The sequence below is a fragment of the Xiphias gladius genome, chromosome 6 (genome assembly GCF_016859285.1).
Source record: "Xiphias gladius isolate SHS-SW01 ecotype Sanya breed wild chromosome 6, ASM1685928v1, whole genome shotgun sequence".
NCBI classification, from domain to species: Eukaryota; Metazoa; Chordata; class Actinopteri; order Istiophoriformes; family Xiphiidae; genus Xiphias; species Xiphias gladius.
The window spans coordinates 15,065,240-15,345,248 of NC_053405.1; the positions used below are offsets into that span (position 1 = coordinate 15,065,240).

A 280,009-nucleotide genomic window follows, 5' to 3' on the forward strand; every position below is an offset into this window, starting at 1 on the left:
GCACAGTATGGATTACTGTGTATTTTCTTGCTGGACTGGAGTGCATTGGACATGCTTTTGATGTAAAACAGCGGCAACAGCAGCACGCAGGCCTATCACAGCCTACATCAGTCAATCTGACACTGACCATAGCACTTCAGGGAGAAATCCACACAGTGCTGACACTGCAGTACTACTAGTGAAATAATTTAAAGATGTCAGCTGGACTAATATGTGTTCCATGGAACCATTGTGAAATATTAATGGTGCTGTCAAGTAAAGGGTTTGCAGCCTCTCATTGTGTCTCATGCTTATGCCAGCTGGGTTTCATTGTATGGCTGGGAGGTCACTTCATTCGAACAGATGGCATCTTTACAGTGGTTTGTTAAAAGGATGCTCTAGGCTATGAAGAGTGTGAGAAATTAACACCAGTCACCAGCCAAATTCTGTTATTGTTTGGCTGTGGTCTGCGTGTGTCATCCAACCATATTTGGAGGTAATCAGCCAATGTTGAGATATCCTGTCTCATAAAATGTTTTTTTTGGTTGGAACAGCATAGTGACTCAGTGGTTAGCAGCGCTGCCTCGCAGCAAGAAGGGCCTATCAGAGTCCCTGTCTTCTTTGTGTGGGGTTTGAATGTTCACCTTTTGTCACTGTGAGTTCTCATGTCCAGGTGCTCTAGATTCCTCCCATTTTTAAAGACAAAGCAGCATTTTGGTGGACTGAAGACTGCTAACTCCCCACAGATGTGAATCTGTGTGACCCCATCCAATGATGGACTGGCAAGCCATAAATTGTTTCCCCACCTTGCAATATACTTGGAACAATTCCAGCTGCTCGTGATCCTCACAGGTCAAATAGTGCATGTAGCTTCTAAATTTTTAGTCACAATGATCCATACTAATGGACCAAAGGGCCGGAACCTGTCCTCCCTTGTAAGATAGATCTGAAGGGATTAACAGGAGATAAACAACAACTTTCTGCTACACAAAATTAAGTATATTTATCTATCTGTCAATCTAATCCTTTCTTTTCTTTTGTGAGTTACTGGATCGTTTTACCTCTTCAAGTCTTATCATTCAAATAAAATAAGGGAAAAATTATCCTTCTTTGGTTGACCTGGCCAAACACATAAACATATCCAACCATTGACAAACAGTCACAAGAAAATAATTCCTCTTTTTTTCAGGAGTCACGAGGCAAAATGCCTGGGAACCACTGCCTTATAAGAGTTTTAAAACTTCCTATTTAAAAATAAAATTGTGTTTCCCATTTGCTGGCAAATGCTAACTGTTGCCTGTTCAAAACTCTGGGGGGTGAACCGTGGTGATATTGCATGCAAGGCAGTTTCCTGCTAAGCCTCTTCCTATGGTTGAGTGGGGAAAAAAATCTGAAATTCTAATTTGCAGAAGAAAAATAATCACAGTCCCAAAAGTGAAAATAAACAGATGCAGGGCATCTGTCTGTGGAATATAGTGACACATATAAAGACCACATAAATCATAAATCATAGTTAACATAAAGTGGTTAGGCAACATTTACCTTACACTGTTTCATGATGCCTCTTTTGTATTTCATAAAGAGATCAACAGTAGCCTCTAGTGGTGAGAATATACTGAAAAGCCTATTTCCTATCTACCAATGTTTACTGTCTACACACGCACACAAAGATACGCCTGAAGATACACGTGTACACATATACACATGGGAAGATATGCACACAAGGTGTCTTGATAAGCAACAGTATCAATTCGATCAACATCCTCTGGACATATCAGAATGGGAAAACAGTCCAATCACATTGGTAACTCAGTAGTCTTCACTGTCAGCCTCTTGAACTGCCTGTGGTAAGCACATTGATCCTGGGAAGGACAGAGACTGGAATGAGATCAGCAGAAAGGGGGAGAGCAACAACAAGAGTCAGGGTGATAAAGTGAGGCAAGCTGTGCTCCTGACAACCTGCCCACACCTCCCACTAGTGTACTGACTCTCTGTACAGGAGGCAGAGAACACACTCTCTATAGGTGCACTGGACCTTGCTGTCATGTAAACCCTCAGGAGCGAGCGGTGATCTGACAGTCACATATGATGCGATTAAACACGTACAAACACACACATACAACTAGAGCACACATGCATTCTCTCATGCAAGTAATCACTGAAAAATTCACACAGTTCCCAGACAAGGGCTTTGATGTCAATTCTGATTGTTCTGCACAATATAACGGAGTTATTAATCTTCATAATTCAAGGAACACTTATTTTATTGCTCTTTTTGTTTTTTATCGACACAGCATACCAGCATCTTAATTGTTTTCAGCTACAGCAGATATTCTAGATTGATAGTGTTTTAATATTGGTATTTAAGTTTTATACCAATATTAACAATTATTAATTGTGTAAACTTCATTGTTTCAGATCTTCAGGTTCAAATAGCTAATCTTTTGCATTAAGAGTCTAAACTTTTAAGTTAAGCTACATGATAAATCAAAGAGCCCCTTTTTCAGACATAAAGTCAGTTTTCAAATTTCTTCACTTGTGCCTCTTAAGAGTAAAAATGTCAACACAGATTTCTGTCTAGGCTTGTTTGCCTGGCAACCATATATGGTCACAGTCCAAGCACTTTTGTGGCACACTGATGGATGAACCAGCAAAAAGAGTCTCCCTCCTGTTTTCCTCAGTTGTCTTAGTGGTAGTGGTGTTTATCAACCACAAGAGGGCCTAGTTTTACTTGCATTCACATGACAGAAGTGGGATGTCAGTGGAACCAGATACCAGATAAGAGTAACTTTTATAACTGAGATGTAGGGGCCAAAAGCAGGACATTCTGTTGTGACGACACACATTTGAATTCAGCTCAATGAACATCTTCATATGTCATACCCCTCCTATATTTCCAATCCCTGTTAAATTTCCCATCTAATAAATTAAAAATGTTTAAGTGCCAATCAATATCATACTACACTGACCTATATAAAAGAATACACTTTCCTTAAGCATCTTTAAGCTGCTTTCCGTGGATGTTTTTTTTCTCACAGTTTCTATCAACCTTCTGGCTAATCTAATTTCTACTTAAAGACTTTTGTGGAGAATTCAACATGAGAACATCCACAAAATAGGTTGTGAGTTTTTTAACATTCCTCACCATTGCATTTTACTGCTAGCCCAAGAAAACATCATCCTTCAGTAAAGTAATGACTACAAAATCAAAAACTAAATCCCTTACACTGCCTGGAGTATCCACCATTAATCTTCTGATGCAATTACACTTTTTTTCCAACAGAGTGAGCCAGAGGACCACCACAGCAGAGCTGAATGGGCAGCGCTCCTCTGGATGCTGAGCTCATGCACTTCCCCTCCGCCACACAACACAAAAAGACTACATTGTTGAGAGTAACCTCTACACGATGCTCATCTACATCACTCTCTCTTTCACTGGCCCTAAATCCATGACAAACGCACTCCTGTCTTTCAGGGCATTGTTATGCACAGTCTTCCCCTTATTATCCTGCGCAAGTTGGTAACGTGTGTGTCACATCGTGTCACATTTCTGTACGTCATAGTTCTCTTTCAGGAATATATATTTTATCTGCAGCATTTAGTCTACGTCAAAAACATTTACTGGAACAATATCAGGACACAAAGTGATTCAAGATCTTCACACACATATTATTACCACTATCATAACACAATGGCACTTCAAAAATACTCAACCCTCTTTTATATCAAAAGCAAATCCACAAGGACAGGACAAACAGCTCTACACTAAGTGTGCCAAAGAAAAGCTGAACCAAAGCAGCACACTCTGCTGTGTCACACTTATAACACAAGTCCCTTCAACAACCAGCGGTACATCCCTGAGGGGTTTGTTTTAAGTTCTGCCTGCCTTACATGAAACGACATCTTGAAAGCAGTTGTCAAATACAAAAATCAGTAGAGATGCTTGGGGAAACACCACTTAGTTGTGTTAAAGAACAGGATTTGCAGACACAAGTTCTTTTCTGTACAGTAAATGTGCTGTGCCCCGATCTTGCCATTACAGCAGTATCGAGACCTTGGGGTATATATAACCATTCAAAAGGGCAGGCACACTGGCTAAGAATGGGGACATGTTGTACTATTACACATCCTTGACTGAAAAGCAAATGTAAACAAAATAATTTTCATGTAGAAAATGAACGTGCTGTCATATAAATATAAACCCCTTTCACTGGACATTTTCTTACACTTAAAAGGTACAATGGCAAAGTCATTCATACATTACATTTTCAAAGTCTAAAACATACAGTATACTTGCAAGATCACTTTTCTAAAAACTACTTCTTCTTCTGTCATTATCTATCTGGCCACTACCACCACATTGTCTTCCCAGAAAAAAATGAGAGCTGAGTTTGCAGACTACTCTCCCAGGAAAGTAGTTGGTTTAGAATTGCCAGTGGAACTAAAATTAGCTCGAACCAGTGACCCAACTCTGGCTTCATGCCTTCTTCCAAATATGAGGAGGAACAAATGTGGGAGCTGTCAGCCCACAGGGTACTGAAATACACCAACAAACAGCTGAATGTTAAGCTTGACTTTATCAGAGAGAATCTATAGTGATGCAGGCAAAATGGTCAGATCCAAAATTCAGCCACTGCTATATAAATTCTATTAAACATTTATATCAACTACAATCTTGCCTGACCTTATTTTCTGTAAGACAAAGTAGAGTAAACAACCTATGTTTGCCACATTGTGCACATAGGTGTTTGTTCAAAAGTACTGCAGTGTTTTTTCCTGTTACAAAGTAAGCTTTGTATGTGTGGAGGTGTATTATTATTAATACATATGAATATTAGTTCAACTGTTAATCAGACACTTTGCTCTAATATATATAAGACTGGGTTTCAGTAAGTGGTCTACAGTTGAAAAACCAAGCAAGGGTCTGTAGATAAGTGAGAGGTCAAAGACACTACAAACGAAAGGCCCCTGTCAAGCAAAATCTACCAGGCGAATTAATTAGCTTGAAAAAAACAAACCCCCTGCTCACATGGATGATACATGAACTTTGATTAAAAGCTGGACTACTGGGTTTGCAGTGAGAGGTTAATTTCCACATACAGTATTTTTTCCAAAAAAAAAAAAAAACATTGTGGTGTGTCATTTTAAAAAATGTAAACCTGATGAACAGTGGAGAAGTCTATTCTTTGGAGTGAACAAGTACACCAAACATACTTGCATTTATGATGTTCTCTGGCTTTAGAGGTGTCAAAGAGCAACCACGCCTAATTACTTAAATCCTCTAATTGCAATGCTGCAATGGATATCTGATATTAATCCAAAAACCTCAGGATGCCATCTGTAGCCTAGATGAAAATAAAAGATTATACATATCATATCCCTCTTAAGAACCTTAGGCAGGATGCCATGCAGAACTCATATGTTATGCTGTTATTATTATGTAATCCATTTGCTCTGTTAGGAACGGTCATCTCCAGGGTGCTCTATCAGCATGTGGTCTGTAAGTGGCACACTGGACTACAAACAGTCCAGAATAAATCAAATGGTTCTTCAAACACCACATCCCTCATGCAATCAACCAGGCTCTGAGCAGCCAAAGCTAAACGTCAGCAATAGGCTTGCATGTCTGGACCGATTTCTTAAGGGTTCTTGCAAAGCTAGCCTGAGCTAAGAAGTTATGCTACAAAGAACAGCGAGGGGACCCATGCCTGTCAGAGAAAAGCCATCAATATGGTATCTTCCAGATCACGGGAAGGAGTGTGTACCCCCCCCTTTCGTATATACTATCTGCATTTAAGGATTAGCACAAATTGGATTTCTTAAATCTCGTGTATAATATCTTGTATATTGGGGTTTTCAAGTAAATTGGTTGAGCTCACACTTTAAATGTCACATAGCCGAGCATGTGTATTATTGCAATGAATCAGTTGCTAGCAAGCAGTAGCTAACGTTAGGTCGCTAGCCACTTGTATAGGTCAGGTGGAAGGATCAAAAAGGGAAACAATCCGGCAGTGCTGCTATCCAGTTAACTCTTGCTGCCATTAAATGTAGCGTCAGGGCAACGTTAACATTTAACTCCCCGGCGGGTGAGGGTGGTTTCGTTTCACGTTGCTACAAAATGAAAAAAAAAAAAACCCAATAAATTCCTGAATGAGATACCGTCTAATAAATCTAAGGAAACATAATGACCGTGCACTACTCAACAGTTAGCTTAGCCGCGCTACTGAGCAAAGGATGGAGAGGCGAATGCGGAGCAGCCCCTTAACGTTACCTTATTTATTCCAGGCACTGGCGGTGCAGCTATTTTGCTGGTCTCATCCGTGCGACACTGCCGCCGTTAAGAGAGACACTGAGGTCTCTTTGGAGAGGACGCTCAGTCCAGTGAGTATTTTCAAGACTATAACAGTGTTTATAGCGTGTAGAGGCGTTTTTACTGAAAACTGACACACAAAAAATCTGTATCTTGTAGTCCTCTTGTGTGCTACGAGTGCTGGAGCGAGTCCATGGGCAAAACCATTCGCTCTGTGAGAGGGGGAACCTGAATGAGGTGCTGAAGTTTGCATTCTCAGTCTGGTGCCAGCGTGACATTTAATGCACTGTGGGGCGTACACGTTACGCCAGCACATTTTATTTCCAACTGTTAACAACGTGTGAGGGGAAAACAAAAGTCTTACCACGGCCGCGAGTTATTTTTCCTGCACCTTAAGCTCATTGTTTAACGTGCGTTTCGGGCTCTTCCTCCACTACTCGTTGATACATTCACAGGGAGGCTACCTAGCAACCGTGTGTCGCTGGCCATGGTGCTAAAAAACAACCCTGTTGTTAATGGGCGCGACCTGTTCAGAGGTCATTAACGTGCCATTCAATTATTGTTTCCTACAGTATTAATCACTGCAATACCGTGGACATATTCCTCAAAAATGTGCCAAAGACTCGTACTTCGTGGCGCGGTTGCTCTTTACTCTGCTCGTACTCGTAAGTTTTCTGTCAGGTTCTCAGTAACTAAAACCAATTCGATAAACCAATTCAAAGCCTTGGTTTAGATCTGTTTCTTGAATTCTCTTTACTTCAATCATCTTCAACTGAGTACAAGATGAAATAAGAGTTCTAATTTTATTATTACCCATACTGGTTTGAATTAATATGCTTATTTTGCATGCGTTTCCACTCTCTTAAATCATTCATTCATGTACTGATCTATTTCAACTCCTCAAAGATAAATTTGAAGTCACTCAGTATCATGACCAACAACCACCTATGGGTAACAGACGCTTCAGTAGCTGGGTTGGTTGGCTGAGGTAAAACTACGAATTAAACTTTATATAGCACATTTCGTGTTTCACATGAAAGCATAAACTAAACAGGAAGAAGTGGTACACAGTGGATAACACAAATAGTAGGCCTAGATGGCAGCCTGCGCTCACATGGATGACCAGGAACAATGTTTTTCCTTTTTTCTTTTTGTTTCGTTTGGGTTTTTTTTCGTTTTGTTTGGCTGCTAGTCATACTATAAGAATTTTAAGACATTTGAATTCTACCTTAACTAACTTTTGACATTTTACAGTCAAGCTTTGTGAGCCACAATCATCCTGAAGCCTTGCAGATATTTAAAACTTAAATCACAATTAATGCTCAAAAGGTAAAGCGAGATTAAGAATTACAATTTTCATGTGCAATTTGAGTTAGTGACTGGCTGCTCAGTTGATGTTTGGTCACTCGATTAAAATGAGAATGTAGCTTACCCCATACATTTCTCTCAAACTGAGATGTCTATCCTGTGAATGTCCTGTGAATTTATTGCTAACATCTCAACGTGCAAAACTGCGTGTGGTTTTCTTCCAAATAGACTTGACTTTGAAGGATAGCATCACTGTCCACAAAGTTGTATTTTAAGTTCTCTGTCAAAAATGCTGCATTCTCTTAGGTAATACAGAAACCCTCTGATTGAAAACACGATTCCTGCTAAAAGTAAGGATTTTCATCCACTCTTTCTGTGATCAGAGTTCTTAAAGATATGCCCATTGTGGTTGAGGCTGCAGAGTGCAAAGAGAGGGGAAGGCATACAAAAAATTAGTATTCCTTCAAGATCTCTAACCCTGCACATAACATTTGTAATGTACCTTTACAACTATAGCCTTTATGTCTCAGATCTCAATAAAATGTGTTTCTAATCATCTTCTAATGATATGATTCATTTTCTTTTTTGTCTTTTTCAAAATGACATTTTCTCATCCTGTCTAAAAACATTTTTTTTTTAATTAATATACATGTGGATAGAACTGGTTAGAATTAAGTTTACTCATGCATGTGTACCACAACAACAACAATAATACAACAAAGTTTCATTCATTTTATTATCATTCATTCACATGATCATTCAATAATATTAATAACAATGATTATTATAAGTAGTAGTAGTAGTATTTAAACAATAATGCACGTTTTTAAGAGATAGATTTTAGAAACCAGTCATCCCTAGTCATTGGTCAAAATGATGGAGCCTACCTCGTAAGTAAAGAATTACTACATGAAACTTCTAACAATATAACTATAAGCAACTTTTACCTCATAAATGTTAATGTACAAGTATAATATTACAATGTCCGAACAGTGCTTGAAGGCAGCATTTTACATTTCTTTGCTGCGGGTATTCCCATATGACTTGAACGCAGCACGAAACGACAGCAGGCAGAGGTGAAAAGTCTGGATCATGTTTTCATTCCAGCGGAGGCGTACTTGAACGACAAAGGACATTGTAAATAAAGACCAACAAGGTGGTTAGCAGAGCACGTCGAGGTTCTGTCCACAAAGAGACGACATTGATGTTGTTGTTAGCCAACCAGCTAGCACAAGCTGAAATTTGTTAGCTAGCTAACGGAGGACCCTGTTAGCCTACCGCCACCATCATCGCTCCTAGCCAGCTGTGCATCGCCCTGTCTTCCTACGATGGGAAACGCAGCAACTGCCAAGAAAGGCAACGAGCAAGAAAGCGGTAAGCACTTGTAAACCATGCAGCTAGCCTGTCAGCCATCCAACGTTAGCTGTTCTACAGCGTGCGATTGCTTATTTTAAACTCAGTGAGCAGCCTTTAGCAGTTGGTGCCCAATGCTAGCAGACAGTACATTAGTATGCGCTGCAGAGAAGAACCATCTTTGGTAGGGCAGCTTACAAGGTGTGTTAGCTCCCTCCTAATTATTTCTGTGTGCTTATCTCACTTGAAAAAAGTGCCACAGATGATGCACCCAGCTAATCATTGAAAATGACATGCGATCAAAATGCCAGCGTGGTCCTCAACCTCCTGTTTCCCACAGCAGTGATTGCAAAGAAAGATCCCTGACTCGACCAGATGAAAGCGTTTCATAATTGTCTCACACTGTAACGTTCAACTGAAGTTATCAAGGCACCATGTTTAATTTCCAAAAAGCTAATATCAGCTGCCTGGAGCCAGATACCATCAGCAAACATCGGTCTCTACTAAAGCTGCATTACAAGGCCTGGGCACTATTAACATCAGGTACCTGATAACGTTTAAGATAAGTTTACCAGAAGGATGCCTGATGTGGTTAAACACGTCTAGTGATTGTAATATACCAGTTTCTGGCTTTGTTTTGTTTTCCAAACAAGGGCTGCAAACAGGCTAGCAACAGTTTCTGTCAAACCTGGTTAACACTGATGTGCCAAGTCAGCTGTCAACAAGTTTACTGTAAATCAAAATGTTATGCCTCAATCACTGATTTCTTACATTGGCATCAACCTCTTGTGTTGATGCTATAACATCAAGGGAAGGTGGCGCCTCTCCTAGTCAAATTGCACCTGTGGACGAGCAATTTTGCAATCTCAAATGCTTTTATCACTCTGAAAGCAGTAGCCAGAGGGCACTCTGTTGTGTTTAGTGTGCATTTGTCAGTATTGACCAAGCTAATCCACTAAACTGTACCATGGTTAGTGGTTTGTCTGAAGAGCACTGAGCTTGACCTGCTTTCTGATTGGTAGTAGTCCATACAGCCTCTCAGCCTTGTGACTTGAGCCACCTGTAGTGTCTGTAGGGAAGTGCTCAGGGTTGCGTACAATGACACCGTGATGCAAACAATAAATTATAGAAACTTGTTTACACGGTGTTGTTGTCATTTAGATTTCTGTTTACATGTTGGGTGTTTATTGGTGTTAGCCGCAGTGGCCTATACTGAGTGCAACTCCAAAACAAACCCACATTTCAAGTAAACCATCATATAAAAAAGAAAAAAAAGTATGCTTTATAAGAGTCAGATCGTAAGGGTGACTTTAAGCATAGGGGAAAGCTGTTTGAAGAACTGCATTGTTAAACATTACCACCAGAGAGCAGGATAACCTGGAAGTAACTTCTCTCTCAGTTATTCAGTGGGTGTCCCAGGCCTACAGTTCCCTTATCTGCACTCTGAATGCACAACAGCTGTGCCATGTTTTTGACACATGTCTGGCCTTTTTCTGTTCTTTGCTAACTTTGTCAATCTTTGTCAAAACAGCATCACCACTTGCATGAGAGACCGATAAGTGCTTTCAAATGACACCACACAGAACGTGCATTTGGCCACTGAAATTGAGGCAGAGTACTTGAACAGGAAGCTTAACTTTATGTGGTTAGCCAAGTATTGCAGTGCACTTGTCTGCATACAGGAAGCTAGTATCACTCATTGCTCTTCAGTCTGAAAACGGTCGCTTTGTCCGAGAGCCTTTTCACCCACACACCAAGAGATTTATCTCAAAATGGCCCAGGGAAAGGAGCAATCCTTCGCCAGCCGTATATTTCAAAAATGTCGCAAGAGTAACCAAGAGCAGAGAGGACAAGAGAATGACGTGCCTCATATCTCTGAGTTCAGCATCATGTGGGATAAGTTGAGTAAGTGCAGTGTTGCTTTTACACTTGAAAAGTGTCCGCCACCATTTATAGATCTGAGCAGGATGCGTCTCGGCTTGTATAGTTCTGCAGGAAAACTAATTTACTTGAAGCTTAGAGAATAAACCAAAGTGCATATTAGTCTAAATTGTACAGTTCTTTTAATGGAGTTGGTAAACCTTTAAGTTTGATTATGTATTTTCTTCATGTAAGTGGTTGTTCAGTGACCATCATTAGTTGATCAGGTTTGAAAACTGCAAGCAGCAGCCCGGTTTCATAACCTCTATTATTAAGAGTTTTTCCTTACCTTCCTTATCTGGTTCACATTTTCTTCTTTTTCACTCTGCTATTAGACATACATAAAGCAGCTTAGACCTACCACTTTGTAGTTAGGCCATTTGTGGTGCTTCAGTCGCTTACATCATTTTAATATTGCTGTCCTGTCATTTTTGTCTACTGTTTTCTCAGTATGAAATGGGTTTTTATGTGTGCTTTTTACAATGTCTTTTCAATCACTGTTATTTTATCTTCTTCGTAACAGATGATTGTAGTTTAATGATATTTTATTCAAAGTAGGATGGTAAAAGCCTGCTCCAATACTGGTAAGACAAGAAAGAGAAAGTTAGGTCTAGATATTGGACACTGGCTACTGTACAGAATCCAGCAGCTATGAAAGGATATATCCACTTGTTGCATAATTGTAAAGAAAACAAATATATTTTGATGCGGGTGGTGTACAGCAGTTTATAAATACTCTTGACTATTGGTTTTAGCTACAGTTTTCAGAGACAATGGAAGAAATAAGTCTTCAAACCAAAATAATCTTATTTCACTGTAGAGTAATGTAGTCAGATTTTACTTCTGTCACGTGGTAGGGTGCCTTATGTTGTCTTCTTCAGTGTCATTTTGCTTTAATCTCAAATGTTCTTGTTTTTAGCACTTCATAAATGTTTCTTCCTCTCTTTCTCTTCTCCATCATTTCCATCCATGTGGGTGAATGTTCCTGCAAACCCCTTGGTGAACTGTAGAGACTTTTGGTATGCTCATTTTTCCATGAGCCATCCTAAATCACAGAGAGAATGTTTATTATGCCACTTAGGCCTACCAGGCTCGTCGTATTGTATCTAAGTATTACGAGGTTTAACAAGTTAAACTGACATTTGCATAGTCAATTAACATATAGATTCCATACATAGTTCATCAGTGCTAGGTATGCATTTGAATCAGTAACAGTATACCAAAGTGTACCACAAACTAGACATTAGACATCTGTAATGACTCTGTGACTTTGGACGTCTCATGTATGCTGTGACTTTCACAATGCACTGTCTTTCTAATGCCTGCACTGTAGCCCAAGTTATGTCCTGCATTTTGTCTTTTCTCTCTGCCTATTATTACTGCCTCCCCCTTTAGTCCCACCTACTCTGAAAGAGATGCAGAACAGCTTGAGTTTGAATTGGCCAGTTCTGCAAAGTTCACAAGAGCTCTTTGCATCACTTTATGAATTAAAATTTCCTGCTTAGGTGTGTGGTTTTGAGTTTTGTTAAGGAGGTATGTTTTGCTATTTTGTCAAGTATAGTCCTGCCCTCACAGTACTGGGCATTTGCCTGACCTTAAAGTGCATTTGTTCACCTCAACCTTTGAACTGACTTTGTTTAGTTTCCTGAACATGTTAACTGCCTTAGTTTGTCATTTACCTGAAAATTTGAAATTACCTTGTGTGAGTACCTAAATCCTAATTGTCTTATAACATTTCTCTCTTGTTTTTGCAGTGAAAGAGTTCTTAGCTAAAGCCAAAGAAGATTTTTTAAGAAAATGGGAGTGTCCACCACAGGTAAGTTGTTCCCTATCAGTATTTAATAGAATTAAAACTTTTTATTTCTCTTGTCTTTCTGGACTCAACTATTTTTATGTTGAAAAACTATTTGACAATTTAACCACTTCCTTTAGTTAAAAATAGCTCAAATCTTGTTGAGTTGAATGCTAGCTGATTATGTTATTGTCAGTAAGCGGTATTTACTCAAAAATATCTCCACCCAGGGTTTTACTCTAAGCTACAGGAAGAAAAATTGTTATATTAGCGGCATCTATAAGGGCTCCAAGTCCACTGAACTTACAGGCAAAGTTGAAACATTTCAGTCATCAGTTTGCTGTCTCACTTCCACTGATAATGTGTTTCCTTAGAGCACAACTGGCCTGGACGACTTTGACAGGTTTAAGACTTTGGGCACTGGCTCGTTCGGGCGAGTTATGCTTGTCAAACATAAAGGAACAAACCAGTTCTACGCCATGAAGATCTTGGACAAACAAAAAGTAGGTGTATGCTTCTAAAGAAAATGGTTTACCCATCTCATAAGAACAAGTGTTGTAAATTAGGGTAGTCTGTGAAAAGTAAACTCATGCTTGTTTGACAAATGCTGTAAATACATAAATGCTGTGTATCTCATAAAAGGAAATGGAACATTTCCTCTCGTGCGTTGCCAGCATGTTATCACTGAAAACCTCAGAGGCACATCATGAGAGTTTCGATCTTTAAACACTGATGTGAAAGTCGTAGGAGGGGCTGAGCGTGTCCTCAGTGCACTGGTCATGTAGCAGTACTCTGTTCCCCTTGAATTTCACACAGCTGGTTTAGGAAGTGTCTGACCTGTCTGTCTGTTTCAGCTCCACTGCTGAGAGACTTTCCTTTTTACAGTGTATGGCTTCTCAATCAGCTTCTTTTTGTTTCTTAACACTGTGCATGCTGAGCTCTTAAAGGATTATACTCTGTTTTTGCAAATTTTTCCTACCCAAAGTATGTTGTACTTTTAAAGGTTTGTGAATGTGGGATTTATTTATTTATTTATTTATTTATTTTATTTATTCTCCTTCCCGGGTAGCCATTGTTTTCCATGTAGAAATTCCAGGACAGTATGCAGTCATGGTAAAGTTGCTTGAGATACAGTGGGTGATTCATCACAGTAAATAAAGTGGCCAGGTGTTATATCATTGTGTCGCACTGAAGTTGTGAATTGAGTGAATGTGTGACGGTCTGGTGTGGTGACTCCCCTTTCTGTGATTGCTTATTGTATAGTCTTCTCACTTTGATTTTCTAATAATCTAGTTTGAGGACTAGGTGTTGTTCAACACCCAACTTTCATGTCCTGTATGTCAGAGTTTTTCAAACCAACTCATGAATACACCAGACTGCCAGACGTTTCAAATTAGTTTTACTTTCAACCAGTAGGTCTGGAAAAAAATCAAACAGAACATGATGTTTATTGTGGATTACTGTACCTATCTGGAGCAAGTTTTAAAGTTCTGCAAGTTATCACACCTTAAAGAATGTAAGCCAGTAGCTGACTGGAGAGTAAAACAGACACAATTCCAAAATGTAAAAAATTATTCGATTACAAACAATCAGTCATTATGGGGCTAAAGCATGCAAAAATTATCTCTATGCATTAACTTTTCTATCAGGCGTCCTGAGCACTCAGAAATCAGGAAAACCTTATGGGTACTTGTGGCTTTGCTTTACATTGTATTTTGGAAATTATATAACACAGACACATACATCAATTATCAAGAACAGACTATTCTTAATATACACTTAGTACCTAACTTGTGCCTTCTTTTTTCAGGTGGTGAAATTGAAGCAGATAGAACACACGCTAAATGAAAAGAGAATACTACAGGCCGTCTCCTTCCCCTTCCTCGTCAGATTGGAGTACGCCTTCAAGGTACACACTGGTACCCACCTCTTATGACCAGCTACGTGGTTACCACATTACCGGTGTTTTTATATGTTTCACGAAAGGGATCCTAACACCAACCCCACTAACCTAGCACACCTTTTGTGTCCACCTGTAACAGTGCCACAGATGATTCAGTACATGTTAAAATAACCAGCCATCTAGTGGGTTTATAAAAATAAAAACATAAAAATACAAACTTAACTCTCTTCAGTTTGTATTTTCAGATTCAATCAAATTTCTCAAATCTGATTGGGGGTTTTTATTTCTTAACCTGAAGAGCAATTATCAGTTAACATTTACTCTGTTGGTGTGACCCTACTGAAAGATTTCTGGTTTTGTTAAACAGGACAACTCAAACCTCTACATGGTGATGGAATATGTGCCCGGTGGAGAGATGTTCTCACACCTCAGACGTATTGGAAGGTTCAGGTAAGGAGAACTACAGAGAAGTCTATATTAAATATTTTGTTTTTTCTTTGGAGTGCTTTATCAGCCACTAACAACTGGACACAGAGTTATCAATTTTAACTTTGTTCACTGTGGTCTGATAATGCCATAAGTGAAATGGCTTGAGACTGACATCATTTCAAGTTGGCTATACCATGAATGATTGTGTTTACTCCTTCACTCTAAAAAGGCTTGTGTTCAAGTATTTCACCAGTGTCTGACCACCTAAATTTCCCTCTTTCAGTGAACACCATGCAAGATTTTATGCAGCTCAGATTGTACTCACCTTTGAGTACCTTCACTCCTTAGACCTCATCTACAGAGACCTGAAGCCTGAAAACCTGCTCATAGATCAACATGGGTACATCCAGGTATATCCACAATCCATGTAAAGTTTCTAATAGAAGAATAAATTGACTGAAAACATACCAATCTTTAACAAATTCTGTCTGTAAAATGTTATTTGTATCCCTTTGGTAAATGATAAGGGAGCCTGAAACACTCATCAGTTGCCATGAGAAGAGGGCCAGTAGTGAATGTCAGGACCTACTAGATCTTAATATATAGAGAGGCAGTGCTGAAAAACGTACTTAGACTCATTTAGTCTGGTAATAAAGAATCAAATTAAAACAAACACGAAACCAAATATAGGCTTCTCTAAATAGCCGTGGTTAAGAAGTGTAGTACATGTTAACTTTGTCCTTACATACTAGCTAATCTTATTATGCTCCTATTGTTCTTCTTTAGGTCACAGACTTTGGCTTTGCCAAAAGAGTAAAAGGCAGGACCTGGACATTGTGTGGAACTCCTGAGTACCTGGCTCCAGAGATCATCCTCAGCAAGGTCAGCTCTTTATACGCAGCATAGCCCATACAGCCATCTTAATACAGTGCATTTAAAATGTATTAGGACAGTAGCCTGTTTTCATTGTTCTGGCCCTGTATTCCAGGTCACTGGATTTCAAATGAAACAATGACTATGATGTGTAACCACTGACCTTCTGCTTTAAGGATCCTCACATTCATATTGGGAGAAAAGTTTTAAGAATCATAGCCCTTTTCATACAATAACCCCAGTTTTATAACAATGCTGCAGGAAGACGATATTAAAAATACAAAAAAAGCAAACAATGAGTTGACAACACAAACAATACGTTTTTGTTTTCAAACTGAGGAAAAGAATATTTTTTGCCATTTTGCCTTTATTTGACAGTTGACAGTCTAGAGAGAGATAGGAAACAACGACAGAGAGAAAAAGGTATGACATACAACAGAGGTCCTCCAGCTCTGGAGTCAAACAGGGACATTGCGGTTACGTTTTATGCACTTTGCCCAATTACGCCACTGGACACCCTACTTTGGATTTTCCTTGACTGGCTATCAGTCACCTGACCTCATTCCAACTGAGTATGTGTTTCGTTTGATGACGAGACAAGACTAGACAAGAGATGATTGAGAGGTAAGAGTCTCCATTTAGATTGAGGTGGACTTATCTGTCAATAAATAATGAGGAGTGAAGACGTGACCATACTTGTGAAGATGATATTGAGGCAAATATCTATCAGAGACATGAAACCTAGGTGGTTTGCCAAAATCAACAGTTGAGTAAACTGAAAAAAAAAGGTGCACACAGGGATACTAGAAAATGCCAAATGACTCAGTAGACTGAGGAGCACAAGTCTTGTGGATGAGCAGAAAATTATTGGGAGGGTGAAGAAAAACCCCTCAATGGCTGAAAAGCAATACAAAAATGCTCTCCAGGATGTAGGCGTACATGTTTCCTTGTCAACAGTCAAGAGAAGACTTTGCTAGCATAACTGCAGAGGATTCACAACAAGATGCAAACCCCTGGTAAACCTGAAAAACAGAGAGGCCAAGCTGCAGTTCACAAAAACCCAAAAAAAGAAACAGGTAGAAATCTTGAACAAAGTTCTATGGACTCACAGAACAAAAATCAACCTCTGTCAAAATGATGGAAAGAGGAAAGTGTGGAGAAATAAGGAACAGCTCATGACCCAAAGCCACCACCTCATCTGTCAAACATGGTGGTGGTTCTGCTATGGCTTGGGCATGTATGGCTGCTAATGGAACTGCTGACGGAAGCAACAGGATGAATGCAGAGGTATACAGGAGCATTCTGTGTGGTCAAATTCGGTCGGATGCCTCAAAACTCATTGGACGACATTTCATCATTCAGCAGGACAACGATCCTAATCATACGGCCAATGCAGCCAAAGAGCTTTTCAGGGTGAGGAGGTGGAATAACGTCAACTGGCCTAGTTAATCACCTGATCTGAGTCCGACAGAGCTGCTTTCCACTTGGTGAAGACCAGACTAAAGGCTGAGAGACTCCACGACAAGCAAGAGCTGAAGGAGGCTGCAGTAAAGCTCTGGGAGTGCATCACCAGGGAAGATAAAAAGCGTCTGCTGATGTCTGTGTGTCAGAGACTTCAGACAGTCATTGACTGCAAAAGATTTTTCCCAAAATATTGAATATGATGATTTTGTTTGACTTTATGTGTATCCGTCCAATTACATTTGAAACCCTAAACCTTTGGCACTATGTGTTTAAAGGGCTACTGTATATCTGTCACTCAGTTCTTTTTGTAATGAGGTAAACCTACTCAAATTAAAGGTGAGACTTGGCAATTCGATGTAGTATCCATTACTTAATTTAAATTGAATGTGCTGAAGCTCAGAGTCTGAAGAACAGAAAATGTGTTACTGTCCAGATACTTCCAGTCTTGACCATATGCCTCACGCCTTTGACTGTCATTGCTGATTGTCATCCAAAGTAGTTTTGCCTGCTTAAGAGAAGACAGCCTTTGAAAATTAATTAAAAAAATTCCTGTTTATTCCAGGGCTACAACAAAGCTGTGGACTGGTGGGCACTTGGAGTTCTTATCTATGAGATGGCTGCTGGTTATCCTCCCTTTTTTGCCGATCAGCCTATCCAGATCTACGAAAAGATAGTGTCTGGCAAGGTACGCCGGGTTAGCCATGGGCAAAGAATGTAAATATTTTTAACAATTTAATGATTGGCCATTTCTCTGCTTGAATTTCAATCATAAGGAACAACTTAACATTGCTTCTCCAGTGGGTCTTTACTGCCCTTTAGTTACTGTAACCCAGCATGTTAAAGGAATCAGGTGAAGTAACACAAGTATTCTTCTGCAGTTTGTTCTTGATAATTCAGTTTCTTTCTTTCTTCAATCTTGTAGGTACGATTCCCCTCTCACTTTAGCTCCGACCTGAAGGACTTGCTGAGAAACCTGCTTCAGGTAGACCTGACAAAGAGATTTGGCAACCTGAAGAATGGTGTGAATGACATAAAAAATCACAAGTGGTTCTCCACAACAGACTGGATTGCCGTCTACGAGAGAAAGGTAGGTCTTGATTTTGTTGTTTTATATAATAAAAATCAGCCCTTGGTTGATATGAACAAATATATATTGCATTCTGAATTTTTAGGTTGAAGCCCCCTTCTTGCCGAAGTGCAGAGGACCAGGAGATACAAGCAACTTTGACGACTATGAAGAGGAGGACATTCGTGTCTCACAAACAGAAAAGTGTGCAAAAGAGTTCGCTGAGTTCTAGTGAGTGGGCAAGAGTCCCATCAGGGCTCACGTGTTTTTGGGAAATTTGCACTCTCCTGAGGGTTAAGGTGGAACTGAGGTCGTCACATGTTAAAAACAAACACCTCATTCCTTCATTCCACACAGCTGAATGAGGTCCTTCTTGCCATGATCCTGCGTGCAGTTAGCACTAACCTATACACAGGCACATTATGCAGACACCCCTCGTACTGCAACACAAACATACTAGACCACGTTCTCATCTTTTGTCTTATTTCTTTTGTTATCTATGTTTGCCACTTCCGAGTATCCTCCCTCCCTCCTCATTTCGATTCAAATGATTATTTGAAAAGCAACATGAAAACTAATATTACTCCAATTTTCAAGTGGCACAAAGAGTGATTGATTGTATTAGCTGGTATTGCACATTTTGTGATATAAGCTTTGGGAAAATAGAAGGCATTTTGTGGGGTCTAATTTTTAACATTGAGTTTTGCTAGTTGTCTGTTACATGCCTGAGTGTGTTTTAGGGTTCAGTTTGTTACTCATTAGTCATGAACAGTTTAACATTAACCATTACTCATCATTCTGGTGTCCTTAAGACCTACATCCGTGTATTTGTGCATATAGAAATATACATATATGATACATACGATTTGAACACTTTGTTTTGTTAAAGCATGACCAAAATTCAGTCAAAGACAGTGGTGTTCAGCAAAGGATAAGAAACACTGATGACTTTTTGAAGTTTCTGGGTTTTAGCACTGGGGCATTCGATTCTTGAAGAGACTGATTAACAGTGACAAGTGTTATTGTGAAACAGAAACTTGTCAGTGCTGTATTAGTTGATCAGTTGTAGCATTTGTTTTATCCATATCCGGTCACAGGACATTTCCTTTTACCTCAGACTAGGTGTGGTATTAAATGAAAGGAATGAAATGATATATTTTTTCAGGTACAACTCTGTTTCACAAGAATGAAAACTGATGAAGTTTTAGTATGTGACTCCATACAACAGGTCATCTGTCTTTGGTACGTCCAAAAATATATGAAGTGCATTGACATGGCATTTTTCAATAGCTGAAAGGTCACTTGTTCGATTTTCATGAGGGTACGTTGTCGTGGAAACGAAGCAGTGTTGGTCAGATGGACATATTTTGTCCGTTTGGGCTTGCTTTTCAATTTTGTTTTTAAAAGCTAATTGTGCTTTAGCAGAGCACTCGGATGACATTGTGTAACTGCCATATTTGCTTTATTTTCATTTTTACTTTTGCATGTTTGTTACGTTTGTACAGCAGTGTCATAACAAGCTAATAGTGCCCTAAAAATGTCCCCATCTTTTCTGTTGTTTTTCGTTTTGTTACCTTTAAATTGTTTCATAGCCTGGAACATTAATGCATTAGATAGGTACTTTTTATCTGAGTGGCATATTCCACTGCATAATCCAATTAACACAAAACTAAATCATGAAATAAACTTTAACCATAAAATAATAACAAGAAAACTGAATTATCATAACTTTAAAGTATTCGTTCATTCACTTTGTTGAACCATCTACTTACTGCAGTTATAGCTCATAGTCTCTTTGCATCATTTTCTAAAAAAGAATTGCACACTGTGATGGAGCAATAACTGCTCATTCTTCCTTGCAAAATTGCTCAGGCTGAGTCAGCTCAGTTAGAGAATGTTAATGGACAAAAATGCTGTAGTCTTGTCTCAGATTTTCAAAGGGAATAAGGTCAAGAGTCTGACTTTTGAAGAACTTTTTTTTTTGTAAGCCACTCCTGTTAAGTTATTGTCTACACGTATTTAATACATATTTTGTCCCCCTTCTTTGGGCTTTTTTTTCTGTACTGGGCACCATTCATTTCCCACTAATTCTGACACATTGCCTGTCCATGCTGCTGAAATGTAGTCCCTGCCTCTGCAAACTCCTCACCAGCGTGGCAGGTTGTTGTATTTAAAAAATCTGTTTGTCAGAGGTTCAATACCTACAAGACCAAGGTGTCCACGTGTTGAACTTCCAGATGTAACAGAAGCTCTGCTTTTGTGAATCCTTTGATTAATTTTAGAAGGAAGTTTGTCTCTGCCATGCACAGGGAGGTCAGAGATTGAGGTCATTTCTGCAGGTTGGACACTCAGGGTTGTGGGGAATTCACAGTTTTACATTTTACACCTTGTTTGAAACAGTAATACATTGTTGACAGTCTTTCAATTTAAAGTCTCTGAAGTCTTCTGAAATTTTGATTATTATTTTACATGGTGCTTAAGTCCTTGTAGATGATGAAAAATGCAATTTAATCAAGTTCAACAATCTTAGACAACCAAATGTAAAAAAGGGGACTGAATGCTTTTTTTTTTTTTTTGGTACTTATGTACTGATAAGGCCTGAATCTAAAGTTTTTTTTCAAAGATTGAGCACATGATGTGATATTTTATTTAGTCCTAATTTCATTTCAAAAGGCACAACTTTTTATTATGCTATTTTTATTTATATTTAGAGATGTCTAATGAAATAACATTTTAAATGTTTAAACTTGCTTAGTTCTCAGTATATAAGAACTAAGTGTTATAAACAGTGAATATATTGGATTATTTATTTGTACAATTTTTTCCATGTTTCCCCCTTTAAGAATAAAAGATTTATAGAAATAAACATATTTACCACAGTTAATACACATTGATGCCTCTCATGCCTATTTAAAATTATAGCCTTTTATTTTAACTTATTTTTTTTCTTTTTCTTTACCTTTTGTTTTATTTCTTTACTCAGAAAATTAACCTTGTTAAAGAGGATCCGACATTATTTTCCTAGTTTAAAGGTTGACTAGAATGTAATTGCAGAATCAATGGCATTTTTTAGTAGGACAAAGTTTGAAAACTACACCTGGGAATTCAGCATGTTTCAGTCCAAACTGCCTGTGTGTAAATCTTCCCGGAAAGTGTGTAGGAAATCCACAGCTCTTCTTATGTGTCATTTATACCCCCATGTGTGTAACAATGTTTGTCATATTTGATGTAAATGATGGCACTTTTCCCTGAGCCACTTCACACTCCTGATTGAAGGATATCAGTTTATGAGTTCTTTGTAGGTAGTCACAAATGCCAGTATGGGATCAATAATCTGAAATGTTTCTGTATTTAGTTTGTGGGATATTTTGCACATCATTTAGAAGGCTGACACGTTTTTCCCACCCATATTTACTTGTGTTTGCAAGGGGAATATACTTTGCTGTAGCAGATTTTATGTAACAAAGGATATGTCACTATAATAAATTGTTTTTATTAAAAACTATATTTGTTTGTATTCAATGTAATAAGTACTGCTGTATGTGTAGAAATTACAGTGACTGTGTTGCAGCATGTGGTTAATCTAGCTGAACTAGAAAAGCAGGCGTTGAAACGGCCAAAACTACATTTCCCATGATTCTCTGCTGTCATGTGGGCGAAAGAGGCTAAATCGATGAAGAGGGGCTAGTTGGCATTACTTAATTTAAACCTTGATTTTATCAAATTAATATCACAGTTTATGACTTTGTAAAATATCCCAATGATTTAAAAACATTTTGTTATCTAAACGACGTGTACACTTTGGACGAACTGTTGTTGTCAAGCAAGAATCATCTAAAATAAGGTAACTTAAATTTTGTATTAGCAAACCCAGCTAACTATCTCTGTTAGCTTAATACGAAATATGAAGAGGCAGCGATAAAATATTAGCTTTCGTCATTTAGCGTAGAACTATTTCTATATTTTGTTGTATTTAATTGTTCGTTTTCATTTTATTTATGTATGTGGCATTTGAGGCAATTTCATGTTCTATGTAGCGTTAATCTGCTATTTTTAATCCAGCTAACGTGAGTTTTAGGTCGTCATTTTCACAAGATGCAGCTCTCCCCGCTGTCTGTTACCGATAGATCAGCAGTTTTGTTTTGCTCTGTAGCTATGTTTTCTTTCCTCCGATTTAAAAAAAAACAAAAAAAAAAACTGTTATAACAGTCGTACTGTGTTACTGTTTTCCCAGTGGAGACATCAAGCGAATGAGAGACTACCAGAGAGAAACAATGATGGTGTTTGAACTGCCAACACACTAAGTTCTCCGAGACAAGACATCTGATGAAAAATTACTGCAACATTACAGATCGTAAGAGTCTTTATGTTGTAAATGGTGGCTAAATTAGAGCCTACACTTGAAACTGCATGAGTGAAAACGCTCGCTTTTTTCTCACTAGTAGTCAAATCTTGGTTTCGGTTTGAAATTAACCACATGTCCTATTGTCAAACAGCTTATAATCAGACAATTTTTTTTTTTGGTTGCTTCCATGCCCTGTCGGACGCTTTGGTGGCTTCATCGGGGGTTACTTTTGGGGCCAAACACTGTTTAACCCTACGTAACTTGTACAGGATGAAAATGTCATGTAAAAGATGCAGACGTTTTTTTAAAGATACTAACTATGTCAAGCTGAATGCCAGGGAAATCTGTACAAAATCAGAGATGAAACGATGAGCTGATCGAGAGAGTTAATCGACATATATTTTGATAATCAGTTAATCATTGAATTCATTTTTTGAGCAAAAATGCCTAAATTTAAAGGTTTCCAGCCTCTCAAATGTCAGTATTTGAAGGTTTCCTCGGTCGTCTTTCATAGAACTAAAACTGAATATTTTTGGACCAGTGGCCGCGTAATTAACCAAAAAATTCATCAGTAGTATTCGCTAATGAAAATAATCTTCCATCCACTGATTATCAGAATTTTTGATACATTTCTAACTGATTAATCAACTGAATAATTATTTCAGCTCTACTGATTTGATTTTAAGATTTTTATGGTAATAATTTATCTTTTTTTAAATGTATTTATTTATTTCTACAGCCGGCATGGAAGACAAGGCAAATGGCTCTGTTGACACCAAGAGGTATTATCTCCAACTAGTGTAGAACATTGTTTATTGAAAGCTTTGAAAGAAAGTGTTAATTTGCTGTTACATTTCAGTGTGCATGCACATCAAGTTGAATCCATTCACTGTGACCCCACAGCCCAGTGGAGAACGGTCAGATGCCGGACCCTGCCAACTGGGGGGTCGCCGATGTCGTCAATTACTTCAAAGCAACAGGGTTCGAGGAGCAAGCCACGGCTTTCCAAGATCAGGTTGGTGTGCTCTTCCTGCTCAAAATTCCTGTCACCTGATGAAAACAACCTAGGATGTCCATCAAATATTTCTCTGTCCACCTGAAAGGAAATCGATGGTAAGTCCCTGCTCCTGATGACACGTAACGACGTGCTGACGGGGCTGTCGATAAAGCTTGGCCCTGCGCTGAAGATCTATGAGTATCACGTGAAGCCGCTGCAGACTCAACACCTGAAGAGCAACGCCTCGTAGCATCGCGGGCCATCCCAACACCCACCTCAGTGACAATCATCGTGTCAGGAGACCCCAGGTTAGCTGCAGCTTCACAAAGACTCCTCTGGCCACAGTGGCACCTTAACAGGATTTGAATGCTGTATGTTTTTATAAAAATGGACCCCAAAAATGGGTTGCACATGGAGTCCACTCAGCTGTTTACCCTTTCAGCCATTCTTATTTCTGCTGCTTGAGATATGTATTTTATTTTATTTTTTCATGTGTGTGTGTTTTATTTAAAAGAAGGAAATTAGGGGCGGTACTCTGCAGGTATGGTTTTTTTTTGTGTGTGTTTGTGCGTGTGTGTTTGTGCGTGTGTGTTTGTGCGTGTGTGTGTGTGTGTGTGTGTGTGTGTGTGTGCGTGTGCGCAAAGTGAATTAACCTAAATTGGTTTGTTGTTTTTTTTTAAAGTATTTGTATATAAGATGATATATAGTTAAAAACTGTGTATGTTCTGTCGTACCTGAACAGATTGATACATGGAGAAAACTATTCTGGTGCATCCCATTTTGCCCTAAAATCATTTTTTATGCTCTAAACGGTGCAGCTGAGTCTATGAGTCGTCCCTAGCATGTAACAATGAAGCATTTTGTTTTCCCAGACACCAGGAGCCAACCAAAAGCCTCTTTGTTCCTGCACACCTACATTATCCAGGCTTGAGGCTCCTCATATGAAAATATTTATCTGTATATATTCTTTTTATGTTCCTAACTGTGGTGCTTTCAGCATTGTCGCACAGACAACTGTATTGAAGTGTGTATGACCAATGTATATGTGCAACATAACACTGGAGTTTGAATATCCGAATCAAAGATTTTCAATAAATGGTGCTCTTTTCTCACCAAAGAACAATATTAGTTTATAAGTTTATTGATTCTGGTTTTCTTTTATTTAATTTAATTTACTAACATTCACATTACATGGTCAAATTATTTAATCATGTTTAGGAAATCTTGAGTTGTAGTTGTAATTATGACAAAAATATTTGGGTCATATCAAGGTAATTTTTGTTTTCCGAACTTGAGTATGACTTAATGTGTAAAGGTTAATATGTTGATCACAGCAGCAGCTTTTTCTGGATTTGTGTCGGTGTCTTCACAGCTTTGCTTGCTGTTTCCTGCGCACTATCCCTGCAATGTTCCCTGAGGGGTTATCCAGGGGAAGAAGTACCTGTGAGGGGAAAAAGAATAGAATAATATATCCAATAATCCCATGAGTAAGCAACTTGACAGATTCATTGAAATCAAAACTCACCTCATCTTGGTTGTCAATGCCCATTTTTGCCATGTTTACTGTGAAGTAATGCTGGTTGGGCATGACGATCTCTATTTCATCCACCTGAAAGACAGAATTCTTACTTCACAGCCTGAGTTTTCCGAATAAACCTGTTATATACTGTATGTGGCGTAGTATTGAACTTAAAATATTTGTAATAATGTGTTTGTGTGTGCTCAAGTATGAATGTAGAGAAAAGTACAGATGACAAGATTATTCCATGCAATAATGTTAATGTTTTTCTCTTTTTTCAATAGGTAAATGTTAGTTTTTATGTACATTTCAGAACCAGTGACACAGATTTAAACTCACGGACTGCTAAAATAGCTTATGTAACCACAAATGGTTGCGAAGTGATAGTGAGTGTATTGATCACATGATCTAAATATGGGCCTACCTCAGGAACTCTGGCCAGGACCAGAACCTGTGTCTCATAAAGGGTCTTCTGCACAGAAGGTGAGAATTCTCCACAATTGTAGGGGCCCGCAAACTTCTCAATAATTGTCTCCTTCACGCACCTCCTACAAGGGTGGTGATGTGATGATCATTAGATGTTTCAAGATTCCTGATGCACATCTCATTCATTTGACACAGGAGAGATTTTCTTCTGTTTTGTGTTTTTCCTCCTCTTTGGCAGATAAAGACTCCATCATTGATACCTCCAACTACCACGTTTAGTGAATGCAAGTCTTGAACAGATAATTACCATGCAACGTCATAGTCGACATCCTGAACCTGGTTGTAGCACCACCTAGCGTAGACAGAGGTGCAGAAACACCTGTCTTTGGTCTCTTGCAGAGTAGTGAAGCGGTCTCGTAAGAAACCCTCAAAACCAGACTGGGTAGTTTTCAGCACCTTCATGCTCTTCACCCCACTGTGAACCACTGGGATGCCTGTGTGTGACACAGAAGCAGTGGGTATGGAATAATAAGAAACATTATTAAGCTTTCTGACAGTTTGTAAAGTAGCACAGGAGGGACACATGACAGCCAGACTTACCACTGGACTCATTAAAATACAAAATGGAGCTCATCACAAGACTATAATCAGCAGCATCACTGACATGCAGCATTGACAAGCGTTTAGCCATAGTTTTATCTCCTTTCCTTTGCAGCGCACATTAAAGGATTTAATCAACAAGCTTCAAGACTTCAAACTGGACATACTGTAGATCACACCACACACAGCATCCTCACATCACTATTCACATGTATACTATCTACTGAGCTAGGGTAGATTTTTAAGTCATCTCAGGGGAAAAAAAAAAAAATTTATATATATATATATATATATATATAAATTGAATTATGTTTTTAAAAATATTCAATTCAAATACTGCCTGTGTGTGTGTGTGTGTGTGTGTGTATGTCAATGTGTTGGCTGTGCTTACCATTGAGATTCTGTTCAACATCGCAGAAGCGATAAGCCTCTGGGCTGAAGATAAATGCATGAGCATGCTCCTCCCCATTCTGAGAGAGAAAAAAAATCGGCATGTCAGTCCATCACAATTTCACACTCATTTATGACAACCGGAATAAAATTCAAGTTGGATGGTGGATATTTCAACTACTGATGAGGCGCATCGCGGATGAGTGTGGTCAAAAGTGTGCCCTGTTGCGCCTGTAACTACACCCAACGGTGATGTCACAGGGTGTTGGAGTACACCTGTACATCAGTGCAGCAAGGTGAGAAGTTAATCCACTGAAGGTCAGCAAAAACAAGATTTTCAGGGATGCTCAAGTTACTCTTTAAATGGTTTGAAATAAAAGATACTATACTTACAAGATTACAAGTAATTTGTTTTCCATCAGAAAGGCACACTCTTGTGTTTTGTTCAGGACTGATCACTGAATCCTGTAATTTACCTTCTCCAACCTTCTCCAGGGGGCCTCCTCCATGTAAACTTTGGCCCTCAACACATGGTTGAAAGAGGTCAGGAAATGATTACAGATATCCAGGGAAAACTGCTCGATGGTCTTTACCTGAACAGATGCGTATCACATAAAAAGAAGAGTGACAGGCTGCAAGTAAAACAATCTAAAAAAAAAAAGTCTCAGTAATATGAGAAGCAGTGTTATCTAAGATGAATGGGAACACAAAGTAGGGGAAATTTGAGCGGAAATCCTAACTGGACAAAATTTTAACAGGTTATGTTTACCTTTGATGTTATGTCATCAGTGTGTGTTTGAGCTGTGGGTAAACAGGGGTCTCTTGCGAAAGTTTAGTGAGGTAAAAGAATTGCCCTGTTAGGAGTCTCCCTGTCAAGTGAATGATAAAGCTGTTTTTTCTATTTCCCTGTACTAGCGCTCTATTAACTGTTTTGGGATCGTGACATTAAATGTAATATCTCTGTACTTTCTTTAACTTTTAAAATTCAGAGTACAATTTATTCAGTATCTAGTAAGTTAACAGTAAGTAGAAGCACAAGCACTGTGCATTGCCATCAGTCTTGTGGAATCTCTCTTGACCTCAGACGTCTGTGTAGCTGCTCCTAGTTATCTAAAGTTGGATGTCAAAGAACTTGATTCTATATATTTTTATATTTATATTTATATTTAGGCCCTGTGAAACAAATTTCACTCCTCAATGATGTTTTAGTTCATTTTAATTTTTGTCTACAATAACATGATACCTTTCAACCAAAATTGCTAACACCATCAAATTTGCCCTTTTTCACCTCTGTAATGTCCCATAGCAAGAATTAAGCCATTTCATAGCATTGACGGACTCTGAAATTTCATAATTTGCAGACTTCACTACTGTAATGTCCTTCTCATTGGTTTATATACTTCCCTAGTAAAAAAAAAAGAAAAGAAAAAAAAGTTTGTTCAAAACACTCCTGTTTGAAAATATGACTATATAATACCAGTTTCAGCCTCTCTACATTGGCTGTGCTAGGGCTCTTTATGACATATTAAATATTACATTATCTAATTTCAGCCATACTTAATGAGCATAATCCTGTTAAGATTTTTTTCATCTTCTCAGATTTAAATATTATATGTACTTTTGGAAATTTTAATTTGTAAATCTCGATGACTTGCAGAGTCGAGTTTTCTCCTTATGCCTTACCATGAATCCTGGGACCTAATTGAAATTCTTCATTATTTTTCTGTGGATAGTAATTGTTGTCTATGGAATAACATAAGTGTTGTGATGAGAGGGAATTTGATGTGTTGCCCTTATTCACACCATATAGGGTGTGTAATGTGTATCTTCTGCCCTGCTTGAGGTTACAAGCTGCTGGTGGGTGACCTACCCCCTTGTGCTTGGCCAGAGCATGGACGGTGTTCTTGATGGTGTCAGTGGGGATGATGTCTGAGTTGTCGCCAGTTAGATAATCCTTGCGTGATTTGAGCGTAAGCTCCACGTCAGCCTTTAGCTCGATGATGGAGTGGTGGCTCCCCTTTCTGTTGATAACAAGCACCTTCACGGCGTTCTTGCCATAGCCTGTTTGCACAAACTCCACATTCTGCGCACATAAGGGACAGATTACTGGTAACAGGTCTTTTTGTGCCATGAGTACCCATTTTTCTGATATTCTAAACTAAAGATTTACTTTAATTGCTGTATCTGTATTACTTGATTGTCTTCCTCTTCTTTCCTCTGAAGTTTGGTAATCTGTGTTATCTGTGTGCTTTTTGTATAGTATTTTGTAGTATTTCATTTAATGAGGAACTGTTCCCTCGAATTTTTTTTGCACGACTTACTTTCCACATTCCAACATTAATTCATCTCTGTGAATTACTACTAAAACTGGTCTTAAGATAGTACTATAATATCAAAAATAAAATATACAACACGTGAATTCATCAATATGCTTCTATAAAGGAGAAATGAAAATAATGCACATGTATACTGTGCATTATTATGTGCATATACTTTCTCAAAGAGGATCAGTAAATGCAGTCTTAACATGATAATTTAATATCCACTGTGTGAGGAGTAAGACATGTAAAACTAAAGCTGTATTGACAGAATTATTTTAGCATTAGTGGTTCACAATTCTAGCATCTGCAGATCATGGTTTGGTCCTGTGGTCGTTGACCCCAAAAATGAGGCAGAATCTAGTGCTGAATCATTTAAGGTAGCCTCCAATAATCACAAAAAGTTGATCATGTTCAGTCGTTTAAGAAAAAATATTCCTGTGTAAAACATAATGACTGTTACCTGATTTAGAACAGTTGCCATGGTGTCTTCCATTCCTTTACCTATTGTCTTTCTGGTGTCAGTCTCTGTCCCATGTCCAGCGAAAGGGTATCTGTACTGATGGAGGGGGCTTTTGTAGAGAGGGTGGTGCTACCTTTGAACTCGGGCGATAGGAAGTTTTGTTAGGTAAAGTTTAAATGTGTGTTTGCACTCACAGACAAATATTTTGTCTTGCTTTATCACATAGAAAACCCAAACTACATTTTTTAAATACAGATCTTTTTGTTGTGTTTTATTCCGATCCGCCTGGTGTTTTATCACAGTGGAGTTTTATCTCCACTCTTCGCTTTCTCATAGCTCCAGTCAGTCTGGTTACATTTTGAGATGAAATAGCTGAGACACCCTGCACAGACATGAATATTCTGCACCTCATAAGTGTGTGCACGTCTAAATTCTGAAATAATGTGAGATCCAAAGGTCTATTCAGAAGCACACATAATGCTAATACCACAATTCTAATAATGCCCCCTTTATAAAGACTTGATAAATATTCACTAATGGCTTTATTAAAGATCATTTGCTAATGTTCCACAGATAAGTTGTGAGGCTTTAATCAGAGCAAGTTTGGTGTTTCCAGTTTGTGAAAAAGCAATGGATGTATGTTGTATACTTGCTTGACAGTCTATTTTGGTGCCATCATATCTGAAAATGTGAAAATGTATTGTTCCAGCCAATACATTTTACTGAATTAATAATAGTCAAGAGGACAGTCCGCCGATACAGTTTATACAGATGTGTGTCACACGTGGGTACCAAAAGTGATAAATATCACTCCCAATTCAGTTGTTTATTTCACATTTTAATTCACTATCTCTAAAAACAATATTCCCTTGTGAATAAAGGTTGGCGGTGGAAAGTAACTAAATACATTTACTCAAGCACTGTACTTAAGTACAATTTTAAGGTACTTTCATTTTCTGCTACTTTATACTTCTACTACACTACAATTAATTGGGAACTGTTTTTCATCATCTGCCCTTTGTGTGACTCTTTGAATTCTCTTTATTTCCTATTTTACATTGAAATTACACCCTTATGTGTCGGTTGGTTGTTTTACTTCCTCGTCTTTGTTTTGTTTTTTTTCGCTTCTATGATTGTCTGCCCTGTCCTGCTTTGTTTCACCTGTTCCCAAAAGTGACAGTACGAACTGACCAAAATGTGGACCCAGGAGACCAACTCCTTTGTAGCCTGTCATTTACCTGGGAGGATTTTGACGTGTCCAAGGACAGTTTTCTTTACGGGGACTTTGTCTTCATTAAGTGTTCTGTGGAGTGTTCCACTGTTCTGTGGAGGCATGATCCAAAATTAGCCAAGCAGACAGCCTTTTTCTGGTGGACATTCCACTCCAACCCTGCTGTGTGTCCTGTTCATCCTGAGCCAGTCACCTCAATCACCTGTCCACTCATGTCTCATGCCTCCCAGCCAGCTTCTCAATCAGCTAGCATCAGGCCTGCTAGTCCCCAGCCAACTAACCTCCAGCACGCTGGCCTCTACTCTGTTAGCCACCACCCAGCCCCCCAGTCAACTAGTCTCCAGCCTAACTCCTAGTTGGCTAGGTTCCAGCCTGCTAGCTTCCATCCTGCCTCCCAGACGGCTTACTTTCCGGCCTGCTAGCCTCCAGCCAGCACCCCAGTCGGCCAGCCTCCAGCATGCTAGCTTTCAGCCTACTCTACAGCCGATTCAGCTCGGGTACATGAGCCTGCGGTCTTCTTTTGCTTAGTCAGTTAGCCATCTCCCTGTTCCTGCTCCCTTGTGAACCAGCTTCCTGTCTGATCCTGACCCTGAGCAGTCACCTTTCTTCGAGATTCATCTGGCTATTGCCCCAAGACATGTAAGGTTCGGAGCCCCATAGAAGGAAGCACAGGTCACGGAGATGTCAATCCTCCAAGCTGCCCAGCATCACAGACCTTCAGCTGCCAAGTGCCACGATTGACACCCAGCTGGACCCCGAGTCAGTTCCTGAGCCAGCCATCCCTGCCGATGTCTCATCTGTTCCTGCATCAGGGGTCCCGGCTTACGCCCCGCCAGTTCCTGAGTCGGCCCTCCCAGCTGACATCCTGTATTTTCACGAGAAGCCCTTCCCAGTTGACATCAAGCCTGCTCCAGGTTTCCAGTCGACAGCCTGGATGACATCTACCCCTGTGTCAGTCATCCCTGCTGAAGCCCGGTTTGCTCCTACGCCTGTGTTCCCAGCCAACGCCAAGCCTGCTCCTGATCTCCAGCCGCCTGCATCCTGTCCTGCACCCTAACTCGACCTGCAACTGAATGTTCTGGTACTGGCTATCTCACCAGACCCCCAGTCTCTTCGCCATTCTCCAGAGCAGTCCTGCCTGAGGAACCAGCCTCCGAGTTCTCAGTCGGGGTTTCTCTCTAGGCCTCTTCCTCGGCTAGGGGAGATCCCACCTTCGCCATCGCCTCCTTCCTTGGGATCCAAGGAGATCCCGCCTTCGCCACTGTTCTCTAGAGGGATCTTGCCTTCATTGCCACCTGACAGAGTGGTCCTGCCTTCGCCCCGCCTTCGTCTCCGCCCTCGTACTGTCACAATCTGCCCTCTGTGTGAGTCTCTGACCTCTCTTTATTTCCTGTTCTACATTGAAATTACTCCATTTTGTGTCAGTTCTTTGTTTTACTTCCTGTCTTTGTTTTTTTCCCATTTCTGTGATTGTCGGCCACGGCCCTGATGTGTTTCACCTGCTCCCAATTACCCTTACCTCCCCTGCATATGTAAGTCTCTGTGTTCCCTTCACTCCTTGTCAGTTCATCTGCGTATGGTCCCTCGGGTTCTTCTTGTGCTGTTTAGTTTCTTATCTGACTTACTACCTGCGTGGGATTATCTGTTTTGTTCCTGGTTTAGTTCTTTAGTTTTTCTCATGTTTATTTTTCCTGTTTGCCGTGTTCCTGGATTCCTGTTGGCCATCTCGTTCACTCGACTGACTGTAAGCGTAGTTAACTTACTGTTAAATTCTTCACTGCTTCTACTTGCCTTCGTGTGTGTTTGCATTCAACTGTTCGAGGCCCAAAGAGGTAAAATATTACTGAGGTAATATATGAGAAAATTCCAAAACTTGATTCAAAACTTATGTAGCAGAACTTTGTTTTTTCTTCTTTTCTACCCCATCAATCCTTTCATGACCCCTCAGATTTATCTCTGATCTTTTTGAGGGGCCTGAACCGTACGTCAAAAGCAACTGGACTGAAATACCTAGCTGCATATAACTTAAAAGCTGCTCAAGCAACTACAACAGTAAAATGCTGGTTACACATTGATACATCAATATTAACAATCTCATAATGTCACCGAAATAATGTCATAATATACCAGTCACGGGGGTCATTTAACTGCACAGTAAGTACTTCTAATTTTAATACTTGAAGTAAATTTTGCTGATAATGCTTATGTATTTTTACTGAAGTAGGATTTTGAATGCAGGACTTTTACTTCTAATGATGTTTAGAGGAAGTGACTGTATGCCCTGATTATTTCAACTTTTTCTTTAAATAAAAGTTAGAACAAGCAATTGCAAAAGGAAGGGGTTTTTCTCTTAGGTTAAATTTAATCATCCACAGAAACTTGAATAAATTCTCTCACATTTACATGTTTTATAATGTTTACTTTCTCATGCTGTGTTTCTCTATGTCAGGACTTTACAATTGAACTGTTTTACTGTCATGTTTTACTTCTTCACCACTGAATATTGGACTTGTTTCCCATTTTGAAACTAAACTTGAAAACAAAGATTACAAAAAGGTAACTGTAAAATTCAAGTGTTAGTGACTTACTTAAATTTAATCTCAACTTCTAAAATATGCCTATCATTTAATTCATCACCCCAATCAATGACAACGTACAAATAGAATACAAAGTCAGATGAAAGTCTTTAATTTCCCAGCTCTCCTGCAGTTCCACTGTGAGATCATTTTTTTTGACCACATGGTTTCCAGCTCTGTGGTCGGCAGTTCCGTCGCAAATAAAAGATGACGGAGGTTGTACTGAGAAACTCCCAGGTGTGAACGGGTACAACACCTTGAAGACAAAATAGACAGGGAAAAAATACGAAAAAACTATCACTGGATAAGCAAAGTAACATTATATAGACTCAAGGTTCTTACACACTAAGAGCCTGTCAAAACATCCAAACATCTAACTTATTATTGCACCTATAAACCCACACAATCCCTTCAGTATTCCCCTATCATGTGATCACATCTTATGACTTCCTCTTTTGCATGTGCTGGCAGATATCCTCTTTCTTTCAAAGTTACTCTATCACAAAGCACACAACCCAACAACAGATTTCAGATTCCCTTATTACGTTCACTGCCGAGTTCACTTCAGATGTAGGAGTCGTTCAGGATGGCCACACACCTCAGTTTATGCTTCCAGATTGCTGTCATGTTTTTCGGTTGGAGAGTGTGTCGTACTGACATTTCCTGTAGAAATGAAGCTGGTGAGCCTGTTGATTGGTGAGTCGATACTATACGTGAAAATATACTGACAAGAATTAAGCTTTAATGGTTACAATAGTTACACTACTGTGTCTTTTGGCAGGTAAACAAACTATATCGTTGGTACTGTTTTTTGATACATTGAGGCATGAAATTTATATAAAAATGTATAAATCATTCTTTAGATATTCCAGAGATGTCCAGTTTTGTAAATACAAAAAGTGTATTTCTCTCTCCATCTGCTGCAGGTTTATCATCTACAAGCTGCCCAGGTATAAGATTGGCGAGGTCGGCAGTGGGGTGGACTACATGTACCTGGACTCCTCGGAAGAGAACTGGCAGATGAGTAAATTCATGGTTAACATCAGTCAAGGAGCTATAGGGAACACACTGAACCAGCTTTACATGGGAAAGGCCTACAAAGTGAGATTATGTCCCTGTTCTTTACATGCCTTTTATACACTGATACCTGTGTATAGGAAGATAGAGACCCTTGTGGCTTTAATCAAACTTAACAGAGCCCTATGTTGGTGCCAGTTTTCTGTGTAGACGCTCTTTTGCTTTCTATGGGGAACTAAACCAAAGTTGGAAATTAACAAGCTTCCCCAGCCAGATGAAGTAAATAACACAGTCCTTCCCCATGCCATATACTGTTTTTTTATAACGCAGATTTACACTGCCTTACGTATGATATTTTTGATTCTAGCATTTTTACAATGTTTGTTAATTTTACCGCAAACAAGTAAAAAGGAAAAAAATAATTATAAACAAAAGTGGTAGGAAAAACAAAATGAAGTATACTGTATATAAAGTGGGAAAATATGTAGAGACGAGAATCTCCACATACAGAAACTATAAAAAAAAAAAAAATCTCATTGATCGACCATCCATGTTGAGTAATCACTTAGTCCATCGGTTTAATATTGAACTGATTACAGTTGAATCTGTATTTTATCACTCTACATCTGCCTCCTCTAACAATGAATTCCTCCTTATTTTAATGTTGTGGACCATATATTTAAACCATCAGGAAAATGAATATGACCGAATTTTTAAAATAAAGAAAAAAAACTGAAAGGAAAACAATTTAAAGTTTAGATATAGCCATAGTTGGACATATAAATATTACCAAGTGTGGCTATATATAATATAATATATTTATTTGCTGTCAATATGAAGCTATAGCCAGAAGTTGGTTTGCGTAGCTTAGCATTAATACTGGAAATGGGGGGGGGGGGACAGCTAGCCAGGCTCTGTCCAAGGCTAATAAAATCAGCCTACGAGCACCTCTAAAGCTCACTAATTAATACACTGTATCTCATTTGTCTAACCCATACAAAAACTGAAGTGTAAAAATGATAAGTTGTGGTTTAACGGGGAATGTACCAGACTATTTCTTGGCCAGGAACACTAACTTCCCGAAGTCAACCAGAGAGAGAGAGACTGGTAACAGGATTTTCTTACCTTCAGACAGAGCCAGGCTAGCTGTTTCCCCTGCTTCCAGTCTTTGCACTAAAATAAACTGACCAGCTGTTGGCTATAGACGTATATTTACTGGACAGATATGAGACTTTGATTCTGTCATCTAACTCACAGCAAGAAAGCGAATAAATGCATTTCCCAAAATGTCGAACTATTCCTTTAAGAAATGAATAGCATTTGTACTGTATGTAGAAAATAACTGAAATGTTAAAGAAAAAAGAAAAGTCACATTGCAAAAAATGTACTCCATATATTGATGTATGTATAAAACAAGTTTTTCCGTCAGTCTAACAGCTCAGTCTACGCACTCTACAATGATGCTCCGCCAGTCCTGGATTACATCCAAGGATATGGACACACTAAAGGTACAGTGGATTATGAAACAAGACTAGGTCAAAACTTAGTAAATGGCTGGAACACCCTTTATCCGTTTGCTTCTCTCCTACTCTCTATGCTCACACAAACAGTAATCTAATACAGCCAAATTCCCGATGTTCTCCTTTACATATTTTTCTGTTTCTGTTGTCAGACAAGGGAACAAGTATAAAATAACGACTGAAACACAGCCCATTAACTACATGTTAACTAGCCGTCACTTCCAAGCCATTTTTCAAGCCGCTGGTCAGCACTTATTTTCTAACTGCGACGTCATCGGACAAATTCACAACACACATAAGTTAAAGGCGGCTGTACTGTCATGTCATTTCATTTCGTATTTACTTGTAAAATGATCCCTCAGAGAGAAAGTTAGAAGCTCATTCACGTCTATGCAGTTGCTGCGTGCTCAACCGAAACAGACACCTAGAGAGGTGTGCTTGCGGACGGAAAGCCTGGCCTCGCACTCGCAGGGCAAAGTCAATAGCAACTCTCTTCTATGGAAAGTAGCTAAGGTTAGTCAAAAAGTTGCTAGATTTGTCGCTAAGTGTTTTTGTGGAAATAAGGTCACTAAACGGGTGTGAAAAGTCTGTAAATGTAGCGATAAAGGTGCTAAGTTGGCGGTACTGCCTGTGAATGCCCTCCTGAAGACATAATAGAAACTGTTTCCGACCATTCATTTTGAAAGAGCAACAGCCAATGGTGTAACGGCAGCACCCAGTCACATGGCATTCGGCTGACCAATGGTGTAACTTTATCACTCAGTCAGTCAGTCATGACGTTCGCGTTTATAGGGCTGTCCCTGCCGTTGCTGTCCAGCCAAAAATCCAGCCTAGTTTTCGCTAGTTTTGGCTGAACCCGGTTCAGTCTTTTTGAAGAGAGGGCAACTGGACAACAACCTCAATAATGTTAACATACAATAAACTCAATGACTTGTTTGTGTGCATCCTGCAGGGGTACTGCTCTTTGACCACTCTCAAGGTTTCTGGCTCTCGCACAGCATTCCCCATTTCCCCTCGTTCCCTGAGAGCGGCTACCTTTACCCCTCCTCTGGCAAAGTCAATGGCCAGACCGCTCTGTGCGTGACCTACCAGTATGAACAGTTTCTCCATATAGGTGAGTGAACACTCATGGCCTGACATATTTCTGCTCTGTACACATCCCACTTTTCACCTTTCAAAATTCTCTATTTGCTGAAAACAAGACAACATTTACACTGCGACCTGGCCTTTTGTAAGACCTTCAGTGGCTTGTATGCATTCTATTAATTCATGACTCCAAGTTTAAACACATCTGAAAAGTATTTGTCCAATGATGTTTTAAGTTTGAGGTTTAAGGGTCCCCTCAACTCAAATATCCAGCACGCAACAGTGAAGACATCCTGTGTCCAGCAGTTAAATTTGAAATGAAACCTATTAGCAAATTTATAGATTCTTGATTTTTCAATAAGGGAGAAGGACCATTTGTAATTTTAGGATTTTTTAACAAGATATATTTTTGGGGGAAAAGACACTCATTGTTATTAGAGTGCATTTATTTGTCATAAAACATGTCTGGTTTGGGTCTTTGGAGGATTTTTCCAGAGTTTCCCAGGGCAGTAAGAAACACAGAAACACTATGACCAATGCTGCTAATCAATGTTGTCGACAGTGTATCTGCACTGATAAGAGGATTCGACTGATGTAGAGTCTCGACAGCTGATGTTTATGTTCTTGTATTGTATTGCGATGCTTTGCGTGATGTGTGCTTTAAGTTTTACCAATTAAGAGAGATTTTAATATTTCTTTAAAGAACCACATCCACATTAGGGGAAATCCAGGTGCTAGCCATCAACCACACAGAAAGACAAGAAAATGGAAGTCTGTCTTGTTGATGAAATTGACTTTATCAATGAGACTGACTGCTGAGGGTTCCTCTAAGTTGGCCACTACAACTCTGTATTGCTAAGGGGAAAAATCTAGAAAGCATAAAACCTTTAAATAAACAACAGAGCATGACAAAACAATAAAATGAATGTAGAAAAGAAAAGAGTGTTTTATTTAGCTGCGTTCACACAGAGGAACATCCATATTCAGAGAATATCCAGTATCCATTCAAGTCAGTATTGGCTTGATACTGCATATCTGCAAAACAATAATCCAGTTCATCCCTACTAGTTAAGATATAAGCATATTTTTTAAATCAGTTTCATTTACTTTCTGGCTGTTAGAAATACTGTCCATCTTTATGGCAGCCTGTGGTGCGCCCTGTAGTTTTTTCTAACACACGGTAACTCTTATTTCCCTCTTCTTTATGATGCATTCCCCTTTACTACCCCAGCAAAGCAGGTGGTGTACCTTTACCCGCGTTTCTATAACTGCTCTGTACCTGCTGCATTCTCGGATGACCTGCCACAGTTGGCCCAGTTGTGTGAGGGCTCCAAACCGCCGCTGGCATCAGATAAGAGAGTGGAGCAGCTTTTCTCAATCCGAGGGGAAAAGTTTGTCAGTTTTGTCAAATCTGAACGCTTTGTGGATGGTAAAGTATTCTTTGTGTACTGTTGGTTACTTATATTTTGCTTTTTAGACATTTAGTTGCTCCTTTGGTGCTTGTCAAAACGTTATGAAATTTTATGCAAACAAAAGCATCTATCTGCTGTTTTGTTTGCACATTTTGCTTGTCTGCCACAGCCACTCATTATCAGGTTTAGACACACTATCATCTCAGAGCAGCCAAGTGCATGAACACACCCCACCCAAGACCTTCAAAAGTACTCTTTGCTCATCATGTTTTTGACTTATCGATGAGGCAATTTGTAACCCTTATCATATTACTATGGACAGTTGTGTGCAGTTAATTTTCCCTCTCAGATTGTTTCATTTATAGGATTTCTAGAGATCCTGAAAAGGTTAAAAAAACAAAAAAAAGAAAAAAATTTGTACAGTATGAAGGCTATATTTGTACTGTAAAACATCCCAGAGTTTGTTCACAAAATATTCATCACCACACTCATTACAGCATAATCCCACCTCTAAGTACCTGATAGTAACTGATAAATGTTCAATTATAAAAATGAATTTCCAGGTCTGTCCAAAAAGTTTGCATTTGTGTTTCATGGATTTACATCCTAAAAAGACTGTAAATACAAAAGATTTCATGAGCTTGCCATGTTTAATTCTCTTTAGTTGTATATCATGTGAAATGTTCAAATATTATTTAAAACATTAAACCAATTCTAATACATTTTAATAAACAAGTCTACTTTCCTATTTTGAACATAATTTTTTTAATTTTATTTGTAATTAATCCTAATGCAACTGAACTAACCCTCTCACTGGTATACATTCAGATATCTACACGGGCTGGGTGGCTCAGGTCCTGGATGCCGACCTGCTGGTGGAGACCTGGCGGAGGCAAGGTCACGAGCTGCCCTCCAACTGCTCCCTGCCCAAACACGCCCTGAACGTCAAGAGGATTCAGCTTCCTGGATCAGTCCTGTTCCAGTCCCACTACGACCACTCCAAGTGGTGTGTGTCACAGGCTTATGAGGACCAGGTGACCTGCCTGGGGGACCTGAACAGGGAGAGGGCCCAACTGTGGCGTGGCGGGGGGCTGATCTGCACCTTCAACCCCTTGATTTACAAGGCTTTCAGACAGGTGGTGGACTGGTACATTGGCTGTTGAACGAGAGAAAAAGACAGGATGATTGGGATTGTATCAGTCACAGACTTAGTTCTTTAAAAAAATGTTTAATTTGTGTGACTAGATGTGGAAGTTGATCCAGTTAGATCTATATATATATATATATATATATATAATATATAGATAGATAGATAGATAGATAGATGTGTACAGATCTATCACTTCATCCACTTGCATTGTAACACTTATCTGTGTTTATTTGAGTATAAGAAACTGTATCTGCACTTTTTATGACTACATCTAATACTGAAAAAGATCAAAGAGAATGGTGGCCCAAAGGTTAGAGATTGGGATAAATCTGGGTGGGGAAAGTGAGAGAGCAGCACTCGCCCTTCTCCTAATGTCACCTAAGGCTTGGCCTTAAGCAAATGCTTAAGTAAATTCGTTTGGTGAAACTTCTGTGAATGAATCAAGGCCATAATCTCTATCAACATCTAATCTGTATCTATCAAATGTTTTGTTATATTTTGCATGTGGTTGGAGACTGTGACTGCATTTGCCATCATCATGTCTGGGCAGTTTCTACTTTCGAGGAAGATGCATTGGGCTTATAACTGAAGCAGCTGGTGTTTTGGGTAAACAGTGTCACCTAGTGGGTCGGACTGTTACACGGTAGGTGTAGAGTTTTCTCTGTGGATTATTACACAGAGTACATTATGTACGATACTGCTCTTTACACTTAGCTGTTTATTGCAGCCTAAATTCTTATTTTCTTGAAACCACAGGATTAAGGTTATTTCAGAGTCATATTCTCAATACTAACAAAGACATCGGCTGTATTCTGTTTAGTTTAAAGACACAAATTTCTAGAAATTTCCTGAAACAAGGAAAACTGAACTGGTAGCAACTGGAATCCCATTATAATCCAAACCAGCCCTCATCTTGAGATTTTTATATGGTGCATCCTGATGCAATACAGAACTTCCTGTATAAAAAAAAAAAACTAAATCTTTTTGACATGTTCTACTCCAGGATACAATCTTTTGATTCAGTGTGTGATAAAACTGGTTTGACCAGCACAGACAAAGACGACAAACATGTTCAGCAGGCCAACCAACTGAACTTTTCTTTTTTGGTACTTGTAGTCTAGATTTGTCCTGTTGGTTGTGTTAGGTCCTTCATGCTTTCAGTAATTTCAGTGAGCATGTAGAATAAAAGAATATGGGCATAGTTTTTAGTTCTTAAATTGTGACAAGAATACCTCACTCTTGTCAATGTCACATCTGTGTTAATTAAAACAGCTAGTCAAACTGCATCCTACTGTGGCCAAAAGGCAGATTAAACCCCTCTGTTAACTCCCTGCTTGTAATAGCCATGTCAACACTCTGGCGACGGGCGAGAAAACAATGAAAGATCTGAAGTGAAGCGTGTGAACGAGGAAGTAGACAAAATATAAGAGAAGTAGGTTTCAGTTTCATGTAATGAGATATGATGAAAGCAGCTTTGCAAGGAGATGGCTCGATACGTAAGCAAAATGTTTATCTGTATTAAATATGCTAAAAATAATAATAGTTGACTAGGGTCTTGGTTGAGGTTGTGTATGGTTTAATGTTGAGTGTCTCTTTTGTAATATAAGAACTAGGATCAGGTCCTTTACATTAAAAGACAGGTGGAAATTAATACTATTTTGTAGAGCACTGTGTATGCAAAGCTACAGTGTACTACTACATGATGAGCTTCATATGTATCAGAAAATGGGGAAAAAAATCAAAGAACCTCAAAGTTGTTTTTATAGTTTGTTACACTGCATGGATTGTATACTTTTTTGCTCAGAGGAACCGTTTTAATTAAAATGTTGACTCTTGAAAATGGAAATGGTTGTGTTGCGCTACTGGATGATTTTAATCTTGTGGGCCCCTGAAGTGGCTTCATAGAAATGCAGAACTCTTACTCTTTGCACCAACATTCCTCTACAATCACAGGTGAAATTCTTAGAAGAGCCTTGAAATTAGTTGGTAATACGGCCCCATTCCACCATCAGGGATAGTGATTTACTCTCGGTTTAAGAATTTCAGTCCCAAAATTAGTTTAAACAAAAAACAGACATATAGACGATGGCAAATTAAAGGAAAAACTTAAATGACTGAGTGACCGCAGAATGCACGAGGGGTGACTGAATGGATTCATTAGTATAAAAAAGCAGTGAATCATGTGGTGTTGCTTTCACAGTCACCATATAACACACATACAAACACCACACGTCTGCATATGTGTTACAAAGCTGAAAGCTCAAACTTTTCACTATTATTGATGCAAATGAGGCGTAATTAGCTTGCCGCCTGTTTTCTGTGATACTTTCATGATTATGTTTGATTGTTGCAGAGAACAGTGATAAGATTCCTCTTAAGTGTTGGGATCCTTTTTCAAGGCTGTGATTCAGATGTGAAATGCAGGGATGACAATGGAAACGAGGTTGGCTGGTTGGTGGAAATTTTGAATCGTTGCCGTTTCTATTTTCACCTATTCTCAGTTTTAGCTGGATACATAATAGAATATATTTATCCCTGTATCATTAGGTACATTTTATACAAATTGCCCAATGTGAATGGTGACGGTCTGTTGTATCTGTACATGGATGAGAGCACCAATGGATGGAAACTCAGCAGAGAGAAAATCAACAGTAAATCAGGCACCTTGGCGAACACCCTGAAACCTCTGCTTGACTTCTACGACAGAAAGGTAACATATCAAAGGATTCGTGTCTCTCTGGCACGGCAGGCTTCAGTAAGCACATAAACCAGAGTTTCATTGTTTCGTTGTAGGTTGAAAGCTTTGGATACATGCTCTTTAGTGATCAACCTCCAGATCCATATGTTGCTCCTCCATCATTTGGCCACAGTAAAGGTGGGGGCAGCAATGTTCCACATTATTGCTTTCAAAGCCAAAAGCATCACCACGTAACAAAGCTCCGTTTCTATTGTTTTCTACCGTTTTACTACCTAAAGGAGTCGTGATGCTGGACAGAAAAACTGGAGTTTGGCTCTCACACAGTACACCAAGATTTCCAACATATCGCAGAAGAGACTTCTGGCCAAAAAGTGGAAACGCTAATGCTCAAACATTTATGTGTGTGACTTACTCTTATAATGATTTCAAAGAAATAGGTAGGTTAACATCAGCTATATTGCCATCCTGTTTTGACTGAAATCTTGTCGTTTGCCCTATAGAGATGATGACGCAATTATCATTAATTACTAATTATCTAAATTCTCAGGATTGCAGCTCATGTACATCCATGCTTATTCATATGACTATGAAATACCGGGAACCTTTCAAAACGAGCTGCGATGTGTGGCACAGCGAAGCTGCTTCCCAAAGGAGGCACCCTGGTTTAGAGAGAAGACGCTGATTTCGACGACAGGACATTATTTCCACAGCTATGCGAAATACAAACGTTTTGGAGACGGTAAGTGTTTCAGAGTTAAAATTTCACATTAGGTTGATGATAAACCTGACAAGTTTTATTTTAACAGACCAAAATAAGAAAGACATTTACCATACTCCTTGTAACAGTAACAGGCTGTCTGTCCTGTTGTCTACTGAAAACAAAATTACGTGCCCTCTATATCACTGCCTTTTTCTTTTGTTTACAGCTTTTTTTTTTTTTTAAATGTATGTATGAAATGTATTTCTAAAATTTTGTCCCCACTGGCTGTGCATTTAGAGGGTACTCTTAATTTTCATGCTTAATAGTGATGTGTTCTGCTTTGTTTCCATACTATTGTAGATCTTTATTCTGGCCTTATTGCAAAAACGCTGAAGCAGGATCTGTATGTCAAGAGCTGGGGAAAGATGTGTCGCCCTCTGCCTTCTAACTGCAGCATCCCTCATCGTGTGTACAATGTGAAAGAAGTAACGATCCTGAAGGGGAAGCCCTTCAATGACACTGTAGATCACGCCAAGTGGTGTGTGGCACCTGATGGTGGCTGGACCTGCATCGCTGATATGAACAGGGAAGTGAGTCAGATGGGCAGAGGGGGAGGAGCTATATGCACCAACGATGGTGCAGTTGGGAAGGCTTTCTATACATTGATCACAAAGCATGAACCATGTAAACGTGAACACACACATTCTAATGCTCAACACAGGGAGCTTTAGAGGCACAACCCTCACTGAAATGTGAAGCTGCACTATCAAAAACTAAAAGACAAGACAGGAACCAGATATCACGTAGGCAGACTTGAAATTGAAAAGTTTTACACACCATATTTTGTATGTATGTATGTTCACGCCTGTCTTCCGTAGTCTGAATATAAAAGATTGCGTTGTTTTTATTTTTTAAATCACATTTTAAGCATTAAAAGAAATAAACAGTACTGAATGATTATATCAATATTAAATTACAAATTGATTGTTGCTCCTGGTGTTTTTTTGTTAACCAATTAAGCCTTTTTGAGCCATGGACAAATTAAACTGTCTGGGGGACCCCTGGGTAAAAATGAGCTGCTGGGCCCCAATTAACTCCACGTTCCTCCAACTCTCTCTGCAATGTGTAAAATTTTATCCCTGCCGGGATACTATCTAGGTTCAAATTAACACATTCATTGAGGAATATTGGAACAAACCTGAAATAATGACGGTCAGCATTAATAGTTTTTCAGATGCAGTGGAAACTTGGAATGAATGTTCTACAGGAAGCTTTAGTGTCTGTTCCTGATTTAGAGTTCTTGCACTATTTCATCATGATAGAAGCTGAGCTCAACACTCTTGAATGATAATGGCCTAAATATTTAGCCCATGAATAATAACCATGGATCAGTTCAGTGTCTGACAAAATGTGGTTTTGCCTGAGTTAGTTGTTAGCCATTAGTAATTTCTAATTTCTAATTCCTAAGTTTAGAAGAACTAAATAATCAAATTACCATAGCTGTAGCCTAACCTACAGTGGGGAAGTGCTCAAGCCGTTTGCAATGGAAAAGAACGGCACTACAAGTAGGATCTCTGCTTTTAAAGTCGCACTTTTGCATTATTTGCAGTAAAATGCACAGAAAGATGAAAATTAGAAATATGCTACTCCATGGTTGGATTAACGTGTTAGAGGGACCCAGGGTGAAAAGTTATTCCTTCTAGACCCTATTAAAAAGTCCATTCTCAGTATTTGTGGGCTGAAGTTTTCATCTTTTACATCAGATTTATGCAAGTTGCAATGCAATTTGACCATGACTGGATCCGAAACTAGTTGTGATGACACAAAATCCTTCTTGTATGTGCACGTCTTAAAGTGAGATTTAAACCTTGAATAACTATTTTTTTGGCCAACAGGGGGCAGTAGAAGTTGCTGACACAACAATGACATATCATCATCTTTTAAGCTGATATTGAACTTGCACAAACAGTAGCTTATTCACACATCCAGCAGTTACGAAGCAACATTATCATTTATTTGGAGTCCTGTCTGGCCACCAACATTAAACTCTGTTTTAGCTTTGTTTTTGGTCTCTACCAATTCCTGAGGGAAATATCTTGCTCTTGAGCTGCTAAATTCTCCACCATGTTCACCAGCTTGTCTCTAACTGTGTCTATTGTTTGGTGCAGAGCAGGTAGCATAACAGTTATTCCTTTTTAATAAAATTGCAAAAAAAAATTGTATAATTCTCTATTCGCTTTGTCATTGTGGGGTACTGAGTGTAGACTGATGATGGAAAAGATGAATTTTTTGATTTTAACATAAGGCTGCAACATAACAAAATGTGAAAAAAGTGAAGGGGTCTGAATACTTTCCGAGTGTACTGTAAGTACCAACTTGAGGTACTTGTACTTTACTTGAGTATTTTCTATTCTTGCCACCATATACTTCCACCCCACTACAGTTTAGAGGGAAATATTGTACTTTTTACTCCACTGCAATTATTTGACAGCTACAATTACTAGTTTCTTTATATATTCAAATTTTTTCATACAGTCACATGAAGAGAAATGTGATATGTTGTTTTAGATTAAACTACAGTACTTAACAATATGTACAAATAAAGTCAAGCGTCAATTAATCAATAAGCCAGTTGACCGAAAATTAACCTGCAACTATTTTGATAATGGTTTAAGTCATTTTTTTATGTAAAAATTTGAAACATTTCAATGCGTCTGGATTAACAAATGAGAGGATTTTCCTCTTTTCCCTTTTAATGATTTTAATCTATTATTAATAATTTTGTGATTTGGACTGTTCGTTGGACAAAACCACCATTCTGAAAGTGTGATTGTTTTCTGAAATTTTCCAAACGAAACAAACTTTCAGGAGATTAATCCATAGGGAAAAATAATTAGTTGTAGTCCTGCATAAAATTGTTAAAATAGGCTCCATCTCATTCTACTACAATACCACAATTCTGCAAACTTATTAATCTATGAGTAATAATAATCTAATGATATAATGTATAATAGTGTAACACTCACAGGGGCCATTTTTTCTGCATTGAGTACTTTTAATACTTTAAGTACACTTTCCTGATTATATTTAAATACTTTCCCTTAGGTAACTTTTTGAATGCAGTATTTTTACAGTGTGGTATTAGTTATTTACCTAAGTAAAGGATCTGGATACTTCTTCCACCGCTTCGAGTAAGTGCTGTTTCTCCTCCGCACCACCAGGTGTCCCACATTTTCATCGACGACAACAAATCGGTCACCTCCTGTTCCCGGACGTGAAGACACGAACAGGCAACCAGCAGCGACAGCAGCACACGTGAGAAAAAAATAAAAAAATAAAAAAAAAAAACAGACAGCTAGCTGACACAAGATGGACATCACAGAAGTCCCCGTGAATCAGGACGATAGAGGTAAGAAAAAGAAGAACAAGAAGACAAAGAATAAGACCCTGACCGAGGAGGGAAGTGGAGAAAGCAGCGGAGCGGAGAAGAAGGAGGAGAAGATGGAGAAGAGTGAGGCAGCAGCTGCCTTCCCCCCCACCTTCAGTGTGTCGGAAATCAAGAACAAACAGCGAAGGCACCTCATGTTCATGAAACTCAAGCAGGAGAAAAGAATGGTAAAGATAATTTAAAAGGCCACGAACCGGGTAGACCTGTCTAATGCAACATTTAAGAAATCTTCATCGAGGGTATAAAGCTGGACTTTGTGGAGGCTGTTGAATATTATTGTGTTGTGCTGAGAGTCTCTCTAATGTTTAGTCTACCCCATGGCCGGATTAACCTCCCAGGGTGCCCACGGGCAAAAATAATTTGTTGGGCCCCTGTTCACCCCCATTTTACATTGCACCCCGAAACCGCCAACTTCTCAGTCAGTTGACAGAAAATGAATAGGCAACAGTTTTGATAATTGATTTAATAATTTTTTTTTACCCAAAGAGTTTTAAAAAATTGCTCACATTGAGCGATCGGTCAATTATAAAGAAAAACAAGGTGCCTCAGACTTATGTCAGATGTATTGATATAAAAATAACTGTTGGTTGCAGCCGTACAATTCTCCTGTGATGGAATAATACGACCTTGCCCCAAAGTTCCTGGGTGTTAATTTCTTGACACACACAAACAAATGGAAGCAATTTGATAAAACAAAGTTGAACACAAACGACAAAAATATAAACTAAAACGATTCCGGTCTTTAAAAACTAGATTTTGACAGAGTCCCTCTACAAGACCAGGACCAGTTTTATTCTAACTTGTACTTCTACTGTTCCAGTGAATAAATATTTAATAAAACACATTTCTTACTCAACAATGTTTAGCTGAAAGCTACAGTGATCAGTTACTTTGCAGATTATAATTTTTACCAGAGCTCGAACATCTAGTCAAATAATTGATTAGTTGATCAATTGAAAATTAATCGGTAACTATTTCGATAATCAGTTAACTGTTTGTCATTTTTTTAAGCAAAAATGTAATGGTTTCAAATGTGAGAATTTGATGCTTTTCTTTGTCGTACACGATAAACAGAATAACTTTTGGTTATGTAAAACAAAAAACATTTTAAGACATCAAATTGGACTGTGGGAAATTGTAACGGGCATTTTTCACTATTTCCTGATATTTTATAGACAAAAAAATTAATCGAAAAAATAATCTGCTGATTCGATAATGAAAATCATCATTGGTTGCAGCCTTAATTTTTTACCTACAATTCACATGATCAACATATAAGATTCAGTGTATTGTTTTAGAGCTGCAACTATTATTTTTATTCTCAAATAATTTATTGGTTATGTTTTTGATTAATTACAAAGTCAATAATACACAAGAAAATTTTTTTTTCTAAATGCCTGTCACTATTTACCAAAGCCCAAGTTGACTTCTCCAGATTGCTTGTTTTGTCCGCTCAATGGTCCAATACCCAAAGGTATTCAGTTTACAGTGACGTGACAGTGAGACAAGCAGAAAATTCACACATTTTAGAAACTGTTGCAGATTTATAATCTGTCCATCGACTAATCGATTGATCGAGTAATTGTTGGACTCTCTATTAGTTGGAAGCCTCCCCCTGAAATTTCATATTTTTTTTCTGTCCTCATATTTCAGCAAAAGATGCAGCTAAAGAAAAAGAAGAAAAAAGAAAGAGAAGCTTTAGGTGACAAGGTGAGTCTTTTCTCTTTGTCCTGTCCCGAATGTTTCTATCATAAGTCAAAAAACTAATTTTATTAATTGGCTTCCTAGAATGATGAATTGTATCACCAAACAAGTCAGAAGCATTCATTTTGGGGTTTTGTTACTTCATTTATTCTGAACCTTATGCAGGCACCCCCAAAAGAGGTCCCGAAGACGATAGAAAACCAGAGGGTGTACGACGAGACAACAGTTGACCCACAAGATGAAGAGGTACGGACCAAGTTTGGCTGAGCATGTTCAAATGATCCCAGGTTATATTCGTAGTGAATTTACATTAAGTAGTGTTTGTGTGTTTTTCTGTCATCTACAGGTTGCATTTGACGAGGGAACGGATGAATTCTCTGCCTACTTCAACGGGCTCACAAACCCCAAAGTGCTCATCACAACATCGGACAGACCCAGAGGGGTGAGTGGCTGCCGCTTGGCGTTTTACACAACTGTATCGATTCTTTTTTTTTTTTCTTCTCATCGAAGTCACCTCAGTGTCAGCTGTCAGTGAAAATTCACTTTAGGAAATTGCTTTTGGCCTTTTCAAATTATACTCCAAAGGTAAATTTGGTAATACTGAAATAGTTTGCACAGCGCATTATTTTGATGCATTAGAGATTTAGTGTTTTACATACTGTATGTGATCATTCTTGATCCTGTTTAGGCTTAATGAGGATGTTAGGCTCTCTTATTTAAGCTCCACTTTGTGATTTAACCTGATATGACAGTTTCTGGATTTAGAAATAATTAAGTGTTTAACTCGATCTGCTTTGTACTTTGTATTGGACTATCCTGAGGTGGTAAATTGGGAGTCTGCTAGGACTTCATGGAAAACACTTTCTCACTTTTGTTTTTTTTTTAAACACCATCTCTTCAAAACCGCTGACTTGTGTCTTGCAGAGGACGGTGAGGTTTTGTGAGCAGCTGGCCACAGTAGTCCCAAACGCCCACGTGTACTACAGACGAGGTTTGGCCCTGAAGAGGATCATTCCCCAGTGCATTGCCAGGAACTTCACCTACCTCTTGGTCATCAATGAGGATCGCAAAGTGCCCAGTATCCTGAAAGGCAGCTGTGTCAGGAGAGAGGAGGATTATAAATAATGCATAATGCTGCTTTATATAATCCAGTATATATTACATTGCTGTAATTCGGATAAAGAATGAGAGTTCTGTTTTGGTACTTTTACTGAAGTGAGCTGTAGGTTCTCAAAGTTCAGCTTTCTTAACTGTGACTTCTAGATGGTATGGTTCTCTGTCACCTACCTGACGGGCCGACTGCACACTTCAAGGTCAGCAATGTTCGACTACGGAAGGAGATAAAGGCAAGTGCATAAATCCAAACTCTTTTCACTGTTCGTTACTCTGGTTTGATTACGTTGAAAATATGCAAGAACCAATGTGTTTCATGACAGTACGGTCATATCATTTAGTTTACGGCTCAAAAATAGTGTGCAGTCCCTCTGTAAAGGCATGGTTTAGGAGCCCCAAACTTAGCTGCGTGACTAATTTTTACTATTTTCTCTCTGCAGAGACGGGGTAAAGATCCCACAGAACACTCTCCAGAGGTGATCCTCAATAACTTCACCACACGTCTGGGCCACAGCATCGGCCGGATGTTCGCTGCTCTCTTTCCACAGGACCCCCAGTTTGTGGGTCGACAGGTCGCCACCTTCCACAACCAGAGAGACTTCATCTTTTTCAGATTCCACAGGTGAACATTTGCTGGAAATGATGTATTCTAACATAACTTTCCTTTTGCACAAGTTTTTGAGAACGGTTGCCTTAAATTTCGAAGGTCAAATAAACAATTCTTTGCATCTTTAAAAAGGTACATCTTCAAGAATGAGAAGAAAGTTGGCATTCAGGAGCTGGGACCACGCTTCACCCTCAAACTCCGCTCTCTACAGAAAGGCACCTTCGATTCAAAGTTTGGAGAGTATGAGTGGGTCCTGAAGGTGAGTCTCTCATATCTTAAATTTTCTTTTGAGATCCCAGAAGAGCTATAAAGGTGGAACTAATCTAATGTAATGTTAGAGCACTTTGTTAATAGTTTTATTCTTCTACATATGGTAGTTTGTACATCTCAGTGAAACTGTTATGCCACGTGCACAGTGTATTTGTTTGCCTAAATTTGCATATATGTTGACCTCTTTGCTGCTAGTTTTTTACTTAGCCATTCATAAATGATTGCAATGTGTTTAACCGACATGTTAAAAGTACTTTTTAAATGTGACATACAGTTGAATAACTGTATTGCAATCAGGCTTTTCTTTTAGTTAAACAAAAGCTTCAAAAATTCTTTTTGTTTCCAGCGCCATGAGATGGATGCCTGCAGACGGAAGTTCCAGCTTTGAGTACATAACAACGTTCTTTTGTGGTTGGACAAGGATGACTTCAATTATTAAGATATTACAGATGTTTGTGGACTTACACAAATGGATTTTCTTGTGGATGTCCTAGATTCTTTGAGGGTGACCAGTGGCAACAGTTAACATTTGTCCTTTCAGCACAATTAGAGGTTCAACACTGACATCTAGACTTTGAGATCACATCGCTGTGGATTCAGACTCTCCCTGAAAAACGACTTTTCTAAAGCTGCAACTGCAAAGCCTTTTGGAGACCAAGTGTTGGACACGAACCTGTAGCTCATGGCCAAAGTCTGTTAGTTGGCAGACACCAGAGAGGAGACATGCAGACACTCCACATGAACCTAAATAACCTGAAAATTCTGACCTGCATGGTCATGTGGAAATTGTATTGGCAGATGTGCAGTTCCTATGAAATTTATCTAAACTGTACAAATGTGGCCCAAATTAAATCAGAAATTCAGATTGTGTTCTCTAGAAGTCATGTGAGCCTGCCCTGATCACATACACATGTTGCATCCTGCTCTGTGAATGAAATGCAACCGTAGCAGTGACAGGACTTTCAAAACAAATACAAATGACACATTGAACACATTTCAGATTTCTAAATGTGTGTATACTCATTTTAATAAAAGTTAAAATGTGTAAATACAATTAATTCTTTCTGAAAATCAGTCATGAAGAATGTACAATTCAAAAGGCACATGTGTGTTGATATGGGTTAGTTACTTTAAAGCAAGTAGATTAAGACATCTATTGTGCCACCTAAGCACCTGGAAATCTTTCCATAGGCAAAAGTAAAAAAAAAAAAAAAAAAAAAATTTCTTAAGTTAGTTGTTTGTCCCCAAATTCCCTAACACTCCTGAGACAATTCCAGTCCATGATTCAGGATCCTGCAGCCCAGTTCCACGAGGAACCACCATGTCCAAAACCTGCAGAAATGTAATTGCATGTGTTATACAAACTATATAACACACCAACACGTTGAACTTACAATTTATGGCTTAAGCATTAAACCAGCTTCAGAGATGAAATGTGTGAACCTGCCCTGCTCTTAGATGCTTTAAGTTGCTGAGAGTTTTCCAAGTACATAAGGCAACGCGACTGTAAAAAACATTTAAAAAGGTCTTTAAAAAGCTGATGCTTAGTTATAAATTACAAGTACAGCTAAAACAATTAGTTGATTATAATCAATTAGTTGATTAACAGAAATAAGTAATTATTTTGGTAATTCCTCACCCTCCCACCCTCATGGGAATTACCACAAGGTTCCATATTAGGCCCTATTTTATTTTCTCTATATTTGCTTCCTTTGGGGTCTATTTTCAGATAATATCTCCTACCAATGTTATGCAGATGACACCCAGCTGTACCTCCCGCTGAAACCTTGAGATCCTTGCAGTGTTAAATTGCACTGAGGCTGTAAAATCCTGGATGCCAAAAAGCTTCCTTCAGGCAAACCATAACACAACCTGAGGTCCTAATCCGGCTCGTCCCCTATTCCACCTCGGGACCCCTCAGATCTGCTGACCAGTCACTGCTCTCCATTCCACGCACCCAGTTAATATTCAAACGTGATCGAGCATTTTCCGTTGTTGCCCCCCTAAATTGGGGAACAGTTTACCACTAACAATTAGTTCCCCAACAATCGTCCCCCTCCACTGATATCTCAAAAACCCATCTAAAGATCCATCTCTTTTCTTTAGCCTCTTAATTGTCATGATGAAGACATAATTGACCACATTCAAATGTCTTTACTTTGTATTTTATTTGTTCTCTGTGTTCAGCTGTTATGTTTGATTTTATCCAGATATTCTATGCTTCTATTAATTTACATATCCTTATTTATGTCTTTTTTTTTTTTTTTTTTTTAAATCACTCCCCTGTTTTTATTTGACTGTAAATATCAATCAAATAATCCGCTATGAGTTCTTGGTAACCGTGATAGGTATTTATCTGTACATTTTGGATTCTTACAAACCAAATAATCAATCAATTAACTGACAACATTAGCAAATTAATCCGTAATGGAAATCCCCATTAGTTGTAGTCCTATGCTAAATAGTTCAAATTTAGCTCCATCTCAACGGGAAAGCTCAGGTTTCAGTAATGCATGAGTATCAATAATCTGCTGGTGTAATATACACTTGGTTGTCAGATTAATAGGTACAAAGAGCTAAAACTAATGCAGTCGTCCTGAACTTTATAACCTTCACGACATGACTACATTAGTTTTAGCTAGGTGTTCCTAATGAACTGACAACTGACTGTAATGAAGTAACATTCACTGGGGACGTGTTTCTGCATTTAAAACTCTTGCTTTTAATACTTTGCGTACATGTTCCTGGTGACACTATGGAGGGAAATTAACATATTGGGTCTGAGACATGGAGTATATTTACAGTGTGGCATTAGCACCTTTACTTAAAGTGGCGTGTCGGGGTGCTTCTTCCACCACCGAAAGTGATAGGGCAGTTGGTGTGTCGGAGATTACGTGCTGCGGTACTCACAGAGGCGGAGGGTCGGTCTGCGCGTGCTATAGGAAGGAGCAGACTTTCTGTGGTCTGAACGGGTTGTTGCTGGACGACATGCCGGTGAGCAGGGGGTCCTGCTGGGCGTTCTGAAGGCAGAACTGCTGCAGGTCCGCGGCGGCCTGGGACACCTGTGGAAGACAACCGAGTCCCCATAAGTTAGCCCACGGTTATGTCGTTAAAGGCGCTGTGACTTGAACGAAAATCGGGACCGCTTGAGCGACACCACCGGCATTAAAACAACGTGAGAAACCTGCGTGAAGCAACTGTGGAGGAAAAAACACACGCCCTGAAATTCACGATCATAACAGTTACCTTAACTCTGTTAATGCCGGCTTCAAGGCGTAACTGCTGGACGATTTTCTTCATCGTTACGACGTTGGATGAACCCGACATTGTAGAGATGTGGAGAGACTTCGTCCTAATAACGAATAATATGAAACTTTAAAAAAAATAATTCGTTGACGGTAGCTAGATTGCTCTCTACTACTCCCTCAAAAAAGAGTTTCCGGTTTTCTTTAAAGGCGTGTCCGCCATTGCTGCCTTCCACGGATGCTCGTAGACTCTATTAACTGTTTCCCCCCGTTATCTTTGGAGTGAAATGACAACAAATCATTATGCTTAAGTGTTAATGAAAGCGACCTCTGTTCAGGTTTAGAAATTAATTGAATTATTTAAGCAAATAAAGCTAAGGTTCAGAGCAGTGTATAGCAAGTTCATGGTTACGGAAGCGCATCACAAAAGACAGAAAAACAAAAACAAAAAAAACCCTGGAGATCTAGTAATCGTGTTTTTAGTCATAACGAATGTCACATAAATGGTGCTTATGACTTAACTCATATTTATGAGACATAGAAGTCATACTTACAAGATAAAGTCTCCTTTTTTTGTGAATTCAGTGCACTTCACCGAACATAACTGTCACAAAATGTATGCTTTGGTTTATTGATCTTTTATTTAGCCTGTGGCCTTGTCGACACAGTTTGAGTGGTCTCGTGTCTCTAAACCCCCCCCCCAAAAAAAAAAAAAACAAAAAAACCTTGCTGAGCTTTTGAGGAAGAAAATACAATTTCGCGCTGATTTTAATATTTCCGACAACTCCCACGGTACCCGAAAGCAGCATCAGATCTATTTAAATCCTGACCTCTAGTGGTGAAAGTGCATCAACAAGCGTAAATATCCTGGCATGAACTGGATCTGCTACCAATATAATGAGATTTTTATTATTTATTCTGAGGCAAATGTTATGAAAGTTGTCGAATTAGCTATTTTTCTTCTGAATTTTAATACACATTAACTAGGCATTCTGTATATCACTATTGCCTTTACTTGTCAACAGTATGAGAAAATGCCAGAAATCCAAAAAAAAACCCCCGCACGATCGGGTGAGCATAAAGAACTGAGCGTAGCCGCATAACTAATGGAGCAAAAGCGAGTGCACCCCGCAGGACGGCGTCGGATGGGATAAGCTCCCTGTCTTCGCCGCAGTTGTCACCGTCAGCACCAGAGCAACCGCCGCTGGCACTCTCGTAAAAGAAGCTCCGCCGGACGACTGGCTGCGTTTGAGCACAGCGGAGTGTCGCTGGGCAGTCGACGCCTTCACAGGGCAAAACAAATAGATACATACATTAAAAAAAAAAAAAAAAAATAGGGCTTCAGAAATCGAGCCTCTTTCAGGGTGTTTCTCCGCTTCTCCTTATGCTGAACCGCACCGGTAATGGAGCCGTCTTGTGGGCCCCTGAGATGTCCCGAGGAGGACAGGAGACCGGCCAGCTGCAAGGTATGTCGAGGGAGTTCAACTCTGGACAGGAGTCTGGAAAAATTCCGACTGAACTCAAAACACTGCCTCGTGATGCCGGTGCACTGTGCACACCGAAACCCGATGTCAGTTTTTAAAGCCGTGTTTTGTGTGTCTAGTTTGTGGAGCTGCATGTGCTGTATGTGCCAGAGGACCAGTGGAATGTGAAGCTCAACAGAGTCCCCGCAGAAGCCATAGAGAGCTTCGTATCTGCAGGCTTCATCAGGTGCCCCTTACGGAAATGTGTAATGTTAAATTCAAGATTTCCAATTCAGAGGGAGACAAGAAACTGTCCAGTATAATGGACAATATAAAATACGTGCGTTGGATTGTGGCAGCACATCTGCAAAGGATGTACCTCTACACTGTAAAGTGACACTTAAGAGACAGAAATTACACGTACAGATGTCAGATTTGTTTCATTCATTCATCATTCATCAAGTTTTAGTTACCAAGTAATTCAGTGGTTTAAAAAGCCCCTTTCCTATATTAAGTAAAAGCACACACTAGTTTCAAAACTTAATACATAAACCACACAAAACATTAACGTTCCACGAATTAATTATAACAAAAATTGGATTAAAATTCTTGTTAATTGTGAAATTATTAGTGCGACATGCACTGCTGGATAGTTAAAACTGCAGAAATGCATCGGATGAATTGGTTCTGTGTTTGACGTAAACTCCTATTCTGCTAAATAATTAGTTACTACAACCATCAGACAAACGCAGTTGAGTAATAATAATTCCCTCGCCCTAATTCCCAGACTAACTTTATGCAGCTTCTCCCTGTGTTTGCACTTTAAAAGTAGTGTTTAAAACATCTGTTATAACCTTGTGAACATTTGTCTAAAATCTTTTAATCACTGTGCTGCTAGGGTTTATCCTGATATCACCCTGAAAGCTCTGAGGGGCGAGCTGGGCGCTCTTCTGGGCGCAGAGAGGAGCGTCGACAAATTCTCCTTCCTGAAATGTGTGGGTCGCAGCCTGGCACTGGTGAGTTCAGCTGGCTGTGTGGTGCACTTTTCTGCAGCTGGTTGTGTTTTACCAGGCAGACGGTGGAGCGAAACAATGTAGACAGTTTGATTAACAAGGTCACTATTCAGGTTGCTACACTAAAGGGTGTAAGGCGTGTGTGTGCGTGAGTGTGTGTGTGTGTGTGTGTGTGGGTCTGTTTGTGTGTGAGAGAGAGAGAGAGCGAGCGAGCACACAGTTTTTACTGCCATGACTCTGACGCCAACCAAATCCTTTCCTTCCTTTCCTTTCCTCCTTCCTTCCTTTCCTTACCTTACAGGTTAAAAGCAAACAGGAGAGGGATCTGAAAGTGAAAACATTCGCTCCACCGTATGTATGTAGATTTCATGTTCCACATTTGCATTTACAGTTTAGCCCCCCCTAGAATTGGTGGCTTTTTCCTTGGCATAGTCTCATACATCACTGAAATGTCTAAAAACAGTAGTACACTCTCCCAGTCGCAGCAGGTTGATTACAAATGTATGTTGTTGTATTTTGTGGCCATCTCTATTTACATAACTCTTAGCTTTAAATCTTATGCTTGTTGTGCTCTCAACGCCTTATTTTTCCCTGAATTTTATCATGAATTTCAGTGATTCCTTGTACGTGCGGTTTGACGTTGTCTGATTTGAATATCAGCCCCGTAGCTCTGCATCATCTGTTAATCCTGTGCTTCATCATGTGCCATTTGAGCTCTGCTACTGTCTTGCTTTCACCGGTGGGCAGGCCCCGCAGCCGGAGCTGTACCTGCTGCACGCTGTGGAGAACCGCAGCGGTGCTTGCTCCCAGCCTGCCACCCCAGACACCGGCAGCAGCAGCTCCCCAGACCGCCTGCCCTATTACCACCTTCCCAGGGCGTGCAGCCTGCCAACAAGGACAAAGGAGCCTGTTAAATTCCCCCTCATCCCCCAGTGTTCCCATCAGCCAGCTCCCACACCCAGTCTAGAGGAGGAGGAGGAGGAGGAGGAGGAGGAGGAGGAGGAAGAGGAGGAAGGGGATGAGGAGCAGAGCTACAGTTCTTCAGAGGGAGATGGAGAAAATGAAGATGAAGCTCTCTGCTCCAACAAGCCTGAGTGGGCAGAGCAGGAATGTTGTCTAACGAAGACTCAGAATCAAAGGGCACCACAGCCTGTTTCACCGAATAAAGGTAAATATTTAAAGTACAATACGTTACTTCTGCACTGAGGCATGGAATGTATTATCCGGTTTAGTTCCTGCTCTGACATTTGCCACCTGTCTGCGTGAAAGTGTCATCTCGCCCAAATCTTTTCCGTGCAGTTATTACACGGGGCAGCGGCGCAAAGGGCAGACTTAAAACAAGGCACTGCTGATGTTCACCATGTTTCAGAATAGCTTTTGTCACCAAATCGCTCCCATTTGTGCTGCCATGAATCCTCTGTATTAAGCCCTCCAGCCAAATCTTGGTAGCTACGCCCAAGCACAAAAAAATGGTAAATGTGAAAAAGAAAAGGCAATAACTCAGTCTGACCACCATGTTACACAACATCCACATCTTCACTGAAAAGCCAATTTCAGGAGAAGGAGGGTTTTAGATAGGAACACAGACAAAAAATAGTGATTCATTTTGTTCTATACATTTTTATGTTTTAATTTTAAAAAGGTCTATATTTTAGCTTTGAAACGATACATTGGCATTTATATGAGTTTTGCACATTTTATATTAACAGAACATGTTTCTGCATCTGCCACTCAGCCTCCTCGCGATGCAGTTTCTTAGCAATTCCAAAAATAGATCTTCAAGATCTCGCATTATGTCGCCAAGCTCTTTATTTGCTCTGTAACTACAGTTTTACAACGACATGAGGCTGATTCAGCTCAGGCGACGGAGTTGCCAGAGGAAGAAGCAAAAGAAACCTGCAGGAAGAAGAAACAATACCACAGAGAAAACAGAGCGGCCAGAGATTCGGGAGTAGCAGAGTCCCTGGAGGACAGAAATTCAGGCTTCTCCCTCACAGACGGGTACCATGCAGCCAGCTCACTGAGCAAAAGCATTACTGTGTGCCACATTTGTACTCTGCAGTGAATACTAGTACTACTGCTGCTTGGTCTTCTAACAGTGTGTGTGTTTGCAGGCTTGGGAAATCAAAAGATGCACATACACTGAAGTCCGTCGGGAGTAAACCAACGAGTGGGGTAATGTGTCAGCAAGCTAAAGCTAACAGAACGTTTAAAACAAGCAGGGAGTGGACAGTCTCCCTGCTGGTTTTAAACGTTCTGTTAGCTTTTTGCAAGTCTTTTAGCAAAGTGATCAGTCCAAATTCCTCTGCCGGCAGGTGGGCTTAGTGAAGGGGCTGAGGTCTTTGAACTGAGCAAAGGACTTGAGTCCAAACAAATTCACAAAAGTCCATTCACGTAAAAACTCATGTTGTTGTATTTATTGTCTGTTTTAAGGTGACGGAAAGTCCAGCTGTGTTGTCTCTGCCTGTTCGGTGTACCTCTCCACCTCCAGACCTAGACTTGGCCTTGGTCACCCATAAAACTGCGTCTTCTCCAGTCGTTCAGACGAGCAGTAAGCTGTCACTTTGGCCACATATCAAGAATTAATGAACAGCTTTCTATTAAGACTGCTGACATGGTTTGTTTCTCTTAGGAGAGGAACTGATCGAGGAAATCAAGCTGGTGAGGGAGGAGAGAAAGCAGATGGAGTGGACAAGACAAGAGTTGCTAAGAAAGGGGAAAGATTTATTGGCCCAAAACAGACACCGGAGGAACCAAGGTAGACACAAAATCCTTATTAGAAAAAATCTAAAATGTTTAAAAAGAATCATTGGAGATTCTTGTCAGAAATCTATGACTAAAAAAAGGAGTCCTTTCAAGAACCCCTTTATAAACTGTTCCCGATAGAACTGCCATGAATGTGATAAACTGTGTTCTTTGCTAAAACATCAAAAACAAATCCTGAAAATCTGATATTTTAGAGCATTTAGAGCTTTTCAAATATTGCGGGATGGTAACCCTACTACAAAACCTATGCTTGACGACTCATGTTGGATAGTAGTAGGACCCCAGAGGAGTCCCCACTATTTCTCAAATGTAACCAAATTCTGCTGCTGCTCTCCCCTTTCAACGTAAAGCACGTGACAGCTGGAAAAAGAAATATTTTGAAACCAAGAAGGCCACAGCACCATTGGAGGACAACCTGAAAAACGTACGACAAGAGTTGGAGACATTTTACAACAAACTATTGCACCAGCTCCAGGCCAGAGATAACAGAGGGAAGCCAAGACGACAGGGCAGATCTTCCATCAAGGTAAAATCTATTTAACCTTGATTTTGGCTGACCATTGTCACATTTTCTGGATTTGCCCTTTAATTCTTTCATATTGGCAAGAGATTGCTCAAGAAATAATAAACATTTTTGTTCAAATTGTTTGCTCCTTTGCCACATTACACCTGGGCAAAAATCCCAGCCAATCTCATGGCTCAGGATGAGCTCAGAATGAGCCATGAGATTGGCTGCTGGCAAGAAAGCCATCACATGGAGGTACCTCATCCAAACCCTCCAACAAAGAAGGACTAGACTGAAATTGTCAAAGAAATAAAGTGTATAAAGAATGGTTACATTTTTTCTCCCAAAACCTTTACCTTTCTCTATCTTTTTCACCTGAGTATAAATAATAAACACCTTGTTGGCTCGAATTGACACCAAACTTCAGAATTTGTGTAAATCCCTGAATGAAGTATCTTTTATTTCAGAATGAGCTCATCATTCAGATCATGAAAGAGAGCCACGAGATTGACAATCTGAAGAGGAAGGTAGAAGATGCCAAGATGAAGCTGGTAACAGAGATAAAGGTAACTGATCTTCTGTGTATTTAAATATGACTATAACCTTGAACAAGTGTAAAAGTAGCTGATGAATGTGTTGGTAAAGAAATGTTGGAGAATTATTTTTCATTAGGACACTAGTCATCATTCACTGAGCACTACAGAATAACGAGTCAATTTTGCTTGTTAATAGGAGTGTATAGCACATTTAAACATTATTATGTTATTTTTTCATGAATGGCTGTGTAGTTGAGGAAACAGGCTGCCACAGAGCTGAGGGCCCTGAAGGCTGAACTGGCCCAGAAGAAAAGCCAGTCATCTCATCCTGCGCCAACAGCCTCTCTAGGCTTTGGAAATACCAGACAGGACAGACCACAGGTTCAGAACACTTCCATCTAATTCACCATGTACAGGACTGTGCACAAGACGGTTGTCTGGCCTTAACTCTGCCGGGACAGAAGGATTTTGTTATGTGTCGTATGTTTCTGGAGAGGGACTGAAAAATGTTGATTTTATATGTCTGATTTTATAGAGTTGTACTTTCTACATGGCTTAATAGTTCGTACCTACATTTTGTATTTTTGTGCTGTTACTTTTTCCGCATTTTATTATCACATCATGTGCCATTTGATGTGGTCTGGTTTTTTTCACAATTGATAGTGTTGACTTATCTTCTCATTTTTCTCAGGTGCTGTAAGCTTGTTGCTAAAGGAACTCAGCTAATCAAAACTGTTTAAGTGGTAATGTAACTTCAACAATTTATTGGTTAGACAGAAAATGTTTTATTAATGAAAAATATAAAAGTGAACAGACTTCAACAAGCTCAACAATCAAAATTACTGTGTGTGCAGACCAAACGTTAAAAAGACTGGTTGTCTTTTTCAGAGAATCACATTTATTTCAGTTAGCACAGAGGAATGTCTGAGACGTAGCCACATTCAAAGACAAAAGCAATAAAAGCCACAATAAACTCTGAAGTGCAAGTATGCATCCATGAACTCTGAGGGAAACCGCACCCCGTTACTGCTACAAAGGGATATATTGACTTTTTGGGCTCAGGGGTGGTGTAAATTTTTGCAGCAGTGTTAAGTGTGTCTCAGCTAGCATCCTAACAGGGCATTCCACATCATTGCAGTCTGCTGCTTGGCGACCGCTTCATCACTGTAGTCCAAGATGTTGCCATTCCAAACACCAATGCCCCTCAAACCTTTAGATTTCACCGATTCTGCCTTGGGACAAATACTCTGGGGGTCATCATACCAAACCTGATGAATCTGTTCTTGCTGGTCCTGAAGAAAGAAAATTAAAGAAACAACAAAATGAGAACTGGTGATGGCACCATCTTGTGAAAATGAAGGCTTTTAGACCCAACGAGAAGGCGTTCACAAGGAATGTTTTATTGCTTTTTCGAAGAGGCGATCTGTTTTGTTTGGGAAGGGAAACTGTGGTAGCTCGGGTGGATGCCTGCCTGATTTGTTGAGTCATAATTTATTAGGACTACGGAGAGGTGAAGCTGGTGAAGCTCCAACTTGGCAGAAAGACAAATTATCCTTAAATTTGGTGCCCACTTTGCTAACAATATAACATCTAACCCAAACATAGTTGTATATTTTTAAGTAGTCCACCAAATTACTATTACACTACCATAAAGTTAAGGAGCCATGACAAACAGATTTTAAAAAGTAATGGTCAAAATCAAAGCAGCAGAGACTGACATATCATTACTTTTAGACCCTATTGTGTGGAGCTCCAAAAACACAACATCCTACAATTCTTACCAGGCAATAATAATGCGTTGATGGTGTATTTTCTGCCCGGTAAATCCTACACTGCCTTTAAAGTTGCAGACTGATGGACTTAGTGGTCGTGTTCCCAGGAAGTCCTTGAAATTTAAGATAAAGATGATGCACCTTGTAAATGAAGTAGGGAGCCTTCTGCTTGCCGTCCCACATCCTGCCAGACAACGAGCTCTTGACCTGCTTCATGATCCACTTGTATGATTTCTGTTTTCCAGCTGCGTCACTGCAGGGAGCTCCACGGAAATGAACTTTGGCTATAGAGCATATTCCCTCCTGTCATGGGAAAAGACATAAGGGACATCTGTGCTTACATTTCAGACAGAGCAACTTACGATATAGTGCGACTCTGACTCACTGATGTGTTTGTAATAGGTTTTGGACAACAATGGCGCTCTATGGTGCAAACAGAAATAAGATGTATCAGGTTTTGGCTACACAGGCTACTCGTTTGAAGAACCAATTCATGGTTGGTTTTGGTCTTTTCATGGGATTTGTTGACAAGAACAACAAGACTAAGAGATCATGCCCCTAGCATTGCTAAAAATATTAGTATTACCAGACGTATTCTTCGAAAAAACATTCAACAACCATCATTTAAACTGTATAGATTTTAAATGAATAACATCTTACCTGGGAAAGACTGAGGCATGGGTAGTCATAGCCGTACCATGGAACTCCCATCACTAGTTTCTTTGGATTGATGTTCAGACTCAAATACTGGTCATAAGCTTAAAGAAAGATAACAGGCAATTCATATGGTGGCGATGAGTAGTTTTGCATTAACAAGCTGATTTGTTCTCATTCATCGCCACACAACAGGACAACAAACCATTTAGTGTTTGAGAGAGCGGGGCGTTTGCCATTGCAATACAGTCTCCCATGATCTGACTCTGCTCATCGTAGGACATTACAAACAGCAGATCGCAGGATTCAGCGATGGTGACGTAATCATAACATCGCTTGTCGATACATTTTGGTGACCAGGCAACATCGAATGAGACCTAAAGATCAGGAAAAGGTAAATGGGATGGATCTTTTAAAATGTTTCAAATCAGACCAGGCAGGTTAGAAAAGGCTTACCTTGTCTTGCCTGTACCTATTCAGAGTGATATTGTCAAAACATCCCCCTCACCTGGGATCCTGGGATCTCCCTGTGGAAAGCCTCAGTGGTCTCTTTGACCAGGTCTGTCAAAGCATGGTACTCAGGTGAGCCCTCTTTCACAGCTTGTTCTATGTCGATATTGATTCCATCCATAAACTGACTTTTGGCCAGGTTGACTTTCTCTGTTATCCACGCTGTCCTGTTATTTTGGTCCACAATGTAGGAGAGGGGAACGTCACCTTTTTCGCACCAGCAAAGAAAGAGACAGATGGAGTACAGGTCAGTGAACTGTTGACAGCAGCAGTACGTAGTATTAAAACGTACATGACGTATTTGTTAGAGGATGCAACTCTGGGCTTTCTACCCAAACAACACTATCTGAAACAGTTAACAGTTGGCGCTTCGTACCAATAAATGTAAACAAACAAAACTAGGTCAAAGCCTAGTATATGGCTTGACCGTCTTTTGTCAGTTTTGCTTCTCTCCTACTCTCTGTGCTCACATATACAGTAATTTAATACAGCTGAATTCCCCATAAAGCTGTTCTCGTTTACATGATTTTCTGTTTCTGTTGTCAGACAGCGGAACAAGTATGATACAGTGACTGAAACGTGGCCCATTAAAACTACATGTTAAGCAGCAGTCACTTCAAAGCCATTTCCAAGCTGCTGCTCTGCACTGCTGAAATCCTGATTTTAAAACCGTGAAATCTTCAGACAAAATCACCATACAAATAAGTCAAAGACAACGGCTGTGCTGTACTTTTGTCTGTATTTACTTGTAAACTGATCATTCAGAGAGAAAGTTAGAAGCTTATTCACATCAATGCAGCTGCCATGCGGTCAGTTGACTAGAGAGGTTTGCCTCGCGCTTGCGGGGCAAAACTCTTCTTCTTCGGAAAGTAGCTGAGGTTTATCCAAAAAGTTGCTAGATTTTTCACAAGGCGATTTTGTGAAGAAAACCCGCTAAAGGAATGTGAAAAGTTGGTAAATCTAGCGACAAAGTTGACAACACTGCCTCCTGACAAACCCCTGATGATGCAATAGAATCTGTTTCTCCCAAATTCAGCAATGGCCAATGAGGAAACTCCAACACTTGGCTGGCCGACCAATGGTGTATCGTCAGCACTGAGTCACGCGGCATTCGGCTGACCAATGGTGTAACTATATCACTCAACATTCACGGACATTCGCGTTTATAGGGCTGGCCCTGCTGTTGCGGTCAAGCCAAAAAGGGAAGGATGTCATGTCATATTGTTGGAGGTAACTCCTTTAGCCCCTTACTTTTGTAAAACTTAAGTATGTCACTAAACCACATCAATTCTTATTATATTCAACAGTGAAAGTTACCCTACCTTTGAGGACTACTCGTGCTCCTTTGGAGTGAGCGTAACACATGAGTTCTGCATCATATTTTCCAAACACTGCCACTGTAGTCACCATGCTCCAGTTGTAGGACTTCCATGTCTTTCCACCCACATCAAACACAAACACCTAAAAACAGGCCGCACAGACACAACTGTAAGGATAAATGCTTGTATTTATACTACATTAGTGTCCTACCTGTTGTTTTTTTTTTAGCAATTTGTTTATTTATTCATAAATCCCCAAAAAGGAAATATGTGGGACACTGTGTGTTTTTTGGTCAGTCTCCCTTCTTTTTATCCTGCCACAACAATTGTATCCTGAACTCGAAACTATTAGAAAAAAAACAAGGCTGAAGACAGTGACTGCAGTATTTTTCTATTTGTAGCTCTTGTGCTTAAAGAGGAGATACAACTTACCATGATTTTTAATAAATCAATACTCATTTAGTCTGGCCTTAATGTTAACAATATAAATTTAAAAAACTGAAATGTTTATCACAAGCAGCCAGAGATTTTCTTGTAACTACAACTAATTACCTCCGCCAAGGAGGTGATGTTTTCACCTGTGTCTGTTTGTTGCTTTGTTTGTTTGTCTTTTGGTTTGTCAGCAGGATTACGCAAAAAGTACTGAACCAATTGGCACCGAACTTGGTGGAGGGATGGGGTACAGGCCAGGGAAAAACCCATTAAATTTTGGAGCAGATCCAGATCCTTTACCATGAATTTGAATTTGTTTTCTCTGAAGTCTGGTGTATGTTGTTTGACAATGGCCTTGGGAGAGGTATATGCTCTAATGAGTGCCATTCTAGTATTGATATGAAATGGTGAAACCCCCAGAAAACCAGCCGATGTTTGTAATTTTTTATATGTTAGTTAGCTAAAACAATTAATATATTATCAAAATCGGCTGTGGCCGACTAGTCAATTTTTACTGGCGACATGTAGATGAAATCTAGCAGCTGCAAACTGACAAAGAGTAGTTATTTTTACATCTAATGACATCTCTCCACAGTTTAAGAGTTAGGTCATTATTGCAAATTTCTATTTAGGATAAAAAAGTAAACTGTTCAGATTAGGAGTAGTTTAAGCATACCCTAGCCCTGTATGTTGTGATCCATGTTTTACTTTCCATAGGTTCAAATAAAATAAATCATGAACACAACATGTACATTAGTTGCACATGTGTTTGAAAAGTTAAACTGGCCCATGTGAGAAGGGTTAATTAGAAGTATTTGCCAATAGCTAGTTTCTAAGTAACATGAGACACCAAACAGAAGTCCAGAAGAGGCCAAATGTGCCCAAAGAGGGGAACCTTCTCAAATGTCACACCACCATAAACAAAACACAAACACACTGCATGAATAAAGAGGAACAGCAGCCTCAATCTGAAACAATAGAAACTACAGTAGATAAGTTCGACACTAGGGATTATAGCTGTGTTTACAGAGCTGGTTTAGTTTGTTTTCCCTGTAACATATTAAAGTCCTTTGTCATGAAACAGGTTTAGATGTTTTATTTTGTTAACACAATTCCTAGATTAAAAACTAGTTCACATTTTTGATTTCTCAGTTAGTTTATGTACATCCCGGTCATTAATTTAAGGTTTTGTAGGTGAAGGTGGTCTAATGCTCATGATCCAAAGAGTAACATTTTTAAAGATCTCCATCATAAGAGTAAGTTTTATTACAGTCATGGACATTGTGTAAGAGGTTTTTAAAATAATTGTCAGCACCCAGTGGGAACTTTTCTCCATTTCCTTTCCAGCACAAAAGGTTTCACTTCTTGACACCACAATGTCTATTTAGTAGATGTTCTGGAGCCTTTGATCATGTCACACAGTCCTCCTCAACAGATGGAGTTTGCCTAGTTGTCAAGGAATTAGATATGCTCCTTTTTCTATTTTTCTGAGCTCTATAAGGATTCTCAGGGGCTTCAAAGATGAGCAAAATGTATCTTCTTAGGAAGATTGTGTGATCTGATCGGAAGCCAAATAACAGCTACTAAAACCAATCTTTTGATAAGGGTCTTTAGTGAACTGCTGTTCTCTAAGGTCAAGATTTTTTTTCTTCTATATTTTTTCTTCTTTCAATCTTATCGATAGTATAAAACATTACTATAAGAGACATTGGAAAGGAGAAATTTCAAGCTGAATTAGGTTGGCATGTATCAAAACACTTTTACTGATTTTCCACATGGTAAAACAAGTCAAATATCCTCAGGCTACGAGTTCGGTGGAATTGTGATTTCAGTAATGTCAATTTTTTTTTTTGTCATAACGTTGAAATGCACCTGTCAAAATGGGCTCTAGCAGCACTTATTTCGCCCTCATGACCAGCTCGTTGTTTACAGCGACACAGCCTCTAACTAACCTACAATTAAATAATTAGTACTAGTTCTAAAGTGATGAGCAGTTTGTGTAAAAACTAAATTCCATGTAATATGTTGGCGATATCTTATGCTAAGGCTGGACATTCAGCAAGTTAGACCGAGGTGTGTTATCTGCGCAACAAGCTTAAGTGAAGTACCTCAAAGTCTCTCTCCTCGCGGATCTGCCGACAGAGCTCCGGCCTCTCACACGGACATACGTTGGCCCTGCAGACCACGACCACCGCTGACAGAAACACGAGGAACCGGGACATTTTTGTTGAGAGAGAGAGAGCTTTAAAACCGAATGAAGCCAGTCGGGTCGGACTCGGCAGACCTAGCCACTGCCATGGCTTACGTACGGAGTGTGACATGGGACAAACTTCATACAGTCGACTGCCCGTGCACACGAGAAACCACGAAGATGTTAACATTCCCATTTAATGTGGATTTTTTTTTAAGTGGTTTAGAAAACGTGTTGAGTTTGTCTCAATGGGGAAGGCAAAAAAAAAAAACTACACCCTGGCAGGTTTCAGTGAAGGAGAGAAAATCATTTCAGGAAGATGTGAAGGTGTGACCACACAATTTCTGTCTTTCTTTTTTTTTTTTTTAACCAAAACTAAGTGCCAAATGACATGACATAGCCTGGCATTATTTAGGAGTGTCACCGCCTTGTAAGGATAGTATATTGACAAGGTCTAATATGCTTTGGATTTTTAAATCCACTGTAGGAAACAGCATATTCAGTCACTACACAAGCCTGGTGTCTGCCGGAGTCAGTGCTACAGCCGCGGGATATACACCGGATATGGAGTTTAAAAGCTGAGTGATGCTTGGACGCTAACAGTGCGTGAAGGGGGAGTTTCATTCACTTTCAGACCCGGCCGTATGGACACACTGCCACACTGGCGTCCGTCGCAGTCACTCGGTCACAGGCTCCGAGTTTTTAAGCGCTCTGGTGACACGTGCAGCACATGGCGACACCACGTCTCTAACCCTTCGGGGGCGATGAGAAGTAGAAATCTGGAAGGAAATCTTTCACTAGACTAGTTGGTTCCGTTACTGTTAATAGAGTAAATAGGTCGAGTCAGTCCTATTGTATTATTATATACAAACGCATTATTATATGCACATCCTTGGATTATAGAATATTATGATGTTAAAACATACTGTGTTCAGTTTTTATAAAGGCAACCCTTAAGACCTTGTTGCAGGGATGAAATGGTTTTTAAAAAGCAGCATCAGTTAGCTTGTCCTTTATTTCACATTCTCATCCTAGTTTTAATTTATAGACAGTTGGTACTTTCATTTGAAAATGTGTGCACTACATTTGTATGCATCCAGTTTGTATGGATTTGTGGTGTCTTGTAGACCCTTGGCACAACACAATTCTTTACATGAGACAGTAACAAAATCATCATCATCACATACATTTCGATAGACTTGATTTTGATGCAATTTTATTTTGTGTGTGATAATTTTGAAATATTGCGACATTGAAAGTTCAGTAAATGTATGTTAGATTGTTGCCTTTGGTGAGTCAACAGTTCAATGAGCACGTTGACAGGATTTTGACAAAATCGCAGGTCAGGACAGGACAAAATGACATTTTATTGAAAGACTGGAACCTTCACATGTTTATGCAACTGAAAACCATCCTAGGATAGTATTTTTATAATGTATGTTTCCAGAATAATATTTTTTAATTATAATAATTTGTGTGAGTTTAATTCATTGAATGAAGCAGAACTGTAATAGTTTAATTTTGCTTATTTATTGAATAGTAAGAGGTATTAATAAAATTGTAGATATTACTTTTCAGTTAAATTTATGTAGGATAATATTATGTATTTATGTATGAATACTATAAGTGCATAATATTGTAAAATTGCATAGTACCATTGCATTTCATCTGTATTGAATGTGCAAGAGAAATAACATCTTCTTATCTGGGACATAGGGCAGATTGTGCCAGATAAACCAAGAGTCAGATAAAAAAAAAACAAAAAAAAAACTTACATCTGTGACATTTTTCATTATTTTTTTCACGCAGGGCATGGTAACATCAATGACATTAAAAGCTGATATTTAGTTAATGATTCATTTCGTTGGGCACACAGTCAGCAAAAACTTGATTTAAAAAGGAAGCCTCTGGTAGCAGTCAACCACATCCATCAGCCATGAAGGTGCTTGTGCTAGCTCTTACTCTGGCCTTTGCAGGTATGTGTTTATGCATTTAAAACTAAAATGTCTTAACTCTAAGTTGAATTTAACTTCATTTTCTAAAAAGGCTGCTGTTTGTAGAATGAGATACTATCCCTATTATGAAGATGAGCAAAAATTCTTCACTGATATTTTGTTTTATTAGAAAGAAAATATAAAAATTCTGATTCAAAGTAATTGTGATTTGTCTTTTGAAAATTCGCTTCCTTTTCACACGTTTTGTTTGTGTTTTATGAAGACCAAAATAACTTTATATTTTTATTTCATAGCGGGTTACCAGGTCAGCTTAGGTAAGTATTGTAGTGTCATATTAAATATATGCAATCATTAAAACAGTTTAAAAAATAGTTTAACAAAACTGATGTATAAATGTTGAACGTTAGTTTCCAAGACATATATTTTTATCGACAATTCATTTTATGAAAGTTTAAAGCAAATTCCCATCAGTCATGATATTTCAATGTTACTGCAGCCCCACAGTTTGCTACTGGAAAGACTTACATTTACAAATATGAAGCATTTCTTATGGGCGGCCTGCCTGAGGAGGGTCTGGCACGGGCCGGAGTGAAAGTCCAGAGCAAAGTATTGATCAGTGCAGTGGCTGCCGACACCTTCATGTTGAAGGTAAAGACCATTTATAAGTATTAATACAATTTTATAGCGATCATGTTCACATTTCATTCAAACTGCTACTTTTGCCTTACAGCTTGTAGACCCTGAGATCTTTGAGTACAGTGGCATTTGGCCCAAAGAGGCGTTCATCCCAGCCACCAAGCTCACCTCAGCCCTGGCTGCTCAGCTCTTGATACCCATCAAGTTTGAGTATGCTAACGGTGTCGTTGGTAAAGTTTTTGCAACGGCTGGCATCTCTGCAACTGTGCTGAATGTCTACAGGGGAATCCTCAACATCTTCCAGCTGAACATCAAGAAGACTCAGAACGTCTATGAGCTGCAAGAGGTATGAATTACTCATTTTCATGGAGTTTCACCCACAAAATGCCGCAATACTTAAACTGAAAAAACATATTTTGACTTCTGTGAACTAGCCTGGAGCTCAAGGTGTGTGCCAGACCCACTACATCATCAGTGAGGACACAAAGGCTGATCGCATTATTCTGACCAAGACCAAGGACCTGAACCATTGTCATGAGAGAATCATTAAGGACATTGGCTTGGCTTACACTGAGAGATGCATTGAGTGTGAGGCTGTAAGTGCAATTTCCCTGACACTACCTGTTCTACAATACAGTACACTCCTAGTGCAGGTTTGATAATATTGTGGGTCTGGTTGTCCATGCAGAGAGGAAAGACCCTGAAGGGAGCCAATGCCTTTAACTACATCATGAAGCCAGCAGCCACAGGTGCTCTGATCTTGGAGGCAACTGCTACAGAGCTGATTCAGTTCTCTCCTTTCAACATCTTGAAAGGTGCTGCCCAGATGGAAGCTAAGTACGTCATTTAAATTAAAAAGGAGAGAGCAATAATATAATTGCAAGAGCACAAAATGTCACATTGCAGATTAATTGAGTGTTTATGTAAATTCACAGGCAAATCCTGACCTTCATGGAGATTGATAGGACCCCAGTGGAGCCCATCAGAGCTGAATATATTCACCGTGGATCCCTGCAGTACGAGTTTGGCAGTGAGCTTCTCCAGACACCCATCCAGCTTCTGAGGATCAGCAATGCAGAGGCTCAGGTACTTTAGACAGTATTTCCTCTTTTAACCAGATTTTTGTCAAATCCATCCTGTAGCAACATACAATAATATGGGAAACATTTATTTTTTCTGTTAGATTGTTGAGATTCTGAACCACATAGTGACCTTCAATGTGGCCAAAGTCCATGAAGATGCCCCCCTGAAGTTTATTGAACTCATCCAGCTTCTGCGTGTGGCCAGTTTTGAGAGTATTGAGGCTCTCTGGACTCAGTTCAAAGCTAGACCTGATTACAGGTAACTGCAACATTCAATCAGAGAAGAGCCATAAGCAAAAATGTAATGAATACTATAAAATACAGTACTTCTCTCTCTTAGGCACTGGATCCTGAATGCTGTCCCTGCCATCGGTACTCACACTGCTCTGAGGTTCCTCAAGGAGAAGTTCCTGGCTGGTGAGCTGTCTATTGCTGAAGCTGCTCAAGCTCTGCTGGGATCTGTGCACATGGTGACAGCCGACCAGGAGGCCATCAAACTTGCTGAGGCAAGTCAAGGTTAAAAGCGGTCTTGTGTGTTTTCAATGGCTTGAGAACATGCAAATGTAATCAGTTCTTTATTTTCACCACTCCAAAGGGCCTGGCTATGAACCCCAAGATCCAAGAAAACCCAGTCTTGCGTGAGATCGCAATGCTCGGCTATGGCACTCTGGTTGCTAAATACTGTGCAGAGAACCCAACTTGCCCAGCTGAGTTTGTGAGGGTATGTATCGTTCGTACATGTGTTTGATATAACTAAAATTCAGTTACGACATCAGTGACATAAATCCTTTTCTGTTCTTCCCACAGCCCATCCATGAAATCGCTGTCCAGGCTGTTGCAAGAGGTGAAATTGATGAGCTCATTGTCGCTCTCAAAGTTCTGGGTAATGCTGGACATCCTGCTAGCCTTAAACCAATCATGAAGTTCCTGCCTGGCTTTGGAAGTGCTGCTGCTAATCTGCCACTAAGAGTTCACATTGATGCTGTTCTGGCCCTGAGGAACATTGCAAAGAGAGAGCCCAAGAGGGTGAGACTAGATTTTCTGATTCCTTTGACCACTAACAGTGATTTCCTTTAAGACCGATCTTGTTATGTGCATTTTTGCTTATAATATTAATCTTTTTGAATTAGATCCAAGAAATGGCTATTCAGCTGTTCATGGACAAGGCTCTCCACCCAGAGCTCCGTATGGTTGCTGCTATTGTGCTTTTTGAGACAAAGCTGCCCATGGGTCTGGTGGCCGCTCTCGCCGACACCCTCTTGAAAGAAAAAAATCTGCAGGTCACTAGCTTTGTGTACTCTTACATGAAGGCCATGACCAAGAATACCGCCCCTGACTTTGCTTCTGTGTAAGAACCTAAATAATATTCATCTTTGCAATATTTTTTTTGATTTAAACATGTTAGCACCTACAGTCTCATTTATTTTAATCTTCTACTTTCAGTGCTGCAGCCTGTAACGTCGCTGTGAAGATCCTCAGCCCCAAATTCGACAGACTGAGCTACCGCTTCAGCAGAGCTCTCTATTTTGATGCCTACCAAAGTAGGAGGATAACAGATGAATAATTTAGCATCACAGATTCCAGATTAAGACATGTGGTTTGATGGTACTCCTCTTCTCCCTGCAGATCCCTGGATGATGGGTGCTGCTGCCAGTGCTTTCTACATTAACGATGCTGCAACTCTTTTGCCAAGAGCCATTGTGGCCAAAGCCCGCACCTACCTGGCCGGAGCTTACGCTGATGTTCTTGAGGTATGACAGTCATGTCTGCCATAGCTAGTTAAAATAATGAAAGACTCGTCAGTGTCTTAAGATGATTTCATTTTGCACGAGCAAGTATCACGTTTAAAAATGATATACTGTATATCTGGCATGCGCCCTCCATTCTTATAGACATTTACACAATGCACTGTGTAAAAACATAACAGCAATAAAATGGAAATGTAGCCAGCATTTGGGATTGATATCTATATCTCCAGCTGTTTGCCTATGCCAGGAATCCTAAAGTTATTTTAAACATATATATATATATATATATATATATTTTTTTTTTTTTTTTTTTTAATCTGTTACCTATAATTCATGGCATTCTTTCTTAAAAATCTAATATGGCTATATTACACAAATTATATTTTTATTGATAACTTTAAAAATACTTCCCATCCCATACTTGCCCATCAAATCCTATTTTTCCTTTTTTTTTAGTTGGGAGTAAGAACTGAGGGAGTCCAGGAGGCCCTTTTAAAAATCCACGAGGCTCCTGATAATGCTGACAGGCTCACCAAGATGAAACGAGTTATGAAGGCTGTAAGTCCAAGGGATCATTCCAATGCTAAAACTACTTCTTTTAAGAATAATCAAAGCTCATTTTGTTTTTAAAAGCTATAATGGTAAATTTACTGTTTTCTTCCTAACAGATTTCAGAGTGGACGGCTCATCCTTCAAGCCAGCCCCTGGCCTCCATGTATGTGAAAGTCTTCGGACAGGAAATTGCCTTTGCCAACATTGACAAAGCTACTGTTGATCGGATTATTGAGGTACAGCATCTTCTATTGTCACATACTGTGTGACCTCTAAATAATAATTACATTTTGAAATGAAAACCTGATGTCTCATAAGCTATTTTGTGTTTCCAGCTGGCCTCCGGACCTGCGCTTCACGCTAATGGCAGGAAGGCTTTGGATGCTCTGCTGTCCGGTTTTGCACTGCATTATGCTAAACCAATGCTGGTCGCTGAGGTCCGTCGCATCCTTCCCACCGCTGTTGGTCTGCCCATGGAGCTGAGTTTCTATACGGCTGCTGTGGCTGCTGCATCTGTTGAATGTAAGTATCGCTGGTGTAGCTTAACTAATCGGAAATACTGATACTAAAAATAAAATATTTATTTGTACTGACACTAAAAATGTGTTGTTTTTCACAGTCCAAGCCACTGTGACACCACCTCTGCCTGAGAATTTCCATGCTGCCCAGCTTCTGAAGTCGGACATCAGCATGAAGGCTGCAATTACTCCAAGGTATTGTAGCTTATTGTAGCTAACTTGAATGAGCTTCTTCTCATTCGTTTGCCCAAAGTCTTTACTGTTGTCAAAAACCAGAACAAATGTATCGTTCAGGAAGATCACCCTAAAAACCTGTATTTTCTCTCCCTTGCAGTGTTTCCATGCACACCTATGCAGTTATGGGCGTGAATACTGCTTACATCCAAGCTAACCTGCTGTCAAGAGCCAAAGTTCACACGATTATTCCTGCAAAGATGGAAGCAAGAATTGATATGACTAAGGGCAACTTCAAGCTTCATTTTCTGCCTGTTCAGGGCGTCAATAAGATTGCATCTGCACTGTCTGTACCTTTCCTTCTCACCAAGTAAAATGTATCATCCAGTTTTGAAATGTAATTTTCTTAAAACTTTTTTTTTCCTTTCTCCATCAGTGTTGAGACTTTCGCTGTTGCAAGAAATGTTGAAGACCTCACAGCTGCCAAAATCACACCAATGATTCCAGCTGAAGCTGTAGTACAGCTATCAAGGGAGACCCACTCTTCAAGGATTTCTAGGATGGCATCCTCTCTGGCTGGTGGCATGGTGAGTTTGAATCACTAACAGCCTTTCCTGACACAAATTCCTACACTGTTCCAAAATAATGTGGTGATCTTTGTTGTGGTTTTACAGTCAGTATCATCTGAAATCATTCCCGTTGACCTGCCAAGAAAAATTGCCCAAAGACTGAAATTTCCCAAGGGGTTTGAGGAGAAAATGTGTGGTGCAATTGAAACGTTTGGAATAAAGGCATGCACTGAGATCGAATCTCGCAATGCCGCCTACATCAAGGACTGCCCACTCTACTCCATTATTGGAAAACATGCTGTCCTGGTGGAGGTTGCTCCGGGCAAGTGAAATGGATAGAATCATATTACTGATCAAAGCATTTTTTTTTAAAAAGGTTGCTGAAAAGTAATATATTAATTTATTTATTTGATTGCAGCTGCTGGACCAGTAATTGAAAAGATTGAAATTGAGATTCAGGTTGGAGAAAAAGCAGCAGAAAAGATCATCAAAGTGATAGACCTGAGCGAGGAAGAGGAAATTCTCGAGGACAAGAATGTCCTGATGAAACTCAAGAAAATCTTGGTTCCTGGTCTGAAGAACAGCACAGCCAGTTCCTCCAGCTCCAGCAGCTCTCGTTCTCTCAGTTCTCGCTCTAGCAGCTCCCGTTCAAGCATCTCCTCCTCTGCATCAACCAAGTCTTCCTCCAGCTCCTCCTCTCGCCGCAAGAGCAAAATGGTCGACGTTGTTAACCCAATCCCCAAAACATCAAAGAGACTGAGCAGCCACTCCAGCAGCTCCTCCAGCAGCCAATCAAGCCGGCATTCAAGAAGCTCTTCCAGTTCGCGCTCCAGCAGCGCTTCAAGCAGCCGTTCATCTCTCCAGTCCAGCAGCCGCTCTTTAAGCTCCAGCTCCAGCTCCTCCAGAGACAGCTCCATGTCCAAGGTAAGATACAACTTTGGCCCTGACATGTAAAAACAGTAGAATCAAAAAGTATTTGCAGGAATTAATCTACTAATTTTTCTATTGCAGCAAGAAATGTATGAAATGAAGTTTACCAAGAACCACATCCACCAGGTAATAATCAGAAGGTGTTGTCATGCTTTGTAAACAGCATGACACAGCCAAATTATGTAGGCTTTTTTCAGCAGGCTAAAGGTATGATTTCTTTGCTGGCAGCATGCCCTCTCCACAGCCCGAGCCAACAGCAAGAGCAGTGCCTACAGCTTTGAAGAAATTTACAATAAGGTAAGTTATCAGACCAAGCCATTTACAGTCTCAGGTATTCAGTAGGAAAAAAAAATTAAAACTTTCATCAACATCCATCTCTGGTTTGCACCAGGCCAAGTACCTCGCTAACGCTGTCACTCCTGCGGTGACCGTTCTCATCCGTGCTGTGAGAGCCGACCACAAGGTTCAGGGATACCAGATTGCAGCTTACTTTGACAAAGCCACTTCCAGACTGCAGGTCATTTTTGCCAACCTTTCTGAGAATGACCACTGGAGAATCTGTGCTGATGGTATGATGCTGAGCTATCACAAGCTGATGGTAAATGATTTTGGTTACATGAATTTAGTTGCCAATAGTTATTAGAAATTTGTGTGATGCTTGAGGTTTAACCCTGATTTAAATTTCTCTTAGGCCAAGATTGCCTGGGGCCTTGAATGCAAGCAATATGAGACCGAGATCACAGCTGAAACTGGTCTTGTGGATCAAGAGCCTGCAGTCCGCCTGAAGCTGACCTGGGACAAACTTCCAAAGAGCATGAAACACTATGCAAAGAAGTAATGTTACAATCTAATACACATTTTAAAATATTTTTGTCTAAGTAATGAATCCCTGTATATTGAAAATGCAGCATAGATCTTTTTCAGGTATCCTAGATATGGAGGTGGGTGGGAATTCATCACTCTCTTTTGCATGTTATTATTTTCCTACCCACCTCTCTAACAGGTGTACATTAGTCACCACTTAATTTGACATTTATTAAAAGCTTTTAAACAATAATCTTAACCTTTTTGTCTTCCTAGGCTCTCTAAGTATATTTCCCTTATTGCTCATGAAAGCGGAGTAAGCCTGGCAAACGTCAAGAATGTCCGTAATCAGATAAAACTGACTGTGGCTGTTGCCTCTGAGACAAGCCTGAATGTTGTGCTGAAGACGCCAAAGGTGTGGTTTTATCGCCCATCATCATTAATATACAGAAAAGGTATATTTCAGACTTTGTAACTCAGATTGTGTATGCACTCTCTGTTTTAATTCAATATTGCAGAGGACCATTTACAAACTTGGAGTGGGTCTCCCTGTTTCTCTGCCATACGGGGACACTGCTGCTGAGCTGGAAGCATACCAGGACAACTGGGGTGAAAAGGTCTTGCACATGTTCACCAAGGCTCATGCAGGTGGGGACATTTAAAGGAACAGGTTTCATATTTTTCATTCGGAATGATCAGTACATACCTAACTCACTGGTTTTTGTTTTTCTTTCCACTCTAGCTGAGTGCACCATGATCAAAGACACTGTGATCACATTCAATAACAGGAAATACAAGAACGAGATGCCCCACTCTTGCTACCAGGTTTTGGCTCAGGATTGCACCCCAGATCTCAAATTCATAGTTCTGCTGAAGAGGGACCAAACACAAGAACAGAACCAGATCAATGTGAAGATTGCAAACATGTAAGAAAAATTGGTATTTATATCTAAATTGTTGGAATTGTCCCAAAAAAAACAGTGAATTCGTAAAAATAATTATAATACATTAAATACAGGCAATAATACAATTGTTTTTCAACAGTGATGTCGACATGTATCCAAAGGACAACGTTGTCATGGTGAAGGTTAATGGAGTAGAAATGCCCATCAGCAACCTGCCATATCAGCATCCCACAGGTTTTTTGTTTAAAACAAATTGAACTGTAATGCTAAAATTATTCAGTTTGTTGAAAGTTAAAAATCATATATTTATACTTATTTGCACTCATTTTAGGCAAAATTCAGATCAGACAGAGAGGCGAAGGCATTGCTCTCCATGCTCCCACCCACGGTCTTCAGGAAGTCTACTTCGATCTGAACGCACTGAAGGTGATACAAGACAACTGGCTTGTGTGACTTTTCTGGATTTAAACTTTTAGTAATGTATATAATGTTAATGGGTCTGAGTTTTTCTTCAGGTTAAAGTCGTGGATTGGATGAGAGGACAGACTTGTGGACTCTGTGGAAAGGCTGACGGGGAAATCAGACAGGAGTACCGCACACCCAACGAACGCCTGATCAAGAATGCAGCCAGCTACGCTCATTCATGGGTTATGCCTGGAAAGAGTTGCCGTGATAATTCTGGTAATGCGTACCCATTTCACCTCTTTTCTACTTGAATATCATTTATGCTCACAATGGAAAAATGTGGCATATAAAGAAATTTGCATATCATAATTTGGTTTCAGCTTAAGGACCGCTGTAAACATACTGTATGTATATGTACAGTGCTTACCTTCATTTTTCACCCTGTTCCAGAGTGTTACATGAAGCTCGAATCAGTGAAGCTGGAGAAGCAGATGATCTTCCACGGTCAGGAGTCCAAATGCTACTCTGTTGAGCCTGTGCTGCGCTGCTTGCCCGGCTGCATGCCAGTGAGGACCACCGCTGTCACCGTCGGCTTCCACTGCCTGCCTGCTGGTGAGTCTACAAGATATCACAGCTGGTTCACAAAACTGAATTATAGTAAATCTGCCTTAAGCCTAACTGCTTTACTCTCTCCACTGTTACAGATTCTAACCTGAACCGCTCTGAGGGTCTGAGCAGCATCTATCAGAAGAGCACTGACCTTAAGGAAACAGCAGAAGCTCACCTGGCCTGCCGCTGTACCGCTCAGTGCATTTAATCTCGCTGTGTTCTGTCACGTTTTATTTTCTTTTTCTTGAAAGTATTCTTAAGTACTCAGTTTGAACAGTAAACTTAAATAAATTGCAAAGGCATGTGAGGCAATTGTTGTCTGAAATGTATTACAAATGCAGCTGCTATACACAAATACAAAAAACTGAAAAGTCCTTCATATTAAGAGACCATTCAGCCCTTATGCTCATTATCCTACATGTTGAGATGAAGCATACCTAATACATAAATGTGAAATATTTTAAATCAACAGGCGTGGCCTCCTCTCCCCAAAAAAGTAGAAAAAGAAAGCTCGTCAGTGCTACAGTACTTAAAAATTTCACCTTTCAGCAGAAAGAATGAAAAAGCAACTTCAATAACGAACATTTTTTCTTTCAATCTTTGGTGGCAGAGTCACTTAACTCTAAATTATGAAGTCATGACGACACAGCCTTAAATATGGCTCCCTTTCTTTGGCCCATTTACTTTTACAGATTCTCCAAGTCTACATTTGTAACAGCGGTGTTCATGTTACAGTAGATCATTACTCTCCAAATATTTCTCAGATCATTAAATAAATAACATATGACGAGAAAAAGATTTACATAAGTGTAATCAAACAGGAGGGATAGCGGTTGTGGTTTAAAATGGGGAGAATGACCTCAGATCCATTGAAGTATTACAGTATATTAATTAGTTCTCAACAGAATACTGAAGTCAGACTATTTATGAATTAGTACAGCTACCCTCATGTCTGTTTGTTTAATTTGAAGATATAGCCAGCAGCCAGTTAGCTTAGCATAAACTGAAGTGTATCCGTGACAAATTTTATGTTTTTACACTTTGGTTTTTGTAGGGATTGAACATAGAAAATATAAGGTGTTAAATAGTGAGTGTTTGAGCTACCGATGGGCTATTTTGCTGTTGGACAGAGTCGTTTCCAGTGTTTGTGCTAAGCTATTTAGCTAACCAGCTGCTGGATGTAGCTTCATATTTACAGACATGAGAGTATTATTGATCTTCTCACCTAACTCTCAGCAAGAGAGCATATTAAGTGTTTTTCCCAAAATGTTGAAGCTACAGCTGAGAGTCGATTAGCCTAGTGTAGCATAAAGACTGAGAGCAGGGGCAAGGCTACCAGCACCTCTAAAGCTCAGTACATTACCTGTTTATCCCACTCGTTTAAGTCAAACATAAACAGAGATACAGTCATGGTTGACTTTATTGGCACTCCTGAATGTTAAGTACAGAATTTAGATAATCTTCAGAAATAAGTGCAAACTACCCATTTTTGTATCATCAAAATATTTTTAATAAAATGTCCAAAGTACTTGAAAAACAATAATGAAAAAAATGCTTTCATACAGTGAAATAAAAAATACAGACATAAAATGTAAGCTGTCATTATTGGCACCCTTTTGATGAATCAAACAAAATCAAAAAAAAAACTAAGCCTCACCTGTGCTTAATTTTCAGCGTTCACATGACCTGATTTAACCAGTGAATGATGGTTTTACGGCATTAAAAGGGGCTGATTGTTTCCAGTCTCTTTTTCAGAATGGTGAAGACAAGAGAGCATCAGAAATGCTATTATCAAAAAACATACCAATTCCAAAGGTTACGAGGCAATCGCCTCATAGTCATTGGCAATCGTTTCACAGTCATAAAACTGTTAAGACGCTGCCAGTATGTGATGCTAAGAAGAAACTTAATGACAGAAGTCTGTGAAGGAGGATGTAGATTGTGGAAAAAGCACAACACGAGACATCTAAATCTGGAGTGGTGGTTTCAAACCGTACAATATGTTGCACACTAAACTAAGTAGGGCTGCATGGGCATAGGCCAAGGAGGACACCACTATTGAAAAAAGGCACAAAAAGGCAAGACTAACATTTGCAAAAACTTGCAGGACAACGAATCAGCAAAAAAGAATGGTTGAAAAGGAAAAGATGTAATGTTTTATACTTACCAGCAATGACTGCTGACCTAAATCCCAATGAAAACCTTTTGAGAGAGCTGAAATCTGCCATTTCCAAAAGACTCCGCAATCAAAAAAGGGCTTGAACAATTAGCAGCGGAAGAGAGGCAGACACTACCAGCAGACAGGTGCAAGAAGCTGCTAGATGGCTACAAGTAACATTTAGAGGCTGTCACTGTTGCCAAAGGTTCTGCAACTACAGTAAAGGTTGCCAATTATTGTGTCTTGGATACATTTTGTGTTTCTATTATTTCACTATCATGCAAGTTTTTTTTTTTTTTTAATTTCTTTAGTTCAGTAACCTTGGACATTCTATTAAAATATTTTGATTATACAAAATTGGTTAATTTGCATTTATTTCTGAAGATATTCTAAATTCTTTACTTAAAATTCAGGGGTGCAAATAGTTTCAACCAGGACTGTATAAAAACATCAATTTATGGTTTTATGGGAAGTTACGTGGTGTAACAACTTCTTGACAAATAACAGTTGTGCATATGCATATGCAAAGCTTACTCACAATCAGTCACATTGAAATAAATGAGGTGAGCTTTATCATCTGACTAATGGATGTCAATTGCTTGGAGGGAGTTTGAATAATTGCAAATTTATTTACATGATGTTGAGGCCCTGTTTTGCAGAGGTTTCACGCGTCAAAATCTAGACTTTTATTATTCCACTTGAGATTGTAGTTACGTACTGCACATTCCTCGAGCCACAAACTCGAGCACATATTAACTAAATGGTCTCTAGGCAAAACATGGAATGTGATGGGTATTTGAAACCAACAGAGTAAAAATTACAGAGTGACAGGTACAGTGCGTCAGCAAAAATGAAAGCCGATTATAGATTACTGTTTCATTCATTCATTTTTTAAGAATAATTTTGAAATGTGCAACCATACAGTATATCAGTGTAATGGTGCAACTAAATCAGGAGGATGAAAGTAGGTGGTAATGATTTTATTTATTTAGTTAATATATGTGCAGCTTAATGTTTTCTTAGCATTTATCGGTTATCATTAGGACTTTTTTGATCATTTGCATCATTCAATACCAGTGTTAGAGCCATTCATACAAAAGAGAAATATTTAATTGATATTTTGTATTATTTAATTTAATAAAAAGAAAAACATAGACTGTGAAGTTTTACCGAAGCAAGTGTCAACTACATTATATGCTTTCAATGTGTAGCTTAAGTGGGCATTTTCAAGAAATGGGCAGAGCAACACCAACAACCAGATAGTTCACAAAATGAACACTTTCTGTAAATACATAGTAACAATGGTCAATTCCATTTCACAGTGAAATAGGAGTGACCATTTCATTGTGAAATATCATGACATCAGTGGTCACCCTGACCTCAACAAATAAAGTGAGCAAACAGCCATAGTCATGGTGCCTCTTGTGTGAACTTTGAAAGTACATGGCAACAAGATTCACTGCATTCACAAAATTAAAAATGAATATGTAAAATAAACTAAATTCTGCTCAGTTAAGTAAGGACTTTATCATTCTTTTTTTTGGCCCCTTATTCAAGACTTTAGATCTTATACAAACAAAAGTTTTTTTTTTCATAAAGTCTTCAATGTGTTTTTTTGGACAAATGTACTGCATGCCTATTATTTCTATTTTTATATGTCATAACTACATATTTGCAAATAAGAGCACATAAAACAACTCCCAGAAAAGAAAAGGATTGTTGTAAGGAAACTGGTTTTTCTTACGTGCTTGTAAAATGAATTGTCAGACACGGTAGACATCTTGAACCATGATACTTGACTTTGACTTGGCACATTTGTGTACAACAACGTCAGGTGACCCTAACTTTTCATCCACTGCTACATGCCCTGTCACCCTCGGCAAGGCAAACCCAAGTTTTTTTTTGAGGTGAGATAACCTATCTATCTAATAGAGTGTATCGATCAAACAAGCCAGAGGTCATGTCATACCTTCATGACATCCTTGTTGGACTTAATCAGTACAAAATTTCCCTTTAAAAAGGCGGCCTATCACTCAGGCATCCACATCCCTGTCAGCCATGAGGGTGGTTGTACTTGCCCTGGCTGTGGCCCTTGTGGGTGAGTATGATTTCTGTTCTTGTGAACATCTTTCACTGACTGTAGATTTTTCCTTTGGATGTCTTCAAATAATGCATTCAAGGTTGTAATTTTTAAAGAAGAAATCAAAGTTGAATGTTGTTTATCACAGCACAGCAGCTTGCTTCTCACACAGTTGAGAAGAAGTGACAGTTACTATTGTATTTTATTGTTGTGCCTTGACATGCAATTGCCCCCTGTAGTAAAACAATACCAATTTAAATTGCCAGTAAAGTTAAAATATTTAGAGATTAGATTTTTTGGTTAAATCTTGAGCAACACCTTGAAATACCCTAAAATTAGTAAAGAAAAGTATGCTACTGTAGCTGCTTTAAGACAAATATTTAGGCCTTCGGAGAAACTAAAAAAAATGTCAAGTGACAAAGGAGGAATAACCGATGAATATTTTACATACTGCTAAAAAATGTATCAGTATCACTATCTACATCTGTATACTATACACGGGATGCTGTACAGTTTAAGAAAAATTCAAAGTATTTTGTCTACTCCAAGTTCTTGTAGCCTGATAAAGATCTTGATCTTTTCCAATTAGTAGTATAGTTCCAGTTTAAGAAAAACAAAAAACAAAAAACAAAATCAACATTTACCGACACCTATTCGTTTTTTTGTTTTCTAATTTTAGGATATTTACAATGGATTGGATTGCATTCTTCCCAATTCAATAAAAGATGTTAAGATGTTTAGAATTAGATTTAATGGTTTGATCGTTTACTTGCTGGATTATTAATTTCTTTTCAATTTCATTTTAGCGGGTCACACTCATAACTTTGGTAAGTTCAGTACTTTATTGTATTCTTAAAAGACAGTTTCCATTTTTCCAAACAATATATAGAAACCGAAAGGTAACTGGACACACAATGGTGCAACATTGAACACAGCTAAAGTTAAATGAAATGGAATTATCCAAGTAAAATATATTTTTTTCGTAACTTTTGGTTCATATGATAAAAATAAATAAATTACTCTTATAGTTGTTGATATAAAGTAGAGTACCTCTCACTGAGTTAAACTGTGCTTACAGCTCCTGATTTTGCTGCTGGTAAGACTTATGTGTACAAATATGAGGCATTGCTCCTGGGCGGTCTGCCAGAGGAAGGTTTGGCAAGAGCCGGACTTAAAGTCAGCAGCAAAGTTCTCATCAGTGCTGCAGCGCAAAATATATACATGCTGAAGGTAAACATCAAAATCCTGGGAGACAACAATCTTTTTACTTTTAAAATATAAAATGCCCTGTAATAAATCTTATTTTACACTGTAGCTTGTGGAACCTGAGTTCTATGAGTACAGTGGTGTCTGGCCTAAGGATCCTTTAATCCCAGCAACCAAGCTGACTTCAGCGCTGGCAGCTCAGCTCTTGACTCCCATCAAGTTTGAGTATGCCAATGGTGTTATCGGAAAAATGTTTGCCCCTGAGGGAATCTCCACACTGGTGCTGAATGTCTACAGAGGTATCCTGAATGTCCTTCAGCTCAACATCAAGAAGACACATAATGTCTACGAGTTGCAGGAGGTTTGTCAAACATCCTCCAGTACTGGCTATAAATCCACTACAGGAGGTTGAATCTCTCTAGTAAATGTATGCTCTTCTCATTAGGCTGGAGCTCAGGGTGTGTGCAAGACTCTCTATGCCATCACTGAAGACGAAAAGGCTGAACGCATCCTTTTGACAAAGACCAGGGACCTGAACCATTGTCAGGAGAAGATCATGAAGGACATGGGGTTGGCATACACTGAGAAATGTCTAAAGTGCCAGCAGGTAGGTTCAAACCCATTTTGTGTCGTGAATGCATCTGTGAAAGTAGAAAATGTTGCATGATCAAGCAACTGTGTGCTTCATCTTGACAGGATTCAAAGAACCTGAGAGGAGCTACAGCATACAATTACATCTTGAAGCCAGTTGCTACTGGCGTCCTGATCCTGGAGGCAGCTGTCAATGAGCTGATCCAGTTCTCACCTTTCACTGAGATGAACGGAGCGGCTCAGATGGAGACCAAGTAGGTTAATACAGCCTGAGGAATGTTATAATGGCAGTGTTCGGATTTAACAGAGCTGAAGGTTAATTGCTTTTCACATTACTTTCAAGGCAATCCTTGGTTTTCCTTGAGATTCAAAGGGCCCCTATTGTACCCATCGAGGCTCAATATCTTCACCGTGGATCTCTCAAGTATGAGTTCTCCACCGAGCTTCTTCAGACACCCATTCAGCTCATCAAGATCAACAATGCACAGGCCCAGGTCTCTTCTCTTTAAAAGATCAGTTAGGTTATGAATGATAGTTGGTTAACCTCTATCATATTTAATGACTTCCCTATCATTCATGTGTTCTTAGATTGTGGAGATTCTGAATCATCTGGTCGCCCACAATGTGGAGAGAGTCCATGAAGATGCCCCTCTTAAGTTTTTGGAGCTCATTCAGGTCCTCCGTGCAGCCCACTTTGAAGACCTGGAAATGCTCTGGAGCCAATACAGAAACAAACCTGCCTACAGGTGACTTTTAGTGTTTGAACATTTAAAAAAGATATTTGAAAAATATTTATACAGGTTTGCTCACCTCATTTTCATCTTCAGACAGTGGATCTTGGATGCCATCCCTGTCATCGGAACACCTGCTGCTCTGAGATTCATCAAGGAGAAATTCCTGGCTGGTGAGCTGACTGTTGCTGAAACAGCTCAGGCTTTGATTGCATCCATTCACATGGTGACAGCAAGCACTGAGGCCATCAAGCTGGTCAAGGTGGGTAAACCCCAATGCAAGTTAATTTGTCAGTAATAACAATGGAGATATGAAACATTTCTGATTGCTGCTCTTTTCTAGGCCCTCGGAGCCCTCAATAAAATACTGGAGAACCCAGTTCTGCGGGAGATTGTCTTCCTTGGCTATGGTACCATGATTTCCAAATACTGTGCTGAGAAGGCTTTCTGCCCTGCTGAACTCATAAAGGTGATGTAACCTTGTCCTTTTCATATTACTTCAAAGTCTTCAATACATTTCTGGATGAGAAAAGGGGATCTTAATTTCTCATTTCCTCCCACAGCCCATCCAGGAGCTCCTTGCAGAGGCTGTCGCTAAGGATGAGACCCAGGACATCATCCTGTACCTGAAGGTTTTGGGTAACGCTGGCCATCCTACTAGCCTTAAGCCGATAACAAAGATCCTGCCCATACATGGCACTGCAGCTGCATCTCTGCCCATGAGAGTCCATGCTGATGCCATCATGGCCTTGAGGAACATTGCAAAGAAGGAGCCTAGAATGGTGAACTCTCAACACCAAAGAGCATTTCAAACTAATTTTCTGAGAGAACTCCATACTGAGTTTGCTTTCTCTTTCAAATTAGATCCAGGAATTGGCTCTTCAGCTCTACATGGACAAGGCTCTTCACCCAGAGCTTCGTATGCTTGCATGCATTGTGCTGTTTGAGACAAAGCCTCAAATGGGTTTGGTGACAACTCTTGCCAACATTGTGAAGTCAGAGGAGAACCTGCAAGTAGCAAGCTTCACTTACTCTCATATGAAGTCCCTGACCAGGAGTACTGCCGCTATCCATGCCTCAGTGTAAGAGCACTCTATGATCCCTGTTCATCATCAAGTCTATCTGCTTGAACTGATCTACGTTTACTCAGCTGTTTTATGCTCTCCATGCAGTGCCGCAGCTTGCAACGTCGCTGTCAAAATCCTGAGCCCAAGGCTGGACAGACTGAGCCTACGATTCAGCAAAGCCATCTACATGGACATCTATAACAGTAAGGCCAGAGTAACAAGTTACCTCAAGTTTTAAGTTACCTCAAGTTTCTTTTTTCTCTCAGTGTCGTCATCTAATTTCATCTCATCAAGCCCAAACAACTACAAGTTCTACCAGTGCTTGCACCAAAATGGGATAAGTACTTAATCTGATATACGTATGTATCTAAAAACTACTTTTTTCAAGCTTTTGTTGTGTTTTGATTTTAACAGACGTTTTTTCATCTGTTTTTTTATTTCGTTGTTATTAGTAGCCTTTATGTACTTCTATCTGCCTGTCAGTGGCGGTATGTGTAAATAGTAAGCATGGCAACACACAACTACAACAGTACAGTCAATGCTTAGGAAATTATTTACAAAAAAATGATGAACTTATCTTTGGATATTCTACCATTGCATCCCAAATGCCAAAAAGATTGTAACGCATGTCAGTACAAATTACCTCAGTCGCCAGCATTCATGGGCAAAGTTTCTTCATCTGTGGTCCAGTTTCTACGTTGGGCCATGGTATTAGCCAGTTCTCGCCCGACTCCTCAGCTTGCACACATAGCTCCACTCACAATGCTCCACACGTGGACTTTTTTCACATAGACAAAATCAATCTCTTAATTAATCTCTCAATTTATTTTAGCATTGTTATCCATATACCCTAATGTGAATGTAGTTGTTAATAGGCCAAATGAACACCTGTCCTAGTCTGAAATCGAAACCTCATTGCGCAGCTATGAACTATCCCTTTTACAGTATATCACTACAAAACTTCCTGAACTTAGAGATAAGGAGACAGTCCAAGTACCATCAAAGTTAAATATGGCTGTTTTTAATGTGAGGACATTATCCAACAAATGTTGGATGTTTGAATCAGTGACCTTACTGTTAAACATGAGCTAGACTGTCTATTTCTCACTGAAACCAGGTTGGGTGCAGATGCACCTGCAACACTTATAGAAGCATGCCCCGCTAACTTTACTTTCTCCCATTCCTGCAGAGAGGGAAGGAAAGGTCGGGGACCATCTGCAATATGCTCTGAAACCCTAAAGCATAGAGAAGTTGACACTGGAGCATTTTCTGCTTTTCAGTATAATGCTATTTCTTTTAAGTGTCAGCCACCATTGTTTGCATTAATCATATATACCCCCCCCCCTCGAACTCTCTCCACTTTTCTGATTAAATTCTCTGAATTTTCCAGTGTAAGAGCCAGTGTGGTCTCTCAGGTCCTCTGGCAGGAGTCTTTCAGTTGTACAAAAGTGCAGGACAAAAGCTTTTGGTGAGGCAGCTCTTAGTTTTTAATGCTACAAGCCACAGTTTGCCTGAGGAACAGAGAGCATCTGAAAGTGCTGATATTTTTAAACATAAACTTAAAACCTACACCTTTAGTTTGGCTTTTAGATTAGAGTATTTTATATTTTTTTAATATTTTACTATTTACTGTTTATTCATTTACTTTGTTTTATTCATGTTTTAAAATGTTTTATTTCCTCATTTATATTTTATTTGGAATTTTCTTTTATCTTTCTTTTTTTTATCTAGTTCTTGTTGCATTGAAACCTATTTGGTTTTTATTACTTTATATATATTACAATGAATCTCTTTTTGTGTGCATTAGTGTCAAATTGCTTTTACTGTTCACATTTGTTCTGTTTTATTATCAGCTTGTCAGCTTTAAAGCACTTTGAATTGCATTAACCTGTACAGAAGATGCTGTACAAATAAAATTTGGCTGATAGATTGTTTAACACTCTTTGTCAGGTCCGTTGATGCTCGGTGCTGCAGCCAGTGCTTTCTACATCAATGATGCTACTACCATTCTGCCTAGATCTATTGTGGCTAAGACCAGTGCCTACTTTACTGGAGCTGCTGCTGATATTCTGGAGGTAAATCGAAAAGAGACCCTAGCTTCTAAGACATTCAATTACTAATTAGAAATTTACTGTTTTAACATGCTGATTTTTCCTAGGTTGGAGTGAGAACTGAGGGAGTCCAGGAGGCTTTTCTGAAAAACCCTGCAGTTATTGACAGTGTTGACAGGATCACCAAGATGAAGCGTGTCATTAAGGCTGTAAGCAAATAAAACTCCATCAAGTAACAAATACGTACATATAGAATATCATACAATGTCACCTGATGGAACACAGTGATTGTGTGTTTCCTCTGTCCACAGCTCTCTCAGTGGAGGTCTCTGCCCAACAGCAAGCCTCTGGCCTCCATCTATGTCAAGTTCTTCGGACAAGAAATTGCCTTTGCCAACATTGACAAAGCCTTGATTGATCAGGCCATTGCGGTGTGGTTCAAATGACAATGTCTCAACCTTGAGACCAATTTCGTAAGACATTTCTTAATCAAAATTTTGCAAGACACCAGTTTTTGAAAATTTCTTCTCCTACAGCTCGCCACTGCACCCTCTGTTCAGGCATTTGGTAGGAACACTTTCAAGGCTCTGCTGTCTGGTGCTTCCTTCCACTTTACTAAGCCTCTGCTGGTTACTGAGGTGCGACGCATCCTGCCTACTGCTGCTGGTCTTCCAATGGAGCTCAGTCTGTACACTTCTGCTGTGGCTGCTGCAGCTGTTCAAAGTAAGCAGAAGCTACAAAACATCTACAGTATAGATTGTTACAAGTCCCACCTATCCCAGTTAAACAGTCTCCCTTAAGCTAATCAAAAAAGGTGTTGACTTGCTCTTGAAAGTACTTGAAAACAGCCATTTATAATAGCCCCATACTCTTAACAAGTGTTGACTGTTGAAAATACCTTAATGATATCTTATTAAGCCCAACATTATTATCTATACCAAATATATCCTTTAGAGACTTTAAAAAATAAATGCTGATTTATCGCCATTGAGTTGCTTTTATAAGAAAAAAAGGGAAACAATGCACTTGGCTTTCATAAAAATAGCATTAAATCACTGATGAGACATATTACATAATATAATCTCATAATGGAACCAAGAGTATTTAAAGTATTATGCTAAGAGGTGATACATGGATTTATTTGTTTTTTTAGTCAAGGCGACCACAACACCACCTCTGCCTGAAAACTTCCATTTCGCTCACCTTCTGAAGACAGACATGCAGCTTGAGACTGAGATTAAACCGAGGTAGGTACAACATCTGACAGTAAAATAAAAAATGAGCAAAAATAGTTTAAATCATACAATGTAACATACAAATGTCTTCTACTTGTAGTGTTGCTGTGAGCACATTTGCTGTGATGGGGATAAACACCGCTATACTCCAGGCTGCCCTGATATCAAGAGCCAAGCTCAACTCCATTTTACCCGCCAAAATCGCCGCAAGACTTGACATCAATGAGGGCAACTTTAGGATTGAAGCTCTGCCTGTTGCTGTGCCTGAACACATTGCAGCTGTGAAGTAAGCCTAACATTTTTTTACTCATTGTGTACCCTTAAAACTGTTTAACTTCTGTCACACCTAAAATGAATTTATCTTTAAAGCCCACATGATTAAGTTCTAGTTACTTCAACAGTGTTGAGACTTTTGCTGTGGCAAGAAATGTTGAGGACCTTCCTGCTGCAAGAATCACTCCTATTATCCCTGCCAAGGTCTTGTGGCCCATCTCAAGGGAGATTCTCAGATCTAAGATTATTTCTTCTGCTGCAGCTAGTTTGGTGAGTTTTAAACATGTCTTTTAATATCTTTTAATATAGCCAAAATAGTATCTACATTTACGATATAATTAATATGTCTTTCTTTTCATAGTCAGGATCATCAGAGATGATTTCCCAGGATGTGGCAGTTGCCAAGCCAACAATAAAACGCAAAGCAGCTCAATTTGAGAAGAAGTACTGTGCTAAGACTGTTGCCATTGGACTGAAAGGCTGTATCAAGATTGCCACTGAAAACGCTGCTTACCTCAGAGACGTTGCTCTGTATAAGCTGGCTGGAAGGCACTCTGTTACTCTTTCTTTCAAACCGAGTAAGTATTTAGAACACAACACTTTTTGTGGAAGCAGCACGCTTGAACCAAGTATTAATGACATTTTTTAATGATACTCTCAGTTGAAGGTGAAGTCATTGAGAGATTGGAGATGGAGATTCAAGTTGGGCCAAAGGCTGCAGAGAAGCTCATTAAGCAGATCAACCTGAGTGAAGAGGAAATCGTTGAGGGAAGACCAGTCTTGATGAAGCTCAAGAGAATCCTGGCTCCTAGTCTGAAGAACGGCACCCTGTCCTCCTCCTCCAGCTCCAGCAGTTCTCATTCAAGTCTTCGTTCCAAGTCTTCCTCTTCCTCTTCCAGCTCCTCATCTCGTGCCAGCAGCAAGGTCACTGATGCAGCTCCTCCAGCCAGTAGACTTCAACGCAGCAGCAGCAGCAGCAGAAGCATTAGCAGCAGCAGAAGCAGCAGCAGCAGCAGCAGCAGCAGCAGCAGCAGCAGCAGCAGTAGCAGCAGCAGCAGCAGCAGTAGCAGTAGCAGCAGAAAAAGCCGCAGCAGCAGAAGCAGCAGAAGCAGCAGCAGAAGCAGCAGCAGCTCCTCTAGATCTCTGAGCAGTTCCTCCAGGTCCAGCTCTGCATCAAGCTTTGCATCTCTCTTCAGTGCTAGCTCAAGTTCCTCTCACTCTAGTGCTCGTCTCTCAAAGGTAAATGTCACAAGATTGTTTTGTGAGTTTGCATGGAATAACATTAATGAAAACATATATCGCAGTAAGCATGGAATCTGAAATAAAAATTCTTCCTAACAGCGAGTGATTTATCACCACAAGTTCCAGAAGAACCACAAGATACAGGTACCTTTAGATTGTGCTTTAACCATTTGACAATGTACAGTACAGTTTGAACATCTCAACACATGTTGCAGCTTTTCCAAGATGGCCCTTAAAGTTAATACAAAATTGTTGTAGCCTCTTACCTCTCAAGCCACCTCAGCAGCAGTTTCCAGGAGCCGAAGCAGTGCCTCAAGCTTTGAGGCCATCTACAGAAAGGTGAATCTTGGTCATCTTCATAATCTTCAGATCTTTTCACTGATGGAATTGGGGATGTACTTATACGGATTAACCTTGATTGATCCCACAGAACAAATTCCTTGGCAATGAAGCTGCTCCTACCTTTGCGATCATGTTCCGTGTTGTCAGAGCTGACAACAAGACGCAGGGATACCAACTGGCTGCCTACCTCGACAGACCTACCGCCAGACTTCAGATCATTCTGACTGCCTTGGCTGCTGATAACAACTGGAAGTTCTGTGCTGATGGAGTTCTTCTAACCAAGCACAAAGTCACAGTAAGAAATGGTCTTGCTTATTTTATAGATCTTACAACATAACATGTAAAAAACTACCCTTAAAACCAGGTGCCTTATCGGCACTTCTCTCATTAGGCCAGATTAGCTTGGGGAGCAGACTGCAAGCAGTATGACACCATGATCACAGCCGAGACTGGTCTTGTTGGTCGCAGCCCTGCAGCTCGTGTCAGAGTAGCCTGGAACGAACTACCTTCTGCCCTTAAACGCTACGCAAAGATGTATGGAGCTTCATACATACTGTCTTGAGCCTATTCACATGCAATATAGACTACGTAAAACTATATTTGAAAATTTTTTTTACAGGGTGTATGACTACATTCCTGCCTCCATGCTAGCTGGCATGATTCAAGGAAAGGATAAAAACAGCGCCAAGCAGCTCTCATTTACTGTGGTTGCAACATCTGACAGGACACTTGACCTCATTTGGAAAACACCAACAGTATGACTAATTAAGTTGTCTCACAAAATATAAATTCCTATTTATTTCAACATAATTCACAAGTAATAAAATAATTACTAATTATTCCATCTACAGCGTACTGTCTACGAGCTGGCTTTGCGTCTTCCTATCGCTCTGCCACTTGATGACATCACAGGACTCACCCCCTTCGATGACTTTGCTGATAAAGTCCACTACTTTTTTACCAAGGCTGGCGCAGGTACTGGCTTATCGTCTTATTTAATATGAAATGCATTGGCAGTTACTTTTGTGCTAAAGATTAAACCTATTTTCTTTTTTCACAGCTGAATGTAGCTTCAACAGAGACACACTGACCACATTCAACAACAGGAGATACAAGAACGAGATGCCTTTGTCTTGCTACCAAGTTCTGGCACAAGATTGCACCGATGAGCTGAAATTTATGGTTCTGCTTAAGAAGGATCACATTGAACAGAACCATATCAATGTGAAGATTGCTGACATGTGAGGTTTTATTAAAAACAGGAAAGAAACTGTAGTTTTCAACCATAATCTGACAAAACTAAATGACGTTTTCATTTCTGCATTTGTAGTGATATTGACCTGTACCCGAAGAACACAGACGTGATTTTGAAGGTCAATGGAATGGAAATACCCATCAACAACCTGCCATACCAGCATCCCACAGGTTTTCTACACACATTCACTACCCAATCAAAATTTTTTACTTCAGAAAAACAGCAATATGTAATTTAATATTACAAACCAAAATCATGCTACAAATCATGGTAGCAATAAGCCTACATTGCTCATGTTTCACTATAAAAGAGACATTTAACTTCATCCTTAATACATGGTTCTGTTAAGAAAAAAAGTTTTGTCAAATCATTTGTATGTACTGTACTTAAATTGCTTGAAGTAAATGATTATGAAACTTTTTTCTTTCTTACAGCTAAAATCCAGATAAGGCCAAAGGGTGAAGGCATCTCTGTGTACGCTCCAAGCCATGGTCTTCATGAAGTCTACTTTGACAAGAACACATGGAAGGTAAATGTGTCATTAACTATGGACAATTTAAGAGTAGGTTAAAAAAAAAAAATTTCATTTAAATATAAAGGGTATATTTTGTATAAATTATGATTCCAAGCCTAAAACTGTAACCTCTTAGAAAAAAAGATTTAGACAACTATATTACATTTGATAAATTTGACAGATACTGTGCATTTGATAGTGTGTAATGTCTGATCTGATCTTACCTTGCAGGTTAAAGTTGTGGACTGGATGAAGGGACAGACTTGTGGACTCTGTGGAAGGGCTGATGGGGAAGTCAGACAGGAGTACCGCACACCCAATGGACGCTTGACTAAGAACGCAACCAGCTATGCTCATTCCTGGGTCTTGCCAGCCAAGACCTGCAGAGACACCACTGGTGAGACACAAAGTTCATTTTGGAATCATATTTACAGCCACGTTCATTTTCATATAAGTGCCCCAAAACCTTATATTCCACTTTGATATAAGACACTAATTAAATTTATAGTACTGCATACAAGTTTGTAACCCAAGTGATGACGCACTGAATTAATCAGAAGCACTTACAGAGTGCCGTATGAAGCTTGAATCTGTGCAGCTGGACAAGCAGGTAAACATCCATGGGCAGGAATCCAGATGCTTCTCTGTTGAGCCTGTGCTGCACTGCCTGCCCGGCTGCTTCCCTGTGAAGACCACAGCTGTTACAGTTGGCTTCCACTGCTTACCTGCTGGTGAGTGTGCCAGAAATCACAGATTAAGTGACAGAACATGAAAATGTGAAGAAAAATACCCAGTTCCTAATATTTCTACCCCCAGATTCTGCCATGAATCGCCCAGAGTCTCTTCACAGCATCTATGATAACAGCGAGGACCTGAAGGAAACAGCAGAAGCCCACCTGGCCTGCAGCTGTACCGCTCAGTGTGCTTAACACTTTCTACTGTCAGTCACTTATGTCATGTAAATGTTTTGAATGTGATTATAAATAAACTGCATCTACAATTAAGTTTTCTGTTACATTACTACAAGTATGGAGGATTTGTAAAAGTGCAAAATTGCATGTGTTTAAAAAGAAACTATACAGTTCATCTCCATGTCCCTCCACCATGTGAAGCTGAACACAGCTGTATACATTATCATTTATGATGCTTGTATGCAATATTAAACATAATTATGTGCAACAGGATCTAAATGGGGTCACATTTCATTTAAAGCTTTCCAAATACTTGATAAATCATTAACACTTAAATCAACTGTCTGGCAAATGGATTGACTTCAGTTCCTTAATAATGTACTTCAAATGTTAGACTTTTATAGCCCTATACCTTTGCACAGCATTACCAGTATAACATCTTTGCATTATAGTGGTAAAGATATTGATCAGTGTTAGCCAATACTGCTAGACAGTTCAGCTCCAAAAGAAACCTACAAGAGCAAATCTAGACAGTGATAAAGTTGTTTATTACAGTACGTATCTCTTCAACAGACATTTCTGTTGAATTGCTTCACCATTTGGTTTACCTCCATGGTATCCATTTTGATAGTCACAGGCCGCTACAGCTCAATGGAATTGGCTAGGAGGAGCAGTGCTGTTGATAATCCGTAACTTGTTTCCAAAAGAGGCCAATAAAGATCAAATGACATGAAATGTCTTGTGTTTCAACAATGTATATTGAATGTTTCAAGAGTAGAAGATAGTCTATATACATCATGATACATTCCTGTTGTAAGAATTTGTTTGATCTGTCAATATAAAGCCAAGATAAACACATTCATAAAAAATGGTGAATTTACATTCATATTGACACCAAAATTATTTACCTTCAGTATCTACTACACATTATGTAATTTGTGTTAAATTTTACAGCTTTTCTTCCTATTTAACTGAAACATCAAACATCACCTGCTAGTAACGCAACTGCAACATACACAAGAAAGCGATGTTGTTAATCAGCCACATTTCTATAATAAGCTACATAAACATAATTCATATTTTAACCAGTTTTCTTGTTGTATTCAGTGAAACAGCGGCATTAAATCTATATACTCTGCGACAGCTGACAAGTTTAACACGATAAGATAACTTGAAAGTGAGTGATATAAACACCAACTTATAGTTAACTTTAGCTGCAGCATCGGCCAATAAGCACGGCCAAGCAACATCTTTTGTTGCACATTTGTATCATTTGTATTGCCAAACAAATATTACCTTCAGACTAAGAAGCTGCTAGACATGAGATATGACTCCCAAAACTAAATTTGGAGTACCACATAAATAAATAAATACATGTATCACATACTATAACAATAAAACAGTGAGCTAATAAAAAAAACATTTCGAATACAAATTTTCTCTCGGTCACACAAAGCACAGAACACCAGCAGCGAACCACAACTCGTTTGGCTTCGATTGTTAATAGCTATTTAATCATTATACAATCTATCTTCAAGTTGTTTGCCGTTCACCATTCAGGTAAAGTTCTGAAATACCACACATAATCCATAATTTATAGACGTTAACATAAATCCTGATTCAGAAGATAAGAGCTTTAGGCTTGATATAGAGCTATTCTATTCCCCTGTGACTGTATGGCTGCTGTGGTCTTTACTGTTGTTTCAAGGTTTGTGCTGAACTGGAACGTTTCCATTACAGAAGATTTTTGATTCCTCAACGTGCTCAGTCTTCGTCTTTGGTTTGGTTGAGCTGGAAATCACATTTCACAGAGAGTCAGGGACAACATTTAACTGTATTTTTTTGACGGTACATTATGTAATGATTTTTAATGTTTCAGAAATCACTGCCCAAATAGAGACACTGTACCTGTTTTTTGGGATAAGGCAAAGTGTGCAACTCAGGTTGGATGTGGATGGTGACGTGAGTGGGACACATCTGTGTGTGGGGGAGGTTGTGTCAGATGGGCATTTGATGAGCTTTTCTGAGGCCGACGCTGCACTCACCTCTGTTTCAGCTGCCAAAATAATATGAAACTTTATTGATATCAGAAAAAGGCCACAGCTGGGAAAAAGAAACAGAAAGCCACAGTGCAACTCCTAAAACTGATTTAGATCTTCTTGCAAATATGACTGCAAATGTTTTGTCAATCAAAAAAAAAAGGTTCTGTTTTCTCAATCTGAACTGAAGTAATTTGAGCTCACTTCCTACAGTAAACAGAGATGACTGAAAACATGTTTACAAATAAAGCAGCAGTTTTAGACATCTGTATCTTGCATCACAGTCACAGTATAAACGGATTATGACAGGCTGGCACATTGTTAGTAGTAGTAACCTATTACCATCACTATAATTCAGTTTATTGACTACCGTTATTATTCAGTGATTTAACTTTTATACATTCAACTCAGTGAGTACACCTCAGTCAACCTGGCAATTTTAGTAGAGGATTTGAGAAGGACTAGACACTCACATATTAAAAAGGCACTTTTAGACTTTGACATCTGGGGTTTCTTTGAATCTGCAAATGGACTCAAGTTTAAAAACTGGTGTTTCAGCCACGTCCCACGATCCTCCTCAAAGGCCTTCCTCTGTAAGTTAAACCAGATACAAGTCATCGCAAAAGTAGTCAAAAAACATAAGATATAAATGAATCCTTTTAGCACACAGATATTTCACACCCAGTGCAGTATTTGCTCTATTCCCTGATTTTTTATTTCATACCAATTTTTGGAATGTATTTTTTTTATAAATCACCTCATGGCTCAGTCTTATGGCTGCTTCTGTGAAGTTCCTCCTCTCCCTCTCAAAGATCTTTCTCTGTTCCTCTAGGGTCTTCCACTCCTCTCTGAGGCGCTCTTTCTCCTGCAACATGTAGCAGTCACTCAGCAGGGATGCTGTCCCCTCATCACACGGAGAACTGAGCTGTTGCTACACCAAGAGAAAAAACACGTATGATTTGGTTTAGCCACAATTTATTTAGGGAGCCACTGTGTACAGTAATTAATAAAATGTCTTTCCACCAACAAACAAAATGGAGTTCAGTGTAGGTGCTCTAGTGCCCTAGACATCTTAGACCCTGTGTTTGGTAAATGTTTCATAACAGTTAACATCGATAATAATTAAAAGAACTCAACTTAGCAACAAAACCGAGTAAAAAAAGTACCCTTCAAACCTGTACAAAATTATTATGGCCCGTTTGTCTCAGCAATGTAAAACTGGCTTTTGCAGCTGGCAATTTGAACTTATGAAATTCAAAGATTTAAGTGTGAATTCAGTCTTACCTGCAACAGCTGCTGTTGTGTTTGAATATAGTCTTTGCACTGCTGGATCTCGAGCTTTAGTCTGTCCATCTCCTCCTCGTGAGTCTCTCGTGAAACAGCATCAGAGTTTTTACTTTCACCCATCTGTGCAAAAGATGCTGCACAAACAAAACAGAAAATCCAACTTTATAATTATGTTTACATCCATCTTTACATGTCGGTTTTAACAGGAAGTAAGGATTTAGTCTGGAACGTCACTGGAATATTGTTTTCTGTATTTTAGTTGTTTCCATAGAAACTTTGATTTTCACCTTGAGTTTTAACATAGAGTACTGACCAAATAACAGTTTCATCCAGCATATTACTCAGTCCAGTCACCAAACCAAAGGCTTCGGTATATCATGTAAGCATGCTTTGGTTGCTCTGACAGTTTCTCTTTGGTTGAACAAGATTCTTTGGTCTATGACTTTATTCTCTTTTGCCAGATGAATGCAAACCTGTTTTTTTTTTGGTTAGAGAGGAATTAGAGTGTTTTCTCCTATTCCCCTGAAATCCTTACATGACACAAAGTTCCTTCATTTATCAAGGTCAAACAGTGACACTGTGCAGTGTGAAGACTACCTTGGCTGTCCAGTCTTTCTACGTGGCTCTTGAGTCTTCTCCACTGGAGGCGAATACTATTGGTCAGCTTCTCCCGAGCATGAACACAATACAGCTCAACACTTTCTTTACCGGAATCAAACAAATCCTCTTCCTCCTCTGAGTCAGCCTGACAGGATAATGATAATATATTTCAATTGTTAACATATCTGCCAAACAAGCCTGCCAAACTAAATAACAGGCATGTGGATGATTATCAGCTGTAAAACAAATATTATGTATGTAATGTAAAACAATTTCAGCTGCGATCGTTGTGTCTGTTTGTTTTTCTATTTTTTTTAAATTGGTTTCTACCCAAATACTACTGCTAATACAAAGAGAAGAAAGGGGGAAAAAAATGTTTAATTACACCTGATAAAAAACGTTTTTTCTGTACAACCTAAACATGTCCATAGCACAGAGCACTGAAAAGTGGTCCAAAAAGTACAGAAAGCTGGTCAGATTCCTAGTGTTAATGTCATGCTAGTGGCTTATTCTTTGATCAGATCAGTTACTAATTTAAATCAAAATTATGACAATAGACAAAGTTCTTGTATGTTTGGTGTTACTTGATTAAAAAGCATTTCATATTTGAGAACTTGGCTTCTTTTGTTAAATAAAAAAGGGATATGAACAACAACCTCTTGAGGAGTTCCAAAAGTACGCTTTTAAAATTGTACTGTTTAAATCTTTGCACAGAAACTCAGGTATTGCCACTGTTATTAAAACACTTCAAATGATACCCCATAATACATGCAGTGTAATAGCGGTCTTCATATATTCAAATTGAAAAACTTATGGGCAATGAATTAAGAGCAGGGACTGGGAAGCAACAGTTTCACATCTCAAAAGTTAATGAACAATAAATGAATAAATAAATAAATGATAAAAATTTCTCAGGCTGAATAATTTTAAGAATGGGAAAAGAAAAAAAATTGTTGTCTGACCTGTATGCAACCATCTTCATGTTTGTCCCCTTTCAGAGTCAGTTTCCTTGAACTTAAAATGGACACCATTTCTTTTTTCATCTGCTGCAACACTTTCCTCAACTCCGCATTTTCCAGCACCAGCTCCTTCTGTCGGGTGTCGTAGTCACTCAGCAGAGTCTTATACATCTCCCCCTCATGCCTAAGGACAAGAAATACAGTTGTGTGTGTTTATTAAACAATTACATACTGACAAAGTAACATTTCTACAGAGAAAATACTTCAAGTTATAACCCACAATTAAGCACTGCCTGCTATGGTTGAAGTTCATGCTGCTAAATATAAATTTGTATAAAACTGACAAAGGAGCTAATGTGCAAGATGCTTGAGATTCAAAAGCAGGATGGCCAATTTTTAAGTACTTTTTCTGGTAATGTTATTTCTTTCCTGCATGTTTTTATTTACAAAATAAGTGTTTTGAAACAAAGTTCATAGAGCTATAATGACTAGACAAAAAAGCCATAAGAATGGAGCTTACTTTGCCTCTGTCTTTTCAGTTTTCCAAAGACTCCTCTTCCCATCAGCTCTTCCAATGTTGTTTAGTACATCAATGGCTGGAAGCCAGAATGACAAACACAGAAAATAAGAAATTGACAAGTCAGAAAGGGCCACTTTACATTTCAAAATGTAGAGAATAAGGCTGGAGAGATTTTACCTTGTTTTTTCTCCTTTTTGTCAACCAGAAGTTGATTCAGACGCTCTTTGAGTTTGTTAAATTCTCTTTCCTTCCTTTTCATCTCATGATTGTACTGACTGGCCCGACTTGCAATTATGTTCTGAAGTTTTTGCACCTGGCAAGAGGGAAATAAAACTGTTAATTGTTAATGTTTAAATTTCTGTTTCAATTGTCCTGCTTATACACAGAGAGATGACCTGTCTGTGAATTCACTCAACACTGTCTGAAGCAGTTTTACCAAAGAAAGTACCTCTTCTTTTTCATTTTTCAGGCAGTTCTGCAAACTTTTCACTTTCAGCTGTAGCTGCCGTTCTTTCTCAAGGAGTCCCGTGTTTTCTCTTTTGGAAAGTTCAAGCTGTTCCTATAATAACAAAGTAACATGCACACAGCGACCAACATACTGAAATGAACACTATCAAATACAACTTCATCACAAGAAAAAAAAAAAAAAAAGATGACTGATGAGAAGAAACAGAACTCTCAAAAGCTGATGTGCTTAGAGGTTATTTTAGCTTTTATTCATCCTTATCTACTGCAGGTTGTATTACTAAAGGCTTAATATGGATTTTTGTATTTAAATACAATATTAATTTCAGGGGATCACTGGGTATAAATGTTACTATACCTTTAGCCGGGTGCTGGTGAGCTGCAGGTAGTCCACATTGCTGCTTGACTTAAGCTGCTCCACTTCCATGTTTTCCAGGGTTTGGACCCCCCTGCGGTGCAGCTGAATCAGGTCATACATGCAATTTAGCACAGCCACAACATTTAGCTGTGGGATGCCGGCCGACTCCGTCCAAACTGGTGGGAGGCCAAGAGATGACACCTCCTGTAAAAGTGACAGTAAAGTAAAAAAAAAAAAAAGATATAGGGCAAAGGATATGTTGTTGTTACCGCTAGCTACCATTAATGTTTTGTCTGAAACATTTTGCATCAGTGCTGTCTGAGGGTAGATTTAATCTCTCCATTTCAGTACATACAGTATACATTCTATATACAAAAAAACGACAGAAAACAACCTTTTCTTCAAGTTTTTATATGGATCCTTTTGATGATATTTAGATTTTTTTAAACAGGATAAAGGGTCCCCAGCCAGAATCAAACCCAGGAGACTGTAGTCATATTGTACACATTTGAGTACACTAGGCATGAGCATTTACGAATCACTAACTGTACTAATATAACATCACAGACATGTGTAAGGTTACCAACCTGATTGATGTGTGACAGACATTCCTGCACATTGTGCTCTGTGCAGAAGGTACTGAGCATGTAGGAGTTTCTGTGCAGTGACAGCGATGACTGGCTAAACTGCCTCAAAGGGGATGCTCTACATTCAGCGGGGCTGCTGTGAATGTCCTTGACTTCAGGGGAAAAAAAAGTCTGTCAAATATATACAGTACATAGGCCTATGCTAATTTGTTAATGTTTTACAAGAAAAGGAAAACACTTCATATAAAATGTTCTAAAGTTACCCTTGGCACAAAAACTAAGAATAGCATTCATCTGTCATCTATGTAAGTTTACCTGTTCCTTACTCACAAGGCTTGATACGGATACAAAATTATACTGTAACCTGCCGACTATTGAGGGCAGAACACTGTAAAACACGGCAAACATATACCAAAAGTCATATAACAAAATTTGTAAAATGCTCCTCTTTCTCAGCATGTGGAAGTGCTGTATGTTTCTGCCATGTTTATAACTTTTAAGTTTAATCACAGGAAGTGACTGTTCAACATGTCTCATTCACGGTGTGTATGCAGTGGTGTTAAAAGATGTGAGAAAACTCACCCAGGGAGGACTCTGGCATTGTTGCAGTGCAGCCTTGAGGCTACGTGTCTGAATCGTCTGCTACATGTGCAGGATACACAGAGATCGCCACAAGATCCACCTACGCAGTCTGTTCCTGAAATAGAGGGTCAGATTAGCAGCGCCCATTCAACACAGCCTGGATTACAAGGCAATGGAAGTAAACATGAAGTGGTGAGGGGTGGAAACATGCAGCAATCTAAAGAACAGAGGGTGAGGACAACAGATCCGAGAGGGCTAATTCATTCATCTATCACAGTAAACGAACTAAGCAGTGAGCATGATGTTATTAGTCATTATTTCCATACCCTTATTAAAATGTGTGTTTATTTAGAGAGTCTTTTACAAAGTTTATTATTATTGTTATGTTGACGTTGTTGCTGGTGTTGTGGGTGTTACATTTCATTCATTCATCATTGTCCCTGCAGGCTGAGTATTTAACAGGTAATATGCTAGGACCAGGCCAGCATCTTATCCCAATGCTCTTATCATCAGCTGATCAGACTAATCCCAGACAGACAGTGTGGTGATTTGTCTGCAGGGCCACAGAGTTAGAAACACGGTGAAAAGCTTTTTCTTTATGTAGGAAAAGTGCCAATATCAACAAAGAGACATACTGCAGTGCATGGAGATATCATTTAAAACTTAAGCATAATTTACAACACTTCATCTCAGATCAGCAGCTATCAGAACATGAGCAGAAGCCGCATTTAAAAAAATGTTTTAATTTTTTTATGAAGATGATTTTGCAAACTGAATTTTTCATACATTTTAGTCATGAGAAAGCTGTGACTCATTAACTCAGGGGACCTACCTTTAGGTTTAAGCGATACTTAATCAGTCTGGGGAGACAGATGGCAAACCTACAACCAGAAAGCTTAACACGCCTGCACCCTGCTTAGACTGACTACTCAGCAACTGTTAACCTTTAACTCATTAATTACCATTCATTACAGAAGTAGTAGAAAATCTCCAATGTGAAATTTCAAAGTTAGTATCTGCAGAATGGATTTCTAGGTTTGTGGTCCCTCTTAGACGAGGTACTTGATGGGATCACAGGGGACAGCTTAGACTGAACTACATGTACTCAGTTTCCAGTTTGTCCGGTACACCTAGTTAAAACTATAATGCAGTCGAATACAACAGTCCTGCAAAGAATCCTACCTTTATAGATACCTATATAGATATAGAAGGGTTGGCCAAAATATTAGACATACCTGTCAGTATAACCCAATACACTTCAACAGCACCCCAGGCTACAGCCTCCAAAATGACGATAAAGGTAAAACCAACACCTCTCTAACACATTTTCAACAGAAACTTACTACAATAGATAAACATTGTTTTTATTACAGGAGTGCTGTATTAGAATGCATCCGTTTTGGCTAGGCGTTCCTGATACACAGGCAACTGAGTGTACATTTGTTTAAGGGCCTAAAAAAAAAATCCTTATTCAGTCAAATGTCACCGTTTCAGTCCTATTAATTCTAGGTTTACCCGGGTGCACTTAAAAATGGAATGTAACTTTATAGTGTAACTACTTAAAATTTAATCTCAATAACTCTTGTCATTGCTGGCACTGGCCAAAAAAAGGCTGTACAAACACTGGCATTTAGGTGTCAAGAGAGAATTGAATAACTTTACTTACTTTTAAGCCTTCTAAAGAGGAAACACAAAGCCAGCTGGTGTCACTTTATTTTAGCTTTATATGAACTGTACTGTACAGACTGGAACAAGTATGTTGTTGCTGCAGTCGGTAATAATGTGTAATATAAATATAGTCTGGCGTTAACCAGCTACTTCCAGGACGCCGTATAATTTGACTCAGGTCAAATTTAATTTGACTCAGGTCAAATTATACTCAGGTTTGACTCAGGTCAAATTATAGTTCATTAATAACGTTAAAGAATAAAAGAAGATTATGCAGTCAGTCTTAAACTAACGTTAGCCGCCGTTACCTCGAAACAATCTGACATTGAAGCAAAACGGCTGGCTAAACGAGTGGACTAGTTACAAAAGCAGACGTTTAAAATGTTTACTATACGGAGAAGTGGATAAGAAGATTTTCTGACTACTTACTTATACGCTGCAGTTTGTAATTTATTTCCAAACTGCTCTTTCCTTCACGACACAACGGCAGCTCCCGAAGCCATGTCTGTCCAAATGACACTACACACCAGTGCAAGCAAACCAAACAGCGAGCTAATTGGCCGAATCGTTGTCTAGCAACCAAACACGGCTCAATATAATTGGCTGTTTTCTGTTGGCAACTTTAAGGGTTTTTTATTTTTTTAAATCGTCGTTTTAATTATGCCGATGTTATTATTTAAACCCCTTTAATAAAGAATAACAATGTGAAAAGTAACGTAATTCTCAAAAAAAACAGTCTGGGAAGAAACCAGGTTTCACTGTATTTATTGTGCCATATTATATATGAATCAATCTGTGATTTGTAAAGCTGAAAGGAATATTGATTTGGGCTTCTAAACACTAAAGTGTGGAGGCTGAAGAGACACATGACCGAATTGAAATTGTGATGTGTGAAAAAAAAAAAAAGTTGCAGGATAGATAGTATCTGGAAGCTTTACAAATAGGAATCCAAAGCAGACATTTTAGAAACAAATTATTTTCAAAATTATTTTCATGTTCCTGGCAGAGGAGGCTGAATAATTTGAGATGATGATCACTGAAGTTGATATTTTTTTAAGTTCATGAGATAAAAAGTAACTTTGCATTAACATTTGTATTTAATTCTTTTCACTTCAAACATCAACAAAAATGTCCAGGGGTGCCCACATTTTTGCATACAACTGTATGTTCCGAAATACCAACCAAAGTCAGTTAAGTGTGTAAGTGAGCAAGACTTCCAAAATGTCACATAGTGACACAATTGAAGTGACAGTCACGCACCATAACTCTCTATTATTCTGCACTTGTGACCAGATACTTACGCCATAAGAATGAACAAAATTATAACTTTAAAGTAACTTTAATGCAATTTACATTATCACTGAATATAAGAACAATACAATAAAATAACTCATTGCACTGCACAGTAAGCAACACTTTGCAAAAAGAACAACGACTGTTCTTTCTTATTCTATAAAGGTAATGAGTAATTGTATCAAATCTACTCCGCCTGTAAAATTTTGAAAATTCAAAGCAAACTCGCAAGAAGCTTTAATGGAAGAGTTTGGTTCCAAATAACTTGTCCACCCATTTTTACGAAAATCAACCTTTCCAGAGCAGACAGAGGCACAGGTGGAACTAACAACAATAACAATGGCTCAGTTTTTTTAGATATCCAGGAAGCAACAGCAGTAACATTATCAGCCATTATATCAGTTTATAATTTACACCTGTGCTTTTCCTAGTACGACACATATTGTCAGATTCCAGTTCTTAGTCAAAATGTTTGAAAAGTAAGGAATCAGACTATAAAGGTCTGTAGAAGCTTCTTTGTAGAGAAGCTTGGTCTACAAGCTTCTCTGTAGACCAAAGATGGAGTTTATCTGAGTTCTCTGAAAAGTTTTATTTAGTTATTGTAAGAGAGAGTTGTCTTAATTTTCAGGCAGTGAACATCTCCTTTACTTTTAATTTATCAGAAAACAGAAAGGTGCCTCAGATTGCAACAATATAAGTAAAGTTATATTTTTGACAAAAACAACATTTCCTCCGCTCCGGCATGTTTTTCTGCATATTTTTTAGATTCTTCCCAACAAGTGCAAACAAATAAATAATACATGACCATGTCCTACACAATCATAATACAAAAAAAAAAAAATGGGTTTTTTTTTGTAGATATTGCCCATTTCTTCTTATTATCAGTGGGATTCTGCTTGTTATCGTTACCCCTGGTCATAGTAAAGGAACTATGATGATGAACAGCACAATTAAACACTTTACTAGTATCATCCGGTGAATTTACAGTGCAGTGTGACATCTAAATTCATGATCATTTTTCATCTCACCAAGCCTAATGAGTTTTCCTACAGTTATTTTCACATTTTAGGCCCTACCCAAATTTAGTCACTAACTGGTAATGGGACTCCTCTGGATTCAGATGATCTGAGCAGCGGGTCTGTGTGATCGTCTGTCTTTGCTTCAAGCCACCATGTTGTCATCTCCCCCTTGCCCTGTTGGGTCAAGAAAAATGAGAGCGAGAGTGAGTCATATTGCAAAGCATGTGTCCCTTTGAATTTTAAATAAAGCCATTAGGTTTGCTGGGGGGGGGGGCAGAGGGTAGCAGCTGAGGCCACCTCTTAGCAAGACATCACAAGTGTCAGAGCTGCAGCCCTGTCTCTTGGGACTGAGAGGCAAACCCCTCCCCCATAATCACCCTAGGCACCACCCAAAAAGAGGTCTTAGGTTACAAAGTGAATGGAAGCCCGTAGAAATGGATAGAACAATACTTCCCTGGACAACAGAGACCAAATACCAGACACACCCCGTCTATCTTCCCTAAGAGGAAAGTTTTTGGATTTCCTGTGATCTTTTCAAATCTCAGCCTCATAAATCCCTTGATTGTTCACCAATTTGTATCTGATTATCATTGCATATTTGTGGCTTTTAAAAAACAACAACAACTACCTCCACAACAACATATATCAAATATGGAAGAAAAAGCAATATGTACAACAAAGCTAAATGCCCTAATTTGGTTCAGCTCAAGAGACGTTCTGGGTGTATATTAGCTCTGTTCAGTGAGATTCGTTTTCCAACTCAGTAAAAGGTCCAGTCACTACAGCAACCCCCATGACCATGGCCAGGAATGTGCTGAGCATAACCCTCTGTGCAGTGTGTTGTATGGGGAGGTATGTTAAAGAACTGCTGCAGGAAGCTCAATGTACATTTCCTGTCCTGATGGTCTTGGGTATGTCACTCCAGTCATGGTAAATCCTCAATATTCTTTAACACAGGTCAGATACACTGAAGTATTTGATAATCCTACCTTCACATTAAGTGTTCCTCTGCAGGTCAGAAGATAACCGCTGAGTGTTTGAAGCAGGTCAGCTGTGGCACCGCTCACCTGGATCTTCAGAGCTAGTAGTAGGAAAAAAGTGTACCTGAAATTTGTGCAGCAGTTTTATGCTTTTTATTTGACTTTGGCACATCTTATGTACAGTGTACTTCATGTTTTCAATAACTGGATGACACAATGTGCTGAAGAGTCAATCAACAATACTACATATAAAACCAAATTGCTATGGTTGACCCATATGGTATAGAATTGATCTATCAAAATTAGTATGTGTTTTAAAGTGTAAAATAAAATACACAACATTCTATTTATCTATGTATCTTATATAATTTACAGTATACTTTCGATTTTGTGTCACATCATTATAGTCACTTTCATACACATTTCATACAGTACTTAAAATGTACAGCATGCTTTATAACTATAGTTTTGTAATGCATACCATAAGTATGTTATGGTATTTGAGTCATATACTATAATAAAATTAATGCTGGACTGAGATGCATATACAATACATAATACATACAAGAAAAAGGTGATATGAGATCTGCAAGGCATGCCTGTAATTATGTAAGTCAAACTGCACTTCCATATCGAGTATGTCATTTGCACATTTTACAACATATATGACTCTTATCATTTTTACAAGCCTGACTAAGGTTTAGGTGATGGGTAAGCACATTGTCCGTCCTCCATTCTTAAATATTTCCAAGAACCTGATATTTTTCTAAGATTCTGTTCCACCTTGAGACTTTAATTGGATCAGAGGCAGTGTATCTAAACCTTCTTTACCTTCACTAGTTGATTCCATCCGCGATGCTGTGTTGACAGTGTCACCAAAGAGGCAATAGCGTGGCATTTTGGTGCCAACCACACCGGCCACAACAGGTCCTGGCAGGATAAACAGCAGCAATTGTAAACAAAACTTTTGGTTGGTAATATATATAACATTGCCTAATCACAATGCCTGTGAGGTTATTCAAAGGGGGCGTACCCTAAAATTTAGAGTTACTTATGCATATATACCTACATGAAGCTGTCAATTCAATTATTGTGAAAGTGAACAACTTGCTAAGAAAAACCAGGGCCCAGAGAACTAAGACTGTAACATTGCAACGTTAAATGTGGAGCTGATCCTAACAGAATCAATCAGGGAGAAATAAAGAGGTATTAAGCATACAGGGGGGTTTTTTGGTGACAAAGGAACATTATCAAGGTTAGAAGAGACAGTATTATTAAAATAAAAAAAATAAAAAAACAGGCAACCCATGTGTCCTTAAAATTTGATCTGCATAGCAATTCAAAAGCCTCTGATGATGGTTCAAGTCTTCAAAAAAAAAATTTTTTCTAGCTACAGGCATGTTTTTCTAGCATGATACTGAATGTATTAGAATTGATTTTTGAGGACTTGATGTCAGGCAAACATTCCTCTGTTCCAAACAGGCCTTTTCTCACCTTATCTATCTTACAACGCACATATAACTGTTGTTGTCACACTGTAGAGATGCAGCAAGGTTGGATAGGTCAGGGCTGAGGAGACCATGAGCCATCCACTAATTTCGACTATTCTCTAGATTGAAATTCTAATTGCAGTTATAGATTAATTACAAATTATGCTGCATTTGTATTTAATTTAATTTAACATTTAGCGTCATATATATACATACAGGTTGTTTAAGGTGACTCTTTTATCATAACCTGCAACCTTTGAGCACTGTAAAACTGTCACTGTGACCTCCGAAGACCATGTTATCTTAACCTCCGGTAAAATAGTGCACTGCGTTTTGTCTTCTTGCTACTGCAAATAAGAAATTTCTGATAACTTATGTCCCAAATACAGTAAAAAAAACAGAAAAGGCTATGAGGAAGTGGTCATTGATTGGACTGCCTTCAACCTTCAGACTAAATGCGGGGGTTTTTTTTTGTTGTTTTTTTTGGGACTGAAGCAAGGTTCAGTTGAGACATGGTATACAGTACGTGTTCTGATAATCTGATAGACTGATGGTGGATATAATGAGATGGCCACAGTACCTGAGTGGATGCCGGCACGGATCTTTAGCTGTGTGTTGGGCTTGTGGGGGATCTTGAAATTGTGGCAGACACTGACCAGATCCAGGGCCATGCTGGCTATCTCTCCAGCATGATTGATGCCATTTTCTTCAGGGACCCCAGAGACCACCATATCTGGACGATCAGCCATTATTCCATGATAAGAGACAATACAGGAAGAGGGAGAGGTTCACTGATAATAAAACAGTAAAACACACATGCAGAATCTCTTGAGAGCAAAAATCAGTTATTATTGTTGCCATTCATTCATTCGTATGATTTTTTTTCTCTTTTTTTCTGTTTCACTTTTAGATCAAAATTGGTAATATTCCACCTTTGACTTTTCTTTCATGTCTGAATTCTTTCTCTGTTTTCGATTGTGATTTGAACTTGATCTAAACTTAATAGGATTTGTCACTTAAGGTTAATGGTTAATCATTTTTCAAATGTAATCTCAACATCCTTACTTACAGGCATCACCTATTGTCTCCACTTTGTAGACATCATAGTTATCAATAATGTCGTCGAAGGTGGTATAGAGCTGGTTGAGGAAGTCCACTACCTGGTGGGGAGTGCTGGCACCAGACAGTTGAGTAAAGCCAACAATATCGCTGTCACAAGAGAGTTTTACAGTGTTAGTCATCTCTAGTTTATCTACTTCTAAGTAACAAGAAACTAAATAGAGCATAATTAAACAATTAAACTAAGTAGAGAATCTCCGGCTACGCAAATGTCATTTTTGGAAAAATCAAACAGAACAGTTTGATGACCACAAACCTGAAGTAGACGGTGGCATTGGAGAAGCTCTGAGCCTCTGCTGTTCGACCTTGACGGAGGTCATCAGCCACCGGCTTTGGCAGCATACCTGCACACAGATTTCATGGCTTATAATATGACTGTGTACACATTCCTGGAAAATGTTCTGTCTCAGGAGCAATGGGTAGGAAAGGAAATGTAACTTACGCACCACTAGATGGAGGCAAGAGCAGCCGAGTCTGATTACTTTCATCAAGCCCCATTCTTTTAGTTTAACTACCTCTTACACTGGATTTAGTGGACAATAACAACTCTTTCTCACACAGCAGTAACCTTTCCTTGCAGGACTGTACTGAAGGCATATGTGCACTGTTTTTATAGTTGATCATTTATCACCCATGCAATATGAATTATAAACCCTCTCCTCTTTGTAACAGATACATCACTGTCACCTCTACAACTTCACCAAGACTAATCCGTAAAACTTGCATAACAGGATCAAAATCATTTGAGCCCAGCAACTCTTGCACATCACTCCTTACTGTTATTCTGACTTACTGTATAACAATCGATCCGTCTTCTGTTTCTCTTGAAGAAGGTCCTGCGTTCTCTCAGCAACTATGGCTTCCAGATGTTTGCTGTACTTCTCCATCTGCAGTTAAAGAAACTCTGTTTGTGTCTGACTCCAGATGGCTCAGAGGGCGCTTGAGAGTTTTTCCTCGCATTTGTTTTAGAAACACGACATGGGTGTACTCTGGAGATTTTTGTTATGTGTCGGATTGGTATTGATCCATATTTTCACATGATATTCCTTTTCTATTATGTTCATTTTTCTATTTTACAGTACATCAGTGGGTTCTTACCAGGTTCATCATCATGTCCACTGGGCTGACTTTGTGTGGGTTCATCTTGTCAAGCGTCTTCTTCACCTGCTCAAATGTGGGCCTCATGGTGACATTGTGAGACCAGCACTTCTTAATGAGCTGCTCAAGTTTTCCAGAAAAGACAGTACGGCATTATTGTTTAGAGTGTTTCGCAGTACAATGCTTTCTGACAAATATCTCCATGGTTTTTTTTTTGCAGTTTTTCAACAAAATAATATTCAAGCCTCTACAGCTGTATCACAAATCTTATATTTGCAAGTGACAGACCTCACAGTAGTCTCCTTGACTGGGACAGTCGGTATCTGCCTTCCCTGCTCTGAGTTCAGGCAGAGGGGGGCGCCACATGACATCCATCCTCACTCCCTCAGCCTGGTCCTGTTGGAGAGGACTGCCGGTTACAAAGCAAAGATCAAAAGCACGCCGAAGGTTGTAATCTACAGAGAAGGCTGTCACACTCACTGAAATGAGGTCAGAGCGAGTTGCAATCTCAACTAGAATCATGGAGTAGCTGAGGAGAGGAGGGAAAAGTAGAGAAGGGATATCACTATTCATATTTGTAAAGTTGCTTGTCTGTCCACCATATCTCTTTGTCTTTAATCCAAATGTATCAAATTTTCATGTGGTCCAAATATAACAAACTGAAATGAAGGGCTTTAACTATAAGTAATTGCTTATACAGCAGCACTCAAACACACCTGTAGACGTCTGCTGCTGGTGTCACATTGGAGCTGCTTCCCAGCAGGACCTCTGGAGCACAGTAAATACGGTTTACATCCCCACAGCTGAAGCCATTACTGATGGCTTCAAAGTCCTCCTTTCTGTAGGCTGTGAGCCCATAATCTGGAGCCAAACACAGGAAAATACAGAGTAGAGTGGACGCAGGGTGTTTTTTCACTTTGCCTCCATAATAACATTTGTGCTGGTGTAGGATGTGGCAGAGTCGTGCAATGACTCCTATAAAGAGGTGGGGGTTTTATCTGTGTATGTTGAGTGACTTATCACACTGACAAAAACACTTTAACGTGACTTGGCACAAAAATTCAAAAAACTTCTGTGCCTTTATACTGTAAACTCATGGTTTTTTTTTTGTTTGTTTGTTTTTTTTAAATACCTGAGATCTTGCACACCCAGCGGTCATCGATAACACAGTTTCTGGAGTGAAGTCTCCCATGAAACACCTTGTGCTGGTGGAGGTACGACATCCCGCGGGCAATGTCAGTGGCAAAGGACAGCCTGTATAGGGGCAGAGACTCTCTCATATCTTACTATATGTGTGTTCTGCAATTTTGTTTGCCATTAAAGGTAAAAGTCAGGGCATGTAGCAAATCCATACAGTATTTGCATATACACAGTGTATGTGCATGAATTAATAGAACCCTTGGGTTATGCCACATCCACAACACTACAGTAAAATCGTCTGTGTCTCATATATTGCATTGCATTATGGTCTATTGAGGCTCTTGTTGGAGAAGTGAGTGAGTCTGGATTTTCCTCTGTGTCACTGTTGAATTGTGGTGTAAAATACTGAGTCTGGAAAGGAGCTCTTCCTCATTGCCTATCTGAAGGACTGATACAAAAAACATTTCCTTTTGAATTTTCGTCAGCAAAATACATTTTACATTTTCGTTACGTTTTTTGTGGGAGTCAGGGGGGAAAAAAAACACAGCAAAGTCCCTCATCTACTCATTGGCAAACAGTGACTAATACATGTCTGTAGAAAAGGCCAAAGCGGGCGAATAATTCTAACACCACCATCAAAAGCAGGTCTTTAGCTGCCACTGCTACTACTTCTAATAAAGAATAAGATTGACAAGCATGAAAATACGGGCATATCAGCTAAATGGTCAACGTGTGAATAAATAAGGCTGTGTGTGAGGTTTTCTGACCTGAAGCCCCAGTTGATTGGGATGTCATCATTCAGCAGGACGTCAGACAGGCTTCCTTTGGGGCAGTGCTCCGTGATGATGCTCACGTAGGGCACCTCGATGGAACCACCAATGAACTTGCATAGGTTGGGGTGGTCCAGTTGCCTTCACATTAAGGAAAAATGACATGTATTGCCTTAAATTAAAACTGCAGGAATCTTTCTTTCATTTGGAATTGTTAAACATGACCTTGCCTCATTTCTCTTTTTCTCTTCTCTCTGTGAGGGAGTTTCCTCACCTGACTTCTTTCACCTCCTTCCTGATGGTTTTAGACAGGGTGAAATGCTTCTTCTGGATGTGTTTCACTGCTACCGTCCTCCCGTCACTGCAGGACAGTTACTGTGAGGTCATCAAGTCAAACTTATACAGATTATGAAAGGAACATTTCACTTAATTCATCATTGTTTACTTAATCTATCTTCTTTTATTTTGTTGTATAAATCATTTCGAAAGAGTGAAATTCTCCCGAGAAACAAGTATATTTAAATAAGGAAAAAAATCTTTACACTATTACAGCAGACCCAGGTTGTTAAAGAGTAAGGTAGAGTGTCTAAATGAAACAGTCAAAAAATAATAACCGTTTACTTGTGATAGTTGAATTGTAGCTGAATAGTTTCTGATGCACCAACATTAATATGAATAAAAGATAACATTTCGCACTATATGCCGTGCTGGATGAAGCCCTGCTTGAAGGAGGTGTTGACTCCAGTGCACAAAGTCACATCGGTAGTTCGACTGATGGTGGAGTTACTCTTGATGCGCTGCAGACTAGTGGTGCTGCCGATGCCCATCCAACACCCTCTACCTGCAGAGACCAGACAGTCGAGTGCTCATGTCAGGCACAGAGACAATTTACTGTTAATTCAAGAATAGCTTGGAGGATTTCTACCACTGAGATATAAAAATGCTTGTATACGAAGAAAAAAGGACTTTACTGGAGGATGTAGAAAGGGTAAATTAACTTGTGCTATCAGAAGTTATTCTTTAATTCACTCAACAAAATACCTTAAAGCCTGACCCACTCTTACTTTCTTTAAAAATTGAAAATGCAACTCACATTAAAGCACCAGATATAACAGAAAATAACAGATATACAGTACATACAGTATATCAGTAAATTTACTTTAAGATTTCTGGCCCAGCAGAGTGAAATTAAAGAGATCCGAGCACACCATAGCGTTGAAACAAAGTTAAACTCAAGAGCTTTTATTTAAGTTATTTTCTCTGTGTAAATACAGCTGTAAATAGTATCATTTAACAACTTCCGCCTGAGACATTTTACCAAATATTATGTTCTTGTAGTTGATGATCCAGCTTTCGTCCCAAAACATCTTCTGTTTCTGGTACTGAAGCCACTGCATGGAGGAAATTAAGATAAACATCAGCACATACAAAACATCACCTGTGTTTGTGTGTGTGTGTTTGTGAACGTGTGTTGCGCAGACTGACCACCATGGTTAGGATGAAGCCACTGCTGAAGAGGGCGACTGGAAGCCCAATAGCTACTTTGATAGTGATGGACATCGGGCAGATGCCGCAGTCGGCAGGACAGTTCAGACAGGTCTCCTCCAGCTCACAGACGTCGTCCCCACACACTTAAACAGTCACACATTTCACATTTCAGGTTTCCCTTCCAGTGCTTTCGGTCGTGGAGAAAGTACTGAAATTTACTTAAGCAAAAGTATCAATACCACAAGGTAAAAATAGAAGTCAAAGTCTTGCATTCAAAAATTCTACTTAAGTAAAAATACAAAAGTATCAAAATATGCTCAAAGTACCAAAAGTGAAAGTATTCATTATGCAGAATGGCTCATTTCAGAATAATAAATATTGGATTATATATTGATGCCTTAACATCACTGTAATGTCGCAGCTGGTAAAAGTTTGGGCTGATTTTAACTAGTTTATGTTCTGCTAGATAACTTTCCGCTTAGGGAGCAATAAAGTCTTAACTTATCTCACCCTATAATAATACATCATAATTTATATGATAAATATATTAGTAGTAATGTATTACTAATTGGAATCTGCAATTAACTTGTAACTAAGTCTATCAGATAAACCTGGTGCAGTAAGTAGTACAATAATACCTTCAAGTTGTACATTATTTCCTTCCAAAATGTGGTGGAGTATAAGTATAAGTTACATGAAATGGAAACACTCATGTAAAGTACAAGTGATTCAGAATTGTAATTAAGTACAGTACTTGAGTAAATGTACTTAGTTACTTTCTACCACTGACTGAATTAAACTGTAATCCGCACAGACGGCAAAAGTCGCTGAGGTTCATGAAGTTTCAAGGACAGTTACTGACACATTAAGAAAGATAGACTTTATTTGTATAAACGTATGTATATATCTTTCCTGCAGGCTGTAGTTTGTATTAGTTCTCTAGGTTTTCTACCAGTAAATTCAAAATTAAGTTTATTTTTGGCTCTCAGCCGATAGTGAAGCAGTTGTTTTGAAATGAGGACAATTTTAATGCCAAGTCAATCACAATTTCACGTTTTCCCCAATGTTTCTGTCCGTGTTCAGGAAGCAAACAAGACTCTGCTTTTAGTCTCTTTGCCTGGTTGATAAAACAATTTATATGCTGACCTTGGGCACTGACAACAAGCACTTTGGACTCCAACGCTGCATGCATCTGTCCTATTTTGATATGAGCAATGACCGAGGTGACTCCTACATGGATCAGCACCACCTAAATGAGAAAAACACCATGACAGAGGCTGAAATACAGTTGCACTGTGGACGAGTTTGGTTGAATATTAGTATAAGTCTCAGTTGACAACATCATTTACATTTTTTGTTCTGTTAGGAGATGACTAAATCCAAAAAAACTAATCAGTTACGGAAAATAAGCTGTGATCATATCTGAAAACAATATACAGCTACAAAATTTAACGCCAGACTTCCCTTCACTATACTGTGAATTACAAATGAATACAAACAATGAGAAAACAATCAGTGCTGCAGATTTATGTGTTAATATGTGAACTGTTTCTGTACAAGAGACTGTTCTGTCAGATTTTAATCAGACAGAACAACAAACTTGTATTATACAGGAATCCTTTTTTGTTTTTTTACTGAGTTTTAAATTTTGCAGTCATTTGCTAAGCAACAACCCAAAGTATGGCTTTCTTGTAATTTCCTACTAAAACACACATAATCACAACCTGCTGCCATGTTGTATCATGACTTAGCAGCATAACAGACTACAGGCTTCACAAAGGACGTTACACTTTGATCAAATCCATGTCTTTTATGTTTGCCTGGGGGCAAGATGAATCTCCCTCAGACAACTTAATGTTGAAGATAAACATCTGCCATTTGAAAGGCTCTTTTACCCAAAACGTGTTGGACCATACTGTCGGTAAAGTATTGTAGTTGGTGAATTGTTTGGTTAGTATAGGTTAGTAGAGGATATTTTTAGACATTTTTTAGACATTTGTATCTTTGTGTGTTTATACCAATACACAAAATGAAATATTTGCAGGTTCTGTAGGAAACAATACAAATGTTCTCCAAACCTCAACGCATATTGAAAATTTCTGGTTCCTTGGAAAGAGTTTCGTTTGGTTCGGCTCACCTTTGAAGACCAGTACTTCTGGGTCATCTTGCCTGCTTTGGATACAGTGTGAGTCACTATTTTACCGTCATCAGGAATCCACGGGCCACAGATTCCACCTTGTTTCTGTGAAGAGACCGAGCCACAGCTGGAGAAGTGCTATTCCTAAATGTTCTCTCTACACAGTAAGATATTAGTTTAGATTAACCCGCAGAGGGGATAAGAATCTGCTGGCCTAGAAAACACCACAGACTCACAACTAATAGGCAAGACCTGAAGGTCCCCAAAGATACTACATGTCTTAAACTCAACTTGGGGGAATGGAGTGCTGAAAGGCATAAAACGCCTATAATGATTTCCTTCGGCGTAATGGTGCAGCCATAAAAAAAAACATGGCGTCTTGTATATTGATATCACCTTCAAAGTACAAATCATATGGGCACAATGAAGAGTTGCTATAACCAGAGTACAGAGTATACAATATTAATAATGATATTGTTATACACTTTGAATTTTTTTTTTTATATGTTGCTTATGGAAGAAAATTATGAGGAAATTCATGGTACAAGAGTTTACCAGAATGTGAAATGATTGAAAAGTATTGAAAGCAATGAAAAGCATACAAAATTATTATCCTACATGATTGATAGCTATCAATATACTGTATTATGCAACTTAATGTGCTCCTCAGAAAAACACGTCCATTTAATATTACAGATAACACAACAGCTCTAGAGTGATCCCAAGCACGATTCCCATTTGCTCGCTTTCATGTGTTATTATATTAGGAGAAGACGGTGATGTCATTGTGCAGTGTGTTTGGTGAAATGAAGCCGGTGTTGTGCGACGCTCTGATGGGTACCAACCATGAGGCCCAGAGGACAGGAGTGGATGTTGGCGTGATACACGCAGCAGTTCATTTCATTGGCATTGTTCCAGTTTGCCGGGCACTCGTGTTCATGACAGAACCTCTTTGCCTCTGATGCGTCACTAGAAATTGAGATGGGTGAGTAGGCAAATAAACATTAACACAACACCGCACGGTGTTATTTACAATGGAAGCTCAAACAAAAACCAGATGATCAGCTTTTTTTTCTTAGAGCTTAACATGAAAATGAAAGCAGGTTTATTCTAAGTTAAACAAATAAGCATCTTAAGTTACAGAAATGCATTAGATTTCAACATGTATTTTTGTTATTATCCTCTCTTTCTGTAGTTGTAGCTAATTTACTTAGTAACTCATGTTACTTCAGATTATTTCCACACACAGGATTCCTACAGCAGTGTTCTGGAGGTGAATCATTATGCCCTTACACTATACTCTTCTGTGTGTGTGTGTGTGTGTGTGTGTGTGTGTGTGTGTGTGTGTGTGTGTGTGTGTGTGTGTGTGTGTGTGTCTGGATTACCATTTATTGTATTTCAGCAACTGTAAAATCATCATGAAGTGCTGTCTCTTAAACTGTTTTTTCACATGCACATGTGACTGCATCTGTGTGTTTCTATGTGTGTGTGTGTGTGTGTGTGTGTGTGTGTGTTTATACTGGTTATGGCAGACGTCTAGGATTCCAGGTGTCTCTGTAACACACTCACCTGAACTGGAAGATCTTGTTCCTGACTGCGTAGTCGTAGAAGGAATCTGAGGCTGTCACCGTGTATGAGACATTGAACTCCTCCCCATCGGTTACTTTCTCTGGGGGACGCTGAACCCAGGCCATCTCCAGACCTGTGAGCACACACATGCGTGTCACCTGAACACACCATTCAAACAGAACACATATGCATGCAACAAGAGATACTGTGTGCTGTATTTGCACATGTATTGTATGATTTCACAAGCAGCTATAATTTATGGAGCCCCACCTCCTAAAACAACGTAATTAATTCTGGACAATGTTGTCTCCTTCCTTTTCAGCTGGAGCAGGAAAACCATCTGATTTTACAGTAAACTGTCCCTCATCAATCTCTGAAAACAGAGATTAGCTGTTTCAACTGCAATGACACACTCACACGAAAACACACACAAACAGGCAAACAAATATACCTTAAAAAAAAAGACTTACCACCACAGCTAATCATGTTGTAATCATTTGGATTGTTGATCGGCCAACAGTCGTACTCCGTGTTGTCCAGATCATGCCAGGAATTTACTCCCTGCTGTCAAAAGAGGAACCTTTTTTTATGTAACAGTTTTTTTTTTCATGTGTGCACACACAAAAAAAAAACATGTAAGTAAGAATCACAATGTTATCTTTTATATCTTATTCAAGATATAAAAGAGATATAAGATATCTTATATCTTATTCAAGAAAAAAGCCAGATCACAAAATGTTTCATGGTCTAGGAGATATGCCCCACAAGAAAATGGCAAGTAACACAGCACTAGGCTGAAAAAACCACAAGCCCATGACCACATGCCTGAAGCAGCAAGTGTTTCTGACAAGACAACAAAAGCAAGGGGGGGTTCCTCAGCAATAAATGAAAATGTGACTTTTATAAACTCAATTTAAACAGTTGTTCACATTCTATTTTCTGTGTAATTAAGTCAGGTTTTGTATCACATCACAGTGCAGTGCATTAAAAACTTAAGTGCCTTAAGTATCTGTGGCTATTAGCCCACATTTCCTCCCTAAATCTAAAGCTGCTGTGGTGCTGGATTTGCGAGTAAATAATAAATTGAAAACTTACCAGCAGGAAATACAGGTAGAGGGATGCTGCTATGAGAAAAGCCATGAGGAGGTTCTGCTGTTGTGGCCAGACCTGCTCTAAACTGACTGACTGAGTGAATGACCAGATCTGTGTGTGTGTGTGTGTGTGTGTGTGTGTGTGCGCGTGCAGTCACCTCTTAACAAAGCTACAGTGCCCTTTCCCAAATGTGTGCTCCTAAAGGCCCCTCTCCCCTCTCCCTTGTCCCTAATTGTCCAATCAGCAGAAGAGGCTCTCCAATTTACAGTTTGATGGTGTCCTCGTTCACAAGGTGCTTCAGCTCACCTTCACTGTCCTACAAGTCAGAATCAGCCAGATGTCTCGGCTGCACCTGAACTGACCACCAGGACTCTGTTTGTACTCATGTGTAATCATGATCTGGTTCCAACTGTACTGTCTTAAATCATTGGTATTTACCTGGACAAACTAGACATCTAATTTGAACGATTAATCCTGGTAAACATGATTGTAGGTTCATCGATTTTAAATGCACCTCCCATTTTAGGCATTTAGAGTACGATGCATCATGAGTTTTAGCATCTTCCTCAAGGACTGTCAACAGAAAGTACAGCTGTTGAGCTTACAGGGGTCTGTCCAGTGACCTTTAGGTTGTGCATCTCTAAACATTTTTCAGTACTACTGACAATATAATAAGCCTTTATACAAATACTAAAACCTTAGTCTACATCTTTAGTACCTTGCTTTGATTTAGACGTAATATAGACGTGTTTTTCACAAAAGAAGCCAAATTTCTCAAATGTCATTTGACTTAATTAATTTTTTTCGGGAGACTTTCTGGAGACTCTTCCCTATGCTCTTGCTCAGCTGTGATGGAGGTAGCTCAGTTGTCGTGACTTGATCTAAGCATGGACCTGTGGTCACATGATAATATGTGGTCATATAGCCTTCATGCACCAAGCACTTTTTGGTGCATTATCACGCCGGAAGCAGCCATTAGAAGATGCACATGGTCAGCAACAATACTCAGACAGGCTGTGGCATTCAAACGATGTCTGATTGGTATTCAGGGGCCCAGAGTGTGCCAAGAAAACATTCTCCGCACCGTTACACCACCAGCAGCAGCCTGGACTGTTGACACAAGGCAGGTTGGGTGCATGAATTTTAAGCTGTGTTTAGTTGTAATCCTACACATTGGATAATCATGTATCCTGGGAAATCCAGAAATTTGACTAAAGAGTTGTATTACTGTGCCTTCTGCTGTTGAATAAGTCAATCTGTAAATTATACATGATTTAACTTTGAAATAGGTCTCTTTATGAGTCTTCGCCTTAATGGCACAAGGGATATTTATATAACATCATATCCTAAAGAACTTTTTCCATCTCTGCCTACATCTGTCTGCCCTGAGATTAAGAACAAACCAAAAGACAGCATTTCTGAACATCTGTGAAATTTAATTGGCTTTTCAAGAATGCATAATTACAGCACAGCTGTAGAAAAAGGCCTGCCCCACCACACAGTTTACAGCTTATGATTTTGGGAATGCAAAACCCGCAGTGGCCGACAACAGTCACGACAAGTCTACACCGGGCTCTGCTACAGAGGATATACAGTACTCGCTACAATACAGCATGGTCTTAATATAAACCACATGACTTTAATCAAGTCAAACCTCAACCTGAAACATAAACCAAATGTCATTTACAACCTGAGCAGTTTTCTATTGGCAGAATGTACAGTGTAGAACCTTTTCTTCTACACTGTACATCTCTTAGGAGATTATATCCGGAGTTGTGTGTAAGATTTTACTGCATAAAAAGCATTTTAACATGTGATTAGGAATGCTTTAAAAGCCGGTTACCTAGATTATGGGGGGGGGGGTAAAAACAGCTGTGGGTTTGTGGTTGTAAAGAGTGAAAGGTTATGAACAATAGGCATGCATTTCAAGCATGTTAACTTGAGTAAATTAGAGAGGAGGTTTGAAACTTTAACAGGATTCAAAGGCTTTTTTTGAAGAACACAGGAGCTGTGTATAAAGTATGCTGAATATATTAACATCACATTTAAAAGAAATGACTGATTTACATCTAGATGCAGAATACACTGCTAATAATCTATAAAGTATGTGTTAATGTTTACATTTATTTAATGTTACCTTTAGACTACATTTCACCATTTTCCATGACACGTTTCAGGTGGGTGACATTTATCCAATAGTAAAAGCAGGTTCTGATTGATCAAAGAAAGCTGTGTTAAATTTAGATTAAAATACTTTTATTTTTACTGATGCAAGTGCTTTGCAGTCTAATTGAGAGGAGGATCTTGCTCCGCCCACTTAAAAGTCAATTCTTTTTCTTGGGATCTTTGGCCAGTAGGAGACTGACTAAATGGAAACTAAAGGTCACTCATTAATTGGCCCGAGCACAGTAAATCATCGTGAAGTGGCAGCTCCAGACCCCTAGAAATCTCAAGCAGCGGTACTTCATCAGCTATTGACTGCAGTGCAAGTCATGTAACAGGAGTGTCAGATAATCATTTTCAGTGTTATTTTTGTTAGTACACTCACACCGGCCTTCAGCGTTATCAGACGTTCTACCATCACAAGCAGTTATTATCAGCCAGTGACAGTTACTTCTATTTGAAATCAGGACACTCAGTCTGACACACTCAAACAGGATTTGCAAGTAACCTTCTGGTTTGGTTGGGCCATCGTAAGGTGCCAAGTGGGTGGCGTGTGCAACATTTTAAACGGCTGTCTGGAAACCACGAATGTCTGTAGCAAATTTTCTGATAGACGTTGAGCTATTTCGCCACATAAGTGAAAACACTGACCTGCTGGTGCCGTTAAATGAAACGTCAAGGGGATACTAACATCAGTAGGATTCATCCTCTGGGGACCATGAGTATCTGTACAAAATTTCACGACCAAAGCGCTGGTCTGGTCAACCAGCTACCCAACCGACACTGCCCACGAGCCCCACCGCTAGCGTGGCTACAAATGTAGTGAACGCCAGAAAATTAGATTAAGTTTAAGGTTAAACTTAATGGTAGGTTTAAAATCATAGTCACATGATAATAACAGATATTATATCATATATAAATTTATATTATTTTAACCATTTTAGGAACTTTGAGTGCATCAATTTCAACCTGATGTTCATATTAGATAACTATGGAGTGAAAGTCCTTGCTAGCTCTGCTGTGAAACCTCTATGCTAGTTGCTGTTTCTGTATCATGTTGTCATACCATGAGGAGAAAACAGACACACTGTATCGTACATGTTATCATGATGTTTGACCAAAAAAAAAAAAAAACATAAGACTCCAAAAGCTGTTACTTAATAAAGTCAGTTAACGTTTATGATTTTAAATGTCCAACAGTTATAAAAGTCACACTACACAGGAAATTACCATTAATAACCTCAGTTCAATAAAGAAAAACCACTGACGCTGTAAACCTTTCCACACACAGTTTTCATAATGTTGGCATTCCTCCACTCCCAAAAAAAAAGTAAAAATAGCTTTAATGATGCCCTGCTTTACAGCAGAAGTGGCATAAATACTGTACAGCACTTTGAAGGAGAGTCATTTGTACCCTGTCAATGATTTAGCAATGGACTCGTCGGAGCGGCCCAGGGGGAGTCTGTGGGTGGTTACAGTCTATTCAGTCATATCCTCTTTGGTTCCTGCAGGTACACAGTGTATGCTGAACTTCCCGCAGGAATCCAGTGTTTTGCAATCCCCTCCGCTGTCAGGTGAGCAGTTGTTTCATCACAGCAACGGCAGCCAGTCAGTTCAGTGTTCTTAGGCGGAAGTGCAAGAATGCTACAGGGAGAACAACGTCGCCTGCATGAGGCGCTGCAGGTGGAAATGATCAATTTCTTTAGGTGAGCTGATAAAAGAAGACAGATGGGACGAGAGAAGAGTGACGCTGTTATCTATTCCCCTGAGGCAAAACTGCTTTACAAAGGAAAGGTGGGTGTGATTTTCTAAACTTGAAATTACTTTTTACAGGATGTACAAGTAGACGCTTACAGTACAGCAGTTCAGACAGCAGTCCCTATTCAAGCAAACCTACAGTTTTATAGTACCTGCCTATAAACAAGTTATATTTCTTGACTAGTTCATCCATTAAACTTTTACAAAAATTTATATGTGGGTGGAAGTAATATCACCCATAGCATAATTTTTCCCCCTTTTGAGGTAAAAGTAATATTTGTACCGCTATGTACCTCATACTTTAAATAACCCAGAAAAGGGATGTGATGAGGAGGACAAAAAAGCCAGATGACACAGTATCAGCAATCTCTCATTACATATAAATGGGAGTCATGTTCAAAACCTCTAAAAAAAATGAAAAAACTGAAAAAGCACATCTTTGCATCCATTTGGGGATTTATTAGTGCATCAAAGCCCCTTATCTCCATCTCACCACAACCTCAGCTCTGCACAGGAGCAGGTGGCCTGCAGTGTCTTTTCAAGAAAGTACTGAGGACAACAATGTCCTCCTGAGACCAGCTGGAGACCAAGTTTGTAGTTTCTGCTTCAAGTCACCCCCAGTCTGGGACTTCATAAGGTACGTCCAGTCGAAGCTGTCCACAAGTTCTGTAAAATTTCTTAACAAAGCTCCGTTTTCAGGTGTTGAGTATGCCCAGATCCTCATTTTTCATCTCCTCTGACGGGGGCTGACTGTTGCCCGTATCCTGAGCAGAGCTGAGCGGCCTGGCGTTGGCCTTCGTCGACCGCTGCCGCCGAGTGCCGTTGCCAATGCAGCGCATGAGGTTCTTGAAGGTTGTCCACATTTCCTCGTCCTTGTAGGAGTAGATGCAGGGGTTCATGACGGAGTTGAGCACGGCCAGGAGCAACAGCCAGCGCTTTAATTTCATGACGTTACAACTCTTACAGTTGAGGCCGTCCAACAGCAGAACAACCAGGCCGGGGGTCCAGCAGATCACAAAGGCCCCTATGGGGAAAAATACAGCAAATCATACGGTTATTTTTTTTTTTTTTGGTAACACTTGTTGTGAGCATTTGTGTCAGTACCAATTTACAAAAAGGCTACTTATTAAAGTGTTGAGTCTGGCCAAGACACAGTCCAACATATAATCCCCTCTAAAACCCGAACCTGTCATTTGTCAGGTTTTTTTTTTTTTTAAACAGAAAAAACAAACAAGATGTAATGTGTTAATTACTTCGCTTTAGAGATGCAGGTAGGTGGTGTCTGTCAACACTGGACAAGGGCAGGCTAGCTGTTCCCCTTGTTTCCAGTGTTTATGCTAAGCTAAGAGGCTGTCGGTGGTGTCTTTATATCATCCAGATGTGACTGGTATCAATCCCATCTAACTCTCAGCAAAGAGGCAAACATGCCCTTTTCCCTAAATGTGGAACTAGTCCTTTAATTGAACACTCATTAATATTAAATATTTGTGATAAACTGTTGATAAATCTTTCACAAATCTGTAGTAAATGTATTAAAAAAAACAAATGTATTAGAATACTTTTGGGTTGAGAGCCCAAAACGTTTGGGTTGCAGGAAATGGAAACCCATGGTTTTATAAAAAAGCCAGCAATTGCAAGTTTTAGTAATTACTTTGGAAATAGGTTTTTGGCCTGGATACACTCAGCCTTCTTCAAGAGGTATGGGGACTGTAAGTTATTTTGCAAAAATAACTCTTAAAGAGATCTTTTATTTAAATGTGGACTCACAACATAAAAACCCCAAAGCATTCATGGTTTATAGCAATGTTCCCTTATAAATTATAAAGCACTGACAATTCCATTACTTACTATTAATAAAATCATTATTTAAAACCTACTGACTGTTCACAAGAAATTCTGACTATGATCTGGCTCTAAATTGTAAATTGTGAAAATGTCACTGCCTGGTAGAAACACAGTCTAATGCAGTTATCTACTGTGAACTGCTGAGCTGAATAATCATTTACTCTACAAAAAGTCAGAAAATAGCAGAAAAAAGAAAGACCAATCAGAATTTTCCAGAATCCAAGGTGACAGTCCAAAACCCCCAAATATTCAGTCTACAATGTCATAAACAGAGAAAAGCAGCAAATCATCACATTTGAGAAGCAGGAACAAAGAATTGTTTGTCATTCTTTCCTTGATGAATGGCTTAATTGATAATCAGAACTGTTGCTGGATAATTGTCCATCGATGGACTCATCGATGAACTGTTTGAACATTCGTTTTAACACAGTAACTGGTCCATGGATTTCCCCTTGCTTCTGCTCCTGCCACTTGTCAGACTTTTGAGAGTGATAGAGTGCTCAGATGGGTGAAAAAAATCTAAAAACTATTAAAATATATAAACTAATCAAAAATAAATCTGAATGCATTTGGTGGTTTCATATACTTCTATTAATCAAGCTTAAACACAGAACATATAAGATTATTACTTATGTTAAAAATCTGTGCATTTTAGCAGCGTAATGCTAAATTCTAACACCATTTACATCAAGCAGACACAGGTTAAGAAATGTAATTCCATCAGTACGTTAAATACTCAATGCTGTGTGTTTGGTAAATAATAAGTTATGTCATGGGGGAACTGCAGCATGTACTTAGCTATCTATTTCAAACATGTTTGTGCACAAAACAAAGCTACGAACTGAAAGGAAGCCACAAGCAACAACTTGCCTGCTCTACCAGCATCTCTGTGGCTTCAATACATCTGCAGAACAAAAACAAGCACTGTTCTATACAACTCACTCTTTCTCTTTGTCTCTCTCACGCACACACAAGCATGGATACATGGAGACACAGACAGAGAGGGAGTGGAGGAAATGTAGAGCTACGTTTTCATGTTTTTCACTGCTCTCAGGCCTGGAAGTCAGAAAGTTTGCCACATTTTACAGTGAAGTCCTATTTTTGTATACATTCTTCTTCCGCCTGTGTTTTTTCTTTGTCTTTGATGGACCACATGTCCAAAATAACATGAAGACTTGAAATTGAGTTAGACCCCATTAAATGGGCATCTACTTGAAGTTTTTGATGTATATTGGACTTTCTTCCTCTTTAATCTCTGATAAAGAGAAAGCCAGAGCTGTTCCGAGGAACACATTTCAAGCATGTGTTCCTACTGTTATTCATTTGACGATGGTGGTTGCACTTAAAGAATGAAAAATCTGAAAATCAGCCTGGTGGAGTTTGATGCTTCACTTCAAAAGCAAGCCCTCTTGGATGTGCTACAAATAAATAGCTGTAGGGGATTAAACTACAAGAACCATCTTTTACCACGCTACTGCCATGAAAAGTGAAGTACAAATGTAAGCAGGAGAACACAAGAGAAGCCATTCCTTATTCTTATTTGTTAGACTTCAAGGTAACTAAATTATTTATTTAAGTGCACACTTACACATGTGAATATACCTGCATCCTTTATGTTTGTCCTTTAGCGCGGGCCATGCACAGTGACAATGTACGACAACATCCCTATCCAATATTTTACAAGCATGTGTGAGTTACATTCGTCTCTGAACTGGTTTGTCCAGTTGCCATTTCCACCCGAGCCGACTGCTTTTCACCTGGAACAAGAGTTGAGAGTCTTTTTTTCCTGAATAATACTGTATATCCCTTGGACCGAGACCAAGATCACTGTCATATTCTTTACAAACACCTACTATACGCCTCAGGTACTTTTTTTTCTTTTTTGGGCATTTTAGCCCATATCAGGGCTGGTACACATTTTAAGCCTATGAAAATAATCTGATTGAAATAACAATTTGTGTCTGACATGTTTTTTTCCCCACAAAGTGACATCTACTCCTTTTCATTCTTTGAAAAATCGAGCACTCTTTCATCTTAAAAGTTTAACCCCTTGGACACATGATATATCCTACTTCCTGAAAAGCGCGTGGACGTTTCAAGTTCCCACATCACAACTGTGTAAGTTGCCGTACTGGTGCACGACCGGCTCCAAACTAGCTGTGATTTCACCAAATCCTGCCTCTTGAGTTCATGTGCTTAAACGGGTAATAAAGGTGAGTATGAATAAACTTTCCTCCTCCTGCACATGAATGTGAAGTCAAAGTGAAGGTCAAAAGATCCAAAGGAAGTAACAATAAGAAAAACACTTTTTTTTTGAGTGGAAGGGGACACTTGTCTACTAACACTTCTACAAGCTATGGAGAACTGCATCTGAAAGCAATTGACAAAGTCGGCAAGTATAGGTTATTTTTTTTTTTTTTTTAGGGTAGGGAGGAGGGGACGTTCATTGAAGGCCAGTGTGGTGTGGTGTGGATGGTACGCCACACAGGCTGAGGAGCAGTGTCCTTGCAGGGAGAGATAATTACACAGCATGCTGGAATAAAGTGTGTGCAGAGGCAGAAAAGCTCCTACACTACATGCAGTACAGTATCAATCCATCTGGCCTGGAAAGCAGAATGCCCAAAGTGCCAAAGAACAATGACAGACCTTTATCCTGCAGGACGACTGCGCAAAATCACTACAAATAACTCATGCATGTCTTAATCTAGGTGACTGTATGAGGAGTGTACGCAAACATGAACTGAGTGTGTTCAGGACTGGGATGAACTCATCTAACCTGCAGCGCTATCTGAGGTGCATCAGTCTCAGCTGGATTCCTGAGTTTGATGGTACAGCAACTGACTGTTGTATGTGTATTAGGCTTGCATGAGAATGTGCATTTAAATGACCTATTTTGGCGCTCAGCGAGAATATGCTGGAGCAGTCCTGTTGTTCATTTCTTAAAGGACAGTGCTGTGAGGGGAATGATTCCGATACTGTGCCTCTATTGCAAGGTATCCTGTTGCAGCACCTAAACAAAGAGAGCCAGACCAGAATGTCTGATTGCTTCATGTAGGATGAAAATGCACGAGAAAAAAAAAAAGGAAGTTTCAGCATTTTGTGCTTTTGTAATTCTGGGAAATAGAAGATAAACGAGCAGTAGTGACCCAAACAATTCATATAATCGATTAGCCAACGAACAGACAATGAATTGGCCACAGTGATTAACAGTTTAAGGGATTTATAGCACTAAAATGCCAAACATTCTCTGGTTCCAGCTGTTTTCACAACCTGTAAACTGAATACCTTTGCGTTTCTGACTGTTGGTTTAACAAAACAAGCAATTTAAACAGGGCTCTTTAAGCTCTGGTATCTTATGATGGGTATCTTTTACTATACTTTACATGGTATAGACTAAATTATTAATCTATTCATTGTAAAATTAATCTACATTATAAACAATAATTGAAAGTGTATTAGTTGCATCCCTATAAATGAGTGTTTAAGTCATGGGAAAAACAAACTCAGAGGACTTAATGTCGCAATGACACCAGATACAGAGAGATATAAGAAACCCTTTTACTGACTCCTCTTTTTCTTTCATAAAAGACTCCCTAAAGTCAATGACAGGCACTCAGCAGGTTTACTGAAAACATTACTGTTTGTGTTATTATGCTCAAGGTTTTCCTTCATATCAGTTGAAAAACACAGATTGCAGTCCAGTGTGTTCAGCAGTGACTCAGTGAACTGGACTTTGTGACCGCTTTAAACCCCAATGACAGTACACCACAACTATTAACACTTTAGTAATGCAGGAAATGATCTGTGTCACCGTTGTATCATCAATTCTGCTGCACAGTTGACATGTTTATGAGTGGCACCTACCAAGTACAACCATAACTGTCTTGATGAGCTTAATGGGCGTCCTCTTGCGGTTGATGGAGCCACTGGTGTGTTGCATGAGCACCGACGTCTTCTTCTTGACGTAGGTGTAGATCCTCAAGTAGATGGCCACCATGACCAGGAACACCACCAGGTTCGACGCAGACCAGAAGGTCAGGTAGCTCCTGCTGAAGATGGGGGCCAGCTGGGAGCAATCGCTCAGGTTGCAGATGCAGTTCCAGCCCAGACTGGGCACGGCCCCCATGAAGATGGAGATGGCCCACACGAGCACGATCAGCAGCGTCACCCTCCTCTTTGTCAGGTTGCTGTGGACTTTCCAGTTCATGACGGAGATGTAGCGCTCCAGAGCTATTACTAGCAAGTTAGACAGCGAGGCTGACAGACTGATGTCCAGCAGACCTTGGCGGATAAAGTATCCTTTAACCGTCAGCTTCCGTGACACCTCGCCGGTGTTAAACATGAGGTACACGTATGCTATGCCTGCGAGGAAGTCCGAGGCAGCGAGGTTGGCAAGAAGATAGTAGAAAGGGTAGTGAAACCTCTTGTTGCTGATGACAGCAGCTACGACCATGGCGTTGGAGACCAGGATGAAACAGCAGAAGAGAGAGCCCACCACCTGGACCAGGATGAGCTGGGTTTTGTCCCATTTATCTTCAGCGCCACTGTTGTTGTAGAAGAAGCCCATGGACTCATTATAATGACAGCTGTGGTTCTGCTGGGCCATTTTACACAGGCGAGTCTTTGAAACGAGAATGAGAAAAAACAGGAAGTGGAACCATTTATTATGGTATCTTAACAAGATTCTTACATTACAGGCTTATCACCTCTTCCTGAGGTTCAGCATATCAAATTATCCACCAATCTTCATAGCTAATGTACAGTATCATTACAGTGTATATTCATTATGCATTAAAGATTATCTATCATTTAACCATTGAAGAAAGTCTAGTGAACTATGTTTTTCAAATGCTTTGCAGGTATTTCAAATCCAGTTTTGGGGAATTCATTCTATTAAATTAGAACAAAAACAGAATGAAATGGTAAGAGTGATGAAAAGTCTGAACTAAAGTGCATTATTAGACTAGATATAGTGCCTTTTTTTTTTCAAGGACAAATAACTAATGGGCCAGGAGAGCTTTAATGACTTATCTCCAAAGGCAAGGGCACATACCGAAACCCATTCAAAGGGAAGACGTAGCTCTGAATAAGGCTGAATTCACAAGGAGCCCCATTCCTAAAGCTGAACCACATAGTGGCCATAGTAATGTTATAATCAGAGCCAAAACAATGCCCTCGGCCAAATGAAATGAGAAAGTTCCATTTCTCCTATCTGTGGAAGAATTTTTTTGAGTAAACAATACAGATATGCCACAACACAGGACCTCAGCGTAATAGAGTCTAAAGTCCAGATTTTCGTCGTCTTGAGGAGCCTTCTTTTATTAAGCAACTAACTTTACTACAGCCTGACCCACTCGGCTCACCTACAGCAGCAGAGACGGGAAAGACACAATCCCTTAGTGGGACAAACTGTGACTGACGAAGACAAACAAACTCTTGCCGAAAACAAAAAAAAACAAAAGTAAAGCAGAATAAACTAGTCGCTTTGCCCGACAGAAGTCCAAATGTAACGGCAAAAGTAGGAACAACTCAAAAAGAACAACTATCCAGGTGAGCTTACCTGCGCTAAAAGGGCTGCCCGCGGTGAGTCAGTAGACCGACAGTTGCGAAATGTTCCGCGCCGAGGAAAGGATCATGGTTCCTGACTGAGCCTCCGCGGCCGTGGACGGAGGAGGGCGACGTCGGCGGGAGAGGGGACGAAGTGGAGGCGGCACAGTCGAGCGTCTCCGCTTTGAGGCTTCGGCTCGGTGACGCGGAGGGCGTGTGCCGCCCGGTCTCTTCGTCTGAAGTCCTCCAGTCGATGCCCGCAGCAGGTCCGCTCACCAAAAAAAAAAAGAAAAGAAAAGAAAAAAGGAAAAAGGAAGGCCGCCGTCTGACGAGGCGCCGCTTCCGAAGGGTCTATACACAGTTAATTAAATCACTTACTAATGCTTCGTAGACCGGCTGCGCGCCGTTAACGGGAACAACTTTTTTTGGCGGGGGGGTTGCCAGTTGGTGGAAAATCCTCCTCCAGCACGAGACATGAGCGCTTAATTCATCAGGGAGACCTGGTTTATTAACTGCCAGATCTGACAGATTAACATTTAAAGCTGCAAATCTGATAACCTGATTAGAAGGTGTGAAACCCTAAGTACTTATTAATGCTTTACCAACATGTATTACTGCATTATTGCAGTAATAGAAACACACAACTATGTCATTATCAGAGCGTTTTATTTTAACTGGTACACTGATGCCAGAGTGTCTTTGCTTCTTAACCTGAAAACTTAATACACTTTACTGTCAACATAACAGTTCACATTCACTGTATTGTCCTGTCTGCATTTGCACTATTTAAAGACTTGCATGCAGATCAACAGCTAGTCAAACTCTATGTATACATTAAATAAATCCTTATACCATAGTAACTCAGCTGTTGTCAAAAGTTAATTAGCGATTTTTAAATGGAGTTTGGTCCAGATGTCCCGTAGCCCTTCTCCAGTGGGGAAGTGGTCAAACAATCCATTGGAGAAATCTCCCTGATGAATTAAAGAGCTAAAAAGACAAGCATGTCGTCCTCTCCCAGGATTTTCGACAACCTGGCAACCCTACAGTTTTTCTTGTTAATGACTTATAACTGATCTATAAAGCATTAATAATGGTCCCATCTGTTTTCTTATTGATGTTCTTTATTAATTATTAGCACGTTAGTCCACTTATTCAAGTCCTGTGCCTAAATTTTGATTTACACTTCGCCTGAATGTGTCCATTTTATGCTACTTTATACTTCCACTACGCTAAAGCAGTGTCTGGTTGGGGCCCCTCATCCCATTTCAGATGTCAATGACTTGTTAGCAGTTCAATCAAAAAGATCAGTTCCCCTCTAAAAAATTTCGAACCTTGGCCTTACCTTGTTTCATTTCAATTAAACAAATGCAGTATACGGGGAGGTGAATAAGTGTTGGGACATTGACACAATTGACACAAACTCTCATATTCCCTCTGTATACCACCACGATGGATTTGAAACAAAGCCATCAAGGTGTGACTGAAAATTTAAACTTTCAGCTTTAATACAAGGTGTTTAACAAAAATATCACATTAACTGTTTAGGAATTAAAGCCATTTTCAGAGGCTGTACAAAAATGGCCATAATTCCTAAATGGCTTATACACCTAACTGTATATGATGTCAGCTACAGGAGCTGTTTTTTCCGTATAATAAGTAAAGGGTGTAAGCACTACCTTCACCACTGACAAAAGTAATTACCTGATACCTTGATTGCGGAGCATGGAGATGCCTGTGTTTATTTGTTATGGGGCTCCGGGGCACAAATTTGTTACTAGGCCCCTATACTGACCCCCTACGCCTCCCGTCATCTGTACAGTGTTCAAGCACTTTGTCTCCTACAAGATCCCATTCAGCCACACAGCAAACTGGCAGCTTCACCATTTTCCAAGAGACACTGAAACCCAACCGGTACTGCTGTCTGGGTATACTATTACCTGACCCCCAGTTCTCTGTGTGGTCAACCAGTCTGAGGTAATTTGGGGGGCCCTGGGGGTCTGGGGCCCTGCATGGGCAGGGTTTGTAATCCATCTTTGAACATGTTATGTCATGTCAGTTTACAACATTTACAGATTTACAAGTTCTCTCTCTGATTCCTTCTTTAAAACAAGTGTAGCGGAAGTTTATCAACACACTGAAGTGGACTGGTGCACAAAAAAAATGTGAATTCACAAATGGGTTGATCTCCTTTATACTTATTCATACGTTTGGAGCCGCTCTTCGGGTCACATGAAAACCTGCAATCATTGCTGTCTTGACTTCAGTGCAGCGCTTACTCCTATTTTCAAAAAATCTCATACTGATGTTTGTTATTGGCACATGCGGTTTAAAACTAAACACCGATGTTTGTTGACCCAAATGAAACACACAGACTAGTTAAAAGGAAGTCCTCAGAGTGCTTCTGTTTTGATTTGAACTCAAGTCTCAGTTTGACATAAGATAGTACTAAGGTAAAGGCAGTATTGCCACATAGGAAAAACACCCTATGACATCTCAGCTCATTAACACGTGTCATAGAACCATCTCTACCCTCAGGCATTTTATCAGAACCAGACTGAAATCAGTCAAGTGATCGTCTGGATAACATTGTAAAGAGGGGACCAACTGGGCAATAGAGGTCTTGTAGGAGAATAACTCTGACGGGATTCAAGAGTTTAACCAACCACTTTTCTTTGATGTCTATCAGGTCTAAAGCATTAATAGTCACACTCCAAGGGAGAAGTCATGCTCCAGCTTGTTTTTTTACATCTTAACTTGCCGGTAGATTTGATGAAAAGGTTGAGTCATACTCCAGCCCTGGTGTAGTCATTCAAAAGTCCCCTGCTTTCCAAATCGCAACTCAGCTGTGAACGTGTTAGGAAATTTAGAGAAACCTTTGGAGCAGTGTTAGTGTTTTTCTGAGCACAAAAGAAATTCTTTGTACTGTAACGTCATTAACATTTTACACCAAGTTCCCGCCACTGCTGGAAAGATGCTGACCGTTTAAATAATCAAATAAGTCTAGAGCTTTGACTGCTTACTTGTGATTTGCGGTCTGACTCAAAACTCAACGTGCACACTTGCAGCAAAGACGGGAAATATACTCTAGCTATGGAAAAATAAAAACATTGGCTTTATTGTGTTCTTTACAACAACACTTGAGAAAAATAAATTACATCTAGCGCTGCATGACATTGCATAGACCTGCTGTTTGCAGTGACACTCAAGTGCAGAACAACACTGAATCCAGTTCTTTGGCAACTAACGCGTCGGTATGCATGAAAAAAGGCCCAGTAAACTCCTCGTCGATATCCTGAACTCCAACAGATACTGTTAAACAACATGTGAAGCCTTTTTATCTTGGGCCCCGTTCCAACTCTTGAGCTTGAGTTCCAGTTTCATGTTTAATTGAAGGAACTTGTTTGGCGTTTCATATTGCACTTCACAGAATCTTACTCCTGGAAAGTCATCTCTACACGTTCTAGGATTTTTGAGCAGGAGCGTCTGACGTCTGCATCAGACGTGTGCTGTCCTGCTCCCAGCATCCTCCCCGAACCGTCTCATCTGGAGGTGGGACAGTTGTCAGCTGATAAGTATGACGTCGTCATTTTCTGGAACTCTGCAAAGACATAACAAAAGAGGCATGATCCTCCCCATGTCTCATCAACACCCCCATATATAAAGACATTCATGGTTTCCACTTTCGGTCACTAATAAGGATTTGTAATTGATGTATCAGCAAATATCTGCAATATAATAAACACATTTTTTGATTTAAGTTACACATCAGGGATATTCATTTACGTTCTAAAACATAAAAGCCACTGAAAACATTGGGTTTATAAGTATGTATTTATAATAATAAATATTCATGACCGAATAAGGAACAAATTGAAGATAAAAGTATGCGTTCCACAGCGCTCTCGCATGCCCGTGCATGGCTCACTGGTATGGTATTTGGGTTGATTAGTGTTGAAACTTGTCAAAATAAACATGAAAGACAATTTCAGTTTGGTTTTTTTTGGCAAATGTTGCAAACCTCAGCATGCATGTTGCAGATTTTTCATTTGGATGGGAGTGGGTGTGGTTTGATAAGATTTGATTTAAAGTGACGACATATAGTACCGATGATCATTTTCATTATCGATCAGTCGTCGGATTATTTTTTCAATTAATTGATCACTATAGTGAAAAAAATGGCTATAATTTCCCACTGCCCAGTGTCATGTATTATAATTGCTTGTTTCAGTTTACTGTGAAATGTGAGAGAAAAGCGGAAAATCTTCACTTTTGAGAAAGTTAATGTTGGACATTTGTGCTTGAAAAATGACTTAAACGAATTATCGAATATCGATTAATAACTGACGAATAATTTTCTGTTGATCAACTAATCGACTAAAATCCCATGGCTTTCATCAGATTTTGATTCAAACCTTGCTAAATCCTGACTGGTGCACAGAATCAGGCGACGGAGCATTTTTCCAACGAAACCTGCTTCGGTCTGAAACTACTATCCCAGACTGTTTCTGAGTCATTTTGTGCTGAGATGTCATTACCAACTGGTTACAAAGGCCACCGGTATTTAAGACTTAGCGAGACCCACAGTTGCTTGTTCAGACTGGTGAGCTTTCACCTGCATGTAGGTTTGGCCCGGCACGAAGGCAGACAACGCAGGGATGCGAGAAGAGGTCGGGATTTCAGGTGACTGTGCATACCCATTCCGAGAATAAAAATCCCCCAACCAAGCACTTTGAAAATGATAGCCTAGTCACCATGCATCTTGAAAGCTTCCTCGCGTTTGACTGTTTGCACCCAAGGGAACCATCTAATTATGTCCCAGTTACATCAAATCTGTAAACAATTACACATTTTTCTTTCATATTTACGATCGGCCAGATGCAGCACGTTTCACCGCTTAGTTGAGTCTGCAGTTGTGTCCGTTGCAGCTCTCACAAACCAATTCTTAGGCACTCTGTTCCTCAGTCGGTTGCAGCCGTAAGAGGATGAGAATGTTTCACATCCTCAGACGTGAAACCCCTTCCTTGCTCACAAAGAGCAAGGAAGGTGTGTCCAGTTATTCCCCTGGAAAGCAAAACCGCCACAACTTTAGGCCTAACTGGATTTTTTACATTGCCTCTATGCAAAGCTTAGTGCCCCCGTTGTCGAATCGCTTTCAAACACAATATCCGCTCTTGGCTACTCTGCTGCATTATACTGTGTAATCACATACCCTTTATGAATTGCAGCAAATACATTCAAGCTCCACGTAAATTCATCACGTAAATATTTGTTTCACTGTGTGGATCTGGACAACTACTGTATTTAAGTGTCAGGTGCAATCCGTACCGTGGTCGTCCATTCAGCGTTCAGCTGAATACATTAATTCAACAGACAAACTTGATACACACACAAAACTTGTTCTTTGGTTCTGAGGGAACAAGTTTTAAATACAAACGGCGAGTGACTCTTGCTCCTCAACTTGCCTTTTAAACAAGATAACTTACTGCAGTAGAAGATGATAAGAGTAGGAAGAGGCAAATTTCATCCATTAAGACACTGAAATGTTGCGGCAGAAAACTGATCTAATTTTTGTGAGCACAGCGAGACAAAGATACTCATAAAAATGAAATTTAGTCAGATCAGAGGCTGCAAATGGCTGCAATTACACAATCTGTTACTTGACAAGAGTACTCCTAATGACAACAAGTCAGCCAACTCTAAAAGGACACCGGCAGTTTTATGTTCATTTCCACAGAGACAAACCGCATTCTGCTCGACATTCTCGCACTATTAGACATTATTACATAATGGCTCTGTAACTGAGACTACGCCTCCTTAAACACTTAAGAAAACGGCTGTGAAACACGCAGGAGAAGACCGCAGAGTGCAAGTGTTAATGCCTGGTAAAACAATAGTGACTGAAAAGCCCCGAAAGGAGATAGTGATTGTCTGAGCCACGGGATCTCATTCAAAAACTTACACAACATACAAAGCAAAGTAAACTTTTATGAATTCAGGTCTTTCCCACTCCTTATGTGACTCAAAATCCTTTTTTACAGTGTACACAAACATTTGCGGCTTAGGCTAGCAGAAAATAATAGTTTGATGGCAAACACTGCACAACACTGTTTACTTTTATACAACTACTGTTGATTTTCTGGGGTAAACAACATCTTTTCCTGAACATATTTGAACCAAAACAGGGAAATTGAATAGTATTATTAAAAAGTTTTGAAACATTTAATGAATCTTTAATAATGCAGAGCTGAAAGCGAAAGAAACGGCAGTCTGACGAAGTGCCACTTTTGGTTGAACTTCGTAATTTGGAAACAAACAGAGAGGAAGCAATGACTTTTCAACAAGCTCTAAGTGGTGCAAAAACTTACTGTTGCCTCAAAATGGACTTGGTGAAATAAAAACTGATAAAATGCTACTCACTACTTGGGCATATTAGGAAATTATTGTCAGAAATGCCATCTAATTACAAAAGGAGGATAAGAAAGTGATGAGGAAAGAGAGAATATGGTATCAAGTCCTGTATAAAACAAAAAAACACACACACACACACACACAAAAATTCACCGTACACCACATTAAAGAAAACTAGAGTTAAACTTTCACCCATCACCCTCAAGTCAAATAACTCTGCCCAACTAACCACCATGCTTTAAAAAAACGTTTGTAGTTTGACAAAATCCCAGTGTTGACCGTGGTTTATTTGGCAGCCAACACAGTAAAGGGGGAGGTGGCAGGGGGGTGTACAGTGTCCCAGTGTACACCCTCCGTTTCTCTGTAATCAGCCCATCACTGGGTGTGTCTGTATAGCTCCCACCACTAATTTCATTGCTCTCAGACCACGTTAAGACCGAGCCAAACCACAGCGTGGAGGAAACTCCACTGCAGTCTGCTGCTTGCCGATGATAGAGATGGGCTCATTGAAAAGGAATGAGCAGAAAACAGGGACGTATAGAAAAATATGTCTTGCTGCAGCAACAAAGTGTAAGCAATTAAAACTGAGTTCTATACTCTGAATGTTACTCTGTGTGAGACTTCCATGTATAGGGACTGATTGACGTAACATGTTAATGTAATATTCTTTGATGTTTCCTAATCTATGACACAAAAAGAAATGAAACCATGCTGAATCTATTTGGTTCTTAAGATCTTATTTTCTTTCTAAGTAAATGCGCATGATAAAAAAAAGATGGGTGCTCTGCTGCTGCCCATGCTGTTTGCTCGACGTCACTGATTTTCTGGTAAGTGCAGTGCAAGGATACCACAGCGATGATCATATAGCAGCAAAGATGTCACCAAAATTAAAAAACAGAACCATTTTTCAGAGAAATCTTAAAGCCCTCAGGTGAAGTCTAGCGGTTGAAAAATGGTAAAAAGAAATAACACAGTTTCAGTGATGAGGAGTCATGTTTGTAAAGTGCAGCTCCCAGGTGTGAAGGTGGACGTGTGTAGCAGGGTGTGAAAATAAAGGTTAAGTGTTATTAAAGTATCAGCAGTACTGTGAACGCTGTCATACCGTTGGCAGCAGCAGAGCACAGAGTGTCTGACGTGAACGTCTGTCTGACTGCTCTCCTCTAGAACAGGAAAATCTTTGTGCTCTCTGAGGAACTTCTGCAGGTCCGTCAACGGGAATCCATCCCTCTGGTAGTTCTGCGAGGGGAAAACATAAATGAATGCAACAATTAAAACACGGCGTACTGATGTGGGTTGTTAATAAAAAAGCTAGACGTATTCTCTAAAAAGGTCAAAACAGTAAACAACTAAAAAAGGAATTCCTCAAATTTTAGAAGTATTTTGTACCTACATGTTTGTCACATGGGAGGATTTCAAAATGTCTGAACATTTGTTTGCAAACTTGCTTAACTATTTTCATTATTGCTCAGTACGCTGATTACTTTCTTGATCAACTGTTTTGTCTATGAAATGTCAGAAAAATGGTAATAAATAAATTGTAAATAAAATGAATAAATGGTAGTGTGTTCAAATCCCTGGTCTTATCCAACCATTATTCCAAAACCGAAGATATTCACTTCAGTAGCATGAAAAAGAAAGCAGTCAATCCCCACGTTTGCTATGCTGTAACCAGATGATGTTTGGCATTTTTGCTTAAAAAAAAATAAAAAAAATCTGGTAATAAAGTGGTAATACAACTTTGGGTTTGTTCGTGACATTTCTGGTACGAAGTAGTCACTGATATATTTATAATAGCTCTTCCCAGATCTGCAAACTAATTTTCATGGATTGCATGATCTTCTGTTAATGAACTCCCTTCAATGGCTTAAGAAGATTTAAAAGCTGAATTCGAATAGTGCCACAGCTTTCCCCTCACTCAGACTCAGCTAACGAACCAGTACCTTGATGGTCTCGTAGGCGTCTGTGATGAGGGCGATGAAGAGCGACAGCACCATGTAAATGAACAGGGAGATGAAGGAATAGAGGTACGCCCGGCTGAAGAACCACACCAGCATGTTTTTGTCCTTCAGCTGGGCGAAGGTGGTGAACATGTCGTCGCCGTTCAACAGGGAGAACAGGCACTCCGCCACGCGACTCAGGCCCTCAAACTAGGACACATGGAGCAGGGGACATTAGACTGGACTGGACTGAAATTTAAAAATGCTACAAGCAGTCATTACAAAGGCAGTAAATCAATGAGACAGACCAGTGGTTGCCCACCTGGAGGTCTGGACCCACACTGAGGGGTTTCAAGATGATAAACAGGACAGGAAAGCAGAAAAAAAAAAAATTGATTTATGAAAAAAAATGTGTTATTCCAAATAAAACAAACTGAGATGGAAAAAAATAACTAACTTTGGTTCAACTGTCCAGCACAAAGTGACATTTGCAACCTGTGATGAGGGGTTGCAAGTAGATGCAGCGAGTCCGCAATAATTAGTTTCATTTTTGATAAATCTGCTAACTATTTTTCCTATGAATCATTTAGTCTTTAAAATGCCAGAAAATGTTTTTAAAAAATTCTCATCACAATTGATCATGTCATCGAATTGTTTGTTTTGTCCAGCAGCCACTCTACAAGATATATTTATAATAGCTCTTCCCAGATCTGCAAACTCATTTTCATGGATTGCATGATCTTCTGTTAATGAACTCCCTTCAATGGCTTAAGAAGATTTAAAAGCTGAATTCGAATAGTGCCACAGCTTTCCCCTCACTCAGACTCAGCTAACGAACCAGTACCTTGATGGTCTCGTAGGCGTCTGTGATGAGGGCGATGAAGAGCGACAGCACCATGTAAATGAACAGGGAGATGAAGGAATAGAGGTACGCCCGGCTGAAGAACCACACCAGCATGTTTTTGTCCTTCAGCTGGGCGAAGGTGGTGAACATGTCGTCGCCGTTCAACAGGGAGAACAGGCACTCCGCCACGCGACTCAGGCCCTCAAACTAGGACACATGGAGCAGGGGACATTAGACTGGACTGGACTGAAATTTAAAAATGCTACAAGCAGTCATTACAAAGGCAGTAAATCAATGAGACAGACCAGTGGTTGCCCACCTGGAGGTCTGGACCCACACTGAGGGGTTTCAAGATGATAAACAGGACAGGAAAGCAGAAAAAAAAAAAATTGATTTATGAAAAAAAATGTGTTATTCCAAATAAAACAAACTGAGATGGAAAAAAATAACTAACTTTGGTTCAACTGTCCAGCACAAAGTGACATTTGCAACCTGTGACGAGGGGTTGCAAGTAGATGCAGCGAGTCCGCAATAATTAGTTTCATTTTGATAAATCTGCTAACTATTATTCCTATGAATCATTTAGTCTTTAAAATGCCAGAAAATGTTTTTAAAAAATTCTCATCACAATTGATCATGTCATCGAATTGTTTGTTTTGTCCAGCAGCCACTCTACAAGATATATTTATAATCCCAAAGAAGAAAATCCTCACTAATGAGAAGCTGGAACTAGGGAATGTTTGACATTTTTGCTTGAAAAATGACTCACGATTAATCAATTAACAAAACAGTCACTGAATGGCCAACTACGAGTAAATGCATAATCTTTTCTGATCAAGTAACAAGCCAAAATGGTTGGGAAGCACCAAGACAGGGGATGGAGCCATAGGTCATAACCTGTAGCTTAACACAGGAGAGAGAGTTATTTCACATGATTAATAGTATTACTAGTACTAATATGAGACATGCAAAACTTGTGCCTGTATATTGTATCAATTTTCCAATAAGCATCCTCTGACTGTAGATTTTATGTTTTGTTTTGTTTTTTTTCCAAAATGCTGGTTCCTACAGAGACTGGCCTACTAAGAAGGAGCAGGAGCTGGACTGATAAAGACAGAGAGGCAAAGACACAGATGACTGAAAAGGGAGAGCCCGATAACCCGTCCCAAACATTATGAAAGAAGCCAAGTTTCCCCAGAACGTGATTGCATCTAAAAACAACATCCCACTGCGACGGTATAGATTCCAGGGCACAGCGCTTGAAGACGTGTGGGATTGCAAGTCCTAGAACATCCTCTGTTTATTCCCTCAGTAAATACACAGAGGATCCTGGAAGGGCTGACAGCACTCTACAGGGGACTCCCCCTGCCACCACAATGTAAATATCGTGACCAAGTCTCAGAAGACCGCAGCGTCGGACACACTTTACAGAACTGAAACCTGCTTTACTTCGACTGCAGGCATAGCAGCACTGCATGTCAGGTCACTTTCACTTTTGCTGATGACAGATAAAAAGTGAAACCGCTAATTAATGTAAAAGTACTGTTACATGTGATATTAACTTTGACCTGACAAACACACTTCACGTCAGTCCACAACTTATTTACAGTAGGTTCTCCACTTCAGTTTAAGATTATCAACACGTTTCCATTTGGTCAGCGAGACGTCACGTGGCCCAGGGTGGCTGATCTCAGTCTATCTCACATCTGTCTCACCAGCAGTACGAGCTCTGCCTTGTTTAGACGCCTACTGCTGCTCAGACTTCCGTAAATAATTTATCTTAACGGGCAAAGACAGCTAAACACACATATTTCCCCTGATGGCACTTGCTTTCAAAAGGAGTTAAGACCATCTGTCCCGAACTGAAACTGTGGTCCCCGCCTGTCCAAATGTCCCCCGATTGCAGTTAAAATATCTGTTGACTGTATGTTTTCAGAGCATACAAAGACCTTTACTACTACTATCCCCTTTCGAGAGTGGTGTTCTAGGGGATTAAGATGCTGACCATGTAATCAACCACGTCATCCCCCATATAACTCCCCCCTTTTATCCTCTTATCCTTTTTATATTCCTATTATCCTATCATTCAAAAAAAAACAATTTTTTTTAAAATAAACACTTGCTCGACTACTGTAAAGCACCGAGAGCTGCTGTTACTGGAGCCAGACGATTACTGGGCAAAACATATACTGACACCTTGTGACTATACTGTATGGTTGCAGTCTTTAAAAACACTAAAAGGCAAAAAGACCTGAAGTTGCTCCTGGCAGAGGCAAAAGCCGTTTTTGCAGGTTCCTCAGTTTGCAGGATATAATGCTGAAACTGCAATTCAAAAGCTAAACAACCATGGGAGAAAGCCTGATATGTTTTCGTTTATAAATGAACTCTGACTGAAACATGCGACAATTTGGGAAAACTCCAAAGATCACAGGATCATTAATCACCTGTGTTATTTCTTTTAAAAAAAGATGTAAACATGGCACAGAACAGCCGGACCTTTCACTATGATGAACATTGACTTACAAAATTCTGAAAATACTTGGTACACTGAAATCACAAATTCACAGTTTCCCGGTATGAATCCCCCATACTCAATCTACGCAAACTGACTCAATTGAGCCCTCATGGTAGTTACACTGAACTTTTTAACTCCGTGCTCACTCACAGAGTGCTGGTTAAACTGATTTACACACGTACATGTTTTGGAATTCCCTAATGCAACCTCATTTTCGTGGCCTCAGCAGGAACAAACAGGGGTGAAAACTAAAAAGATGTGATGGTTCCCCTAATTTCCACCGACCTCAACAAAAATAGCCAGTGCACGGATGCAGACTAGCAACTGTCCCATAAACTCATAAACTCGCTTCGCTGACCTAACCTTTAGGTCTCCAGCGTCTGCTCTGCTCTCCCTAAAACCAGTTTGCCCGTTACCTTCTCATGGTACGGGCCCAGTACGATCCACCCGCAGAAGGTGTAGCCGAGGTAGATCATGCCGGCGCAGCAGCAGAAGCGCAGGACCTTGGGGAAGGCTGCTTTCATGGTTAAAATCAGCACCTACAGCAGAAACACAGGAAGTATGCAGGAAGGAGTCATTGTTAAATCCCAACCAAATCATGAAAAAACAGTTGAAGACATTTGATTAGGCGTAGAGACGGGTTTTACGAAGTACTTATTAAAACCTGTAATCAGATTTTGTGCATCTTAGTTTTCAAATAAGATGTGAAAAAAGTTTAAAATGTCAAGGTGAATTTAAAGTAGCACCTCAACAACCAATAAAAAGTACTGATTTAACTGTAGACTGTGGTTAATCATTAAAATGGCAAAGACTCTTCTCTGCACACAGCTGGTTGCTTGTTATGTAATTCATCCAGATTCTTATATTCTACTTCACTAAAACAACACACTCTTAAAACCATCTTTCTCCAACTGCCTTGAATGTGAGTGAAAGAAAAGGCCTGGTGCAATGATTTAAAACAAACAAACAAACAAACAAAAAACCCCAACAACAACAAAGGTTCAGACTCAGACTCACATTGTATTTCTGGAAGTATCCCAGGTACCTGATCACACCGACCCACACCATTAACGTAGATGTTCCCAGGAAGATACTGCACACGTCATAACTGGTCAGGCTCTACAGGAGAGAGAGAGAAAATAACAGAGGACTGAGGTGGCAGGTTGCTATTTGTCTGGTGCGCTGTCTTACTGGGAAATCAGTAAAAACCCTGTAGGATTTAAATGAACACAGTCAGGGAAAGATTACAAGTTCACTTTGAGTATGATTTTTTTCTAATAGGCTTGCTATTTGTGGTGAACTGTGACATGACCTGTTTGGATTATTTTATTAGGGCTTGAAGTACAATGTGCAACTGCAACAGAGCAACATCCTGTCACTCATTAACTAATGTTTTAAATGTCTCACCTTGAGATTTTTGAGTTGTAATGAAAATAACCTTGGTGAGCACATTAAAGGGGCTAATTCTAGATTGAAAGTTCCCTCTACTGGTGCAGATAAATCCACTAAATTTACCCCGTTAAATATGAAATTTTTCTTAATAGGGCCAACTACACCTCTATCACCAGATTTCAGGAAGAAACACTTTTTTCCTTGTATCCTCACATGATGCCAATCAGAAACTTTATTTCCTTGAGCAGGTTTGCTTCCACTTCACCAGTTAAGTACTTTGCCATAAATGACCATTTATCTAAAAAAAGTGTTTTTTTCTAAATCCCAGTCATGAGCGATCCACAACGGCAAGCTAAAAGCTTTCCTCTTAAACAAAAAGGCTCAGTTGGGGGGATTGTTATATAAAGGGAAGAGTTTATTTCTATCTCTGTCAAGCATAGGGTCAACACTCAACATTGTGGCTATAAAAAGGACAGACAGGTAGACAGGTTAAAATAAACAGGTCTTTGCAGTGTCTACGTTGAGTCCTTTCACTCCAAAGTCCACCAGACAATGAGGGGATAATTTAACAGCTTATCCCAGAGTTTTATTTCTCAATTGCATAACAAATAACAGGCTGTAAAATTAAATGTGACGCTGACTGCTTGAAACTTTGACTTTAATTAATTTACTTTTTTGCCCGATCGAATGATAACCCCTGCCTGTCTTCTACCCATTTGTCAATGATCATTTAATTTAACTGAACTTTAAGAAAAAGAAAGAGAAAAAAAGTATACAAATGACGTTTACTTCTCCTTTCTATTACATTTATTTGATATAAGCCATGCTGTAATATGGGCCAGTTTTGGACAGACGGTTACCTTTGGACAGAAGATAACAGTTATCTCTACAGACGAAAGTACATGATTCATATTTACCTTTGCTTGTATTTCCATCTTCAGTATGGATCCAATTATGGCCAAGATGTCGCTGGCAATGACCAGCACATACCAGCCGTTCAGAAACTCCCTCTGATCGTCCTCACACACTTTGCGATTGTAGTTCTCATGGAAGAATCGGGAGAATCTCTGAAAATTAAAAAGATGGAAATTCAGTCTCTTAATGAAAAAGAAACATCATTTTACCAGTAACAAAAATGCCTTCATTTTAGACCAAACACAAGAAGAACTGATCCATATCTATGTGCACTATGGCTGGTGTACCAGATGCTGTAATAATGGGAATTTGAATGAATTGTGCTAATTGACATTTGGCCTCAGAAGAGGAAAGTGAGAAAGACTGTGAAAGTTTTGAACAACCCAGAAGATAAGTAAAGAAATACAAACCAAAGAGTAGAACCAAGAGAGACTGACAAATAAAGGAAAATTTCCTGCATGATACTGTACAGTGTGAGCGCAGGCTGGACTGCTGACCTGGAGTAACCTGACAGCCAGCACGATGGAGCGGGTGCACAGCACGGCTGACGTGAGGCAGACAAGAATGATGAAGCCATCGAACATCAGGAGATAGTGTGTGTTCTTCTGAGCTGAAACAGACAATGTGCGGCTTATCTCTCACAAAACTCCCTCGAGTCCATAACTGATAACGACAAGTTTGAGAGAAAACACCTCACTAACAGTCAACAGTATGAGGCCACGAAAACTGGAGTGAAAAGGCATGTAGTCTTCTTATTTGTTTTCACCTTTTCAAATGCTGCTGTTGTTGAAATGCAAACATGCAGTACATAAAAATAAATTACAGATAATCACTTAGAAGTATGACCAACCCCATATAACTGTGACAGTTTTCAATATCAAATGACATGATACACATATACTACACTGCTAATTCAACCTCTTTCCCCTCATGTAGGTGCTCAGATCAACGAAAAAAATATTCCTTTGAACCTTGAAACTTTATATTAAACACTAATGTGTAAATATTACAAAAAAGCATTTAAATGCCAACCTTGTTCTGTGTACTAGAATAGTGAAAAAAAAAAAAGGTACGAATAGAACTTAATCTGGTTCTTTTTTTGTTATGTTTAAATTTATGTCTTATTTTTAATGATTTGCCGTTACACTTCTCCGTTTAGTTAGATAACTCCACCTTACCCGTCCCAGATATCTTCCAGCCTCTGCATGCGCTGCTGTGAGCGTCTATGTCCAGGAATATTTTCACCATTCCACTGTGACACTGGTTGTCAAATGTTATCTAGGGACAAGGCCAAAGGAAAGAAGATTAGTAAAACAATGTAGCTGAATCAAAATATAAAAAAAAAAATATATATATCTATATATCTATATATATATCTATATCTATATATATATCTATATCTATATATATATCTATATATATATATATATATATATATATATATATCTATATATCTATATCTATATATATATATATATATATATATATATATATATATATATATATATATATATATATATATATATATATATATATATATATCTATATATATATATATATATATATATATATATATATATATATATATATATATATATATATATATATATATATATATATATATATATATTTATATATATGTTTTCTTTATACTCAATTTTTTTCAGTCTTTAAAATTGATGTGTACAATCAAAATGTTAAGAGTCTAAAAGTTTCTCGAAACTTTCCCCGCTGCATCTCTCAGTGATGGAAAGCATCAAAGTGTTTCACCTGCTCAAGTTTAATAACAGAAACCAGATTAACTGTACCGTGACATAGAACAAGTAGCAGTCAGGTAACTCCCGTGAACGCACTGTCTGTAGGTTGATTCCCTTCACCTGGAAGGTTAATTTGATGTCGACGAGCCTGAAGAAGAAGCGGAAGAGGTTGTTTAAAAAGGTTATTGTATCGTACATTAGGAGAAGAAATGATGGTATGTTAGCAGCAGCCCGCGCTGCATTGATGGCACTGTATACCTGTAAAAGTCCAGATCAAAAAAGGATGAATTATGGGTTTTCCACAGGTTTGCAGTCTTTGGATGGTGTGACATACAAACTGAGAAAGAGATGAACAGGGTGAGAAAACAACTACAATACTGTCAATGAAAGCTTACGTGTCAATTGTTCCGAAGTCCCTTGATTTTACAGTTTTAGTAAACATAATATACATTTTAATATAATGCTGTGATTTTCAATAGGTATAATGCTTCTCTACTTGTGGCATACAGTTAGTTATAAATACATTCTGGGGAAAAAAAAATAAAATAAATTAAAAAAAAAAATCAATGAATATCAATGAAACAATAAGAAAAAAACAGAAGCATGTGATAATTTCAGACTAAATGTGAATGCTCCCTCTCACCTGTCTCCAGCTGGGCGTCGATGTCGTAGGACTCGTCTGAGGGCTCCACGCTGCCTCTCTTGTAGTACGCTTTGCAGATGATGAGAGGCCACGGCTTGCCATCTTCATCATCAGCGTAACTGATAGGAGCGGTAGTGAGTCGGCCCAGCTGGCTGTACTGTAAACATCACAGGCCTTGGGGTAAAACACACTGTCCCAGGGTGATTTAAGTAACTGAAAAAACAAAGCAGCTCCCTTGCCAGCCTGTTGCCCAGGATTTCGAGATGAATGTGGAATAGTTTAAAAATGGTTTTGATCCTTTTCAGGATACGGCATTTACATGGAGTATGAGAAGAGTGCTTATTCAAATAAGTGTTTACATGATCATAACAGTGTGCAGGTTTGTGATCGTCTGCATGCAGGTTTAGTCCCAAGGGATAAGGGCTTATCCATGTTTCTGAGACAATAAGATGTTTACATGCATTACACATAACCAGGATACTACAAAAACCTGATCATAACCAGGATACTAGTGCGTGTGTATATGCACTCCATGATATTAAAGAGAAAAAAAAAAATACATTTAAAAAAAATAAAATCACCGTTAGCTAAGTAACAATATAATACAGACCTACAGCAATTCTAAAAAATATATACAAATAAAAAAAGCCTTTATTTCCCTATTTTAAAATCGAAATCTTGTGAATTTTACATTTTTGAACATGCTGGATTTTCATTTCTTTATGGCCTTACAGTAGCAAAATATGTAACTACCCAATTAACTTAAGAAAAGGGTAAATCTCAATTCAACAGTCAAACCTACAACACTTCAGTTCAAACTAACCCTTAGGTTATGTTCATGGTTCATGTTAACATCCAAGTCGTAATTAGGACTAGAGAAGTCGGATGCCTCACGCCAGCGAGAGTCCGTCGTTCAAGGCAATCAAACTCAAATCTAATACACTGTCATACGTTGTCAATGCAGAGCATGTTTAACCATCACTCGACCCACTATGAAAATCGGACAGCCGCGTTGACCTGTGCAATGACGTGAACGCTCGCGCGTCGTCAACACAGGAATCTTCTGCCATCCATCCCACGGGACACGAGGGGCTACATTACAACCACTGCTTTTCATTCTTCTGACAGCGGGAGAAAAAAAAACAACAAAGCAACAAGTGTTACGTGTGTAAGGTGAGGAAGCCGAACTTGCCTGATCCAGGACATAAAACAGGCTGTCGTAGACACCATGTTGGGTGTAGACAGCAACACTGTAGTCGTCCTCATCCACCCCACTGTAGTCCTTCAGGAAAAGTCTTTTGAGAGCCATGGTGTTCTCCTCCTTGTAGGACACCACCAGCTGGTTGTTGAGGCCGAACAGGACGAGCTACGAAGAAAACAAACAATGGGGAAAAAAGGGAACATTTATATTTTATTTAAATTCTTACAGTAATAATCAAGGTTGGAGGTAATTTAGCACATTTAGTCCGGTTTCGGGAATTAGTATTTGTACCTCTTGGAATATCTTTTAAATCTAAACCAGTAACATTTTTCAGAATATTCCTCTAAAACCGGAAATAGTTTCATATCTGGCTTTATAGTTTTACACAGTGCTTGGTGATTAGCGATGGTTGGTCCTTTTTAAAAGTCAGTTTTTGCACAGTTCACTAGTGTCAGATGAATTATGAATCCCATTATCTGACATTATGTTGTGTGTGTTTTATATTAAGCAATTTCCAATTTCTCATCTTACAACACTGATTTGGACTTTGTCTTGTCAACATTTTAAAAGCTCACATACAACAATGGACGTTCTAGCTGGTAAACTTTAGTTACTCGTAGTTAAGAGCTTTTAAACTACACATTTTACTTCAAGTAAAATATAAAATGAAGAAATTGTTCTTGTGAGTAGTTCTTCTGTTTTGCAGTACTTTTTCCAGTAGTGAAACAACAAAATGATTTTCTGGTGCAGCGAAGGAAAAAATAACTTAAAAATTCCTATTTTGTCAGCATTACAAGCAGCCAGCAGCAAGAGGCGCCAAGTTCAGATGTTTTGGTGGAGTTCACATATTTCATCATCTTATATTTGGAAAAAAACACAACAACAACAAAAAAAAAAAAAACACAGAGACACACAGGACCCTGTCAGTCTCCCCATGTGAAACTTGTTGACTTATCGTGAAAGTATGTCAACACAAATATCAGCACTAATTCATATGCATTTCTGCACTTGGCTGCGAGCTTTGGACAGATTACAGTTCCAGGAAGCGTTTTCTGGGCGGTTCTGCTCTCGTGCTCTGTGCTTATCTACATCAACCTCGCTGCACATACTTGTGTGGTGATCATGACGATCTTCAGGATCTGCACTCCCAGCTTCCAGGGTATGTGTCGTCGGGCCCTGTACTTCTCACACGGGCTCATGAAGTAGAACCTCAGGTCATCTCTCAGGTTCTCCTCTTTGACAACATCTTGTGTCATGACAGAGCTGAAACAAAAATGGGCAAAGTCATGCAGGAGCTGGGAGACTAATGAAAAAACCACAACCTGTGTCTGGCCTGGTGTTGTGGACTCCTGAGATTTAAAAAAAAAAAAAAAAAAAGGACATTTAGATTTGTGATATGATTATTTAGCTCATTTTTACTGCAAGGAAGTCAGAAAACAGAGCTCGAGGAGAAAAAAAAAAAAAAAAAAACAGAAGTGAAAGTGTGAGAAAGCACTTATTTCATGATCTGATGATTTACTTGAGCAATAGTTGTGCTTTTCAGTGCAGTGCACCAGATTGGTCATTTCTCACGGGGAGAACTCCCTATGCTGAGGACACTGTCTGCATTCATGGAGCTGCCTGGGTTTAAGTCCAAGGTTAGCTCCATGAGTGCACTTTCAATATTTTCCCGACAGTGCGTCGCCCACAGACTCTCCTAGACACACTACTAATCTCTAAGACTCCATTTTACCTTAAGGTTTTTCCGTTAACCTGTCCGTCCCCGTCCGGCACTTGGGTTAAATAATGAACGACTCCCGCTGCTGTTGTTTTAATGTGAGACAACAATCTTTAGGTTGTGGAAAATTGATTTTTTTTTTTAGGTTCATTTTTTTCGTCTGGATATCCGGTGTTTCAGCGGCCGACGCATTTTTACATCCAGTTAATTATATTTCAGAAACATCATTTTTTCAAAGTAGTTAACACACATGTCGAAATTCGGCCCCAAGCTTGTTCTGAAACTCCAATCATTAAAAAACAAAACACTTACCTTATCGAATTGCTCCTATCCAGATATCGACCAAGTAATTCCATGATTGATCATCCACGTGGACGCACCAGTTACTCGAGTGCGGTTATTAACCGGTTGAGAGAGAGAGGGAGACGCTGCCCGCAGGCAAGACTCCCTTCAGCTGGGCTCTCTGCCTGACCGCGCAACCGCGACTCAGCCAATCGGGAAGTGAGTTTCAAGAGGCGCACAGGTGCCCAATCCACGGCCCGAGGCCCCTCCTGGGGTCACTGAGAGGCCTGAAGGGGCTCCAGGTCACAAAAAATATTAAAAGGCATTGCGTCAGAGAACCACTATACAGTGGGTGGAAGAAAATAGTGCCTCTATGACTTTATTATTATTATTATTATTTAGCTTTTTAATATTGATTTATTTATTTTAATGTCTATAAACGTTAATGTTGTAAAGATTATTTTCATAAATACAATGAGCTTAAAAACAAATGAATACTCGACTCAGCCTGCAACATAAGTGCTCGCTTACAGCTGTGGAAAGTAAATGCCCCCAAATACAAGGAAATGACCTCAGTGTCCCTCAGTAGTACCTACAGCCCTGTCCACATGTCCAGCACCAACCGAAGGCACAGTTTGAAAACCGAAACATACTTAATTCTTATTTATGAAGGGTTTTACCCTCAAAAACTCAAATAGTTGTTTCATGAAAACTCTCTCGCTGCAGTTTAATCATATTAGACTGACAGTGAGTAAGGAACCCGCCAGCTGTCATCACATTTTGACATCTATCCCCATCTATAACGTCACTGACATACTGAAGTCCCAGGTCATTCTTAACAAATAAAACTGCTTCTCAGATGAGCTTTTGACCAACATCTGTTTGGGGCTTCTTGATTAAAGTTCAGGGCCCCATTGCTCCAAAAGAAATGTGGGTGAGCTTCTGAAAATCAGCTTCAATGTTTTGTTTGATACATTTTTTGCCTAATGGAAATGCCGCCTGTGCCCTGATAAAGTGTTGCATGCAGGTGTACTTTTACCATGACAGAATCTGACAGAATAATGCAACACTTCAAGCTTAACCGACCACGACGTGGCGAAGTCAAAGAGGAATACAAAGCTGATTTATCACATAACAAGAACAAAAACATTCTACAAACGCACACACAAATCAGTAGTTACACATCCTCAAATTAATTACTTACCTGGAATGAATGGTGTTAAGTTGCGGCTAAACGATGGCCTTGTCCCCTCCTCATGCATTTTCCATGCGTGACACTGTGTCGACACTCCTAGTCGGCTCTGTCTTTGTGTGCACTCAGGTGGCTGTGAAATGTAGTGCAAAATAAACCGTGTAAGCCATTATCGACAGTCTAAACAGTATGCTTAGGTTTCATTTTGAAATGAGGTATGTGGACATACCTAAGGTGGTGGCTGTCTAACATCAGGTGTTATTAGACATCAAAACACAGTTTACAATATAACGGATGTCCTGTTCTGAAAATGGATGCACATTAATGTGTGTGTGTGTACTTAAGCACGAATTATGACAATGATACTGATAATTGCAGGACTCCAACACACATAGCCATTTGTCTGTCGAAATTATTTGTATTGCAAAAAGAACACACTTTTATTTTTTCTCATACAAACAGAGGCCAATATCTTATCTTGGACAAAATCAACATTAGATTCTTACAGTCATCTCAGATTAAATACTGACAGCAGTGTAAATTAAATAAAAGAACAAGGTCTTATTCATAGGCAGTTCCCCGTCTGGACTTCATGGTTTGCAGATTTTTCATTGTTCTATCCACCACTTGTCAAAGTGGTGTGTCTACTGTATTGCCATCTTTTCTCTTTAAGATGCAGCTTCTTTTCTTAGCATTTAAACAGTTCAGTTGTCCCTGTACCGTAATGACTTTAATGACCTGCGTCTTGTGTGGAGCAAATAACTGTTCTCCAGATGTTCCTCTGCACCCAAGTGGTTTTCTTTTGCTTCCCATATTCCAAAAAAAAAATTGGTATTTATTTGTTATGATTAAAATGACCTGTCATTTCCAGTTGCTACAGAGGGAAGGCTGTGGATCTAAACGTGACATGGTTTTCATGCAGTCTTTAAAATTTTTTGTTTGAGCTGAAAACCCACTTTTTTTTTTGGGCAACTACAGAATCTCTTCCTACTGAGTGTCAGAGAGGACACGGAGACTGAAAGGACAAATGTTAAAGTTGCTGTGAACTGGCAATAACCTGGGTCAGTACTTTTTTCATATTAATCGCCATTTAAGTAGCAACACTGACATTTACTATATTGCAATGGAATGGCCAGGAGTATTACTCTTACGGGCCATAACAGGAAAAAAAACAACAAAAAAAACAAAAAAACAACCTCTTTTCAGGCAATGTGTCCATGCTGTATCTTCATTGTGTTCACCAGAGTGCGAGTTTCCCATTTGTCATTCTTGATAACACTTCATAATTTGTGATACTTCATGATAATACAAAGACACATATATGCTGTTAAAGATTTGAGGTGAGAGGAAGATTTATCCTTCACTAAACCAAAACCAGGAAATTCATATCATCTGCCAAAGCTTTGCTCAGAGAGACACAGTCTCCTCGCAAAATTATTATTTCTTAAAGATTAATCAATTCAATTTATTTCAGTTTTACAAAATACTGTGACAATTTGGAGATTAAATACTTGATCAATCATAATTTACGTGGAAAGGTCTCAGTTGCAGTGTTTATCCTGTAATAACTTAAATAATGTATTACAAGCAATTGGAAAATACTATAAAGCAGCAATATCCGTATATACATATTTTGCTAGCTGTACTTAAAACGTTTACATATGATCACCTTATAAATTTGGTATGGCGAATGTATAGCAAACAGCGGCCTATTTACACATCGAGCACACATGAAGCAACACTACGATTCATGTGGAATTGTGTTTCTGGCCACAGGATGAATGTAATGTTGTCTGTCTTCTGTTTGGTGCCTAGCAGGCAGTGTACAGAGGGTTTTTCTGAACTTTTTTGTTATAGTAAAGCTGTGGAGAGAAAGACTGATTAGTGCAGCTTTAAGTATTGTTGCCTATTTCCTATTTTTTTTTTATTTGGGAGAAGGCTGCTGCAAGACATTTTCCTTACCATTAAACATGTTTAATTGACTTATGACTTTTAACTAAGTTGTAATTAATGAATTTATGAAATTCATTAATTACAACTTTATCCACTGCGCCTAACCACGCTGTGAGCAATCCTGTCATGCTTTGTACAAGCATTTTGTCCTTTCTCATAGAAAATAAAAGGAGGTATCCCTTACTTATACTTGGTTTTTTGGTTATCATTACATTGAAATTATGGAAGACAAGTTTTAAAAGACTGGAATTCCTGCTTGTAGATAAGACGCACCAAAACACGAGATCAAGTAAACAATACTCATACCTACAGTGTCTGTTTTCTGCTTTCCTAACACCGGTTTTAGTCTGGCTGCTGTGCAGCTGACTGAAAGTTCTGCTCTCTCTGACTGAGGAAATGAAGCTCAGCCCGAAATCATAATGAAATAATGAGCAGATTCACCAAACAGTACTGGCGACTCGTCTCAAGGAAAAGGCACGTTCAGGTGACCGCGCAGCAACAAGATAGAGTTAGCTGGCATCACTGGCGTTGGTTTCACACTTTGGGCTGCCATTACACTGTTGTTGATGCGCATTTCAGCAATGTCTGTCACCAAACACCGATGACACTAATCTTGCAGCTTTGACCGATGTAGCAGCCATCTACTCCACTGTTGCTGGACACGTCTCCTGAATAGGAACTCCGAAAGTTTCAATGTGTGTCAGTGAGACAGAGGAAGTCCTGTCTTCAGTTGAGGCTTCCAGGTCCTGCAGTGAGGGGGAGGTTAAATTAGAAATATATTACACAAAAATGTTTACGTAATCAAATAAAAATGCATTGTAGCACCAAAGAATACATCCATTAACCAAAGTTTCCGATACACTTAGACATTTATAGTTTACTGTATGTCGGTTGAGTAAATACAATAACAACATTGATTTTGGGAATGAAGCAAATTACTGGCTTGATTCCCTAAAATGTCTGACATTGCCTGACATTTAGCTGTATGCTACAAGTCTTTACACTTAATAATTCATTGCAACAAGTCCTCAAATGGTGATAAATTTATTCATATGTAGTGGAATTCAAACTCTTTACTGCTGTGGCACACAAAATTGTAAGGCAGATCTAGGAATCAGTTGTCACAAATGTCACATTAATAACCACGACTAACTTCATGAGACAAAGAATAAAAAAGCAAAAATATTTCTGATTACAAGGCTGAACAATTTGGTGGTTGAACTATTCTGAGTTCATGAGATTAGGGGCTTCATCAAATTCACACAACAGCAAGTATACCATGGCATCCCAGTTGAAATCCACTGCACTTATTATTTATGTTATTCAAGAGAAAAAACTTATGGTGTGGCAGCAACACAAATATGAGTTGCACATAAAACAATAAAATCTATACACGAGTTACTGGCTGAACACATTCAGAAGAACAATATAAGCTCAGAAGCTATCATAAAACACAAAAGTAAAAACACTGGCCAAATACCCAAACAGAAATATGATCTAGTTATTAAATGGTTATTTACCAATTTGTGAAGCATCTGAATATTCACCATCCCATTGGTACATACGTAATGCTGAAGCAAAAGAAACAAAAAAAAACAAAAACAAAAAAAAAACCAACAAAAAAAAAACAAAAAAAACAAAACAACAAAGAAGGTACTTTAAAGTTTTAACCACAGTTAAGAAGCACTATCATATGTCATATGTTAAGAGAAAACTTATTTAGTTTTCAAGTATTTTGAAAAGAACTCACCTGAGTGTCAGTTTGTGAAGGCGGCCTTCCTGCTGGCTGAGACCTGAGTTCTGCATTGTCTCTGCTGGGTTCATCCTGAGAATGATTCTCATTCACTTTTAAAGGTTTAGCTTCTGATTGTGATGAATATGTCCGGGCAGGTTTAGTCTTTGCTTGGGTTGTGTTAGCTGCAATGCTGCTAGCACTCGCTCCTGCTGGCTCCTCCCGTGTCTCCTGCTGGTTTTCTGAATCTGAGTCGGCAGAGAGATTCTGCTCTGCTTCCGATCTTCCTTCCTGCTGCTCAGCATCCGTCTCATCCTCATTATAGGCAGGGTCAACAGCTTGAAGTGTCTCCACAACCACCAGGGCTGGCTGTTCCCTGGGCCGCCTCCGATGAACCTGATTCCTGCGTAACCTGCCATCATCGGCTCGGTGCCTTGGGGCTTGCTGTGGTGCATCTCCTCCAGCAAAGTGATCACGGCCCTCGATCCTCTGGAGTTGAGGCTGCAGTTCTCCCAGCTCCGGAGGAGGTGGATCCCTTCGAAGGCGGCGTAGAGGTGCAGTGATACCATGCTGGAAGACTGCCTGCACGCTTCCATACATGAATACCTGTAGAATAGTCAAATAAACATTCCGGTATAGACATAGAGACATTGTCTGATTTTATTAAGTGTGTTATATATGTGTCAGTGAGAATTTATCGAGGGTCCCTACCATAATGGACAGCACGATTGTGAGGAGAACTGGGATCTGCAGGGTAACTGGCAGATCTTTGAGGAGGGCTCGAAGAAACTCACTGATACCCTGGCCAAAGTGCTTCAGCGGCTCTGTGATGAAGGTTGTGATGGTAACTGAGATCGCCTAAACAGAGAGGGATGCTTAAAATGTAGTGTATGCGCCATTGCAACACAAATACAGATATTAAAAACGAATACAGATTTTAAAATAGTAACGTTTTTTCGAGTGTTGAATGGGAACAAATTTATATGACAGTGATTAAGTCAAATGCTTTCAGTCTATTTCCTCAAGAAATGTCTAAAAGCTGGAAAATAAAGACTCTTATTACAGCAATGCAACATTTGGGTTCGTCTATGTACTCATGAGAATGAGAATTAATAGTAATTGTCATTAATGTGTCAGGTTTTTGACACACAGCAATATATAATCTGAGCAGGCACTCAAAAGACATTCCACCACACCAGCATAGTGGCCTACCTTGGTTGGAGGGACCAGCAGAATGGGGTTGACCATGAGGACTTCATAGTATCTCTTACAAGGGTCATCCTGAAGAGTCCAGGTGCCTCTGAACCACTCTGCAAGGAGTCAGTCAGAGTCGGTCTATTACAGCAGCTGAGAGTGCTCTATTGTACATCTTAGATCTAACAAAACATTTAAACCAAAAGCCATTTATGTCTGATGTAAATATGGACAGTGCAGGTGAATGGATCCATATATGGAGTGGCAGAAAGATAAACACCTGACCACAAACTCATTTTCATCGATCCAAATCAATCAATCAATCAATCAATCAATCAATGGCCCTTACAGGATGTTTTAAATAAACTTCAACATGATGCTAGTACCCGTAATGCAATAAAATCCTGAGTTCCGAAACAAAAACGGTACTTATCATAATATTTTCTACATCATCGCTGTGCGATGGACACCATGTATGTCCAAATTAGGGATTTTTAATTTGTTACACAAACTTAAAGATTAAGCATTCCTTTATAGGTTGATAATATCTCCTGATTTTTAAAAGAACACTTTATGGATTTATCACTGCACTCCTATAATATTGTCAGGCTCAGAAATGGACAGTTTAAAATTAAGACAAGGTCAAAACCTGGTATGTGGCTGGACCACCCTTTATCTGTTTGGTTCTCTCCTACGCTCTCTGTGCTCACATATACAGTAATTTAATACTGCTGAATTCCCCATAAAGCTGTTCTAATTTACATTTTTCCTGTTTCTTTTGTCAGACAACGGAACAAGTATGAAATAGTGACTGAAACGCGGCTCATTAAGACTACATGTTAACCAGCAGTCACTTCCAAGGCATTCTTCTTCCTTCGAAGCGGTTGCTCTGTACTGCTAAAATCCTGATTTTATAACCACGACATCGTCTGACAAAATCACCATACACACAAGTTAAAGACAGCGGTTTTAGAAGGCTGTAAATGTAGCGACAAAGGCGCTAAGGTGGCATTACTGCCTGTAAACGCCCTCCTGATGACACAATAGAAACTGTTTGCGCCAATTCATTTAGAAAGGACAACGACTAATGGGGAAACTTCAGCACCTAGTCACGCAGTATTAGTTTGACCAATGGCCTAACTTTATCGCGTACTCAGTCAGTCACTCAGTCACGGACATTTGTGTTAGTAGGGCTGCTGTTGATCAAAATCGATGCAGCAAAACCAGAGATATCGTCTTTTTTATTCGATGCATTCTCCCTTCTTGTCAAAACCTGGTGCCTACATTACCCACGATGCAACCCGACCACCGACAATTTGGTTGGAAGTTCGGGTTGCCTCAGTCTGCATTATAGCCCAACCAATACTCGATTTTTGATGCCTATACCGATATTGATACCTGGGGTTTAAAAAAAAATCTGATAACGACATATTGGCGGGTAGTAATCTTTTTTTTTTTTAACATAAACACAAAACACACAGATCCTTCTAAAAGAATTGTGACCAAGACCCACACTGAGTAGGACATTTACAGTTGTGAAAGCTTGTCAGAAGAATGCCTTTTCACAAAGCTGAAAATTTTGGATACATGGTTTTCACAGAACACCAAGAATATGTAATGTATGTTCAACTGGTTATCGGCTTACCTTTCAGGCTATCACTCCAGTCAATTTTCTTCACTCCAGTGCATTTCTCATTGACACTGTCCAACTTCACCATGTTGTTTTGGTGCTCAGCAAAGGCAATCTGGACAAAAAAAAGTATTGGCATTACAAACATCATATTAGTGCAAAAAAAAAAGGCACTGGATGACAGCTAAAACAAGAGCAAGGGAACTGAAAGAGCTCTTCACCTTGTAAAGATAAAACCAGTTCCACACAATACTGATGAAAAAGCAGACAGCGAACAGTCTACTAAACTGCATGAACCAGGAGACGGTTGACCAAAGCTGAGTGCAGATGATGACCATTATGACCAGAACACACAACCCCATCTGGAACACAAGCAGGGAGAGCAGAGGGTAATTCTTCTTGGATGAGTACCACGATGACTGACGGATTAAAGCAATCAGAGAAATCTGCTTAAATCTTTCATTACATGTAAGGTTTTTGGTATTTCCATCTTCAGGTTGATTTTAAAAAGTTGTGTAGTGTTCATCAGACATTATGGATCTACATTTTCTCTCTACATAAACAAGGTACTCAAGTTTGCAACACCAGCCTCAGTCTCACTTCAGACAAAGGCAAAAAAGACTTAACTGAGACTACAGTTCAATCTGAAACCTTGACAGTTTGCTTTTTCCATAGATAGCACATGATTGAAGTATCTTAAAGACTCATGGACAAAGACTTCAGATTAATTAATGGGCTCACTTTTATTACTGTGTCAAGCTCCACGCCAAAAGTGTCTTCAAAACGCCACTTCCAGGCCTCGTAGTCATGTGGTCTAAGATCCACCAGTATCTGACTGATGGCACTGTCCAGAGCCCCGGTTCTCCAGCTGTCTTCACCCTCCAGAAGTGTCTGAATCTCTGTCATGGCTTGTCTGGACAGTCTGATTTTGGCATCATAGAAGACATCTGAGGAGTCACCAGGCTGAGGAGAAAAGGGACAGGTGTGTTGTAATGCCAACGCCCTGTTTACTGCTATTTTGTGCTAACTACACCTGGGCTCTATTTAACTATTGAAGCAGAATATAGTTTGAATAAACTTAAAAAGAGCTAGTAATATCAGGGATATTACATTAAAATAGAGAGGCTTGTAGGTCACGGGATGATTACAAATACATTTAATATTATCAAAGCCACATCCAAAATCATATCATACAACATAAAATGACCACCTACCAAACCAAGTCTTTGTATTTCTTTCAGGAGCCTGCTAAGGAATCTCTTGAACACTGGATTGCATGTAGGCTGCTGTGAGATCAACTGGATCTTCTTCTTGTGCTCTTCAATCTGAAAAGAAGCAGAGTACAATATTTGTGATGCCTGATTGATTGCATCAAGGCAGTTCTGCCATATAGGGATTCAGTATCTTAATGCTTGTTTTCAAGAGGGTTTGAATTTGTACTTTCTGATTGAAGGATGTCTCTATGTCTCTATGATGTCTCCAGCAACCTATGCTCACCAATTCTGAGGTGACTTAAAGTTGCTGGTCATGTCATGCTCCGCACCAAAGGAGACTGAGATGGGTGCACATGCACGCAGTGACCAGCAGCAGTAGCTTCATGTTTTTAGTGGCTATTTGTTTATTCAGTTTTTTGAGTTTTTAAACTCAACTGTCGTAGTTACTGCATCTACCAGTAGTGACAGTGTTTGCGACCAGTCTGATTGAGCTGACTGAAACTCCACAAAAAAGGTTTGAACAGCATCCTGTAGCCCAATCCACTACATCAACAATCACACTTTTAGTTTAGAGGTGCATAATGTCTCCTGACAACTTGCAAATGCACAAACAAAAACATTTTTGAACCATCATTACTGCCTAAGGCAGCCATGACAGATGATTTAACACTTTTGTAAACTAATACCTCCTAAGGCCTTCTTTTGAAGAAACTGAATTAAACTCTACGATTAATATTTTGTCCAGGCACACAGAACACGATGAAATCGTCTAGTATGAAACAAACCAAGCCATCACAAGCTGTAATTTGCACATTTCCTGAACTCAATGAAAAACAAGCTCAACTGGTTTCACACAGAGATAGAAAACCTTTAAGTCAACATGGTACAAATATCTACCTATGAAATAAAACCACTGAATAAAATATTACAGTTACTGAAAATTACAAAAGTTTGCAATTTTCAAAAAATGATTAAATGATGAAGGAATTATATAAGATTTTTAAATGTTTATATATATGCAATGAATCTTAGCACTTTCCCGTATAAAAGTTTAGAGGAATTAAAAATAAACCTTCTTGGGAAAACACACAGTCAAAATATCTTCAACTCCTAAGCTATATTTAGCAACATCTGTGGCACTCAATTTTTTATGCAGGACCAAATAATTTCTATATGTGATAGAACTATATTAATTCTACAAACAATCAAAATTGGAAAACCAGTGGAGATATTAATATTTAAAAATTAAAATACTCTGTTCAGGTAAAAAAAAAAAAAAAAAAAAAATTCTAATTAATTTGATTACTGTAAAACATTCAGCCACAATCATTTACATGAATACATGTTGCAAATTATCCTTTGGGTTTCTTGCATGTTCAGTACAAAATTCATACCAAACCAATTGAAAAATTAGTAGTTGGCTATGGTAAGAATACCCATAAGAAGAATGGTAAAAATTATTAAATTTAGCTCTGAGGGCCAACTTAAAAAAATCAGCACTTAAAAAGTATTTGGAGTAAATCTATTGGATTTTGCAAGGTCGCATGGAAGTTTTCAGATGTTTTTTTTTTTTTTTTCTTTCCTTCGAGAAAATCCATGACATGAAATGGGGAAAGTTCTGAATCCTGGGTGACCCAAGTGCGTTATGTGTGGGTTGTCTCATGACAAAATAAAACCAAACGGAACCACCAACCTGTCTCTGCAGCTCCACTACGTGACTGCTACACAACTCGAGCTCGGCCTGGCTAGAGTCCTCAGTGTGCTCTCTTCTTTTGGTTGCCACGTTGTGATATATCGCTGGCTGCAGGGCATAAATACACACATGCTAACTGTCAAAATAGAATGGCTACAGAGTATTCAGGGCAATACCAGTGTTGGCAAATGTAACTAGAGTCAGTGTAGACATTCAACATCACCCTGACCCCAGTGGGCTTCTTCATCGTTTTGGTGCTTGCATCGTAGTTGATCATGTCATAAGGGTCGACCCAGTCTTCGCCCACCTGCTGCCCCATGGCAGCCAGTGGCAGGCTGAACACCAGGGCAATGAGGAGCATCCTTTCAGACAGACGAGGGTACTTTCCCAACTAACCGCCCGGTTTTTAGTAAGCTAGCTGGAGTGGAGGTGGAGGCTTACCTCAGGGGAAGTAAGGCAGGTGCGGGAAGCTAACTAAACTTTAGCTACAGCTACGTTAAATCAACGTTAAATCCCAGTGAATGCGCATAACCCATAATATCAGACCCACCGCTTCAAACTTAGCTTTGTAAATACTATTTGTTGTAATATAAACTTAGGCTCTAACTGTTTTTTAAAAAATGAAAACACCAAAAAAAACATAATCATAACGAGTACAAGACCCGTTTTACGGGACAACCCTTTGACTCATAACGTAACCTACGTACGTCGCAAAGGCTAACGGGAAACGTAGTTAGACACGAGAGTCTCGGTTTAGCGAAATTTAACCGTTATCTACTCCAGTTTCACTCTGGAAGAATTAAAGCGTGATTTATTGTGGACTATGTTCTTAATGTCAAACATTTAATGATGTGGAAGAATACATATGCTTTATTTAGGCAAAACTAATACCACAATACCACATGAGGTAAAAGTACAAAAGAATTATAAACAAAATGTACTTAGAATATCAAAAATAAAAGAGTAGTAAAAGTAGTAAATAAGGAAAAAAGAAGTATTAAAGTACGAAAGAGGAATGAACCCTGCCAGTGTTAAATTATTACTACATTAACTGATTGTTATTGCTGATATATTACAGTGTAACCATGTACTTGATATATTTTTTAAAAAGGGTTTTCTGCGGAGTTATTTGATCTATGTATTATAATTTATAATCTTATCACGTGTAGTATGTAAAATCTTAATCCACGAAGTAACTACTAAGTGTAGCTGTCAAATACATATAGTGAAATAATAAAGGAATAAAAAGAAGCAATGAAAATGCAGTACAAATACCTACACACAGTACAAATACCTAAATATTGTACTTAATGAAACAGTTGGTGTTACTGGTGTTAGGTGTGCACACCTCATCACAGTGAACTGACGGTGCAAAAAGGACAGTGCTTATCAGAAAAGGAAATTGAAGTCACAGCTGGTTAAACAGTGAGCTTCACTGGCAAGGAGTCATGACAAATGGATGCAGATCAAAAGACACAAAAAAGTATTATAAAACATTATTGGCACCCCTGAATTTTAAGTACAGAATTCCACAAACAAAACTTCCACAAGCAAAACTTGCATAATAGTGAAAAAATACAAACACAAAATATACCCCAGACACAGTTATTGGCAACATTCACTAATATTAGGTTGCAGAACCTTCGGCAACAGTGACAGTTTCTTGTAGCCATCTAGAACTTCTTGCACCTGTCTGCCGGTATTGTCTGCCACTCTTTCACCGCTATGTGTTCAAGCTCTTTTAAGTTTGCAGAAGTCCTTTTTGCCATGGCAGATTTCAGCTCTCTCAAAAGCATTTCAATTGGATTTAGGTCAGGGCTCATTGCTGGCCAGTTTATAACAGTCTGTCTTTTCCTTTTCAGCCATTCTTTTGTGCTGCTGGATTTCTGCTTTGGGTCGTTTTCCTGCTGAAAGACCCAAGACATTCGCCTCAAAACTACTTTTCTGACACTGGGAAACACATTTCGCTCTAAAAGGCCTTGATAATCTTCTGATTTCATCATTTTCATCAACCTCTTCAGACTGCTCCAGGTTAGCCTGAAGCCCTTTAGAGGTCTTGTGTGTTTTTTTCACAATCCTCATTAACTTTCACAGACTTCTCTCATTGAGTTTCTTCTTAGCACCGCCTCCTGGAAGTGTCTTAACAGTTTAACAACTGTGACACTTCTCGATATTACAAACTGTTGAAACAGGGATGTCAAGAGCTTTGGCGATTGCCTCGTAGCCTGTGGAATTGTTACGTTTTTTTGATAATAGCATTTCTGATGCTCTCGTCTTCTCCATTGTGAAAAAGAAACTAGAAACAATCGGCTCTTTTATGCCGTAAAAACCATCATTTATTGGTTAATTCAGGTCAAGAGAACATTGAAAATTAAGCGCAGGTAAGTCATTTTGTGATTTTGTTTGAGGAACTAATTTATATTCTCCAAAAGGGTGCCAATAATTGTTTCAAGCATACATTTTATGTCTATTTTTCATTTCAATATATGAAATTTAAATTTTTGTTGTTCAGTAACTTCAGACATTTTATTAAATATTCTGATTATACGAAATTGGTTTATTTGCATTTATTTCTGAAGATATTCCAAATTCTGAGGTAAAATTTCAGGGGTGCCAATAATTTCAACTAGGACTGTAAGAAACCACGATGCACTGGGATCAAGACTACAAAACATAGCTTCTGTATGTATTGCACAAATGAAAAATGACAAAAGTGTCAAGATGAAAGAATGTTTGCATGTTGACCTTTGTGCAGTTACATGGGATTTACTGATAAATTATTTTAAAAGGTGGAAATTTTACCTCCCACAGGTCTTAAATAAAAAAAATCTACCATTGATTTGGCTGCAAACATAAAATCCTGCTACGTCAGGACACTGAAAACAGGTCACATTTGGTGTATACTTGATCACAAGCCTGGGAGTTCCTGGTACTTCACGGTCCATTCTCTCTACCTGATATAAAATCAATACAACTTGTGTACAGCCCGTTTCATTTGAGTCACAATGACCAGCCCAAATCATTGCATAAATTAAATGTGAATTATACTGAAATAACAACTTCGACAAAGCTTATATCGCAAAGATGTGTTTTTAATATTTACAAAATTCCATGAACATTTATTTATTGTTTGTGTGTTAAACTTGATTTACAGTTCGGCTCTTCTGAGAAACCACTCAATTCGAGGGGCTCCAGGAAAATAACTTACATCTTCAAAAAGACGTAAACAGAACACCAGCACTGTAATACCCCCAGATCATAGCTGAATTGTCCAGGGGTTTAAGGAACCTCAGCAAAGGCTAAAAAGAGGGCGTTAAAGTCAATGACCAAAGTTCATTTTGGCCTCTGTCCATGATACAGGAGCCCAAATGAGCCCGGGCAATGTTTAATAGTTAGATAGAGCAGTAGGACTACGAGAACCATTTGGATTCAAATTTACTTCCCTTTTCGTCCTTTACCACTCTTCACTTTGCCACCGTTTGATGGTCTTCCTTTGCCTTTGCCACCTTTTCCTTTGCCCCCTTTAGCATGTTGTTCTTTCCTCTGCATTCCCCGCATGTCTTTCTTCATGCGACTGTCCACCACTTTGAAGACTCCCTTGACGCCGGGCGGCCGCCTCACCTTCCTGCCGGCTCCCTTTTTGGTCACAACATACGTTACTTCTCTCTTCTCCTTCCCCAGGGCTGCTTTCTTGTAGATACTGACAGAATGAGGAAAAGACAAGACAATATAAGTGAAATTTTATTACTCCTGAAGTCATAGTTATAGGGAGTAAAAATTTCCTTTTGAGGTGCGACTCCAACCCTATAGGTGTGACGTCATACCTCTTCAGCTGAGCCATCTTTTCCCTCTCAGAGATGTCCACTGTGTTGACAACTGCCTCTGCTTTCTTCTTAGCCTGCTCCATCTTTTTCAGCATCTAGAAAAGTCACAAGGAAACAGATGAATTAAGATCTGGGTCTAAAGGTCAAATACTTTGACCACTGCCTGGTTTCCAAGTTGCTTAAACTAAAAGGTTTTGAGTGTTTTTGTGCACCTTAATACAGATCTAGCCGCTACAATGATTTCAATAATAATCCAGTTTCATATCTGATCATCTTTTGGCATCTTCAACCTCTTTTCAATCATCTGTAATCAACATTGTGGTTTTTTTTCCCTCAACCTACCCTCCTCTTCTTCCTGGCCTTGGCCTCAGCAACTCGTTTGATTGGTCGGGCGTCGATCTCCTTCCATTTTTGTTTGTACTCCTCCACCATCTCTTTGGTGACTGGCACTGGCTTCTTCCGGTGTTTACGTTCATCATCGAGGAACCACTCAGGTACCTCCCAGGATTCCTCAGAGCTAGCAAACCTGCAGGAGCATAACAATCAGTTTGCTGCACAGGTACACACAATACTGTGTATGTACCGATATATTCTTTTTTTCTTTTACTTTTTAGATAACTAGACTTTAATCTAGTATTTAGTATTTTTACCAGCTGATGTGGGTTCACAAACCTATCTCTGTAGACGACAACAAGTGTAATACATATAATCATGTGATTATGTTAACACTGTGGTGTTGATACATGTGGCACCTGGTCACAGATTTTTTTTTTTTTTTTTTTTTTAAATAAATAAATCGGGGAAATTTTTTTTTAAGTCTGTTAGTATTCTACATTTTTCTTAATGTCGTCCCTCATCCCCAGGTCGAATTGGTCCTATACAATATAACTCATTTTCAATAATTTCACATTTGGTGCACTGGCAAGTATTACTAGTAGCAAGATGTTTATGTAGGAATGACTCATAAAAAACTACAATGCCTATTTTTCAATCATAACAAAGGAAAATGTCACCCAGTGCAACCAGTGTGACTCAGTGATGTGTTTTGTATATTTCTACATGTTTTATGCACATTTTTTTGACAACAATGAAGACCTATGGCACAGAAGAATAAGATATAACAGAGTTTCGATATAGCGGTAATACTTTTCATTGAAATCAATTTGTTGTTAGTTTCTTGTCTTTTTGTGGGATTTGTTGACAGTAAGAAAAATATTCATATCACCATCCTTATACTTTACGTAAGCTTTGTGAGATAATTTGAATTATTGGAAGGTAGGCACAAACGCAAGCACACGCGAGCACACGCGCGCGCACACACACACCTATGGAAGGAGCTGTCCACCAGGTCCCTGGCTCTCTTCTTAGATGTAGCGATCTGGCAGCCGAGGGCCAGGCCTTCTGCATCCAGGATCCTGGCTTTTTTACCTGAGGAGCACAAAACATACGCACATCCACAAAGTTACACACAACGTAACGTTGAAGCACTCTCACAGGTTCATTCTCCCCTTTGTTACTCGTGTATCTCAGTTGTAGGTTGACGTATGGAAATGTATTAATATGGTTAAAAAAAAAAAAAGAAAAGAAAAAAGAAAGCTTCATACTGTGACTAACTGTGTTTGAGACGTCTGGTTTTATCTACAGTTTCCAGAACAGTAAAAATAACTGCATATGCACCCTACTAATGTTAGAGTTTGACCACCTCACTGTTGATGATGTTCTGAATGAGCCAGCTAAATATCTGAAATCTACAGTAAGCGTTTCTCATTACTCACTGGTGCTTTCTACAGGAACAACCTGGAAGTCATCATCATCGGCCTCTCCTGACATCCCTCCAGCCCCCCTGGCCTGCTTCATCGTGGTAATCTCTCTGGAAAAAGGAGCAAAGTTTTGAGTTATTTATTTGTATATTTTTTTCCACTTGTGACTTTAAGCATTTATTTACGTCAATTATTTGAACAGATAAAAAGTATACAACAGCGAGTTTGAACAACATGGAAATTAAGCTCATTCATTCTAAATGAATTTCCCTTCCATCCGTTATATACTGTCTCGGGGGAAAAAAAAAAGAAAAAAAAAAAAACCAGAATAGACCGCCACAGTAAATGAGGGTTTACTTTTCATCATCGCTGCTGTCATCGGAGTCGCTGTCACTCCCCTCCTTAGCTTCCTGTGAAGGTCCTGCCTTTTCCTCCTCTGGCTGAGCAGCTTCCTCCTCTTCTTCCTCAGCTTTCCTCTTTTTGCCTTTCCCTATAAAAAGATCCAAAACAGTGATTATTTTGAAAGTCCCAGTTTTAGGAGAGCTACTATCTTTGTAGAAGTGAGGCAGTTTGTGTTGTGCTATGATTTTTGGGTCAGGGCTTTGAATTGTGGAAATGTGTTTTAGAAAAAAGACATTTAAATTATTTACAATGAAATGTGAATAAATTAATGACAAACGGGAGATTGTTACCTGTCATTTTTTTCTGGAGCCACTCGGTCTGTTGGAGCTCGCTCTCTGCGTCTCCTTCCAGGTTGATCTCAGAGAAGATGCCCTGCAGAGCAAAAGGGCGGCAGGTCAGAGATCACGCAGAAACCAACTCATTTGATGGTGTAAAGCCATGAGGGAGATCAATAATGATGTGAAGGAAGACGCAGGTGACCAATCATAGTGTAACATCACACCGTGGAACTGTTAACATGCCACTGACGACAGCAAAACAACACCCGAGCTGTATATGTCTTATTATGGGAGCACACATAGACAAACCTTGCTGAACCACAGATTGGACTCTCGTTCTTTCTTCTCATCCTTTCCCTCCAGCTCCACCAGCAGGCCACTCTCCTGACCTTCATCCTCCTCCTCTTCCTCCTCAGCAAATTGTACTCTGGAAAATACATACACAAATGAGCAGATGATCAAAAACTAAATTAGAGAATGATTCATTATTGAGGGCATAACCCTTGTCTTTCTGTGGAAGTAGGACATTGTTTCCAAAACATGGCAGGAGCAGAGATTCGAATAGTGATCTGACTTGTTTCATGAAGTGTTCACTTATTTATAACATCAGTCTAGTTGGTTGAAATTCAATCTTTGCTTTAAATTTAAGGGCTGACTTTAAAACACTTGGAGCAAGTTATTTACAGATGAAAACGGATGAATAACAATTCTGGGAGTCAGGTCACATTTATCTATAAAATGTAGTACTTTTGAAACTTGAGAGCGTTAGTTTAATCAACGGTCAGAAAATTTAAAAAATGAAATGAAAAGTCATTTGCTACTGACTGAACATATTTGGATAAGTTAGACTTGTACAAAGTGCAATTTACTGAAGCCAGTATTGCTGTGTTATTGTCAAATCATTCTTCAAAGCTATGGACAATCATAATGTCTTAAGTGTGAAGAGTGGGACTAACTTTCCATTAAAGACTCAATGAAGACGCAACAATCATCTCACCAGTGCCTGAGATGTCACACCCACAGACCAAAAAACGCGGGGCTGTTCTGAACTGAACAGCTACTTACTTCTTCTTTGGTGCTTTCTTCTCAAGCGCTTTCTGTCTCTGCTCCACCTCTTCCAGGTCGTCTTCATCTAAATCAGAAGCCAGGGACATTTCATCCGCCTCGTCCTCCTCTTCCTCAGACAGGTGAATGTCATCTTCTCCATCTACCAGAGCGTCTGCTGCCTGCATGTCCCCTTTGGATATATCAGACAGCACCTGACGGAGAGAGGTTAACACCAAAGGATCATCCAGTTGGCATTTGTGAAATGTTCACCTGCTTTGTAAGTTTAGTAGTAGTTCACAAAGTCTGCTCAAAGGTCAGGAGAGTTTTTAGAACTCCGGAGTATTTACCTCTGAAGTTTGTTGAATTTGGGTTGGGGACAAAATGAGGATTACAACTCTAATGGCAAGACTTTGGAAAAAAATGTGACTGAAAAAAATGTTCCTCTTCCAGGTCAACTGAAGTGTGGTTCATCAAAAAATACGTCAACAAGTCTTTGGAGTTACAGAGACTGCGTCTTGTGGGAAGTCTGTTACCTTTTGCTTCTTGATGGTGGTGAGGGAGAACAGGGATGAGTCATTTGTGTCGGCGATGGAGACGCCAGGCAGGTCCATCTTCAGCTCCACTCTCTCCCTCTGCTTCCTTCGCTCCTTCAGCAGCTTCCTCTTCTTCCTGATGGAGCATAACAGGTATTCAATCTCTGTCCCTCCAAGGAATTGTATAATAAGTAAGTGATAATTTCATATTTTTCACTAAATTCACATCAAGGGCAACGGCATCACTTTGCCTATGGTTGTTCAATCGGCAATAACAGTACCTTACTACCTGGTCTGTGGGGTCTGTTACAATTTAGAACTGTTGATTAGAAACTACAATGATACTCTTCAGTATGATGATGTAGAAGTACCCAGACACATTCATGACAAAATAGAAGAAGAAAAATGAAATCTTCTTTGGAATTTAATAGGCAGTATAACTCATCAACTGAACAAGCCACACATTAGCTGCAGAAAATGATGGAAAATAAAAGTCCTGAGTAAAAAGAGAAAAAGAGTTTGCTGTACCGTTTGAGCTCAGCAACCTCTTCAGCTTTCAGCTCTGCCAGTTTCCTCTCCATTTCTTCCTCCTCATTTTCCTCTCCTTCCTCCTCTTCCTTCTTCTTGTATGGCTGTTTCTCTGAATTACTCTCATCTTCATCAGAACTTAAGCTAAAAACAAAGCAGAGAAGATTGCTGATCTGCTGTGGCACATCCTAGCAAAGACATAACAACATTTCAGTGGCTTTTTGTAAATGTGCTGTAAAGAGTTACCTGATCTCCTGGTCAAGCTGTTTGGCCTCCTCCTTCAGCTTCTTGGACAGGTATCTCCTCAGCTTGGACCTCCAGTTCAGCAGCAGGCTGCAGATGTGAGGATGGAGGAAACAAGAGGTACATGCACATGCATGACAGAGTCACTAATTCTTATCTGCATTATTTAAAAAAACAAACAAACAAAAAAAACCCAGCAGTGAAAAACTGCCAACCTCTACAGGGTATTTTCTTCTTGACGTGCTCAAAATTTTGTTTTTTAACTGTTCTTCTAACCTCAGCAGTGACAGACATACAAAGGGGCTTACCGGAGCTCTTTACGGCCCAAGACCTTGATGTCACGACAACACTCCTTTATCTCAATGCTGGTGGCTGGATGAGACTCCAGGTCTGGGTTGTCAAAGGTGATCTGAATGAGGAAGACAGAGTGAGAATGGCAACAAAGGAAAGCTTTTCCTTAGGTTGATTTTTGTCTCTTCGCTGAATAATGCGAGTCAGCTTACACTGCATACTTTTGACAAATTATTCTACACTCAAGGACTTGAGGTGTTTCCAAGGCATTAAAACACATTTTGATTCCCTCCTTAGCAGATAACTAAACCCTCTTTATGACAGCGGAGAAACTCAGTCCACTGAGGAAGGCTAGAAAATGTGGCTGAAAGCTGCAGAAACACAGAGAAAGTGGACCTTGTGCCAGGATGCGTCCCATACAGCTACAGTTTATATTTACAGGACTGTTTATGAATTGACACAAAATGTGCAGACTTCCAGCCTCAGTCTTCAACAGATTAGTGAAGTAGTACAGATATCTCACCGCACTGGCTTTGCCCAGGAAGTCCACAGGGTTGTCGGCTTTGAGGAAGGTGGTCACTGTAAAACTGTGGTAGAGTGTCAGATCACCATCTGTGTATCCCTCCGCCTTGAACAGAAGAAGAGCTGCTCGGTCAGTAATGGATGTATTTTGGAATCAAAAGCAGACTGTTTGTGGGTGAGAACCATCACACCACATCAACACCAGAGCAAATTATGTGCAGACAGCTATTCAGGTAATTACAGGAAATCATGGGAAAGTCAAGTTTGGCATTCTTCTTGTGATTGAACTGTTTACTTGAAATGATCTGTTGCACAGTATGTAGTGTACATGCCTTTGGCTTCTTTACAGGAATCAGCTCCCTCACAGTTTTGGCCTGCACCTCCACTTCTTTGAACGCATGTTTGGGGTCAAAGAACTTACTGTCAATTTTATCCGGGGCAACAAAGCCTGGTAAGGAAAAAAAACAAATTGGGTTTAGATGGGATCTTCAGAAGTGACTAAGAAAATATATTAAAATCAGGTCATCATAGACTGCCACTGACCCTGACAGATGACAAAGATCTCAGCAGACTCGTTCCTAGATGCCTGCGGCTTGGTGGCCTGCACCTTCTTGAAGAACTGCTGGAAGATCCAGAGCAGTGGCTGGTAGTCTTTCGAGCGGAAGACCTTTGTGACGAAAGTGCCACCTTTGGTCAGAAACTCACAAGCCAATTTCAGAGCCATGAGGGTCAGATGAGCTGGTGGTGAAGAGGGGAACAGAGGGAGATTTTGGCGCCGTTAGGTTCAAATACCATCCATCATGATAGGTGGGTTTGCCTTTTATAAACTACTCAGGGATCGAGATAAGAAAATTTCATTTTCCTTCCAACATGCTAATGTTGTACTACGATGTAATTTTATTTAAACTTAGCTAAACTTTTGCTGTAGCTGTACTTACCTTGTGAGAAGGCATCATGTTGCCAGTTGGCTCCCACATTCGGGGCTCCATCATTTAACACCACATCGACCTTCCAAGTCTGCAGCTCCTTTCGTAAAGCCTGCATATGGGACAGACAGTATCTCGCTTAACAAATTCATGTTAAGAACCATTATATAGTCTGTGCTTTTAGAGAAATCTGATCTTTGGAAAACAGTGCAGCTTTCAGGTAAAAAATAAAACCCTATTTGTCCATGTCTTTTTATTCTATTACTTGTATTAAATTGGTCACTCTGTGAATATCACTGTATGCAGCACTGGAGCCAAGACACCGATTTCTGTTTTCTTTCAGTGATCTGCTGAACTCTGCAGCAGCTGTCTCACCTGTCTGCATTTCTCAGTGGTGATGTCTTCTTGCAGTGTCACCACATTGGGGATGGGCCTGATGGGCACCAGGTCAACACCTGACAGAAGGAAACTATTTTTTAAACACTTTCACTTGCATTATCCCAGTCACTGTCCTTGATTCTAATTGGGGTCTAATTGGGTTTTTCTGGCTAAAACTATTCGTTTATTAACTGATAAATCCACAGATAGTTAATTTTCCACTATTCTCATATTCAATACAAAAAGGAAGAGATTAGGATAGATGTGATGATACAAAATTAATCAATTTAGAGCCATAGTAGTGAATGAGAATTATTATTAGGTTTGGAAAACTAAACCAAGACAAAATGAGAACACTGGACTCACCAATAATGAGACTGGAAACAGGCATAAACTTGGACGCTACTTGTAACCTGCAAGGAGAATTTTAATCATTAGTGTCTTTAACACGTACTCATGTTTCAAACACATATCACTCATTTGCTTCTCTAGGCAGTGCACACAAATACACTGAATTGACAGTTTATTAGGTACATCTAGCTAAAACTAAATACAGTCTAACACAACAGTCCTACAATAAAGCATCCCTTCATGAAGGTAAAAATAGTCAGTGTGTGTTGAAACTATTATAGGGGGGTAATGATTCAGCTGTATGACAATTGTGGAGGCTGTAGTTCGTGGTGCTGTTGAACTGCATTGCATTATACAGTGAGGTGTTTTATGTTATTCAACCTATCCTCACTGATATAAATGAGATGGCCAAAATAATACCTTCATGAAGGTAGGATTTACTGTAAAACTGTAACGTTAGACTTCATTAGTTTTATCTAGGTGTACCAAATAAGCTGTCAATTGAGTGGATATAAAAACTCTATGTTCTGGGTGTAGTTTAAAATGGGTGCCAAGTGCCATTTTGCATAATGTCATTATCAAACAAAGTCTATTCCCGCTTCTATTATGTATCATTATTGGTAGGCTCTTGTTAAAAGACATGTATAACTGCAGCAAAATGCAGAGGGAAATCTGAGTGTTTCAAGTGACAGCCCTAAATTAATACTGAAGAAGGGTTGAACCACCATGTTTTATAGAATAACTATTTTCTTTATGCCTATACATTTTCGACAGGATTGAATGAACACAAAGTAAGCTCTGTGCCACTGGCCAGGGTCCCCGAACTGGGTTTAATCACTGTCCCTCTACAGAATAACCTCTGCTTTAAGCCCTCGAAAGAGCTGTCCACTGATACCAAGTATCTGATCATATGTTGACAGGCAGCTCACCATCCACCCGGAGCAGCACACAGGTCGACCAGAGCTCTGGCTTTCTGCAGAAACTGAAATTTGCGGTTGAGCTGGATGAGTTTGAAGGAGGAACGAGAGCGATAGCCTGAAAAAGACGAGACAGGTTTAAGCGAGTTAACTAGCAAGCCTGCTAAAGCTAATATCTACCCCAATGCATGTCATCTTTTCTGAGAGTTGTACAATACCTGTTTCTTTAGCAAGGTGGTAAAATTTATCTTTTCTCGTCTTTCCGACTTTCAGTTTCTTCCCCATATTTGTCTGTGTGGTTTTACACTGGACTCTAACACAAAAATATCACACTTCGTCCGGACTTAGAGCAACCAAACCAAGTCCATGAAAACAACACGTGTTTCTGCCTTCTTGCGGATGTTCGTGGTCAGGCTGCGAGAGTTCTTCTTCTTTTTCTTCTTCTTCTTCTTCTTCTTCTTCTGATTTGCCTCCGTCGACCACAGGACGCTGCCGCCACCTGCTGTCTGCAAGCCCGACTAAAATTAAATTAAATTAGATTTAATTTAAAAAAAATAATCAGCAACCATTCTGATAAGCGATTAATCAGTTCAATCATTCAGTTACCAATTATTATTATTATTCTGTTTTACATTTGAAAAATTAACGTAGTTTTACATTTCTCTTTCGTATCTGAGGTTTTATTATGGAGTCAAGAGAAATGACAGAACCATTGTTAGTGAGTGTAGTTTAACTTAAATAATATTATACTTTAATTAATTTAACTCAATTTAATTTAAAATTATTTAACTCCATTTAATTTTATTGAGTAAATGTATGTAATTTAATTGAGTAAATATAATGTAATTCAATTAATTTAACTCAATTGAATTTTAGTCAATTTAATTTAGCGTAACAAATTTGAATTAATCTAATTTAATTGATTGAATATTATTTTATTTTATTAATTTAACTCAATTTGATTCCATTGAACAAATTTAGTAGAGTAAATTCAATTTTTTTTATGGTTTGATTTTACAGGTAAACCAAACCGTGCAATCTTGGTGTTGTTTAAAAGGCCTCATTAAGAAATAGGTTCCTCCAAAATTTTGCTCCCATAGCTGCTTCCTAGATGGAGCAGTTACTCGGATAGACCCACAGACAAACATAAACATGCATAAACTGCTCTCCAATTCTACTAGTAGGATTAGTTTTTGTTCTTTTAGTATGTGATATTATTGCATCACAGGGTCCTCTTCAATTGGACCAATAAAGACCACTGAAACCATATGGTGTAAACTATAGGAGGCAAGTTACTGAACAAGTAACACACTGGTTGGCATTTTAATTGATATTTTATTTCTTTTTTTTTATCACAGCCGCATGAAGGTTGGGAGACAACACCCTTCAGAGAATAACACAGCTGTCAGAAAGGCCTGTTTCTGGATCGCGTGTTGATCAGACCCAGGACAGAGAAGGCACTGGCTGCTGCCGTCACCAAACTGATAGCCCCAATGGCCCGTGTAGCCTGTGGAGACAAAGAGGAGCAGCGGAAGTGGACTAATTTAGGGTTACTATGAAGGAACGGCAGATATCAGAACAAATTAACACACAATAATAGCGCCGGATTTTATTGCATATCCATGCTACAGCATAATTCACAATTAATCAACTCATAAACAGATGTGCATATCAAAAATGTGTCTGTGAGGAGGCAGACACCACAACAAACCAACACATGCCTCTATTACAGGACAAAGACTTGGCTTATGTTCAGTATGTTGCAAGTGTTTGTAACATACTGAACATAAGAAAGCAAAGATTTTTTTGAGAGATTTATATAGATATTTCAATACTTTTCCCCCATAAAACTGGTCACGATTGGAAACCGTTGAACCTTTAATTAATTCAAAGCTACTACAGCTGCTTTGCTCCATTAAGATTGAAAGTAGGAAAACTATACCCACGTTAGCCACATTTCAAGGCCATGGGATTGGTTGTTTCACACTCAAAACATAGATTTTGGGTTGAATTTCCGTTAATGTCTACCCAGACCATAACTTCAACCACTCCAAATCTTTGCCTAAATCGAACCAGCCAAACTTATTTAAGAATGTAGACAGGCCTAGTGATTGTATCCAGATGAGTTACAGTTCATCTGACTAAAAATGGATAGATCCCAGTCCAAGTAAGAGGAAGGAAAACACTTTATTGTGTTTTTGATTGAAGTGTGCCTTTATGTTTAAACACACAACTTCCTGTAGATCAGAAAGTGACCATACCTGTCACCAGAACCAAATGTTATTTGGGAAACAGAGACAATATTCATGTTTTCAGTTTAGGGGATTGGTACGCTCCTCTCAATTGCATCCGACTTTGTTATTTGACTTGTGACAAAACAGGTTAATTTCCACAATAAAATACTGACCAGTGTTCAGGCAAACAGAGCAACGACTCAATGGCAGAATTCACATGTCTACGTAAAAACAGATGCAGACTCCAGAAAGTAACGGGCCAAGTGGCAAAAAAAAGTTGTAAAATTTACTTTATGGTAAGATTTACTTACTAAATTCTGTGTTAAATGTCCTGTTTTGTTCTAAAATGTACTTCACATGTAAAACTGCTGACATTAAGGATCCACAAACCCAAAACAAACAGAGAGACCTGCTCGGACACGCCTTCCCCGTAGCGCAGAAGGGTAACAAAGTGCTCGCAGTTGCTCCCCAGCAGGTCGTAAGACACCTCCTGGCCAATGAGGACTTGCGCTCGCTGGATGATTTCATAGACAGGCAGGGGTGTGTGGTTGTGGTCGTACTTGTTGTTGACACGGTACGAGTCACTTCCAACCACCTCCTTCAGCAGCTGCATTCGCACCACTGCCTTCCTGCTGAAGACGGACTTCACACTGGACATGGCGGCTGCCTGGCTCTCATCTGGAGAGGAAGAGAAGAGCTTCAGTGGGACAAGATCAACCCAGTTTTTTTCCTACAGAGTGTGAAAAAAAAGGTATAATTTATGACCAAAAGTGAATATTTTAGGATCTTAAATAAAATAAAGGCAGTTAATGTGGGGGAACCATCACAAACGCGTTTTGGATCCTGGCCTAATAGACGAGCCCTACTGTTCCCACTAAATGCCAAATAAAGTAACTTAAAAGAAGGGACAAGAGTACGTTTATCATTTCTCTTGACAGATACAGATTAGAAACTAGATGTATCCTTTCTCGAACACCTTTGTATATGGCCTTTAAAGTCTAAATGAAACATGCTAAATGTTATACCAAGGAAATGGGGGAAACTATGCCGGAACCACTTGAAGATGAGTTCCACTATACAAAACACCCTTGCAAAAAAAGGCACACTTTCAACACAAAGCTGAATTTAACTGATTCTTAGAAGCTGATTTTCCTCCTAGTCAAATAGGGATAACTGTGAGCAGCCATGCCTGCCCACTTTAACTACAATCTAAAACATAACTGTGTTTAAAGGGGGAATTGCAAGAACACTGATCATTTACATTTTACCTTAACTGTAACATTTGAATTAAAAATAAGGAGACTTTAGTGCCCCTGACTGGCTAGTCAAATTTGTCAGGATGGCTGGATAAAGGTAAGTTTCATGTCCATTAAAGTTATACTGAAAAGATTTTTTTTTTTTTTTTTTAAATTCAGTTTGTATTGGAGGCCCCTACTGACCAACAGGAGTTAAGTTGATGATGTAACCGTCTCCTAAGTAGAGAGCCCAGTGCTGATAGGCTGGTCTGAAGATCTCAATGAGGTCACCCGGCTGGGGGTCACCACAGGGGTCAGGAAGGTCAGGGTCATTAGAGGCCATCTATGCCGAGAGCGACAGAGACACAGTTGTGTACTTAGTTTCACGTATGAATTGTTTTCATGAAAGGTACACAGAAAAAAAATTGTATAGAAAAATTGGCAATTTGGAAACATTAAAAGTTACACTTTTTCAAAATCAAAATGATTTCAAACTATATTCAGGAAAAATTTGATGGAGGCTTGAAAACTTTTAAATTAAGAAATAATAAATTACGAAATTCAAATCCTGCTTTTCTTCCAAGCCCTTGTAAACCCTATACCTGCTGCATTACAAGTCAAAATTATATAAATGTTACAATATAGGGAAACTATAGCTGTAAATAGATTCTTGAAATGACCACTGACTCAGAGATGTGTCCCTCTTTGGAGGTCAACAGGGTCATTCACACTCCATCATTAAAAATCCACATTCACCCGTCATAAGAACACACACTGTCAAAGTACAAGTCATCCGAACAGCCTTTCCGTCAACTCACGGTAGAGTTTCGTTGTTGTTTATCCATCCCACATCATGCTTCCACAAATTCTGAAAAGAAAAGAAAACACAGATAGAGTGTTTTCATGTCATCAGCTGAAACAAAACCGCTTTTAACCCACTGGCAGACCAGTGAACGTGAATCTCAGGTCTGAGAAATTATATATACATATTTATTTATTTATTTTTCTTACTTAGTTTGTGGTAGGAAAAGATTCAAAAGGCAAAATAACTAAATTCCCAGAGAAAGAGAATGCTAGATAGGATTTTACACAATGTGAAGGTCACCCATACATACACACACAGACAATACACTCATAAGCTGTTGTGTCACCTATGCTGCCACAATAGCACCAACACAATGGGGAAGCTGACAGAAAAATAGTTTGAGCCCAGGTGGTTTCACATAGAAAAAAATCCCTTGTAAAACGGTGGATTTAGATCAAAATTCGCTTCCACAGTTTTTATTACTGATTTTATTTGATGAATTGCCATAAATCATCCAACATAACAGTTAAAGTTAAATGATTAAAACTTAAAGACTTTCTTTCAGTTCCACAGAGACAACAGTTTCGTTTGGATCAAAATTACACTTGGATGGGGTGAAATCTATATCTGCCCGGGAGAGCAATTAGTATATCCCTCTCATCATTAATGTAAGATGCTGAAGCCACGCTGCCGAAAAAAGAAAGACGCCTATTATTTTACTGAACCAAAACTCCATTAGCATCGGTGGGGTGTCACTAACGTGAAAACATACATTTTAACTCAATTATATGGATCTGGGAAATAATTTTACCATACTAAAAATTAAAACACACTGTTACCCTATATATAAAACATTCTATATGTAGAAATACCATATGAAACATGCAGATAAAGTATCATTGACACCTTTAAAGTCTTTTGTTGTAAATTTTATAGCCGCAATCTAGTGATTTTACTGAAGCTGAGAACTGGATTCATGTCAGCAACTGCAACAGAGCATATGCAAACAGGAGTAATACTTACTCAAACACCAGCAGCTTTTTCTTCCTCACCATTTTAGTTCTCCATCATAAATCCGCAAAGTATCATAAAAAAATCCAGCCAAGAAAAGAGAAAGAGAACAAGATCAATTCCAAGTTTCTGGGGTGACAAGCGGTTTAAAATATCCCAAAGCCAAACAGAGGCTGGAGGTCCTGGTGGAGGCGTTTCAGTATCTGCTGCTCTGACCGATGTCGGTTTGCCAAAGTTGCGACGGTCACACACACATTTACACACAGAGAAGCATTTCCTCTCTGGCATTGTCCCATTCACAGGCTGCTCTTCTGAATAACAGTTATTGTGGGCTTGCAAAGGCAACACATTCGTGACTCCTTTCATTTACATGCTGTCTGATCTCTGTCCGTAGAGAGGTTACATTAGTGTAGCAGCATTCATGAGGTTTGCAAAGCTCTACAAATGGTAAACATAAATCTCTCTAATGTAGCTTTGTAAAGGTGTCTTGCACAATGCTTACTGTCCACGTCGTACACCACCTTCCACCCAGTGCGAGCTAGGATAGGCTCCAGTCTCCTGAGACATTGCACAGGATGAACAGGTATGGATAATGGATGGATAGGTGGAGAGTACTGTAGTGTGGTTGGACCAGGGTACCAGCTGGCCTGAAAAAAACAGATACCAGGCTAAGAGTATTTTAATGGAGTGTTTTGGACCTTTTCCAAGTGAAAAAAATGCTGACACAAAATTAAATTTACTGGGGTTACCCAGGGGCTTGTCGGGGACCTTTGTCGTATTTTATCCTCCATCTCTCTTCCCTCATTTCCTGTCCGTTCGTTACGTCTCCTGTCTAATAAAGGCAAAAGTGCCCTAATGAATACTCTAAAATTCATAAAGCCATACTCGCAGTCTCCTCAAAGAGTATATCAAGACAACAGTGCATTTGAGACGAATGAAATTAGAACTTAAAATAGTAACTGTAGCTTGTGCAACAGTTTATGCCCCCCACTAAATCAGTACTTAGTAACCCCCCTTGCCAACTTTTAAGTATGCAAAGATGCAAATGTCTGCAGTCAGTCAAGAAAGTGAAACTGAAAAGAGACCGGCTTCCACAACAGGTCAATGACCCAAAGCAGTCTTCAAAATCCAACATGAGCTACTTCCAGAAGCACAAGCGTAAGCTTTTGGAACGGCCCTCACAGTCCCCTGACCTGAACATCGTGGAAAATCTGCGAATCAATCTTAAATGACGCCGTGTGTATAAGACTGCCTAAAATATCCCTGAACTTCAAGTGATCTGCAAGGAAGAACTGGTGGAAATTGAATAAAGATTAGGAAGACTCTATACTGGCTACAAAAAAGTGTTTCCAAGCTTTGATATCTATCAGAGGACTGAAAGTTAGATGTTATATATTTCAATTCTGAAACTGTTTTTCATGCTTTTCATGCAATAAACCCGTCTTGTGTATGATCAGTTATACCCTTGGAATTATAATCTGGATTTGTGTCTCAGGCACAATTGAGGAGATGGCAGGGGTTGGATGCATTCTTTGCTCAGTGATTGGCTGGTACCCTCCAATTTATTCGCCACTTGTCTCCGCCCCCCCCTCCGTCCTATTCAAAGATTGTCACCGTTTCAAGTTGACTACAGTTATCGTGAACAGAACAGGAAGTGTCTTTCAAAGTAAAATGAAAAAGACTTGGTGGCGTCAGGACTTTTAAAAAGTCGTCAAAAGACTCTTCTATATTGACCACAATGTGGGGTCAATATAGCACCAGTAAACTGGATCAAAACACCACTTTGTTTTAGGTGATTTTCTACCCATGGATACAGGGTAAAGTTAACCCATTATTGCCTAGGCCTTATACTGAGCCAACACTGGGTCAATTTTAACCCAGTGATTTTTACCATGATAAAAAAAACGAAATCAATTTCAAATATAAAAGCTTGTAGCAAACCTAGTACAGTTACTGATTGTAAAACATATTTTTGATTCCTCCAAGATGCTTTGATTCTTATTTTCTTTCTTGTATTCTATTTTTTTTCCCCAATTAATTAGTGGACAAATGGCTACTAAACTAGTGAAATCTGACCACAGTTGACTGTAATGCTGAAATTTAGAGATAGCCAAACTAAAGTTGCCATAAAATACCAACCTTAAAAATTGTAGATACTCTGTTAAATTAAACTCATAAGCAAGAGTGAATCAGTTGAGTTATAAAGATAACGACCACTGATATTTATAGCATTTGCAAGTCAGCAGGAGCCTAATTGTAATGTTATCCAAACACATTCAATTGCATGTCCTTGTGGCTCAATGTCATGTGGGCTTTTATTTCGAAATATGTTCCGGAAGCGCACTTTTAATGGTAACTAGTTTGACAGCGGTGCCACTAAAGGATACAAACGGAAGGTTAACCAAGCTGACAGCAAGTAATCTGACAGCGGAGAGAGGAATTCTTTGCTTTGTCGCCGCCGATTGCTATCGTTTGTGTTATGAGAAGAGGACGCTGGCTGCTTTAGGACTGTGGTAAGGAAATAATACGGCCAGTTATACCTGCTGCTAATGCTAGCTTGCTAGCGCGATGTCGCTTGTACTGTTAGCTAGTTTAATGTGTTAGCTTGCTCGGCAGCAGCACGCGTCCGCTCGATTAACTTATGAATTTAAAATATTTGTCATAAGTAGTTGAGAAAATACGAACATATGTGTCTTTTCTTATATATACCAGTTAGATATTGTATGTTAATCTCGCGTGTTTGTGCTGATTCTGTTATGTCTTCACTAACAGTTAGATAACTTAGCTAATGTATTGAAGTCGCCACTCAGCTTTCCCTGCATGTAAGAGTTGCCTAAAAAGTTGCCCAACTGTACTCCAATGATAAACATAAGCCACCTAGCTTGATCTAAACAGTGTGATACTGAGACCACCATGTTAACTGTGTTGTTCATGTCCACTGATATAGCTTTGTTTGCCCTTTTTGACCCCTTTCTGTCTCCAGATTGAGCACCATGACTGCAGCCCCTCCACTCAGACGGACAGATTCCGCTCGGGGGGAGTTTTCCCCTCTGAAGCACTTTGTTGTAGCCAAAAAGAAGATAAGTGATGTGTTTGAACAGCTACTGAATTATGTGAAAGAGACTTCAGAGTTTGTTGAAGGTGAGAGGCTTTGCTCATCTGTTTTCCATCTGTCAGTTAGCACCAGCAAGTGTAACTTAATTGGAAAAATCCTTCAATTAACTAACAGCTGCCAAATAATTTTATGTTAAAAAGAAAAGACATGTTTCTCATCTTTCAGAAAGTCTGAATGGATGCTAGAAGAGGTGTTGTGTTTCTCTAATGTGGTATGACTGTTGGGTCAACAGAAACCTGCGGGAATAAAGCTTTGGAGAACATTGCCAGTCAGGATCAAAAGTTGGAGATTCAGGCGTATGCCGGCAAACTTGCTGTCATTAAGGAGGTGCTGGCCCGCAGACACATGAAAGTGGCCTTTTTTGGCAGGTAAATACATCTATGCACACACTTTTGGGAAGAATATAGTCTGTAATGGTTTTCGGATGTGACTCTCAAACTGTCTCTTTGATAAGAGCCACCTCTATAAACATTTCATTTGTGTAAGGTAAACCAGTCCCTCCAAATATTATTCATGTGGTTGTTCTGGTTTCGCTTTCATTCTCCTTTCATTTCCCTAGTATCCTTGAGGTGACAATGTTCAGTCATCTCATTCATTTTCTATTGTTAAAACCCGTTCTGCATTATAGAGTTTAAATTGATGTTAACTGAGCCATGCTGTGCTCTACACTGATGCAATAGGAGGATGTGTCTGAGAAAACCTGAGAGAACTCATATGCATAATTAATACACCAAGGAGTTGAAGAGTCAGGGCAGGCAGTAAAATGCATTGAAAATATTTTACTGGTGCTTTACTCAGTCCTTAGCTGCACTGTTGTATGTCTTCACCTGTTAAACATTAACATTATGCCTAAGGCCAGTTCATTTGTTGTAGGAAGTATATTGATTAATCGTCTCCATGTGTACTCAGGGACTGTCGTTGTTTCTCCTTAGGACCAGTAATGGTAAAAGCACAGTGATCAACGCCATGCTGAGGGACCGCGTGCTGCCCAGCGGTATTGGCCACACCACTAACTGCTTCCTGAGTGTGGAGGGCACAGATGAAGACAAGGCCTACCTAAAGACAGAGGGCTCTGATGAGGAGAAGAGCATCAAGGTAAATATTATTTTGACAGTCATTTTGCATGGAGGGTTTGCTAAATTAGCACTGTTGCTTTTTATGAGATTTGCATCCTATTCACATACACTATTTACACATTTTAATACCTGGGAGCTGCTTGTTCTCAACTACTGAGAACTACTGGGCACGTCTATTAGGGTGGTTGAGGACAAGAGTTAACACAAACACACACACACACACACACACACACACACACACACACACACATACACACACACACAAGAATCCTTCCATGTCCACTAATCAGACCATCTGTTGCCTTTAATCAGTTGTCACCCAATTACACTTATACTGTATGTTGGGGGTTATGTTGTTCTTCCTCACATTCTTCTATTGATTGACCGGGGTTAGACCAAGTGTACTTCTTAAGTTTTGATTTAGACTGCAGTTAAAATGACAGAAGTACTGTTGATGAGCTTTTTTTGTTTCTTTTTTTTTTTTTTTACTATTACACAAGCTGATTAGGATTCTTCCTCACCCTGATAACAGAGCAAAGCGTGTATCTTGGCTAGAAAACGTAGTCAACATGTGTGAACTGAGCGAATGCCACTTGAACCTGCAGCCATGTATGAACTGTGAAAGGTATGCAGGATGTTTACCATGGTGTCAGGTGTCTGAACTGGAAGAGCCGATGTGGGAGACTTCGCTTTCCCTTCAGTGCAACCTTCTGAACTGAATGAAGTTGACATGCGTTCAACAGAATGAGCAGTGTAATCAGCTTTTTCTTTTCTGTGGCTATTTCTTTTCTTGTATTTTCTGTCAGTGTAGTGTTTCACGTGGCACTGTCTACAGTGTCAAAAATTAATGTGGGTTTTTTAGTGAAATTAACTATAATAATACAATTACAAAAAAAGCTTAATCTGAGTGGCTACTGTAGGAATACTGGTAGTGTAATATGTTTGCAACAAAAGTTACCTAATTACATCTTACTGTTGACATATTACCTTGCTGGCTGTTACATTCTTTTTAGTTTTTTACAAACTCAACCTTTTTAGTGTTAAACATGAAATAATTAAGTCTATATATATATATATATTAAATTAACATCCGTAACGTCAGTCTGTTTACAACCCCTCTGCAGACTGTAAACCAGCTGGCTCATGCACTCCACATGGACGAGAGTCTGGACGCCGGCTGTCTCGTACGCGTCTTCTGGCCGAAAACCAAGTGTGCGCTGCTTCGAGACGACCTGGTGCTTGTAGACAGGTGACAGGTTCAATCAAATCTGGAAACTCTGTGCAAGATTCTAATATAAATCAATTTTCAGGTCTTTTAAAAAAAAGTTTGGTTTAAAAAAAATAAATCAATAGAAAAATCCAGTAATATGTACAGAATCTAAAAATTCTGTATAGGCATATTATTTCACATATTTTGAAGATGTCATGCATTTGAACTCCCACCCATTAGCCCAGGGACAGACGTCACATCAAAACTGGACAGCTGGATTGACAAGTTTTGCCTGGATGCTGATGTCTTCGTGCTGGTTGCCAACTCTGAATCCACTCTCATGAACACGGTAATGTCTCTCAGCCACATGAAGCTCATGTTTGACCAATATCCTATGGAATTCACATTATACTGTATGTTGCTATCTAGGTTTGGCCATCATTCTCCTTCTGCATCAGGGATTAATCATGAATTCTGACATTAGACCTGCATTTTAATAGGCAGTGTACAATGATAACTTGAGCTAAGAATAACCTAGATGGCTTTGAGAATATAACCGACTGTAAAACAACTTTGTATTACTCTGTATTACTTTTTTTAATAGCTGTGAACTCTGTCACCATTTTCCTTGTCTGAACTGCTCATTCCCATCTTGGCTTCATCAGATCTGTGTAATCCGAGTTGACTGTTTGAGATTGGTGTCCTTACCATGCATGGGTACAGTGGTAAAAGCATCAGTGTAGTTTTGTTTGTGGTATTTTTCATCTATTTTTTTTCCTACCAGTACCTTACTGATCTTTTATTTTAGAGCAAAAAAATTGGTGTAAACCATTTCTCTGCGATGTGTCTATATTGCAAGACAGAGTGATTTCCCATTTTCACATTTCATGTCTATTAAATAAGTGTGTGGATAGTTTGGACTAGGTTAATCCCAGGATTAGAAATTGCAATTTCTGCTTCCGTAGCTCATAATCACCAAATATTCCTGTAACTGTCTCTTGATGTCCACTAAAGGTGATGATAGCACAATAATTTGATCACTTCAGTTGTTGTAAATAATAAAAACGCACCACAATAAGAAGCAAAGTAAGTTTTCAGTTATGTCAGTCACTTCTGTGTACTAAAGGGACAAGTGTGGATGTTTTCTAGGCTAGGCTGATTACAGAGCAGAGAATGTGCCTGCCTTTGTTTATATCCAGCCACACACAGGCGCCACTCTTGTTTCTGTCTGCTCAGGCATTCATGCTATGTGAAGCTGGGCGCACAGTTAATAGCAGAGCTCCTTAACACGGTAGCAGCTCTAGGCTATTCAATGGAAGTAAACCTAGGCAGTATGTAAATATTGTAAGATGGTCAAGTACCAAATAATGTGTCAATTGTCGATGAGAGCCTGAATTCTGGCTGGATGTGCAAACCATGCACTTTTTTTTATTTTTTTTTATCCATTTCAGCACACAACTATGCTGAAATCAATGTCTAGGTTCCTGGATAAAACCAGACACTGGATTTACAGTGCACACCCAATGTGGGCACTGAATTTGAATCAACAACAACATAAAATGAAAAGAGTCCTTTCACTTTTATTGTGTCAAAACTAATATATATTTGACTTAATTGAAGAGTTTTCAATTGTCAAAGAGAAAAAGGAAAAATTGAGTTTATAAATGACAATTTTTCCACTAACAGAAACATCACTGACATCTGTATCCTTCTCTCTTCACTCTTCCGCCTTCTAGGAAAAGCACTTTTTTCACAAAGTGAACGAACGCCTGTCAAAGCCAAACATCTTCATCCTCAACAACCGCTGGGACGCCTCAGCAAACGAACCAGAATACATGGAGGACGTGAGTCAACCTTCTTTATCTGTCTCACAGCAGAAACAAAAACATGTTATCATTATAGAATATGTGTCATCACGTTTACTGATTTTTGCGGGGCAAAAAAATAAAAACGAAAGAGGATATCAGATTGAATGATTCAGTTGGGAAACCTCCGCAGGTAAAAGTAAAACTATCAGTATGGCTAGATACCCATAGGGTTAAGGAAAAAAAAGAAAATTATGTTTTTGTAATTTGGTTGAACTGAACTCCCTAAATTAGAGTTTTGCAATTAAAATAGCATTTTTAAAAACTTATTTACAACTTTGCATCTGTATTTTGATTATTTTTTTATTTTTTATTTTTATTTTTTTTAAAATATAATTTTCATAACATAAAATTACAAAAAAAAAGGGTCCCCTAAGAATGTAACACCTCTCCCTCCAGGTGAGGAAGCAGCACACAGACCGTTGTGTCAACTTCCTGGTAGAGGAGTTGAAGGTTGTGGACCGTGAGCAGGCACCCAACCGCATTTTCTTTGTCTCTGCCAAAGAGGTGCTCAACTCCCGCATGCAACGTGCACAGGGCATGCCCGAAACAGGTGAGGAAACAGGAAACCGATAGTTGATGCTCTGTCTGTCTGTTCAAGGAACAAGATGGAGAGTGTTTGTGTCTTTATGTTCAATAAATTTACAAAAATTTCAATTAAGTTTAATAATTTTGGGGGGGGGGGTTGTTTTGATAGAAAAGACCTCACAGCATCTGCATTACAAACAATGAACAACAATAAAAACAGTTATTAAAGTGATGAATATGGATCACAATAGTTAAAAAAGAATAAATTAGGATGAGGGATATACAGTTGTTGATGCAAATTTAGTAGTTCGTAGTTTGCAGTGATGGAAAGTACTTTTCATTTTATATATAATGTGTTCCTTTCATCCAACAGGTGGAGCTCTGGCTGAGGGATTCCATGAGAGACTGAAGGAGTTCCAGAGCTTTGAGAGGAGGTTTGAGGTGTGTGTGTAGCGTGTGTGTGTAGTGTGTATGTGTGCGCGCGCGCGCTCACTCTTCATGTTTTCTGATAATTTTATTCCTACTTCTCGAAGCAAAATCAATTTCCTGTCTCAATCCCTAGAGACAGATTTTGAAGAACATTAAGCAATAATTTCAGCACACATTTGATTTGACACTGATACTGTATATTTGCCACCTGAAAGACATCTCAACGGGTACAACCTGAGGTGTAATCAGTGTAAAGTCGAATCAAGTCAAAAACAGCAGGTTACACGGATGACTAGGCCCCAGCTGATTTGAAAAAAAAAGAAAAAAACAACTGCAGTTGGTGTATCATAAAGAGCTAAGCAAATCTCTCTGACAGAGTCTGGTTGCTGTTGGTTAGAATGAGTTACTACAGAGGAGAGAGGGGGAAATCACTATTATTAGAAGTGAGGTTATTTGTTCACTCATTCAGACCAAGGGATACAAACAGTGGCTGCTTTATCAGGCTGTGACCGGAGCTGGATTTATTGTTTCACTTGTTTCATAGTCTCCTTGGGCATTTCAGAAATACTACTTTGAGAAATTCAGTTGCCTGGTGAAAGTGTTAAGTGTGTGTGTGTGCGCATGTTTGTCAAAGCTTTTGTTTAAGGCTATTTTACACTGAAAGAAGTTGAATAAGGGGGGCAGCAACCAAAGTCACTCTCCTAACGGTGACTGCTAACCTGACCAGTCAACTACTGGAACCTTACTTCCTTACTGGTTAGGATTCACCACCACTCATGCATTTCAACCTGGCACCCCCAAGTCACTGTGCCTTTTCCATCAACCTGCGTCTTCATTGCTGAAGTCTAGATTCACTTGGGCGAGGACATCAATTTGTTTTTGTTCTACTTTGATTTTGTTCTGTCTTAACAATATCGATGGTTGAGTTTTCTTTGTGTTTATGTGTTTAATTTTGTTTTTGTTTTTTTTAACCTTGTTGAGATGTTTATCTTTTAATTAAGAGAAACTGAATTTGTCCGTCCTAGGAGAAATTTTTGATAGGACCTCCATGATCAATAACAGTAGTACCTTAGTCATAATCTGTCTGTCTTGAATGACCTACAGTGGATCAAAGAGTAGACAAGTGAATTATCACCATGACAGACAACAGATAATATGGATCAGAAGGAGCTGAGAAATGCTTAATAAGGAAAGGGTAACATAGGAGTTGATAGTTTATGTAAGAGTTTTAACCCTACAAAAGGCAACTTTTAAGAGCTGTGAATTTTATTACTGCCTCCAGTTAATTAGCACAGCACTGTCTGAATGCAGGCACTTATAAAAGAACAACAATCTTCAAGATGCCTTGAGCATGAGATATTATAATTTCACCCAGAGCGCTCCAATATTCCTACTTTTTATATGGTACAGATTGTTTTATTTTATTTCACTTGCATTTTTGGTTTTAATTCACCCCATATGTTTTTATGATTTTTCTGTGGCTTCACCAACACATTACTGTGACTTTACAAAATGTGGGCTGGGGGACGCAAGATACACACACTGCTGCTGTCATTTTCACACTGGAGTTTCCATTTCTTTTCTTCTCCTAAGTTAAAAGTAGCAGGTGTACATCTTGTCCTCTGTTCGTCCCTGGTAGTGTGCAAATTCCTGCACCCTATCCAGCAGCAGCCCCTCTAACCGTCACAGTAACTTGTGTGTTATGGCCTCGCAGGAGTGTATCTCGCAGTCAGCAGTGAAAACAAAGTTTGAGCAGCACACTATCAGGGCCAAGCAGATCACAGAAAAAGTCAAGAGCATCATGGACGCCATCAACATCGAGGCAGCCGAGAAGAGGTGAGTTTCTTGCTCTGTACATTTCTTTCTCTCCTACTTTTGTAGTATGGAGTGTGTCGGTAGGGATTCATTTCTCTGGAAATCTAATTATACTGATAATGTCATACTGTTACCGTCTTCTTCGAACAATGCCACGAAGGGCTTATTGAGTTCAACTATGAAACTTCTGAGGAAATAAATGTTTTGGTTTAAAAAGATTTCGGTCACTACCATAAGTGGAACATACAGTGTTAAATTAAGATGCTTTAAAATGAGATTAAGATACAAAATTTTATAACTGTCAGTGGATTTCTCACAAATGCTTCTTTCTACTGTTTTGCATGTGTGTCTTTACCTAATCCTCTTTTTTTTGTGAAATCGTTCAGCTGCTAGTTTGCACTAGTGACATTATTTCCTGTTGGTGGGGTGGGGCTTCAGAGTGGCAGCAATGGAGGACAGAGAGTATCAGATGGACCGGTTGGAGTTTGTCAAGAATCAGCTCAACTTGCTGATGGACGACATCAAGAAAAAGATCAAAGCCATAAGTGAAGACGTGGAGTCCAAGGTAACGTAGACGACACCTTTTTTTTGTTTTTCTCCCCGCACACATTCCCACCAGAATATGACTGCTTGAGCTGTTTTGCTCTACTTTTCCAAACTTGTAAAAACTCTTTTATTTCTGGCAAGGCGTTGCACCTTCAGCTATAATACACTGCAGGAGACCCCGCAGAGTGAAAAACACATTTCTTGCTCGGACAGAAAACCCGGAACAGTCACAGCTACATATTCACAAGCTGTATGGATTTCCAAGTGAGCGGGATATGGTCCTTTTTAGCTTGCCGGGTTTGAGCACCTCAGTGCTGCTGGCGATTCTTTGAGTAGGAAACAGAGGGCCTGGCTGCGCTGTAAGAGATTTGATGACCTTGACTGTTATTTACCCAGGTGTCCAGCGCAATGGGGGAGGAGATCTGCCGTCTCCACGTAATTGTTGACGAATTCCACGCTGACTTCCACCCCTCACCTCATGTCCTCAAGATCTACAAGTCTGTGAGTAGAGGCACAGATTAATTCCTCGTGATCACACCTTTCCTGGGCCACAATCTGAGGTGCACTGCCAGTTTAGTGATCGTAAACTAGAGAACAGAGTGACATGCCCTCTGGTCTGCCTTTTTATTTGACTGTTTTCCATGTGACCTCTAACCCCTGTCGCTGCTGGCAGGAGCTGTTTTCTCATGTTGAGGAGGGGATGGGGAAGAACCTGGCTTTCCGCTGCTCCGACGCCGTGAACACTTCTGTCCAGTCCTCTCAGAGTTACATGATAGGTGATTTAACTAGAATGTACACAAAATTATGAGACCACATTTGTTATTTTGAGTCATATTGTCAATGTTTTAGTTGTCTCCAAGAACAAATATGTTGGATTCGTACTTGTACCTTGGCCTGTAGCCTTTAGCCTTTAGGCTCAGCCATTCTGTGTCATACGGAGTGAATATCTTTGCTGAACCAACAGGTTGGCCAAATGAAGCTGTCCCTAAAATGATCATATGATAAAAATGGTAAAATTGAAAAAAGTTGTAATATAAAATGATCCTAAATCTATTAATGAATTAGCTTAAGTAGCTACTGGGGGGGGTCAGCACTCTGCAGTGGTGTGAGAAAAATCAGTTCCTTGTTTGCACCCAGTCCTTCACCTCTTCATGATCAAAGGGAATTTAATAGACACCACCACTGAAGGATTTTAACTGTCTCCTGGTTATAACAGAAATACTGAAGATGGCTAAGAAGGAAGTCAGATTTTCATAGAAAATGACCTCAGCCCAGATCATCTTCCAGGCCACCACTGTTTCGTTTTTTTTGTGTGTTTTTTTTACTCAATCGCTCGTTCAGAGAGTGGTGCTGCTAAACTTAGTCAAAACCTTTTGGGCACTCAGGCTATGATCTGTAGCACCCAGCTCACTGCTATATTTACCCTCCTCAGTGAATGCCATCATCCCGTGCCCCATTATGCCACAAATGCGTCACTGTGTCAGGCACACATGCAAGCTGTGCTCAGCGGCAGTGATGTTGAAAAGGTGTTAGTGTGCCCTCTGATGAAAAGGCTTCGGGTGCTGTTACAAAATTGTGGTGTGATTTATTTATTTATTTATGTAAGATCCCTAATGAGAGAGAGAAAGAAAACCAGGGCTATTCAAATCAGATGTACCTTTTTTTTTTTTTTGCTTTATATAATAAAGCAATAATAATGCCATGATATTGTTTCCATTATCTTGTGTTGTTACTTTCTGCCCCCTAGTGCCCAGAAAAAGAAATATTTGAAGTAAAAATGTACCGAAATTAAAAGGTACTAATTTTGAAGAATAGTTCCCTCGGGTGTTTGTCTTTTCCCTTGTGCACCAGGGCATGTTTTAAATACAAATGCAAACTAAGCTGCAAATGACCTCATTACTGCTGTTTGTTCCTTTTTATGAAATTCAAATTCTCCATGTTTCCATTCTCCAGAGAGCATGATCCCCCTGCTTCCCTCTGCGGTCAAGAGCCAAGTCCACATGCTGGTACCCAGCAGGAAGTTTGACCTGAGTTACGACCTCAACTGCGCCTCACTCTGCAATGACTTCCAGGAGAACATTGAGTTTCAGTTTTCGTTGGGCTGGACAGCGTTAGTCCACCGCTTCCTGGGCTCTGTCAACGCACAGAGAGCACTCAGACTGGTGGACCAGAACTTCCAGGTACGGACCGGAAAGACTGTGGGATAGAGTTCGTTGTGTACTTGAACCAACTTCAATTCAAAATGCGATATTTCATGTCAGTAATTATTCTTACCGGTGATTGATGTGGCCTATTTCATTCACAACGCTGTACAAAGCATACCCTGAAGAACGTCAGGTTTTTCGTAAAACTCAGCTTGTCATTACTCAGGCCTCTCGACCAGCACTGCCCCTGGCCAATACACCCTCCTCAGGACCCCCCTCCACCATATCTCAGCCCAACCACGAGACAGCCCTCATGACCCAGGAGGACCTGATGGTAGCGATGGCAACCAATGTGGCTTCCCTCACCTCCCGCACTTCAATGAGTGTTATCATCGTTGGAGGAGTGGTATGTTGTTTACATCAGTGTTTGTACAGATACGTGGCACTGAAAACCATCTGTGTCAATGGAAGTGTTTTAACCTGTGAGTGTGCTAATCCTGCCTCTTGTCTCTTTTTTTTCTTTTCTTTTTTTTAAGGTTTGGAGAACAGTTGGCTGGAGGCTTATCGCCATGTCGGCCTCGCTGTACGGCTTGTTGTACCTGTACGAGAGACTCACCTGGACCACAAAGGCAAAGGAGCGCACTCTGAAGCGCCAGTTTGTGGACTATGCAACAGAGAAGCTGCAGCTCATCGTCAGCTTCACCAGTAGTAACTGCAGCCACCAAGTCCAGCAGTAAGCCCCGACGCGGTACCATTTATGCCATCTTAGGGTAGAACAAACTGGACAGAGCACTACATGAATTGTGTCGTGTGCTTGATATACTGTATGTGACGGTTACAGTAAGTAAAATAATAGCTGTGGTCCAGTTTAAGGTGATTTTCTGGCAGTTCTTTCAGTCTGTATTAATCCTTTAACATGCAGCACAATAATGTTTTTTAGGTGTGGGGAACCGACCTTAAAAAAAGAGCTGTTCTCCACACAGACCTTATGTTTACATCAAATGCTCATTTCTCTGCAATATCTGTCAGTGGTTTTTAAGCTACTGACGAAGCCCGACTCCCCCGTAACGTTCCCAATTTACTCACCCGCACAGACCCCTACCCCTGGCCTCCCCTTCTGTAGCGGGGCTAAATAAATAAGCAATGCGACGCTGTGCCCTCTGTGTTGCCAGGGAGATGGCTACGACCTTTGCTCGGCTCTGTCAGCAGGTGGACCAGACGCAGAGAGAGCTGGAGGCAGAAATCCGCCATCTGACAGCCAAGATAGATCAGCTGGAGACCGTCCAGAGTCGCTCCAAGAGCCTGCGGTTTGTCCCGCTCCTTGTCTTATTGAGGGGTGTGAGGGGGTGAAGAAGTGGGGGGGGGGAGTAGATGACTCTGGGAATGTGGAAAGATCTAGTCGGGGGAAAATGAATATAGTAGATGATATGAACGATGATACAGGAACAGGAAAAGAGCAGTTTTTCAGCTTTTATTATGTTTATTAAGTAGAACTATCTGCACTTGTTGAGGCCAGACAACCTACACTGTTGTTGTTCTTATTAGTAAATAAAGTTCAGTGACATCACATACTTCCCAGCATAACTCCACCCAACTTCAACCTGACTAAATGTCTAATCAGACAAGGTAATGGAAGGGCATATAAAACAGAGGTAAAGAGAGAACAGTTCTGGAAACGTGAAACTAACAGTTTAATGGTCAGGAATAAATTAAAGTACAAAACAGGAAGCTCTACTTGACAGGTGGTTTGAATGACTTTGGTCCAAATGTGACGTGCGTTTGTTTCCTCTGCAGACATAAGGCCACAGAGCTGGAGAAGCAGTTGGAGGCGTTCACAAACCAGTACCTGCAGCTTCAGCAGTGAAGATGCTCCCCTTCATCGCTCCACACTTTGTTTCGTGTTGAGTCAGTCATTCCTCCGCCCGGCGCCACCTCACTGCGCCCGATCCTCCTCCTCACCCACACTACACCACAGTTTCTGTGTGGGCAGTGCTGCTGAAAAGATTAGGAGATTAATCGATTAGTATGTCACCAGAAAATAAATCCAGTGGCTATTTTGATAGTCAATGAAATGTTATTCATGAAACTTCATGCAAGAAACTTCTACAGCCCCTGAGATGTGAAGATTTGATCCTTTTCATTTTATTTGCGAAACTTGATATTTATTTTCTTTTTTTTTGTGTCACACCAAATAGTCCATTCGAAGACAGTTTTTTGGTAACTTTTAATGGCCATTTTTCTTTTTTCTTTTTTTTTTTTGAGGGGGGGGGGGCTTTTTTTGACTATCAGTTTAATCAAAAAGAGGAAAAGATTTATCAATACTGAAAATAATCAGTAGTTTCTTTCTTAGTGGACAGAGAAGAGTGGAGGCCCAGACACAACAGTATTTTCCCCTCCTCCTCAGCCAGCCAGCTGCTTCAGGTGCTTGAGAAAGAGCAGTGAACAAACTGTAAAACGTGAAACTGCCCGATGATACAAACTGGGACTCATGGTGTGCAAGATGCTCCACAAAGAAACAGTAAAATCTCGGTCGGCGTGAAGGCAACTTACCGGTCGGGTGCTATATTTTGTCACTAACGTGCTTCTAACTGTGAATATGCCTTTTTTGACTAACTTTTGTGGAGCAAATGAAGTTTGTTTGTCTGTAAGATTGTACAATGTATCTGTTCACGCACATGATCTACTGTATTGTAGAAACAAAAATTAAATATATTTAATAATGAAAGAAAACAATTTGTTTTTCTGAGTTAGAAGGACCTGGTCAAGTAAATTCACTGAAAGAAATTGTTGGCGAAGCATGTCTTTAAAATGCTGTAGGTTTATGTTCTATTTTCTAACAACACAAACTGTATAGATAAAAGGCTTTGGAAATCTTCATATATTTTATAATATCCTATTTTATTTATACCCATTAGACTTATAATGACAATTACACAAGTCTGCACTTTGTAAAATTGTCTTTTTTCTTTTTTTTTCTTTTTTCTGAAAGTGTGTTAAAATTACCCCAGATTTGCCATACTGTATTAAATCTACCACAATCTAAAACAGACTTTTTGTACGTTTTATTTGAAAAACTTTCCTTTCAGTACTGTGTGTCAAAGGTAAATAGTGTTTGACCACTATTGGCACTTTGGAGCAATGCTTGTACAAATTATTTTATTTCTTTTTATCCATGTATCATTAATTTCTTTTAATATTCAATCAAGAATCCAAAATCAGAAAATTTAAAAAAATAAATTAATTTTCCTATTTATGTATGATTTTCCCCAAGGGTTTTTGTGAGAAACACTGAATGAAAACATAATTTTTGTTTTGTTTGTTTACAAGAAAATTCCCCAGGGCACCTTTTAACTTCTAAAACGTATGAAATCCTGCATGAGAAAATTGAAAAACAATGTTCAGTGTCCTGAATATTTCATCAAATATTAAAGTTTAAACAATAACCCATATGTGCTTTAATCTCACGACAATGTGTCCATGAGCTCAGGGAACTGCTTCTCAGTCAATGAACAACTCTCAAGCTCATGAACTATCACGTTTAACAGGCTGCAGACTGGCTAACAGGGGGAGCTGCCTGGTTGTTGTCTGACAGTGCTACACCTGCAAACCTGCGCCACCTATGGGAACGTAGAAAACAACCATGTCAACGTTGCCACCTGCAGGCAAAGAGAGTTAGAGCTGCTGCAATTTTAACACTGGCATCATTGCGAGGCAGAGATTGTTACAGCAGTTTTTTTCTTTCTTAAATGGCTTTTTTCTCTTATTTTTTATTTATTTTTTACATTTTGTACTTGTCCCACCTGTTGTTATTAATAAAATAGACCATCGGTGGAAATGAAATATTAAAACATAAATACAGTTCAGCTTTTAGTTTGAAAACAAACAGCAAATGTTAGTTTTTGGGAGTTTTTTAAAATAATTTTTAATAAGTTGTCTCTTTCTAAACATCTATGACAAAGAAACTTCACTATCAAAAGTTAGCCACCATTAGTTAGCTTTAAAAATAGTCACTTGTCTAAAACTCAGTATTCTGCGAAGAAGCAACAGATATCTTAATAAGTTGACTGTTAATCGTTTAAATGCCAAAAGCAGAACTTATTCGACTACACAGCCAGTTTTTGTTTGGGCTTCTTTGGCCAAAGTAGATGGTTTCAGGTACTTTGCATTAATGACTGTCCATTTGTCCATTTTCTCTCCAAATTGTTCTTGTTTTTGAACGAAACGTCTCTAAAGTTGTTTCCTCTAATGCACTACAAAAAACAACTACTTGCTTAAACATTTATATGAAATGGTAAATACTGTGTATATATATATATATATATCATTTTTTTTAAACACACAATTTTTTGTAAATAAAACCAGCCAGGAATTGTTGTCTTGGTTAAAAGCTTTTTTTTATTGGTTACAATAACTCATGGCAACATATCTGTATCACCAAGCCACTGTACAAATACAAAAAAAAGGTTCTGGTGTGAAAAAGACTATAAAAATTATTCCATAACAAGTGATTATAATTTCACACAATAGCACTGTAAGAGAATTATCATGGCACCAAGTCCCTGGTCTTTACTGGCTTAAAACACAAAACAATAAATAAACAAAATTTAAAAAAAAAAAAAAAAACTCTCAGAACAGTAGGTTGCAGAGTCAAAGGGCAGTGCATTATTTTGTGATGGTGCTGTGGCAGTGGTTATGTGATGCAACCAATTCAAGTGGTGGGGTGTCAGAGGTTTTTTTTTCTTCTCCTATGCTGACTGTTTATCGCAGAACAATTTTTTATATTGAAATGTTAAATTTGAGTTTCATGCAAATACAGTCTTCAAAAAAATCTCGCCTGAACTTGCGCAGCATTGACATTCTCACATCTGCTCTTCGAAGTTAGATGTTGGCACTGTGGCTGACAACGGCCAAAACTGCCTAAAATACTACTGCCAAACGTCCTTGAAGTTACTCATCCAATGATTAAATAAGTCACAGATTAAGGTTCTGGTACTTCAGACCTCAAATGCGTCAAGTGTTGACATTTTGTAACATCAGACAAGCTGACCCGACGGCTCCCTATCGGTTGAGTAGGTACGGTATTGAACTTTGGGAGACTGCAGGTAAACGCAATAACAATGTGAAAATAAATGAAGTCAAGCACCTTTTTTGATTAATGAGTCTACTGCACTACTTAAATGAGTGAACTGCACAGGCACACAGAAGTGTTAACTTACTATTCCAGGTTCCAGCTGCTAATACTGCTGAATTACACACACGGCTGAAAGAAATGGCTGCCTGCTTTCAGTTATACAGGCGATCCCCTTATTCCACCTGGTAAGTGCTAGTGTGTTTGTATATATAATTTTTAATTATTAATCATATTTTTTTTTTTTCAATTTCACACAGGTCATGATGGATTAAAGTTAAAAACAGAGTGACTTTAGAGAAATAGTTTGACATAATGGGAAACAGCTTATTCACTTTCTGGCAGATATGAGAGATGAGATTACTCATGTCCGGTTGTTAAGCATACCGCTGGCTGGCTTAGCTTAGCACAAAGACTAGAAACTGGGGAAACAGCTTGCTTGTCTTTTTCAAGCGTTATCAAAGGCAGCCTACAAGCTCTACAGCTCGGTAATCAACATATTAATGACACTTTAAGCTGTGACTGTTATTTTAATGTCTAGAAAAATCGAAGTGTAAAAAAAAAAAAAGGTAATTCGCCCTTTAACCAGCGGGGGACCATTATACGCCAGACCAGTTTCCAGGCAACCAACCGACACTCCAGCTCCTAGCTAAGACAAGGTTCCTGCTTGGAATTGTGTTGCCATACATACAATTGGGCTACTTTCTCTACGATTGGGTTTGTAAAAATTCATGTAACTTTATTCGTGGGTTTTCTATAATTTGGTCTACTTTTAGTACCATTAGGGCAATTTCCACTGGCAACAAAGTTAGGCTACATTCCAGAGGTTCTCTTGCCGAGCAGGAGTGGCAGTGATGCTTGGCGCATGGAGGCAATTAAAGTAACTACTTCAAAGTTTGGTTCCTTGGCGCCCAGTTGCAGCAGTTTGTGTCAAATCTTAATACACGGACACATAGTGTTAGATTCAGTGTGACGTACACTTTACGTGGATGCCATTATCTCCAATGTCTATCCCAAATAAATGGCCATTAATGCTACGAAATTTGATTTTTTTTAAAAATGCACTTCAGAACTTGCCTGAGAATCGGTACATTTTAAGTTCTCTTCAGTACCAAAGCAATCCAGTGACAGTTGTCTGTACATGCATGGATACATTGCCAAAAAGAACTAATAATAGCGAATTCGGCATGCTTAGTTTTCCAAAATTTAATCAAATATAGGCCAAAAACGGGGCTCAAGTTGTAGTTCACAGCACAACTCACTTAATCCAGGGTAACACTACACTCCCCATTTCTTGTAAAAGTTAACATCTGCTCATATAAGTGAGGACTTTTAACGTTTAATGTAACATTATTGTAAAGTCTTTGTAGCCTAATATTAAACAGACAAATATAATCTAACAGCCAGAAAGTGAACATTCCCCAAAATGTTGAACTACTCCTTTAAATACAAACTGTCAGTCTGTCATTTTGTCATCTTTATCTGGGGATACATGAACATCTGATGCCCACTGACGTAAATAGACACTTGTGTCTGAGAAGAACTGTCAACTTCATAACATTTTGGAATGCAAAAACCCATCTTCAGATATAAGCAGTCCACCTGTTTGATGAGACAACAGACTGGATATAAAATCAGACTTGAATGTGACCTTCATTGATGGGGATAGAGAAGGCTGGCACTTGAGTAAAGTGAGCTCACATGTTTTGTTTTTTTTGTCACATTGAATAGTTTTCAGTTCACAGCTCAGGGTCTGTGGATAACATGGCACAAATGAGGAAGTAACACTTAGATCTATATGTTATCCAGATATAAAAGCAAATTGAACCCTCCCTTCCCTTCCCTTCCCTTCCCTTCCCTTCCCCTCCCGCCCCCCGACACACACACACACCTCGACACTGATATGCAATACATATCACATCCTACACACCTCAAAAGATATTCTCAGGCTAAAAACTTTTCCTGTTATTTTTAACATTCTCTCAAAATGGATTCATTAATGAAAAGCCAGGTAGGAGGAGCTAAAACGCAAAAAATAAAATAAAAATAATCACTAGAATCACGGTATGCCAAAGATCATTGATAGCTGATTGAACCTTAATAAATACTACAAACTGTACGGTAGTAGTAGAAAGCAGAATTGTATAAAAAAGTGATTAAAACACTTGCTTTAAGAAGCAGTACGGAGCTGTATGTGGTCATGGTGGTTTACTGTAAGCATGCTTTTTAGTGTTCACTAGTATCAGAATGTGCTTCTATTGGGAAAAGAAAGAAAAACAAAAAAAAAAACAACAAACTTTCTTATTAATCAGTGGGTAAAAAGGAATAGTAAGAGGCAATCATTACTGTTGTCGATGCTAGTATTACCTTCTATCATGAATAGTATCGTAAGGCAGAATGTAGACACCAAGTGCCACATCTCACAGGAGAACAAACCCTCCTTCATCCAGCCCCATGTGGGTCAGATGTTTATTTTTTGAGATAGGCACCTGAGACAGCTGATGGATAGGTCCAACTCACACAAATTATGTGTTTTAATTTTTTAAAAATTAAGCATTTACAAGAACCAAAATAATGGAAGATGCGTGATGAGAAAATACTCAAAATCAGAAATACTACCTCTATGGGTAAATAAGTCACGTGCTCCATGGTTTACATTATTACTACAGTTTGTGAGTGCATTTCTAGCTCTCTACTAATGTACATTTCTGTCTACCAAGTGTACTTTCTTCACTAGCACTAACTAACAGTTCATAACATGTTTTTGGTGAGGGAAAAAAAACCCAAAAAACAATAAACTAAATTAAAAAAAAAAATCACTGAAAGTGTTAAACCCTATAAAAAATATTTTGTTTGTTTTTTTTTTTTTTTTTTACTGGCTTGTGGCACTGATGTGATTTTGGAGTGGCAAACATGATTTTAGTTCCATGCGGTCACTCAGTTCACACCTTGTTGATGGCAAAATGGACTCACTGATCCTTCATTTAGGAAAAAAAAAAAAAAAAAACGAACAAGAAAAAGGACATTGCGAGCTTTGACAGACATCTTTCTTTCTCTTCCTTTTTTCCTCTAGTCCTCAGAGGCTGCTGACAGAGTCACTGCTGGCCGTTATGGTCCTTTAATATCCTCACATAATGACTGACCACTCTCCCATTCGTCCATACAGGCCTCATTGCCGTTATGGGCCCACAGGTAGAGAACAGCTTCTGCTCGGGGAGACCACATCTCTCTTCACAATGCCCTCCTCTCCATCATTGTCATTTGTATGGGCAACTTGAGATGCTCATCTCAACTTTAAGGAAACGTGCAGATTCTATAGGCCACAGGAGACAGGACTATTAAGATGCAAAACCTCTGTTTATGACCATTAATGGGGTATTAATTATTTCACACGGCTGTTCGTTTGCATGGGATCGCTGTGGTCTTCAGATATTGAGCATCTGATGATTTGGAATCACAGTCCACTTGAGTCAAGGCCAAAGCAGGGCCTCCAATGAAATAAAATTTTCCATCTTAGCCTAAAATTCAATTGTCTCTACTTTGAAGCTAAAGCTGAATTCAGACTAAAAACTTAAAAACACGGCTTGTTGGCTTTAAGCTCTTTTCTCTAATCACAACCACAGCAATGTGACAGTTCCCTTCCAAAACAAAAACAATAAAAAAAAAAAAAAAAAGTGGTGAAGAATGCTAGGGGTTGTGTTGTTAAAAAACAAAAAAACAAACAAACAAACAAAAAAAAATACCATCACAGTCATCTTTCACATGAATGCAACATTTAGAGGTGCAGGATGCATGAGTTATGCCCACTGCCTTTTACCATAATACACACATATATAATGAGGAAAGCGAGTTTAGCAGAGCCAAATTATATGTTTGAAAACTGTTTTGTTTACTTGTAATATCCTCTTTTTGTTGCCAGATGAGTGAGCCTTACTGAGACAGCAAATACCAGAAATTTTAGAAAATTAAACGAGATTTAGGTTAAATTATGATACATTGCTGTGTCTAAATTGTCTGACACTCGCACAAGATAAAATAAATGTTTCTGGCATTATGTTGTGTAGTAATGTCAATATGTACATTTGAAATGAAACAAAACCCCCAAAATTATCTAAAAAACAAAAAAAACAAAAACAAAAACAAAAAACTTAAGGGTGGGAAATAAACTACAAAAATATATACATACACATTATATATGCATATATGATGCATATATACACACATAATGCTATACATATATACTGTCTTTATATATACATTTACATATTACACACCGACAGTCATCTCATTTGTTGTTGGTCATGGTAACAGATGCTCTTTATCGCCCCCTATAAGGGTGAAATCTTCAATTTTTTTCCTCAGTTTTTTGTAACTCTTATTTTATTTTTGATTGGACAACTCTACTGAAAGGTTCTCATTTTTGTTGCTGTGTATAGCTGGGTGAAAAAAAAAACATCACTTGGACAGGTAGAAACAGTCGGTACTTGGGGCGGGTCGCCAGCAGAGAGAGGAGAACTAAGATGAATTAAGAGGATTTCGGCTGACACAGTGTGCACCCCTCAGGTCCAGCCCAGCAGATGAGTCGGGATATGTTGGGTGGGGTTGTGCGCAGGAAGTTGGCAGGCAGTGATTGAGTAAGGCGGGGAAGAGGTTTGTCTTAGTTCCAGATCCGGAGGAAACTGTCCCAGGAGCCAGTGGCCACAGCCATGCCATCTTCTGTCACTCCTAAGCAGCTCACTCTGTTGTCGTGGCCCGCTAGCACACCTGGAGGTTGGGGGGAAGGGGGGAGGAAAAAAAAAAAAAAAGTTTCAGAAGTTGACTACAAAAAAATCTGCAGCACAAAGTCAAGAGCCATGCTGCTATTATCTAATTTATTAGGAAGACTGCTCATATCTATTCTAGGATGCTATTTATTTTGATTATAGAGCTGAATGATCAGTTGAGGAGTCAATTAATCAACTGACAGAAAAATAACTGGCATCGATGTCTTTATCAATTAATCATTTAAGAAATTTTTCAAGCACAAATACCAAACATTTCCTAGTTCCAGTTTCTCAAATATGAGAATTTACAACTTTTCTTTGCTTTATGTAATGATAATCTATCTAATGATAGTCCGAAAATCCTCAGGATTTAGGAAATTGTGATGCCCGTCTTCATAACTTTCTGACATTTTAAAGACCTACAATTAACCGATTACTCAAGAAAATAATAATAATAATAGTCAAAATAATAGTTTGCTGCAGCCCTGTTTCATATAAGTATTAAGTGTTACCAATAGCAGACCAAAAAAAAAATGTGTTCCATACAGATGGCACATCTGCTTTTGTACCTCGTCTTCTCTGACTCTGTAAGCAAGTGTCTCTTAAAATCACTGAATATAAAGCTTTTGTAAAGTTTCTCATCCTTGTTTTAGCCAGTTGCTTAAAAATGACACGAGACATGATTCAGTCATTAAAACAAGCTGAATTCTTCTTTAAACCAAGACAATCTCCTGATATCCGTCACCTGAAGGTCTGAAAACACATAACCAGACTTCAGACATCACTTACCTGCACGCTCGCCTTTCAGAGTGTCCCAGACGTTGCAGTTGAAGTCATCGTAGCCGGCCAGAAGCAGGCGGCCGCTCTTGGAGAAAGCCACAGAGGTGATGCCGCAGATGATGTTGTCGTGGCTGTACATCATCAGCTCCTGGTCGGCACGCAGGTCAAACAGCCTGCAGGTGGCGTCGTCTGAGCCAGTGCCAAAGGCATTCCCATTGGGGAAAAACTATGGGAGAAAAATGTAAATCAAGCGGAAGGAAAGTGTTGTTAACCCATTACATTGGGTTTTTGAGGCACAGTGGCAGTTCCTCTGCAGAGACCTTTTCTTTAAAGAGGCTTCTTGTTTTTCCGAGAGCCGTACAGTCCATCCATAGGCAATAAGAATGCATGCACCTTAGATGGTGACCTGCTTTCAAGAAGCACTTTGACATGAGTAATAACTCCAGTAGGTGAATGAATGTGACCAATGTATAGCTAAATAAAATGTATTAATGTTCCTACACATCTCCCAATTTGGATTAAAAAGATTTTTTTTTTGTTTCCTATCACTGAGTCTTTTCACGTCAGCTGACATCTCTGCACCTAAAAAACAGAATTTTCTCTTCAAAATAAGGTGTAAGTTTCAGTCTCAATTTAAAAAGTCAATTACTTATTAATGAAAAAAATTAAGGATTCAAACTATACCCTGTTTGTTTTCAGTTTTCTTTGTCATGAAAAGTGGCTTTGCAGAGGAATGATGCATTTTATTTTTCAATCCACACTGACCTGTGTTGGAATATATACAGGACAAACTGAGTATTTAGCAGGAGTAATGATTGTCTGACAAGTCTTGTACTCAAAAAAGAAAACCCAGTACAAACCATATCATTAAAAACTGGAAGAAAAAAAAAACTTCCACTACCAATACTATTACCATTTTCAGGTGAATCAAAGAGCATTGAGTCATATTCAATCTGCAGCCATAATCAATCCTTCACTCTCCACCTTCCTGCAGTGTGTTTGTGGCTAAAGGTCCGGTACTCACGCTGACGGCGTTGATGTCGGATACGTGGCCGGTGAAGGATTGCCTGCACATGCCATCGCGGATGTCCCAAAGTTTGGAGGTGGCATCACAGGCTCCTGACACAAAGGTTTTGTAGTCAGGGCTTAGAGACAAACTCATCACATCACCTGTGTGGCCAGTGAAGGTGGTGGCCTGCTGGCCCGTTTCTATGTCCCACAATGCACTGCAAGAAAGGACGTTTTTTTTAGGAATAAGTACTGAAAGTGTCCCCTGAGTTATTATGAAGGCACAACTGGGGAGTCTACAGTACAGCAGAGTTGTGTGTATAAAAGACAACAAATGCTTTTACATGAGCTGCCACTTTAGAGTATTAACACAATCAAGACAATACTCTCACATATTAGGGTATTAGTTGCTATGTGTATCTACTCCCACCTGCTAGAAATAGAGAGAATGAGGAGTAAGAGGATGGGCATTGAGAGAAACTCCTGACATTTTTATACAATGTGGAGGAGCATCTCCGGTTTACTGGGCAGCATGGAAACATGAAAAAAAATATATGGAGTTTTTTCTATCATGTAAACAGCCTGGTTGTTTAAACTGCAGGTGAGAACACGGAGTCGTTGGCTCACCAGGTGGTGTCTCCAGAGCTGGTCAGTATCTGGTTGTCATCCAAGAAACGACAGCAGGACAAATAACCTGCAGATAAACAGAGGGTCCAGATCAGATAAGGAGAGCTCTCCCATGCTTCGTCAGTACCCCCGGGCAAAGCACTTAACTCTTAACCGAGGCCTGCAGTGAATGAATTTTTACTGCTGCGCCAATCGCTCCCTTAGATCCTGGTCAAGTAGTTCTGTCCACCCAAATAAAGATGAGTTGGGCCTGTATTTTTGAAATATTGTTTTAAGCAGACATGTTCATCCAGCATTGTAGGTCCCTTCACCTTTCAATGATGAGCAGGCTCTAGAGCTGCAGTAGTACAGTGATATAGCAATTGTGAAGGCAATTTCTGATCGTGAAATAAGAATAAAATTGTACTCTCTCTCCACAGGCTGACAAAAGTAGAAAAGTTCTACCTTCCATTAGTGGAAAAAACATTTTCTATATTTCATGTTTACATTTGTTCACATTGTTCACAAGACAATGCCAACACACCGATCAAAGTAAACTAAAAGGTAACGTTAAAAATGAGCTATTCGAGCAGATGTTTGCACCAGGATTCATACAAGCTGGTACACAGATATGTGATGCAGTGGAAACTAATAACAGTTTGTGTTTAGTTTTCCATTGTCCCACTTGTTGACCTAATCAGCCAAATTTATAAATAACATCAGCAATCTTAAACCACAGTAAGGTACAGTATTAGATAAATTAGGCATGATGGAGGGCTGTCCCCAGGTCGTGGTATGATAAAAACGTACAGTCACTGCGGTTGTCTCTGTTTACACGGAGCAACAAATTGATATTTTATAAGTTTTTAATGTATTTTACAGAGAGCCTGCGAGTCAATCTTTGGAAACAAATTAGACAAACATAAATATATTAAAACATAAAGAAGCAACATGTTAAGCTTAAGGGTTCTGTTAAGTCTTCTTTTACTTTTCTTATGTTTTTGGCTGACCCTGTGCCTACCTGTGTGCCCAGGTAGCTCTCGGGTGACGCGCACGTTGCCTTCGCGGGTCTTCAGGCTGTATATGGAGCAGATGTTGTCCAGGCCTCCGCAGGCCACATAGTTCCCAGAGGGGGCGTAGGCGCAAGTCATCACCCAGGAAGAGCGCAGTGGGATGGCATGCATCTGAGGACGAGGAGAGTCAGAGTCATCGCTTTATTCAATACAATGAAGGAAACAAAACAATCCTCTCATTATTTTTGGGTACTAAGAAAAATCAGAAATTTGCCTAGCAATAAGGCTGAGAGATATTCTTGGTGTTTTGGAACCCGGGAATTAAGCAGATTTTTCTCTATATACAGTCAGTAACTTTTGCTATTTTACCAGCCAGATTAATTCTATATTACTTAGAGAACCTCCGGGCAACCACATAGCTGCCGTTTGGAGGGTGGCTTGTCTCAGTTTCCAAGATTTTTACAACAGTATTGTGTTTAAGAGAGCCAGTCCATAAACCACACTGTGTACTCTTAAAAGGAAAATCACACCTTTTTATATCAACTTGTTAGCTCTCCAATCTTAAAGTCAAAGTGGAGAGTCAGTGAACTCCGAAAGGAGTAGCACACTGCTGATGTCATACAACAAGGTTTGTCATTTACATGTATTGTACCTCAGGTGGATTTTAATACAACTGTGCTTGTATAGATTATATATTCTGCTGCGTATCTTCAGGAATCTCACCTTGTTTGTTGTGTAACTGTCCCAGATGATTAGCTTTCCATCTTGCGAGGCACTGACAAGTAACCTGGAAACGAGTTAAGAACAGCAGCATGAAACGATGCTCCCCTGTTGAAAACCCCACATCATCTAAGGTACATGCAACTGGTTTATTAAAAGCAATGAGAGCCAGCCACCTTACAGACTACTGTGCTATACTGTCTGAATGACTACAAGGTGCTCTGTTAAAAAGCATTCAGCTCTTCAGTGGGCTCCCTACTCCTCTCTCTCAGTGCTCATTTCCCTCCATCTTCCCTCTTTCTCCCCCTCCTGGTCCAGGGAAGCCACTTTTAATGTCCCACTCCATGTAATATTCATACACCGGTTATGTAAAAGTCCCTGCTGTTGGGTGGGAGGTGGAAGCCTGAGGGGTTGAGAAAGCACTAGAAGAAAGCTGAGGTGGGGCAGCAAGGAAAGAAAAGACAGAGAAGATGATGAAGTAGGAACAAGCAGGAAAGAGTGAGAGCTGAAGGTGGTACAGATGCAGAAAAAGCTGGAACCCCTCCCTCCCATCCTGACTGCGTGTTTCCATCTCTCCAGGGACAGGAAGTGGTTTGACGATGCTATGCTACAATCAAGATGAGAGCCATCAAGCTCAAATGTCAGTGGCTGTATACAAAATAAACACTGGCGTCCTGTAGGGTCACCCAGAGGGCAAACACGTGCACACGTGCATACATTCACACACACACACACACTTAACAGAATGATCTGGACTGAACAGTCTATACATAATCAGCTTCAAGTAATACCAGTGTTTAGCTTTGTAATAAAACACAAGTTAGACTCAAACACAGGTTTTAGAGGTGAAAACAAGAGAAAACTAAATTGCTTGGAAAAGACAGAAGTGTGTGATCTATGTCTTCTAAAAATCTACAAAAAATTCTACCTGCAAAAACATCTACTTTAGCTACATAATCTTCTAAATCACTTTTCTATGGATAAAGATTAGTGTGCTGCATGCATACTAAGGGGAAATACAATCTTGACTGATAAGTCTTAGTGCTCATAATTGCAGCAAACAGTTAAAAAGGCAGTTTGTAAGTTTAAATTTAGTGACAACTCAATGAGTGCAGCCAAAGTTCCTGTCCAATCTGGACACAGAGGACCTTTACTGACGGATTCATTTTGAATCATCATAACATTTGGAAAACTCTCAAAGCTTTAGATCTTACAAACTGCATCTTTAACAAAATATTAAACAAGCTGAGGTGGCTGCCTGTCTGTGTGCCTAACGAAAATCGTTACCGTGCTCAAAGTGAGGGTGTAAAATAGTGCTAGCACTTAGACAAATGTACAGTAGTAGTGGAGGTGGCAGTAGTGACAGTCATTTATGGTGGTATTAGTCATATTAGTAGTAGTAATAGTAATAGTAGTGTAACTGGTAGTAGTATAGCCCCACACCTGGGACTGCCGTCACTGCCCCAGTGCATTGCATTAAGAGACAGATGGACAGAAAGAAAGATCCAGAGTGACATAGACATTAAACACAGAGAAAGAAAAATTTTAACACCAATGATACACCAGTTGTGGACACCTAAGTCATAAATTATTCTTCCAGTGTATATTTGCCGTGAGAGTTGTAATTTGGTACTGAAATGCTGCCGTAATTGAAGTGGTGCTTTACTGCACAGCCCAGATACTGAAAGTCAAGTTGTAGCAGAATTTCTTATTATTGGTTCTTGTATGATTCATAATGTAAGTAAATTAAAAAATTAAGGCAATCTCTGGGGACTGAGATTAAGCTAATACCAGACTGGTGTTTTCACTGTTAAATTCCTGCACTCCTGATGAAGGTGTGTCCATGAAAACCTGCAGTCTGTCAGCCCTCAGTGGCACTTTATTGCCTCTCCCTGGCAAATAACAGTCGTCATGCTGTCGCTGGCAGTCTAGAAAATTAACAGTCTGCTCCTAGTGGACCAGAAATTAACACTGGAACAGCAGAAAAATGACCTTCAATGTTTGTACAATATTCATTAAATCAGAAAATTAAAAGGGGCAAATTTTGATGACTATTATTAGCATCCATTTGTACTTTTTAAGCTGTTAGCATTTATTATGACTCTTGTCCCCTGCAGGCCACTGTAGGTAATTCATGAGACCTACAGAGCAGATATAATTTTGCTTCAATGTGTTCAGGGATAAAAAAAAAAGAAAAAAGAAAAAAAAGAAACTCTTTTGAAAGGACAATTGAGCATGTGACCTAAAGCAGCAGAAAACACCACACACCCAGCAGAAGAAAACAGCAAGCCTACACTAACTACTGCTTTAGAAACACAAAAACACTAATGAAGAAAAGATTACTGATGATATAATGAAGAAAACAGGGTCTGAATGTGTAAAAATGCAGCAGTCCTTTCTATAAAGGCTTCCCAACAATTTGCAGAAATGAGTGAGAAAGATGATTGTTATCTGAAGGACAACTCATCTGTTTACAGAAATGCCTCTAAAATTACACCAAAATGAAATAATAAATAAAAATGTTAGCGAAATAAAAAGGTTCATTTCCTATTCTGCTTGAAGCTAATAATTATGGTTGTTTGTAGAATAACTACACTACCTGGAGTCGCTTCCCCAGTGCATTGCATAGATCTTGGCCAGGTGGCCCCTGAGAGTGCGCCGCGTCCGCATCTGTATCCGGCCCACTGAATCCAGACCAGCTGTGATCTGCCAAAACACAGGAAGAAGAGTCAGCGTGGACAACCGAGGACCATACACACTTATCAGCCCTGGACACTAGCTGAGATTGCAAAAACAGGCAAACTCAGCAATGAACAGTGATGAAAAAGAATGAAGGTTATACTGCTGTATTGTGTATGTGGAATATTTGTATGGATTCTGTAACAATATATGTTTGTGCATATTGACTAGCTGAGGGTAAACCGGGCATACAAATATTTCTAATGTATACTTTTACCATAACTGAACAGACTATAAAATAATTTTATGGGTCAAAGCTAAACTCGTGGATTTCTCTATATCTAGTGTTTTGCCTTCTGAATATCTGCAACTTCAAATTATTATATACAGGTATTCATTAATTTATTTTTCATTGTTCAGGGATTTTAAAAGTAACTTTTAAAGGTCTTGAACACTCACTTGTGCAAACACAGCAATGCAAACTTGTACAATGGCACAGGAATTAAAACTTAATTATTTACCCAGTGATCTGATGTGAATAAGAAGTCTCTTACCTGTGACAGAGTGGAGTCACTGCAGGCTTTCCTGGCATCCTGCAGCAAAACAAAAACCTTAATAACCATGTTGACTAAGGACAAATTTCAGCTCATTCAGTCACTGCATTGCTTAACACAACACAGTATTACTACACAGACATACAAAATGAAGAAAGACAAACTTAAAAAAATAAATGACAAACACTAGTTTTTAAAAAAGTTATACATGTGCCTGAAGTTATTATCAGTCACAGAAACCGAGTATCTCAGTGATCACAGAATAGTCACACAGCACTGGCTTACATTTATTGATCAATTCCTAGAATCCAATTTCTGCATGAGAATGGAAGTGGCTGATTGACAAGTTATATGCCAAGTGCGTCACTGTCTCACCTGAAACTGTGTGAGTCACAGCTTGCAGTGAACCAACAGTGGCAAACATGTGATGTACACACACGTACAACACACACAAACACACATACGTCAACATAAACAAACACGTGCACACACAATGTTGCCGTACCCGGATCTGATTGCGTAGTTGCTCGGCTTCCTGCCGCAACTGTTCCAGCTCGCTCATTGTCCCTCTGGGATTTGTTCAGGCCACACTCTGCTCCAAATACCGACTGGGCTGGGAAAACACACGTGCCTATACGTGTGCGTGCACACACACAAACACGCACACACACTCACACACGCACACACACACTCACACACACACCCACACACTCTCACAAGCTTTACCAGCTGACACCTGCAAGACAGAGAGACAGAAATACTATAAGTTCAACAGGCGGACGGAGAATGAAGGATGGGAACACTTCCATCAGACAAACATAGGTATCCTGTTTGGGTACAGACCAAAGAGGAGGGTGCTGCAAAGAGTGGGGAAGGGTGGGGCTGGGTGGGGGCCTAGAGGGTGGCCCGGCTCTTCAAACACCCCCAGTCTGGTTCAAAAAGCCATCTGAGCCAGGCTCTGACCTTTCCTGACTCAATCAGCCTTTTGTGTTGATGCATTGCGCTGTTTGCGCGACCCAGCCCAAAGAGCCCTGAACATGTGTGTGTTTTTTTGTGGTGTGTATTGCAGGCAGCTCTGGAGGGTTTATTAGACAATATGGCCAAGTGAGAAAAAGAACATATGTGAATGTACTTATCTGTGAGTGTATACATTATATGTGCATTTAGTCTGAATGTGTGTCTGGGTTAAGTGTGTCAGATTCAGCATCCGTTTTATATGTGCATGCATGTATGTGTGTGCATGTACAAGCTGCCACTACCTTTACCTTGGGGAGGCTGAATGTGGGTCACAAAGCACTTAGACACTCCTCAGAAATGTTTGCCTGCCTGCACATCCCCCCCTTCCCAGTGTGCTGTCCAGAAGTCAAACCCTCTGAGATTAAATTTTCAGTTCCATTTTCTATAATTCAACAATTAGGCCGAGTCCAGCCCTTCCTCTCCACAGGAAATCATGTTAATGTAAAGAGGAGGATGCTTGTGCTTTATCTTCCTTTTTGCGGAGGCTTTAAACCAACTGGGGCCCAGTTACACATTCAACACAAAAGAAAACCCCAGCATTTTACAAATAGCATATAATTAACTAAAACATTGATGCGATGTGACAGTGATGCTGCTATGACTGCCTTTTAAGATATGGTACATTTATCTGTGAGAGAAGCTGCTCTTTTAGATTCCAACTTCACTTGGTTTTTGGCCATTGTACCTCTGCTCCTCTGACACAAGAGCGGATGCGCTGAGCTGCCCATTGTGGACTCCTGTCTCGGGCCAAGGTGGTTTTTGACAGCAACAAGGTATCAGAGACAGAAAGCGTTGCAATGCTTTCAGCTAACTAGGGTTGACGTCACTCTCTCCTTCAGCTGACGCAACCCCCATGAAGTGAGGCTCTCAGTGTCAGCTCGTCGAAGTGATGTGGTACGGCTATATGGCTACTATGGATCCATTAAACTGTATGCTTCTGAAATCTGCCACGTCACGCAGAGCACGTTGTGGACTACCAAAACACCCTATATAACCTTCTACACTCGGCTAAATATTTTCAAATCAATGTTTTCAGCCTCAAGCTTGCGTTGTTAAATGCAACAGAGCACTCGAGAGAGATGAGGTGGAAAATAATGCAGGTATGATGGAGGATGATGCTGAAAAACAACATGCATGAGGGGCTTTCCCATCAGTCTGGGTAAAACTGACAGCTCTGATTTTAGGGTGAGCCATGGCACTGAGTTGTGGGTGTGCCAAATGAATTGTCCTGCTCTCATTGGGACACTAAATATTTATCATTTAGGAACAAAAAAAGGCCACTCAAAACTGCTACTGTTATTAACCACAAAGCCAAAAGAAACTGCAATACGAAGAAATGGTCCTTACAAAAGAACAAGATAAAGTGTACCTTTAACAATTTATAGTCGTAAACCTCAGCGCCTGTGTGTGTGAATATGTCTTTTCTTCAAATGTGCGATTTTGAGTAATGTAGCCAGCCAGCCTGGCTAATGCAGGCCCAGAGCATGGCACACCATCAGGGGTGACAGAGGCGGAGCTGTGTGCTGGAACTGCCCATTGTTTAGTATGAAGCTGCCAGCTACAGTAGATAGTGCTGCTTGGCACCACCACAGTTGGGTCTCTGAGACTGGCCAAGGGAGACTACAATTGCTCCTACTCTACCCTACTGACACAAACCAGCCAACCAGCCAGCCAGCCAACCAGCCAACCAGCCAGCCAACCAGCCAGCCAGCCAGTTGAGCCTTATGCTCCAAGCATCCAGCAGGAGACCACTGAGTCTGACCTGAGACCAAAGAGCTGTCACCTGCAAAAAACACCTGTGTACACATAATTCTCAGACATTAGTTAGCCAGAAACATCCCTGTTTGTATATGATTACCCAACTATGCCACTGGTCAGTGAAAAGGACAGCAAAGAAGAGGTGCAATTTCACGTCCTGTCTGCGCAGCGTTGGCTGTCCGACATGCCAGAGGCGCTTACATGACCATTACACATGCCTCTGGCTATCTATAACGCCCACTCGTGTATCATATGCCATTATCGGCAGTTATAGGTTCACCTAAAACTTAAAATGTAATCAGTAATGACTATGTTACAGCAGTCATTACAACAGTTTACAAAGTGCTTTTATGGCACTGTGTGAAATTACGACGCAAGAGAATTTTTTTTTTTTTTTTTTTAAATTGGCCGGCATAATAAATCATATTGAGCACACAAAATATATACTACAAGTTTCTGAAGTTGATTAATTGAATAGTCTCACAACTGAAAAATTAAATCGGCAACTATTTTTTGAAATGATTATTCTCAAAAGAAATTTTTAAGCAAAAATTCACAGCTTTCAGCTTCTAAATGTGAATATCTGCAGGTTTTTAAAGCTTTTTCTGATAGGAAACTGCATATCTTTGGGGTTATAACTGCTTGACAAAACACCTTAGGATCTGGGAAATAGTGATGGGTATTTTACATAATATTCTGACATTTTATAGACCAAACAATTAACGCCTAATTGAGAAAGAGTAACTATCGTTTGGCTGTAGCCCTTGTCTTTTTTTTTTTTTTTTTTTTAAACCAATTTTTGGGAGAAACTGTGTATATACATATGTTTTGTTACAGACTGTTTTTACATTTGGTTCAATGCACATCTACATTATCAAGTTTTAATCCAGGTTACCAATGACTATAAAACTAATTGTTTATCTTGAGAGACACTGAAATGTAAACTTTCACTTTCATTTCTATACCCACACACAGACAGAGAGAAAGAAAGAGACACATGGAGAGATCTTATTATTTTTTACCCTCTGCACAGTAGAGTCATTGTCAGTCTCAATTAACTATGGACTCAGGTTCCCATAATGGAGACTGGTCATTATATATTTGTGACAGGAGACACTGTCCATTTAGTGTTTTTTCCTGCTGATTCAGTGACAGTTCATGTTCAGCAGGAAAAATATGCAGCTACAGTACAGTAACTGCTCCATGGGAACTCGTTAGGTCCTGGAGCCAATCACAGTGTTTCAATTTGTTAAACGTGGAGAAATTAACATCAGATCAAACATGAATGGAATAATAACACAAATATTGACACATTTTGTATTGTATTTCATCAGTGAGACCTCCTGCTCCTTCTGGTGTCCCACACAGTAGAAAGTCAGTCACATCTGCCTCAATCATGAACAAATACTAGTGAAGGGAGCAGCGGGAGGTGCAGATAGTGCAGCTGCACCCAGAGCCACTGGGGCCCAACAACATGAAATGGTCAGGAAGTCAAGAAATTAACATTATGAAATGACAGGTCTGAACAAATTCTTGCAACACGGCCCACTGTGAGTGCTTTATACTAGGGTTATACAGATTTACAGTAATATTTTAATATTTATCATTATCAAAATCCCATTCTATAAGGTGGACATAAGTATTTTACTTTAAATTTTATTGCACTGAACAAAACAGAAAATCTATGCCCTTTCTATATATATTTTTGACATTTTTCTCCCTTCTAATACATTTCAATGACCGTTTCCCTGGTTTAGACCAACTCTGTGTTCAAACAGTACAACGTGGTGAATTTGCATTATGTGTGTGATCTAAAGGCTCGAGTCCTATCAGCATTGAGTTCTTTGCCTTTTCCTCATCAACTGAATGCATTTCTAACTTAAAACTATGGGTGAAAGATGCCCAGTTAGTCATGAGATGATCAGATTTAAAAATTGTTAAATATACGTTTTAAAATGAAAACTACACCTGATCCTCCTTTCGCAGTTTCTATTTAAGAGCCTATGTAAGAGCCATGAGTGTATGTGCTGGCTTGGCCCTTACAGAAAATGAGTAGAAAACTAATTTTCAAACTAATTTTCATTTACAGTTTTTTGTGACGTAAAATTGAAAAGTGGATGCAGAGGGGCAGCTGGTTTACCAGGTGTAACCTTGTTCAGGTAACCCAATGACTATTCCAAACCTTCAGAGAATGGAGGAAATACCTGGTTTGATTCCAGTAAGGTGAAGGGCTACATATCTTCCTTCTGTTTAGTTTAGATATGTTCGGATCATATTTTTTACGTGTCCTGATTTACATCAGCAAAAGTTTGAATTCTTGTTAAACTAAACAGACAGGAACACAGCAAATGAATGTGTGATGACTATATGACCTACTTTGATCACAGGTTTCACCCCACCTACACCAGACAGTTACAGAACTACACATAATGTAGTCACACATAATTCCTCATCAAAACTATATGAATCTAATAAGATGGGGCCTGTTTGGTCAAAAATCGGATCTAAGTGACATCCACAATCGGATGTCAGATGATTCTTTTACAGAAAAGTTTGGGATTTCCTGATATTATCTTACTGTTATTTTGTTATAGGTTATTTCAACTGAGGCGTGGTATAGGTTTTGGTACTCAAACAGCTGTACAACTAGGAGTCTGAAAATGTAGACTAGGGAGAGGCAGAACACTGTACAGCTGGATGGTATAGATGAAATCAGCATCGTGCTATTAAAAAGGAATATTTTTCAGAAATAAAGACATACACTATTGCGCTACACTGACAGGTGTTTGCATTGTTTTGTCCACCTCATTTATATCAACGGGGGTAGGCTAAATAACAGAATCCCTCTGTATAATGTAATGCAGCTCAGCATAACCAAACAACTACATCCCCCAAAATGATCATAAAGTTAAATCAACAACCACTCACAAACAATTTCAGCAAAACTGAACATTATAACCTCCTTGAAGGTAGGATTTATTGTGTTACAGTGCATTAGTTGTAGGTTGTTGGTGTACCTAATAAACCGCCAACTGAGTTTATAATCACAATATGGCAAATGTATGTAAACTCACCTAAAATATTCCAGTTAATGCAGTTAACTGTGTTCTACTTTTTGGCCCTCATTGGTTGTCAATTGCAGTTTCTTCAGAATTGTTGATTGAGAAAACATACGTTCGCAATATGGTCCCTCCCATGATATCATCATATCATCACAATGTTATTGAACTGACAGCAAATAATTTCTAATATTAATACATTGAAGATATTATTGCCCAGCCCTAAAGCACACTGACACAAAAATATTATTGTAAAGATTAATATTGTTTTAGAAATCAGATTATTGTAAAATATTTTAAATGCTGTTGTTTCTTGCCTACAGGGCTGCTACTAATGAGGATTTTCATTATGGATTCTTTCGGTTATTTTTTCAATTCTTTTCAAAATCATTTAGTCTATAAAGCCTCAGAAAGTATTGAAATATGAACTATATTTAATTTATAGTGGTATAAAACAGAAAAGCAGCAAATCCTCACACTGGAAAAGCTAGAACCAGAGAGTATTTGACATTTTAGCTAGATAATTCAGTGATAAAACACTATTTGACTATTCTTAATGAACAGTGCATGTTATCTGCTTACTCGTCATTCTAGGGCTGCAATAAACCATTTTTTTCATTACTGAATAATTGCTATTCTTTTTAAAAAAATAATCGTTTAGCCTATGAAACATCAAAAAAATGTTAAGACTCTTTGCTGGGCTGAAGATGATGTCTTCAAAAGTGTTGTTTTGTTTGAACAAAAATCGAAAAAACACCCAAATATTCAGTTTACATTGACAAAATATGACAAAGAAAAGCAGCAGATCACCTCTTTTGGGAGGCTGCAAATATTTGGCCGTTTTTTTTTTTTTTTTCCACAATTTTTGATCGAAGAATAACTCAGCAATTCGTAGATTGTCAAAATTGTGGCACATTGCTTTTCTGTTAATTGACTAATCAATTAATCAAGTAATCGTTTTGCCTCTACATCATACCCACGTTATGATTGATTTAAAAACATACATAAGTAAATATTTAAATAAATAAATAAATAAATAAATCACCATATCTTCCATCCTCTAATTTGATGAGCACCAATACCCAAACTAAAATTACTGAAACCCGTGGGTTAATACCAACCAGCACCAATTAAGCTGGAGATTAATAACATACATGATTAACTTCTACAAACTGTAACTTCATATTGTGTATTCTGTACCAGCATCGACCTACTGTCCTGACTTCAACAGCCAAGACAGGAAACAATTAGCTACATCAGATGGAGACACGGACACTCTGTGTGCAATGAACATGTCATAAAAGTCTTTATGAACTGATGTGCGTCGAGAGAAAATTACTGATACACGCAACAAATTGCATGAGCCGTCACGCAACCAGTTGCCGCTCGGGTGAAGGCGGACTGTCATGTATATTTAATGGAGAGGGGAGGGGGGGGCAATGCAGGGTATCGCGCAACCAAAAAATGAGAAAACTGATGTATGAAATAGGAAGAAAGGAAAATGTGTCTACCAGTGGAAAGGTTTTGCCCCTGTAGTTCCGCCTGAGAGTCATTTGAGAGCCAGTTTGAGGCCGCGTTTGGATGGCAGCAGTGAATTTTCAGCAGCTTGTCTTAGAGGGGGGGAAAAAAAAAAAAAAAACAGCACTGAGGTAATAGTAGGCTGTGAACAGTTATGTCAAAAGCTCCACTGCTGCTCCGAGCACCAGGAACATTTCAAGCTCGCCGACGTTTCTGCATCTCAGCCTCAGCCACACAAAACAAAATAAACCCCGCCGTGAGCAAAGCAGGAAATAGCCCAAAAGTCCCCAAAAATGTCAAGACGAGGCTGCACGTCCTTACCTGAAACAGGGTTTTTAGGCTCTGTCCGTCCTTCCAGTCCGAGTCACACCGATCCGTTTTCAGGCGACAACCATGGCCCCGGCTGTGAGAGAAATTCCAAAGGGAACCGTGTTAATTTTAAAACAATTTAATCGGTTTAAAAGGTCAGAAACGAGCGCAACTCGGGTCGGATTTGCCTCAAATTTTCACCAAGCAAGCTAATCACCACACCCATGAAAGTGGGAACATGGCAACAGCCTACGCTGAGGGGTGCGCGGTGGTGGGTGGGATCGATTTTTTCCTATCTTCTTACCAATAAAACAAGTTATAAAATATCAAATCCTTGCTAAGTCTACTTTTTATTTAAGTCCGTACTCCAAAGCACTCGGTAATAACGTTGCTTTCCGCTTGTGAAAATGTCTGAAATTGGCTGTTTCACCTACGGGCGGAATGGTATCGTCTGTCAGCCCCCTCAACAAAAAGGAACCGAATGGGATACAGGAAACAAATGTTAGACCTTTACAGCCTGTAGTGGTAGTAGTGACTCAAATGGACTCCGCATCTGTCTGCAAAGCCAAAATTAGGTCAAAAACACCACTCTTCCATTTGCTCCAATAACAATACTACGAATAAACCAGAAGAGGCGTGAGGCTACTGTATTAGTATTAAAGCTGGAGGTGAGGAAAGTACAGTTTTTTGTTTTTTTTTAGTTGACTCTGAATATAATCTCCTGCCATTTATGACTTTACTTCGTGACTTTGTGACCCCACCTGAGTTCAGCTGAGGTGTGGTATAGGTTTGGTGACATACAGCTGTACAAATAAAGAGTAAGAAGATGTAGAGCGGGGAGATGCAGTAGACTACTGCTGGGTGATATAGCTGAAATCTGCATCATGATATTACTAAGAGTATTTTTCTGATATCTATATATGTATCACAATATGGCAAATCGATGCAAAATCGCATAAAATATTCAAATAATGTTAAGCGCAATGAGGTGTGTTCCACTGTGAGTAAAACCAAAACTCATTTTGTTACTTTTCAGTTACAGTTGATTCATTGATTTTGAGGACTAAATATTTTCTTTAATTTTCTAGATTACAGTAAAATGTTTTAAATGCTGTCTTGTCCTGCCTTTAGTGCTTCAACTAATGACTATTTTCATTATCAATTGTTCAGATTATTTTTCAATTAATCAACTAATCAGTGAACCTATAAAACGTCAGAAAATATTGAAATGCTAGTCACAATTTCTCAAAGCATAAGATGACATCTTTAAACCTCTTGCTCTATCTGAGCGACAGTCCAAAACCCAAATAACTTCAATTTATAATGATATAAAATAGAAAAGCAGCAAATCCTCATACTGGAGAAGCCGGAAACAGAGATTATTTGACGTTTTAGCTCTGTAATTCACTTAAAGGGTTATTCGGTTATCAAAATTGTTGCTGATTAATTTTCTTTCGATCAACTAATTGGTTAGTCAACTTTATACTACCAATAGGGACTTTAGTTTGTGACCTGTGAGCTTCATTGTAAAGTTATATGTTTCCCATTTCTTTGTTTATTTCGTGTACGAAACAGCTCAAAAGTACAAAATACTTCAGTCAAACCATGTGGGGAAATAGTTACAAAAACTAATGTGTTTATATTGCTGCCAGCCAAAGGTAACTTTCCAATGAGGAGCCTGTAATTCAAAGACTGTAGTTACACAAAGATACAGTAAGTCTGCATGTAGCCATATGCATTAGAGCCATATGCACTAAAATGATGAGTCAATTAATCGATAAGTGGATTGACTGAAAATTAAGCAGCAACAATTTTGAAAATTGACTAATCGTTCCAGTCAATTATCGAACAGAAATGCCAAACATTTTCTGGTTCCAGCTTCTCAAATGTGAGGTTTTCCCTGTTTTATAGCAGTGTAAATTCAGTATGTTTGGGTTTTGGACTATTGACAAGTAATTTAAAGACGCCACCTTGGGCACTGGTGAAAGTGTGATGGGTATTTTTCACTATTTTCTTACATTTTATAGAATAAACAATTCATCAACAGATCAATCGAAACTGAAAATAATTGTTAGTGGCAGCTCTAATATGCTTAGAACAAATATAGAGTTGCAAATATTAGTCAATTAACAACTTAATCAATCAATAGATTGTTAATCAGTAAACATTTCGCTAATCATTTCATTTTTTAAGTCATATTGGAAAGTAAAAAGGACAAAAAAAATCACTGAGAATGCTTTGGGAACTTGTGATGGGCATTTTTCACTGTTTTCTGATATTTTATAAACCAAATGATTATTCAGTGAATTGATAAAATAATCAGCAGATTAATAAATTAAGAAATGTCTTACTAGTTGCAGGCATAACATGCTTATAATGAGTAATCTTACAGTACCAAGTGACGATTTTTTTCTGTTGCTACGCTAAGGTAAAATCGTTTACAGTCTGTCCAGTGGCTAGAATATGAAACAATAAGATAAATCAGTAACTATTTCAAAATCCCCCAAAATGTAAATTAAGAGGTTTGAAAGGTTTGCATTGTGCCAGGGAGACAGCTGTGCCAAGTCTCCAGCACACGACGGTTGGATCATTGAATAGGACCTCTCTCTCCATTAGGACAGGATGAATTTTTAATGGGACCAATGAAGGGGAGCAGTGGGATAGGCTTTTCCATGTCTCTGCACGAGCCATAATCAATGGAGGGAAGATGAAAGTTGCCCAGCCCTTAGCTTCCTTTCAGAGTGGCATGGGGTCCGATTAAGCCTCACTGAATTCACACACACAACAGTAGTTTAGGTGTGTCAGACCAATTTCCCGCTAAACACATTATGAGGATTAGGATTAACATGATAGCAGAGACATGTTGTGATTTGTTTGTCAATAGTGCAGCTGGGAATCTTTTTTTTTTTTTTTTTTTGTCTTTTACAATGATCTTTAGTGCAGCCTGGAAATAGGCTTTTATTAAACAATAACACATTATCAATACAATATGTGTTCTTCATACATTCATGGACAGATGTTTTTACATGAAAATAGTTTTATTCCTACTATAATAGAATTCACTGCAGTGGTTATGATCACAGAATACACGGCATACGACTGAATATTCTCACATACAATTTAGAGAAGTTGGAGGACACATGCCACATCACAAACACAAATCTGACCATATAACAAAAACAAATAGTCCTTACATCCTCACAGTGATTGGTACAACCAATGATACACTGACAGGTTTTTGCCATAGCATGTTTTAAAGATGACGTAATCCTTGGTCAGCCAAAGCTTTTTGTTCTGTCATGTCTGAAGCTGTCAACAAATGTATTACTGATTGCTCAAGGTTGACATAAATCATGCAACAACAATGTAACTACAATCCAACCCTAGTCGTACACCATGTTTTAGTAAACAGTCAGTTCATTACTATAATATTTTTTAGCCTTTTGTGGACCAGAGATTGATTGTACGGGGGCATTTATAAAAGAGCTACATAAGAAGGAGTTTGCTCTCTGCCTCTTTTGAGCAAAACGACTGAATTCATTAGCCAGCTGAGAATCAGAGTCAGGGTGTCCAAAAGCACATCCTTGGCCAATCAGGTCCCTTGGCCCATTGCTTGGCAACCAAAAGGGAGGGAGGGAGCAAATAGACACTGTAAAAATAACACATCAATAGCTCGATGTCTGAAAAAAAAAAAAAAGACGCAAGTTGGTGAGGCTATAAATAGCCTCTTGGAGCCTGGAACAGGTATCATGTACAGTATCTCAACTGTATTGTTGCCTTCAAATGAGACGCCTTTGCATTGATGCAAATTCAGCATGGTTAGTGCACAAGTAACGGAGCTCGAAGCACAGTAACAGTCGTGCAGCTGAATGAAATCATTTTAATCTGACGGTGGTTTTAGGGCTAAGGAGGAATAACAAGAGCTGACCTATCCCTCCACTGCAGTAAAAAACATCCCAAAACTAACAACAGGTTGGCATAAGTTTTCTTTATCCTACTGTTTGCCGTCTGATGTTTTGCATATATACAAAATTACTACAAGGCTCTGCTGAAATAATAAATAATAATGTACTACAGCGATCAGTAATGTACATGGACAAGTTTGCATGCCAGATGGAGTTTAGGGTTTAATGGCATACATTATTAATTTGGATGATATTTTATCTTTTCATTTCATCACATAATTACATCCACATATTGTTTACAGGCATGTCAATGAGCTGCGTGCTGCATCTCCTCTTTACATATTATCTTATCGCTACAATGTCACATTGTTAGAATGGGTAGTAAACATGTCTTTTGTGTAACAGGAGAGTAGAACAAACCATGGCCAAAAATAGACCTATCATGTCCAATTCAGTTTCATAAAACTGCTCAAAAATGAGCCCAATACGTGGGTGATCAAATCAAGTGGAGATAATGGGACATCAATCTCAAGCAGCTTTTCGATGCCTATTTTTATCCGAACGTTCCCATTTTTTTGCCCACATGTGGCGACGCGCCCTGACGACCTCCGTGTAATACTTCCACTGTATCAAAGGCAATTAAAAGGTGTAGCAACAGTAGAACCTTAAAAGGCCTTATCAGGGCCGTCTTATCCACCAGACATCTCCTGGGGAGGCTGGCCGTTGCCAGGGTAACCCTCACAAATGGCAACTGACGTCAAGAAGGTAGGAGAAATACCAGGGAGAGCCAGAGCTGCTATGCATAATGGATTATTGAAAAAAGGGCCCTCTTGAAGAGTGCAAAGTGACTCAAAATATGCATGTCTTGCTGGGCTCGCTACCACTCCTCTCTCTCTTTCTCTCTCTCTGTGTGTGATGAGGAAAATAGATGTTGACAGTTTTCAGGGTTTTACTCGCTGACTGGCACAGCTTGGGCTCGGCTGGCCCGACTGAAATTATCCATCTTGAGTCAAACACCACTGATGAATTATATCTCTTCATTGGATGCTTTATGTTTTGTTTGTTCGTTTTTTAAAATCGTTTTTACAGTATTCTGTTACGTGTCCCAAAAGAAAATCCTTTCTCCTCTGTGCTAAAATCAGAATGTGTGGCTACCTGCACTGCATCGCACCCGATCGAAAACCAAAGAAAAAAAGCTCTGTCACATCAACTATCAACATCCCCAGCGGATCCTTTGTTGGCCACGTTACCAGATCCACAGTGACATTCATGAATATTGTTCTCAGAAGTGGTCACTTCAGGTCATGTTTAAGCTCAGAGCCTAACTACCGGCAGTTTACTCTGTCCCTGTGTAAGGTTCTTGTCTAATCTCAGAGCTATTGTTGGCCCGTGAGAGACTGTCACAGCGGCAGCTCGCTGAAGAGCCCTCACCGTTTCTGTGATAATGCCTCTCGTGTTGGAGTCACACTATTGACAAACGGGGCACCAAGTGCGGAATCAGGTTTGCTGTTGGCAAAGGCCAAGTACTGTTGCTGCCCAAATGAATACAGCGGGACAGAACAGTACATGCAATAGAGAACTGACGTGGTTGCCATCTTGGGGTAGAGGTGGGACATACGGACAAAATTACTATCATGATAATTATCACAGCCACACCTTAATATAAACACATTACTATATACTGCTACTGTATTCGACTTGTATCATTAAAAACTCAAATTCCTATTCACATTTTCAAATAGAGTAAACACTGTATAGAAATGATTCTCCACCACGGTGGAAGACTGTCTTTAGCTCACCAACACATAAAATCAGCACAAAAACATATATAACAGAACAAAAACTAGTGATAACATGGTGATTACTGGCAATAACATTAAATTTGAGGTCCAGATGTTTTGTGTGAACAGTAAGCAAAAATAAACAAGAATTATGTTGAATGGCAGTAACTGATATCCAAAAAGACTACACTTTTGAGGCCACATGTTTGTGAAACACAACATCAAGACGTTCACTGTCAAAACATCTGTATTGGAAGCTGCTCTCAATAAAACCACCCGTGACATGTAAACAGAGTCAATTAACACCAGAATGAGTAGGCCTGAAGCTTAAGTTGTATTTCAGGGAGAAGCTGCAGAGGAAATGTGCAAAGAGAAGAAGTGAGAGTGTTTCAGTCCAGGGGAATCCCAGACAGTTCTGTAAATCAAGGGTGCAACAAGCAACATAAAGCATGAACCAACATGCTCTGAGTTTCCTAAGAACTGAATCACACAAGTCATGTATGGGAAAACATTTTTTAAAGGAAGTGAGGAACAGCCCTGATGTGCTAATGCTCCCCTTTTCAAATGCCTCCCGTCACAGCTGCAACACTACGATACCACATGATCATTAATTTATTACTGCCACAATTATTTTGACCTGGCATTTTGGTGCACCACAGGTTCAGAACATAAGACGGAGGTGTTACCTCCTTGTTGTATGAAAACCAAACACAACCCTTGATGCCAGGTATACAGATTGGTTTGACAAGCTCACCAAAATACCAGTCTCCAGTTTTTCCTCTCTTAATTTTGCAAGTGTAATTGAAATGTTCATTTTGGCTCCACACCCATCTCCGTTTTAATGCAAGTTTTGCTTCCAGTGCAGATTTCAGAGCAGAAACCACACTTCTTCATTTGCTCTGTTAAAATAAAAATACTGCAAACAGAAGGAATGTTCTTCTCTGTGCTGTTATTAAAATCCACAGTACATATATGCGCTGGTGGTAGTGATCTGGCTGAGGCAGTACATCACAGATGGATGAATGCAGAGGAAACACCAAACAATGCGCACACTAGTTCACACCGAAAACTCTTCATTTAGAAAAACAATTTACCTTTTTCCAGTGCAGATGAGTAGCAGAGGAAGTGAGCGTTTTCTGCATACGTCCTAAATGGCATGGATTATGAGTCGCACAGAGCACTCTGGTTTCAGTTCTTCCTTCCAGCTGCGAGTGTAGATGCTGCTAGGAGGAGCAGTAAATGGAGAGAGAGAGAGGCAGAGCTGGAGTATGAGGCAGGGAGCTGCTGAGTGGGAGGGTGAGCATATGGGGGGAATGGAGGATGGGAGATGGAGTAGTATTTCTATTAAAGAGACAGAGTATATTTCTTCAAAACTATAGTTAAATTAGTGACAGAAAAATTTGTTATAAGAACTACATACGGGGTTTTCAGGGTCAATGGGAGCTGGTCCCGATCCCAGCATTCAATGTGTGGAGACCCTTAGCTCTATTTAACAGCTCAAAATACATACTTAACATTGTTTTATCACCTGGATACTTCACATCTTTTTTTTTTTTTTTAATTTAATGAAAATTGCTTATAAACATGATTTTGAACTGATAACATGTTTCAGAGGTCAGCTTCAGAAAATGAATTGCTTACAATGGACTTTAGTGATCTTAATGTCTGACAGGGGAGTCAGACCTCTCTGGCGTCATTAGGTGGGAAAACTTACTTTGACTGAATACTTTTTTAGCAAACAAAAGCAGTGTATACTTTTTTTCATGCACAGCCCATATAACATATATAACATGAAATATTTCTGTATTTGTATTTAATAACAATTCTTAATGCTCACCTATAACTTGTCTGCAAAGCCAAGTTGGTGGCAAGAGGAAGGGCTACTGCTTTAAAACTTTTCTACATGTTGGGTTGTAATAAGGCCACAAGTAAAGAAAATAATATTTAAAGGGACAAAAACTGACGGTTTTGCAATTGTTATTAGTTTCCCACTTTTTGATAATGTATAACTCAATCTTTACATTGAAACAGTATAAATATTAGGAATTGTGACCAGTGAAATTATTGTAACAATGGACATCTTTAAGCACCACTCCTACTGCAAACTTAATTTTGGAATAATTTTTGTTGCAGTGAATAATGCTGTGAAAATGAAATCAGAAATGTCTACTGAGTAACACCAGTAATAAACTGCTTCACACAGCTCCAGTGGTTGTGAAGTCCATTCACTACTTCAAATTTGCTGCTTTTTTTTAACCTCTTTTGCCAATGGTCTGTGTAGGTTTATATACAATTTTTATGTCTTTAAAACTCTTCAGAGAAGCTATTTAGGCAACGTAAAATTAGTTAATATTATGCGTACAGCACTCATAATAAATTACCAAATAATTCATACCTCAAAACTACTTCACTGTCTTGTAATCTTAATCCCGATAAATAGGAGGGAGTAAGTTAAGTCTTTACTTTTTAGATGATTTAAAAACAGAGAACAAGGCTCAATCAGAGGCTGGTTCCCATGTATGGGAATTAATATTACACCTCACATATTAAATCAGACATTTTTTTAATCATTATTATTTCTTTTCTCATCTGTCAATATCTTCCTGCATCCTTGTTTTTGGTTTGCCTAAATTGGCAGCTTGTGATGCTTGAGGGATGCATGAGAAAACAAGAGGATCATAAAAATGAACAGGCTGCCGCCAAACGGCAGATATGACTGAATGTGCTGATGTTCACGGCTGATCCCAGTTATAGAAATAACTGATGCTTCTTTTACTTGTAATTACAGAAGTTGGTAAAGAAAAGTCAGACGAAGTCCACGTTAGCAAGAACCTTTTATTTATTGTTGTTTGAATAGCACATTGTGACTCTTTCTTAAGGGTCGCTTTAGATGCAAAGTACAGTATATTAATGCCGTAGTAGAGATGCAAACAGCAGTGTTTTAACAGCCATCTTCTATTAATCTGCATTTGTTTCTATTTTATGATTTTGGAAACCTTAATGATATATTGTCAAGCAGTCTGTGATGAAATGCTATTTGCGCTACCTCGATAGAATTACTATATCTTGCATTCTAAAGTGTCTTTTTGTTCATATAAAATCAACTGTCAGAACAATGTACATCTGCAACTATATTAACTGTCATATTCAAATTCTACATGGTAAAAATGTCAACTTGAGTTTTTCTTCCAAAATAAAGATTTTTTTTTTTTTAACCGTATAGAGTATCTGGCACAGTCATCGAGCATTCAAACCCACTTTCTAAGTGCTTGTAGAAAATTGCACGCTAACATTTTGTAGAACAGTATTTGAACTTTCACACAAAACTATTTTCAAACTTTTGGGCAGGTTGTTAGTTTGGAAATACAATTTTCTGATTTACAAAGCGGATGTTCTTGTTGTATATCAAGATAGAAAAAAAGAATTTGAAAAAAAAATTCAAACTTCAAATCCAGGACTAATATCTAAAGCCACAACCACAGACTTAGATTTGATAGATGACAAGTGAGACACATCCAAAATTATTTCAAATTCAACTATCATTTCTGAATGCAAAAATGCAAAAGCTAATGTCTTGCATTTGTTAGGCAACACTCTGCCACTTAAATACACTTAGTGTTGTCCTTTTGGGCTCATCGAAGCTTATTTAATCTACTTCAGGGCTTCACTCAAACTTGATTCCCTGGGCCAGAGGAAGATCCTTGCTGTAGTTTATTGTGCACGTTGAACGCCTCATGTACTGCTTCCAGGAGTCACTGCCAGACTCTCTTCCACCTCCTGTGTGTTTCTCCCCACCAAAGGCTCCTCCAATCTCAGCTCCGCTTGTAGGAATGTTGACATTCACGATGCCGCAGTCGGATCCTTTGGGCCCCAGCCAGCGGAAAACTCTGCCCATATCTTTGGTGAAGATGCTGCTGGACAGACCCTGCTTGACCTCGTTATTCCACGCGAACGCCTCCTCTTCTGTCTTGAACTTGAGGACGTAGAGGATGGGCACAAAGGTTTCTGTCTGGACAATTGGAGCGTCGTGAGCCAGCCCTGTGATGATGGTGGGCTCCACATAGTTTCCGGGACGGTCCATCACCTTCCCTCCACAGACCAGAGTGCCGCCCTGTTGCTTGGCCTGCTCGATAGCTGCCAGGTACTGATCCACAGCTTGTTTGGTGTGCAGTGGCCCATACAGGGTGCTGGGATCCCAGGGGTCTCCAATGCGGACTTGTTTGTAGGCTTTGGCGATCCTCTCAACCACTGTGTCGTGAACGCTCTCGTGCAGCATCAGCCTCCTGGTTGTGGTGCAGCGCTGACCAGCAGTTCCTACAGATGCAAATACAGCAGAGGGCACCACAAGATTTAGGTCAGCATCTTCAAAGACAATGATAGCATTGTTTCCGCCGAGCTCCAGCAGCTTGCGCCCGAACCTTTCCTGCACCATCATGGCCACCATCTTGCCAACATGGGTGCTGCCAGTGAACGACAGCAGATCGACACGCTCATCCTTCGCCATGGCGGTACCAATATCTGCGCCTCCGCAAATCATGGAGCAGATCGCGCCGGGCAGGTTGTTCTGCTCCAGCACTTCAGCCACGATCTTGGTAACTGCAACACTTGTGAGAGGTGTGGTTGGAGCTCCTTTCCAGAGGCAGACGTTGCCGCAGGTCAGAGCGATGGCATTGTTCCAGCCGTACACAGCCACAGGGAAGTTAAAGGCAGTGATGATGCCGACAAGACCGACTGGGTTCCACTGTTCGATTAGAGCATGGCCTGGTCTTTCTGAAGGTAAGATGGGCCCACCAATCATTCTAGACAGACCAACAGCGTAATCACAGACATCAATGTATTCCTGAACCTCACCCACTCCCTCAACATAGATCTTGCCCATTTCTAGAGACACCAGGCTCCCAAGGACTTTGATCTTCTTTCTTAGTGCATCGCCAATCTGCCTCACAATTTCCCCTCTTTTCGGAGCTGGAATATCTGCCCACATCTTCCAAGCCTCCCTCGTCTTCTGTACAGTTTCTTCATACTCCCCCAAAGTAGCCTGGGTAACTCTGGCGATCGGTTCATTGTTGGCGGGGCAGTAAGACGTGGTGACCTCCCCGCTGCCGGCCCAGCTCCCATTGTAAACACCGGGGTTGTCCTCAGACAGGCCTAGCTCTCTCAACCATGAGTATTTGGGCTGGTTGATGAGGAGACCTGACATGGCTGCTGACTGCTGGCACTGGAAAGGTACAAATTTGTTTCTCAAGAGGAGCCTGTTGCGCCGGGCAAGGGTCAGAGTGAGGCAGCGCTGCATGGGTGCTGGAAGGAAAAGAAGTTACAAATTAATTTTACAAGTTTAACAGGTTTGGAGAACATTTATAAATAATTTGACAGAAGAATCTCACCAGAAGATTCAGACAAGATTTTTTTTGTCTAGAGCTGCACCTGACAATTATTTTCATATTGAAAAGCAGCAAATCATCACATTTAATAAGACTGAATCAGAGGATGTTTTGAACCAGAGAATAATTAATTAAGCTATAATCAAAATTATACCCTATCAATATCATATTAACTATTACTCAACTAATCATTGCAGCTCCAGTTCTGTCAACTGTTATTGCCAAGGTCAAAAATTATCTTTCAATTTCAAAATTAATAAATAACTTTAAAGTTGCATCAGTTGTGTAACAGTCCAATGCAGGATACAGTGTACACGTGCTACAGGGAATGAGAACAGTCAACAGGTGTTGGCCAGATATAGCTAGTATAAAAATAGGAACTTTTTGTCAAACATCTTCTCTACAAATGCGTCCATTTGTGTATAACATAGGGTGTACAGCATTCTGATTGAAGTTGAAACTATTGGTCGATTAATCACTTAGTCAATAGACACAAGATTTATCTGCAACTAAATTGATAATCAGTTAATCGTTGGTAATTTTATTAAGACAAAAATTCACTGAATGTTTTTCCTACAGTGTGAATATTTGCTGTTTTTCTTAGTCTTATATGATAAGAAATGTAATGTCTTTGGATTTTAGACTGTTGGTCGAACCAAACAAAAAAAACCCAAAAATTTTTGAGCTATATTCTGACATTTAACAAACCTAATTTTTTTGTTGCAGTCGTAGTTGTGTCAGCTGGTTATAATCCAATGCGGTATATACTACACATGTGCTACAGGGAATAAAATCAGTCAAGAAAAATGTAAATTTATGTATTGACTTCTTTATGAATACGTTAATTAGCATAAAAAGATAGAGTAAGTAACTTTATAGTAAATATACAGTTAAATGATAAATAAAAAACTATTCATCGTAACATTTTTGAAAGCATCCTCACTTCTGGTGGCTAAGACTTTTGCAGAGTTCCGTAAATAAAGCAGAAACTCAATAAAACAGACGCCACGAGTTAAAACGCTATGTAACCGTTTCTACCTCACAGTTGTGGAGTTTAAGCGTTTCATTTCAAAATGGTTTTACAGGTTGTATAACCACAGCTCCATGCTTTAACTTTTTGGCCAGCGAGTTCCTCAACCATATCCACCATATGCGCTTGCGCAATGAATCCAACTTTGGACCAACACGAGGCTGTGAAATTTGACCTTATTTATGATATAAAAGTGGTGCAATTAACACCGACAATTGCAATAAATGCAAACCAAAAGACTTATTCTGCATTTGCATTTGTTAAATCCCACATCCTGCATGTCATTTGACTGCGACAACTTTTGCTGCATGAAGTGACATGGTCGCCAAGATCAGCGTCAAATCGACCGTGGCTCAAGGTCCAGCAGTTTGCACCCACTAACATCGCCGTGCTGGTGTTAAACCTGGCACCCACACTACCTGCGCGTCGGCTTTTAACTTGATTTAAAGTGATTCTCTGCCTCTTGCGAGCAGTTTTTCAACTCACGTTGATGTCAGCTCCGTAGGGCCACGTCCGCTCCTCGGCATGGAAGGACTCGATAAGTAGCCCAAGCTCAAACGGAAGTACTACCGCTGTGCTGTGTTCTCAACGGACAGCGTCATCGACGCAGTGTGGCGCCTGCTTCGTTAGGCTGTTCTATGCTAACTGTGCCCCTTTTGTTGTGATTAACCGTTCAGCAGCAGCGTTTCTCCTGTTGTAACTCATACTGACAAAGTTGCCGTTGTGATCATTTAGAGGATGAGTGGCGGAGTGTATGGAGGCGGTGAGTGAGATCGTATGATTAAAATAAAACGAACTATAGTCCACGTTGTCCTGCTCTGAAGCTTTAGCCATCTTTGTAGTCAGCTAGCCAAGCTAGCTGAGCTAACGCGTAGTTCAGCTATAAACTAATTAAAGCTACATTCTTGTTGAAATTTTTAATCGCTGCCCTTTTAAAAATATGTAAATTTATCACTTTAAGTGTGTCGTCTTGTGACTTAAGCTTAGTTTGTTTATGCAACAACTATGTAAACCCACCTAGGTGCCGCTAGCTAGCTAGTTAGCTAGCTAGCAAGGAAATGAATGAAAGTGGGCTTGTCGAGCTCCTGAACACATCCCGGTGTTTATGTAACCTTAATGTCAAATATAGCTTTCTTAAAAGTATACATAAATGTTTCCAAGCATCGGGGTGATTTAACTTAAAGAAGGATCGTTATAACAACAAGTTTCCTACATCTTGCATTTCTGTTGACATTAACATGTGCAGGAGGACTTCTTTAGTATAACTTCTTCATTAAGTGGATCCGCTGCGATTACATACCATTCGTTGTGTTGCCGGTGGTAATGATAACTACCCTAAAATTAAAATTTACATTAATGTCAGTTACATTCAGCGGCGGTGTACTTGTGCACACCAGGTTAACAGCGGCTTTATTACGGTATCATAACATTGTAACATACAGTACTCAGGTAAAAGTGCAGTAGAAGATAATGAAACAGTCTGATCTGACAAATTCAAAGGAGCGACCTGTGTGGTGAACTGGTGAAAGTTAAGGAGAGATATGGGTTTTTCCAGTAAACATGAAGTTCATACAGCGTCTTGCTTGAAATGTAAATTTATCAGGTTATGATATGCATCTTTTCACCACATGTATTAATTACTGTAGATGCTCAATAAAGAAGAGGTTAATTGCACAAAGGGCATTTAAATTAAAAACTGAGGAAACTGTACCCGCCGCAATATGTTTTTTAACTTTATAAATTACTGCAATTTAGTATCAAAGTCGTTATTGATTCATTATATTTTGATCATTTAGTATGCTGATTGAATATATTAATTTCTCCTTGTAAACTGTACTCATTCAGTGAATCAATTATGTAACAACAACTGACTTGTAATAGATCAGCACTGGCCTGTTATGTCTGTGGAGCCATAGTTTTAATTAGGGAGGTACCTACTGACTACCAAATATATAACGTATAAAACAACTGTAGATTTTCAGACAGGCCTTTCTAGAGATAATTCCAAATGTTATTTAAGTGCATCACAGGTGTTTTTATTATTTTGTCCATTCCATTTTATATCAATGAGGGTAGACTAAATAACTGAAACACCTCGTTATACAATGAAACAGAGTTCAACAGTGCCACAAACAAATTATAATGTTATTAACAGTTTAAAAACAAAAAACAAAAAACATGTTAACCTTAATGAAGGTAGGATTTATTGCAGGACTGTTAGATTAGACTGCATTAGTTTTAGCTAGGTGTACCTAATACACTAACAATTGAGTGTATATCCTGTTCTTAACTTGTAACTCATGTTGTAACTCATGTTAAGAAGTACTCTTACAGAAAAACCCAAAAATGACAACGTTACGCATTGCCGCACACTGGCGGTAAGAGCGACACTGGAAAAAGATCAGTGTAGCTGGTATCTGCTGATATATTGACATGATGAAGATTTTTAAAGTGTTTTTTAGGTGTTAATGTGTAGGTTTTTTGATCTGTGTGTTGGTGTTTGTTGGGAATGCAAATATTTTTGGATTGGTGGGCAAAAATTAGAGGAAAAAAAAATCGTTTGAGCAACTGCTGTTCATGAATTTATGGAAAATATATGGCAAAAAATAAAATAACGTTTGTCATTTTAGAGACCTAACTTAAAGTATTTGGAAATATGTATTTGTTGAGAAAGTAAACTGCACGGAACTTCCTCTAGGTGGATAATTGGTTCACATATAGGGTGCGTATAAGTAAACACTAAACACAGATATAACTGAAAAAATTATCTATAGTATGCTGCTATACTGTACATCATTGCATCCTTAGCTATAATCATTGTGAAAAATAAAGCTAAATTTGAATGCTAAATCTGATTCACAGCACTTCTCTCATTTCTGTAGATGAGGTGGGAGCTTTGGTGTTTGACATCGGCTCTTATTCTGTAAGAGCTGGCTATGCAGGAGAAGACTGTCCCAAGGCAAGTGGATCACTCAAATGACCCGATTAACTATGTGTCTTTTCTTCCCCTGTGCATGTTCATCTTCCCTCCGGGGGTACACCAATGTCAAAAAATGAGGGCCGTCACCCTGGGGAGAAATGGCATAAATTGAGTTCAGATCATTCTGGAGTACTTGCTTGGTTTTCATTTATCTGTGCTTTGAATTTATCTGTGCTTTAGGTGGAGATCTTGATTGGGTAAATATCATTTTGATGAGCAAAGTGTCAGAGATGGATACTCATTGGCCCCTCAGCAGAATGAACTCTCATTAGCCTGTGTAATACTGGTCTTGTGCTAAAACCAAAGTATTATAGATATCCCAGACTGCCCTGGTCATAACATGCTAAACCATACTACATAAACAGCGCCCTCAGTACTCCTTGCTCTTTCAACTTTCCTGCTTTGGCCATTGTTTTTTAACAGTGACACACATATGTTGTCTTTATGCCATACATAATTTTTACACACTACCACAATGTGTCGTTGATATCAATATCACAGTATCAATAAAAATGTTGTTTCATTATCGATATGGCAATACATCCAAAATTACACATAAAAAAATCATGCCAATGTTTAATCATTTCTAAAAAGACAGTGAACCTTGTTTGCACTTTGGATGTATATGGAGTACACACTGTATTAGCTCTCCGTCCTTCCTGACCTCACCTCCTTCCATCCCGCCCAAGTATATTTCAAATCTGCAGGAAGCACTGAAGATACAATCATCATGGTATGATTCCTCCGAAAAGCTGATACACAGTCCAACCCTATAGATAATAAAATCAGGTACTTTTTAGTATTTCCTAAGAGTTGCAATCTTTGTCCTCATAAGTTAGAGAAGCATTGCTTCACATTTCAGCACCTTTAGTGTTTCATAAAAATGGAAATGTATTCATTCATCGTTTGGGAGTTGGTTGAAATCTGGGATAGGTTTTGTCCATTTTGTCACTATCATGAAGCTGTTATTGGTAAAACAGGGCGTGTGAGAATGTATTTTGACTTACGCTGTGTCCTGTTTTGTTTTGGCTTGACTCAGGCGGACTTCCCCACGGTGATAGGTGTGACCCTTGACCGAGAGGATGGCAGCACGCCCATGGAGACGGATGGTGACAAGGGCAAGCAGAGCGGCACCACTTATTACATTGATACCAACCAGCTGAGGGTACCCAGAGAGAACATGGAGGTCATGTCTCCGCTCAAGAATGGCATGAGTGAGTGTTTGGTTGATGTGCATTTTTATCGCTAATTAAATTCCAAAGAACGTTTTTTGTTTCTTTGCTGCTGTGTCCTTGGTTATAGTAAATAATGAGTGGACAGAATTATCATTCACAGGCAGAGTTTGGTTTATATTCAAATACAGTGGAGTGACTAGGATGCTTCTAAATTTTTCTATTATTTATATGCAGTGTTGAGAAAGGATTCATATGTTCTGTAAATATGAACATACATGGGTTGTTAGTGAGTGTACAACCATGTCTTTTTGTCACGGTCTGTGACGTAAACTCAGCTATCAATATTTATAATCCCATCTACTTGATTCATATCTATAATTATACTGTTTTGGTCTCACAACCGACTTCGTAGATGAACTCGTCACAGCCCTGATTGACGTATAGTTGACTGCTGATCATCATGAATATTAATGAGATTATTTGAAGACCAAAGCAACTCATTATCATGAGCTCTCCCATCTGGTGCCCTCTTGATGGAAGGCAAGCCTTTTTCCATCTTGGGGTCAGTGCCATGTCTGGCTGCTAGTGTTTATATTTTCCTCTCCTAATTTGTACTTATCTAAATTGTTGATGTGTTGAACACCCAAAGCCAGATGTGGGATACATGTCCAGAGCTGTCCTTGGTAGGGAAGAGTTGAACCCTCTATAACCAGAGCTGTTATCCTTTAAAAAAAAAAAAATTCCCAGTTGGATCTTGGACATTTCCTCTGCTCCAGGTTGAAGTTTAGAACAAGCTAATCCAATTATGTGGTCTCGGATTTCTTGATTTATTTTCCGTTTTCTGTTATTGTTTTTTTTTTCTTTCTTTTTTTTTTTTTTTTTTACATCTGTTCAACATTATTCAGCAAAATTATTCTGTGTTTTTCAATTTGACAAAACTAGGGCTGCAACTAATGGTTATGTACATTATTGATGAATCTGTTTAAAACAAAACTAAAACTACAACAAATTTCAGAAAATTATAAAGAATGTCCGTTACAATTTCTCAGTTTTACAATTTTTCCAAGAGTCCACAATCCAAATAATTTGATGATATATAAAACCTCACATTAGTGAAACTGGCACTGGTTAATGTTTGGCATTTTTTCTTTGATACATGACCTTAATCAATTATTGAAATTGTTGTGTAGAGTTGAAAAGATTAATCGTTCAGTAAATCGACAGAAGGTTATTCTGAAACTATTTTGATAATCGATTACTTGTTCCAGTCATCCTCCAAGCAAAAATTCCAAACATTCACTAGTGTGCACTTATCCATGGGGAGGAGTTGCTGTTTTTCTCTGTTTTGCATAGTAGTAAAATGAAGACCTTTGGGTTTAGGACTGTTGTTCAGACAACACAATGGGCATTTTCTTAGACAGTTTTGCTCATTAAGTGATTAAATCCATGAATTGAGCATATAATAGGCAGACTAATTGATCGTGAAAATAATCATTAGGTGCAGCCCTTCAGTTCTGTCAAGTGACTGTTCAAGAAATCCACTAATCGTTTTTGGCAGTATTCAAAACAAGCCTAAATTCTCTGCACGTTATCAGCTACAAATGCAAAATTTTGTGGGTGTGTTTGATTTCTGTCACCTCAGAAGTATTTGGCGGCAGCAGATGTGAAACAAGCGCTCCGGTGCACTGACCTAGCTGATGAGGCTCATCAGAATCTGGTCCATTCGAGTCTGGCTGTGAGGCTATTTAGAGACGAGTGTTAATTGCAGCAGAACCACATTGTGGGACCACAGGCTCCCTTAGAGAGCTGACCTGGAACATTGGTGCCTGGTGCTCAAATTATCATCTAAAAAAGCTCATCATCGCTCTATTTTCTCCACCATCTGACCCAGCAATTGTGATGATACACGATTTTTGTGATACTGAGTTTTTTTTTTTTAGGGCCTATGTAGCTGCTACGTGCATCAAATAGTCAGTCGACAGAAAAATTAACCAGCAATTTTTTTGATAATCGGTTAATCGATTTTTTTTTTAATTTTCCTGCAAAAATGCAAAAATATTTATGGGTTCCATCTTCTTGCAGCTTTTCTTTTTCGTAAATGACTGAATAAACTGAATATGATTTGGTTTTGGATTGTTGGTCCTTGAGATGTGGGAAATTGTAATGAGCTTTTTTCACAATTTTCTGACATGTTATAGACAAAATGGTTAACTAATTAAATGAGAAAATGATCAGCAGATGAATCGGTAATAAAAATAATCCTTACTTGCAGCCCTAGAAGAATATTTTATGTAGGTCTCCACCAGTAACTGCACACCAGTTCCCAAAACTAGATTTGGAATCTAAAAAACTTTGGCTATTTCTTGGTTGTTCTCTCCTCTGTTGTAGCCAAAAAATAGCAAATTAGCAGTAATTTCACAGTTGTTTTCTTTTCTGCTCTGTTTACAGTTGAAGACTGGGACAGTTTCCAGGCCATTTTGGATCACACCTACAAGATGCACTTCAAGTCTGAACCCAGTCTGCATCCAGTGCTCATGTCAGAAGCTTCAGTGAGTTAGCTTTTGTTCAAGTGGAACAATACAGGCTACATCTTCTGTAATCGTGCAAAGGTCATACTCATAAGTTTGAAATTGAATATCAGACAGTTTGTTTTCTCAAAAAGTTAGTATTTGAAAGTTCTGATTCTGTCTTCAAATTTTAACTTTTAAATAAATATTTGCAGTAGCTGCTGATCTTTGAAATGCCTTTGAGATCAAGGTGTGATGAGGGGAGGATTAGAAAGACCACCAGCCCCAGAGCTCAATAAAGAGTGTATTTCTCTTGCTGGGACTCATCATCTCATGGAGAAATGTATTAATTTGTGTTGTGCTGACGACGATGTTTTGTGAGTGGGCTAACTTCTGTTTTGTGTCTGCAGTGGAACACAAGAGCGAAACGAGAGAAACTAACAGAGCTGATGTTTGAGCATTACAACATTCCTGCCTTCTTCCTCTGCAAATCAGCTGTGCTGTCTGCGTATCCTTTAATGTTTCACTCCATCCAGAAAAGGATGATATGAGTCATTTAATAGTCCCTCTGCTGTTTGATAATGGTACCGTTTCTCATATGACAAGTCCGTGGAACAAATACTGTATCCGTTACATGTTGAACTGTATTACATTTCCTTTACTTTGAGTATCCAAGCTTTGCAAATGGGCGGTCTACAGGCTTGGTCCTGGACAGCGGAGCCACACACACCACAGCCATTCCGGTACATGATGGCTACGTCCTGCAGCAAGGTAACAAAATGAACATAAATCATTCATTTTAAATAAGTTGATGGTTTACTTGCACATTTTACCTAGCTAAAATATAAACCAGGGAGGGAATAAAACACTTAAAGAGGATTATTAAATAGTCCTGCATCCTCCATTAATGAAGGTGCTTCTCTCTTATGATTTATGTTGCCATCTGCTGGGTGGAGCAAGCATTGCAGACTTACCAATCAGGCCAGCTTTGGCTACAAATGTTCAGTTGTTACAAGCTTCTGCAACTATTATTAATTTTTGTTGGACAAGAGTAATTTTCAGTGAACGATGAAGCTTGTAAATCTCTAATAATTCCAACCCTTCTTTGTAGGTGGTTGGGTTGTAGAACAGCAGTTTCATACTTTCTGATACAAAGCTTTTTGAGTCACAGCTGCAATGAAACAAAAAGAGGAGAACTGATTCAGGGGTTTGCTAATCTGAAGAAATGTGAATCATTTAAGGCACAGATATGGTCACGGTGATGCATCAAGCTGAGCAAGTTTAGACAGAGTGTCGAGTTGCTGTATTATAAGTAAACATGGTAGAGATGTACTGTGTTCTTGTGAGTCTGACTCATGTGTTGTTCATTCTCTCTGAAAGGCATCGTCAAGTCACCCCTGGCCGGTGACTTCATGAGCATGCAGTGTAGAGAGCTGTTCCAAGAGTTAAATGTTGAAATAATCCCTCCTTATATGATTGCATCAAAGGTAAGATCTGCTAAAGACAAACAGCCGCTCGTTTTTGAAATCCTCATTGTACTGTATAGAGGTAGAATGATATATATTTAGTAGTAAGTACACCAGTAGTGTTTTTGTCATTACAGGATGCAGTGCGTGAGGGAGCCCCAGCCAGCTGGAAGAAAAAGGAGAAACTACCTCAAGTCACCCGCTCATGGCACAACTACATGTGTAATGTAAGCACTGAACTCTTCTATGACTACATTCAGTATCATCGACTCCTTTGTGTTAAGCCTGCAGTAGTGAGTGAGTCCTCTTGTTTGTTGGTACGTTTTATTTTGATGAATGTGTTTCAACTAGTTTGTCTTACTGTTTGCAGTGTGTGATCCAGGACTTCCAGGCGTCTGTGCTGCAGGTGTCAGACTCTCCATATGATGAGCAGTAAGAGAGTTATTTTCAACATAATGTGAATGCATCCACTACTTCGATGTTTCTACCCCCGATCAATAGTTGCACAATAATTCTAGCCTTTGTTGGCCCAAGAAAAGGTCCGGTGCGTTTTGCAGTCCCAAAACCCGAGAGTATATAAGCCACACTTTTCCACACACCAGTACTTTTTCACATGGTTGTCAGCCATTTATGGTTTGTTTTGCAGGAATGACCAGCTTGACGCAAAAGCAATAATCTTATGAAATGTAAAAATTGTTAGTTTGACCCTAAAAGCACTAACTCACAGGTAACCCTCCCTCTCTTTCAACAGGGTTGCTGCACAGATGCCCACAGTGCACTATGAGCTGCCCAACGGCTACAACTGTGACTTCGGGGCAGAGAGGCTGAAGATCCCGGAGGGCTTGTTTGACCCCTCCAATGCCAAGGTGTGTGCTTGCTCCGCATGCCTCCTTAGTCTACGTTTTATAGCGGAGCTAATAGAGCAGAGCCACAGCCATAATGACAAAACATAGTCCATGACTGATCCAAATAAAAGTTTACAAATGCGTGGCTTCGTGATGGATTATGAATCAGTTGTTTGACAGTGTAATGTGACATTTCTGTTTGTTCTGATTACGTCAGGGCCTGTCTGGAAACACCATGTTAGGAGTCGGCCACGTGGTGACGACCAGCGTAGGAATGTGTGACATTGACATCCGGCCGGTGAATATCAAGATGTTTTAAACATGGGTTTTATTTTTATGGAGGCTGAAATATGTTTACTGTTCTTTTAGAGACTCAGTTTAGCTGATGCTCCTAACTAAAATGAATTTCAAATGATCGAACTGATGATGGTATCTTACTCTAACTGTTTTTAAAGATAAATTTTGCCTCATTAGGAATACAGATGGGGCTTTTAAGGGAATTTCAAGGCCATGTTGCAGCCTAAAGTGCTTAAATACGGTTAGTCAAAGGTATTGATAGTACCTTGCATTTCCATTTATTTGTTCTAATTAAGCCATTTAGACAATAGCTGAATGCAACACCCCTTCTTTGGGGAGTGCTGTCATCAAATCACCATCTGAAGTGCTTGTAGAGGGAGCTTATAGAGGCAAATTGGTTACCCCAAAATTTCAATTATATTTCTTGTTAATATAATAACTCCAGGAATGCATACATTGTCTCTTTGACGATGTTAGGACATCAGAGGATGTTTCACAGCCTGAGGAGAGCCAGTCAATGTCTGTGTGTTGTACTTCAGTTTTACTGTTCAGTCTTCAGGACTGATTTTAAATACCAGCTCTCCTTTGCTGTGTTTGAGGGTTTGTATGGCAGCGTGGTGGTGACTGGAGGAAACACGCTCATTCAGGGCTTCACCGACCGACTGAATAGAGAACTCTCCCAGAAAACCCCTCCTGTAAGTTAACACCCCTACTTCTCCATTTATTCCGATTCATATTATTATCTTAGTCTTTAATTAGTAATACACTGCAAATTCAAAATACTGTCCTGTTACTTACGATAATCCTCTACAGCTCTGTGAGAATTTCATTTATGGCTAATTTGTTGTTTGATCTTCAAACACGTCACTGAACACTATTTCCTGCCAGAGTTGGACATGTTTGTCTGTGATTTGCAGAGCATGAGGCTGAAGCTGATAGCCAACAACACGACAGTTGAGCGCCGGTTCAGTGCCTGGATAGGAGGCTCCATCCTGGCATCACTTGTAAGGACACATAGCAGTTAAAACTGTATTATAAGAATGTAAAAAAAAAAAAAAAGTTTTTGAATTTTTATGACTAGCTGTTGAGAGAAAGGAAAATGTTTCTCACACACTACGATTAAAAACAATAACCCCAGATCATGGCATTCATCATGGCATTCATACCCAATATTTAGAGGGAAGTTTTTCTTATGTTAACTCTTAGGAATATTACATAGGTGCATTCTTATTTTCAGTAAAGAAAAACTGTTTTTTTTGTTTTGTTTTTTTTGTAGTTTAAATAAAAAAAATTCTGATGTTATGTGTAGGTTATTTTAAAAAGTTTTTCTTAAAAATTTGGCCCCAGGCACATGGAATTCGATAAAAGTGATGGCAAAATGTGTGAGAACTGCATTTAGGTTTACGCATCCACTTTTCTGGACAGCTTTGTCATTAGTTATGTGCCTGTATTACAGACCAATTATATTCCTGCCTGTGTTATTCTCATTCTGATTTCATCTCTATTTTAATGAAGATTTGTTCAAACAAAACCATGTTTTCTGGGTCTGCCAGGGAACCTTCCAGCAGATGTGGATCTCCAAACAGGAGTACGAGGAGGGAGGAAAGCAGTGTGTGGACAGGAAGTGCCCTTGATTTGATACCGAACCGTTCCCCCCATCACTGTCTTTGCCTCAAGCTCAGCATCATCAATCCTTCACCTCGGACCCCGGACTCAGGAACACCTATGGAAGATCGCTTGTTTTGTATGATTTGTTTTTAATACTGAGTTTGTCCATACGCCTGTCTGGGATTTACTGTAGAAATCCGACAAAACATCTACACTATCAACTGTGTCACTATGAAGAAATGGGATTTAAGTTCCGTCGTTTATGTCATGTCTTTAGATTGTTGGTGTTTACTGGAAACCTTGCACCTTCAGAAATTCAGTTTTTAATCTGCATGTACTGCAGGTACTATAGTCAAGTTTTTGATCACACTGGGAAAAACAACAAACATAAAATTTGTTGTACAAGGTTTCTGCAGACACAGACAAGGTAAATGTGTTTTTAGGATGTGTTTTTGGAGGATCAACCTTACGGTTTGTGGTGAATATCTTTTGTTCATAAGCCTCTTTTCCTGTGTAGTAAATAAACTCATCATAGGCAAAGGGGCAGTCACTTCATGCCTGTGCTTATAGGTGTGAGTGTCAACTCAAATAAACCTGTATTTAATTTTCACTTTTGCTTATCATTGGCTACATATGGTCTTTTAAAAATAAAGTCCTTTTTTGTTAAATGATTTCTTAACTCAGTTTGTCATAAAATTGTAATGTCCTACTTTTACGCAAACAGTACTGTGAATATTTTTCTTTGTATGGAAGCTATGGTTGGTGTGTGGTTGACATGAATCGGTTATATTTTAAAAAGTTATCCAGGATCACATGATCCCTATAACTCAACTATTAACCGTACTGACCCAAAACTTTTTGAGGGGGAGAAAAAAAAAAACAAACAAAAAAAACCCACTCAGTATTAGGTTTGTTTTAATAACAAGTATCAACACCGTGACCAAAATATTTCAGGGTGATGTAGCATAATTTATCTTGTAGGATCAAATAACAGCTGAACAAATTAACTTGTACACTACAAGTTTCAAACCACCTTCGGTTATTTGAATGGACCTGATTCAGACTGCCATGTCTGTTTGTATTCATTTATCAAATAACATGTGGAAAGGGACTTGTGTCTGGATAGATGTGAGGATCATAGCTGTCAAAAATTCATTATCAACACAACGGGAGCCTGAAATTTCATGATGATGAAACCTTCATTTGAGGAAACTTCTCCTTTAGTTTGGCCTGAGCTTCCTTCTTTGAGCTTGCTTTCCTGGTCTTTTCCCGTAGGTACTTCTCTATACGCAGCCTGCAAGACGGAAAAGTATGAATAAAAAAAACAAAAACAAAACAACTTTTTGTAAGAGAACGGAAATTTAATGTAACATAACTCAGGGTTACATTCTGCACAGACTACACCTTTTATTCAAAATTGAATGTGTGCGACACTGTATCTTACCTTATGTGTGGCTGGACAAACTTTGGTGTGTAGAATCTCTTGCGCTTGTATCTTTTATTCATGTACCAAGGAATTGCATATTCTTTGAATCGATACCTGAGGGAGAAAAAAAAAAAAAAAAAAAAAGGTATGTGATTGATGCCACTAACCACATTTCTTTTTCCAAAGCCTGGCCCTTTGAAAGATACTGCATTCAGATTACAGACCACCTACCCAAGGTCTAAAGTCAGCTTTGCCTACAGCTGAAGTGCTTCTGTCAAAATCCAGACCGGGTTTGAATGATAGTGGTTTTTGTGAATATAATAATGACCTCAGTTCATGAGTTTGCTGACCGAGTTTTTTCAGTGTCAATCTCGGACTCAAATCTGTGAAGCCTGGGAAAAAGTGTGACTGTGCTAATACAAATGTCAAGATCCACTCAGACCTTCACCTGATGAATGAATTAAAAAGGTTAATTAAGAGTCCGATATTTCTCTCCATGCATGTGTGACATGATACATACGGAGACTCGGCACTCACCAGTAGACGTATCCAAAGATGTTCCTCCTCCAGGCTCCTGGCCTGCCTTTTTCCTGTCCTGTCTGCAACAGACGCAGCGCCGTCTCCCTCTCATTCACCACCGTCTCCAGCCTGAACATGGACCGCTCAATCTGGGAAGGGGAAAGACTGCACGTTCAAACCCTGCATCCTACCTCGCTCTGTCAAAGGCTGAGTCAAAGTTGATGTGTGTCGAATGGATTTCACTATTTCTACAGTAATGGTGGAGATGACAGCTGAACGTCACACCAACCTTCCTTATTCTTTCTGGACTCGGCATCTGAACCCTCTGCCTTCTTGCTTCCTGCTCAAGTGTCAGCAGCATGTTCTTTTCTTTCAGCAGCACATACCTGAGATAGAACAAGGGCGTTACTCACAGAAGATGAATCTTCATATCGTTTGAAGAAGCAGTGTGATCTCGGTGGTCCTTACCAAAGTTTGTGTAAATCCTCGTTGCTCTTTGTTCTCAGTTGTTTGGCAGTCCAGGGTCCTCCTACAAAAATTACGACGAAAGGAAACAGTATTAAAAGCCACTATCACAAATACATTGCAACTGCGCTACAGCAACATAATGAATTCAGAAGACTTTTTTACTCAGTGGACTTGAGTCTGACTCGCTTGAAATTTTGCACTATTGATTCTTGCACAAAACTCTCACATTCCCAATAATTCGCCAAAAATCAGCATGAATCTTTCTCACTATGTCTATTTTGAAGCTGATCCGCGTCCAGATGCTGATTTAAATTTTCCAACAATGTTCTGTCATTAAAACCACAAGCATCTGTGCAGCCAGAGGAGGCACGAGTTCTTTGAAAGCTATAATACCTGACTTCACGTTGGTCTCTCCCCAGTTCTCAGGGAAGTCAAAGAACTCCTCCAGTCCTCTTCTGCTGATGGTTGTGTGCAGAGCTCGACACTGACCCACAGAGCTGATGGGACTACACCAAGACGGGGCAACGTGCGGAGACTTTTCCCTGGTGGCCGCAAAATAAACTCATGCAGTTAGGACTTAAAGGGATAATCCACCCTGAATTTCATTTCACATGCGTTATCCGTCATATTGTGTGGCTGAATTTAAAATTGTGAATTTGAAGGGTCTCTTTTCAGTGACCACCACAGAGGCTGAGACAAATCCTGAAGCAAGTGCATTTGGCTTCTCTTAAAATGCTTCCTCTGTTCCTTCCTTGATCACCTTCTCTTTTCCTTTGTGCCCCAGAGACTGATTTCAGTGCTTTTGTTCAGTATCAAAGAAATTACAGACAACAACTATGCAATCATTCATGTAAATCCAATACTATATTACTGTTACAGCTGTAAATTCAAAATAAAAAAATGGTACTAGCAGTTGGTAATAAGGAGATTCTTTACACAGGTTTTAAAATGCTCTGGGGAGCGTTACTAAATTATTGAGTAATGAACTTCAGAATAGAGGATGATCCCTATAAGAAAATCTTAAATTGGACACTTGAAGTTCTTAAGAAATACTGGGAGAAGCTTGTTCTGTCATCTTACCAGACATCTCTGTACTAGAGGAAATAAATCAAGGAGATTCAAGGCTTTTATATCCAATTCAATTCAATACAACTTTATCTATCCCTGCAAGGGCAATTGTGTGCGGCAGCAGCTCCCCAACCATCAACAGATAAACACACACAGTGGATAGGAAAAATGGGAAGACCCTGTTGATCTCAAAGCCAAAAACATTCAAAGGCTTAAAAGTTTAAAAATGTGTGTGTAATTGCCATAAACAAACAAATAAATAACTATAAATATAACAGAAATATCACTAACAACTATCTGAAAGGGTACACACAGTAATGGGCATCAATAATAATAATAAAAATAATAATAATACAATTACTAATAACAATATACTTAAAAAATCTTTCTGAGAAATATACAAATGTATCTTGGAAGTATCTTAAATATATTGGTGGACTGTCATATTAGCGTTCAAGCTTTGACTTCCTGTTCTCAGACTCAGTAAATACCACATTTTACAACTACCATTTAAAAAAAACATTCACGAAGAGCAATTGTTTTATCCCAAGCCACATTGTGACTGGACATAATAAATGAGCCTGAGCCCGTAACACAACGTCAGTGGACAAACCCCACAAATGTCGGCAGACGGCCTCATCGACCAAACTCCGGATGCCCTGATCTCCTCTTTAATTCACAGGGGCCGCTGTTTTATTCACACAGTGATGTACACAAGTCACTGGTGCGGCTACATGAGGAGCAGAGGAGTCCTGCGTGTCCAGTTATAGGATGAACCGTGTCAGCGCGCTGACTTTACCGCCGCTTCCTTAACACACAGCAGCGTCCCCTTATAAAAGTCTCTTACCTGTAAAGACGATTCTGGCATTTGTTCACATTCTCAACACGGAGTTGCGCATTTATCGCTGAAGATATCCTACAGACATTTTGAAACTGCTTGCAAAGAGTCAAGACGCGTCCTACTGCTGAGGACGCCGCCATTTTTTTTTTTTTTTTTACCGTAGTCCTTCCCACATTACCCAACATGCATTTTCTCAGTTTTTGTTTTTTTATTTTTTTTACAACAAATATATATTTTTTATTTTATCACATGATTAACATATACCCTATTTATGTTATAACGCTATCAACAGCAGCTACACAATAATACAATTAAACCTGAATCAAAAAGAAACCACTCGGACGACACTGAAGTTAGTTTACGATTTGGAGGTTAAGGGGGAAGTTAAAGGAAACTTAGACGACAACGTTGAGCGTTTTTTAGATCCAGTTATTGTTGTGAAAAGGTGTTAGACGTTATAGTTAAAGCCTTAACGCTGTTTGAAACCCACTTTCAGATTTGTGTTTAGTGAGGTGGTTCTTGATTTAGACCTGGTCTGAAGTGGTCAAGATTGGGAAAAAGTAGTGAAATTGCCCCCCCCTTTTTTTCCCCTGTTTTCACAAATAGAATAAAGGTTTCACAAATCTGAAACTGTGTTTTTAAACGTCTTTAGCTGCTCTGGGTTAATGTAGTCCAGATTCAACAAGTCTAGGTAAAGTAGGTTTTAATCCAGACCTGGTTTGATGTGGTCTAGAAAGGGAAAAAAACAGTTATCTCAACACTATTTGTGTTATAAATAGAATAAAGGATTTGCAAATCTGAACCTCTAATTTTTTTCTTAGTCCACATATGACAACTCTAGGTAAGGTCATTTTTGATCTAGACCTGGTCTGATGTGGTCTAGATAGGGAAAGAAAGCAGTGAAACTGCCCTTTTTTTATTTCACAAATAGAATAATGTTTCACAATTCTGCGTTTTTAAAAGATTTTAGCTTCTCTTAGTCCAGATTAGATAGGTCTTGGTAAAATAGTTTTCCATCCAGGTAACCTGGTGTGGCCACTACCTATCGAATCTGAAGCTAACTTCAGTGTCGTCCGCCTCTGCCCTCATTAAAGATGGCGGTTTCGGAATCACCTCTTCGTTAACGGCTCCCAGTCTGTGTTGCTGTGAGGTCTTCCCACAGTAGCGATGGTGGGCATGAGTGTTCTCAGGTCTGCTGCTGCTTTTGCAGCCAGACTGAGTCCTCTGAAATCTGGAAATAGTGCGGCGAATCTACTCACTCGAACAATCCCACGGACAGATAAAGGTAAGCGACAACCTGGCCGTTAAAAAACGGAGAAGTTTGACCCTGAACGTGGCCATCTCTTCTCATGACCTTGCGCCGGGACTCGTTAGCTTGCTAACATGAGCTAGCTGGTAACGTTTGTCCTACTGTCAACAAAAAGTCAAAAACAATAACTTTATAGTTACACATAGCTGCTCACTCCACTTTGTCCGCTAATAGTATTTTAACAGCCTTTGTTTTCATTGGGGCAAGTGGTATTTGACAGCTGACACATTAGTTGGTTAACAGGGTTTGGGTGATAGTTTATCTTCACAGTATAATAATACCATGTCAAAATTCCGATTAAAAATATTGTGATTTGCGATTTTTGTGTCAAAATGAATACATTTAATTTCAATCAACCAATTTGACTCTATAGGATGCACATTCAACATCTTACCACATGATTCTGTAAACATTAGTAAATATAACATTTTGATATCACGATAAAGCTGTTATAATGATCATAATAATAATTTTGCCCACCCCTGATTTATTAAAAAGAATCCGAGAGATGATCGGCAGTAATGTGGCTATAATGAGGCACTGAGACCTGATGAAGCATTTTACTAACATACAACAGCCATACCGATTCAGAACATCGACATCTGAAATCAGGAAACATTTAATCTACATGACATTGTATCAACAACCACAGTCCCGTTCTGTCTAGTCTCATGTTATTATATCTGCATATCAGTGTAGCACCAAAATTTAAATGGCAAACGCTTAGTTATCACAGCATCCTCTGTCTTGTTTTACAGTGGCCGTCCGTTGGGGTCATGGAAAGAAAATGTTTGTCATCAAACCCTCTGACTACTATGACAGGAGATTTCTGCGCTTATTGGTGAGTAATGGAACACCATCTCATTTGTTGATCATAGTCATTGTCTGAGTCCAAGGTTGGGAGTTGTAGTTTGTCGATATTAGGATCAGTCACAATTGATCAGTCAGTCTCTTCGTAAACAGCTGCGTGTCAGTAGCCAAGACACTGCAGTGGAGCCCTGCCGCACCTGCTTGGACAAGGATACCAAAAGCCTGTAATGTAATGTTACTCAAATTATGCCCCCCCCCCCAAAGGTCTTTAAAGTTGTATTCCTTAAGGTACCTGCATTACTCTTAAAAACTATTGAAATTTAGCTTTTGAATCCACCTCTTAAGGACATGCAAATTATCACTCTTGTTTTAGAGCATGTTTGTGCATGCTCTTGCCACTTATATTTCACACACATGACGATGCACTAATCCAGAGGTACTTGCATTGAACTCAGCAATAGAGTAGGCTTACACACTTGGATTACATACATTACATGGAGCCAGTAGTGAGCAATGTAAACAAAAAACCCAAAGTGGACAAAATTTAGGTATGACGATTACTCTTGGGCTTGTAGTTTCTATGATTTAGAGGTGCAAGTTACACATGTCAGCATAAAGCAACAGTTATTCCTAATATGTTAGCCTGGTTAGACCTCCAGTCTTGGACACCAATCATGCAGAACAACAGTACATTTTTCAGTATTTCATTTTGTCTTCTCATGTTTTCTCAGCAATTTTACGTCCTGCTGACTGGCATTCCTGTGGCTGTCTTTGTCACATGTGTGAATGTCTTTATCGGTAAGTAAGCTTATTTCTTGAAGTTTTTTGTGTGTTTAAGTGCTTAATTTGGATCAGTAGATAATATCTGGTAAGTTAAGGATGTGATTTAATGAATAACTAAAAGACAGGTTACTTCGAGTTGAACTTGAGTGTGATTTTTGTTGTGAAGGTGAGGCAGAGCTGGCTGAAATTCCGGAGGGCTACGAACCTGAGCACTGGGAATACTACAAGGTATGTAGCTAGCTTTTTCTCTCATTAACTCTTTTTTTAAAGAAGGTTTTCAGGTTTTCAGGGAAGGACAAGCTCACACCATAATAATCCTTACCATCACAAAGCCTTTGTAGCAATGCCAGTCTTTAAAACAGCTGTGAGTGTTTCATGTGACTGCTGTCTGATATTTTTCAGATCCCAGATGTTTAAAGTGTTATATTGTGCCTAGACAGACTGCTTTTATGATAGTCATTTCAGAGGGGAGCCTGTGCACTTTCCCCCTACTACCACCCCTACTACTTCATTTAACTGTAAAATCAGTGAAATGGTTTTGGTTGTGTTATTGTTCATCAGGAAATGAATATAGTCATGCCAAAGGATCTCTGGTCTATGGTTGTGAGCATATCGCGGTGTCACAGATATGACTGAGATTTTAAGATTTATGTAATGACTAATTAGATACAATTTAAAAAAAAACAAAAACAAAAAAAACAACAAACAAAAACAAACACCCTTGAGATTACTAATGGGCTTAGGCAGCCCTGTAATTACAATAGCATTACACTGCAATGCGTATGTCACATGATTAGTCTAATTCTGAAATTGTTGATAATCGTATACTTTGTTTGCATCAAATACTTTTTCAGTTATTAAAAATACTTTTAACTTGTGTGTCTTTTTCCCTGTTGCTGCAGCACCCCATTACCAGGTGGATTGCACGGAACGTCTGTGATTCCCCAGTGAAGGACTATGAAAAGATGATGGCAGCAATCCAGATAGAGAAAGAGAAGGCAGACATGAGGTGAGTGTTAGTACCGGTGTGTTATGTTGCAGTATCTGTTATCCTGTCTCGCGTGAAGCCCAGAAGTCAGTTGTGCTGCAGTGCCAAAAAAGACATTTCTAACTGCCCTTAATCTTCAGCAGTGACACAAGTATACAAACACTCACATTTATTTTGAGCAAACAAGAGAACAGATCATATCTCCTTGAAGAAAAAAAAAAAAAAAGTTTTGTAAATAACACATCGACAACCAACCATGTAGCAGAGTTGCATTGTGCAGCAATACTGCACCATTGCATTATTGCCCTGTTCCAGAGATCTGTCCAATAATGCTTCTCTTTAGACACCATGCCATTGACAGATTGAGTTCTTATAACTAACAGATTAAATAACACAGTTTTCCATTAGTTAAACGTATATGAGCCAGATTCCTGTGCATGTTTAATTTGTAAATGTGCATAAACATCAACAGCTACTGTCTGTCTCACAAATAAAGGATAAAAAAAAAACCCCTGACAATAAGAAAAAGACAATCAGTTCCAGCTTACAAGAACCAAGTAGGAGTGATGAGCTAATATCTGTGCCAATGTTCATTAAATGGATATCATTGTAATGAGTGTCCGTTTGCACTGAAGTGTCCAGCCAGCAGAGTGACAACTTTTGGCTCCAACACAGCAGGTTTGATGTTGTTGAAAGGGTTATCATTTGTAAGCAGATTTCTAAGATCTACTTTGCACTAAACTGAAGGTTTTGAGGAGGAAGTTTTGTCTTTGATTGTTAAAAGGGCTTCAGTAGCCATTTGCTTGGGCATAAGTCTGTGATTCTCTGCTTCTGGTTCTAAGTCATAAACAATTTGTGTTATGATGCATTCCTGTTAATGAATTACATGTTTGTAACACAACATTTATTTTTTTATGCACAAGACTGAATATAAAGCAATGTTCCTTTCTCAAACACACGCATTGTACAGTATATCACAAGACAGATGCAAACTGTGGTCAGAAAATGCAGTGCACTGTAAATACAAGCCAATATCCTGACCCTTGATAAGGACTGCAGAGGTCATCTGCAATTTGTGACGAAAAAGAGTAATTGGTCAGCTCTCATCGTATTACCTCACCGCAGTGGCAACAGGGCCTACATAGAGTGTAGCAGAGGCAGCTCCGTATTGAAAAGGAGTGTCAGCCTCTTGATGTGTTTACTTGGGAAAATTCAGCACTCAGCAACTCCCAACGTGATCAAATAAAATCTCACAGTCATCAGCCACTGGTTTCCGTTCCTTTTCATTGAGCCAGTTCTGAGTGGACGTGTTCATCGTGTAATTGTGGCACCATCATTGTCGATGTCGGTCCCAAAGTGAGAGTGTAACTGTGCTCGAGGCAGGCACTGAGCACTATAGGAAAACGGAAATGCTCAAATTTTGTCTATAGACACCTGAACACAAAGCAGGATTGACATAGATATGGGCACCAGTGACATACACAACACAAATATGCTTTGAGATTCCAGACAGGTTTCTGTGTGACACAAATTCTAGTTTAATCACACAAGGATGTTGATGAGAGTTAGTGTGCAAGCAAAAACGACACTGATTTTTCTCCTTGCTTGGTGAAAAGTGAGTGAAGGGTATTGTAGCGCTGTTCTGGCATTCACAACTCTATTGCAGAAGCATGGCTTCATGAATACACTGACCGTGCTTTGTACTCAACAGAATGACACAGCTGGAGGTGCGTCGACAGATGAGGCACAAGGGAGATGGCCCCTGGTTCCAGGTGGAGACCCTCAGCAGGGACCTAATTGATAACAGCCCCAAGTCGTCACCTGACAATTAATCCAGATGTGTCTGGAGTCAGTACATTGTGCCGATGAATCTCACTGTTTGTACATTTTTTCCCTTCTTGCGTAAATAAAGTATCTGTATGTACTCTCTGTGGTCTTACAGTCTCTTTTCTGGGTCCATGCTGAAAAAAGTTCTTCACCTTGTGTCAATACAGTCAACTAAGTTTTTGTAAATAATGTTACGTTGCTGGGTGGCACAGTTTACAGCATGCTGCCGTACAACCTGAAGGTGTTAGGTTCAGTACATACACACATAGGCACATGCGTACAGTACTGTTGTACCCTGAACTTAAAAGCCTAATCAGGGCCACGAGCTTCAAATTATCTTCAGCTAGACGCCTTAAACACATCCCATATGTGGAATTTAGTTTTCATATGTATCAGTGGTATCTGCATTGTATCTGTTAAATGAACAAAGAAATTTGAAGGTTCCAATTTAAATTGAGATGTAGCCACTTAACACTTGAATATGAAGTGGCAGGCAAACACATTGATCTGTCAACAAAGAAACACTTTTTTTTTGTGGATTCAGTTTTGCCACATCCGTTGCTTTATTTTATTTTATTTTATTTTTGCAATTAAAGAGAGCGTCCACCTGGTGGCAGAGCTGTGCAGACAAGATGATTGCTGGACAAAGGGCCCCTTAACTGGGGTGGGCGGGGGTTGGTAAAGGTGGCTACTGAAATCACGTATCAGGCAAGATGAGAAATTAAATTTTAGTTGTCTTTTTTTTTTTTTTTTTTAAATGTCATTTCCACCAATTATTTATCATAAACGCAAAATGATACTGCAATATAAAATTTTATGTACAGTGCCCCCCGTCCCCCTCATTTGTAACTGTTTACCGTTTTAACAACAAAAGCTTATTCAGAATGATGCAGTTTTTTTTTTTTTTAATGTGCATGTAAAGTATGGCATTCACAGGAGCTACTGAAAATAAAAAAATGCCCTTCACAACCACGCTTTCGCTGCATCACGGAGGAGGCAAACACGCTGTAGTAAGTGCGTGTGGCTTTATGAATCATCCTCGGCGGTGGGCGGGGCCCTTCTGGTAAAACATCCCCGTGTTCAGGAGCGGCGTCACCACAGTCAACAGAAGCGATGTAATTTCTGCGCAGGTCAAAGCTTTTTGCAAGAAAAAAACAAAAAAAAAAAACAAAAAGAAAAAACAAAATCAGCAGAACAACGTTAGCCTCCGTGCCCTTAGCTCGGCCGCGCGTGTAGAAGCCAGCCTCCACCCCTCTGTCATTTTATTTTTATGTTTTTCAGCGTCACATCCCCCGGGCCGGAGGAATGTAGAGACGGAGTGCTTTAAAAATAGCATCCTCTCCTCTGACAGCGCTGCTCCGGTGGCTCCGCAGCACTGTGGTGCGAGAAGCAGGAATGCGAAGATGGCTGCAGACCTCGGAGAGCTGCTGGTCCCGTACATGCCCACCATCAGAGTCCCCAGGACAGGAGACAGGGTTTTCAAGAGCGAGTGTGCCTTTTCCTTCGACTCTCCCGTAAGTGTGTCCGTCCCCGGCCCCCTGCCTCCTATCCGCTCCACTCACACGCACGCACACACACACACACACACGCTCACACTGAGACTGGAGCGGCTTGTTTAGGGAGGGAAATGTGCGTCGCAGGCGGACTGACAGTCTGCTTTGGCTTGGATGGAACAACACACGTGAATGTGCCGTAATGTCTCTCTCTCTCTCTCTCTCTCTGTGCGTGTGTGTGTGTGTCCGTGGCCACCTTTCCCCGTGAACTTGAAAGGAAACTAAATAATTAGACGTTGTTTACATCTCAGGAGAGAGGGATGGAGGGGTTTCCCTTTGTGCGAGGAGCCCAGTTCAGGCCACATTACCGCTTCAACCGGCCCAATTAAACCCGTAAACAGACAAGCTAACACACCTGCCTGAGCTTAGCATCATTTGAAAAAGCATTAGCAGTCCTGCCTGGTGCGTACAGCAGCTGTTGTGTGTGTGTGTGTGTGTGTGTGTGTGTGTGTGTGTGTGTGTGCGTGCGTGCGTGTGTGTGCTGTTTTCAAACTCGATACTACCTCTAAAAACGAGACTCTGTGCGTGAGTGACTGATACTTGGCGGGGAGTTTGTGATATTACTTCGCCATTTCTATCATTATATGAGGATTTATGATCTTAATCGTGTCGTGGCTAACATTGCTATCCTACAACATGCAGTTTATGGTGTGTTGTACACTCACACTTCAGTGCCGTGTTCAGTAGTGAGTTTATAATGAAAAATTCACACTCTCTATGGTAGTATTGTAAGGCTTATATATCGACTTAAAATACATTTTAATACTCAGTAGTGAGTCCGTATAAAGCTTTATAGCGTACTTTTATTTTGTTGTGTCACTCAGGGTTTGGATTGTAGATATGACCCGATTTTTCTTTTTTTTTTTTTTTAGTCATTTTTTTTCTTTTTCTGTGATCGCAACAAGTGAGACAGGGTGTCAAAACATTTATTATTTTGATTTATATTGAAGTTTAAAACCCTTTTAAATGTCAGACTCTACAGATTTTTTATGCAGAATTCAACCTTTCCTGTCCATGTAAAGACTTGTGACAGGTAGTTTTTTTTTTTTTTTTTTTTTTTAATCTCCAAATGCTTCCTTACAATGTAAACCTACTTTCTCAACTGAAACCGTTTTTTAAAGGTGACTCAGCTGTCTGGGGTTCATCATGTTTGCCCCAGGAATGGTTTATTTTTATCCTTGCACTCTTGAAGCTCATATGTCACTCTGGGCCACTTAAAGGTTTTATCACGGGGGTTCATAAGACCTACACTGATTGCAGATTTGGGTTATTTTCAAAGGGGTATTCTTGATGTATTTTGTCTCCCAGAGTCCACTTGTGTGAAAATGCAGGAGAGTGTTTCCGTCAGAAAAATAAACGTCAAATGGAGGTATTTTTATCCTGCATTTAAAAACAGCTTAAATATTTGCCACTGGTCACATGCTGATGTGTTCTGAATTTGATTTTTGAAAATGAACAACATTGGTATCCTGAAACAAGCTGTTTCAGTCTGGAGCAAACCCTGAAGGTCCTCAGTGCCCCCAAGAAGTGAAAGCGTAAATCCAGTTTTTTGAGGAATTCTTTGCCGTGATATACAGTATAAACAGAAATCGTCAGCTGCAGACATGCTCTCGATAAAAGTGACATTTATTTTCTGTGAAACAGTGTTGGATCAGATTTTTGGCTGTTTGACAAAGTGCAAAAAAAACCTTTTTGAAAATGTGTTTGCAGAATCACTGGCACATTTCTCTGTCTATGTAGTGTTAAAAGTTAAATCAGATGTTGCATACTTAATGTGACGACAATGCGGTCACTATTTTCACTATGGTGAACAAAATTTTATGTATATTGTGCAATTTTCAGGGTCTTCAACATGTTACATTTCTTCTTTTGTTAGTTTTTCTTTACCTCGTGCTGCTATTCATTGTTAGTGTTTTCTTTCCTCTGCAGGAGTCTGAGGGAGGCCTTTACGTGTGTATGAACACATTCCTGGGCTTTGGACGAGAACATGTGGAGAGACATTATCGCAAAACAGGACAGAGTGTTTACATGCACCTTAAGCGACATGTCAAAGAGGTACATTTTCCATTGTGGGCCGTGTTTTTATTGGGCACTGATTATTAACAGGATATGAGAGTGAGAATAATAATCTTTGTTTACGTAGTGCTTGTCAAATCACATTCATACAGGCTTTTGCAGTCAATAACAACAGAATACACAAAAGACAATTAGAGAGACATTAATATGATAGATATGAAACAAAAATAGAACAGAAAAATCAATACATCTACAATAAAGTGATTACAGCCGTTGATATATGAACAGTGACGATACTGATTTTTTTTTTTTTTCCAGCCTGAGCCCCTCTGCTTCAGGCAGATCTCACTCGCTTCCAAATCGTATTTAAAAATGATCTATTTTAGTATGAAACTGTCTGTGACTGAGAGTGCATCCCACCCTAATGCTGGCACACCTCTAGACTCTTTACCTTTGACCAATAGATAATCGTAATCCGAACGGCCTACTTCAGCACCTAATCTCAGCCATCTTCAAAGGAACAGCTCCTCAATTAAAGTCAATTTACCTAACCAACTCAACTGCTCCAATAAGGACTCCATCTCTTTCTTCTTGTTTTTGTCCGTCTCCCTTTCCAATGTGGGTTTGCACATAGTATGGAGAACCCGGAGTGTGACATGTGCCGGCCCATGCCATGCCTCCAAACCGTGGGGAGGGCCATCGTGATAGTTTCCTATTCCTCCCCCTAATTTAGCATTTATAAGCACTATATAAATGTGTAACCAGTGTTTTAAAACACACTATAACGTAGTTGTAAGCAGATATAAGTGTTTGTATTTATGTATGTATTTGTTAATAACTATAACTCCACCTTTGGATGCCCATGAGTGGAAGCTGGGCTATAAACAAATAATGAAAGATGTATAGTAAAACACAGCTGTGATATGATGTCTTCATAGCATAAGTCATAAATACTGAACATCAATAAGCAATTAAATATGTCCCTTTATCTGATTAAAACTATATTATAGTGTTGAACAATTTATTAAATATTTGCATACTTCTTATGAATACTAAATAGGGTGTCGATATGTTTTCAGTAACTGAGATTATTTGATCCTCTGCTACTTTTCCCTCCAAGTCAGTGTCATTCCACAATTAAAGAGCCACTTCTGTTATGTGCTTAAGTGCTTTAGATAAAAATGTACACTGAGTGACCAGAATTGCTGACATGGTGATGCTATTATTTTGAGCATTAGTGATCGTATTATATTGTATGCCCTTCACATTGATGCACCAGGAACACTTGGTGGTCTTTGATATTTTATGTGAAAAAGGGAAAAATATTAACTTTATATGAGCTTTTTCACCAGACCTGACCTTCAGACTGAGGCCTGTCTGAGTGTTTGTGGCCAACACTTGATATGTTTTCAGCTCTGTATTGCAACTCTAACCTTTCACACTGTTTTGTTTGTAGCTATAGTAAATTGGTAATGCTTTATTTTACGGGTTTGCCATATCTTAAAAATTTCCCTAAAGTTTTCTGGAAAGACCCTGGTAATTTGGTACTAATTTTGCGGTAAATAGCACAGTTTTTAAAACATTTTTTAAATGTAATGCTTTCAATTCATTAATTACCATTGGTTTCCAATGAAACCTTGAGAGTTTTTAGTCAGTGCACGTCAGCCGAATGCAAAAATGTGAAATTTGTTTACAGGCAAGAATTCAGTTCAACATATACGGAGAATAAATAAAGAAATGAGTGAATATTAACTTTGGTTTAAATGGGTTGTTTCTTTCAAGATAATTCCTATAGTCCCTATAATCAGCATAACATTACACAGTGCTTTCCAAGAAACCTTGGAAATTAATGGATATTACACATCCCTAAAAATAATGTGTAATTGCTATATTAAAGTTTCTTCCGATGTTCAAATAATAACGTGCCAAATCCTTACAACTACATTTTAATTTCTCTAAATACATTTAACAACATTAGATTTTAAGTAACAGAATTTGTTTATATTAGTAAATGGAGTGAACAAAATAACAGGAACATCTTAGAAAATAATGCGATCAACAACAACAACCGTACAACAACGTTACATTTTTGTTGAGGCTGAGCCAGAGAGCTATTGATCTATTGATTCAGCTTTGTGGTCACTTTTGAAGTTTGTGGTGGTGTTGCCTTGGATTGCATTATATCGTAAGGTGTTCCTGTTTTTCTTTTTTTCTTTTTCGTCCATCCTTGAATGTATAACAAATGAACTCAACAGAGAATTTTTGCTTTTATATGAACAAAGCACACATGTACCCGAACAAGCCTCTCTTCTTTTAAAAGCTGATTGTGAACAACAAAGGCCCGAGCTGCTGCTGTGCTTTCTCACTGGCTCTAATTGGCCCCAGATAAGCTCTGCTTTGTAAAGAGCTGCTATTTCCATGCCTGAATCTGGCCAGAAACAGCTGCTCACATTCTGCAGGCTCCCGTGTCTGCTGTTTTTTCCCATGAATCCACTTGGTCTCCAATGTGTCAGCATTCTCTTGTCTTTCTGTCTGTCCGCCCGCCGTGTCCTCCTCCCCAACGAGTGAATGGGAAGCAGTCACCTGAACCTGATCGGACTGGACGGACACCAGTCGGTGGTACTGGGTTGTTTTGCTGACTGTCAGTTATTTGGACACATGGCTTATGTGAAGTCACTGACAAAGTGTTGAAAATATTTATCTATGAGTCTGTTAAAGATTGATTATTTAAAGTTGGGTTTCTACCATCCAGGAAAGTATGTAGTGAAAAGAAAAAAAGAGAAATAGAGAGGGCAGAAAAAGAAAATTACAGACTCTACAGGCAAAGACAGGCCCAAACACACGATATTAAATGTACTGTAAATTGTATCTGACCGTGTCTGCGAATCAAACTGTGCAACTCAAGCTCTTCAATTTATAATTCTTTAATTTTGACCCTGACATGGTAGGGGTTTTCCCCTTGCCTTGTAACCCGATCTAGCAACTGGAACATCCAGCATCTATTTCTAACAAAATGACAGCCATCTGGGTCTTCTGTCGAAGCAAAGCATAAAAGGTTTTTCCCAGCATTTTACAACTGGAATCATCAAAGGTGTTAAGGGATTTTTTTAGTGCAATGAAAGTTCTTTCATCCAATTTAATCGCTCTTTCCTCTTGTTTTTTACAGAAAGCCACAGGAGCTGCAGGAGGTGCAATCCCCAGACGAAGGAACGGAAAAGTGTTTCTAGGTAAGTGAGTTGGGCGGTCAGTGGAGGCAGTGGTGGCAGAAGTATTCACGTTTTACTTAAAAGTAGCAATACCACAATGTAAAAATACTCCAGTACAAGTCCTGCATTAAAAATGTTACTTCAGTAAAACTAAAGAAGTATTATCAGCTAAATGTACTTAAAGTATCAAAAGTAGAAGTACTCATTTTGCAGAAAAAAGTCTCCTGTGACTGACATATTATCAAATATATTTCATTATTAGATTGTTAATACTGATGCATCAATGCAGAAGCAGCATTTCATGTTGTTGCTGGTTTTAACTAACTTGTAGACACTTAGGTAATTTAGTTATCTTGTCCAGTGGTTCCCAACCGGAGGATATGTTAGATGTGATAGACTGGGGCACAGAAGAAGAAAAAAGTATTGTATTCATTGTTTCTTTCATTTTTACCTTTTTGGGAGAGTTTGGGCCTCAAACAGTTATTTCAGTGAAACTGTTTGAGAAGTTTAGACGGGCAGTGCCTCTTTGATGAAACTGCTGACAACTCACAAATATGTGAAACATGACAAAGGGCCCCAACTAGGCACTTCTGTCCTAAAGGTTCACGAGCCTAAAAGACTGGGAACCACTGGTTTAATCTTTAACAGTGCAGTGTATTTAATATCTTATGATGTGATTTTCATTTAAAACCCTACTTTGAAAAGTAACTAGTAACTATAGCTGTGAGATAAATCTATAGTGCGAGAGAGAGTACAATATTTAATTTTGAAATGTAGTTGAGTAGAAGTATGACATATACAAGTACCTCAAAATTGAACTTCCTTTCTACTGCTGGTTAGAGGCAAGATTAAACCTATTACTACTACTGGTGCTCTCATCATAGCCGAAAACAAAATGAAGCTTGTTGAAGATAGGGAAAAGGTGCAGCTCATTTTCTTGCGCTGAGTTGGTGTAGTAGTATTAGACTAAATGTCTTTTGTGTGGTCAGAAACGCGTCTCTCTGCTAAAAGAACCACATCCATTGCGAGCTCGTGTTATTGTTTGTTACGTTGTGGGGACCCGCCAGCTGCCCCTCCAGCCGGCCTTTACCCAAAGCGTCAGATATTTCCCATGATGAGACCTCTCTTCCTCCTCCTCCTCCTGTTCTCTAAATATAGCCCATTTATTTGTATATGTGGTTGGTAACTGTTCTAAATCAAAGCCTGGCCTACTCCCCTCCTCCTCCTCCTCCTTGGTTTACAGTGGAGCCGCCTCCTGTCAGTCGCAGGCCTCTCAGCTGCCACCTCCTGTCAACCCCTCATCTAGGCTGACACACTTGTGCTGCAGCTATGACGCTGCTCGGAGAGGACCAGGTGTCACTCTCCCTCCTTCTCACCCTCACTCCCTCCCTGCTGGAGGAATTCCTTCCACTCAGCCACTTTGTAATTGACATTCCCGTTTTCTCATCGTCCAGATTTTAATTGACTTTACTATGGATTGCCTTCGATTTGACTGCTGTACATTCAGTCAACCCTCTCTAGCCAATGTCTGACTCTGTCTCTCTGATAGAAATTTGTGAGACTCTTTCTTAAGAGGTCCTTCTCTGCACTTGATGACAATTCTTGCCCTCGTCTGTTTTGGATTCTTGATGTGATGGTGGGCATGTATGTATCCGCCGTCATCCCCATACCAGTCCGGTGATCTAATCAAGCCGGTAGCTGCTAATGTCAGACCATGGTTACCATGAAACCAGTGGGCACATAACAATGTCAGGGATAACCTATGATCCTGTCTCTCATGAGTCATTACACGACTTTAGGCTGCATGTTCAGAACAGACAGCTCTATATGGAGAGAGATTTAAGTGATGAGGCTCTCTCTAGCTGCCCCTTCAGAAATATTTTCAGGTTCGACTTAAGCTTGATATCATTCTGGTAAGGGCTGAAATGTTAAGGTGACTAATCGATCAGCCGAAGGACAGAAAATTAATTTTTTTGGCATTTTTTTCAGCAAAAATGCCCAGAGTTGTCTGGTTTCAGCTTTTTTTCTTGTACGGCTTCAGTGCTACTCTTTCTTTTACTTGATAGTGAACTAGCAATTAATTTCTTGATTAATCAACTCATTGTTTGTTCTAAAAATGTCTGAAAATTGTAAAAAAAAAAAAAAAAAAAAAAAAAGAAAGAAATAAAAAGCCTTGTTTTGTACGACACACAGCCCCAAAAATCAAAGATATTAAATTCACAATGATATAAAATAGGAAAAATAGCAAATGTTGGGGATTTTTGCTTGAAATAATAACTTAAACAATTAATGGCTTATCAAAATAAATTAGATTTCTGTTCGTCAACTCACTGATTAATCAGCTAATAGTTTGAGTTCTATAGTAATCTAAAAATGTATTTACGTTTTGGACTGTTGCTCAAACAAAATAAGATGTCACCTTAGGTTGCAGGAGAGTGTGATGGACAATTTTCACTATTTTCTGACATTTCCTAGACCAAATGATTAGTCGAGAAAATATCCAGCAGTTCAGTTAATAAGGGAGATATTTGTTATTTGCTGCCCTAATTTTGATAATTTAGTTTCATAATATGATAAATAACGAAAGGAGGGCTCCATAGCTACACAGACAAATGTCAAAGATTCAAGCCATTCCTGAATATAGCTCAACCTGAATTGTGTCTGAGCAAAAGGGTCATTAGCAACGCGTCAGGTCATCCTGTCCCTGTCCTAAGAACAAGATGCCTTTTGATGGTTTTCTCGTTCAAGGATTCATCTACTTGTACCCTCTGCAAACTCAGACTATTATAGTATTGACTAAAGGTACAAATCAAGAACATAAAAAAAGAACAGACCTCACGCTCAAGAGCAGAAAAGAACAGAACATAAAATAAAAATAACCAAGAACAAACTCCATCATGGCATAAAAATAAGGTAAGGTCAGTCAGCACAGTTTTAAGCAGCAGTCACTGTCTAACTGTGGCTGACTGAGTGTTTGCTTCCTCCCTTTAAGATTTAGAGCTAAACCGCGATTTTAACGGAGAGGACTATGAATACGAGGACGAGGCCAAGCTCGTCATTTTTCCAGACCACTTCGAGATCCCCTTACCAAATATTGAGGAGCTGCCCGCTCTGGTCAGTGAGTCGGTGCTGCGCGGGCTCTGTGTGTTTTCCATGCTTGACGAAGTAGAGGGTGCACTCAGTGGTTCCCCTAACACTGGACAGAGCCAACACTTAGCCTGAAGCTATTCATGTCTTCAAGTTAAGAAGAAGTTGAGAGTTTCTTAATGTTTTATATTCAAGAATGTAATGTAATAAAATATTCTATGGAAGGAACAATCATAGTTTCCCCTAAGAATGAGATTCTGTAATGCGTCACCTAACCTCTAGTAGCTGTTATCCCACCTAAGGCTTTTTTCATTTGGATGGGTTTGGTGGAGGATTTTGTTAAAATGCTATTTCACAAGCTTTTTCTCTCTGAAAAAAGCAAAGGAAAAAAAAACCATCTGTGGGAACCACTAGGTGCACATGAAGGTGCCTCTATCACTTTTGAGTCTGTGCTTTATTGCTTGCGTGGAGAACAGAAGAGAAATTTTGCTCCCGTCTTCTATTTATTTATTTATTTGTGTTGTTTTTAGAGCTTGGCTTTGGCATGGCCGTGGGCTTTTTTTAATGCATGTATGATTTAATATTGTGGATGTAGATAATTTGGGGCTGCACATTTTTTGTGTATTATTGGAGAACACCTTATTTTTAAGTGTTTTGCATGGTTTATTTTGGACTGCTGCTCTCCTCCTATGCTTCTTCAGGCACTTCATATGGCACAGCTTTATACTTTTTTTTTGTATTTCTTTAAAATTTTGCATGTCCACTTTTTCTCTTTTTTATGTGCAGATAATGTATGTTTTAAATGCTTGTAAAGTTGTTAAAATAAATTAGTAATCCCCAAATTTGTTTTTGAGGAACAAGGTGATACTCACCACACCCACATCCTGCAGTTGATCATGTCTCTGCTGTCTCATCTGATGTCCAGGTCACCATCGCATGTGACGCAGTTCTCAATGCACCATCAGCTTACAAGAAGCAAGAGCCTGAGTCCTGGGAGGAGGAGATCCAGGTGTCCAGACATGCCAGGAGCCTCAGACAGCTGGATAACGGGGTCAGAATCCCACCCAGGTAGGACAGACATTTAGGAGTCTAAATGTTTTGAAGGCATTATGTTCTTAGAAATGTATTTTTCCTCATGCCATACTGGGTTTAACCGCAATAACCTTCTGTTGACTGTGTCACATTATTGTCATGATTGACATAAGCAAGCATTTTGTGTATCTTAAATACATTTGTGCACAAACTCCCTCTCCTCTGTACCCACATGATGGTAACAGCAACACAGCAGATTTGACTGACTGGATAACTACAGACACTGTGTAGCCCTTCATATCGCTAAATCTGGTTCAATACGGAGGTCTCAACCTGCCCCCTTATTTGCTGTCCCTAGTGCTGGAAACTTCCAGTGGGAATCCTTCTTACAGGATGATCCCACTGACCTGAGATTGATCCTGAAGAGGGTTTCTGGTCCTGTTTCAGCCCCATATCCCAGTCTGCCTCAGCTAAGCAGAACACCTTGCACTACGCATCAAAGAAAGGGAGATGGAGGCCCTCACGCCGTATAACATGTCTTCTACCAGCAGCAGCTACAAGAGAGCAGCTTTTGAGATAGTTAACGGAGAGTCTGGCTGTCCATCCAAATGCTGTTTTACTGATGGCTCTGAAGAGGAAGAGCCGAAAAGCTTTTACAAACTATATAATTGACAATCCGTGCTTAATTTCACACAGATTGAACTTTACATTTAAAAAAGCATTAAAATCCGAAAGATGTATTTTACAAGTTTTGTCGTAATGTCTCTGTTTGTGCTGCTTAGATTTTTACCATGCTTTTTAAAAAATCTGTTCCTTGTGCCTCCAGTTTATTAAATTATTAACTAAATAATACATAGAGGCATTTCATGAGAATGTATTATTTAAATTTGTATGCATTACCGTCTCTTTTCCCTTTGTCCTTTTTAATCCTGTCTATTTAGAAAAACAGATCTCATCCACACCTGCTTGTGAGCAAAATGCAGTGTTTGTTCATCTCAAGGCTGTCAATCCATGAGTCTTAGCATGACTGTTTGATTTAAAAAAAACAAAAATAAAACAACACAACATTAACACAAGTCTCTGTTTCTCTGTTGTCAGTGGCTGGAAGTGTCAGAAGTGCGAGATGAGAGAGAACCTGTGGTTGAACCTGACGGATGGAGCGGTGCTCTGTGGGAAGTGGTTCTTCGATGGGAGCGGAGGCAACGGCCACGCGCTGGAGCACTACAGAGAGACCAACTACCCCCTGGCTGTCAAACTGGACACCATCACCCCAGATGGAGCAGGTCTGAGACACACGACGTGTTCATCCGAATTGTTGCATCTGAGTTGGTGTTGATGATCAGTGTTCTTTAGGTTGATGGAAACACAGAGAACATTTTGACAAAATCTTAAATAGTTTTTAATCTATTCGGTTCCTAATATCGAATGATTTTTAGCTCATGCTAAACAATACTGTATGTAAATCTTATGTTAAAATAAAGATGTGTAATCTATCACACTATATAAAATAATCTAATATACATACATACACCAGCCCTGCAATAAAATCTTTGTGATAAAACTTACAATGCTCATTTTCTGTTGACATTGTGTCAATGAGGCATTCATTTAACTATGGGATGACCATCGTTAGTTGTGATGTTCCACTTGTTTGCATTATATTGAGATGTGTTTCTAATATCTTGCCCCACTCATGTACAGTATGTAAATACACCACCACTGAATTGTAATACATTGAACTGGTGTACCTGACAAACCAGTAACCAAGTGTAAATTGAATACTTGAGAACCTCTTGGAATGGAAATGTACAAGCAGTCAATTTGGCTTAACATAAGATTTTGGAGCATCGTATGGAGAACTTGCAGGCCAGAAATCTGTAAATAGGAAATGAATATGTGCAGCTTGACTCACTGGTCTTTTGATTTCAGATATCTATTCATTTGAAGAGGAAGAAGCTGTGCTGGACCCCCACATATCAGAACACTTGTCACACTTTAGAATAGACATGCTACAGATGCAGAAAAGAGTAAGTTATCTTGGCTGTGCAGAAGAGTCATGCTAGTTTTACTATTAACTTTTCAGCACCATCTTGCCCAAAACATCTGACGCCCTTTTAACAAAATATCCACACACTGTATACCGAACTTAAACTAAAGTCTCAACACCCAGCTCACCTCTTTTCCCTTTCAGACAGAGAATGGGCACCACACAGACAATAACGCACGGCCGCGGGTCAGTGAATGGGAGGTGATCCAGGAGTCTGGCATGAAGCTCAAGGCGGTGTATGGTTCTGGTTACACAGGCGTCAAAAACCTGGGCAACAGCTGCTACCTTGGCACAGTAATGCAGGTCCTCTTCAGCATCCCAGACTTCCAGAGGATGTGAGTACTGTACGCTGTGAGGAGGATTTACTAGAAAGACAACATAATATTTATTTTGTTTTAAATTGTGTATATTATTCTGTCGTGTATTAATTTGTCTTTTGTCTTATCTGAATATAGCGATAGTGAATTTGCAGTACATGTCAACTTATATGGCTTTTTATACTGGCAAAAGATGTTTTTTTTAGGGAGCCATAGTTTGTACAAGTGTAAAAACAATCAGATGGTTATTTATTTCAGCACTGTACTGAATACTGTGTTTTTGACTCTGTGTTTTAACAGCAAGAGGTACACAAAATACTGTAAACACATCATGTAAAAAGACTGAAACTCATTGCTGATTAGATAACATTTGTAAAAAATTTCTACATAATTTGATTAATTAATATAACTATTATTTGCCAATATTTAAATGGCAGATGTTACAGCATTTATCAGCTACAAAAGATATCCTGGCAATTAGCATCTTGATTTGTAAATTTCTACGCAACATGAGATCCCTAATGGAGGTTCAATAGCCCAAATCATTTGTGCCTAAATGACATTAAAAATTACATTGTTATTGTTAAATTGTGACCAATCATTGACATGAAAAAAGCAAGGCTTGTCAAAATTGGAAACTATCTATCTATCTCTAACTCTATCTTTATTTATATATATATATATATATATATATATATACATATATATACATATATATATATATATATATATATATATATATATATATATATATATATATATATATATATATATATATATATATATATACACACACACACACAGACACACACACACACCCTAATCAGTATTTTTAGCAGAGGTTTAAAAGTTACTTTACAGTGAAGTCATAAGCAAGTCAATTTTCATTAAGTATTTGTAACTCTGTGAGCTTCCTGTATCTGGTTGTGTGTAATTATTGATCGATTGGTGCCGTGGATTAGGTTTGGGGGGAAATACAGAGTAACACAACACTAATGCTTCATTAAAAAATCTATATTGCATTGACCACCAGCAGACGCTGTTGGCTACTTCTCAGTACCACCATGTGTTTCCATGGGTCTTGTGTCTGTGTGTGGCGTCCCATGTGCTCCATCTGAGGCGAGCTTATGACATGTATTTTGATCTTTAGGTATGTGGGTAATCTTCAGAGGATATATGACTATTCACCCCTTGACCCCACCCAGGACTTTGCAACACAAATGTAAGTGACTTCAGTGTTACATAATGCAGTGTTATAATATGCAAACAAGTGAAGATGTTTTCCGGCTGCTGCTGTCTATGTGGCTGAAACGGTTGAAAAAAGGCTGGGAAAAAAAAAAAAAATTTCTTTTATAATAGGACCAAGTCTTGTCTATAAATCCTAGCTAATCCAATAAATGAAACATACTTCGTTGGGTAAAAGCCTGTTTTGCCACATGTTCTGGTAAATACCTGGTGTATTTTGTTACGAAAAACCAGTGTTTTGCAAGAGTCCAGTCAGATGCTGTGGCCATGATGAGAGGTAATTGCAGTCATAGCCAGACAGGTTATAACTAGCAGTTACGGGAATGCTTCATATTCTGAGGCACATTGCCAGATAAACATGGTTAGACCTGTCACTGCTCGTATTTGATAGAGCCTGTCAGCACAAACGTAGTAATTGAGAAAGAAAATCACTCCTACATTATGCATTCAGTTGATTTAATGCTGATGCATTAAGTCAACTGAATGCATAATGTAGGATTATCCCAAATTATATTATTACCTTGCATCCAGGTACCCAATAAGGATGATATCGCTGTGTGTAAATAACAAGGTACTGAAGGAGAAACTGATTGTTCTCTACAGATACATATGAAAGTGGAAATAAAAAAAATCAAGATTAGATTTACAATACTACAGTTATCTGAAGAGTGCTTAGGTGATGCGACTAAATATTTGGTGCTATAATTGTGAAAATTTTGGCAGAACTGTTTCAAATTAATAATAATTGTAATAATTATTGAAATACCCTCCCCCAATGATGAAATTTTAGGTCAAAAACAGTGAACATTCATTTGTCTTTTGAGAGGATATTTCAGCTTCAGTCAACAGAATTAAATATCAAGAAGTATGAAATGAGATGAGATGAAAATGTTAATTCCTCCATCCATTTTAATAGTAATCAAACAAGATAAGGCTTAAATGAATATCAAATTACTGTAAGATTTTGAAGACCGTGATAGTGATGAAGCTGATTTAACTGAAACGGCTTGAGTCACTGCCCCCTACAGTTACTGTGTGGTATAGTATTTTTTTCTAGAAAGGCTGTCTGGAGTCTCCTGTGTGAACAAAGATGTATTGTATGCCGTAAAATATGTTGTTCACTAATAACCTCTGAACCACCAAAGATTAGTGATACCTCTTTGTTAGAGTGACAAATAAAGACCAGAGCTAATTATAAGAAAAATAGATATTTCTGACTGTTTTGATTGTTTTTGTTTATTTCACAGTCTGAAGTCTGAATAAAAAAACAGTCCTTGCAGATATTGTCTAGGGTGTTGGTAACCATGGCAACTGAGCTGAGTTTGAACTCAAGCCATATCTGTGAGACTGAAAAACCAGGGGTTAACAAGTTAGCTGCTTTGTGAATCGGGCCTCCGGCGTATTGTCTGAAGGTTTTCAAATGTTTGTCCTAAGAAGTAAAGAAAGGGTGTGTCATCCAAGAAATAGCCCCAACGAGACTAGGGCAAAACTAAAAGACTGACTATTGGTTTTAATATTTACGCCTTTGTTTTTGTCCAACAGGGCTAAACTGGGACATGGACTGCTCTCAGGCCAGTACTCCAAACCACCCATGAAATCTGAGCTCATTGAACAGGTGATGAAAGAAGAATACAAGGTATTAAACTGGGTATGTCCAGCTCCCAAACTGGGTCCGTAACCGACAGAAGCATGTTAATACTGACCGGTAGCAAAATGAATCTTTTTAGGATGCCAGTACAGTTATAGTTTCAGCCTGTTGTTTTGCCATTTTCCTAATTTAAACATAAAAAGTCTTTTTTATAATGCAATTCTTCTGTGTTATTAATATACTTGAGCTTTTTTGAGCTTTTCAGAGGAGCTGATTGAAACAAAAGGAAGATGTGATTTTTTTTTTTTTTTTTTAGACATATTGTCAAATTTTCTCGTGCTCTGACCTTTTTCCTTTAGTCTGAAAATAGCTGATGGCTGCGGTCCCAAATGTGCAACTCAGATTTTGTTTGAGCACAACAGCTCCAGGCACAACTCTGATACAGTGTTTTGCTTTTAATTCCCCCGATCACTCTCAGATTTGATCAGAAACATTAACTGTGCTGGATTAATGTGTTGTCCTTCCTGTAATCTCTCAAGTTCTCTAGCAATTCAGTTGATTTATATGGTTATTTCTGTGTGCTTTTCGTTACCAATTTAAATGCACATGATATGAAATCATTGCCTTTTAAACCACATACTATACTGCAAAGCTGCCAGGAAATGACGAAAGAGGTAAGCCATTAAAGCAGAATGGGACCCAGTGGTAGGTCTGTAAGCTCCAGACTTCTTGTAAGCCTTACCAGACACAGTAATTGATAGGCCAGAGCTGCGATCCAGCACTTCCTACACATGTGATGGTGGAGTCAGGTTTGGACACATATTGACAGCTGGGAAGATATGTGGGGAGGGCTTGTGTTGGCATGCTGTGCTCAGTTTGTACTAAGGAAATACTACCCATTGCAATTACATATTCTCATTAAAATGTCTTTTTTAACGTGTTCTATGGGATACAAGTTGTCTCGCTGGTTCTTGGCTTACACATTGATCGTTTACTGGTGTGGCAGAATGATATAGAGATCCTAACATTGAATATTGATATTTTAGTTGGTGCATATGCATTTTGCACAATGAGCTGGCTATAGTGAAAATAGTGAATTTAAAAGAATAGTTTGTCATTTTGGGAAGCATGCTAATTTGCTTTCTGGCGGAGAGACAGGATTGACACCCAATCACCTTTAAGCTATAAAGAGCAATGTGGCACATATTGGATCAGACAGCCATCCACTCAAAGCTGCTGCCTAGTCTTATACTTCCCTCATAGACAGGTGAGTGGTCGTGCACAGTAAGTGTGTGTGACGCCCAAATGTTTTCATTCCAGCACCAGCAGAAGGGCGTCTCCCCGCGGATGTTGAAGGCCCTGGTCAGCAGGGGACACCCAGAGTTTTCCTCAAACAGACAACAAGATGCCCACGAGTTCCTCCTGCACCTCATCAACCTAGTGGAGGTGAGTGAAGCTAAACCTCTGTGTAATGCAGTGTATGTGGTATAGGTGATTACAGATAAACCACAGATGTTTTTAAGTGGAGGGGCCATGTTGGTGCGCATGTGCGCACGAGCAAACCATTTATGCCTAAGGAGCGAGGGTGAGGCATGAAACACTGGCATGCCGTGTTGAGCTGGTAAAGCAGTAGAACATACAGTAAATGATAATATTTCATGCACATCAGGCATTTGGTGTCATTGATTGTGTTGCAGTGCTGTAAATAGACTTTTATAGATCCATTTTTTTTGTGTGTTTACAGAGAGCGGTTAGTGGTTTTAAGCTGTTTACGAGTTGCCAAGCATTTTCCTTTTTTTGTGAATTTGGTGTCAAGAATTGTTCACTGCAGTATGTTATCAAAAAAATTAACATATCTCAGCAAAGGGTTTTGGTTGTTTTTTATTTAATTGGTCTTTCTGTCCGGCACTTTTATTTTAGAGCATTTCCACAACTACTGTCAAATGTTCCATAAAATTTCGTTTGGATTTTAACAGTCCTCAGAGGTTTTTTCCTGAAGATTTTGGTGACCTCCTGATTTTTAATGTAGCACCACCACCAGGTCAAAATTTCCCCTTGGACCAGAATTGTGCCTGTGACAAGATATTTTAAAAATAATCCTGTAGTTGGTAATCTTAATGTATAGTTTGGTCCTGGAGCTTTCAGCACCATCCCACAGTCCTTATCATTGAATTGAGTTTGCTCAGTTGTCATGGCGATAACTCGGTTGAAATCAATTGTTATCATAATGTATACTCTGTGTGGTTCATTATAGAAATGTGATTAACCACAACTTTGAAGGGAGCATTTACTACGACTTATGTAATGAATATCAGTTAACATAATTTTCAAAAGATGGATATGTCAAATTTAGAAATTGAATAGTTTTTATGTATGGAAGAGACCCCGGTTACATGGGAATGTTATTACACAAGTCCACTGGCAGAAAATCCAAGTCAACACTACAAACACATAACACACAACTGCCTTTCACGAAACTGACTGTCCCTACAAACGTGAATTTTCTCCACTGGGAAATCATAACATTTTCACAAAATGGCTGGGTTACGTCTGACCCCTGACACAGATGGGCAGGCAGCCGATTGGGAGGGGAGGGTTTGTTTTCGACTACACACAGCACACCGTCTCCTTGGTCGGTACATACACATGGGTTGCTCTGACGTGTCTTTCTCAACCAGGATATATATAGCTCAGCACTATCTGTTACACAGTGAGGCCAGATAATGCTTCCGATTCTGCCTCAGCTGCAGGAGACGTGCCGGGACACGGACCTGACACTTCCTCCACCTCATGTGGAGGAGATACACAAAACAAGCCACACATATTCTCACAGCATCAGTTTCTCCACATTCTATCAAGAAACCTTATAGCGCGTGTGCTTGAACTTTGGTTTGTTCAAAAGTGTCCTCCCCTCCTTTAGTCCACTCTACAACTCTTCACCTTTTTTTTTTAAACTAGATACTGATTTAGTTATCCAGACATAGGCTGAACCTGACTAAAGCCACCACCATCAGCAACATTGTCCTGTATGTCAGCCTGCATACTTGGCCTCTGTAAAATTATAACTTGTGTATTTCTGTAGCTTCTTAGAATAGAAGGGCTGGGTTGGAGGGAAGCCATAATCAAACTGGTGTGTTAAGATGCAGTCTTCAAATAAACACTGTGTAAACTTCAGTGTCGTTCATAATCAGTGAGAGGACACACAACCACTCGGTGATGAAGATTAACGTGTCCATGATTCTGAAAAGATGTAACACTCTGTAATGGAGGGTACAATTGACAGAGGCAGTTCGTAGATAAAAAAAAAGTTGCATCTCCCTGATGAATGACTGTATTAAGAGATATGGGTCAAACAGCAGTTGTGTTAAAGTTGTGCCAAGAGACGGAAAAGGGCCACAGCAAAGAATAGCTTATAGACATAGTTGCAGGTGAAACCTCAAGCTGTAATGTTTGTGGTACATGTGAAACCTCTGTGCAGCTCTTAAGCAGATATACAGTACTTTAAATAGGTTTCCTTAAATATTATTGTTTAGGGTTTGATTGATAATACTTTTTGGAGATTAATACTTAAGTGTTTGATTTGGAACTGCCAGAAAACTGCCAAATATTCAGTGTTTTCCCTACCAAATGTTTGAAATGGCATTCAGACCATGGGACACTAAAACCGTCCAGGATAATGAAGTTTATATTAGAAGTGCATTAATGCAGGGTGTCAAATGATACCATTACAATGTGAGGGCTAGTTGAGACAAATGCCTGTCATTAAAATTTCATTTGAATAAAGAATTACTTGACAAAAGAACCTGAGAAAAAATTAAATGTGCAGAGAAACACTATATATTGACTGTAGTCTGAACCTTCATTTTATCAGTGTTACACCACATCAATTTCTAAAAAAGACAGCCTGAGTATCAAACTGAATATCATTATCAAACTGAAGTATGTGCTTAATCTCATGGTGCAATTTTGTTGTTGATAGTCGAACTCACCCTCTCATCCTCCCTATATGCCATTGTTTCTGCAGAGGAACAGCGCAGGCTCAGAGAATCCAAGCGACGTCTTCCGCTTCCTGGTGGAGGAGCGAATTCAGTGCTGCCAGACCCGTCGGGTGCGATACACTCAGCGGGTGGACTACTGCATCCAGCTGCCAGCCCCCATCGAGGCTGCCACCAATCGAGGTAAAGAAGCGCCCATAGACGTAGACGTACACACACGAACACACACACCGTGCTCCTCTAGTAGGCAGCCACAGCTGCCCCTGGTTGGTACAGGTTGCATAATGCAGGGCTCAGGTGGTACTGGCCCCTGGGAGAATCAGCAGGTAGTGTTCAGAAAGGGCACAGAAGGTCCTGAGGTGTCAGACGAAGAGTTGTGTTTGTCTCTAATGTGACTGCCTATGGCCTTGTATATGTATACTGTTATTACTTATTCTTGGCTTAATACATTATATGACAAATCTTATGTACTGTGTAAAGGATATTTAAGGGTAGCTAACGCCAATGTAAAGTTGCCATATTAATTATGACAATGTTGGTATAATAACAATAAACAAATGTAATGTTGGTGAGGTTAATAGTCTGTCTGATGCAGTGCAGTTGCTATTCGAGGTTGCAGATGTCGTCAGCAGCAGCCTTGAATGCTATATGTACAACTTAAATGATTTTTCCTGTCAAAATGCAACTTGTACCACCCATTACTTTGAAAATGCTGAATATTATGGAGGGCTATGGCGGTTACCACTTATTTTACACGGCATTAAGTCTTTGTCTTTGTCAGAGGAGCTGCTGGCATATGAGACCAAGCGGAAGGATGCTGAGGAGAACATGAGGGCTCCTCCTGAACCAGTGAGAGCACGGATCCCCTTCACCGCCTGCCTGCAGGCCTTCACAGAGCCAGAGAACGTCCCAGACTTCTGGAGCTCAGCACTGCAGGCCAAGTCAGCCGGAGTCAAGTAAGTGAGGCCCAGCTCTTCAAGGGCCTGGAATGACTGCTCTACATCTTAGCGTTTTTTTCATCACCTCACAGCTTTCAATTAAAGACAGTTGTATCCATAAACCTTGGATTCCTTTCTTTTAAATCCCCCTTTTCAAAATTGTTATTTTCCTCTGCAGAACTTCCCGTTTTGCCTCCTTCCCAGAGTATCTGGTTGTGCAGATCAAGAAATTCACATTTGGGGTTGACTGGGTGCCGAAGAAACTAGGTAACTGTCTGTTACACTTCACTGATTAATGGGATTTAAAATGTATGTCACCAGATTGGTGGAGGCCAATAAAAATTTCAAGTATTTGTAGTGTTGCAGATGCTCAGCAGAGGGCAGCATTGAACTGTGATTTGCAGGCCACATGGCAGGTGAAATTGCTGCCCAGCGTAATTTTTGTCCAACTCATTTATGGCTTCATCTGCACTTTTTGGACACATGGTCAGAAACCACCGCATCTGTCATCCTGTCCATAACTGTAAAGAGCAGCTGGAGTTTAAAGTGTAACTGGACACAGAAAATTAAATAAATTAATTTGAATGTTGCTGCCGCTTAAATTGCTAATGAGACATGGCAGCATGATATAAATCACAATCTTCAGTATTAAATTTGTAAGTTTTATGTGGCCGACAGTCACAGTTGTGTTTTTGGGTGGAGCATCACGTACACAACCAGCCAGCAGAGCCAGGATGAGATTATCATTTTGGTAGAAACGTGATGGGCCAGAATCCTCACTTATTATGTAATCATGTTTTTCCTGCATTACTTCTCAGTCTTCAATGTTAAATGGGAAGGATGTTGAAAAGTAAAGTAAGAGCATGGCACAGTCCAAACTTTGAAAAAAAAATAAAATGCCAACTTATTAATTTGTGGAGTTTCATTCATGTCTCTTCCTGTACAGACTTGGCCATAGATGTTCCAGACTTCCTGGATCTGAGCCGGCTGCGGGCCACTGGGCTGCAGGCGGGTGAAGAGGAGCTGCCCGATCTCATGCCCCCAATCGTGCTACCTGAAGACACCAGAGGTATGAACACACCGCAAGGTGGAAATGGTACCTATATATGCATGTGTGTGTGTGTTCGCATACAGACGTCAGTACAGTTGGGACAACACATCATTTTGCTACTTTTCAAAAAGGCATAGCACCGTGATTACGACTAGGATAGTGTAAGGAGCATTTGCCCTTTTTAATCTGACATTTAGTTTTTTATCTATTTCCACTGCATATTGGCAAATAAACATCGGTGCCAACGTTTGGATCTGCTTCACATGTATTGTGTTGTTTTCGGGGGACAATTTTGGCCCTTCATTTTTAATTTCACAGTCCTGTCATTAATTTTAGAGGGCAAAGAGCTTTCCCTGAGCACGTGTGCTTTTTTTTTTTTTTGGCTGGACAACAACAGGGGAGCCAGCCCTGTAAACACAAATGTCCGCGAGTGACTGACTGAGTGCGTGAAAAAGTTAGACCGTTGGTCAGCCGAATTCCGCAACTGAGTGCTGACGTTTCACCGTTGGTCAGCCGGCCGACTGTTGGACTTCCTCCTTGGTTGTTACGCTTTCAAAATGAACTGGTGCAAACAGTTTCTATTGCGTCATCAGGAGGGTGTATACAGGCAGCAATGCCAATTTAGCGCCTTTGACGTAAGATTTACAGGCTTTTCACACCCCTTTAGCAACTCTTCTTTACAAAAGCACCTATCCACAAATCTAGCGACTTTTTGGACAAACCTTAGCTATTTTCCGGAGAAGAGAGTTGCCAGTATTGCTCCTGGAGAGCGAGGTCGGATTTCCCCTCCGCAGGTACACCTCTCTCTGCATCTCATTCAAATGACCGCACGGCAGCTGACCCAGACATGAATGGGCTTCTAACTTTCTCTCTGAGTGATCATTTTACAAGTGAATATAGCCGAAATCACAGCACAGCCGTTGTCTTTGACTTGTGTGTATTGTGAGTTTTTCAGATGACGCAGCGGTTATAAAATCAGGATTTCAGCAGTCCTGAGATGCAGCTTGGAAATAGCTTAGAAGTGACTGCTGCTTAAAATGTATTCTTAATGGGCCGCGTTTCAGTCACTATTTCATACTTGTTCTGTTGTCTCACAAGAGAAACAGGAAAACATGTAACTGAGAGGAGCCTTATTGGGAATTCAGCAGTATTAAATTACTGTATATGTGAGCACAGAGAGTAGGAGAGAAGCAAACAGATAAATGGCGATCCAGCCATATACTAGGTTTTGGCCTAGTCTTGTTATCTACTCAGATAGCCAAACATATTTTCATTCTATTTATATACATGAAACACCTCTCAGTATATGAGACAGTATTTATCTGATTTTACCCAATGAATGGGTAACTCATTGTTACTTTGACAAGATGTGTGTTGTTCCAAAGCTGCTACCTTTTCAGGAGGTGTAGAGTATTTTTGTGACAAAGTCAAATGATCTGTGAAATTGTCTTAATATGATATTCTGCTCAAAGCCGGCCAAGTTTTCTCTTACGGGTATATTGAATGGAATCCCACAGGAAAGGCATGCTAAATCAATCAAAAGCTTAATAGTTATAATGATTTAATGATATCCCCTTGTAATGCACTTCCCTGGGCTCTGCGAATAAGCACTGGAAGCTAGCAAGTGTGTTTTAGAGCACAAGCAATATTGTTGTTACTTTTCTAGAAACGTTGTTGTGTCACTGTTTGCTTAGTGATATTTCCAGTATTACATACAATGTGCTCGAGTCTTGCTGTCTTCTTCTCTTCCTGATGTCCAAGGCTATAACCACCTTCCTTTCGGTCGTCTTTTTTTGTTTGTCTTTCTTTGTCTCTGTCTCGTCTGTGACTGCAATTCCTATTCCTCCATTCCTCCCTCCGTTGTTTGCAGGGTTCAGCTACATCATGTTATCAGTGTCCTCCTTAATATTTTAGCAGGCGCGAAGCACAAAGTGTTCTGTACTGTCTCAAGCTCTAAACACAAACAAAAAAAAGGGGTCCAAAGAGCAGTACAAAGACACAGTAACATCTGCAAGCAGCCTTTGCTGTGCTTATTGACTTCTTGCAAGTGTGCAGTATCCACTTAAAACTCTTCAAAGTCTTGCACATTGAAGCATCCTCCCTTTGAGCTTGAACAACCTTGCTTAGGAAGCACTGCATATCTACCTCTGAGAGGGTTACTGTAAAATCGGTGCATGAATATATGTGTAAATGTTTTTTTTTTTTAAATGTAGTAAGTTTGAGTTGGAAGAGTAATTTGAATCTCTATTTTGCACTTGACCTCCCTCAGTGCTCCTGATTCTATAAATCATGTGGTTTAAACTATGAAATGAAAAGAGGTCAGAAGAGATAACATGCTAGTTTCATTACATTTTCCGATTTATTTATTTCACATTTATATGATGAGTTTTGTCAGTTGCAAATTAACCACTGGTCCATTATCCCCCAGCTGGCATCAGCAGTGATTAATCTTTGGTCACCCTTCTGTCTCCAAAAGGCTTCAGCGCTTCTCATTGATCACGCAGCACCGCACAAATGTGTTTTCCTATGCGCTGCTTGAACCACATTATATCTCTCTGTTCTGTGTATCATCCATTCACTCAATTATTCCAGGCCGTTTAGAAAATGGAAGACAAAAAATGGATCATGGTTTTCATGATTCCCCTTCTCTGATATTTTAATGCACAAAAACCAACATTTATAAACCTCAAAAAACCCATTTGAATTCATTTCTGGATTTGGTTTCTTTATTAATCAGATTTTCAAGAATAAAATGGAAAACTTCAGTCACTTTCAATTTTAAATAAGCCATGTTTTTGCAGGGATTTAAAATGAACGATGATCTGTTTTAACATTTTTTTAATTCAATGAAAATATGGAAGAGAGGAAGGAAACACACGACAGAGCAAGACGGATAAACTAAAACTGCATCGCTTCACTGTAAATACTTTAATTGCTAAAAATGGCTTCAGATAAAATGCTCATAAAGAGTCAGGCGAAGTTTTTGGTGACATAATGACAAAAAAGAAAGAAAAAAAGGAGCACACTGCTGTCTTCCTAGTTCCCAGTCCAAATGGTCTTCCTCAGTTCTCTGTAGTCATACTGTTGTCACGTCCATGTAGAATAAATGATGATTGACACTCCTAATATTTCTTTGTCCAAAATAACACATTCGATCGATCAGTCGATCAGTCTCCTCACTGTAGTGGTGAAAAGGCCTCACCAACAGGGTATTCTGACAGTTTGACATGAGCCTATCTTACAGTTGACTTGAATCAGCCCCGTCTGTTTGGGGAAATCCTTCGTATGATTGATAGGAGTGTGCAGATATATTCGGTAGCCGAATTGGTTAAGACACATACCAAATAACCGCAACGTCCTTGGTTTGATTCTGGCAGGGGACCCCTGTTGCATGCTGTACCCCTGTTTCTCGTCTTGTTCCTGTCTGCTTCTATACTAAAAGCTTAAAAAAAAAAAGGAAATAATGAAAGATTGATACTTGATGTTACTTGAGGCTGGATTACTAACTGGGCAAAGAGGGCCCCCTCAGGGCCCCAAGTCCCCAAACAACTAGGAGCCACAAAAGGCCCATTTTCACTGTGTTGCAACTAGTTTGTAGTTATTTGATTAATACTAACTTTGTCTGGGAATCTGGTTATACACATTAGTAAAGGGCAGAATCAACTGTCAGCGAAAGTACCCGAAACTGATGACTTGTTCAAACAAAATCAAATCAAGTCAGTTTTATTTGATTAGCCCCTTTCACACATAGTGGTCGTTCAAGTGCTTAAAATCAGCATAAAAGCAATTGATCAACATGATATTATCATTTTCCACCAAAGTTTAACAAATAAAGAAATACAATAACTAAAAATGAAAACCAAATCAGTGCAAACACACAAAATTAAAATTTTGTGTGTTTGCAAAATTAAAAGAATTTATAAATCAGTTGTCTAGCTGCACACACTAACAATTGGTTAGTTATAAGCCTGAGAAAATAGAAAGGTTTTAAGTATGTTTGTTTTTTGTTTTAAAGCAAGTACATAAAAGTAAACTGAAATAGTTTTCTTCTTCTCTTCCAGATAACTCAATGAGCTCCACAGACTGTGAGTATTTTATTTCTCTTCTCAGTAACTCTGTGAATGGATATGTAACATTTATGTAAGTTATAGCCATGGAAATGTATTTTGGGCACCAGGCAGTAGTGATGAATGCTACAGAGCTAAACTTCTGACCATGTATACTGTACCTTAGCAGGTGCTGCAGCTGCTCTGTACTTCCAAAAAAACGTTACTTTTCCATGTGGCTCGTCTCATTTTTGCCAGACCTCTCTCCTTGATAAATCATCTCTCACTAAAGAAACCTCCCCAGGGCTGATTCTCCTCTGGTCACTTTGTTTAATGAGACCCAAAGAGAGATCCCCCGTAAAGTTTGGTTGTATAAACTGGAGGGGTTACCGGCTGTGTTGAATCAGCAACTGTATGTTATAGGTATTAATGTCGTTTGTCGTGTCCCCAGCTCCAGAAATAGACGAGGCGGCAGTAATGCAGCTGGCAGAGATGGGCTTCCCGCTGGAGGCCTGTAGGAAGGCTGTCTACTACACAGGCAACATGGGCCCCGAGATGGCCTTTAACTGGATCATAGCCCACATGGAGGAGCCTGGTAAGGAGACATCACCGCACTCATGAGAACGTGTTGTGTGTATGATAAGATCAATAGACATACACATTATATTTAAAGTTCTTACATCAAGGCCAAAATTAAATGAAAATACAGTCAAGGCGGAGATGTAGGGATGACACTCCAACAGGAAGAAAGAAAAAAAGTTTCTTCATAGCTTAACATAAATCACAATGTGACGTGTTTACAGATAAAGACAAAGATGATCACTACAGTGTCTTTTTCAGTGGATTGAATTTAGAGCCTCAAATTTAAAATAGTTCTCCTCTGATTTAGCATTGCACCTCCATAACATTGTCGGACTCACAATGGAGAGGTTAAAAAGAAAGGCTTCAAAATCGATGCAGCACAGCCAGAGATACATTCTTCTTCCTTGTCAAAATCTTACCCACAATGCAACTCGACTGTCAGCAGTTTGGTCGGAGCTTCAGGTATGTTAAGCTAGTAGCTGCTAATGAATCCTCAAGCTGCTAGCCTCAAGCAGAGATAAGCTCCCTCTGGAGCCACAAAAGGCTTTAACTCTTCTCACATCTGCAGCAATACAGACTGTTTTGGGATATTTTCCTGGAGGTGGCGCTCCTGTAAAAATCAGATTTTGATGCAAAAAATCAGTGGAGTTCCTCTTTGAGATGCTACATGACTTCCTCTAACGACAGGGGACCTTGGACTTTTCCTGTTCAGTAAAGTTAACCTACATGCCAGTAGTGTTAAAAAGTTAAAACCTGTCGTAACACCAGTTATTTAGCTATTCTCACCAGAGATCCGAAATATTGCACCTTTGGATCTGGTTGTATCAGCTGACCAGATAAAAAAAGACTTTGTCTTCTGAGTAATTTAGGTCCTTTTTTAAAAATAACACTCTGTAACCTGAAGATATGGTACTGTCCTGCCCTCAAAGTAGTCTGGAAGTTCAACTCTGTTACAAGCTCTTGAAAAGTTCTAATGATCCAAAATAGCTAAGACAAAATAGTGATGACAGGAAATAGTTGGGGTTGTGGGTGAGGGGTAAATGAGTGCTTAGGGGTTAAAAGGTAACTGAAGCCCAGAAAAACCAAAAATACTACTGACAAATAATCAGAACAACAGCTGCACTGCAGTAGACACAGTTCTGCGACAATTTCAGCAAGCTGAGTCTGCAGACTGGAATAGGTTATCACAAAATACGGGCATTGAGTTCAAGGCGTTGAACTTGAAAATATGAAAGCTGCTCTACAACGCAAAAACAACCAGTTAGGTGATATTTTAGGCCTGTTGCAGACAGTTACAGTATGAAAAGAATTTGACTATTTTTGCAAGCAGGTCAGCTCACATGCGAAGCCTTTGTTGCATTTTTTTCCCCCACACAAATCTGCCAAATAACGTTTCTGCAGCAAGTATACCACCGCCTTTACTCAAGAATGCTGACAGATTGTAGTATACAAAGAGGCAGGGCAAGTTTATTCGTGTGGGACCTTTTAAACACAAAGGTAATTCAAAGTGAGAGGCACATCACATCTCCAGTTCCTCCATTAAATAGAGAGAAATCAGAGCTGTTTTTGCAAGTGTCAGACTTTGCATCCCGTTGTGTACTGCAGGTGTCTGCGTGTGTGTGTCTGTGAGATCATCACCAGTTACTTTGTCAGAGTTGATTTTGTCTCTTGTAGAGCCTCTCCACAGCAGAGACATTAACTTGTGTCTATTTTATTTCCCTGTGGGCTGTAAAGGGCCTCTACATTGGAGGGAAATTAGAGCAGCCCCCTGCCTGTCAGTGTTTAAATGGGCCTAATGCATTTCCAAAATGGGCTGCATTCAGGCTAAATAACATCAGTAAAACGGTTTGTCCCTGTCTGCTGCACAAAGGATTCTACTTCTTCTGCCTCCCCCTCATTTGTTTGGTTTCATTACTTTCCCATTAGCATCACTTCAGCTTATTTTTTTTCCAACTAAACTTTTCACTTCATCGTTTTTATGGAGTAGTAGTGCCTTTATAACATTTCTTTTTGACTGGAGTGACCCAAGAGTGCTGCATTTTACAAAATTAATATGATCGCATCTTCTTAGAAGAGGTGGATTTCCAAAGCACTGTTCAGGCAAGATGAAAATGATTCCTATTAAACAGGCCAGAGTTCATATAAACTTCATAAATGTCTTTAATAAAGGCTGTGATGAGATCTAATCACAAATTCAAACAGTCAGTGTTTATATTTTGTATTAGAAATAACCAGTTTAACAATATGAAAAGGACACGAGACAAGGAGGCTGAGATAGAGACAGTAGTGGGGAACTGGTGGTATGAATTTTCATTTATGGCACGCAAAGTAATGAAGGCTCTGTTTATGGCCAACAGTAGAGCAATTACTGTAGAAGTGTCCTTGTTCCTGGGTTGAGGGTCGCTTCACTTTCATTTGAATCTGTTGAAAGTGCAGAAAGAACCGGAGTTCACTTGGAAATTAGAAAGACTTTATTCTTACCTGTACTTTATGCGAGGTCTATGACCTCTTACACATTTTTTACACTTGAGTTGATGTAAACCCATGCGGACTTCCAGTGAGAAATATTGAGTTATGAACTTCCCAAAAATCAAAATAAAGCCTTTTATTCAAAATTCTTGTTCTTATATAATTAACTTTGTGGACAACAAAGCCTAAGACAGAGAAGAAAATAGATGGGTTTCACTTGTTTATGAAAATGTTAATTATGTGTGTATGTGTGTGTTTGCGTGTATTAATCTAAACGGATAAACACATATCTCTGAGATGGGTGGACTCGCACTACTAATCTAGACTTTGACACAAACTTGCCACAGGGTGCATTAGCATCAGATACTGTGTCCAGCACCAGAGAAGTATTCAGGATGCCTCCCTGCACCACCGTGTGTCTGCAGGGAGGTTCGGCACGTGTGTGTTTTATGCCTGCGTCTGAATTATTAAACGGGGTCAGTTAGTTGCAACAGTCTAGCCTCCTTCATTAAAATGCACTTATGGACTCTCAGAGCAGTCAGTAGTTCTGTGGTCGGACTAAAATGCAGGAAGTGTCTTCCACATTTTTCTGAATTTAACACTTGAAGTCAGCAGATATTGTTGTCATATCAGCAGTTACAGCAGCTACACACTGACAAGTTTCTACCTTTATTTATAGTTTATTATAGTTTCTACCTATATTTCATTCTTTTATTCTGTCACAATCCATAGCAAAACTGTAAAAAGATATCTAGCTTCTGCTAAGCTCCAATACAAATATATTCATTGATTGGGTTAAAAATAAACAAGATCTACAGCATTTCATTATTATTATTCTCTCTCTCTCTCTCTCTCTCTCTCTCTCTCTCTCTCCTCAGACTTTGCAGAACCTCTCACTCTGCCCTCCATGATGGATCCTGGCCCCTCCACCAGTGACAGCCCCATGATGGGTGCCAGCCCGCTGGGCAGCTCGCCCCCTGAGGAGAGCATCGCCATCCTCACTTCTATGGGCTTCCCCCGCACTCACAGCATCCAGGCACTCAAAGCCACGGTCAGTCTCCTGCCCACTCTGTTCATATTTGTACTTTGTGTACTAATAAATAACTCTTTTTCCCATTAGCTGGCACCGAGACTTCTTTTCCAGGAATCTTTTTTTTCTAATAATAATTTATTTCTCTTAATCCTCAAAATTTCTTAAAAAGAGTAGTCTGTGTACGGCTTATCAGCCTCAGTTTATGAGTTTTTTCATTTGCTGCTGCAGACATTTGGGGCCTTATACGTCTTCTTCTGTGACTAAAATCCTCTGCTGAAAACAAAGTGATGTATTGTATTAGTGGCGGTGATAACAGTGATTTGTTTTGAATGAACACAAGGAGAACTGTGCAGCCAGTGCGGACAGTGACGGTCACCATGTCTGAACTGATAAAGAAAAGAAGTCGTCTTCTGCAGGTGGTGCTCGTGCATCTCATAGAAACAATTAATGGTTATATGAAAAAAAAAAATGACAGTAAGACGAGAGCAGGAGAAAACTGAGGACAAAAAAAACATCAACACAGTGTCTTTGAGTGATAATAAACACCACAGAAATGACTGCCTGGCACCACAAATGTTATCAGACCAAAAAAAAAAAGAAATTGCAACACTTTTATTCATTTATTCATCATGGAAAGAAATTATAATACAACTAACTGAAAAAATAAACCTTTTCACCCCCGAAAAACACAAATGAAACTGGACAATAGAAACAAAAGTGTCAAGTTAATGTTTACCATGAACTCTTGAAAAGAGGGCAAAAAGAGGGTGAGATGATGAAAACTCTCTCTGCCAGTCATAAATGGGCTTGGCTGGCCTACTTGTTTGCTTTCCAAACTGCAAATTTAATAGGTCCTACATGTCAGAGTGATTAAAGATGTCTGCTCTACATGGTGTTTACAAATAGTCCCAGCAGCACACGGACCCCTCTGCTGATGCTGCTGATGCAGCCTTTAGTCAGGTTAAGGAGCAGGATCTGCCTCAGTGAAACGTCGAGCCATTTTGTCATCACAAAAAAAGTGCAAAAGTATTGATTTTTAAAAAACATTTTTTTTATGTGACTAAAAGGGAATGCAGCTGCAGCAAATTTGTTAGCTCCCCTGTTTTGAAATGGCCCCTGATTCTCACGTTTCATATTTCAAACTGCCCCCCTCAGCAAAAATAGCCCAGCAGACTGTTAGTAAGACACGAAAATAGACACCAGGCTTCCTTGTTTATCACGCCTAATGCCACCAAACTCCCTGCCATCCACGATGTGGTTGAAGTGAAAAAAAAAAAAAAAGAACACATATTCCCCAGGAGGGGGATGGAGTTGTGAAGCAGAGAAGGGTCTCACAACTGGTATATTATTAGCCCAAAATTAGGACCTGACAGGGAGAGACAGAAAAAGCGAACAGTTAACCAGACCTGATCCCCATGTGCTCCTCCCACAGACGTTCTCCAGGAATCGCACCCCAACTTTGGATTAAAAGCAAACATCCTCAGGGGGAGTTTAACACAGATGGATGCCTGCCACCCCCCTGATAAATGATTGTTGGTTTAACATGTTCAGCATAGCACTATTTTTATGAGGAGTTTGTTCAAGATACAACAGAGAGGGATGTAATATGAACATTTCTAATCCTCAACCCTGATTGTATCCCCATATGAGATCTATTTGCAGGCCATATGTCTTCTATTTGATCATTTTCCTGCTACTAAAAGTATTTTTTCGAACATTTGTGCAGCTGCAACCATTATTATGCAAGGATTTTCACAGGAAAGGTGATGTCCTCCCACAGTATGTGTTTAATAAGGATTTATGATTATAAATTTAAAGTTGCACCGCTGACAAATTAAAAAATGTTAAATATGAAAAATGTGATTTGCTGATTTGTTAAAGGCACTATTGTGTGGAATGTCGGTGAACTTATAACGTTACGGGTGTTTTCTATATATCTTCCAGAACAATAACCTCGAACGAGCACTCGACTGGATCTTCACCCACCCGGAGGAGGAGGAGAGTGACGCCCTTTCAGACATGGCTGACACAGAGCCCAACGACAACGCTTTCTCCAACGCCAACTCACACAGCGACTCCACGCTGTCTCCAGACAGAGACACGTCAGGCCCGCGAGTGAAAGACGGACCGGGACGTGAGTGACTGCATGACAGATTTCACTGATTGTAGCTGCTCTTTTCTGTCTTGACTTTTATTTATTACTGAACCTAATGACTTTAATCAACCTTTGTAAACAGTAGAATCAGGGTCTAGCATATTAGTTTATTATATTACAAGGCAGAGATCTGGATTACCAAAAAATGAACGTGGGGTCAGAGTCCAAAAAAAGTGTCAGAGGGCATGTTCTGCCCCCAGGTTTTTTAAGTTTAGCCGCATGTCATGAACTACCACAGGCCAGTTTACTCTCAGCCCCGATTAATGTCTGTGGAGGATACAGGGTGACCTCTGGAGCTGCTGGGCACTGACCTGTTCTGCCAGACCAGCTGAAGGCACAGTGGCATAAAAAACATGACTCAGGAGCTTTTTAACTTTAACCTCTCCTCACAAAAAAATATGTACAGTGTAATAATGCATCTTCATGTAATAATTCAGATACATTATGACATACCAAGTATAGAAGTGTTGTTAAAGGATAGGTTCGTGGTTTTTCGAGTCTTTCTTAAAACACTATTCAGGTGCATTGAAACACTTATGTCCATATCGTTCATTAAAAGATCCCTTCCCAGTGCACTTTCAAGTAAAGCATTGGAGCACAAAATCACCAGCCCTCGTTCTGTGAAAAAGTACTCACCACAGTTTATCTGACGCTAAGCCGAGGCTTCAGAGGCAGTCAGAGTTAATCAAATCAAGGGCACGTCTTACATGCTTGGTGTTTTAAATGCCCTCTCTTTGTTTCCCTGGACAGTCTCTCATTTCTGAGCTAGGGTGGTGCTGCTCAAGCCTCATATAAACCTCAGATAAACTTTGGAATATATTTTTTGCCCTGAACAAGGACTATGGATTTTGTTCCCCATCAGTTAGACTGAAATTGATTTGGGAGCTGATCTCCTAATGGCCAGTATGAAAAGTTGGAATAATTATAGCAATATTCTGACTTTATAAGACAGACTTGAAAAATTCTGAACATAAACTTTACT

The 280,009-nt window shown here is 39.3% G+C and overlaps 26 protein-coding genes across 36 annotated transcripts in view; 13 read left to right on the forward strand and 13 right to left on the reverse strand.

Moving 5' to 3' along the window:
* The first annotated feature begins 8,647 nt into the window (after positions 1–8,647).
* On the forward strand, positions 8,648–21,890 carry prkacba (protein kinase, cAMP-dependent, catalytic, beta a). Of its 3 annotated transcripts, XM_040128601.1 has the most exons (11): positions 8,648–8,971; positions 11,881–11,889; positions 12,625–12,686; positions 13,037–13,165; positions 14,473–14,571; positions 14,933–15,015; positions 15,278–15,404; positions 15,781–15,876; positions 17,894–18,016; positions 18,254–18,418; positions 18,504–21,890. In XM_040128601.1, the coding sequence occupies exons 1-11, from the start codon at positions 8,926–8,928 to the stop codon at positions 18,627–18,629; spliced, it is 1,065 nt and encodes a 354-aa protein (XP_039984535.1). In that variant the 5' UTR covers positions 8,648–8,925; the 3' UTR covers positions 18,630–21,890. The 3 variants fall into 3 exon arrangements, with proteins under 3 accessions (XP_039984535.1, XP_039984536.1, XP_039984537.1); XM_040128602.1 differs by lacking the exon at positions 11,881–11,889; XM_040128603.1 differs by lacking the exons at positions 8,648–8,971; positions 11,881–11,889 and adding an exon at positions 10,646–10,855.
* A 146-nt stretch (positions 21,891–22,036) lies between these two features.
* Positions 22,037–24,719, forward strand: samd13 (sterile alpha motif domain containing 13). 2 transcript variants are annotated; one of them, XR_005707532.1, is made up of 6 exons: positions 22,037–22,241; positions 22,632–22,751; positions 23,482–23,524; positions 23,646–23,757; positions 23,846–24,047; positions 24,612–24,719. XR_005707532.1 is itself a non-coding variant. In XM_040127735.1 (5 exons), exons 2-5 carry the CDS (start codon positions 22,724–22,726, stop codon positions 23,987–23,989), a joined length of 327 nt encoding a protein of 108 aa, XP_039983669.1. In that variant the 5' UTR covers positions 22,037–22,241; positions 22,632–22,723; the 3' UTR covers positions 23,990–24,430. The 2 variants fall into 2 exon arrangements, 1 of the variants encoding a protein (XP_039983669.1); XM_040127735.1 differs by lacking the exon at positions 24,612–24,719 and having other exon boundaries at positions 23,846–24,430.
* Positions 24,720–24,789: 70 nt separating this feature from the next.
* Positions 24,790–29,526, reverse strand: uox (urate oxidase). Of its 2 annotated transcripts, XM_040127734.1 has the most exons (8): positions 29,456–29,526; positions 28,545–28,757; positions 27,151–27,267; positions 26,676–26,754; positions 25,992–26,178; positions 25,683–25,806; positions 25,265–25,348; positions 24,790–25,180 (listed from the first exon to the last, which is right to left on the reverse strand). In XM_040127734.1, the coding sequence occupies exons 1-8, from the start codon at positions 29,486–29,488 to the stop codon at positions 25,106–25,108; spliced, it is 912 nt and encodes a 303-aa protein (XP_039983668.1). In that variant the 5' UTR covers positions 29,489–29,526; the 3' UTR covers positions 24,790–25,105. The 2 variants fall into 2 exon arrangements, with proteins under 2 accessions (XP_039983668.1, XP_039983667.1); XM_040127733.1 differs by having other exon boundaries at positions 28,545–29,516.
* A 1,379-nt stretch (positions 29,527–30,905) lies between these two features.
* On the forward strand, positions 30,906–31,743 carry LOC120790736 (proline-rich extensin-like protein EPR1). The gene is made up of 3 exons (XM_040128558.1): positions 30,906–31,183; positions 31,256–31,325; positions 31,384–31,743. The coding sequence occupies exons 1-3, from the start codon at positions 30,906–30,908 to the stop codon at positions 31,741–31,743; spliced, it is 708 nt and encodes a 235-aa protein (XP_039984492.1).
* Positions 31,744–33,720: 1,977 nt separating this feature from the next.
* Positions 33,721–40,064, forward strand: dnase2b (deoxyribonuclease II beta). 2 transcript variants are annotated; one of them, XM_040127727.1, is made up of 7 exons: positions 33,721–33,958; positions 34,189–34,363; positions 35,709–35,787; positions 36,752–36,913; positions 38,117–38,314; positions 39,126–39,433; positions 39,962–40,064. In XM_040127727.1, the coding sequence occupies exons 1-7, from the start codon at positions 33,849–33,851 to the stop codon at positions 40,034–40,036; spliced, it is 1,107 nt and encodes a 368-aa protein (XP_039983661.1). In that variant the 5' UTR covers positions 33,721–33,848; the 3' UTR covers positions 40,037–40,064. The 2 variants fall into 2 exon arrangements, with proteins under 2 accessions (XP_039983661.1, XP_039983662.1); XM_040127728.1 differs by lacking the exon at positions 39,962–40,064 and having other exon boundaries at positions 39,126–39,551.
* An 850-nt stretch (positions 40,065–40,914) lies between these two features.
* On the forward strand, positions 40,915–44,534 carry LOC120790334 (deoxyribonuclease-2-alpha-like). 2 transcript variants are annotated; one of them, XM_040127730.1, is made up of 7 exons: positions 40,915–40,943; positions 41,801–41,898; positions 41,995–42,157; positions 42,241–42,322; positions 42,424–42,582; positions 42,693–42,884; positions 43,206–44,531. In XM_040127730.1, the coding sequence occupies exons 1-7, from the start codon at positions 40,932–40,934 to the stop codon at positions 43,574–43,576; spliced, it is 1,077 nt and encodes a 358-aa protein (XP_039983664.1). In that variant the 5' UTR covers positions 40,915–40,931; the 3' UTR covers positions 43,577–44,531. The 2 variants fall into 2 exon arrangements, with proteins under 2 accessions (XP_039983664.1, XP_039983665.1); XM_040127731.1 differs by lacking the exon at positions 40,915–40,943 and having other exon boundaries at positions 41,804–41,890; positions 43,206–44,534.
* A 1,531-nt stretch (positions 44,535–46,065) lies between these two features.
* rpf1 (ribosome production factor 1 homolog) lies at positions 46,066–50,852 on the forward strand. Its single transcript, XM_040127732.1, has 9 exons — positions 46,066–46,460; positions 47,947–48,003; positions 48,163–48,243; positions 48,344–48,439; positions 48,922–49,075; positions 49,261–49,343; positions 49,551–49,732; positions 49,850–49,976; positions 50,334–50,852. Exons 1-9 carry the CDS (start codon positions 46,215–46,217, stop codon positions 50,373–50,375), a joined length of 1,068 nt encoding a protein of 355 aa, XP_039983666.1. The 5' UTR covers positions 46,066–46,214; the 3' UTR covers positions 50,376–50,852.
* A 144-nt stretch (positions 50,853–50,996) lies between these two features.
* Positions 50,997–53,465, reverse strand: LOC120790338 (guanine nucleotide-binding protein G(I)/G(S)/G(O) subunit gamma-5). Its single transcript, XM_040127736.1, has 3 exons — positions 53,234–53,465; positions 52,898–53,049; positions 50,997–51,319 (listed from the first exon to the last, which is right to left on the reverse strand). The coding sequence occupies exons 1-2, from the start codon at positions 53,312–53,314 to the stop codon at positions 52,924–52,926; spliced, it is 207 nt and encodes a 68-aa protein (XP_039983670.1). The 5' UTR covers positions 53,315–53,465; the 3' UTR covers positions 50,997–51,319; positions 52,898–52,923.
* A 1,115-nt stretch (positions 53,466–54,580) lies between these two features.
* spata1 (spermatogenesis associated 1) lies at positions 54,581–60,286 on the forward strand. Its single transcript, XM_040129751.1, has 12 exons — positions 54,581–54,698; positions 54,836–54,942; positions 55,594–55,711; positions 56,010–56,063; positions 56,456–56,876; positions 57,538–57,709; positions 57,823–57,883; positions 58,142–58,259; positions 58,341–58,466; positions 58,825–59,000; positions 59,447–59,545; positions 59,768–60,286. Exons 1-12 carry the CDS (start codon positions 54,636–54,638, stop codon positions 59,915–59,917), a joined length of 1,665 nt encoding a protein of 554 aa, XP_039985685.1. The 5' UTR covers positions 54,581–54,635; the 3' UTR covers positions 59,918–60,286.
* Positions 60,277–66,556, reverse strand: ctbs (chitobiase, di-N-acetyl-). The gene is made up of 7 exons (XM_040129752.1): positions 66,311–66,556; positions 63,774–63,912; positions 62,450–62,658; positions 62,147–62,318; positions 61,948–62,045; positions 61,429–61,590; positions 60,277–60,807 (listed from the first exon to the last, which is right to left on the reverse strand). Exons 1-7 carry the CDS (start codon positions 66,521–66,523, stop codon positions 60,619–60,621), a joined length of 1,182 nt encoding a protein of 393 aa, XP_039985686.1. The 5' UTR covers positions 66,524–66,556; the 3' UTR covers positions 60,277–60,618.
* Positions 66,557–66,761: 205 nt separating this feature from the next.
* On the forward strand, positions 66,762–78,847 carry LOC120791322 (vitellogenin-2-like). The gene is made up of 35 exons (XM_040129699.1): positions 66,762–66,995; positions 68,203–68,369; positions 68,642–68,662; positions 68,845–68,996; positions 69,079–69,330; positions 69,419–69,580; positions 69,673–69,821; positions 69,920–70,070; positions 70,168–70,325; positions 70,407–70,572; positions 70,662–70,787; positions 70,874–71,092; positions 71,197–71,414; positions 71,510–71,607; positions 71,693–71,817; positions 72,271–72,372; positions 72,483–72,602; positions 72,702–72,888; positions 72,986–73,079; positions 73,219–73,404; positions 73,495–73,645; positions 73,733–73,949; positions 74,046–74,551; positions 74,639–74,683; positions 74,786–74,854; positions 74,949–75,155; positions 75,249–75,391; positions 75,638–75,776; positions 75,880–76,009; positions 76,104–76,287; positions 76,406–76,500; positions 76,598–76,692; positions 76,782–76,947; positions 77,122–77,283; positions 77,376–78,847. The coding sequence occupies exons 2-35, from the start codon at positions 68,330–68,332 to the stop codon at positions 77,486–77,488; spliced, it is 5,148 nt and encodes a 1,715-aa protein (XP_039985633.1). The 5' UTR covers positions 66,762–66,995; positions 68,203–68,329; the 3' UTR covers positions 77,489–78,847.
* Positions 78,848–81,496: 2,649 nt separating this feature from the next.
* Positions 81,497–93,497, forward strand: LOC120790868 (vitellogenin-1-like). 2 transcript variants are annotated; one of them, XM_040128824.1, is made up of 34 exons: positions 81,497–81,536; positions 82,325–82,345; positions 82,597–82,748; positions 82,834–83,085; positions 83,170–83,331; positions 83,421–83,569; positions 83,659–83,809; positions 83,904–84,061; positions 84,143–84,308; positions 84,390–84,515; positions 84,610–84,828; positions 84,911–85,128; positions 85,219–85,316; positions 87,064–87,188; positions 87,272–87,373; positions 87,476–87,595; positions 87,701–87,887; positions 88,318–88,411; positions 88,500–88,685; positions 88,801–88,942; positions 89,034–89,250; positions 89,334–89,911; positions 90,014–90,058; positions 90,173–90,253; positions 90,345–90,551; positions 90,648–90,790; positions 90,876–91,011; positions 91,108–91,231; positions 91,317–91,497; positions 91,587–91,681; positions 91,946–92,040; positions 92,257–92,422; positions 92,583–92,756; positions 92,842–93,497. In XM_040128824.1, exons 1-34 carry the CDS (start codon positions 81,497–81,499, stop codon positions 92,952–92,954), a joined length of 5,223 nt encoding a protein of 1,740 aa, XP_039984758.1. In that variant the 3' UTR covers positions 92,955–93,497. The 2 variants fall into 2 exon arrangements, with proteins under 2 accessions (XP_039984758.1, XP_039984759.1); XM_040128825.1 differs by having other exon boundaries at positions 92,595–92,756.
* Positions 93,498–93,764: 267 nt separating this feature from the next.
* LOC120790869 (afadin- and alpha-actinin-binding protein-like) lies at positions 93,765–102,552 on the reverse strand. Its single transcript, XM_040128826.1, has 14 exons — positions 102,431–102,552; positions 100,334–100,448; positions 99,752–99,903; positions 99,165–99,368; positions 98,790–98,900; positions 98,519–98,654; positions 98,342–98,417; positions 97,825–98,005; positions 96,860–97,007; positions 96,260–96,396; positions 95,733–95,906; positions 95,449–95,566; positions 94,845–94,992; positions 93,765–94,727 (listed from the first exon to the last, which is right to left on the reverse strand). The coding sequence occupies exons 2-14, from the start codon at positions 100,350–100,352 to the stop codon at positions 94,640–94,642; spliced, it is 1,692 nt and encodes a 563-aa protein (XP_039984760.1). The 5' UTR covers positions 100,353–100,448; positions 102,431–102,552; the 3' UTR covers positions 93,765–94,639.
* Positions 102,553–104,128: 1,576 nt separating this feature from the next.
* LOC120790737 (atrial natriuretic peptide receptor 2-like) lies at positions 104,129–117,592 on the reverse strand. Its single transcript, XM_040128559.1, has 23 exons — positions 117,503–117,592; positions 116,575–116,665; positions 116,105–116,237; positions 115,381–115,504; positions 114,536–114,640; positions 113,545–113,647; positions 112,396–112,541; positions 112,229–112,301; positions 111,607–111,751; positions 111,185–111,271; positions 110,908–111,051; positions 110,133–110,254; positions 109,717–109,861; positions 109,481–109,529; positions 109,289–109,396; positions 109,001–109,120; positions 108,696–108,789; positions 108,159–108,246; positions 107,853–107,992; positions 107,364–107,516; positions 106,125–106,223; positions 105,303–105,394; positions 104,129–104,487 (listed from the first exon to the last, which is right to left on the reverse strand). Exons 1-23 carry the CDS (start codon positions 117,590–117,592, stop codon positions 104,377–104,379), a joined length of 2,562 nt encoding a protein of 853 aa, XP_039984493.1. The 3' UTR covers positions 104,129–104,376.
* Positions 117,593–118,632: 1,040 nt separating this feature from the next.
* lpar3 (lysophosphatidic acid receptor 3) lies at positions 118,633–128,650 on the reverse strand. Its single transcript, XM_040129569.1, has 3 exons — positions 128,523–128,650; positions 126,827–127,583; positions 118,633–122,141 (listed from the first exon to the last, which is right to left on the reverse strand). Exons 2-3 carry the CDS (start codon positions 127,566–127,568, stop codon positions 121,813–121,815), a joined length of 1,071 nt encoding a protein of 356 aa, XP_039985503.1. The 5' UTR covers positions 127,569–127,583; positions 128,523–128,650; the 3' UTR covers positions 118,633–121,812.
* Positions 128,651–131,598: 2,948 nt separating this feature from the next.
* Positions 131,599–148,339, reverse strand: mcoln2 (mucolipin TRP cation channel 2). The gene is made up of 14 exons (XM_040128043.1): positions 148,151–148,339; positions 147,231–147,384; positions 146,113–146,286; positions 144,921–145,077; positions 144,536–144,614; positions 144,329–144,425; positions 143,699–143,798; positions 143,018–143,130; positions 142,523–142,672; positions 141,231–141,332; positions 140,630–140,752; positions 137,699–137,905; positions 136,020–136,153; positions 131,599–132,107 (listed from the first exon to the last, which is right to left on the reverse strand). The coding sequence occupies exons 1-14, from the start codon at positions 148,192–148,194 to the stop codon at positions 132,071–132,073; spliced, it is 1,671 nt and encodes a 556-aa protein (XP_039983977.1). The 5' UTR covers positions 148,195–148,339; the 3' UTR covers positions 131,599–132,070.
* Positions 148,340–151,228: 2,889 nt separating this feature from the next.
* On the reverse strand, positions 151,229–159,445 carry clcc1 (chloride channel CLIC-like 1). Of its 2 annotated transcripts, XM_040128041.1 has the most exons (11): positions 158,958–159,445; positions 158,729–158,836; positions 157,036–157,146; positions 156,563–156,784; positions 156,043–156,183; positions 155,837–155,936; positions 154,210–154,307; positions 153,709–153,855; positions 153,016–153,603; positions 152,786–152,836; positions 151,229–152,011 (listed from the first exon to the last, which is right to left on the reverse strand). In XM_040128041.1, the coding sequence occupies exons 1-11, from the start codon at positions 159,087–159,089 to the stop codon at positions 151,907–151,909; spliced, it is 1,803 nt and encodes a 600-aa protein (XP_039983975.1). In that variant the 5' UTR covers positions 159,090–159,445; the 3' UTR covers positions 151,229–151,906. The 2 variants fall into 2 exon arrangements, with proteins under 2 accessions (XP_039983975.1, XP_039983976.1); XM_040128042.1 differs by lacking the exon at positions 152,786–152,836.
* Positions 159,446–161,793: 2,348 nt separating this feature from the next.
* On the reverse strand, positions 161,794–171,185 carry ftsj3 (FtsJ RNA 2'-O-methyltransferase 3). The gene is made up of 21 exons (XM_040129706.1): positions 170,947–171,185; positions 170,741–170,846; positions 169,827–169,873; positions 169,458–169,537; positions 169,095–169,194; positions 168,700–168,894; positions 168,489–168,604; positions 168,158–168,262; positions 167,652–167,752; positions 167,347–167,433; positions 167,101–167,244; positions 166,573–166,708; positions 166,058–166,251; positions 165,302–165,419; positions 165,005–165,086; positions 164,670–164,802; positions 164,328–164,422; positions 163,878–163,980; positions 162,895–163,078; positions 162,553–162,647; positions 161,794–162,428 (listed from the first exon to the last, which is right to left on the reverse strand). The coding sequence occupies exons 1-21, from the start codon at positions 171,011–171,013 to the stop codon at positions 162,164–162,166; spliced, it is 2,553 nt and encodes an 850-aa protein (XP_039985640.1). The 5' UTR covers positions 171,014–171,185; the 3' UTR covers positions 161,794–162,163.
* Positions 171,186–172,133: 948 nt separating this feature from the next.
* plaat1 (phospholipase A and acyltransferase 1) lies at positions 172,134–176,198 on the reverse strand. The gene is made up of 5 exons (XM_040129299.1): positions 176,026–176,198; positions 175,016–175,065; positions 174,402–174,540; positions 173,372–173,640; positions 172,134–172,235 (listed from the first exon to the last, which is right to left on the reverse strand). Exons 2-5 carry the CDS (start codon positions 175,040–175,042, stop codon positions 172,134–172,136), a joined length of 537 nt encoding a protein of 178 aa, XP_039985233.1. The 5' UTR covers positions 175,043–175,065; positions 176,026–176,198.
* Positions 176,199–178,375: 2,177 nt separating this feature from the next.
* On the forward strand, positions 178,376–192,147 carry LOC120790882 (mitofusin-1-like). The gene is made up of 18 exons (XM_040128847.1): positions 178,376–178,526; positions 178,997–179,154; positions 179,361–179,496; positions 180,061–180,223; positions 181,329–181,453; positions 181,655–181,763; positions 183,151–183,258; positions 183,679–183,832; positions 184,181–184,248; positions 185,951–186,072; positions 186,490–186,616; positions 186,994–187,098; positions 187,271–187,373; positions 188,551–188,777; positions 188,968–189,147; positions 189,278–189,474; positions 189,914–190,048; positions 190,536–192,147. Exons 2-18 carry the CDS (start codon positions 179,007–179,009, stop codon positions 190,603–190,605), a joined length of 2,277 nt encoding a protein of 758 aa, XP_039984781.1. The 5' UTR covers positions 178,376–178,526; positions 178,997–179,006; the 3' UTR covers positions 190,606–192,147.
* A 5,925-nt stretch (positions 192,148–198,072) lies between these two features.
* LOC120791270 (guanine nucleotide-binding protein subunit beta-4) lies at positions 198,073–220,495 on the reverse strand. The gene is made up of 11 exons (XM_040129601.1): positions 220,434–220,495; positions 213,666–213,747; positions 206,498–206,728; positions 205,993–206,031; positions 205,359–205,465; positions 202,763–202,826; positions 202,048–202,210; positions 201,048–201,114; positions 200,437–200,638; positions 199,422–199,638; positions 198,073–198,633 (listed from the first exon to the last, which is right to left on the reverse strand). The coding sequence occupies exons 3-11, from the start codon at positions 206,552–206,554 to the stop codon at positions 198,527–198,529; spliced, it is 1,023 nt and encodes a 340-aa protein (XP_039985535.1). The 5' UTR covers positions 206,555–206,728; positions 213,666–213,747; positions 220,434–220,495; the 3' UTR covers positions 198,073–198,526.
* Positions 220,496–222,539: 2,044 nt separating this feature from the next.
* On the reverse strand, positions 222,540–226,350 carry aldh7a1 (aldehyde dehydrogenase 7 family, member A1). Its single transcript, XM_040128674.1, has 2 exons — positions 226,237–226,350; positions 222,540–224,637 (listed from the first exon to the last, which is right to left on the reverse strand). The coding sequence occupies exon 2, from the start codon at positions 224,630–224,632 to the stop codon at positions 223,004–223,006; it is 1,629 nt and encodes a 542-aa protein (XP_039984608.1). The 5' UTR covers positions 224,633–224,637; positions 226,237–226,350; the 3' UTR covers positions 222,540–223,003.
* actl6a (actin-like 6A) lies at positions 226,315–237,299 on the forward strand. The gene is made up of 14 exons (XM_040128675.1): positions 226,315–226,513; positions 228,633–228,709; positions 229,770–229,944; positions 232,354–232,454; positions 232,823–232,920; positions 233,089–233,183; positions 233,793–233,899; positions 234,016–234,105; positions 234,249–234,310; positions 234,630–234,744; positions 234,941–235,021; positions 235,620–235,715; positions 235,938–236,024; positions 236,574–237,299. The coding sequence occupies exons 1-14, from the start codon at positions 226,489–226,491 to the stop codon at positions 236,652–236,654; spliced, it is 1,290 nt and encodes a 429-aa protein (XP_039984609.1). The 5' UTR covers positions 226,315–226,488; the 3' UTR covers positions 236,655–237,299.
* A 227-nt stretch (positions 237,300–237,526) lies between these two features.
* mrpl47 (mitochondrial ribosomal protein L47) lies at positions 237,527–241,115 on the reverse strand. Its single transcript, XM_040128857.1, has 7 exons — positions 240,957–241,115; positions 239,435–239,583; positions 239,042–239,102; positions 238,863–238,959; positions 238,592–238,722; positions 238,073–238,168; positions 237,527–237,922 (listed from the first exon to the last, which is right to left on the reverse strand). The coding sequence occupies exons 1-7, from the start codon at positions 241,088–241,090 to the stop codon at positions 237,811–237,813; spliced, it is 780 nt and encodes a 259-aa protein (XP_039984791.1). The 5' UTR covers positions 241,091–241,115; the 3' UTR covers positions 237,527–237,810.
* Positions 241,116–242,058: 943 nt separating this feature from the next.
* ndufb5 (NADH:ubiquinone oxidoreductase subunit B5) lies at positions 242,059–246,769 on the forward strand. The gene is made up of 6 exons (XM_040127914.1): positions 242,059–242,235; positions 243,018–243,100; positions 243,801–243,867; positions 244,019–244,080; positions 244,755–244,861; positions 246,552–246,769. Exons 1-6 carry the CDS (start codon positions 242,118–242,120, stop codon positions 246,670–246,672), a joined length of 558 nt encoding a protein of 185 aa, XP_039983848.1. The 5' UTR covers positions 242,059–242,117; the 3' UTR covers positions 246,673–246,769.
* A 981-nt stretch (positions 246,770–247,750) lies between these two features.
* usp13 (ubiquitin specific peptidase 13) overlaps positions 247,751–280,009 on the forward strand; it is a 35,282-nt gene continuing 3,023 nt past the window's right edge. The window contains exons 1-19 of one of the 3 annotated variants that reach the window (XM_040129305.1): positions 247,751–248,181; positions 250,150–250,275; positions 253,403–253,463; positions 256,435–256,556; positions 257,455–257,597; positions 258,660–258,844; positions 259,491–259,588; positions 259,753–259,943; positions 261,076–261,147; positions 262,713–262,785; positions 264,079–264,204; positions 266,783–266,936; positions 267,535–267,709; positions 267,870–267,958; positions 268,638–268,760; positions 272,804–272,827; positions 273,240–273,383; positions 276,718–276,890; positions 278,817–279,006. In XM_040129305.1, coding sequence (XP_039985239.1) covers positions 248,071–248,181; positions 250,150–250,275; positions 253,403–253,463; positions 256,435–256,556; positions 257,455–257,597; positions 258,660–258,844; positions 259,491–259,588; positions 259,753–259,943; positions 261,076–261,147; positions 262,713–262,785; positions 264,079–264,204; positions 266,783–266,936; positions 267,535–267,709; positions 267,870–267,958; positions 268,638–268,760; positions 272,804–272,827; positions 273,240–273,383; positions 276,718–276,890; positions 278,817–279,006 — 2,380 coding nt within the window. In that variant the 5' untranslated portion in view covers positions 247,751–248,070. Of the gene's footprint in view, positions 248,182–250,149; positions 250,276–253,402; positions 253,464–256,434; positions 256,557–257,454; positions 257,598–258,659; positions 258,845–259,490; positions 259,589–259,752; positions 259,944–261,075; positions 261,148–262,712; positions 262,819–264,078; positions 264,205–266,782; positions 266,937–267,534; positions 267,710–267,869; positions 267,959–268,637; positions 268,761–272,803; positions 272,828–273,239; positions 273,384–276,717; positions 276,891–278,816; positions 279,007–280,009 lie in introns of all 3 variants that reach the window. The other 2 variants (XM_040129303.1, XM_040129304.1) reach the window with 2 other exon arrangements.

Excerpts from the sequence above, each read along its gene's own strand:
- mrpl47 (XM_040128857.1), bottom strand. The coding sequence starts at position 241,090 with ATGGCGGCGTCCTCAGCAGTAGGACGCGTCTTGACTCTTTGCAAGCAG. Across the intron at positions 239,103-239,434 it reads AGAGACCAACGTGAAGTCAG|GAGGACCCTGGACTGCCAAA; the intron begins GTATTATAGCTT and ends TAATTTTTGTAG. Across the intron at positions 238,723-238,862 it reads GTCCAGAAAGAATAAGGAAG|ATTGAGCGGTCCATGTTCAG; the intron begins GTTGGTGTGACG and ends TCCCCTTCCCAG.
- uox (XM_040127733.1), bottom strand. The coding sequence starts at position 28,805 with ATGGCACAAAAAGACCTGTTACCAGTAATCTGTCCCTTATGTGCGCAG. Across the intron at positions 25,349-25,682 it reads TCCTGGCCAGAGTTCCTGAG|GTGGATGAAATAGAGATCGT; the intron begins GTAGGCCCATAT and ends TCTGTCTTTCAG. Across the intron at positions 25,181-25,264 it reads GCATTGACAACCAAGATGAG|GTACTTCTTCCCCTGGATAA; the intron begins GTGAGTTTTGAT and ends TTCCCCTCACAG.
- aldh7a1 (XM_040128674.1), bottom strand. The coding sequence starts at position 224,632 with ATGCAGCGCTGCCTCACTCTGACCCTTGCCCGGCGCAACAGGCTCCTC.
- spata1 (XM_040129751.1), top strand. The coding sequence starts at position 54,636 with ATGGAGCCGTCTTGTGGGCCCCTGAGATGTCCCGAGGAGGACAGGAGA. Across the intron at positions 55,712-56,009 it reads TGGGTCGCAGCCTGGCACTG|GTTAAAAGCAAACAGGAGAG; the intron begins GTGAGTTCAGCT and ends CTTACCTTACAG. Across the intron at positions 59,546-59,767 it reads AGCTGGTAACAGAGATAAAG|TTGAGGAAACAGGCTGCCAC; the intron begins GTAACTGATCTT and ends ATGGCTGTGTAG.
- ndufb5 (XM_040127914.1), top strand. The coding sequence starts at position 242,118 with ATGGTGGGCATGAGTGTTCTCAGGTCTGCTGCTGCTTTTGCAGCCAGA. Across the intron at positions 242,236-243,017 it reads AATCCCACGGACAGATAAAG|TGGCCGTCCGTTGGGGTCAT; the intron begins GTAAGCGACAAC and ends CTTGTTTTACAG. Across the intron at positions 243,101-243,800 it reads GGAGATTTCTGCGCTTATTG|CAATTTTACGTCCTGCTGAC; the intron begins GTGAGTAATGGA and ends ATGTTTTCTCAG.
- mcoln2 (XM_040128043.1), bottom strand. The coding sequence starts at position 148,194 with ATGGAATTACTTGGTCGATATCTGGATAGGAGCAATTCGATAAG. Across the intron at positions 144,615-144,920 it reads CGACGCCCAGCTGGAGACAG|TTTGTATGTCACACCATCCA; the intron begins GTGAGAGGGAGC and ends TCTCTTTCTCAG. Across the intron at positions 140,753-141,230 it reads GATACTTCCAGAAATACAAT|GTGCTGATTTTAACCATGAA; the intron begins GTGAGTCTGAGT and ends TTTCTGCTGTAG.
- LOC120790869 (XM_040128826.1), bottom strand. Across the intron at positions 94,993-95,448 it reads TAAAAGTGCCTTTTTAATAT|CTGAAACAGAGGTGAGTGCA; the intron begins GTGAGTGTCTAG and ends TTATTTTGGCAG. Across the intron at positions 94,728-94,844 it reads TGCCTTATCCCAAAAAACAG|CTCAACCAAACCAAAGACGA; the intron begins GTACAGTGTCTC and ends TGTGATTTCCAG.
- plaat1 (XM_040129299.1), bottom strand. The coding sequence starts at position 175,042 with ATGGATAAACAACAACGAAACTCTACC. Across the intron at positions 174,541-175,015 it reads AACAACAACGAAACTCTACC|ATGGCCTCTAATGACCCTGA; the intron begins GTGAGTTGACGG and ends CTCTCGGCATAG. Across the intron at positions 172,236-173,371 it reads GGGAAGGCGTGTCCGAGCAG|GCTACACGGGCCATTGGGGC; the intron begins GTCTCTCTGTTT and ends TTGTCTCCACAG.
- clcc1 (XM_040128041.1), bottom strand. The coding sequence starts at position 159,089 with ATGCTCCTCATTGCCCTGGTGTTCAGCCTGCCACTGGCTGCCATGGGG. Across the intron at positions 154,308-155,836 it reads CTGGAGTGATAGCCTGAAAG|AGTGGTTCAGAGGCACCTGG; the intron begins GTAAGCCGATAA and ends GACTCCTTGCAG. Across the intron at positions 153,856-154,209 it reads TGCTGGTCCCTCCAACCAAG|GCGATCTCAGTTACCATCAC; the intron begins GTAGGCCACTAT and ends CTCTCTGTTTAG.
- LOC120791322 (XM_040129699.1), top strand. The coding sequence starts at position 68,330 with ATGAAGGTGCTTGTGCTAGCTCTTACTCTGGCCTTTGCAG. Across the intron at positions 69,581-69,672 it reads GATGCATTGAGTGTGAGGCT|AGAGGAAAGACCCTGAAGGG; the intron begins GTAAGTGCAATT and ends TTGTCCATGCAG. Across the intron at positions 76,693-76,781 it reads TCGATCTGAACGCACTGAAG|GTTAAAGTCGTGGATTGGAT; the intron begins GTGATACAAGAC and ends GTTTTTCTTCAG.
- rpf1 (XM_040127732.1), top strand. The coding sequence starts at position 46,215 with ATGGACATCACAGAAGTCCCCGTGAATCAGGACGATAGAGGTAAGAAA. Across the intron at positions 46,461-47,946 it reads TCAAGCAGGAGAAAAGAATG|CAAAAGATGCAGCTAAAGAA; the intron begins GTAAAGATAATT and ends CTCATATTTCAG. Across the intron at positions 49,733-49,849 it reads ATCTTTTTCAGATTCCACAG|GTACATCTTCAAGAATGAGA; the intron begins GTGAACATTTGC and ends ATCTTTAAAAAG.
- LOC120790882 (XM_040128847.1), top strand. The coding sequence starts at position 179,007 with ATGACTGCAGCCCCTCCACTCAGACGGACAGATTCCGCTCGGGGGGAG. Across the intron at positions 179,155-179,360 it reads GACTTCAGAGTTTGTTGAAG|AAACCTGCGGGAATAAAGCT; the intron begins GTGAGAGGCTTT and ends TTGGGTCAACAG. Across the intron at positions 189,148-189,277 it reads TTATCATCGTTGGAGGAGTG|GTTTGGAGAACAGTTGGCTG; the intron begins GTATGTTGTTTA and ends CTTTTTTTTAAG.
- samd13 (XM_040127735.1), top strand. The coding sequence starts at position 22,724 with ATGAAAAATTACTGCAACATTACAGATC. Across the intron at positions 23,525-23,645 it reads GGCTCTGTTGACACCAAGAG|CCCAGTGGAGAACGGTCAGA; the intron begins GTATTATCTCCA and ends GTGACCCCACAG. Across the intron at positions 23,758-23,845 it reads CCACGGCTTTCCAAGATCAG|GAAATCGATGGTAAGTCCCT; the intron begins GTTGGTGTGCTC and ends TCCACCTGAAAG.
- LOC120791270 (XM_040129601.1), bottom strand. The coding sequence starts at position 206,554 with ATGAGCGAGCTGGAACAGTTGCGGCAGGAAGCCGAGCAACTACGCAAT. Across the intron at positions 201,115-202,047 it reads AGAGCTACCTGGGCACACAG|GTTATTTGTCCTGCTGTCGT; the intron begins GTAGGCACAGGG and ends GTTTATCTGCAG. Across the intron at positions 199,639-200,436 it reads CCGACATCAACGCCGTCAGC|TTTTTCCCCAATGGGAATGC; the intron begins GTGAGTACCGGA and ends TTTCTCCCATAG.
- ftsj3 (XM_040129706.1), bottom strand. The coding sequence starts at position 171,013 with ATGGGGAAGAAACTGAAAGTCGGAAAGACGAGAAAAGATAAATTTTAC. Across the intron at positions 165,420-166,057 it reads AAGAAAGCACCAAAGAAGAA|AGTACAATTTGCTGAGGAGG; the intron begins GTAAGTAGCTGT and ends TGTATTTTCCAG. Across the intron at positions 164,423-164,669 it reads GACAGCAGCGATGATGAAAA|AGAGATTACCACGATGAAGC; the intron begins GTAAACCCTCAT and ends TCCTTTTTCCAG.
- LOC120790334 (XM_040127730.1), top strand. Across the intron at positions 42,158-42,240 it reads TTGACTTCTACGACAGAAAG|GTTGAAAGCTTTGGATACAT; the intron begins GTAACATATCAA and ends GTTTCGTTGTAG. Across the intron at positions 42,583-42,692 it reads TAATGATTTCAAAGAAATAG|GATTGCAGCTCATGTACATC; the intron begins GTAGGTTAACAT and ends CTAAATTCTCAG.
- LOC120790338 (XM_040127736.1), bottom strand. The coding sequence starts at position 53,314 with ATGTCGGGTTCATCCAACGTCGTAACGATGAAGAAAATCGTCCAGCAG. Across the intron at positions 53,050-53,233 it reads CCGGCATTAACAGAGTTAAG|GTGTCCCAGGCCGCCGCGGA; the intron begins GTAACTGTTATG and ends TGTCTTCCACAG.
- ctbs (XM_040129752.1), bottom strand. The coding sequence starts at position 66,523 with ATGTCACACTCCGTACGTAAGCCATGGCAGTGGCTAGGTCTGCCGAGT. Across the intron at positions 63,913-66,310 it reads GCGAGGAGAGAGACTTTGAG|GTGTTTGTGTTTGATGTGGG; the intron begins GTACTTCACTTA and ends GCCTGTTTTTAG. Across the intron at positions 62,659-63,773 it reads AGCACGAGTAGTCCTCAAAG|GTGACGTTCCCCTCTCCTAC; the intron begins GTAGGGTAACTT and ends GGTGCGAAAAAG.
- prkacba (XM_040128603.1), top strand. The coding sequence starts at position 10,723 with ATGGCCCAGGGAAAGGAGCAATCCTTCGCCAGCCGTATATTTCAAAAA. Across the intron at positions 13,166-14,472 it reads AGATCTTGGACAAACAAAAA|GTGGTGAAATTGAAGCAGAT; the intron begins GTAGGTGTATGC and ends TTCTTTTTTCAG. Across the intron at positions 15,016-15,277 it reads AGACGTATTGGAAGGTTCAG|TGAACACCATGCAAGATTTT; the intron begins GTAAGGAGAACT and ends TCCCTCTTTCAG.
- dnase2b (XM_040127727.1), top strand. The coding sequence starts at position 33,849 with ATGGCCACACACCTCAGTTTATGCTTCCAGATTGCTGTCATGTTTTTC. Across the intron at positions 35,788-36,751 it reads AGGATATGGACACACTAAAG|GGGTACTGCTCTTTGACCAC; the intron begins GTACAGTGGATT and ends TGCATCCTGCAG. Across the intron at positions 38,315-39,125 it reads ATCTGAACGCTTTGTGGATG|ATATCTACACGGGCTGGGTG; the intron begins GTAAAGTATTCT and ends GTATACATTCAG.
- LOC120790737 (XM_040128559.1), bottom strand. The coding sequence starts at position 117,592 with ATGATTACACATGAGTACAAACAGAGTCCTGGTGGTCAGTTCAGGTGC. Across the intron at positions 112,542-113,544 it reads GCTTGTTGTCAGTGCCCAAG|TGTGTGGGGACGACGTCTGT; the intron begins GTCAGCATATAA and ends TGACTGTTTAAG. Across the intron at positions 111,272-111,606 it reads TTCATCCAGCACGGCATATA|TGACGGGAGGACGGTAGCAG; the intron begins GTGCGAAATGTT and ends ACTGTCCTGCAG.
- LOC120790736 (XM_040128558.1), top strand. The coding sequence starts at position 30,906 with ATGCCTCCCAGCCAGCTTCTCAATCAGCTAGCATCAGGCCTGCTAGTC. Across the intron at positions 31,184-31,255 it reads CTACAGCCGATTCAGCTCGG|CTTCCTGTCTGATCCTGACC; the intron begins GTACATGAGCCT and ends CTTGTGAACCAG. Across the intron at positions 31,326-31,383 it reads TGGCTATTGCCCCAAGACAT|CTGCCCAGCATCACAGACCT; the intron begins GTAAGGTTCGGA and ends CAATCCTCCAAG.
- actl6a (XM_040128675.1), top strand. The coding sequence starts at position 226,489 with ATGAGTGGCGGAGTGTATGGAGGCG. Across the intron at positions 234,106-234,248 it reads GGCACAACTACATGTGTAAT|TGTGTGATCCAGGACTTCCA; the intron begins GTAAGCACTGAA and ends TACTGTTTGCAG. Across the intron at positions 235,022-235,619 it reads GTGACATTGACATCCGGCCG|GGTTTGTATGGCAGCGTGGT; the intron begins GTGAATATCAAG and ends GCTGTGTTTGAG.
- LOC120790868 (XM_040128824.1), top strand. The coding sequence starts at position 81,497 with ATGAGGGTGGTTGTACTTGCCCTGGCTGTGGCCCTTGTGG. Across the intron at positions 83,086-83,169 it reads ATGTCTACGAGTTGCAGGAG|GCTGGAGCTCAGGGTGTGTG; the intron begins GTTTGTCAAACA and ends TCTTCTCATTAG. Across the intron at positions 92,757-92,841 it reads CTTCCACTGCTTACCTGCTG|ATTCTGCCATGAATCGCCCA; the intron begins GTGAGTGTGCCA and ends TTCTACCCCCAG.
- lpar3 (XM_040129569.1), bottom strand. The coding sequence starts at position 127,568 with ATGGCCCAGCAGAACCACAGCTGTCATTATAATGAGTCCATGGGCTTC. Across the intron at positions 122,142-126,826 it reads GACAGTTATGGTTGTACTTG|GGGCCTTTGTGATCTGCTGG; the intron begins GTAGGTGCCACT and ends TTTTCCCCATAG.